Source organism: Bubalus bubalis, chromosome 24 (assembly GCF_019923935.1).
Source record: "Bubalus bubalis isolate 160015118507 breed Murrah chromosome 24, NDDB_SH_1, whole genome shotgun sequence".
NCBI lineage: Eukaryota > Metazoa > Chordata > Mammalia > Artiodactyla > Bovidae > Bubalus > Bubalus bubalis.
The window spans coordinates 39,129,286-39,386,553 of NC_059180.1; the positions used below are offsets into that span (position 1 = coordinate 39,129,286).

At 48.8% G+C, this 257,268-nt stretch overlaps 11 protein-coding genes, 2 long non-coding RNA genes and 1 pseudogene across 28 annotated transcripts; 8 read left to right on the forward strand and 6 right to left on the reverse strand.

Moving 5' to 3' along the window:
* The first annotated feature begins 5,320 nt into the window (after window positions 1–5,320).
* On the forward strand, window positions 5,321–54,931 carry TRAP1 (TNF receptor associated protein 1). The gene is made up of 18 exons (XM_006054930.4): window positions 5,321–5,448; window positions 35,135–35,302; window positions 36,073–36,155; window positions 37,270–37,410; window positions 40,447–40,518; window positions 40,837–40,997; window positions 41,839–41,948; window positions 42,330–42,403; window positions 43,082–43,237; window positions 43,942–44,062; window positions 44,481–44,550; window positions 47,426–47,573; window positions 49,006–49,191; window positions 49,522–49,660; window positions 50,245–50,330; window positions 51,548–51,693; window positions 54,434–54,506; window positions 54,677–54,931. The coding sequence occupies exons 1-18, from the start codon at window positions 5,373–5,375 to the stop codon at window positions 54,776–54,778; spliced, it is 2,112 nt and encodes a 703-aa protein (XP_006054992.4). The 5' UTR covers window positions 5,321–5,372; the 3' UTR covers window positions 54,779–54,931.
* Window positions 16,718–19,485, forward strand: LOC123331595. The gene is made up of 2 exons (XR_006548322.2): window positions 16,718–18,807; window positions 19,059–19,485. It is a non-coding gene; the product is annotated as an uncharacterized LOC123331595 (long non-coding RNA).
* Window positions 54,863–73,077, reverse strand: DNASE1 (deoxyribonuclease 1). Of its 4 annotated transcripts, none has more exons than XM_044936011.2 (13): window positions 72,920–73,077; window positions 64,041–64,466; window positions 62,779–63,080; window positions 58,354–58,511; window positions 57,750–57,814; window positions 57,273–57,420; window positions 56,837–56,925; window positions 56,575–56,658; window positions 56,239–56,354; window positions 55,975–56,087; window positions 55,730–55,884; window positions 55,360–55,456; window positions 54,863–55,216 (listed from the first exon to the last, which is right to left on the reverse strand). In XM_044936011.2, exons 6-13 carry the CDS (start codon window positions 57,417–57,419, stop codon window positions 55,169–55,171), a joined length of 849 nt encoding a protein of 282 aa, XP_044791946.2. In that variant the 5' UTR covers window position 57,420; window positions 57,750–57,814; window positions 58,354–58,511; window positions 62,779–63,080; window positions 64,041–64,466; window positions 72,920–73,077; the 3' UTR covers window positions 54,863–55,168. The 4 variants fall into 4 exon arrangements, with proteins under 4 accessions (XP_044791946.2, XP_006054926.4, XP_044791947.2 ...); XM_006054864.4 differs by having other exon boundaries at window positions 57,750–57,930; XM_044936012.2 differs by lacking the exons at window positions 62,779–63,080; window positions 64,041–64,466; window positions 72,920–73,077 and having other exon boundaries at window positions 57,750–57,930; window positions 58,354–58,732.
* Window positions 73,078–73,182: 105 nt separating this feature from the next.
* Window positions 73,183–75,597, forward strand: LOC112581828. The gene is made up of 3 exons (XR_003106478.2): window positions 73,183–73,555; window positions 75,104–75,241; window positions 75,562–75,597. It is a non-coding gene; the product is annotated as an uncharacterized LOC112581828 (long non-coding RNA).
* Window positions 75,598–75,677: 80 nt separating this feature from the next.
* On the forward strand, window positions 75,678–92,215 carry SLX4 (SLX4 structure-specific endonuclease subunit; the record flags this gene model as incomplete). Its single annotated transcript, XM_044936007.2, has 15 exons — window positions 75,678–76,257; window positions 77,556–77,777; window positions 78,939–78,983; window positions 79,535–79,724; window positions 80,560–80,772; window positions 81,185–81,393; window positions 81,505–81,821; window positions 82,334–82,568; window positions 82,943–83,031; window positions 83,873–84,019; window positions 84,875–85,044; window positions 85,865–88,074; window positions 89,627–89,729; window positions 90,293–90,709; window positions 91,161–92,215. Coding segments are annotated over 15 exons (5,547 nt in total), but the record flags the coding sequence as incomplete, so codon positions are not given.
* Window positions 92,216–95,024: 2,809 nt separating this feature from the next.
* NLRC3 (NLR family CARD domain containing 3) lies at window positions 95,025–124,134 on the forward strand. 3 transcript variants are annotated; one of them, XM_044936008.2, is made up of 20 exons: window positions 95,037–95,462; window positions 105,056–105,148; window positions 105,891–105,952; window positions 106,215–106,416; window positions 106,508–108,257; window positions 109,247–109,333; window positions 110,977–111,060; window positions 111,698–111,781; window positions 113,122–113,205; window positions 114,759–114,842; window positions 115,411–115,494; window positions 116,088–116,171; window positions 116,704–116,787; window positions 117,347–117,430; window positions 117,830–117,913; window positions 119,987–120,070; window positions 120,462–120,545; window positions 121,140–121,223; window positions 121,609–121,692; window positions 121,994–124,134. In XM_044936008.2, exons 4-20 carry the CDS (start codon window positions 106,239–106,241, stop codon window positions 122,082–122,084), a joined length of 3,198 nt encoding a protein of 1,065 aa, XP_044791943.2. In that variant the 5' UTR covers window positions 95,037–95,462; window positions 105,056–105,148; window positions 105,891–105,952; window positions 106,215–106,238; the 3' UTR covers window positions 122,085–124,134. The 3 variants fall into 3 exon arrangements, with proteins under 3 accessions (XP_044791945.2, XP_044791943.2, XP_044791944.2); XM_044936009.2 differs by lacking the exon at window positions 114,759–114,842; XM_044936010.2 differs by lacking the exons at window positions 116,088–116,171; window positions 116,704–116,787 and having other exon boundaries at window positions 95,025–95,462.
* Window positions 124,135–125,760: 1,626 nt separating this feature from the next.
* On the reverse strand, window positions 125,761–155,739 carry CLUAP1 (clusterin associated protein 1). 4 transcript variants are annotated; one of them, XM_025275678.3, is made up of 13 exons: window positions 155,179–155,739; window positions 152,256–152,367; window positions 151,134–151,218; window positions 148,809–148,988; window positions 145,754–145,849; window positions 143,528–143,611; window positions 139,812–139,945; window positions 137,615–137,756; window positions 135,691–135,763; window positions 130,717–130,824; window positions 129,523–129,578; window positions 129,181–129,237; window positions 125,761–126,824 (listed from the first exon to the last, which is right to left on the reverse strand). In XM_025275678.3, the coding sequence occupies exons 1-13, from the start codon at window positions 155,198–155,200 to the stop codon at window positions 126,678–126,680; spliced, it is 1,296 nt and encodes a 431-aa protein (XP_025131463.1). In that variant the 5' UTR covers window positions 155,201–155,739; the 3' UTR covers window positions 125,761–126,677. The 4 variants fall into 4 exon arrangements, with proteins under 4 accessions (XP_025131463.1, XP_006054916.1, XP_045020162.1 ...); XM_006054854.4 differs by lacking the exon at window positions 129,181–129,237 and adding an exon at window positions 134,743–134,820 and having other exon boundaries at window positions 155,179–155,734; XM_045164227.1 differs by lacking the exons at window positions 129,181–129,237; window positions 155,179–155,739 and adding exons at window positions 134,743–134,820; window positions 154,917–155,134.
* On the reverse strand, window positions 149,523–151,126 carry LOC123465331 (annotated as a pseudogene).
* A 6,497-nt stretch (window positions 155,740–162,236) lies between the features above and the next one.
* Window positions 162,237–163,670, forward strand: C24H16orf90 (chromosome 24 C16orf90 homolog). Of its 2 annotated transcripts, none has more exons than XM_025275614.3 (3): window positions 162,237–162,305; window positions 162,762–163,115; window positions 163,513–163,670. In XM_025275614.3, exons 1-3 carry the CDS (start codon window positions 162,290–162,292, stop codon window positions 163,668–163,670), a joined length of 528 nt encoding a protein of 175 aa, XP_025131399.1. In that variant the 5' UTR covers window positions 162,237–162,289. The 2 variants fall into 2 exon arrangements, with proteins under 2 accessions (XP_025131399.1, XP_006054914.1); XM_006054852.3 differs by having other exon boundaries at window positions 162,267–162,335.
* A 1,762-nt stretch (window positions 163,671–165,432) lies between these two features.
* On the reverse strand, window positions 165,433–193,819 carry NAA60 (N-alpha-acetyltransferase 60, NatF catalytic subunit). 5 transcript variants are annotated; one of them, XR_006640548.1, is made up of 7 exons: window positions 193,688–193,819; window positions 172,644–172,759; window positions 170,903–171,032; window positions 169,819–169,915; window positions 168,863–169,097; window positions 167,510–167,861; window positions 165,433–166,753 (listed from the first exon to the last, which is right to left on the reverse strand). XR_006640548.1 is itself a non-coding variant. In XM_006054853.4 (6 exons), exons 2-6 carry the CDS (start codon window positions 172,751–172,753, stop codon window positions 167,705–167,707), a joined length of 729 nt encoding a protein of 242 aa, XP_006054915.1. In that variant the 5' UTR covers window positions 172,754–172,759; window positions 182,436–182,573; the 3' UTR covers window positions 167,225–167,704. The 5 variants fall into 5 exon arrangements, 1 of the variants encoding a protein (XP_006054915.1); XR_006548323.2 differs by lacking the exon at window positions 193,688–193,819 and adding an exon at window positions 182,436–182,573; XR_006640549.1 differs by lacking the exons at window positions 172,644–172,759; window positions 193,688–193,819 and adding an exon at window positions 182,436–182,626.
* Window positions 193,820–194,497: 678 nt separating this feature from the next.
* On the forward strand, window positions 194,498–198,366 carry ZNF597 (zinc finger protein 597). Its single transcript, XM_044935841.2, is given in 4 exon segments — window positions 194,498–194,530; window positions 195,738–195,864; window positions 197,419–197,897; window positions 197,900–198,366. Coding segments are annotated over 4 exon segments (867 nt in total). The 3' UTR covers window positions 198,128–198,366.
* A 9,612-nt stretch (window positions 198,367–207,978) lies between these two features.
* Window positions 207,979–215,046, reverse strand: ZNF174 (zinc finger protein 174). Of its 2 annotated transcripts, XM_025275749.3 has the most exons (4): window positions 214,916–215,046; window positions 213,766–214,439; window positions 212,304–212,514; window positions 207,979–208,993 (listed from the first exon to the last, which is right to left on the reverse strand). In XM_025275749.3, exons 2-4 carry the CDS (start codon window positions 214,171–214,173, stop codon window positions 208,392–208,394), a joined length of 1,221 nt encoding a protein of 406 aa, XP_025131534.1. In that variant the 5' UTR covers window positions 214,174–214,439; window positions 214,916–215,046; the 3' UTR covers window positions 207,979–208,391. The 2 variants fall into 2 exon arrangements, with proteins under 2 accessions (XP_025131534.1, XP_025131533.1); XM_025275748.3 differs by lacking the exon at window positions 214,916–215,046 and having other exon boundaries at window positions 213,766–214,909.
* A 2,304-nt stretch (window positions 215,047–217,350) lies between these two features.
* On the forward strand, window positions 217,351–225,665 carry ZSCAN32 (zinc finger and SCAN domain containing 32). Its single transcript, XM_044935842.1, is given in 8 exon segments — window positions 217,351–217,514; window positions 218,906–219,002; window positions 222,136–222,396; window positions 222,398–222,602; window positions 222,605–222,858; window positions 222,860–222,929; window positions 222,932–223,017; window positions 225,591–225,665. Coding segments are annotated over 8 exon segments (1,212 nt in total).
* A 9,986-nt stretch (window positions 225,666–235,651) lies between these two features.
* On the reverse strand, window positions 235,652–236,921 carry LOC112581896 (olfactory receptor 2C1). Of its 2 annotated transcripts, XM_044935695.2 has the most exons (2): window positions 236,898–236,921; window positions 235,652–236,562 (listed from the first exon to the last, which is right to left on the reverse strand). In XM_044935695.2, exons 1-2 carry the CDS (start codon window positions 236,919–236,921, stop codon window positions 235,654–235,656), a joined length of 933 nt encoding a protein of 310 aa, XP_044791630.1. In that variant the 3' UTR covers window positions 235,652–235,653. The 2 variants fall into 2 exon arrangements, with proteins under 2 accessions (XP_044791630.1, XP_025131539.1); XM_025275754.3 differs by lacking the exon at window positions 236,898–236,921 and having other exon boundaries at window positions 235,652–236,592.
* Window positions 236,922–257,268: the final 20,347 nt, after the last annotated feature.

Here is a 257,268-nt window from a genome sequence, read left to right on the forward strand (position 1 = left end):
CCATCACGGCCCCCTGGGCTGGGCTGGGCTGGGCTGGGCAGACGGGGCACCGGCCTGCCCTTGCCCACATGAGGGGCTGCTCTGGGGGCCGCTGGGGGCACGGCGCAGAGCACTGAATGCCAGCCCCACCGTGAGGAGAAGAGACCTCCAGCTTTGAGCGACGCTTGCACTTGGCCACCACCCGGTCCTTCCCCTATCTCTGCTCCGGTTCCAGGGGTCCTTACTGAGGGGGTGACACGCAAGGTCCTGAGCGCTGGAGAAATGACATCTCAGAAGAGGACCACCAGCAGGAGAGCTGAAGCGCCTTCTCTGGTCTGCATAGTCCCGCCCAGGGCACAGGCGAGAAGAGTCCTGCATCCCATTCCCTCAGCCCCCAACCATGGGGGGTCTAGGTGTAAGGTCGTGATGTTCAACTTGGAAATCATGGCCCAAATAGCTCTCCTTTTGGCCCTGAGTTCATAGAAATATTTCCAAAATAATGTGAGTTGAGAGTGTAAATTTGAGGAAACTTGCTTAAGAACTGAGTTGTGACACAGAGCTTTGAATCTTGTTCTAATATTGTACATCTAGTCAGGTAAGTCTTCAGACTACCACCTTCTCCACCATCCAGCCCCACCCATCGCCAGAGAGAAACAAGGCCAGACCCAAGGCCATGTGCTATCCCTGCTCCAGCCCCTCTCCCTGGTTGCCTTCTAAAGTGATGAGAGTGCCCTGGGCTGTCTGTGTTCACACAAGAAGTGTGGGCCTTCTGGGCCCTGGAGAAGCAGCTTCAGGCCCACACTCCAGATGCACAGCCCTTTAATCTGGCCAGTGGGGAGTCTCTCTTAGGTCATCCTGGAGTCCAAAGCTCTGTACCGACCTCATCCTCTTGGAAGTCCCATGCAATCTTGTTGCCAAAGGATGCGGCCGAGGGTGTGGTCCGGATGCTAACCCGGCACTTGGCGCAAGGAAGTTTCTGTGTGAGCCGGAAAGCCCTGACACGGTATCTCACGTGCTGTCTACTTAAAAGAAGATAAAAGCCCTATATTTGTAATCAAAAAGAGGAAACTTGAAATGTGCTGGTGTTTATAATAAAAGCTGGTAAAACTGCTTGGATTCAAAGATGGTTCCAGTTGGCTAATGACCCTGAGAATTAGCTTAGCAGCCAAGTCATAAGATATAGGGGTTCAGTTGATTTTGTCTAGTCATATGTTTATGTTTTTGAGAATTTAGCATGTCAAAAAGAGGAGTTGGCTGCAATGTCTGGGTAACAAAAGGTGAAGAGCCTTCTAATATCTCAGTCTGAAGATTGAAGTCTTTTGATTGCTGTTAAGTGGAACCAAAAATTTTATTTGAGCCAAAATATGCTTTTAGAACTACGTGAGAAAACAAGCTAGTTTTGGCAATTACCTGGTCAGTGGTTAGGGTTCCCCATGTCCGCTGCAGGGGGCATACGTGTGATCCCTGGTTAGGGAGCTAAGAAACTGCAAGCTGTGCAGCATGGCCAAAGAAAGCTACCCTGAAGAAGCAAAACCGAGTATGGGGGGCAGCCAGGAAGCCCTTGACCCAAGGCCAGTGTTGGGAAGTAGACGCTGTGTGTATATGCAGGAGCGGGTGGGGCTGGGGTCAGCGTCCGCCTGGGATCACGAAGCCACACTGTGTTACTCAAAGTCAAGAGCATGGCAACCGTCGGTCGTTAGATACTAACCTGAGTGTAGCACCCAGGCTGACACAGACAAGGCTGAGAAACTGACAAGGAGCTGGTGGTGAAAGTGGTGCCTTCAAAGAGCTCATGCCTCTATATAGAGGATGGACTTGGATCCAGTGACTATATCATGACTGAAATTACTTCACTAAACTGAAGGATTCAAAGGGCACTGACAGAACACCCTGAGGAAGCGGTTCAGGTGTCGGGATCAGGAAGAGACCTCGGGGTGGGAGTTCCCTTGGCCGTGAGCAAGCCCCTCTGCCTTCCCAGCCTTGTGAAAAGTAACAACACTAGGTAACAAGTGCTGTTCAGATGTGTGTCCACCCCTCTGTAAGGTGGGAGAACAGAGGCAGCATCTGGCCTGAATTCATGAGCACCCAGGGCAGACGTGGGCCCCAGTCAGACTCGCGCCTTGTGCTGGAAAGGAGCTTTTCCTCCAGCCTTGAGAATAGTCCTGTGACCATCCCCTCCCCCCCTCCGCCCCGCATGGCTTCTATTCCACAGGTTCGCTGTGAGCTCTGGGGTACCCTGGCGAGACGGGCACTGTGGTACAGCATAGCCTCTTGAACATCACTGACAGTGGTAGGTGGTCACAGGTCCTCACAAAGGACCATGTGGCTACTTTGGCACCAGAGAAGAAATGATGACAGTGTCAGTCAATGATAGTAGCCACAGCTTCCAGCTCCCGGTGTAGATGACCCCTGACCCACCTCCCACCTGATGCCTAGAGAACGCTTAGGTGTGGAAAGGGGTTTAATGTCTGATCATGGGTCCCCATGGCTTGTAAACTTTTTATAGTGGTGATATATAAACAGATTGATGATATGGATCCAATAAAGGGTCCTTGAGGAAGGCGGTCATATTTAGGGAATGTTGCAAGTGAGGTGAGGGCCCTGTGTCCCACAGGTCATTCAGGAAACTGTCCGGAGAGAGGATACTCCCGGAAAGGATGGCAAGGGGCCTGTGGGGTCCTTTCTGAGCCCACGCAGGCTCCCCTCACACCTGGGCACAGGGTTGGGGCAACAGAAGACTAGAGGTAAGGCCACAGAAGAGGGCTGCCTCATGCCACTGCACGGAGAGAGCGAGTCCTGGGGACCAGATGACAGCACCGCAGCTGTGCTCCCAAAGCCAAGAGATGTAGAGAAAAGAGCAGGGGGCCACTCAGGAGGCACTCAGAGCTGACAGCAGCTCAGCCGCCAGAAACGGGATCACCCGTGAGAGTGAGGTCTCCACCCTCGAGAGCACAGGGGACTATCGGGTTCCTGGGGGGCTGCTTCTCACTGTTGCCCGCCCTTCAGATACTTGAGTTCTGAGCTGTGGTTTCCTGGGCGAGGAGGAAGGGTCCTCATGTGGGAAGCGGGCAGTGGGTGGCATCCAGCCGCAGCCCCTTTCCCCCGGGAATGAGCACGCCTGCTGCCTCCAGCTGATGTTCAGAGAAGCACCGGGTCTGTCCACTCAGGAAATGTTTATTGATTGGCTCCTGAGCAGTGACAAATGAGGCAAGGTTCAAAGACGGGTCCAGCTGGTCTCTCCGTCAGGTCGAGGATCGCAGGCCGTTCCACTGTTGAGGAAGCACGTGATCCTCTAGTGCCGTGTGTCCCGAGGGACAGTGCTTCCATCTCAAGCTTAATGTGCGTGCAGATAAATTATCCGGGATCTTGCTAGCATCTTGATTCTTACTGATGGATGGGAGCGTATGTCAGAATTTCCTTCTTGTCTGAATAATATTCCACTGTACGTATAGAGCATATTTTGTTTACCCATTCATCCATCAATGGACCCTTGGGTTGCTCTCACCTTCTGGCTATTGTATTGAATAAAAATGCAGTGGGCATTTTTCATGGCCCTCAGCTTACCCCTAGGAGAAGGCAGTGACTTCTGTGAAAGGAATGAGCAGCCTCACAGTGGCCACGATGATGGAGAGATCGAGGGGTCTCCCTCTGCCTACTACTCCCTCCATTTCTCTCTCTGCTCTCCCCAAGCGACTCCCCACCGGTCTCCATCAATTCAACTCAAGTACCTCTGCCTCTACTCATTCTTTTCCTTCTTCCACTTTTCTTATTTGCGTAGGGCCTGAAATCTGATCATGACCTCCTCAAGACTGGCTTGGATCCCTGAGCACTTTAAAAAGCCACAGTTCCCTGGGTTACCAGAGGACTCAGTATCACAAAGGCCACAGGCGAAGAGAAGACAGAGGGCCCTGGTAGGTGTGTCTGGAACCCAATAACTTTGCCCTGGGTCCCGCCTGTCTTGGCAGAGGTCGGCCCACCCCCCCCACCCCATCTCCGCCACCAACTGAAGCCGAGGTTTCCCTCCTCCCTTTGCTAAATACCACTTCCTCTTTCTGTAATAAGAGGGCTCCCCAGCTTAGATCTATTGCCCCATCGACCAATGTGTCAGCACTTACCAGAGATGGTTTCCTGAGTGGAGTGAACAACACATGAAATGTGAGGCTGAGACCCCTCCGTTCAGTGACTTCCTGGGAACCCTATGTCTAGGACTAGCTGTGTGTCTGGAGTGTAGCGAGGGAGGGATCAGGCAGGGGTCAGGTTATGCAGGACTGAGGCTGAGGGAGGATTTTGGAATTAATTATGTGCAGGGAAATCCTTGGAGTGCCCTGACTGAGGAGTCTACCATCAGTGGCTGTGCAGAGAATGGGGGCGGGGGGCGGGGGGGGGGAGGGGGGGAGGGGGGCGGGTGCGGCCGTGTCAGTGAGGAGGCTGCTGGAGTCTCCAGGTGAGCAACCTCCGGCCCTTCCATCCAGATGGGCCTACCTCTTCAAGGTTCCTCTTCTCAGCTGCTTAAGCCTGGAACTTGGCAATCATGCTTGACACCTTCCTCGTGTTAAGTATTCCCCGTCACATTCCCTCCCGCGCGGCCTCAGCTACGTCCAGGCCCCACTGGAGGACACTCTCCCAGCTCCTGTCCTTTGCAGATCCTGTCACAATCTCAACTCGTTTCTGTGCAGTTATTTACCACTCGTTTGTGGCAGCCAGTCTTCAGTGTACCTCAGTCATCAGGGGGCCGCCTGAGCCCCACTTCAGGCGTTGCCAGAGAATCTGCGTTTTACGTGGCTTGGAGCTCTGTGACGTTGACGGTCCGAATCCGCAACCAAATTCACCTCCAGGAGGGCAAGAGAATTGGAATGAATGCATAAGCCCAGTTTTGCTGGTGGGCCTTGGCTCCAGTGTTTTGGTGTAAGCAAACCAAGCGTGAAATTCTCCTTTTTCACACTTTTTAGCTATCTGGCCTGACTTGGTTGGAAGAGACTGACTTCCAGCGGTCTGGACCAGAGGCCGGGGACAAAGACCCCGAAGATGTTAGCCGCTTCTGCCCCGGAGCCGCTTTTTCACGCTGTTCGCGGTGGGTGCGAATATCTGCACCCAGTTTCTGGGACGCACATACTGAGGCCCAGTTGGCGGGCTAGTGCCCGGGCGGCTCCGCGCGCACGGCCGTCGCCCTTGACAACGCGACACAAGGTCGTGGGGGGTCCCGCCCCCAGGCCCGACTGTCCCCGCGCGGGCCGGCCGCGCCCGAGCCACAGACGGCCCCGCCCACCCGCCGGCGCAAACGGCGGACGGGCACCCGGGCGCGCGCCGTGACGTCACCGCGCCGCGCCCGGAGAAAGCCCCGCCCCGCCCCCGCCCCCGGCGCGCGTGGCTGCCCGGGAAGCCGGAGGAACGACATGGCTCGCGAGCTGCGGACGCTGCTGCTTTCTGGCCGCCGCCTCCGGGCGCCGGCGCTGGCGGCTGCCTGCAGAGGTGAGGGCGACCAGACAAGGGCGGGTGGGAGGTGAGCGGGAGCGGGGACGCGCGGAGCCTCCGGGTCCCCACAGCTCCTATTCTCTGTGGGACGCGCGGTGGCGGCTCTCCCTCATGCGGCGCGGGAGGTTCTGTGAGGATTATGCTCCCAGCGCGCGGCGAACGCTGAGCGCTCGGTGCGTCCTGGGGACACCTGACTCGGCCCGAGCTGCGGGTTTCTCCGGAGGTGACGGGGTTGAGCCCGTGCCCGCGTGACTGCCTACAGTAGAGGCTGGTCAGGCCGGGTTGAGGCGGAGGGGCCGCCAGCAGGTTCGGGGAGTTGAAACCAAAGGGCGCGTGTGCGCTGGCTGCGGGCTTCACCCGGGGGATTACCTCAGCCCCTTGGCTGCGCTCGGTTCCTCCCCTCCCCCAAGTGGAATGGCCCCGTGTCCCATCGACAACACCTGAGGCCCGCTCGGCCCGGCGCGCGGCGGCGAACCAGAAAACCGGCCCCGGGCCCTCGCGCGGCCCCGGACTCTGGGGTTGTTGACCTCCGTAACCCAGGGCTTGAAATTGGGAGGTGCTCAAATCAATGTTGGAAAAAAAAACCCATGACCGCAGTCCCTTCTCTCACTCCCCACTCGGAAGTCACGGCGGGTGAACATCTTGGCGTTCCTTCCTGGTTCTGCACACAAACAGTTACACACATATAAATACACACATCTAACGATTTTTACGTAAAAAGGCCTAAACCGTTTATGCTTTGTGCTACAGATTTTTTTTTTTAAGCTCCAGGATGGCTTACACATGTTTTCTGTTTGTATGTATCAGTTTACGACTTTACAAGGCCACGTAGTATTCTGTGTTACGGACTACGTATCATCGTTTGCTTAACGTTGTGCTGTTGGCGGACGTTATAAAGATGATTACCGAGGGTTTGGTTTGATTGGCGGGTTTGGGGTTGTTTTGGTGGGTTTTTTGTTTTTGTTTTTGTTTTTGTTTTTGTTTTGCTCTGGTCATTACAGTGCTGTTTAGAATGGGCGAGTATTTAATCTTTGTGACCATGCATGGCATTTATTTAGAATTACAGAATTAGAATTTTAGAATTGATGGTTCACAGCGTGTGCATATTTAAAATATTACCTGATATTGCCAAATTACTGTCCAAAAAGGCTTAAGCGATTTATATTCCCATTAGCTGGGAACAAAAGCACCTATAGCAAAGCCTCTTCTCCAACACTGGGTATAAGCTCTTTTCCAAACTTGTATTATATCTTGTTTAACTTACATTTACATGGGTGTGTTCATCTGTTTTACAGCTTTTTCTGTTACCTGAGTTTAAAATGTTGCAGTCTCTTTTTTTTAAACAATGATTTTTGAAAATATCATACATTAACAGATAAGACAGCTGTAGTTTTTATTACTGTTACTTGTATCCAACACCTTCCTTCTTTTGGTGTTTATTTCCTGTTTTACCAGAGTATACCCTTGTGTTAGTTTTGCAGAAAAAGACAATGGGTTGTATATTCTTAAAGCCCCACCGTGTCTAAAATTATTTTTATTTTTCCCTCATACTTGTAGTTTGGATGGGTATTGCATTCCAGCTCAAAATAATTTCCTTCAAAGACTGATAGTTCTCTATTGTCTTCTAGCATCTTCATTACAGGGGAGCAGCCTTGTCAGTTTGATTCTTATGTTTTTTGGTAGCTGACTTGTCTCTCCACCCCGCTGCCCTCAGGAGAGAAAGAAAGATTTTCTTTTCTTTTTACTCCTCATGTTCTAAGATGTTCTCATCATGTGTGTTTATAATTCATTCTTTGTACCATTCTTAGGTTGCGCTGGGTCTTTATTGCGGCGGGCAGGCTTTCTCGAGTTGCGGTGAGTGAGAACTTCTCACTGTGGTGGCTTCTCTTGTGGAGGTTTTAAGTGTGCAGGTTGAGTAATTGTGCTGCAGGGGTTTAGTTGCTCCGTGGCATGTGGATCTTCCTGGACAGGAATCGAACCCGTGTCCCCTGCATTGGCAGGTGGATTCTTAACCACTGGACCACCAGGAAGTCCTGTATCATTCTTACTCTTTTGGTTGGCATTGCCAAAACAAGACTGTGAGGCAGCCACAGTAAGAACGGTTGGTGCTTAAGTTAACTTTTCTATTCTCTACCATCTGGAGCCTTGGCTGGCATTGGCATTTTTCTTCACAAGAGTTCAGGTAGACTTCTGGAGTTCCAGGCTGTTTGCAGAATGTGGGGAGTCACTTGCCAAATTTCCTTCTCTCAGTAAAGCAGCTGTGTGTGTGGCTAATTTAACATGACGATAAAGGTTTTGATGGTTAACTGCTTAAACTCTGAATGGCAGCACCATCTGTATAGGGTGCTGGGGCTTAGAGCCAGCACCAGAGAAGCCTGTGGACAGAGGAGGGATCTGTGGCCTGCTGTCCAGAGGCACCAGGTGGTCTTTAGTCCATGGGGCACTTGGTTAGGATGAGGGGCCCGAGTGGTCTGCACTGTCTGCAGAAGAGCAGACCAACCCAAATGTAATAGACGAGCAAAGACCTAATTAGTTTCTGGCGGAGGAATTGATCAGAACTAAGGAGGAGGATCCCCAAGCTTCTTGCTCCTCCTGGGCATACGGCTTCAGGCTGCAGGAGGCGGGAAGTCAGGGTGGCGAGTAACCACTGAAGGAAAAATGAACAGTTCTCACACCCCAGTGTCAAAATACCAGGTTGTAACGGGACAGAGGAGGGACTGTTTCAGAGACCGTTGGTGCTCCTCTCAAAATGGGATACCAGCTCAGGATCAGTGAAAATGTGTCCACTTCAGTCTCAGGTGAGATGCTCAAGTTCAAAGCCAGAGGATTTTCCTCTCCTGCATTCTTGGTACCTTCAATGCAGCAGCTAGATATTTTTTCTTTCTTTTTGAAAAATTTAATTATTTATTGTGACTGCACTGGGTCTTCACTGTGGCACGTGGACTTAGTTGCAGCATGTGACATTCCCCAACCTGGGGAAGTCCCCAGCTCCCTGCGTTGGAGTGCGAAGTCTTAGCCACTGGACCACCAGGGAAGTCCCCTAGAATTTTTCTCAAACACGCTCTAATCACTCTTGATACAGAACACTAGCGTTTTGCTAGGAAGCTGCTGGTTGCTTAGTCCACACAGAGATTTACCTGTAGTTCTGTAACATTTAGTAAAGGTAGATTTCCAGATATTTCTGCTATCACTGGTTATATCTGCTAAAGCCACTAGAAATTAAAGGTGATGAAAGTTGTAGCTTGGAGAGCCAGTATCTACTTGGGCGCATTATTTCCACCTGATTTGTGTTGCTCAGAGATCAGGTAAATTGAATTTAGGAGTACCTGAGTCGTGGGTGTAACTAATTTTGAAAGAATGGCCGTTATTTAACAGCTGTATAATCAAGAAACGTGATTAGGATATTAAGAATTAATTTTGAGATAGCCAAAATGAATACCATATTTGAAAGGAACAAGCTGTGGTAAAGAAGGTGGCACAGTGGTAAAGAATTCACCTTCCAATGCAGGAGAAGCAGACCTGGGTTCGATCCCTGGGTCAGGAAGATCCCCTGGAGTAGAAAATGGCAACCCACTCCAGTATTCTTGTCATGGAGAATCCCATGGACAAGAGGAACCTAGCGAGCAGGCTACAGTCTATGGGGTCAAAAAGAGTTGTGCGTGACTACATGCACGCGCGCACGCACACATACAGCAACACTGTTGAGGACAGAATAGTTGGTGCGGGTCTTCCTAAAGAGACAGGGTAGGGAGGTGGCGGGCGTGTGCTGGGAAGGTGGAGTGAGCAAAGCATGTCCTGTGCTCCTTCTGAAGTTTGCACACGCCAACATCCCAGCATTTGCAGGGAGTGGCGTCCTGGGGGGATTTTCCATGAAATCTACTTGTAGAGTAGTAAAACATTTCATTTCAACCTTTGTGATGAGAAGTTTTTCTAAAAGACTTAATCACAGCATAGAATCTTTCTTTGATATTTTCAGGGTCATTGTGAATGTTAATTTAGTGTCTTCTGTTGTAACACACAGACCCCTGCAGGACCGCTGGGCTGGGACAGCTCCTCTGTCTGTAAAGCGTCCCGCACTGAAACTGCGTCCTGAGTGTTTCTGTCTTTAGCCTCTGTTACTCTTTTGAACTTGCCAGGCCTCTGGAGCTGTGTTCCCTGCTACTCTCCATTTTCAGGTGTGGGTTGGAAAGCTACATCAAAAATTTGTTAGCAAGTTTTTTTTTTAAAGGAGAGGAGAATTCTAGGTGGGAACAGGATATTCTTGCTTAACTGAAGCTCAGTATGTGGATTTTATGTGTTGTATTTTGGCCGTTCAGAAATGCCCTTCCCTTTTGGTTTTGTTATGTTTCTTGGGATTCAGGAGTTGATGTTTCTTGATAGTGTTAGTATTGCTTAGTAGTGAATGATTAGAACAGGTCATTGGAGAATGCAATGGCACCCCACTCCAGTACTCTTGCCTGGAAAATCCCATGGACGGAGGAGCCTGGTGGGCTGCAGTCCATGGGGTCGCTAGAGTTGGACACGACTGAGCAATTTCACTTTCACTTTTCACTTTCATGCATTGGAGAAGGAAATGGCAACCCACTCCAGTGTTCTTGCCTGGAGAATCCCAGGGACGGGGAAGCCTGGTGGGCTGCCGTCTGTGGGGTTGCACAGAGTCGGACACGACTGAGGTGACTTAGCAGCAGCAGCAGAACAGCTCATGAAACAGTAAGAAATAGTGAAAATATTCAGGAGTGCTAGAGATAACTAGAAAATTTTAAAGGAAAGAAATCTTTATTTGATATATACATAGAAAGTGAAGAGCTTTCTGTCTAGAATATTGATACACTTTAAACAGGACTTACCTCAAGTGGTTACAGAACTTAAGAAACAAAATTCAGTTGTGAATAGCTAACCTGAGATATCTGGTGAAATTTGAGAGATAATGGAACCATCCAAACCAACTTACTGAAAAGCAGAGAATTTCATGGTTAAGAACATAAAGCATAAAACTGTGGTAAAATAGTTGGCGGTGTTATGGAAAAAAAGCCTGAGGCTGCATTCCAAAGAACTTCGTTTTTTCCAGTATTGTATTTTCCCTTTTAGGGAGAGGGTTAATTCTCCTTTTCTTTGATGTGGAAGTACCTTTAGTTTGCAGAATTTTAAACTTTACAAGTAAATTTATTAATTTTTCTTTTTATAGAATCTGAAGCTTTAACTTAGAAATATTAGGTTGATATTAGATGAGTGAATTTCAAACGTTTTTGTCACGTTTTCCCAGTAAGAAATGCATTCATATCATGACCTACTATACAAGTATGCATATACTGTACAAACACATGTACATACCTAGCTGAAAGAGTTTTGTAAATACTTAACCGTATTATCTTTGTGTTCTTTTTAAAAATTTTTTATTATAGTTTTAGTTATTTATTTATTTATTGGTTGTGGTGGGTCTTCACTGCTCTGTGGGCTTTTTTCTAGTTGCAGCGAGCGGGGGCTCCTCTCTGGTTGGGGTGCACAGATTGCTCACGGCGGTGGCTTCCCTTGTTGCGGAGCACAGGCTCTAGGGCCAGCGGGCTTCAGTAGGTGTGGCTCACGGGTTTACGTGCACCAAGGCAGGGGGATCTTCCCGTATCAGGGATCGAACCTGTGTCTCATTCATTGGCAGGCAGATTCTTTACCACTGAGCCACCAGGGAAGCCCTATGCATTCTTTTACTTTCTGTTTCATTAAACAAACAAAAATTCTGACCTAGCTCACTGAATTGGCTTCATAACCAGCAGTCTTGACCTGCATTCTGAGAAACACTGTGTCCTGTGGCTGTACCATCTGAGGAAATGGCGCGTGTTTATCCAGGGCCTGTGGCCTCAGACTGTCAGGGCCGCTGCAGCCTGTGCCCCGCAGTGTGGCAGCATCAGTTCTGCACACACCCCCGCAGTGCCTGCAGTGGGCCTGGGGCTGCCCGGGTGCTGTGGGCACCCAGGAGACGAGATGGGCAGGAGTCTTGGCTTCTGCAGTGCTGCCCTGGAGTGCGGTCAGCGCGGACGGGAACGCGCTGTGGGCATGTCACGCGATAAGCCCCGTGAAGAGAGCGGACTGGGAAGGGGATCCCAGTAGGAGGGGCAGTTGCGGGGGGCCTCACGAGCAGGGTGGCATGTAAGCAAAGCCTGGGAGGAGGTGAAGGTGTCTGGGGAAGGACATTCCAAGCAGAGGGAGCAATCGAGGCCAGGGCCCTGAGACAGAACTGGGCTGGCGAAGCAGGGGGACAGCCGGGTGGCCAGGGCCAGACAGGACTGGGCTGGCAAAGCGGGGGGACAGCTGGGCGGCCAGGGCCGCGCTAGGGGCACTCTTGAGCGAGGGGGTTAGCATCTCGCTGTTTTCCTCAACTGCACAGGGGAGATGCGGGCAGTTGGTAAGAGGAGGTATGGAGTTAGAGTTCAAGCTAACGTCATAGCAGTGTCCTGAGAAAACTGCTTTCTGTTTTTATTAGTGAGAAGGTAGTGATGTTTTCCATCACAGCCTGTAACAATGAAAAATCTTCCGTCTGGACTCTCAGCTCACTGCGCAGTGGTTTGAAAAAAAGTCTCTGTGGCAAAGGTTTGTCCACACCCCGCTTCCCTCAGGAAAGAAGAGGGGCTGCCCTGGGCAGGACCCTGTGCACTCAGCCCCTCCCACTGTGCGCTTGCTGGGTCTTGATGCCCAGAGCCCTGGGGCCACCATGTGGCGTCCTTTCCTTCACTTCAGTCAGTTCAGTTCAGTCGCTCAGTCGTGTCCGACTCTTTGCGACCCCATGGACTGCAGCACGCCAGGCCTCCCTGTCCATCAGCAACTCCTGGAGTTTCCTCAAACTCATGTCCATTGAGTCGGTGATGCCATCCAACCGTCTCATCCTCTGTCGTCCCCTTCTCCTCCCACCTTCAATCTTTCCCAGCATCAGGGTCTTTTCCAATGAGCCAGTTCTTCACATCAGGTGACCAAAATACTGGAGTTTCAGCTTCAGCATCAGTCCTTCCAATGAATATTCAGGACTGATTTTCTTTATGATTGACTGGTTGGATCTCCTTGCAGTTCAAGGGACTCTCAAGAGTCTTCTCCAACACCACAGTTCAAAAGCATCAATTCTTTGGTGCTGAGCTTTCTTTATAGACCAACTCACATCCCTGCATGACCACTGGAAAAACCATAGCTTTGACTAGACAGGCCTTTGTTGGCTAAGTAATGTCTCTGCTTTTTAATATGCTATCTAGGTTGGTCATACCTTTTCTTCCAAGGAGCAGCCTCTTTTAATTTCGAGCCTGCAGTCACCACATGCAGTGATTTCGGAGCCCCCCAAAATAAAGTCTTTCACTGTTTCCATTGCTTCCCCATCTATTTGCCATGAAGTGATGAGACTGGATGCCATGATCTTAGTTTTCTGAATGTTGAGGTTTAAGCCAACTTTTTCACTCTCCTCTTTCACTTTCATCAAGAGGCTCTTGAGTTCTTCTTTGCTTTCTGCCATAAGGGTGGTGTCATCTGCATATCTGAGGTTATTGATATTTCTCCTGGCAATCTTGATTCCAGCTTGTGCTTCTTCCAGCCCAGTGTTTCTCATGATGTACTCTGCATATAAGTTAAATAAGCAGGGTGACAATATACAGCCTTGATGTACTCCTTTCCTGATTTGGAACCAGTCTGTTGTTCAATGTCCAGTTCTAACTGTTGCTTCTTGCCCTGCATACAAATGTCTCAGGAGACAGGTCAGCTGGTCTGGTATTCCTGTCTCTTTAAGAATTTTCCACAGTTTGTTGTGATGTAGTCAAAGGCTTTGGCATAGTCAATAAAGCAGAAATAGATGTTTTTCTGGAATTCTTTTGCGTTTTCGATGATCCAACAGGTGTTGGCAATTTGATCTCTGGTTTCTCTGCCTTTTCTGAATCCAGCTTGAACATCTGGAAGTTCAAGGTTCTCATACTGTTGAAGCCTGGCTTGGAGAATTTAGAGCATTACTTTGCTAGCGTGTGAGATGAGTGCAATTGTGCAGTAGTTTGAGCATCTTTGGCATTGCCTTTCTTTGGGATTGGAATGAAAACTGACATTTTCCAGTCCTGTGGCCACTGCTGAGTTTTCCAATTTGCTGGCATATTGAGTGCAGCACTTTCACAGCATCATCTTTTAGGATTTGAAGTAGCTCAACTGGAATTCCATCACCTCCACTAGCTTTGTTCATAGTGATGCTTCCTAAGGCCCACTTGACTTCGCATTCCAGGATGTCTGGCTCTAGGTGAGTGATCACACCATCGTGATTATCTGGGTCATGAAGATCTTTTTTGTACAGTTCTTCTGTGTATTCTTGTCACCTCTCCTTAATATCTTCTGCTTCTGTTAAGTCTGTACCCTTTCTGTCCCTTATTGAGTCCATCTTTGCATGAAATATTCCCTTGGTATCTCATTTTCTTGAAGAGAATCTCTAGTCTTTCCCATTCTATTGTTTTCTTCTATTTCTTTACATTGATCGCTGAGGAAGGCTTTCTTATCTCTCCTTGCTATTCTTTGGAACTCTGCATTCAGATGGGTATATCTTTCCTTTGCTCCTTTGCCTTTCACTTCTGTTCTTTTCACAGCTATCTGTAAGGCCTCCTCAGACAGCCATTTTGCCTTTTTGCATTTCTTTTTCTTCACTTACCCCTGTCCTGATGGACCTTTAGGTTGTTTGCCAGCTTCATCGCTTTCGTTTGTGTAAGTCACTGCCAACAGTTTTCACCTTCACCAGCGCCAGCACAGCAGTACTTTATAAGCGTTTGTCAGTCTGATAGTGAAAATGTTACTGGTTTTACTTATTTTTTAAAAAATTGTTTCGTTTTGGCCGTGCTGCATCTTCATTGCTGTGTTCAGGCTTTTCTTGAGCTGTGGAGCGCGGGTTCCTCTTGAGTTGTGTGCAGGCGTCTCACTGCGCTGGCTTCTCTTGTGGATCGCGGGCTTCTGTAGTTGCAGCATGCCACCTTAGTTGCCCCATGGCGTGTCCCTCCCGGGATCAAACCCGCGTCCCTTGCATTGGCAGGTGGATTCGTAACCACTGGACCACCAGGGAAGTCTTCTATCTTGTTTGAAGAGGCAGTTTTTTAGTTACGAGTGTGGTAATGCATCCTTCTCTATGATTCAGAGCTGTTGATGTTTCTCTCTTTTGTGAATTGCCTTTCCTCTCTTGCGCTTGGCCTTCTCCTTGTAGATCTGTCAGTGCTCTAGTTTTACTAAGGAAACTAGCCCTCTGCCATGTGTTTCAGACTTTTTTTGTCTCTAGTGTGTTTGCCCACTGACTTAAATTTTTTTAAACTGTGGTTATTGCTAATTGATTTTGTTTATTCATTAAAATTTTGTATTTTTTTCTGTTGATATGATTGACATATAATCATGTAATTGCTATATTAGTTTTAGTTGTACAACATAATGATTTGATATTTGTATGTACAAAATAATCGCCATAATTAATTAATATCCATCACCTCACACAGTCAAAATTTTTTTTACCACCTTTTAAGGTCTACTCTGTTGACCTTAATTTTCACGTTGTCCATAAATGTGTTGGCTATGTGTCTTGTTCTTCGGCTGTGTGTCTTATTTAGACAAATTTCCTTACTCTGAAGTCATTAAGGAAAATCTCAAATGATCAACATCATTAGTCGTTCGGTAGGGAGATGCAAGTCCCTGCACAGTGAGGTAGCACGTCACACTCACCGTGTGGCTGTGATAAAAAGCACGGCAGAAACAAGCACTGACACCGATGGCGGAAACTGGAAACTTCACCCACTGCTGCCAGGAATATAAAATGGTGCAGCGCTTTGGAAAACCAACCATCTTGCCGTCCCTCAAATGATTAAACATAGGATTATCATTTGACTGGCAGTGCCACTCCTGGGTGTACACCCAAGAGAATTTAAAAAGTGAAACTTGTACACCAGCATTTATAGCAACATTGTTTATAATAGCCAAAAAGCAGAAATGGCACAATTGCTCATCAGCTGATGAGGTAAACATCATGTAGCCTGTCCATATAATTGATACTATTCAGCCATAAAAATGAGCGACATGTGCTATGCCCTACGGCGTGGTTGGACCTTGAAGATAATCACATTCAGTGACAGAAGCCACAGACGAAAGACCATGTGTGGTGTGATTCCATTTATGCGAACTGTCCACCGTAGGCAAATCCACAGAGGTGGAAAGTGGTTGCTAGGAGCTGGGGGCATGGAGGACGGGGAGTGACTGCCGATAGGCGTGGAGTTTCTTTCTGGGGCGATAATTATAGTGATGATGGTTTTTTAAGTATACTAAAAGTCATTGAATTGTGCACTTTAGGTGGGTGAGTAATATCTCAATAAAGTTATTTTGCTTGCGTGCATGCTCAGTCGCGTCTGAGTCTTTGTGACCATATGGACTATAGTCTGCCAGGCTCCTCTGTCCATGGAAGTTTCCAGGCAAGAATACTGGAGGGGTTGCCATTTCCTACTCTAGGGGATCTTCTCGACCCAGGGATTGGCCCTGCGTCTCCTGCATGGCCAGGCAGATTCTTTACCGCTGAGCCTCCCGGGAAGCCCAAAGCTATTTCAAATATTTCTTCTAATTACTTCTAGTACTTTTAGCTTTTATTTTCAGTTTTATAGTTCATCTAGAATTTGTTCTGATATAATAAGTGAGGGGAGAAATTAATACTGTAGCTTTAATGTGTTTTAATATTTTATAATATTTCCTCATGTTTTTCAAAAATGTCTTGGCTGTATGAGCACTTTTATTTTTCCATATGAATTTTAGAATTTGCTTAAATAGTGAAAAGAATCCTGTTTGACTTTTCACTGGGATCATGTTTTTAAAAATAGACCAACCTAGATAGCATATTCAAAAGCAGACATTGCTTGCCAACAAAGGTTCGTCTAGTCAAGGCTATGGTTTTTCCTGTGGTCATGTATGGATGTGAGAGTTGGACTGTGAAGAAGGCTGAGCGCCGAAGAATTGATGCTTTTGAACTGTGATGTTGGAGAAGACTCTTGAGAGTCCCTTGGACTGCAAGGAGATCCAGCCAGTCCATTCTGAAGGAGATCAGCCCTGGGATTTCTTTGGAAGGAATGATGCTAAAGCTGAAACTCCAGTACTTTGGCCACCTCATGTGAAGAGCTGACTCATTGGAAAAGACTCTGATGCTGGGAGGGATTGGGGGCAGGAGGAGAAAGGGACGACAGAGGATGAGATGGCTGGATGGCATCACTCACTCGATGGACGTGAGTCTGAGTGAACTCCGGGAGTTGGTGATGGACAGGGAGGCCTGGCGTGCTGCAATTCATGGGGTCGCAGAGAGTCGGACTCAACTGAGCGACTGAACTGACTGAACTGAATTTAGAGGATCGGCAAAAAAAGTAAGTATTTAAATACTTTTACTATTCAAGGGCATTTCCCCAAACTTTTTATATCCCTTTATAAATGTGTTTTATGTCTCTAGTAACTTCTTTTTAATGTTTTTTGTGATTGGGTACTTTTTATAAAGAATGTTGTGAATAGGTTATTTTGTAAATAGGTTATTGATACACATAGCACAATTCAAAAGATACAGAGGAGTGTGCAGTGAAAAGCATATCTCTTCAGCTCCTACCCTCAGCCACCAGTTCCCCTCCTGAGAGCAGCCCCCTCAGCCCGTTTCGGGGGTGTCCTCACGGAGACAGGCTTGGCTTATGAGAAGAAATACACACACATAGTGTATTTAATCACCATGGTAACAAATGTAGCCCACGATCTGGACCAGGTGTTTTCTTAGTATATCAACCCAGGCTGCCTCATTGTTCTGTGTTTCAGAGTATCCATTATATGTATATTATAATGTATTTGCTAATCCTTTACTGCTGACACTCTGCCTGGTCATTGGTCCCTGACTCCTGGGGGGAGCTCTAGCCCGGAGTCCATCTGGTTTGTCTTTTAGGGACCTTCTCATGACCCCGACATTGACACCTGGTGGGAGGGGGCTAGCCCTTTTGTGACAGCCATATTTTTTTAGTTTACTGTTTTGAGTAATTAAATATTTGATTAGAAAGATACTGCTTGAGAAGTCTCGCTCTCAGTTTTGTCCCCCTCTCCTTCGTTTCCCTCTTCATAGGTCCTCACAATTATTCATTGTTTGTGTATCCTTTGTCTATCCTGCCAGTGTTAGATGCGTAGAGTAGGCTTCCCAGGCAGCACTAGTTGGTAAAGAAGCCCCTGCCAGTTCAGGAGACGTAAGAGATGCAGTTGGATCCCTGGGTCAGGAAGATTGCTTGGAAAGGCGTGGCAACCCACTCCTGTGTTCTTGCCTGGAGAATCCTGTGGACAGAGGAGCCTGGTGGGCTGCAGTCCATAGGGTCGCAAAGAGTCAGGCGCGACTAACGCGGCTTGGCACACACAGCACATGTGCAGGTATACATATTTCTTCTGCCAGGTTATACGCTTCTCCATGTTCTGCTATCACTTAATAGATGCTGGCGCGCATTCGGTATCAGTGCATAGTTTCCTAAGTCTTTTTTTTTTTTTTTTTTAATAGCCACATTATAGTAGTGGGCCCGTGTCAGGAGGCCCCATCGCGTATGAGCCCTCCGTTGGTGGACATTTAGGTGGTTCCCAGGAATTTGCTATAGTATATGGCCTTTCATCTCTCTTTATATTCAGGTTTGGCTGTATCCACAGAATAAAGTCCCAAAATGGACTTGCCAGATTAGAAGGTTTGTAATCTTGACCGATGTGGCCAGATCACCTTCCACTGGCCTCAAGCCGCTGAGTACAGGGTCACCAGAAGTACGGTCTGAAAAAGTAGTAGCTCTGCGGACTTCCTGTCATCTGAGCTGGTGAAGCTTAACCGTGGTTTGAAGTAGAGCAAAATGCCAAAGCGGGGGCCTTCACTCAGGAAGTAGTGATTGGGTTGTTCGGGGCCTGCCAGGTTCCCTTTCCTGCAGCTCCTCCACTTCCCACCTGCAGGCCGGGCTACACCGAAGGCTTATCCTGCCCTCCCAGGCTTCAGGGAGAGCTGGCCCCTGGCCACGTTACATCCCACAGGCTGAGCCGTGGGGAGCTGCTCTGCTTCGGCTGGTTTCCAGAGGCTCGTGTGCATCTCTGTTTGCAAGTCCAGAGTGACCCAGCGGGGTGGCAGCTGGTGGTTAGCTCCCCACCCCAAAGTCTGTCTGCTTCCCTCCCTCTCCTCTTTCCTTCCTCCCTCCCACCTCCCTCCCGTCCTTCCTTCTTTTGGTGAAATGCATGCCATCTAAAAAGGAATGCATGTAATACGTCTGTGCCATTTCTAAAAGCAGCATAAAGGAATCCCCGTTGCCCACCTCAGGAACAGACGCCACCTTCCCTCGAGGGCACTCTGCGCCCTCCCTGGTATGTCCCCTTCTCTCTCCCCCAGAGGTGACTGCTGACTTGAATATTCTGGATCTTATCCCCTTGCTTTTCTTTTTTTTTCTGCATATGTGTGTATGTGTAGATGCACATACGTACACACAGTTTGTTGAAATCACACTGGGTATATTCTGCTGTGACTGTCTTGGGTCCGCGTCATTTTCGTAGCTTTATCCGGGGTGATGTGCGTTGCCTGCTTACTCGATTGTGTTACTGTGCCTTCATTTCTTTAGGTGTGATTCCTGCCGGAAGCATGTGTACTGTTGGATCGTTTGGTGTGTTCCAGGTGTTGTCTGTAAGATCCGCCCATGGCACGTTCTAGAAGATTCCCTCATGCGAACGTGCTGCCTCTGGTTCCTCCATCCTTGGCACAGGCATGGGGCTACTGCTCGAGCAGGGCTTCTGGAGTGCGTTTCCATAGGGCGCGTGACTCATTGGAGCCGCTGCGTTAGGGTGTGTGTTTTTACTCCACACTTGCCTTCTTCAGAGTGGATCTGGATTTATGTTCCATCAGCTGTGCTGTATCCTCACCAGAGCGTGGCATTTCCAGATGTTTTAAATGTTTGTCAGTTTGATGGTTATGAAATGATATTTCAGTTGTGATTTTAACTGCCTTTTAATGGATTGCTAATAAAGTTTTTTTATGGTTTATTGGCCATATTTCCTTTTCTGTGAAATGCTGTTTTTATTTCATGTTTTTTTGTTCCTATCTTTTTCTTCTTGATTGTAAAGAATCTACCTGCAATGTGAAAGACCCAGGTTCAGTCCCTGGGTCAGGAAGATCCCCTGGAGAAGGGAAGGGCAACCCACTCTAGTATTCTTGCCTGGAGAATCCCCATGGACAGAGGAGCCTGGCAGGCTATACAGTCCATGGGGTCACAAAGAGTCAGACATGACTAAGCAACTAACACTTTCACGTATGTATTTCTTACAGGTGCTAATCTTTTATCAATAATACCCTTTGTCAGTTGTTGCAAGTATGTTCTCCTAGTTTATAGCTCACCACTTCACTCTCGGCCCGATGTTTGTTTTTCAGAGGGAGATGGAGTTTTTTGTTTGTTTTGATGAACAGAAGTTCTTAATTTTAACTTTGTTAAATACCAGTCTTTTCCTTTATGAATTATCTCAGTGTTCTGTGAATGAAGGTGTGTGGGTCAAACTAGACGTACTATTTTTGTAAATAAAGTTAGATCAGAGCATGGATATGCCCATTCTTTCATGTGTTATCTGTGACCAGTCTCCTGCTGCAGCAGCAGAGTTGAGCAACGGGACTCAAAACTCCTAAAATATTTACTGTCTGGCCCTTTAAAGATATCTGCTTTTTCTATGAGAGTTGTTCCCTAATTTCTACCAAATGGAAATGGATGAGCAAGTCTGTCAGCACCTTTTTCCCATCAGCATCTTCTTTTTTTAATATTTCTTTTCACTTCTTTTACTTGGCTGTGCCAGGTCTTCGTTGTAGCATGTGGGAGCTTTGCTCGTCCTTGTGGCCTGCGGGGTCTTTAGTTGCAGCATGTGGAATCTAGTTTCCTGACCAGGGATTGAACCCAGGCCCCCTGCGTTGGGCGTGCAGAGTCTTAGCTACTGGACCACCAGGGAAATCCCAGAGGCCTCTTATTTGCAGCTTTTATATTTCTCTCTCTTTGTAAACTTTCTCATGGATTTCATTTTCCAGATTAGCAAAGAGCTGCAAACTAGCCATCACAGGCTAATTCTGGTTATAAAACAGTTTTGTTTGGTTCGAACATTTTAAAAAGTAAATGCAAGCGTTTAAAGTCAGATTTGACGTGAATATTTGAGTTTCTGATTTCTTTTGAAAAATGAAAAGTTCAGAGTCTTGGCCTGCATGCACAGTGTGCCCCTCTCTGCGGGCGGAGGTCGCTGCCTCTGCAGACGCCACCCCTACAGCTGTGCTCTCCTTTATCCCAAGCCCGTCACTACCATTTCTTTTGCTGCATTATTGTTTTGTGTAGTAGAGTTAAGTATATTGATTGACTGTTTACAGGCCTGCTTCACTTTACAGCGCTCCACTTCGTTGCGTTTCACAGATGACTGCGTTTTCTACAGATTGCAGATCTGAGGCAGCCCTGTGCTGAACGAGTCTGTCAGCGCTGCTTGCCGACAGCATCTGCTCACTTCGTGTCTGTGTCTCCCGGTATTTCAGACCTTTTCAGTATTTTTATATTTGTTACAGTGATCTGTGATTTTTGATGTTTTGCTCTTGTAATCGTTTTGGGGTACCACAAACCACAACCTGTATAAAGTGTGGCAAAATGCTATCAAATAGCATCACGTACTACAGAGAACCCTTTGTGAAAGGGAGAGGTTGAGAAATCGCCATAGGCACTCCAGCTTTCAGCACCACCACCTTCATCAGTCAGCACCCACTGACGTCAGCGCAAGACCTCCACCAGCAAAGAGATTGGGACTTGCTGGAGTCTCAGATGATGGTTAGCATTTTTTAGCAATAAAACATTTTTCAATTAAGGCATGTACCTTGTGTTTTTAGACGTAATGCTGTTGCACACTTAATAGACCACAGTATAGTGTGAACATAGCTTTTATATGCACTAGGAGACCCCCAAATTTGAATGACTTTATCCCGGGAGTCGCTTTATTGTAGTCGTCTAGAACTGAACCTGCAGTATCAAACCAGCCTTGCATCTTTGAGATAAACCTGCTTGGTCATGATGTATCATTTTTATATATTAATGGGTTTTCCTTGCTTATATTTTATTAAGGACCTCCATGTCTGTGTCCATGGGGGATATTGGTGTATTATTGTGGTGTGTATGTCTATGTGATGTCTTTGTCAGGTTTTGATATCGTCAAAAATTGAAGAGAAGCAGTTCCTTGTTCTGTTTTCTGAAACTTTGTGTAAGACTGGTGTTATTTCTTCCTCGTAACTGAGAGAATTCAGTAGAAATTCAGGGCTTCTGTAGAATTTGTGACAGTACCCTTCACTCCTGTTGTTTATGATTGGTATTCTCTTCTTTCTTCATCAGTCTAGCCAGGAGCTTATCTTCTGTTGATCTTTGTCCAGAATCAACTTTGGTTTTGTTCATTTTCTCTATCACTTGTCTGTTTTCTACTTTATTGATTTCTGCTTTTTGTCGTTTCCTCCTTTCTCCTGTGTTTGGGTTTAATCTTGTACTTTTTCTTTGTTGTTGTTGTACTTTAAGGTGATATCTTAGGTGATATCAGTTTTAAGCCTCTTTTCTAACATAAGCACTCAAAGCTGTAAGTTTCCTGCTACATGCTTCTCTAGGTGTATCCCACAACTTTTAATATATTGTATTTTCATTATCATTAAGTATTAAATTTTACCTAATTTTCTTTGTAATTTCTTCTTTGACCCATGGATCATTTAGAATGTGTTAATTTCCAGATAATTGAGGTTTCCTGGGTATTTTATTTTGTACATGTATATGCTGCTGCTGCTAAGTCACTTCAGTCGTGTCTGACTCTGTGTGACCCCATAGACGGCAACCCACCAGGCTCCCCCGTCCCTGGGATTCTCCAGGCAAGAACACTGGAGTGGGTTGCCATTTCTTTCTCCAATGCATGAAGGTGAAAAGTGAAAGTGAAGTCGCTCAGTCGTATCTGACTCTTCGGGACCCCATGGACTGCAGCCCACCAGGCTCCTCCGTCCATGGGATTCTCCAGGCAAGAGTGCTGGAGTGGGGTGCCATCGCCTTCTCCGATATACATACACACACAGACTTTTATTTATTTTTGGCCGTGCTGGGTCTGTGTTGCCACTCAGGCTTTTCTCTGGTTACGGGAAGCAGGGGCTCTTCTATTTGTGGTGGGTGGGCTTCTCTTGTTTTGGGCTCTCGGGTGTGCAGGCTTCGGTAGCTGCAGCACATGGGCTCAGGCGTGGCTGTTCTCTGGCTCTGGAGCACAGGCCCAGCAGCTGTGGGGCACAGCCTTAATTGCTCCGTGGCATTGTGGGATCCTCCCAGATCAGGGATTGAACCCGTGTCTCCTGCATTGGCAGGTGGATTCTTTACCCCTGAGCCAGCAAGGAAGCCTGATATTTTATTATTATTGATTCTAAATTAATTCTGTTGTATTTAGAGAGCTTACTCTGTATGATTTCGTTCCTTCTAAAATTTATTGAGACTCTGGCCCACTTTATGGGGCCCACTTTATGGTCTTTCTCAGTGAATAGACCATGTGTACAGGAAAAGAATGTTTTCAAGAACTGTATTTTGCACTTGCTAGGTATACAGTACTGGATGAATATCCATCAAGCAAAGTGTTTCATGTTGTACCGCGGATGAACTGTGTCTTGATTGGTTTTTTTGCTCTAGTTCTGTCATTTATTGAGCCAGGTGTCAGAATCTCCAGCTACGATTGTGCATTTGTGTTTTTTCTTTTGATTCTTTTAGTTTTGATTTCATTTATTTGAAGGTGTTATTAGGCAAATATGTTCATGATTAAGTTTTCCTGATGAACTACATCTCTTTAAAATTTATTTAATTGGAAGATAATTACTTTACAATATTGTGATGGTTTTTGCCCCACATCAACAGGAGTCAGCCACGGGTATACATGCGTCCCCCCAGCCTGAACACCCCTCCCGGCTCCCTCCTCACCCCATCCCGCTGGGTTGTCCCAGAGCACCGGCTTTGGGTGCCCTGCTTCATGCATCGAGCTTGCGCTGGGCATCTATTTTACATGGTAACATACATGTTTCAGTGCTGATCTTTCAAATCATCCCATCCTCGCCTTCTCCCAGAGTCCAAAAGCCTGTTTTTTACATCTGTGTCTCTTTTGCTGCACTGCATGTAGGATCATCATTATCATCTTTCTAAATTCCATATATATTTGTTAATATACAGTATTTGTGTTTCTCTTTCTGACTTCACTCTGTATAATAGGCTCCAGTTTCATCCACCTCATTCTTTAGAGAAATATCTGTTCTTTTGCCCACTTTTTGATTGGGTTGTTTGTTTTTCTGGTATTGAGCTGCATGTATCAGTATCAGTTCAGTCGCTCAGTCGTGTCCGACTCTCATGCAACCCCCTTTGCAGCACACCAGACTTCCCTGTCCATCACCAACTCCCGGAGTTTACTCAAACTCATGTCCATCAAGCCGGTGATGCCATCCCACCATCTCATCCTCTGTCGTCCCCTTCTTCTCCTGCCTTCAATCTTTCCCAGCATCAGGGTCTTTTCCAATGAGTCAGGTCTTCACATCAGGTGGCCCAAGTATTGGAGTTTCAGCTCCAGCATCAGTCCTTCCAATGAATATTCAGGGTTGATTTCCTTTAGGATGGACTGGTTGGATCTCCTTGCAGTCCAGGGACTCTCAAGAGTCTTCTCCAACACCACAGCTCAGCTGCTTGTGTATTTTGGGGATTAATTCTTTGTCAGTTGTTTCATTTGCTATTGTTTTCTCCCATTCTGAAGGCTGTCTTTTCACCTTGCTTATAGTTTTCTTCGTTGTGCAAAAGCTTGTAAGTTTAATTAGATCCCATTTGTTTATTTTTGTTTTTATTTCCATTACTGGTGGGTGGGTCATAGAGGATCTTGCTGTGAACTGCAGCTTTTATCATTCTGATATAGTCTTCTTTTTCCCTAGTAATACTTTCTATTTTGCAGTCTACTTTGTCTGATCTAATGTGGCCACGCCCACCTTTTTTATCCGTATTTTTACCTAGCATTTCTTTTTTTTTTTTTTTTTTTATTTCCTTTCCAAAAGGAAAAGGAATGCACCATACAGCATGTGGGATCCCAACCAAGGACAACACCCGCACACTCTGCAGTGGGAGCATGTAGTCTCAACCCCTGGACCACCAGGGGAATCCCTGTGTTTTCTATTTTAAGTGATTGTTTTGTGGTGATGGTTTAATCAGTAAGTCTTACCCACCTCTGTGACCCAGTGGACTATAGCCCGCCAGGCTCCTCTGTCCATGAGATTTCCCAGGCAAGAATACTGGAGTGGGTTGCCATTTCCTTCTCCAGGGCATCTTCCCAACCCAGGAATCGAACCTGCGTCTCCTACGTTGTAGCCGGTTATTTTGTGAACAGTGTATAATTAGGTCTTGCTCTATCAATTCTGACAATCTTTGCCTTGTAATTGGAGTGTTTAGTCCATTGACTTAAAATGTATTTATTGCTAATAGTCAGGCTTATCTCTGTTGTTGTTATTTGTCCCTTCTCATTTTCCCCTCTCTTCTACCTTTCCTGTAGTCTTTTGGATCAAGTAAATATATTTTAGAATTCCATCTTGGTTTACTAATGCTTTTTTAGCTATACCTCTTTGCGTCATTTTTTTGGCTACTCTGGAGAGTGTAATGTTCACCCATAGCTTCTCATAGTCTGTTTGGAATTAGTATTGTAATACACCGTATAGACTGTGAAAACCTTGCAACTGTAATGGGTGCATTTCCTCCTTCCACCCCGTCCTTTACGTTACATTTGTTATACACACTGCATGTACGTATGTTATAAACCCCACAAGACAGTGTTTTAATTTTTGGTTTAAACTTTGGTAAAATAGTGTTTTAATTTTTGTATATATTATATACTTTTAATTTATTTTAATTTTGGCTTTAAACATTGTTAAAACAATGTTTTGATTTTTGTATGTATTTTAAAGAAACTAGAGGAAAATTCTTTAGTGTTTACCTAGGTTACTGTTTCTGACGTTCTGCATTCTTTTTTGAAGATCCAAGTTTCCATCTCGTAGCACTTACATCCAGCCTGAAGAACTGTAGCATTGCCTTTAGTTCAGCTCTGCTATTTATGACCAGATGCTGTACCATTGTCTTTCAGCCTCCATTATTTCTGTTGAAAAGTTAGCTGTCATTCAAATTATTGTTTCCCCAAATAATGTCTTGTTTTTTTCTAGTTGCTGCCAAGATTTTCTCTATTTATTTTGTTTTCAACCGTCTGATTACAATGTGCCTAGGTGTTTTTCTTTGATATTATCTTGCTAGTGGTTCATTGAATTTTTGATTCTGTAAATTTGTCTTTGACCAAGTTTGGAGAAATTTTCCAGTTATTTCATCAGATATTTTTTCCTGCCCTATTCTCTTTCTCCTCTCCTTCTGGGATTCCAAATGTTAAACTCCTTTCTGTTGTCCCACATATGTCTGAGACCCTGTTCATTTATTTGTAATCTATTTCACCTTGAATAATTTCTGTCAATTTATTGTCAAGTTCATAGACTTTCCTCTGTTGTTTCCATTTGGTTGTTAAGCCTCCTAGTTAATTTTTAAGTTTCAGGTATGATATTTTCTATATGTAGGATTTCCACTTGGTTTTTCTTTTATAGTTTATGTCTCTGAAATTTCTCATCTTTTATTTTGAGCATAGTTTGCTTTATGACATATAGTATCATTATAATGGCTGTTTTTTTATATATATGAAACTTTTAGTATTTTATTCATTTTCATAGTTTTACAGTATTAGTAAAAATAAAGGCCATTATAAATAAGTATAAAATGGAAGTTGATGAAAAAATAACCCCAAGTCTTCCTTGACTCCGACCCTCCCACCAAAAAACTAGCTAGTATATGGCAAATATCCTTTTCACACACTGTCTTTAGGCATATATTCACTTTGTAGTGGTGGATGGTTTAGTTGCTAAGTCGTGTCTGACTCTGGTGATCCTATGGACTGTAGCCTGCCAGGCTCCTCTGTCCATGGTGTTTTCCAGGCAAGATTACTAGAGTGGGTTTATAATGGCTGTTTTAAAATCCATGGAGAAGGAAATGGCAACCCACTCCAGTATTCTTGCCTGGGAAATCCCATGGACAGAGGAACCTGGTGGGCTACAGTCCATGGGGTTTCAAAGAGTCGGACACGACTGAGCAACTTCACTTTCACTTTCAAGAAATAAATAAATGTATTTATATTGCCAAAAATAAATAAATAAATAAAACCCATGTCCTAAAAAATAAAAATAAAACCTGTGTCCACCAGTCTTCATTGACTGACACTTCTCTTGAACAGGAATTGCATTTTTCTGTTTCTCTGTTTGCTGAGTAACTTTTTATTGCATCCTGGACATTGTGGATGTTGCCTTGTGGAATTTCTGGATTCTGTTATATTCCTCTGAAGGGTAGTTATTGTTTTAAAGGTGGATATTAACCTGGTTGGCCCCAGCTGCTAACATTTTCTCTTAGGCAGTGTTTGACTCGTTTTTCCTTAACTGGACTGCTTGCGGTTTGGACAGGAGATCAGCCAGAGACTTAGAAGTATCATTCCCCAAATTGGAGGCTCCCTCTTTCTGGGATTTCCTCCCTTCACTTTCCATATTCTGTGGTTTTCCAAATCTCTCCTCTGGTTCTTTAGGCCAGGAAAGTACATTGTGTGTGTTTTCTCTTAGAGTTTTAGCCACCCTTTGTTGAACCTGCACTTATTCTGTGCTCTTACCTTTGACTGTCCAGAATCCCCCTGCTTTGTTGACTCTCCAGGGCCCTCTGTAGTCTTCTTCTTGTTCCTAAGTTCGTGGTTGTTATCCACCGGTTTGGTTGATAGGATACACATCAGCCATACAGGAAGTGGCACTCCATGTAGTAAAGACAAAAGTGAAATTGCTCTTATCCACATCACACTTGAGAAAGTGGGAGATTTGGGGAGATGTAATTCCAGAAAAACGATCAGTGCATTTCTCACAGCTTAAAATAGTGTGCGTGTATCTAAAGTATGTAACTTAGATGCCATTATGAAGCAAAACCTTAGTGAGAACTATGGCTGACATATAAGAAAGATGGGTTTTTTTAAACAAAACAAAGCCAAAGAACATTCCCGGTGTGTATTGCCTCACGTGCCTTCCTTCGTGAGCCCCTCCTGGCAGGCGCGTTTTCAGTTGCTGCTTACTAGTCGGAATGGCCTTGCAGGATCACTGCCGCCATCTGTTGGCTGATTGAATGTGCTTCTGCTTGACTGTAGTCATGTTTTTATTGATAAAAGTTTCAAGACTTAAAAAAAAAAATTCTTCTGCATCTGATGCTTTGGCGTATAGAGAAATATGGATGTTCTTGCCTTCAGAGAGTTTGACACTAAGCAATATAAGCTTGTTCCTGCCCTAATTCAGTGAGATGTTATATATTAAGAAAAAGTTGATAGAAGAAATTACACAAACTGGCTTGTAACAAGTTTTAAATTAGTGGCATGGGAAATAAGTGCTCTGATTTATAGTAGGGAGAGATTATTGTGTACTGGGAGGGAGGCCTGATGAAAGAGAGGGCCTCACACTGGGTCCTGAAGCAGTTTAGGTGGAAAGAAATGGCAGGCAGAGGAATCAGTGTGAGCGCTGGCAGATGTGTGTGTCAGATTCAGACTGTCTGTGCTTCCCATCCGGTGATCCCAAACCACCAAACAGATTAATATGCTGTAGCCTGACACTGAGGTTTGTGCTTTTTCCCTTAGGGTGTAGGGGGAGCGTGAGGACAGAGAGAGTGTTTGTATCTGGTTCAGGCAGGCTCATTGCCCTGTTGGTTTGTTCTTAAAATCACTGTAGAAAGTTCAGTTCAGTCGCTCAGTCATGTCTGACTCTTTGTGACCCCATGGACTGCAGCTCCCTGTCCATCTCCAACTCCCGGAGTTTACTCAAACTCATGCCCATCGAGTCGGTGATGCCATCCAACCATCTCATCCTCTGTCGTCCCCTTCTCCTCCCACCTTCAATCTTTCCCAGCATCAGGGTCTTTTCCAGTGAGTCAGCTCTTCGCATCAGCTGGCCAAAGTATTGGAGCTTCAGCATCAGTCCTTCCGATGAACACCCAGGACTGATCTCCTTTAGGATGGACTGGTTGGATCTCCTTGCAGTCCCAGGGACTCTCAAGCATCTTCTCCAACACCACAGTTCAGAAGCATCAATTCTTCGGCGCTCAGCTTTCTTTATAGTCCAACTCTCACATCCATACATGACCACTGGAAAAACCTGAAGAAAGTTCAGTTCACCTGAAATCAGACCTGCTCTTGATAGTACTATAATCTTGGAATATAATGCAAAGTCTTAAAATCCTGGTTGAAAATATGGGTTGCTTTTTTTCTTTTTTCCCTTTTCTCAACTCTGAGGATTTATATTATTCCAGTCATAAACAACATGTTAAATACTCAAAAATATTCTGAATATTAAGTGGAAAACAGAAGGAATAGGAAAAATAAGACATGGGAAATGTAATCTTGGAACAAGGAAGTCCTTTTCAAACAAAAAGATTAATTCCCTTAATATATAAACAGTTCTTACAAATCAATAAGGAAAAATGTAGTAGAAAATGATCAGAGGGTATCAACAGTCCATTAATGAAAAAGGAAATAGAAAATATTTAAAATATAAATAGATGTTCAGTCTTACTCATAAGAGAAATGTAATAGGAGAGAAATAGAAAAACTACAGTAAAATTTTTACCTGACTAATAAGCAAAGATCCAAAAGTTTCATAACAACGTCATCTTGGCAGTAGCATTTTGAAATATTTTTTATTTTGAAATATTTTGTACTTTACAGAGATGTTATAGAAATAGTACTCAGTCTTCCCCTCGTTTCCCCTAATATTAGTGTCTTTGATGGACGTGGTGTAAGTATTGGAAACTGAAATAACATGGACACGGAGCTCTCAGCCATGTGCCCGTTTCACTGGGCTTTCGCTGGTTTCCATCCATGTCCTTTGCTGGCCCAGGACCCTCCATACTGTGCACTTGTGTCTCTTCAGCCTGTGCTGTTCCTTCAGGATCGCGGCACTTTTTTGAGGAGTACTGGCCTGTTACTTTAGAGGGTTTCCTTCTATCGGGGTTTGTCTGGTGTTTTCTTGATTAGCTTGACGTGGGTTTTGGTGAGAACACAACAGAAGTCAGGCTGTGCCCTCTCGCGCCACCAGGAGTTGCCGTGTGTGGACACATGTCCTCCTGATGCTGATGACGGCTGTGGTCGCTCAGTTAAAGCCGATCTGCCGCTTGCTGCACCGTAAGGTACCATTTCTGTCTTCGAAACCGGGGCGGGGCGGGAACTCTGAGATTCTGCAGATGTTCTGTTTGCGGTGACCGCCCCTCAGCCGTCTGCGCCTGTCACTCGCCTCGTGGCACTTGTCTGCTTCCATGGTTCCTCTTACTGCTGTCAGGAAGAGGGCTTCTCCTCCGCTTATCGACTGTTTCTGCAGGTGTGGACTTGCGTCTGCTTTGTTCGCCTGCTGACAGTCCACCCCTGTCACTGTTGTGCTGCCCGTTGTCCTGGGTTTCAGCACCGGGAGCCTGTGCCCTCCTGGCGTGTCCCATCACCACCTCTGGCACCCCAGGCATTCCAGGCTCATCCAGTGTGTTCTCCAGGGGCCTCAGTTCCTTCTGTGGGCAAAAGGCATTTGCACACTAGAGGTCTGAGTGCCGGGGAGGGCGGCCGCCCGCCTGTTTGCCCAGGCTGCAGCATCTCCTGGGAGCAGGTCCAGGCTGGCCGCTCCCCTTGGCGCGAGGTGCGCTCACTGCTGCGGGGCGCCGCTGCCTCTGGGCCTGTCCCCGGACAGACTCAGCAGGTGCACGTGTGTGTGTTGTCACACGCTTGTATGCACCTTGACGTTTATGTCTATGCTACACTGGTGCCTCCGTTTGCAGCATAACAGGTTCAGCCTGCCCTCCCCGCCCTTGACTTGTGCTCACGTGCTTGGTCTGCTGCTGCTGCAGTGATCCAAGCTGTCCTTTCTGAGCCCAGCTTTACAGTGTACGCTTAATCCTTGAAGAGCCCAGTTTGAACGGCGAGGGTCCCCTTATTTGTGGTTTTTTCCTGCTAAGTAGGTACTGCAGTACTGCACAGTCTGCAGCTGGGTGGAATCCACGAGTGTGGATGTGGTTGTGTTGGAGGGCCAACTGGAGGGCCATACTTGGGTTTTCAACTTCACGGGGTGGGGGTTTCTGTGCCCTTAACCCCACCCTCACGTGACTTAGGTGGGTTCTATCGGGGCGGCTGTGTTACTCATCTTACAGTTGTGCCTGCTTGTTACTGTTCGCATTTCATTTTATGTTCTCCATACACTCTGGCTGCTCTTAACTATTTACTTTTTGGGTTTGTGAAACATGACCACGGTTCTGAGTCAGGAGGGAAAAGGATGCTCAGAAATGTCATTTCCCCTCAGCTCTGCTCCCTCATCTCCACCCTTCCTTTCTCCATTCTGTTCCCACACATCTGTTATGGGTCAAATTGCAACTCCCCCAAAGATGCTGAAATTCTGACCCCAGGACTTGTGAACATGATCCTATTTGAAAATGGGGTCTTTGCAGAAATCAGTTAAAGATCATTAGGGTGGGCCGTGATCCAATATGAAGTGTCCTTATAAAAAGGGGAAGTCCAACCCAGGGGCAGACACGAGCAGAGGAGGACACTGCCGTCTCCAAGCTGAGGCTCCCTGAGGCCCCCCGAGGCTGGGGAGGGGGTAGAGCGGGCTCCCCCCTGCAGCTCCGCCAGCACTTGGGCTTTATTCCTCCAGCCTTCGGAGCTGGGAGGCGGTAGACTTCTGTTGTTTCCGTGGCCTTGTCGGGGTGCTCTGCCACAGCAGCCCCAGGAAGCACACACCCCAGGTACCCAGTTTCTTGTGGTATAAATCGTGTGCCCCCAGAGACCTGTGCACACCCTCATCTGTGAGTGTGACCTTATTTGGAAAGAGGGTCTTTGTCGATATATTAAGATGAGGTCATACTGGGTTAGAGTGAGCCCCAAACCCAGTATAACCGGTGACTCAGGAGAGAAATTTGGACACAGAGGAGACCCCCAGGGAAGAGAGGCTGTGAGAGGACAGAGGCAGAGATGGGGGTGAGGCAACCACGAGCCCGGGGGAGGTGCGCACAGATTGCCCTCGGGGCCCGGAGGACTCGGCCCTGCCGGCACCTTGGTTTTGCACTTCTGGCCTCTGGAACCAGGAGAGATGAAGTTTCTGTGGTTGTAAGCCACCCTGTCCCTTGTTATGACAGCCTTAGGAATTGAAAACACAATCTCATTAGTTTCTGGTTTATCCTTCCTGTTGTTTTTGCACAAACGAGTGAGAACATGGATATTTCCCTGTATCTCCTTTTCTTCCATGAAGGGTAAATGTGCAATAGATAACTCTTGATCACCTGGAGCATTATTTTCAACAGCACAAGACAGGAAACAGTTTAAACATCCATCAGTTGAACACTAGTTAAATACTTATTCAGTACAGTGGAGTATTATTTGTTCATTAAAAAGAATAAGCAGCTTTATATGTACTAAAACAGAGCAGTCACTAAGATGTGTTCTTTTTTAAAACGTTATTTACTTATTTATTTTTGGCTGTGCTGGGTCTTTGTTGCTGCAGGGGCTTTTTCTCTAGTTGTGGGGCACGGAGGCTACTCTAGTTGTGATGTGCGGGCTTCTCATTTCAGAGCACGGGCTCTAGGGTGCGTGGACTTCAGTACTCGTGGCACATGGCTCAGTAGTTGCAACTCCTGGGCTCTGGAGCACAGGCTGAGTAGCTGTACACATGCTTAGTTGCCCCTCGGTATGTGGGATCTTCCTGGGCCAGGGATCAAACCCATGTCTCCTGCATTAGCAGGTGGATTCTTTACCACTGAGCCACCAGGGGAGCCCTAAGATGTGTTCTTGATAAAAATATTTATGCACAGAAGACTGGAAATAAAATGTGCCAGTCATAATCCAACAGCCCCTTCCCCAGTCTGGGAGCAGGTTTAAAACGTAGTTCCTGGGGGTCTGAAAAGGAGAGGCGCCGTTATCCACTGAATTGTTCAGTTTCATGTGATTTCTGTTTCTTTGGGGGTAAAGATGGCTTACAACTGGGCGTGAGGGAATGTGACCTGTTCTTTCCTGACAGGACCAAGAGGCAGATGATGAGAAAAGGACCAAGGGTCCTTTGAGCAGGTCCTTTGAGGACAGAAAGCGGGGCAGGGCTGCGGTCAGGGCTCCTTCCCCAAGGTGGGCGGCTACAGGCCTGCGGGCCGGGAGGAAAGGGTGCGCCCTGGAGGTCTGGGCTGCTGCTTGGTGGAGGGCCTGGAAGGCCAGCCTGAGGCCCATGGAGTTGGTGGGGTTGTGTTCAGGAATGAGTCCCCTGAAATCAGAAATATCGAGATGGAATTGGTGTCAGAAGATGAAGGTGTTGAGTTTAAGAGACGGGACGGGTTGCATGGAACAGTGTGCAGGCAGGGGACCACCTGGAAGGCCAAGGGCCCTGGGCGCCGGGGAGGCCGGGCGAGGGCGGCGGGCGGCTGGGGAGGCCGGGCCAGGGCCAGCGCGCCCGCGAGCCCCTGCTGGAAGAGGGTGCCCTGGGGCATGCACACACACACACACGCACACACACAGTCATTTACACACACACAGACACACACACACTGTCCTTTTCACAGACACACACATACAGACACCCAGACACAGGGACACAGCCGTTTACACACACACACACACACACACACACACACACACACACTGTCCTTTACACAGACACACACACACAGAGACACACACACACAGCTGTTTACACACACACACACACACATACTGTCCTTTAAACAGACACACACATATAGACACACACAGACACGCGTGCACACAGACACACACTTACAGACACACGCTGTCCTTTACACACAGACACAGACACACACAGCCCTTTACACAGACACACACACACACACACACACACACACTGTCCTTTACACTGTCTTCTCTCTCTCTCTCTCTCTCTCTCTCCCCCCCTCCCTCCCTCCCTCCCTCCCCACTTTCCTGAGGCCCCCGAACAGGGAGTGGTTGTTCAATGTAAGAATCTCTAAAATACTTTCAGTGTCCTCGGACTTACGTGGAAGCATCAGGAACACAGCCAGTCTGTGCTTCCGGGGCTGCCTCCCATCTTCCTCCGGGGGTCTCCCGTCACTCCCAATTCCAGTGGTCCAAGCGCTCTGAGTCTAGACTGCATCCTGAGGCCCAGCCCGGTCTCGCATCCCTCACTGATTTCAGCCTGAAGTCCTCTCACTTTAAAGCAGAGGGTCCCCAGCTTTTGTGGGGAGCCAGGAGCGCTGTCCCTGGGAGGGGAGGCAGTGTGGGGTCACACAGTCTGCTGGCATCCTACGTCCTGCGTCAGCACCATCTGGAACCACGGGGACCCCAGCAGCCCTGCCTGGGCTGGTGCAGACTTGAATGCTGTAGCCAAATGCCACTTAATTCCGGAAGTAATACCCCAGTTTTTTAGGGGGAACAGGTATGGATGATGTGAACAATGCAGCTAGGCCAAAGAATTAAATATTCAGACTAACTGGAAACTGAATATTTTCTAAGTTAGGGTGGTTTTAAAGATATTCCTCATATAGGTAAAGGCTAAAGTGTGTTATCTGTAAATCCAAAAATAAGCTTAAAGAGAAGGCAGATATTTACACCTTGTAGGAATGTGGAAGCTGATAACGTTGATTTTTGAAAGCCATGAGTTACTTCTAAATCATTCCTTCCTGACTGCCACACGTGCGGAGTGTGTAACAGGCAGCTGCAGCTTGTCGTGGCCTAGACTTTGACACGGAGTGTCTGGTGTTCAGAGCCTTGAGAGTGCCGGGCAGCGAGTCCCTTCTGCACAGCGCCGGCCCCCGGCCAGTGTCTTCAGGGTGCTGGTGAGGACTGGCTGCATCCTGCCCATTGGGTGGAGGGGCTGTGTGTTTCTGTGGCGTCTGGCAGCCACGCCAGGCTGGGGCTGCAATGTCGTGTTGGCGGGTTTTCCTTCTCCCCGCGCAGTGGTTCCTTGGTCCACTGTGCTGAACAGGAAGTTACTGAAAAGTAACTGGAGAGACACTGAATCCCATTCCTAGTTATGAGGCAGAGAAGATCATGCCCTGGTTTGCAGACTGTAAATACACTAATTTAAAAGAGACTGGTGGACAGGAGAGGAAAGGACTCAATGAAGATTCTTTGGAAGACAACAGGACAGTTTTGGAACATGCACATCTAAAAATCTGACTCCCTCTTAGGGAGTATTTTTTCTCCTTTTTCCATGTTAGTTACACAGTAAGGAAGGCTGGCCTGTCATTATTTCTGGCTCTGGGAGGGGCTGTGAGCATGGAGGCACATGTGAGTTTGGTGGGTTTATGCACCAAATCGGGGGTGCATGTGGGAAGTGGGGTCAGAAGGTACCTCCCCGTTCCTGCTGTTCTGCCCCGAGTTTTCTGTGTTCTTGGTATTTGCCACGTGTGGGGCGGTGTTGGCAAAACTACCCGCTGACTACCGGCTAGGTGCGCAGTGCTTGTCACTTCCGATTCTCCAGGGTGACACTGGTCTCTGGAGCCTGCTTTGGTGTGAACAAATCAGGGTATTCTGTCCTGATGTCCTGTTAACTCTCATTCTTCTTTTTCAGGGAAACCAGTTCTGTGTCCCTGGAGGCCCCCAGCTCAGTCTTGGGGTCCCCGGCGAAGCCTGGCCTCGAGCTTCCACGTGGGACGGCCGTTCAGCTCCCAGGCTGCTGAGGACCAGGCGGAGGCGGGGCCCCTGCACTCGGTCATCAGCAGCTCGGAGGTCGTGCAGGGTGAGGCGTGGCGCAGGGTGGGGCGTGCGGCCAGGGGCCCCGGAGTCCGCTGCCTCCCGAGGGGGTACTGAGGCAGAAGCAGTGCTTGAGGGAACCACGCACTCACTTCAGACGAAGGAAGGGCTTGGTTGGAGGGAGGGGTCCCCAAAACAATGCCTCCTACGTTTCCGGCTTCCCTGGCACTTCTGACTTCCATCCTGGCGCGTCTGGCGCCCTCTGGTGGTCACCGGGAGTTGGCTCAGGCGCCTGCACATCTGCTAATGATCACCAAGCGGAGGGAACCTCAGCACAGCCCTGCGTTCCCGGGACGTGTAGAGGGCAGGCTCCGGAGCCGGTCCTGCCGCGGGTCCGTTTCTGGCTTTCAGATGAGACAGCAACAGAGTACTTAATGCTTGGGTTAAGAGGAGTGAGTTTTTCTCCTTTGCTTTCTAAATGATTAATCTGGAAACCACTGCATACAAGAATCGAATCCGGGGTCTGGTTGTGGAGGCAGGTCGACAGCTTCTCCAAGCAGCGTGACCTGAGGCCTGCAGGCTCCGGGGAGGAGGGTGGGTGCGGGCTTGTCCGCACTTCTAGGGGAAAGGGAACCCCTGATCTGCTCTTCTGTCTGAGCCCAGATGCTTGGGGTTTTTTTTTTTCCTTCTTCTTTAGTTCACTGTTTTGAAAAATGTTTAAAACTCCTTATTTTAAAGATTTTTTTGAATGTCGCAAAGTATGTTCTGTTAAAAAAGACGTTAACTTTCCTGGTTGTGTCTGTGGTTCGTTACTAGGTTCTGCTACCAAACACGAGTTCCAAGCTGAGACGAAGAAGCTGCTAGACATTGTTGCCCGTTCCCTATACTCAGAAAAAGAGGTGCGTGCCTGCTAATCACTCCCAGCGCTGGCTGGTTCTGTTGGCAAGACTGTTTCTGTGCTGTCCTGGGGAAATGCCAGCTAGTGGATTAGCAGTGAGAAGGCATTAAATTTGGACAGGTAGTGATCTTGGCTACCAAAGAGAGTATTCTTAGTAAAATCCATTGAGGTTTATGGACAGATATATCCAGGTGATTCTTTGAGCCACAATGAACCTGGGAAGTAATGCATTTTGCTGTTAATTTAAAAGTCTCAGGTGTTGGTGTGGGGCCCTGCTGAGGTCCATTTCTGGGGTATTGCCCACGGGCTCTGGACCCTGGATTCACCTCCCTCGTCACCTGGCCTCACCAGCCACAGTCTGTGGGGCTGAAGGAAGAAGACCCCCCTGTGTGGAGCAGAGCAGCAAGGAGCGCCCGGGGCCTTTGTGAGGAGACAAAGCTGCTCCAGGCTGACAGGCCATGGTGAACCATCGTTCCACGCTGGTTGTTGCTAAAATGCAGAGAATTTGAGAGGGGTAAAGCACAGCTTTCCAAAATGAAAGGACCTTCTAGGAAGTATTTCCAGGTCTCGTCCTGCTAAACTCCATCCCCAGGTGGCCCTGTGACACCCAGCTTCTTCTCTCTCGGGGCCAGGTCAGCCCTCCCATGTGCTGCGTCTGACTGTAAGTGGAGCTTTATCAGAGGAGAAGAGCTGTGCACACCCGGGTTGGTCGTGGGGCCTGTGGCCCCCTTTTCGCCTGAACGTGGGAGGTCTGGTTTGTGGCAACCCACTAGATTAAGTGAAGCTGGTGAGCCCTTCACGGAGAAGAGAAAATATGTTTTGAGGATATTTTGACATCCCTGGGCATGAGTTGAGAAAGAAGTCATCTCACGGGCCCTTGAAGTTGGCAGTAACAGACTCCTAGCTCCAGGCTGATGCTGAGGAAGCAACAGTAGAGTCAGAGGTGACAGAAAGCTGGGCCAGGGGAACATGATCCATCTCCAGTCATCCTGCGGGCGGCTCTGGGGAAACTGGCTTTGAGGACGGTGGGAAGTCTTTATTTGGCTAAATGCTTCCCCCCAGAGGCTGCTGACAGACAGGTCCTGCAGCACAGCGTCTCATCTCCATTTCCATAGGTGTTCATTCGTGAGCTCATCTCCAACTCGAGCGACGCCTTGGAAAAGCTGCGTCATAAGCTGGTGTCTGAAGGCCAAGCGCTGCCAGACATGGAGATTCATCTGCAGACCGACGCCGACAGAGGCACCATCACAATCCAGGTGCCTCCCCTGATGGGCCGGGAGATGGGCTGCCTGTCCGTCACGTCTCTAGGCTCCCAGTGGCCTGCTGACCACCTTGAACTGAATATAGTTCCCTGTGCTGTATACAGTAGGCCCTTGGTGTTTGCTCCTATATATTCCCGTTTGCATCTGCTCACCCCAAACTCCCAGCCCTTCCCTTCTCCACCTGCCCTGTCCTGTGGCAGCTGTGAGTCTGTTCCCTATGTCTGATTCTGTTACTGTTTCATAGATAGATTTGTGTCTTATTTTAGTCACATCTGAATGATATTATACGATAATTGTCTTTCTCTAATCTCTCAGTCCATCCATGTTGCTACAAATGGCATTGTTTCATTCTTCTTTATGACTGAGTAACACTCCATCGTGTATGTGTGTGACACACACGCCACATCTTTTCCATCCATCCATCGATGGACATTTAGCTTATTTCCAGGTCTTGACTGTTGTGAACAGTGTTGCTGTGAGCATGGGGTGTGTGTATCTTCGTGAGTTGGAGTTGTATCTGGATATATGCCCAGGAGTGGGATTGCTAGATCGTGTGGGAACCCTGTTTTTAGTTTGCTGAGGAGCCTTCATACTGTTTTTCATAGTGGCTGCGCCAATTTACATTCCCATCAACAGTGTAAGAGGGTTCCCTCTTTGAAGAGGAGCCCCGTCATTCAAAGATAAGTACTGTTAACATTTCAGTGTATGTCTAATAGGGTTTGTCTACATATCCAAACAGGTTAAAAAAGTTTTTTTGACCACTCTGCATGGCTTGTGGGATTTTACTTCCCCTGGGATTGAACCCAGGCTCTCAGCATTGGGACCGTGGAGTCCTAACCACTGGACCACCAAGGAATTCCCTTAACAGATTTTTAAACCACATAGTATTTTTTATGTAAGGTGACCCTTGAACAACACTTGGGTTGGGGGGGGCAGGCCCTCCTCACAGTCTAAGATCCACACAGAACTTATAGTCTGTCCTCTGAATACCTGGTTCCTCCACATTTGTGGGTCTCCCTCTGTGGTTCCTCTGTACCCACAGTTCTGCATCCACAGACTCAACCAGCTGCTGCTGTTCAAGGGTCAGCTGTGCTCTTCACGTTTTTGAGCATACTTTTACTGCATGTTCTTGTATGTTCTCTGGTACTGTATTTTAATCACAGCTGTTTGGATTAACAGTCTTACTGTAGACACAGCAATACTTTTGGCGGTTATTACAGTTTAAGGTCAGAAAGTTGGAAAGGCAGAAGTGGGGTTCATCAGGCGGTGGGCCTGAGGGCCATCACGTTCCCAAGGTAGCTGCTCCAGGCCCTGCTGCCTGCGTCTCTGGGGGGCGTCCGTCCCTGTGGGCCCCTTCCCAGCAGGCCTGGCTCCGCTGGTTTGTGATCTTCTGTCTGCTCCTGTCTGCTCTGTGCGTGTGTGCCTTTCTTGCCAGCCGCTGCCACTGTTTTAAGAAGCTTTACTCAAGTATGTTTATGTACGATCAGGTCCCCAGGTTCACGTGTTCAGGGAGTTTAGACTAACACATGCAGTTGTGGGCCCACCATAGCACTGGGGTCGTCACCCAGCATCCCCACCCTTCCTAGCCCTCATGAGCCACTGACCTGCTTTCTGTGGCTATGGTTTTCTATTTTCTACGATTTCACATAAACATAGTTACACAGGAGGTGGTCTCTTGAGTTTGACTTTTCACTTGTCACGGTGGTTTTGAGAGTTCTCCACGCGGTCAGACAGATCAGTAGTTTGTTCCTTTCTGTTACTGAGAAGTGTTCTGCTGTATGAAGGCATCACAGCTTCACCAGTCTCTTCACCAGCTTCTCCAGTGAGCACTGGAGATGATAGGGATCGAGCTGCCATGAATATTTCAGTCTTTGTGTGGACACATGTTTTCATTTCTTTTGGGTAAATACCTTGGAATAGGACTGCTGGGTTGTAAGGAAAGCGTCTGTTTAACTTTAGAAGAAACTGCCAAGCGTTGCCAAAAGCAGGTGTCCCATTCTGCATTCCTCCTGGCAGCACATCCTTGACACACTCGTCATTGTTGGTCTTTGATTTCAGCCATTTTAGTGAGCGAGCATTTTAGTGAACCATTCCCTAATGGTTGGGGACCCTGGTGGCTCAGAGGTTAAAGCGTCTGCCTGCAATGCAGGAGACCCTGGTTCGATCCCTGGGTCAGGAAGATCCCCTAGAGAAGGAAATGGCAACCCATTCCAGTGTTCTTGCCTGGAGAATCCCATGGACGAGGAGCCTGGCAGGTATAGTCCATGGAGTCGCACAGTTGGACACGACTAAGCTACATCACTTCACTTCACTTCCCTAATGGTTAAAGGTGCTTGCCATTCATGTATCTTCTTTGTGAAATGCCTTTCAGATTTTTGCTCATTTTTAATCAGGTTGTTTGTCATTTTATTGCATTGTAAGTTCTTTGTATATTCTAGATTCAAGTCCTATATCAGATACACTTTGCAAATATTTTCCCCTAGTCGGTGACTTGCCTTTTTATTTTCTTAGGTAATGGCTTTTGAAAAGCATAAGTTCTTAATGAAGTGCAGTTTATCACTTTTATGTTTCATGCTTTTGGCGACCTATTGAAGAAGTCTCTACCTGTTCCAGAGAGATAAACGATTTCCTCCTGTCTTTTCTTTTAGAAGTTTCGCAGCCTTGGCTCTTACACTCAGCTCTCTGATCACATGGTGTCTGCGTAAGGGAGACGGGCTGGGCGCTGCTCCGCCTGTGGCTGCTGCTTGTTTCGGCACCGTCTGTTCTTCCCGTCTGCAGTGATTTGTCTTGGAACCTTTGTCACAAATCGTGTGACACTGTGAAGCTCTTCCTGGACTCGGTTTTGTCCCTGTATCTAAGTTAGTCTGTCCTCTGGTGAGGTTTCCCCAGTAAGGCCTGGCTGGTGTGACTGGAATCCGCCTTTCCTGACAACCCTGTTGTGATGTCATGGGCCATGAGCAGGTCCGACTTGTGCGCTTGTGCCTGGCGCTCCGCACACGCGCCCTGGTGTTCAGCCTGTCTGTCTCCTAGGACACCGGCGTCGGGATGAGCCGGGAGGAGCTGGTGTCCAACCTGGGAACCATCGCCAGGTCCGGGTCAAAGGTGAGGCCCCCACCTTCCCTGGGGTGCTACCACCGCTCCCCTCAGGTCAAGCATCCTAAGGGCAGCTCTGACCAGGGCTGGTCCCAGACGCGCTGGATGCCAGCTTCAGAGGACTGTCCTCCAGCGCGTTTGTGCCACTGGGGGCCCTCTGTCCAGGATTTCCCTGCATCGTCATGGGGCCCTCAGAGGTAGTTTGTTATTTGCTGGATGGACCGGCTGGAGTGGGTACTTTGCCCACAGCTAGAGACCGGCTGACCCCAGGTTCAAAGCCAGTCCATTCCCACCTGACACGCCCCTCTGACCGGCCTCACCCTACAGGCCTTTCTGGATGCACTGCAGAACCAGGCAGAGGCTGGCAGCAAGATCATCGGCCAGTTCGGTGTGGGCTTCTACTCAGCCTTCATGGTGGCCGACAGAGTCGAGGTCTATTCTCGCTCCGTGGATGCAGGCAGCCTTGGGTACCGGTGGCTTTCAGATGGGTGAGTGAGTGAATGGGTCCCATGTCACCCATAGAGTGTCCCCCAGGCCCTGGAGCCACCAAGGCAACTGTCACCCGCCATGCAGAGTGGGACTCTGAGGCCTGGTCTGGAAGCCCCAGCAGCTTCTTGGGCTTTTATGGGAGGCCTGAGCCCCCACTCAGGGTCTTGACTCCTTTTGCTGCTGGGTCCCGCTCTGCTCCAGGGCGGGTGCCTCTTCTGAGGGCATGTCCTTGATTGCTCGGGGGTGTCAGGGTCTGGCCCCTGGCCACCCCACCTCCTGCTGGCCCACCACGTTCTGGGCTTACTTCACGGGTGGATGTCCAGGAGCATCTCAACTTTTCACAGAGGCTGGCACCTGCCATGGCTGAGGTCAAGTGTGTGTCTCCTGAACACCCAGACTTCATTTCTGAACCTGCATTCCTGCCCTGTCAGGGCACAGCCCGTGTCCCTCATCAGAACAGAGATTTCTGTTTTGTTCCACGAAAGTAGGGCCAAGTCACCTGGGGTGAGAGATGACAGGGTGCCCCCTCCGCTCCAGCCCCCACGTGGCCCCTGCTCTCCAGAGGCAGCGCCCGGCCGGGGCTCCGGAACGTGGAGGTCTCACAGGAGGGGGTCTCCCAGGGTCTGGCGCTCGCCGGCCACCACAGGGAACTTGAGGCCCAGAGGTTGTGCTCATGAGCAGGGGCCCCACACCCCAACCCCAGCACCACTGTCCCCGGGGGAGGGGGTTGCAGCTGGGTTCAGAAGCGGCGAGGCTCTGGCTCCCTTTCTGTTCGAGTCCTGGGGCCACACGGGCCTTGTCAGCACTGACAGATAGACTCACCTCCCCTCCCCCTCTTAGCTCTGGGGTGTTTGAAGTTGCCGAAGCCTCAGGAGTTAGAACTGGGACGAAAATCATCATCCACCTCAAGGCCGACAGCAGAGAGTTCGCCAGCGAGGCCCGGGTTCGAGGTGAGTGTGAGCCTAGGCCACCGGGATAAGCTTGGTGGGGGCTCAGGGTCGCATCTTCATCCCATTGCTGTGTGGTGTCGCTGGCCAACCACCCGGCCTGAGTCCAGGCTCCGGACAACCAGAGTGGGCGCAGTGCCAGGTACTCCCCGCTGTCCAGGTCTCACTGATGCTACTGAACATGCCCAGCGCCTTCCAGGGGTCACGTTACCCCGTGAAACCCGGATTAGGCTGCCAAGAGGTGTGCATGTCTCACAGTGGCCTGGGCCCCCTGACCCAGTTCTGGAGCAAGTTCTACTCCCCGTGGGGGCAGGGCAGGGACAAGGCCTCCCAGAGCTTTCATGTCTAGAAGTTTCTGGTATTCGTTGTTTCTGTGTCTTCCAGATGTGGTGACAAAGTACAGCAACTTCGTCAGCTTCCCTTTGTACCTGAATGGAAGGCGCATGAACACCCTGCAGGTGAGGCCTGCTGCCTGCGGGCTCGGCGGCCGTGGAGCTGAGCCGCTGCCTGTCGGGCCGGCCAGGCAGATGGGCCTGGGGTGGCTGGCCAAGCCCCAGCGTGTGATGTTCTGGGCAGGAAGGGCGGCGAGACCTGTGGGTGCAGGTCCATGTGCGCCAAGAGTCACCTTCACAGTGCACGCCCCGAGCTCCTGGCTGTGTTCAGTCACTCTGCCCTCAGCACCGTCAGTTCTAGAAAAGGTCACCCCTGCCCCCCCAGAAAGAGACCCCCAGCATCACCAGCCCCTTCCCTGAGCCCCCAGTAACCACCTTCCGGTTCCTGGTTGCCTATTCTGGACATTTCATAGAAATGGAATCAGACATCACATAGCCTTCTGCGTCTGGCGTCTTACCGTGTTTTCAGGGCTCGAGCTGGTGGGAGCGCCTTGGCGCTCTCTCCCTTTCCGGCTCAATTGCCTTCCCTGAGCCTCTCACCTCCTGGCGGTTGGTGCTGGCCATGTGCGGCCTCGTCCAGGTTTTGCCTCCTGCTCGCTCTTCCTGATACTGCTGGGGACGGGGCACTGGTTCCAGAGCCATGTGTGTGTCCATCTGTCTGTCCAGCACTGGGTACCGCGAGCTCCGCCCACACGTTGTTGGGAAGGTGTGTCTGAAACAACATCCCTGTTCCTCCGTTTCCAGGCGATCTGGATGATGGACCCCAAGGACGTGAGTGAGGGGCAGCACGAGGAGTTCTACCGCTACGTCGCGCAGGCCCACGACAGGCCACGCTACACCCTGCACTACAGGACAGACGCGCCGCTCAGCATCCGCAGCATCTTCTATGTGCCGGACGCGGTGCGCGCCCCCACCTGCCCTGGCCCGCGCTCGGGTCGAACCCAGCCTTCCTGGCTTTGAGCCTAGAGCCCATTCTCTCTGCTGAGCGTGCACATGCGTCCCCAGGACCTGTCAGGAAAGCAGAGCCCTGGGCCCCGCTTAAGCAGGTCCCTGCAGGGCTGTGTGCAGACTGCAGTCCTGGTCAGGAGCAGACTCGGCAGAGGTGACCCTCTGGCCATCGTAGGCCCCGCGCCAGCACGCGCTCCACTGCCGAGTTCATTGCGAGGGCCCATGGGCCACACTGAGACAGGCGTGTGGGGCTGGGTTCCAGAAGCTGCAGACATGGGAACTTGAATTTCTCTTACTTTTCACATGTCATAAGGTACTCTTTTTTGCTTTTTTCCTACCATTTAAAAATGGAAGAACTGTTCTAAGCTGCATGAACGGTTGATCTGGCCTGTGGGCTATAGTTTGCCAACCCCTGGCCCCAGCAGGTTGGGCTGTGTTCAGAGAGTCAGACCAGTCATCGTGTTTATGGGGAGGGCGGCAGCTGCCCAGAGAGGCCCCGCCTGGCCCAGAGCCTTGGTGTCGGGGCCAGCCTCTCCGGGCACCCCATGTACACCCCAAATCTCCGGGCCCAGACGGCCTCAGGAAGGGCCCCTGACTGTGGCACTCCGCCTCTGCAGGGCCTGCTTCTCCTGACACTGCCCTTGCTTTGCCTCCAGAAACCATCCATGTTTGACGTGAGCCGGGAGCTGGGCTCCAGCGTGTCGCTGTACAGCCGCAAGGTCCTCATCCAGACCAAGGCCACCAACATCCTGCCCATGTGGCTGCGCTTCGTCCGGGGTTCGTATCTGTGCCCAGCGTGTGGCTGAGGCCCTGCAGCCCTGGGAGCAGCTCCTCCTGGGAAGGCTCACCTGTGCTGAGCTCAGGGGAGGGGGGGTGTCAGTGGGGGAGCCGCATCCTCATAGCTCGGGGCCTCTTCTCGAGCTCCCCGCCTCCAGACACTGCGTTCGGTTGATTGATCCATGACAGTTTTATGATTTTGAGCAAAAAATCTAGGAGGTGGCTTTCAGAGAGTCCAGCAGATGCTGAAATTGTAGAAACTGTCCCGGCAGAGGCTTGCTGGCCTTGCCTGCTTTTCTTCCAACCCCGTGACCCAGGTCATGACCTGGACACAGCGTGGGTGAATTCTGGGACGAGGGGTTGGGCAGGGAAGCCCCCGAGTGTCCGCTGCTCTTACCCACACGTGGCCACGTCTCAGGTGTGGTGGACAGCGAGGACATCCCCCTGAACCTCAGCCGGGAGCTGCTGCAGGAGAGCGCGCTCATCAGGTGAGTCAGCAGATGCGGCGCCGCCTGGGCAGGCCTGCCTCTGCCACCATGAGGGTTTTGGGGACTGACGTGCAGAAGCGCTGCCGCTGCCATGTGTCCCTCCCTCAGCCAAGCCCCAGCCCCCGGCCCCAGGGCGGCCGCGGCAGGGAGGCTCCAGAGGCTGTCCTGGACGGACGAGGTGGAGGACAGGCCCAGAGCCAGGACGTCTGACCTCAGTCCAGAAGGTCACTAATGGTGGAAAGGAAGCAAGAGCTGGGCCTGGGACCTGCCTGGAGACGTTGCTCTTGGATTTCACATGGGCAGGGGTGGCCGTCCTTCTTGTCTCCCGTCCTAATGGTGGCCACAGTTTCGGTCTGCTGAGCGTTTATTCTCCCCCGGACCATCCCAAGCCCCTCCTGGGTGCAGCCCCTGTCTCCTCGGGGGTGGGACCCACTAGGTCTCCATGTCACAGTTGTGGAAACCGAGTCACAGGGAGGTCACTGCCACCAGGGAGTGAGCCTGGATTTGAGCCCACGTCTTCTGACTGCAGCCACGTGCTCTGCCCCCTACAGCCAGAGCTGGGCTGACCCAGACGCTGGCAGGACCGAGGCTGCAGGTGCGGGCGTGTCCAGCCATTCAGTCACTGCTTGTGGTTTTTCAGGGCTGGGTTGTCATCTTTACCAGCAGAGTCAGCCTTAAGTGAAATTCTTTACAAGAAGTGTGACACAGAATCCATTTTCCCTAAGCCCTGGGGAAAGCTGTCCACCGTGTGCCCACTGGCCCCGCGTCTCGGGTGCGCTTCTAGAGGACACACGTGGCGGGGCAGTCCTGCCACATCTCCGCAGACCGCCCGCGCTGCATGCCCATTGTGTCCTCTGCAGCGAGAGGATCCCGTCCAGGGTCACGCACGCCTTCAGCTGTGGCGTTTCTCTGGCCTGGAGGCTGGCTGAGGTCCAGTCATTCCGTAACTCTCGAGACCTGTGTGCGTCTGAGGTCCCCGTGATCTCCCGGGTGTCCCTGGGATGGGTCTTGATGCCCTGCGTGCTCGGGTGCAGTGGGGCCGTGTGCGTCCTGTCAGGTGGGCCGAGACGGGAACTGTCCCCTCACTGGCGCCGACGCTTGACTAAGGGGGTGTCTGCCAGCCTTCACAGGTGAAATTCCTCTTTTTTCCCTTCTGTAATTAGTAATGATATGTGGGAGTGGTATTTTGTGGCTGTGGGTTCATTTCTTATACATACACTTTTCGTAATATTTTTACAACTTATTTGCATGATTTGATTTCCGTTTTACTCAGGAGTCATGGTCTGCTACTGTCCCAGGCTTAGCGGGAGCTCGCCCAGGCTGACTCCTTCGCCCCGTCCCCATTGTGCTTTGTCTTCCACCTTCCCATCTGCTCCCGACGGTGCAGAATCTGCCTGATTATCCCCAGAGTGTTACCTCTCTGGCCCTCTCCCTGAAACAAGCCTGCCCTCCCCCAGCTCCCTAGCTCCCCAGCTCCCCCACCAGCTCAGGCCCTGATGCCACACTGTGGGCCACCTGCTGTCCCCAGCCTCTGCCCTCTTCTGGGGTCCTTGGGCTCTGACACGGCACGCCAGGCTTCCCCAACCCTTGCCCTGCACGGACACCTCTTCGTCCCATCCAAGCTGCTGTGGCTCCCCGCACCAGACCGCAGGCGCTGCCCTGTCCCGTTCTCCCTGTGGCTGATGGACCGAGTTATTCAGGATGAGAGTAAAAAGAGGAAAAGCTGAAATGAACGTTAAATGTTATTGTTTCCCTACCCTGAAAAACAGACGGTAATTTTACCTTTTTAAAGGAAACGCAGAATACTTCTTAAACATCTGTTCTTTTTCGGGTCGTGGCTGTGGCGCACAGGGCCCTCTGGTGCAGCACGTGGGCTCAGTAGTTGCGGCTCAGGCTCAGCCGCTCCGTGCCGTGCGAGGCCCAGCTCCCTGAGCAGGGACCGAGCCTGTGTCCCTCACTGCATGGTGGGTCCCCAGCCACTGCACCACCAAGGAAGTCCCAAGGAAGACTGTTAAGGAAGTAAAAACACCCCCTAATCCCACTAAAATAGTTGTTCAAAATTTTATGCTTTTATGTAACGTTCTGGTAAATATCCTGATGCAAAAATACCAATTTTGTAAAACTGTAGTGCACGTATAGTATGTCCAGGGTGAAAAGTGAAAGTGTTAGTGCTCAGTCGTGTCTGACTCTTTGCAGCCCCAAGGACTGCAGCCCGCCAGGCTCCTCAGTCCATGGGATTCTCCGGGCAAGAATACTGGAGTGGGTAGCTGTTCTCTTCTCCAGGGGATCTTCCTGACCCAGGGATCAAACTCAGGTCTTTGCACTGCAGGCAGATTCTTTACCATCTGAGCCACCAAGGAAGCCTCTATCCAGTATAAACCAAAATTAAAATATACAAGCATGGATCATAACTATGAAAAATATAATGTACAACAAGTAGTTTTTTACATACTTAGTATATATTTGTACTCTGTAATTTATCCATACTGGGATCTTTCTGGTTTTTCTTTCAACTCACGCACTTTTTCATGTCATTAAGAATCATGTTAGAGAGTGTAATTTTTAATGGTGTGTAGTTTCCCATCATTCATTTCAACCTGTTCTCTCCTGTTGAATACAAGCTTGTTCATAATTGTGTTTCATGTGCTGTGGTGAAAATCCTGGTCCATACATCTTTACCAGCTGAGCCACAAGGGAAGCCATAGGGGTTCCTGCCTCTAGGGGGCGCCTGTCTCCTTAACTGGAGTCAACCACAGGTCACCCTTCCTTTCTGGATGTCTTCACTCCTCTGATTATTAGGTGGCTCATGTCCTGCTGTTTGATGGTATTCTGTGAAAGTTGCTTTCTTGTAATAAATGCTTTTTCTGTTCTGTAGAAAACTCCAGGGCGTTCTGCAGCAGAGGCTGATAAAATTCTTCATTGACCAGAGTAAAAAAGATGCTGAGAAATATGCCAAGTTTTTTGAAGATTACGGCTTGTTTGTGAGAGAGGGAATCGTGACCACAGCTGAGCAGGAGGTCAAGGTAGGGTCTGGGTCTTGGGCCTTCCTCTGGGTGGCCTCAGACCATGGAGGACACCACTGAAGAGCAGACACCTGAGCTTCCTGGGACGTGAGGATGGCCAGCCACACTCCCAGGGGTTAGGCCTCTGGACCCCACAGGTGGTCCCGGCAGGCCCGGCTCCTCCAGGGCCCCTGCCTATGGCCAGAGGGGTGGAGGTGTGCGCCGTCTCCTTCCACAAGGGCCGGGGAGACTTGAGGTCACAGAAGCAGGGACAGGCCAGGTGCCTGGTTCACGGGTGGGGAAGGCAGCTCATGTGATGGGGCACAAGTCCTTCAACATGGGCCAGGGGTCAGTTAACTGCATAATTACTTTAAAACAGTAAGTTTGTTCCATAAACATTTTGGAGCCACTTTTAAGTTGTAATACAAAGGAAGGAGGGTGACTGACTGCCTGGGGTCTCAGGGGTGCTTCTGCAGGCCGGGGAGGGTGGGACAGGGGCCAAGCGCCCAGGCTGCCAACCTGTACACCCCCCCAGGCCCTTCTTGCCCCGGTTGTCCAACAGCTCAGGCACCACCTGCTTGGGCTCCACGTGTGCCCTCTGTGTCCGTGGGAGCGGCACCCAGGTGGGGCCAGAGGCTTGTCTAAGCCCTTTATTGGTGTCTCATGTTTGTTAGGATCTGTATCGAGCACCAGAGCATGAACTGAGCCTCTGCACCTAGAGCCCGGCTTGCCGGGTGGGCTCCCAGATCCCTGTCTGCTCCCCTTGCGTCCCCGCCACGTCACCCTCGTCTGGACTGTGCCCTTTGGGCACCATGGTTTGTCAGATGAGACGGTGGTGTAGACGCAGCAGGGTTTATCATCAGGACACGACCAGGCCCTGGCCTGTTGCTGCTCCTCCGTCCTCACTGATGACCACCCACCGTCACGTACAGGTCTCAGCCAAGCAGAGACAGACACACCCCTCCTTCCAGGGTCTGTTCTCCGAGTCACACACCCACTTTGGTTCACATACTGCTGTGAGGAGGGCTGGGGAGCGTGGACTTCACACTCACGTGCCCTGCTCCGCGAGAGAGGGTCTGTGATTCGGGACAGAGGGAGGCTGCTGGGTCTAAGAGCGGCTCTGTCACAGACAGGGCCTGACCACTCCTGCGACCGTGCACACGGCTCACCTGGAAAGGCCCACTCAATGAGGCCTTGGGCCAGCTGGAATGGCCAGTGGGGGGGCCCAGGGGCCTGCACTGGAGTCCCCAGGTCCCCCAGACCCCGAGTCAGCCCAGTGTGCCACCCCAGGCTGGGCTCCTGCAGCAGCTGCCTCGGCTGCAGACGCGGTGGGTCACCAGGCCAGCCAAAGCCGTCCTCCCTTACTGGAGGCCCTGAGGTCTGTGCCCCTCAGTCTGGAGGCTTCCAGAGCCAGGACCCAGAACTCCAGTGACCCGGCCTCTGCCATCTGCAGGAGGACATTGCAAAGCTGCTGCGGTACGAGTCGTCAGCACTGCCTGCCGGGCAGCTGACCAGCCTCCCAGACTATGCCAGCCGCATGCAGGCTGGCACCCGCAACATCTACTACCTGTGCGCCCCCAACCGGCACCTGGCAGAGCACTCGCCCTACTACGAGGCCATGAAGCGGAAAAACACGGAGGTCGGTGAGCCGGGCGCCCCGCACCTGTTCTCCCCTCTGGCCAGGTCAGAGGGCGGGGGCCCTGAGCCCTGAAGGAGGGGCGTGCTCACTGGGAACTGACAGGCTGTGCGGGGACCGGGAGAGCCGCGCAGTGAGCCGTCCACAGGCAGAGGCAGGCCCGGGCCGCCTTCTGATCCCCTCTCTAGCAAGTGATGCGAGGGTCTCTCTGTGAACATCCTCCGCGTTCCTGCTCGCTGAGGGCTGTCTCTAAACCACACACTTCATCCAGGAGCCCCGCTCTGTCCTGGGCAGAGGCTTGCCCGCCTGATGACGCCGTCTCGGCCCGCACAGGTTCTCTTCTGCTACGAGCAGTTTGATGAGCTGACCTTGCTCCACCTGCGTGAGTTTGACAAGAAGAAGCTGATCTCTGTGGAAACGGACATTGTCGTCGACCACTACAAGGAGGAGAAGTTTGAGGATGGCGCCCCAGGTCAGCCCGATTCCCTGCCCTCCGGGCTCAGGTGTGGCTGGTGGCCTGGGGGAGGGAGGGGCCGAGCGGGCCCGGGGAGCTGGCACTGTTGGCCTCACGGCTTCTTCTGTGCTGCAGTGGTGGGTGTGTGTGGGGTTTTCTTTTCAACGTGTCTTCATAAGACTGATCAAGCTAAGAGAATCAGAAGTTTTAAGGCCCTAATAAAATATATGTATATGGGCCTCAGGCACCCAAAAAGCATCCTTTCTGAGGTATGAATTTATCAGCTGTACTTTATTTTTTAATATTTATTTGGCTGCACCGGGGCTTAGTTGTGGCACTCAGGACCTTCAGTTTTCGTGGCAGCATGCAGGGAACTTGTAGTTGCAGCATGTGGGATCTGGTTCCCTGACCAGAGATTGAACTCCAGGAGCGTGGAGTCTTAGCCACTGGACCACCAGGGAGGCCCCTCGTCCGCTTGCTTTTGGATGCAGAGCGTTTTGGTAGCTTCTGTGGTTGGCCGGTCTGTGGCTGGCAGAGTGGAGGGAGCCCACGGGGAGAGCGTTATGCAGACAGCCTGAGCTCACCCTTGTGCTTGCCTGTAGCAGGAGACCGCCTGTCAGAGAAGGAGACCGAGGACCTGATGGCCTGGATGAGAAACGCGCTGGGGTCCCGCATCACCGACGTGAAGGTGAGGCTCTCCGATGGGCCACCAGCCAGCCGCCGTGACCCTCTGTGACCACACAGCTGGCCAGCCTGCCGTCCCTGGGCTGCTGGCCTGGCAGGTGCTCTCCCAGCAGTGGTTGGAGCCATGGCGTGAGGTGGAGACCAGGCATGTCACTGCCACCCCTGCACTCGTGTGCCCTCTGCCATGTGTAGTCACATGTGCCCAGGGGTGCTGCTGATGCGAGACGAGCAAGCTCGGCTTTGCCTCCACTTTGTAGAGCAGATGGAACCAAGAGTGGAAGGTGAGCAGTTGAGGGCCTGGTGGGCAGAGAAGAGGGCTCCCCAGTTGGTCTGCCTGGTCCAGGCCTAAAGGGGCTGCAGTAGCTGAGGATACAAGAGCATACCATACCATCCTGCTTGGGTTCTTAGTGGGGGTCTGGGTGGGCTTTAATGAGCTAGGAACCCACCAGTCCAGCTCAGAGCTGCAAGAGAAAGAAAGTCACCAGAGAACAGGCATCACTGGCTGAGGGACATGTTCCGGCGCAGCCGCAAGGGAGGGCAGGTGTCCGAATGGCCGAGAGCGGAGGGCAGACCCAGGGCCCTGTGGGAGGCGGCAGTGGGCCTCTGGGCCGCCAGGCAGGGAGCAAGGCTTCCTTATGCAGCGCACAGATCGTGTCCATGCTCTGCAGCAGCGGCTCACTTCAGGTGGCCTGCGAGGGAGGCAGAATTCTTGTCCGTCTCCTATGAAGGAACAGGCGCGGTACTGCACCAGGTCAGCAGGCTGTGGGCCCAGCAGGCCTGGAGTCTCTGGTGTTAAGTCAGGAGGCCTGTAGCCTGCAGGGCTGCGGGGGAGAAGGTGTATTTGATGAAATAAAGGCCAGAGGGAGCTGCAGGGCAGGGCCGGTGAGAGCCCTCTCTTGGAAGGACAGAATTAAGGGAAAGAGGCAGGGCCTAGAGACACAGGGTCGCTGTAGGACTTAGCAGCTGCCCCTGTGAAGCAGAGACATATAGGTAACACCAGGCAGGATGGACCCTGGAGGCTAATTGATAGGTTAGAATTTGGCGGCTTTGGAGTGTAGATGAGGAAAGTTCCCAAGCAGCATGCAGTCAGGCCTCCTCTGCTTAGGGGTTGATAGGGAGACAGGGAGGAAGGCGCACCACTGTCCTGGCTTGTCACCTGGGGAAGCCTCGTATCTGTCAAGACCCTGCCAGGGCTCCCCTCACCTCTGGCCGTGCCTGCAGGTGACTCTCCGGCTGGACACCCACCCTGCTATGATCACAGTGCTGGAGATGGGAGCCGCCCGGCACTTCCTGCGCATGCGCCAGCTGGCCAAGACCCAGGAGGAGCGCGCACAGCTGCTGCAGCCCACGCTGGAGATCAACCCCAGGTGAGGCCACTGGGGCCTGCGTCCCTCAATGCCCAAGGAGCATGCGTGCCCATTTCTGACCCACCGGGTATTCTTTGAGTTGTATGAATCCGTGTTCTTTCACTTATAACACATGGACAAGTACATGAGCTAATGGATAGTTTGGTTAATATTTGTAAACACTCATGTTTAAGAAAATTGGACCTTCCCGGCACCCAGAAGCTCCTGTTTTCCTCCCACTGGAATTGTCCCGCCCCCCAGGGGGAGCCACAGTCCTGACTTCAGGTACTTGTGCATCGTTAGACACAAGCTCAGTTCTCCGTTTCTGAGCGGCGTGTGACGGGACCCCTGTGCAGCCTCACTTTCTTCAGTCAGCCCGTGAGCCCACCCCATGGCGGGGTGACTGTGGTTTGTGTTCATAGCTGAATCGCATTCCGGGTATGAGTCTGCTCGGCACAGTAACTGTTCTGACAAACACTGGGGTAGTTTCTGTTCAGAGGCTGTTGGGAGCAGGTTGCTCTGAACGCCTGTCCTCCACCTGGGGCACGGGTGAGTCTCCGGGGCACGTGCCCAGGCGCGGAAGGGCTGTGTCCTCAGCTGGGCTGGACCAGGCCCAGGGCTTCCAGAGGGCAAAGCGTCAGAACCCGGTCCTGCGAGTGAGCCTTGGGCTTGGCTTTCTCAACAACGCCTTCTTTGTATATTTCATCAGCTGCAAATATCTTCACTTACTTTTCACCTGTCTGAAGGATTGTATCTTCTGAAGAGAAATTCTTTATGTAATTAATTTTAATATAATCAAATGTATGCCTGTCTGATGCTTTCTGGGGTCTTAGGAAATCTCTATTTCAAACACGTTTCTTCCCCTGTGTGCCTTTTGTGGAGCCTGTCTGGGATCCGTGTCGGGGGTGGGCAGGGACACGTCAGCTTCATGGAGACACCCGTTGCCTGGACTGTTAACTGCTTAATCTCCCCATTCCTGCTGATCTGTGCTGCATTCTCGGATGAGTATTTTTTTCTTTAGCATTCTTGTACATTTTTTATAGTTATTTGATGTCTTTTTTATTTGGAATTTTGAAATTTCATTTTCTAACTGTTGCTGTTGTAAATGGAGGCATTTTTTGTTTTGGAAACTAACTTTGTATGCAGCATTCATTTTTTAAATTAAATTTTTTAAATGAAGTACCTAAGTTACCAAAAATGTTAGAAAAAGTCCATAGTTTCCCACCATACTCACTACCCTATTGATATATTTCTTTTGGAATTTTAAGCTATGGGAGCTTTGTTTTTTAATATAATATGTGTCTGATTTTTTTTTAATATGTGTCTGATTTTTTAATTTACCACCTTAGCATATTTTTCCTCCTTTTTAAGCATTAATTTCCTTAAAACTATTCAGGAGTAGGGAAACGTGCCTTTTCCAGCTTCTGAGCCAAATTACTAGCCACACGATTACCAAGTGGAAGATCTGAATTGGCTCATGGCTGGCCACGCGAAATGTCAAGGGCCTCTACACAGCCACCCCGGTTGGCAGGTAGGCATAAGCGATACAGGCCTGCGTAATGGGTGCGTGGCTCCCAGCACTGATCCAGCAGAGATGGGCACTGACTGGACACCCACTGGCTTTAGTTCTGGCACAAATGTGGTTTTATAAGATAGCTGTGCAGAGGGCTCATTTTCTGTTGCTAGAAGACTTTAACTCATTTGCTCTAAAATTTGTTTATATGCTCCTTGAGTCTTTAGACTTCTCAACCATATGGAGCTCGTGGTGGGACACCTCCAGTGTGGGGTCCTCACCTTGCAGATGTTTGCTGCTGTGAACAGTGCTAGGAGGGAGGGAATCGCAGCGTCTCAGACGGGGCACTACGGACACTGCCGCTGTCCTCGGTACCTTCCCCCAATGCCTTCAGTTTTATCAAACACCTTTCTTTCTGCCATTCAAAAAATGAAAATTATACCTTATAATTTTGATGTTTCCTATTGTATTTTTCCCTCTGCAGAAAAAATTTCAGTTTTTATGTAGCCAAGAATCTTTTCTTTCTGACTTCTATGTTTGTATTTAGTCTGAAAGGCTTTCTTTCCCCTTGGAAGATTATAAAACACTTCTTCCCTGTTTTCTAGTATTATACTTTGCTTTTAGTTTTTACATTTAATTCTTGATTGGTCTGGAGATTATTTTGGTCCTTGGTTCAAGGAATCACACTTGCTTCCTGGGTGCTGCCCAGTTATCCTGTCTTATCAGGTACTAATAAAATTGCTGTATGAATTTGACCATTTATATACACTGTCCACTTTGCACTATTACCATTTCATTTTCCAGAACTAAACTACTTGATTATTGGTGCTTTATGTTTTAACTGGGACCTCCTCCTCCAATTTTTTCTAATCTTCCATTTTTACTTTTCTTTATGAATTTGGTAGATTTTTTTAAGGAATAAGAATATAATTTAAGGAAAGTTTCACTTCTGAGGTCCACTTATCCAAGAATATGTCTTTTTGTATGTTAAATTCAGCTTTCTTTACCTCAGGAGTATATAGTTTTTATATTAATATCAGAACTTTTGCCAGGTTTTCTGGGTATAATCTATAATCAGTTATAAAAGTTTTTGTTTTTTTTTTGACACTGAACTATTCTTTATTACCCTTTTTGTTGTTGCATGTTCTAACAACCCCAGCATTTCAGAAAAGTCACTCCAGGTCACAAGCCCTTGTGCTCGGTGTGCACCCCCCAGCTCTGAGCTAACGTGTGGTTTCCGTGTTGCAGGCACGTTCTGATCAAGAAGCTCAGTCAGCTGAGAGACAGCGAGCCTGACCTGGCCCAGCTGCTGGTGGATCAGGTGAGGCTGCTGGAGCGGGCGAAGAGCAGACTGAGGCTTTGAGGTTTCCTCTAAAACCCTGTTTTAAACAGAACAACTCTCTTCCCTTCTTCTCTTTGCATTTGAGGTCCCTGGGTTGGACCCAGGCCTTGCTCCCCCTCCCACTGACAAGGTGCTGCCCTGCCTTTCAGATCTACGAGAACGCCATGATCACAGCGGGACTCATCGACGACCCTCGACCCATGGTTGGACGCCTGAACCAGCTTCTTGTCAAGGCCCTGGAGCGACACTGATGGCCGCAGACGAGGGGACAGACGCAACCGTAGGGCAAGGCGGCCTGCAGCCAGTCACTAGGGTGTAGGGACGCACACGGCAACGACTGGGTGCGCGAATGACAACACCCCCTTTTGAGCTTTATTTAAATTAAAAGGCATTTCTTAGTTTTAGACTTTCTTTCCAGACTGAGAAAGTGGGGGGCTCTGATGACAAGACCGCCACACTTACAGTGGAAGTGGGCCTTCCATCCCTGTCCTCAAATTCCAGCTGCTGCGGGGTGGTTGGGGGCACACGGGGACGAACGGCACTGGGTTCCTTAAGCTCCACCCTCTGCTCTTAACTGTGACGGGTCAGTTGTCATCTTCAGCTCCGGGCGTGGGGCAGAGGTTGTGGACCCCAGAAAGGACTTATGTCAGCGTCACCTCCACCGGGTAATGGTCACTGATGGCCAGGGCCTGTGGGAAGACGGCAGTGAGCGCAGGGACCCCAGACACCTAGTCGTCTACGGTTGTGCGCCTGAGGTGAGTCAGGACTGGCTGAGGGCCATTGGTTTTCTCAAGTCAACAAAAAAAGCAGTGTGTCCAGGAAAAATACTTACCATCTCATTGCTCAGTCTGTATGCAGCTTGGAAGTCAAAGGGAGCGGCTGAGCCAGGAACCACAGAACTCTGGAGCCGAGACCCTGCGACCACAATCCTACAGTAGCAGACACAAGAGCCCAGGGTGTGACAATCTGCACTTGTCACACAACCCCAACCACGCTCAAATGCCACTGTGGAGTCGGTTGGGCCCCGGCTCAACATTGCCCCAAACTGCGCACCACTGACCAACCTCCATTATCTGCCAGTGTTGTATTCTCCCTAAACGTGCTCCAACCCAAAACTAAGAAATGCCTTTCCTAAGTCAGGAGGGTGAGCGTCCGGTCTTGGGAAGCACTTCTGAAGCTAGTCGCAGAGGCACCCCGCTCACCTGTCATAGGCGCAGTTCGTAGACGTAGCCGTGGTGTCGGCACTGTCAGGAATCAGCCACTGGAAGGTGGAGCTCGTGCGCAGGCGGATGGATGACCACTGCGAGGAGGTCACGTAGCTGCAGTCAGCGTTGAAATCGCCCATCAACATGACATCCTGCCAGGAGACAGCCACGGGTTGGCCCAGGGCACGATGCACGATGGAGGCCCCCAGAGCCCAGAGGGGGGGCGGGGGGGGGGGGCTCACGTTCAAGCCCCACTTCTGCTGGACATCCAGGTAGACGTCATAGAGAGAATTAATCTCAGCCACTGCGTCCGATGGGGCCGAGTGCAGGGCAACAATGGCAAATTCCTTGACCTCTGTGGAGACAGCAGAGTGGGTGTTGGCTGGGGTGGAGGACAACAGAGAGACCCCCCGAGGGTGGACGTCTTCCTAAGTAACTTCAGTGTAAGACCAAAGGGGCTGTGGGGTGCAGCACAAGACCAGCGTGTCCGGGGCAGGCACACTCACTGGTGGAGGGGGATGAGAACTTGACCACAGTGGGCTCCCGGCTGAAGCTGTCGTTCCCGCAGGACTCGCAACCGTCATCGTACTGGTAGGTGTCCAGCACAGACACCTTGTTGGGTCTGCAGAAGGCCAGGCCGGAGGGTGGTCAGCCTGGGCTCAGGCACCACGCAGACCCACTGGCACAGAGGCCTCCTGCCTCTGCATGGGCTGAGGCCTCGAGTGGCACAGCCCAGCTCAGACCCCTGCTCTGGGGGCCCCAGTTCTTGCCCCTAAACCCAAGGGGAGGAGGCGACATTGCAGCCTCCTGTGTGCCTGTGAGGCGGAGGCCTGCAGTGTTACCTGAACAGAAAGAGGTAGCGCTCCTTGTAGCTGTTGCGGCCCAGTGGCTCACTGACCACGTAGTGGTAGGTATTTGGGTCATCCCTGGATTGAGGAGACAAACGTCCCAGTCAGAAGTTGGTGGTGGGGCAAGTCCCAGGGACCTGTGTCCCTGCAGCCAGGCTGACCTGGCACCGTGCCCGGGAAGAGACAGTCGCCATCGTCCCCCTCCCCCCGGGGAAGGAGATCGTCCTAGGAGATCCTAGGACCCCACTTCACCCACTGGTTGAGATCGTCCAGGAGCTTCCCCACGGCCACCAGGTGGCTGTCTCTGACCTCCTGGATGAGGATGATATCATAACGACGCACGATCTGGGGACAAGGCCAGTGTTGCTGAGCAGGCAGGCGGAGACCGATGTGTCCGAGCCTGCCTGCTGTGGGTCCCAGGGCTGAGCTGCTGCCCCCGCCCCAGACACTGCATGTCACAGCCTAGCCTGGGACCCTAATACCAGCCATGAACGGCACGGCAATAACAAGGGCCTGTTTTCCTGACTGACAGGTGGGCTGAGACCTTGATGCCCCCCCCCCCCCCCCCCCCAATCACCACCGCTGCCAGTCATCCTCAGGACTGACCACTGGCCCAGGATTCCCAGGGCCTGTTAGACGGCCCACCTCCAGCTTCCCCACCCGGAGGGCCCTGGGGACAGATCTGGACTTACCCGCACAATGTAGCTGGCAAGCGTAGCGTTGGACATCTTGGTCTCCCCAAAGGTGCGGATGTTGAAGGCTGCTATCTTCAGGGACAAGCCCAGCTGCAGCAGACCAGCGAGGGCGAGCAGCAGCCCCATCAGCCTGGTGCCCCTCATCCTGGAGCAGGAGGGAGAGCCACAAGTAGGCTGAGGCAGCAGACTGGGCACCCTGTCCTCCCTGAGCCCAGCTGGACAGAAACAGACCAGGGTGAGAGCCAGATGCTTAGGACCACGTAATGGGCCCTAGATCTCCTCACCCCTCACCCGCCAGCAGATGAGCTCCACGAGGGTTGCCAGCCCAGGAAGCCCCTGGCAGTGCAGTGCCAGCTCACTGCCCTTCATGCTCCAGACACTCCCTCCACGGGACTGGCTAGGGTTCTCACGGTCGGGCGTCCACCACCTATGGGCCACAAGTCACCCAGCCCTTGGGGCACCGGGCATACTCACCTGAAACCTTTCACAAAGAATTCTGCCAAGAACTGGTATTCTTCAGTACCAATTTTCTCCTCTGGCTGCTTAAATAATACAAAGCAAAACACAAGCGGGATCTGCTGCAGCTCCACAGGAATGTTCGTCCCACCTGGGGTTTTAAAGGTTCAGGCAGCTGTGCTCTTTCCCAGGGCATCACCTGGAGGACGCAGAACAATAGCCCTGCCTGTGTGCCTTTCTCAGCAGGTGGGTGACTGGCATGTGTTTATTTTGAGAGGCACAGGTCCTTGCTTCTGTAAAAAGCACCTGATGATATTTGCACTTGATTTTAAAAAGTCATTCAATACAGCCAAAGGCTCTCTGGCTTTTGCACATGTTGCTCTCCCAGGGATGGGGAGCAGGTGCCCTGGAGGGCAGGGCCCCAGCAACACTCCAGCTGCAGGATCTGAGGTGACCTTGGTGCCAGCACAAAGCTCAACTGTGCCTGTTGCGAATGGAGCCCATGGCAGTGGCTCTGTTCCAGAAACCCCTCTCCCCCAACTCCAGCCCCGCTTCCCAACCTTTCCCTGTGGGTGCTTCAGGGCAGTGGGCACCAGGAAGGGGCAGGGGCTGCAGAGCCCACCTTAACTGTTAGCAACGGAGAGCCTATGTGTCCAGGCGCAGGTGACAGGAGCAGGTCACAAGAACACGGTCAGGCAGCAGATCAGGGTCAGGCCTTGGGTCCAGTCATTTCTTTTTGGAATCCTTTGCTTTCCCATTTGTATTCACTTCCTGTGGCTCCTGCAACAAGTCACCACAAACTTGATGGTTTAAAACTATAGAAACTTACTGTCTAATAATTTCAGAGGTCAGAGATCCAAATCACTGCACTGAGCTGAAATCAAGTGTCACAGGCTGCACACCCTCGGGAGGTTCTGGGAGGCCCTTTCGCCCTCTTCAGCTTCTGGAGGCTCCTGGTGTCCTTGGCTGTGGCTGCATCAGTTCACTGTCTTCTGTGTCAATTCTTCCCCCTCAGAGAAGTAGGTGAGTGAGTGTAGGGTCCTCCCAGATAATCTGGGACCATCTCCGTATCCTGAGATCCTTTTTGGCTGTGTGATGTTTCCAGGGATTAGGACATGGATGTATCAGAGGGAGAGTGGCATTATTCAGCCCATCACCCCATCAATGGGGGCTCCGCCCCATTAGGGAGAGGCTGTGGCAGGCGTGTGGGGGGTATGTGTGCAGGGCCACAGGGGACTGGGGTTCAGGGAGCAGGAGTAGCCTGAGAAGAGCAGTCTTCAAGGACCAAGCTCAAAAATCACAGAAGTGTCATGAAGGAGGAGGACATGGTGGATTAAAAACAACTCAGAAAGTAAACCAAGACCAGAACCCCCTGAAGTAATGAGAACATGCTGATGGACAGCTCTGGCGGTCAGCAGGAATGCTAGTCAGCTTGAAACGGCATCTACAATGCAGGGTCACGTGGCCTTGCCCTCAGGCTGCCAGGAGCCCCCCTGCAGCCTTTTGCTAAGGTTGGACTGCTGACTCTCCTGTTTAAAATCTCCAAGACTGCAAGAGGATCAAAATCAAGATTCTAACCACTAACCAAGACCATCAATGCATTCAGAATAGGTGCCTTCCTTCCATGGATTTCTTCCCTGGACACACAGGTGCAGATCTTTGAGGGGAGCACGGGAATAAACCAGTAGGTGGCACAGCCGTGGCTCACACAGAGGGTACCTGGACCCCCCCCCAAGTTTTCAGGGACACAGGCACCCCATCAATCAAACACTGCCCCGTACATGCCAAGGAGCTGCCCTCCCTCACCAACCTGCCAGAAAAAAGGTCCCGACTATGGCCTCAATTGCACCAAGTGCCCAACTCTGCTGCCACACCAGCGGCCCTAAGTTAGGCCCACAAGAGAGGCAGGCAGCTCAGCCCGGGAAGAGCCCAGCCACGAGTCAGGGGTGTGGGGCCCAGTCCAGTCTCACCCACTGCACCTTCGACCACTTTGAACCTCAGTATCTTCAACTCTAAATAAAACGGGGATAAATCCATCACTGCTTTCCTCTTAAGTTTGTCTTAAGGATCAACAGATAGAACAAAAAGACCATCTCACATCTTAAAACTTCATCCTATCCTAAACCACCACTTCCCTGGTGGTGTAGTGGCTAAGACTCCACGCTCCCCACGTAGAGGGTCTCGGTCGGATCCCTTGTCAGGGAACAAGATCCCACATGCCGAAATGAAAAGATCCTGCATGCTAACTAAGACATGCAGCCAAAAAAAAGACCCAGTGAGCGCCCCCAAGAACTTGGGGGTGGAGGGGCGTGACTTGCACACCAGCATGTGGCCCAGGAGACGAAGGTCCTCAGGCCCAGGGGCAAGAAGCACACGGGGCAGCAGGGCACGGAGGCGCCCACCGCGACCTGCAGGCACAGCAGGATGCGTTTTACTTTTGGGGAAATGGTTATACTAGACATCACTCAACACTCCAGTGCTTCAACATGACATCTTGCTACGTTGCTTTGTGTGGTTTCATGTCTGCAAAGCTAGGTTTCTGGCAGTTACGGAAAAGGCAATTACTGCGTAAGTCAATACAGAAAAGGCAACAAGGGTAACCATATCCAGTCTGATTCCAAAATTCAAGAAGAGCCTGACAGGCAAACGTTCCACTCCTAAGCAATTACGGTTACTTAAAAATGCAATGGAAAAAAATTACGTTTACGTTATTTTCCAAATGCCTATTATAAGTTGTTAGGATATAAATACTGTACTTAAACTGTTTGGACTTAACTATTTAAAAATGTCACTTCTTTGGCCTGTGGGTCCCTTAAAATATTTACTGACCTTAACTAGGGGTACTCTGAGAGTCTGGGACCCTCTAACAGAATGGGGGTGCCCCCTCCCACAATGGCCCTCGCCTGCCCAGATGCCTCAGGCTCACCTGAGTCCCTGCTTTCCCTCGGCTCCACCCGCTCTGGTTCTGCAGCACCCGTGCCTGCCCTTCCCCGAACATAAGCAAACGCGTCCATTGGTCTCCCTGCTCCCAGAAACTCTCCCTACAGTCCAGTCTCCACACAGCACCCACACATCTTGTAAATCAGATCACCCTATTCCCCTGCTTAGAATCTGTCATGGGTTCCTCCCGTCCTTTAGGGGAAAGCAGGCGCCTACCGGGGCTGGGCGGTGCAAGCTCAGAGCCCCACTCTGCCCCCAGGGCCGCCCAGGTTCCACTCACGGCACAGCCCCAGGGAGGCCGCCCTCCCCCGACCTGACCGTCCACCAGCATGGCCCCAGTGTCACCTTTTCCATGACCCTTATCTCTGCTTTTCTTTGTTTTAGTGTGTTTGCTCTTACCTGCTTACACTCACTGAAGGCCAGCCTCTGCACTATTAACAGAACATAAGCTGCACAGGAGCAGGGACCTCCTCGGTCTCATCCCTGAGAGATGCCTGAAGGGCAGAGGCCCTGAGCTCGCCCGCCCCACCTCCCACACGAGAGAACGTCCCCTCCTCACAGACCCCCCCGAGAGAACCCGGCAAGGCCTCCTGTCCTGAAGCACAGGGGACACTGCAGGGCATCCAGGCGGCTTCTGGACACTCGGCCTGAACCGATCAGAAGCTCCCAGGAGCCAGTGGCTGTTGCGCCAGCCCTCAGCCAGATCTGACGTGGATTCCTTCTCTCCCCTCAAGAGGGGTGTTCGCTGGCCCCAAGCCAGCATTCTGGAGGACGAAGGGGCTTCCGTCTTTTACCCGAGACGGTCAGTGTCTCTGCTGGGACACCACTCTAATCAGGGTCCGACAGACGGTGTAGGTCAGCAGTCATCACTCAGCTCAGCCACTGGCCTTGGCCCATGACCCCACCTTAGTTCACCATCCCTCATGAATTTATTCCCGTTCATTATAAGGAAACCATTAACCCAGGACGGAAAGTTTCTCAGAACGGCATGTGCATGAATTGCTATAATCCACAACAGTTTCAGAGTCACGCTCAGCACAGCCCCGACCCTGCCCCCTAACCCGCTACACCAGTGCCCACCGTGCCACTGCCACAGGCCACACCTGGGCTCCATGGCCCACCGGCCTGAGTGCCAACGTGTGCACCTTCTGCACGTCACAGACAAGCCTCCCCTGGCTCCTCGTCCCACCAGAGGCGTTTTCCAGGGTGTGTGCTGTGAAGACTGGCATGCCTTTAGCCTGAGCCCAGGAACAAACAGGCTCAGGTTCCTGATGCCTGAGGCCCTGACAGATTTAACTAGAGTCACGGAGCTCTACTGACTAGACTCCCAGTGAGCTGGTAACATTTCCAACAAGGCTGAGTGAAGAGCGTCCCCCAAACCCCCAAGCCCCCTCAGTCTCTCCCAAGCACAGAACGCCGTCTCAGCAGGCTCTCCCCCCATCCAGCGGGTCTCCAGAAGGGTTCAGAGTCCAGGACAGTGTGGGCAGTAGGAGCCAGTCATGGCAGGGTCTGCAGAGAGATTTTCTACTGATTTATCTTCCAGCTCACTGGTCCTTTCTTCAGCTGTCTCTCATCTACTTTTAAATCCACCTAACTGAATTTTAAATTTGTTATTGTACTTTTTCTCTTTTAGAATTTTCAATCTTTCATGAATTCTAATTCTCTGTGAAACTCTCCATCTTACCTGTTTCAATGTTAATCAGTTATTTTAAACTCTATGTCTGCCAACTCCAGCATCTCAGTCTTCTGTGGGTCTCTCACTCTTTCCTTTCTGTCCCATTTATCAGGGTACTTAGCGACTAGACGCAGAGTCAGGCGCTGTGTGTCACAGACGGGAGAGGCCGGGACGGGGTCTCCCTCCAGGGGGCAGCGGAGCGGACCGGCCACCCAAGGTCTGAGTGGAGAGACTGGCAATTTTAGGGCTGTTCCTCCTGGCAGGCTCTCAACTCTTCCTGGCACCATGAAACTGCCAAAGACCCAGCTCTGCTCCATATGCACCTTCTGCCTCTCTGGCCCGCTCCCTCTCAGGGATCTCTGCCCTCAGGTCCCACTGCCTCTGCAGCTCCCAAGCCCCCAGAGCTCAGTCTCCCCAACCCCACAAGATTACCTGGGGCTCCGCTGGGTTCTCTGCCTCTGGGCAGCTGCCCCTGCCCAGCCTCCAAGAGTGCCGGTATAGGAGGCAGACTCAGCTCTGCAAGCTCCCCTCTGCGTTGTGGGCCCCAGGACGGCGCTCCAGTCCTTTGAGCAGGTGCCTCGAGTCCGCAGCAGGACCGGTCTGCTGGGAGCAGTTCCATAGCCGGGAGCAGTCTGTCTGTTACCTGGAAGGCGTCACTGATAGAGAGCTGGAGGCTCTGGTGGGTAACTAGGCAAGCTGGTCTGACTAGCAGGCTGTGCGTGGACATCTCTGAGCTAAAAAGCAAGAGAAAAGCAAGCCAATGAGAGACAATCAGAAGGAAACAGACCATCCTCTCTGCCCAACCAAGTCTTTGGGACTGAAGATCTCTGTATCCTGTTTGAAACCTAGAGTATTTGTTCTCATCACCCCAGTCCTAAAGGTGAAGACGGCGCAGGGCAAGGATGCAGCAATGCTGTGCCCTATGGGCTGTCCTGCGGCCCCTCAGAGAGCGGCACACCTGTCCTGAGCTGAGGTTCCCCACCTCGCTCCTAGAGAAGGGGCCTTGGGGCCTGCAGGCGGCCAACTCTGAGCCTCTTTCCTCTCTGGGGACTCTGGGCCAGGTGGGCGATGCTATTTTCTGAAAACTCTAAGTACCTGAGTGCTTCCCCCCTGGGACCAGCCTGGGGCTTCTCTACAGACACTAGAGTGTTTCACACTGATGTTCTCCACCCAGTTGTCCTGGGGCTCCTGCGTCAGGGCCTCTGCTCTGCTCCTACCCCCAGACCGCAGGGCTCGTCCCGCACTTAACTGAAGCCTCTGCCCAGACGCCACCCACCACACACCGCACTCAGCAGCAGGCTTTGCCCCACCACCGTCTCCTCCACCCTGCTCACTTTCTCCTGCCCACAGTCACATCCAACACCCGCTGTACGGTCAGCCTCATCCCACTGGGGCCAACACAGCAGCAACTGAGCGCGGCCTGGCTGAGTGAAGAGATGAAGGCCGGTCAGCGGCCTGCTGGACAGAACCAGGGCTTTAGCTGCTCCAGCCTCTTCAGCCCATTTAAGTGCATCTTACACAAGAGGAACCCAACGTGGTCTTCCCAGATGACTGAGTAAAGGAACAGGCTTCTGCACGGGGCCAGGCTCCTCAGCCTGGCAGAGATGTCCGCCTCCTCGGGAACTGCAGGGCTCTGGGCAGTGGTACTGACTGCACCCCCTGTCTATACCAGCTTAGAAAACACAGCCACTTACCCATGAGGCTGGCTTTCCAGACGCCTTCCCCAGGGCCAGCATAAAAGCATAGTCGCGGGTCAAGGGACAGGGTCTCAGGCAGGAGCAGCGATGACCCCAGGAGACCAGGAATGAGTCCAGTCCGGCTCACTCCGGGCAAAGCCAGAGGGGCCTGAGGTGGGTGCCCTTGTCGGTCCAGGTCCCCACTGCCCAAAGACTGCTGAAGTCGTAGCAGGCCGTGGAGGAGGCCTGTGCAAATGCCTTGATAACCAGTTGGTTCCTCACTTGGGCTCCTATGAGGAGACACTGATCTTCGCAGGAGCCGCAGCCCACAAATGACACAGCACAGGAAGCTGCTGAAATGCAAATCTGCTGCAGGAACAAACCAAGCTGCCACCGTGTCACTCCCTCAGCCTTTGCCATCTTGCTGGTCCCATTCACACATGACTAGTTTAAAAAGAAGGGAAAAGGGAGCGTTAATAATGTCAGCTGAGCGATAGGACACCTAGCTGTCCTGAAATTTCATCAAGCTCCTGACAGGCTGCTTCATTTGTGTGCTTTACTCACTTTTTTCAAGACAGAGTAACAGGGGCCCCTAAACAATGAGAAAACCAGGCAAGAGGTGGTGTGATGTGTTTTCAGCCAATGGATAAGTGCAAGACAAGGATCCGAGAGAGAAGGGAAACCAAGACACGGGGCCCAGTGGTTTGGGGTGGGAGGGCACGTGCGGGGCACCAATGCAGCTCGAGGGATCTCAGTTCCCTGACCAGGGAATGAACCCAGGTCCATGGCAGTGACTATGTCAAGTCTTCCCCACTGGACCTCCAGGGAATTCGGGGCTCTGTGACCAGCCACAGCCGGTGTGGGCTCCAGGCTACAGGGAAAGGGAACACAGACCAGCTGTCCTGTGAGTGGAAGAGACACGGGAGGTCAGAGAGGCCCAGGTGGCTAGAATGTGTGGCACAGAATATTGGGGAGCAGCACTGTAAAGAAAGCAGAGTTCCAGGATCTACAGAGCACCCCCTCAAGTCTTCAGTTAAAGTTTGCACCTGTGTGAGAAAAACTGTGAGGAGGCTGGAACAAGAATCCCTGGAAAGGAGCGGACAGAACAACCTCTGGAGCTCACACAGAAACAGGAATAAACTGTGCCCCCATAAGCCACCAGGGAACGGCTCCCTCATTCACACAGTACTGCCTGGCATCCCCAGAAGGGCTTCACCCTTAGTAATGAGGCCAAATTATCTGTACACCAAAGGCAGCTCTGGATCACCCTAACACAGCTTAGGAGCAGTTCTCTAAATGGTCAACTGATGACAAGCAACTTAACTGCGTGCCAGACCAAGATAAATACTATATGAAGGAATACGACAAAACAACATAAATACATAATGTCCAGTATCCAATAAGGAAATGGGCAGGTCTATTGGTCAGGGGACAGAAACCACAAGGTATTTTAAACAAGGGGAGTTTAGCATAAAGAGCTATTAACTATTTATAGGAACTGACTAAAATGAACCAAAAGGTACAAAATACTCTAGGGTGCAGAGAGGATTCAGAGCTGGGAGACAGCAGTTTACGGGATGGTGAAGTTCACCAGGCTGAGAACCATCTGAGACGCTGACAACACAATCAGCCCAGAAGCTGTCTGCAGAGAGTTCTGCAAAGCCCCCAGGGTGGAGGGGCTGACGAACTCACCAGAAAGCTGCCAGGAGACCAACTCAGGTACCCGCGGAACATGCCTGGCAGTGCCTGTCCCCTTTCAAATATATGAAGAGCCTCATCACTGGCACTCAGGCAAGTGCTGCTGAGTTACTAGGACACTGCCTGAGAAGGTGCCAAAGCAGCTCTCTAGGGCTACGCCGATGTCACAGAACAGGAATGAGCAAAGCGCAAAGCACCAGACACAGGCCCTTTCTCCTTCAGCCCCTCCAATGACAAAGGCTGGCATCAGGCTAGCTGGCAAGGAGGGTAATGCTCCACTATCACAAGCAGGCAATGAAGGGCGGACAGACCAGGCATGTGAAAAAGAAGAAAATATGACTTATGACCATAAGAAAAAGCAATCAACAACAACTGACCTAGAAGTGACAGATATAAAGGAATTATCAGACAAGCACATGCTTCATATACTCAGGAAAGTAGAGGGAATATGACCATAATGAGAGAAACAGAAAATATAAAAAGGCCTAAATGGAACTTCTAGAGATGATAATAATATCTGAAATATAAAACACACAGTCTGGGATGAACAGCAGATCAACACTGAAAAAGATCATACAACTCAAAAACAGCAACTGAAAACTGTTCAAAGAAAGGGCATCGAGGAAAAAAAGGCATCAGACCAACAAGCAATCCAATGTACACGAGTCGGGATCCCAGAAAAAGGGCAAGGAGGCTCTTTAGTTCCTCTTCACCTTCTGCCATAAGGGTGGTGTCATCTGCATATCTGAGGTTTATTGATATTTCTCCCAGAAATGAAGCTTCTGCTTCATCCAGCCTGGTATTTCGCATGATGTACACTGCATATAAGTTAAATAAGCAGGATGACAATATACAGCCTTGATGTACTCCTTTCCCATATGATCACTACAAAAATGTACACAAAAATCTATCACTACAAAAAATTAACTAAAGGCCAATCAACACATGAAAAGATGCTCAACATAAATCAGTCATTATTAAAGAAATGCAAATCAGAACTACAATGAGGTATCATCTCACACCTGTCAAAATGGTCATCATCAAAAAAATCTACAAACAGTAAATGACAGAGAGGATGTGGTTGGTGGGAATGTAAATTGATACAGCCACTATGGAGAACAGTAGGAAGATTACTTAAAAAACTAAGACTAAAACTATCCTATGACCCAGCAGTCCTACCAGTGGGCATACATGCTGACAAAAACACAATTCAAAAAGACAGGTACCCCTATGTTCACTGCAGCACTAGTTACAATAGTCAGGCCACGGAAGCAACCTAGATGCCCACTGAAGGGTGAATGGATAAAGAAAACTGGAAAATCCACAATACGTGGCAGTTAAACGACATGCTCTCATACAACCAACAAGTCAAAAAGGAAATCACAAGAAAAATTAGAAAGCACACTGAGACCAATGGACACACACACACCAGAACTCTAGGATGCAGCAAAAGCAGTGCTAAGAGGGAAATTCACAGGTATGAATGTCTCCATTAAAAAAGAAGAAAAGTATCAAAGCGATAGTCTAATGTACACCTTAAGGAAATAAGAGAAGAGCAACTAAACCAAAGCTAGCAGGAGAAAGGAAATAATAGAAGAGTATAGCATCAATAAACAAAAAAGAAAAGAAAAAGAGAGTCCAGTTGTATTTCTACACTAACAATGAACAATCCTAAAAGGAAATTAAGAAAACAATTCCACTAAAATAACATCAAAAAGATTTAAAATACTTGAGAATAAACTTAACCAAGAAAGTGAAAGACTTAACACACTGAAAAGTAAGCATCGTTGCTGAAAGGAATTGAAAAAGAACACACGGAGACACAGAAAGACGGCGTACCCACGGGCTGGAAGCTTTAGTCAGATGCTCAGCTCAGTTCAGTTGCTCAGTCGTGCCCGACTCCTTGCGACCCCATGAATCGCAGCACGCCAGGCCTGCACCACCCAAAGTGATCTACCTATTTACGCAATCCCTATCAAAATCTCAGTGACTCTTGTCACAGAAACAGAAAATCCTATCTTAGGGTTTTCCATATGGAATATCAAAGGAACTCCCCCGCCCCGCCAAAGTATTCAAAACCACCTTGAAAAAGGACAGAGTTGGAGGTCTCACATTCCCTGACTTCAAACCTCTGTCCAAAGCTACAGTAATCAAACAGCGTGATACCAGCATAAAGACAGACGCACAAACTGCACGACTTCGGGACTGGCAGGGATTTCTTGGATATTACACCAAAATCACCAACAAAACAAAACACAGCTAAATTGGATTTCATTAAAATTTGAAACTTTTGTGCAAAGGACCTATCACAAAACTGAAAAGACAACCACAAAATGTGAGAAAATATCTGGAAATCATTTATCCCATTAGAGTCTGGTATTCAGAATATATAGAGAACTCCTACAACTCAACAACAAAAAACAACCAAATTTTTTAAATGGGAAAAGAAAAAAACTTTTTGTAATGGGCAAAGGACTTGAATAGACATTTCTCCAAAGATAAGCAAATGATCAATAAACACATGAAAAATGATGACTGTCATTAATCAGGAGAGAACTGCAAATAAAAACTGTGATAAACTATCACTATCTTCCCATTAGAATGGCTACTATATTTTAAAAGTATAAGTTTTATAAGGATGTGGAGAAACTGGAATCCTTATGCACCACTGATAGGGATGTAAAATGGTACAGCCACAGCAGAAGACAGTATTGAGATTCTTCAAAAAACTTACACAGAATTACTATGATCCAGCAACTTCACTCCAAGGTATCCAAAAGAACAGAATGATGAGAAAGTTCTGAAAATGGATAGTATGTGGGTAGTGGTGATGGTTGTACAACAACGTGAAAGCATTTAATGTCACTGAACTGTACACTTAAAAATGGTTAAAATTGTAAATTTTATATTACATATATTTTATCACAATGAAAAACCATACAGCTAACAGTATACTTAATGGGAGAAATTAGATGCTTTCTCACTAAGATCAGGAAGAAGGTAAGATTGTCTTTTCACCACTCCCATGCATCATCATACTGGAAGTCCTAGGTAATACGAAAAGAAAAGGAGATAAAAGTTACACAGATCAAAAGGGAAGAAATAAAATAATCTTTAGACAGAGATGACATGAATTATCTATGTAGAAAATACCAAAGAATTAACAACAACAAAAAACCTCCTCAAACTAATAAATAACTATGACAAGGTTGGAAATATAAGATTAATTGACAAGGGTCAACTACTTTCTTATCTACCAGCAACAGGACTTCTGGTTTTTAGTTCCACATGTAAGGAGATTGGAAGTCACCACTCTGTCCTGACAAGTAATAAAAAGCTGAACTGACTGAAAATCAACAACTTTTCTTGGATCCATAAAGAGCAGGACACCGGGCAAATCACTGTCTCCAAGTCTGAGAGACAGACACATGAATACAAGAACCTTAAATGCACATTACTAAGTGAAAGAAGGCAATCTGAAAAGCCTAGTTGCCTGTTTCCCTGGTAGCTCAGATGGTACAGCATTTGCTCGCAATGTAGGAGATCCAGGTTCAATCCCTGGGTCGGGAAGATCCCCTGGAGAAGGAAATGACAACCCACTCCAGTACCCTTGCCTGGAAAATTCCATGGACAGAGGAGTCTGGCAGGCTACAGTCCATGGGGTAGCAAAGAGTCAGACACGACTGATTGACTAACACACACACACGCACACACCATCTGAGTGTGATCAAGGGAGGGCGGGGCTCCCGTATTCTGCCCAGCCCCTAACTCATGGGAGGGAGGCCCTCTCTTGGGCTGGGTGTTCTGAGAGTACTGCGGCCCTGACCATGCTCATCCCAGCTCACGATGTGGCAGATCCACACCAGAGGCGAGCTGGGTGGCCCCAGGCTGCTGCCTTCCCTCTCCCACAGAGTGCTCAGCAGTAGCAGTGGAATGTCACTCAGAGAGCAGTTCACCCCTGTTCTACCCACAGCTCTACGGCCCTGGCTTACAGATTTTTGCCTGGGGTAGAAATAGGCCAGAAAGCACTGACTCCTAATTTCCTCCAAAGGAACTGATTTCATTTGCAACAGAGAGGGAATCAGTTCAAGCTCAAAGGTGCTCTCAACAAAGTAGAGGGTGTGGTGAAAGGCAAGCGGCAGGAGAGTAAAGACAGAGGCTGAACCACAGATGACGACACTGCACACTGGCGCCACCAGATGGTCAGTGCCTAAATCAGACTGATTATAATCTTTGCGGCCAAAGATGGAGAAGCTCTAAACAGCCAGCAAAAACAAGACCTGGAGCTGACAGTGGCTCACGCCATGAAGTCCTTACTGCAAAATTCAGACTTAAAGTACTAAAAACCACTAGGTCATTCAGGTATGACCTAAATCAAATTTATGATTATATGGCAAAGTGACAAATAGATTCAAGGGATTAGATCTGACAGAGTGCCTAAAGAACTACGGACAGAGGTTAGTGACACTGTACAGGAGGCCATGATCAAAACAGCCCCCAAGAGAAAGAAAGGCAAAATGGTTGTCTGAGGAGCCCTCCAAATAGCTGAGAAAAGAAGAAAAATGAAAAGCAAAGGAGAAAAGGAAACATATACCCATCTGAATGCAGAGTTCCAAAGAATAGCAAGGAGAGAGAAGAAAGCCTTAAGTAAACAATACAAAAATAATAATAATAATAATAATAATAGAGGAAAACAACAGAATGGGAAAGACTAGAGATCTCTTCAAGAAAATTAGAGACACCAAGGGAACATTTCATACAAAGATGGGCTTAATAAAGGACAGAAACGGTAAGGACCTAATAGAAGCAGAAGATACTAAGAAGAGGTGGCAAGAATACAAAAAACTGTACAAAAAAAGGTCTTGATGATCCGGATAACCAAGATGGCATTGGTCACTCACCTAGAGCCAGACATCCTAGAGTGTGAAGTCAAGTGAGCCTTAGGAAGCATTACTACAAACAAAGCTAGTGGAGGTGATGGGATTCCAGCTAAGCTATTTCAAATCCTAAAAGATGATGCTGTGAAAGTGCTGCACTCAACATGCCAGCAAATTTAGAAAACTTAGCAGTGGCAACAGAAATGGAAAAGGTCCGTTTTCATTTTGATCCCAAAGAAGAGCAATAACCAAAGAATGCTCAAACTACCGCATAATTGCACTCATCTCACATGCCAGCAAGGTAATGCTCAAAATACTTCACACTAGGCTTCAAACAGTACATGAACCGAGAAGTTCCAGATGTACAAGCTGGATTTAGAAAAGGCAGAGGAAGCAGAGATCAAACTGCCAACATCCGTGGATCATCGAAAAAGCAAGAGAGTTCCAGAAAAACGTCTACTTCTGCTTTATGGACTATGCCAAGGCCTTTAACTGGGTGGATCACAACAAACTGGAAAATTCTTAGAGAGATGGGAATACCAGACCACCTGACCTGCCTCCTGAGAAATCTGTATGCAGGTCAAGAAGCAACAGTTAGAACTGGACATGGAACAACAGACTGGTTCCAAATGGGGAAGGGAGTACGTCAAGGCTGTATATTGTCACTTTGCTTATTTAACTTATATGCAGAATACATCATGTGAAATATCAGGTGGAATGAAGCACAAGCTGGAATCAAGATTGCTGGGAGAAATATCAATAACCTCAGATATGCAGATGAGGCCACCCTTATGGCAGAAAGGGAAGAACAACTAAAGAGCCTCTTAATGAAAGTGAAAGAGGAGAGTGAAAAAGCTGGCTTAAAACTCAACATTCAGAAAACTAAGGTCATGGCACCCGGTCCCATCACTTCATGGCAAATAGATGGAGAAACAATGAAAACAGTGCGAGACTTTATTTTCTTGGGTTCCAAAATCACTGCAGATGGTGCCTGCAAGCCATGAAATTAAAAGACGGCTTACTCCTTTGAAGAAAAGCTATGACCAAACTAGACAGCATATTAAAAAGCGGAGACATTACTTTGCTGACAAAGGTCCGTCTGGTCAAAAATATGGTTTTTCCAGTAGTCATGCATGGATGTGAGAGTTGGACTATAAAGAAAGCTGAGCACGAAAGAATTGATGCTTTTGAACTGTGGGGTTGAAGAAGACTCTTGAGAGTCCCCTGGACTGCAAGGAGATCCAACCAGTCCATCCTAAAGGAGATCAGTCCTGAATATTCATTGGAAGGACTGATGCTGAAGCTGAAACTCCAATCCTTTGGCTATCTGATGTGAAGGACTGACTCACTGGAAAAGACCCTGATGCTGGGAAAGATTGAAGGTGGGAGGAGAAGGGGACGTCAGAGGATGAGATGATTGGATGGCATCACCGACTGGACAGACATGAGTTTGAGTACGCTCCGGTAGTTGGTGGTAGGCAGGGAAGCCTGGAGGGCTGCAGTCCATGGGGTCACAAAGAGTCGGACACGACTGAGCAACTGAACTGAAGTGCGGTTCCACAACCTTGTGAATATACTAATAACCAATACTGTGAGAGTGAATTTTATGATATGTAAATTATAACTTCAAAAAACAAACAAACCTAACTGTATCAGTTCCCCAACAAAACTCCTCCTCCTCCTGTATTCGTCACTTCAGTAACTGAAACCACGTTCCCAGAAACTTAGAAATTCTTTTCCAGAAACCCACAAGTATTAACAACTAATTTGGTCACGGCAATCCAAACGCCTCAATATTTCTCCTTTCCCCCAACTTCAACTCCTAAATGCAGGACGCCCTCATTTCCCGCCTGCATCACCGCAGCCTCCTGATGAGTCTTCAGGCTTGCCTCTCCAGAGCAACTTTCACACTGCAACTACAAACTCCTTTAAAAACAGTATCTATGTCGGCTCCCAGGGACCCCAGGTTGAAGTTCGAGCCCTTAATACGATTTATAAGGTCTCTCAGACTTCAGTCCGCGGCGAAACTCTCCGGCTTCACGAGCCCCTCAAATCCTGACAACGTGCACCTGGGAGCCTGGAGAGGGTGGGCATCGCCTCACCTCGGCCCCCGCCCGCACGGGGCCTCAACCTGCTCGCAGGCGTCTCCGGGAGGAAGCCCGCGCTCGGTCCCTCTGCTCCCGCTCCCGGTCTGGCGCCCCCGTTTACCTGTCGGCTCCTGACGCAGATGCGCTCTCAGGGGCCGCCAATGAACCCGCATACATTTCCTGTGTGAACCGTGGTGCACCCAAAATTCAAACTGCGGCGGAGCCCGAAACTCACCTCGACTCTTCCTCAACACTTAGTAGACTTCGCCGGGAGCCTCCTACAGAGCCTCGACCGCGCGGTACTCTGGCGCCGCGCTCCGCCTGGTCCTGCCCCGCGCGCTTGAAGAACGCTCTTAGTCGCGCGCCCCGGCCGCAAAGCAGGATGGGACGCGAGCTTCCAGGATCCCTCTGCGCCCGCGCAGCCGCAATTATCCGCCGCGCATGCGCAGGGGCTTGGGTCGCCGTTGAGAAGGTGCTGCGGCCGCGCCAGAGGTAGGAGGAGTCGGGCTTTGGGGCCGGGAGTCTGCACCGGGGAGAGGAGGTCCTGCCGCCTCAGGCCTTTCTCGCTCTCCTGAGAGAAAAGAGCCTTCCTCGCCCGCCCCCAGCCGCGGTTAAAGGCAGGAGCCGGGCTTAGGTAGAGGGGGCCAGGGCTGTCTGAACGGAAGATGGGTGGGGGGATCCGGATATCCATGGGTCACGGCCCGGGCGTCCGACTGGCGATCGGAATTAGCCATCTGCCTTTGTAGCCGCCAAAGTCCTTGGCAGCCCTTCCCCAGGTGGCAACCCGTGTGTCACCGGGTTAGGGGAGGCGGGGGGTCCGCCCCTCACCTGCCCATTCATTCTTTCGGCGTCTGCAGTGAGCCCGGCCGCGGTAGGTACCAAGCTGGGTAGGCAGAGTCCCCGGCCCTCTGGGAGTTGCCGTCTCGTTTGGATCCGTTACTCCTTAACAAATACCGATAGAGCGCCTATGGCAGATACACTGTTTTAGACTTATACCGGCAGAGATGTCGCGACTCAGGGCGGTGTGGAGGCTGGAGTTTGCTCCAGCTACCACGTCCAACAGTTTGCTTGGCTTGACGTTCCAGGCGCTCAGACACGCATCTCTGCTTCTCTGTGCAGCCTTCGCTCCCACCACTTTCTCTGGTGCTCCCGATCGTACCGAAGTCAACAGATTACTGTCGAGCACTTAAGTCAGGCACCTTGTCAGCCAAAGAGAATACAAAATGAGTGCGTGCCCTCGTGAAGTTTTGAGCTTAGTAGGGAACACAAAACAAGCTACTGAATAAAAATATAAGAGCTAATGCCCTGGAACCACACTGCCTGGATTTGATCCCAGCCTGCCTCTTGAAAGGCTGTGTGAACTTGAGCCAGTTTCTCATTCTTGTGCTTTGTTCCTTGCTGTACAGAAGGGATGTCAATAGGTCCTACCTAGTAGAGTTGTTGTAAATATTAAACTAGTTAGACTTTTAAAGCACGTGGGATGGCTGCCTGCACAGTAAGCATTCAATAAATCTATTACATGTGATTATAACATGATAAATGCCACTGTGAAAACAGTGTGTGATGATAGAAAATAAATGGGAGTGGAGAGGGTTCAGTTAGGTAAAGACTGAGAAAACAAGCTTCTCTAAGGAGATGGAAGATGAAAATGAGCCAGCCATGCAAAGTAGATTTTAGGTGTGTGTGTCTGCCCCACTCTGGAAAACTAGATGATTAATGGATTACCTGGACCGTGGAAACTGCCTTATGGTATCTGAAATGAACACTCTATCATTGGGTTATTCAGTTTTGATTTTCAAAACTCCACTAAACTGTGCCAATATAAATAATCATGCTGGTAAGGCCCAGCCTTTGCACATGGGCAGCATTCTGGTCACGTGAGTTAGGAGAGTTGCTGGGGTGAGAATAGAGAAAAGTGATGTTTTTCTGATTTGGAAAAATTGGTTCTGTCAATGAAGGATGAGACTGCTGTATTCCTGTCTTTGGTTTCTTCCTGAGAGTTCAAGTGCACATTCCCTCTTTCTCTTATTATATTGCTTGCTGATAGAGCCTCTGAGACCTGAAGGCCTTGGGACCAGAGATAGTTTTTCTGGATTCAGGGACTATCTTGATTCTGTGGTGACCGCTCTTCATGGGATTCATTCCCCAGACTCTGGTTATTCTTCCAAGATGCATACATTTTTCTGCCCATGGAAGAACATGCTTTGACAAGTCTTTAGGTCCCTCTCCCCTGTTGCTTTGTGGTAACCTGTAGGATGATTATTTTGTGTTAACCAGGCTATAGCTGAGTATTTGACAGGGGTATTGTTACCCTGAAGACTTTTCCCATACTCCACATGCTCTTGTACCTTCCTGAGAGAAATGGCATAAAATGACAATATCTATCTAATTACACTTCAATGCTTTTGGTTTTTCTCAGGTGAAAACTTAAATGGACCACATGTGCTTTATCACCATGGAGATCCTGGGGAATCACCTGAGCACCAGGGCCACATGTATTCTCTCTGGGAGGCGTCTACTGGACAACAGACCCTCTCAGATGTGAACTTTAATAAAGGTAAGCTTTCAGTGTGCTAAACACAGGTTCAGTTTGAAGAAAGACACTTTAAAAATTTTATTTACTTATCTTTCTTGGCTGTGCTGGGTCCTCACCATTCTTGGACTTTCTCTAGTTTCAGTGAGCCGGAGCTGCTCTTCATTGCGGTGCATGGGCATCTCATTGTGGTGGCTTCTGTTATTCCAGAACACAGGCTCTGGGCTCACGGGCTTCAGTAGTCGCCACATGTGGGCTCAGTAGTGGCCCATGGGCCAAGTTGCTCTGCAGCACGTGGGATCTTCCCAGACTGGGAATCAAACCCATGTCCCCCGCATTGGCAGGTGGATTCTTATCTACTGGACCACCGGGAAGTCCAAGAAAGACATTTGAAATCATTATGGAGGGAGGGAACAGTACATCCTGCTCAACTGTGCAAACTCTCCAGGTACTACAGTGAGAAGCAGCGAGGAACCATAATGAAGCTTCCAGTGTGAATGAGGCCTGGCCAGGCTCACACTTGGGTTCACTCTCTCACCTGTGCACACGCCCCCATATCGACCCTCACTTCTCCGAAGACCAGCCTGAAAGCCTTCAAACCCGTCAGATGATGGATGAGTCAGATGATGACTTTCAGGAACTCTGTGCCAGCTTTTTCCAAAGGGTGAAAAAGAATGGCCCCAAGGAAGTGTCAAAGGAAAAGAAGACACAAAAGACCTCCAACGGCACCCAGATAAGAAGCAAACCAAAAAGGACCAAACCAACAGCTTCTAAGAGCAAAACCCCGCAAGGCGCCGCTGAGAGGAAAACTTGCCCTGGCGGCCAGGTCCCACGGACTCAAAAGCACAGGGCACCCAAGAGGCCAGAGACTGCACCAGCTCCCCCTGAAAACACCGAGGGAGGTGTACCCACTTCTGCTGTACTCCAGGATAGCGCATGGAGCACCCAGACAGGTAACCAGTCAGAACCTCTGCCAGAGAGGACACCAGAGGTGATTTGCACCATTTTAAACCAAGGATCAGAAAACTTTCTGAAAGCTAGTAAGTTTCTTTGGCTTTGCCGGCCATACAGTCTCTGTCCCAAACTACTTCCTAGACAATGTATAATTGAATGGGCTGTGTTCCAGCAAAGCTTCATTTACAAAAATAGGCAGCCTGCCCAAGACCATAGTTTGCTGACTCTTGTTTTAAACAATAGTCATTAAGAAAATATTCATTACCCTTGTATGAATTGTCTACATGATATATTTGGGGCCATCTGCTCTTTCATTTTCCTATTAACGTTTACATCATGCAGTTAACATGAGTTTGTGTTGTTTTTTTTTTTTTCATGAACATAAAAATAATGCTACTTCTCTCATTTTCTTGGGTTCATTCCAAAGTGGGTAAGTTGCAATGGGTAAGCCAATTTGCTTAGGCTGCTGAGAAGGTAGAAGGCATATGCCATGTGGGTTTGAGTCCCAGGAGAATCTTCTTGTCCTTCCTATCTCTTCCAAACACCTTTTATTCTTCTCTGTTTATTTGTTTAAAGCAACTTGCTCACCCTGCTGCCCTGGTATATTAAACCACATGCTTAACATACATTCTTCATGCAGAACTGAAAACCAGCCTTGCGTATATAATACAGCACAAGATCTTTGGACTCCTGAATTCTGTTTCTAAATTTTTCTCACCGTCACTTCCTGATCTTAAATACTGTTTTTACCTGTGTGGTCAGCGTGACCTCCCCGGTGCAGTGGTGGTAAAGCCTTAGCTCACAGAGACTGTTGGAAGGCTTCATTAATGTCGCAAAACGTTACTGGTCTTTCACGCTCCCTTTGCGCGTCTAGTGAAAGCTATGCTTGATTCCCCCGAACACTGCACGCTCCCCAAACACACCTGCGGGGGACATGCAGCATCAGGGGCTGCATGGATCCCCCAGAGGTCATCTTCAGACACCAAGTTAAAGGAGAACTTCTGACCTAGAAAGATATGTGTTTGTCATTAATAACTCTTTAGTAACAGCTTTATAGAGATACAATTCACATTCTATAAAATTGACCCCTTTCAAGTGGACGGTTCAGTGACTTCATTCACAGAGTTGTGCAGCCATCCCCACCACTTAATTTTAGAACATGTTTATCACCTCAGAAATGTGCCCCCTCCCATCACAGATACACATGGCAGGGATATTTTTATCACCAGAAACAGTGAGGCTACCAAAAAACAATCAGTACTTTAGAGTTACACCTAATGTAGTCAGTAAAGGACCCCTTTGAAAGCTGAGGTCTTTGGAACTAGAAGAACCTTCGGTTTCTCCTGCTAGAACTGACGCATGTGAATGTTCTCCTCCTTGCCAGAGGCCACCGTGGACAGCCTCTTGCAGCCCCCTCCTTCCTGCCTGACTGCAACGGCGCCAAGTCCTTCCAAACCCAGGGCGGCAGAGCTGGTGCTCCAGCGAATGCAGCAGTTCAAGAGAGCAGACCCTGAGCGCTTAAAACATGCTTCCGAAGGCTGCTCGCTCGAGGCTGCACCTGAAGAAAATGTCCCAAAGGGCCCTCAAGATGTGATGGCGGTGAACGGTATGAAGGAAGCGCTGTCTTCCCAACAGGGATGATGTTGGGGGAAAGGGGTCAGGAAGGAGCCTGCCTTCTCAGCCAGGGGTGGGCCTTCTGCCCCATGCTCTGCCTTTGCCACTCTGGCCAGAGAAAAGAGGGTCCCCTGGGTCATTTCTCACTTAGCTTCTTTGAGAAGGTACCACTTCCTCTTTTTTCATTTTGACTTATTAGAAAAATTTTCCCATTCAAAAGAGTCAGAAAAATATATTACAATGAAATCCCTATGCCCTCAACCTAGATTTAACAAACAGTGGACATTCTGCCACACCTTTTTTGTCTCTATAAATGGACACCACTTCTGTACTGTCAGAAAGCAAGTCACAGACATCATGATGCTTCACGCCTAGACTCTCCTACATAACCACAATTCCATAAACACACGTGATTCCAGAACACTGCCTGCTGTCCAGCGCACATTCAGATTTCCCCGGCTGCCCCAAGGACTGCTTCTGTAGCGAACTCTTCCTGAACAGGGATTCGTCACACGCTGCTTATAGCCGTGGCTCAGTAGTCTCTCTGGTCTAGACTCTATAACAGTCTCTTATCTTGTCCTTGTTTTTTGTGATACTGACTTCTTAAAAAATCCAGGACAATTGTCTTTTAAAACTCCCCACTTTCTGGGTTTGCTGGTTTCTGCCTGATGTCATGTAACCCCTTCCTGCAGGGAAGTGCCATATGCTGCATGTTGTACCACCCCAGGAGGCTCGTACTGTCCATGGTGCTTTATCCCCTAAACAGCAGGAATCCTCATCCCTGGTGAAAATACACAAAAGGAAAAGAAATAGGAAGAAAGTATTGACAGAGCTACAGCCAGTAAATCCATAGTTTCCCAGGATTTACTTGCAGGTTTCACCTCAGGACTACTGAGCATTCTCAGGCTACCCTAAAGGCCCACGCAGGTGACACAGTGATGTGGCATCAGTCCTTGGTCCACAGGGCACCAAGGGGTGCAGAGGGGTCACTCAGCCAGTGCATGAGCCCAGCCACTGCCCTGCATGTGACTGAGTTGTTTCCATCAGTCTTCACATCATACCCAGTAATAATAAGGAGAGATAAACCATTTCTTTGTTTAAAAAAAGTACTGGACCAAAATGAAGTATGGTGCTTTTCTGGCTTTGTTCTCAGGGCACATCCCGTGTGAGTGCCAAGGGTCTGCTCCAGCAACATCAGGTATGACAGGGCCACAACAGCAGGCACGGCCGCCTTGGGCACCATCCCAAGATTAGAATCAGTCCATCCTCTGGTCTGATGCCAGGAAAAACCAAGAGCAGCATTCGACTCTGACCTGGAAGGGCAAGAAAAAGTCAGAGCCGTAGGAGAGGTTGAGCTTTAAAGAGGAAAGCTAGGATTCATTGGAGTAGGAGCCTTACAATCCTGGAATGCCCAGGGTTGCCACTTTAGCAGAAATGGGAAACAAAAGGCAAGTTCTTCAGGGCTCTGATGTTCAGAGAGTGGTCCTGGACCAGCCACAGCGGCCTCGCCTGGAAGTTGGCCGAAATGCAGAGTCTCAGGCTCCACCTAGCCCCCCAGAGTGCCAGCCTCCTGACCTGCACTTTAACGAGCTTCCTGGGGGTCCTTGTGCCTGTTAAAAGTTTGGGGAGTACCCTGCTTGGTGTCCGGTCTCCCCAGGCTGGGGCTGGGCTCCTCACGCCCCACCCAGTGTCCTTGCTCCGCGAGGTCCAAGGACGAGCTGGTCCTCATGGGTCCTTGTGTCTCCACAGGGTGTGGGCCCGGGCTCCCCACCACAGAAAGCGACACTGCAGTGGCCTTGGCCCTCCAGCAGGAGCTTGGGCAGGAACAGGCGTCCACGCCCGACGACAGCCTGGAGGGGACAGGGTTGTTCTTTTGCCAGATCTGTCAGAAGAACCTCTCAGCCATGAATGTGACACGGAGGCAGCAGCACGTGAACCGGTAGGAGCAGCTCCACCGTCGCCTGTCTGTGCTCACCTCGCCCATAGGTGTAACCAGCTCCAAGGCTCCTGTGGAATCTCCAGGGCTCCAGGGGGGAATCTTGAGAGTACTTCAGTATCAGGGTTGGTCCAGCCTTGCTTTTTTTTTTTTAAACAGCTTGAGAGAGAATTTGTGTAGCATACAATTCAGCCATTTAAAGTGAGCAGTGCAGTCGGGTTTACTTAGTGCATTCAGAGTTGTGCAGCCGTCACCACGGTCAGCCCCAGACCCATGAAGCAGGCGCCCCCATTGCCCTCTCTTCCTCAGCCCCTGGCAGCCACTCACCTGCCTTCTGTCTCTGGAGACTTGCCTGTTCCAGACATAAGTGGACTCACAACCTGCGGCCTTTCGTGTCTGGCTTCTTTCACTTGCCATCCATGCTGTGCTGTCTCCGTGCTTCCCTCCTTTTTATGGTTTGATGATATTCTACTGTATGGCTGGACCGCATCTTGTTCATCCATTCATCCACTGATGGACATCTGTCTCCACCTTTTGGGTTTTGTGAATAGAGCTACTGTGAACACACTTTTCATGTATTTGCTTGAGTATCTATTTTCGGTTGCTGGCTCATATGCTGACTCCAGTGACTCTGTGTTTAATACATCCTTGCTTTCCTCAGGCACCTTTGCTCACAGAAACCTAAATGCAGGGTCTGGAGGCTGACTGCAGGCTGTGGGGAGGCCCCAGCTTGTGGGGGGAGCAAGCCTTGGCCCACAGCACGACCACACTGACCTGAGCCCTGTCTGCAATCACGTGGCCAGGGAAGGGTGGTCCCACCTTTGCTGTCTTCTTCCAGGTGCTTGGATGAGGCTGAAAAGGCGCGGAGTTTCCCCACGCCTCTGATCCCTGAGTGCCCCATCTGCGGCAAGCCATTCCTTACCCTGAAGAGCAGAATCAGTCACCTGAAACAGTGTGCGGTGAAGATGGAGGTCGGCCCGCAGCTCCTGCTCCAGGCTGTGCGCCTGCAGGGGGCTCAGCCCGCGGGCGCCTCGGGCACTCCGGCACCCAGGTAAGTCAAAGGAAGAGGAAGAGAGATCAAAGTATGTTGATTTTTTTTAAAAAAAGAAAAAGGCCTTTTGTAGTGGTGGAGGACAACAGAGCGCTGATTCTGGAGATGAAACGGTTCAGAAGGAAACTGGGCACAGTCTCCACAGGGACCGGGAGGGGACAGCGCTCCACCCTCAGAGGCTCTTGAACCGACCAGCTGGCATGGACTGGTTTCCACGAGTCCTTCGTGATATCCTCCCATCCCTAACAGTTTGAGCACACAAAGTGCTGATCCTTCTGTATGTTGAATCCACGTTTACCCCTTTCCTCTCATTCCCCCCACCGAGGAGAAGGGGTCCAGAGCGGGGACCCTCAGAGCAGGAACTGCTCACCCCTCTAGCCTCACTCACCTTTTGGTCTGGCTGCCATTTAAGCCTCAGCGATGGAGCTGGCTGTCTGAAGCGGAAGGGAGCCACCACCAAGAAGGAGCCACGGAAGAGGCGGAAGGTCACTGAGCCCGAGGAGCCCTCCGAGGACCTGCTGGTGGCCACAGCTCTGTCCCTCTCGGAGACGGAGCAGAAGGCGGTGCCGGCAGCGCTCAGGCTGGGGAATGCTTTTGCAGAGAGGACAAGGCTAGGAGCAGGTGCGGCGGCTGACTGGGGTGCTGAGAAGCCTGGCCTCAGGCAGCTGCCGAAGCTTCCCCTGGGGTCTCCGGTGGGAGGATGACTCTATGCTGCTTCTGTTTTTTCTCCAGAGAAGAAGACCCGCAAGAAGAAAGCCCCCACGACCCCACCACAGCTGTTAGTCCAGGACGCAGAGACCACGGGCCGGCAAATAGAGGACCGCGTGGCCCAGCTCCTGTCGGAGGAGGTGGAGCCGTCCAGCACGCCGCCGCTCCCCGCCAGCAGGATTCTAGAGGAAGAGCTGGCCAGGGGCAGCTGGGCCCTGCGACCGCCCGGGGGGCCGAAGAACCTGCTGTGGGAGGCCAGTGCCCTGACCGGGGCTGGGGCCCTGGAGTCCTTCTACACGGCCAGCCTGGTGCCTCCCCTGGTGCCGCAGTGGCCCGCCAAGGTGTGCTCCCTTCCGGTGGGGCAGGTGGGCTCAGGGGGAGAGGGTGGAGGCTCCGGCTGCAGCACCAAGTGCAGAGGGGAGGAAGCCGAGGACCGTGGTGTGGAGTCTCTTGTGTTGTCTTTGCAACAACTAGACGGTTCGCACAGTAGGAACAGGGAGGCCCACAGGTTTCCAAATGTGTTAAGATTCTGGAGAGTTCAGAATGCAGGGTCCCAGGTCCAACCCTGGACTGGTATAATCTGCCTGTGATGGGACCCAGGAACAAGACAGGCCTGTGTACAGGTGTGGAATTGGCACTCACCTGCTTGAAGCAATTTAGATGCCACTAGGAGAGCGGGGGCCCCTTTTGTGGATGCGAAGGCCCCAGGCGTGGCCCCTGCCAAGACAGAGGTGCCTGCTGACAGGGATAACGGCGACAAGCTTCCCAAGTGGCTCTGGCTGGGGCTCGCTCCCCAAGGACCCTCAAGGTGGTGGAGGACACATGCTCACTCTGGCTCACCTACTTCTTTCAGGGTCTCACACAGGAGCCCACACGGCTGCCACAGCCACTCAAGCTGCCAGAACTGAGTGTGGGAACACCCGCTTCTGCCCCCAGCACCCACCCCGTGGGCCACAGCCTCCGGAGCCCAGCGCCCTCTGCCAGCCAGAGGGAGCGCCAAGCGCTGCAGGATCTGCTGGAGCTGGCGGGAGAGGGGTTGCCCGCCAGCCCATGCAGCAGGGACCTGGCCGGCTCAGGAGGGGCTGCAGGTGAGACCCCGACCCTCAGGGCCTCCCCGCTCCGGTACCAGGGCCGCGATGGCCGCTTGGGTCCACAGGCCTGGTTCACCCTGTCTGACGGGAGGAGGTGGTCTCTCTGGGTGCTTTCCTTTCTCCTCAAAGGTGAATGTGACTCAGGCGAGTCCGTCAGTTTTCCTCCAGCTTTGACTGAGAAAAGAGCCTTCGCCAGAGCGAGTGGTCGTGAGGGTTGACTTTGGCTTTCTCTTGCGAGTACAACTCTGTTGGGCAGGGGTGGCGGTGCAGGTGGCCTCTGGGCAGTTCGCCTCACGTGACGACGTCCTCGGGTCAGCTGGATGATGCTCTTTCCCAGGTGTTTGATGATTTTAACCTGCAAATCCTTTCAGGGATGGACTTGTCACTCGGTGGCCTTCCACTGACTGGGTTTGTCCTGCCAGCCAAGGAGAAGTACCCGGAGGAGGGCGGCCAGGCTTCGGTGAGCATGTCTGGTCCTGCTCGCAGCTCCGTGGTCACAGCTGCAATGCTTGTTGTATGTTCAGTGCGGCCGGCTCCCAGCCAGCCTCCAGGCCCCTGCAGAGCCCACGGGCGCCCCTTGATGGCCCCTGAGCTGAGCCAGGTTCTGTCCCTTCTGTTGTTGAACCCCAGGGGCACCTCAGTAGCCAGGCCCCGGGAGCCTACTCTGTCCTGGGGCCCGGGGAGCACCCTTGCTCTGTGAGGGTGCTTCATCCAGCCAACGGGACTGACCAACTGACTCGTGAAAGTCCTGGAGGCCTCCAGCTAACAGTTCATGTTCTGTACTGGTGACTTTCTGGGTTAGAAACTGGGTTTTCCTTAGAGAAGGTGTCATCCCATGAACACATTGGTATCAGCCAAGCGCTTGTCACCAAGTTCTCCCTGGGACGTCAGAGAAGGGACATGGACTCCTCCCAGCCGGCCCCACAACTGCTTGGGCTCAGGTCCCACCTGTCACATCCGGCTGAGCTGGTGGCTTCCTCACGGAGACCTAGCAGCTGCTGACGCTGCCACTGCGTCCTGGTGAGGCCGTCACCCACGCCTCTCCACGCGCCGGGCCTCCGTCTCCACAGGCCGGGCCTCCTTTCTAGGCCAGGGAATTGGGTGTGACAGAGAACTTGAGAAAGGACTGGGTCTTGCTCTTCCCTGTCTCTGAGGGCCTGAAGGTAACTTCAGGGTGGAGCCCAATGTTGGACCTTGTGAGGCAGGAGGCCCTGACTGGCTGCCTGCGCCCCGTTTGTTGGGCACCTGCACGGTTCGGGGGCCCACAGGTGGGAGTGGCCACTCTCCCCCTCTCTTTTCAGCTCGCCCTCGGTTTGCTGGTGGCCGACTTCAGTGCCATGGTCAACAACCCTCACCTGAGCGACATCCAGTTTCAGATAGACAGTGGGGAGGTGCTCTATGCCCACAAGTTTGTGCTCTACGCCCGATGCCCACTTCTCATGCAGCATGTAAGTGCGTGGCCAGGCGGCCTGCTCCCCCTTTGCTCTTTTCCCTCCTCCCTCCCCTCCCTCTCACACCTCTTCCCCCCGACTCTCCCCTCTGTCCCCAGCCTCTCCCTCCGTCTTCCTGCCCCTTTCCTCCCCACACCCCTACTCTCCGCCCACTGCCTCTGACCTGTTCTTCTTCTGATGCCATCAAAGTTGTGCTTCCCTGGAGAAGACAGGTCTGAGTCAAGAAGTGCTATGAGGAGATAAGCTCAGGGTTCGGAAACATCAGATTTCTTGTTCCGTTGAATAAAAATCCTGTTTTCCCCAGAACTGTTTCCTTTTCCTCTGTTTACATATCAGTAAAGTCTTATAACCACCTTCTGTTTTTTTCTGCCATGCCGTGTGGCTTGAAGAATCTTAAATTCCCCAACCAGGGATTGAACCCTCACCATTGGCAGTGAGAGTGTGAAGTCCTAACCGCTGGATCCCCAGGGAAGCCCCTGACTGACCTCTTTAAGGCTGAGCTGCTATGACATCTCTGTGTTGCCATGTCTTGACTTGAACGTGCCATGGACTTGAACGTGGCGTCACAGAATCCCGGAAACTGCTGTCAGTCTCGTCAGAAAGTTCTAGTGCCTTTGATAGGCTTGTCAACGAGGACTGACTGGCTCCTTAAGCCTCTATCACTGACTTGACTTTGGAAACAGACAAGTTTTGTGCCCTAACCTGCAGAATTCCTGGTCAGCTAAATGGAGCGACTCTGGCTAATGCCCATCCTAGGCCGAGATCCAAGGCGCCCAGAACCTCCTGAGGCCTGTTTTGCCCTGGGTCACGGCTGTCCCATCAGTAACTCTTCCATGTGCATCTGTCCCTCAGATAAACAGTGAAGCCTTCCTGGCCGAAGAGGATGGTGACCTGAGGCGCCAGCGCGTGCTGCTGCGTGACGTCAGCGCCGAGGCCGCCCAGGCGTTCCTGCATTACCTCTATGCCGCCGACACCGTCCTGACTCCCCAGCTGGCCCCTGACCTGTGCTCTCTGGCCCAGAGGTCCGGGCTGTTCTTTCCACTTACTTCTCGGTTTTTGACAGTAACCGACAGGGATTATCTGGTTGATGGCCCATGAGAGATCAGGGCTGAGTCCTTCCTGTACCTTTTAATCCCAAGTTTATGGCCAGTGGTGACCTTGAACAGGGTGTACTGACCAAGATTCTGGCCACAGGGAACACTTGGAGGGGAGCCCAGTGGCTTTCACTCTCTGGGAGTAACGAGGGGGTGGTCTCAGCCCCCACCCCCAGCCCTGCCACCCTCGGTGGTTCCGCCACCAGAACTGCCCAACGGCCACCCCTCCAAGTCCCAGAAGGCTGACGTCAGCAGGATGCTTGCTCTGACGCCCCTGACACTGCAGCTGCCTGGTCTCTCCACCCCCGTGTCCTGCTTCCACCTCTGGGCTGGAACCTGGGGAGGGGCAGGCTTGGCCTCCGGCGTCTCCGGGGTGCCGATGAGATGGCAGAGCACCAGGCAGGCCGGCGCACGTGTCCGGGCTAACCCGAACCGGCCTGGGCGTCCCCGTGTGTGTCAGTCCCGGTGCTTTGGGTCCGGTCATAGAACCACCCAGCCCCGCGGTCCCCTCTCAGGCCACGCTCAGGCTGCACAGTGGGGCTAGTGGGCCCTCCCCAAATGCTGTTTCTAGAGCTGAGTGGCCTGGGGCATTGCTGGGCATGGACATGGGCACTGTCTCTGCAGGGGAGTGGGGAAGGGCCAGGGAGAGTCATGGCCGTCCCGCCCATGAGGACTCCTGCCCCAAGCCTCCTGAGCCAGGGCGCTGCCTCTGCGCAGGGGGTGGTGACGCATGGCTTTCCTGTTGCAGGTTTGGGGTGAGTGAGCTTGTTGACCTGTGCGAACAAGTGCCCTTTGTGATGGATGCAGAAGGTGGACAGGGAAAGGAGCAGGAAGACGACGCTGACGGCAGAGTAGAGACTTTCCGAGAGCTCCTGCACTTCGTGTGGCTGGGTGAGGGGGAGGGAGCAGAGGACCTGCTGAAGCCTGAGGGCCGCGAAGAAGACAGAGAAAAGGTCAACGAGGAGGAGATGGAAGAAATTTATGAATTCGCAGCTACTCAGCGAAAGCTGCTCCAGGGGGAGAAAGCTCCAGAGCCAGAGGGAGAAGCCGACCTGCTTGGGGAGGATGGTCCAGTTTTGGGGGAAATCCTCACAAGTGAACAGGATAAAGAACAGCCAGAAAATGCAGAGCAGGTGGAATCATCCGGGCAAGGAAGAGATGAGACCCCAGCCAAATGGGGAAACACGAGACAGTCCACACTCCTGCCCCCCAGCAACCAGGCTTTGAACGAGGGAGAGAAAGCAGAGGCCCCAGAGGGAGCACTGGCTCCTCCCTGCTCCTCCAGCCCCACCCAGGGCCGGGCAGAGAGGCAGGAAAGCGCCCCTCTGTGCTCAGCTGATGATGATAACATTCAACAGCCTTTTTCATCACCTCAAGCGGGATACCCTGAACTCTCCCGGGTGACGAGCGATTGGGAAGAAGGAAACAGGACCATCCAAGAAAGGGAGGTAGAGGGCTTCCATCCCCCTGTCCACCAGCAGGCACCCCCCTCACGCTCACGCTTCTTCCCACCACAGCCCCATCAAGGCCGGAGTCCTCGCCAGACACGTCCTCACCCTCGTTGCCCCAGTGACCTGTCCCCACCGATACCCCAGTTACAGGGCACAGCTTCCAGCATGGCCTCCCAGAACTCATCACCGAAGCCAAAGAGAGCCAGGCGCCTTCCCTTATCGTGTGAGGACCCAGGCCAGAAAGACAAGGAATGTAGTTCCACACTGGAACGCAGAGGTAAAGGGGTCCTGATCTTCCCAGAAAAATCTCCACCCATGGATCTAACCCGATCAGGACCTGGCCGCCGGAGCTCCAGGCCTGAGACCTCTTCCTGCAGTGTGAACAGAGAAGACGAGGTGATCCTGTTACTGGATTCAGATGAAGAGCTGGAACTGGAGCAAACCAAAGCAAAGTCATTTCTGAACAGTCCCTTAGAAGACAAGAAAGTTCTGGAAGTCAGCGCCAAGTCCTCTGAACTGTTTTCCATCATCGACCTCGACGCGGAGCAGGAGCCTCCCCAAAGCCCACGAGGAAGCCAGGCCCCGCTGCCGCAGGAGGTGGAGGGGCGGCGGGGGGCCAGCACTGACGACAGCACCTCAGACACCTCGTGGCTCGTGCCCGCCACCCCGCTGGCCGGCGGAAGCTGCGACTGCTCCTCGCAGACCCAGATCACAGGCCTCGGGGCCAGGCCACCAGCAGACCCGCTGGCCCCGCCCAAGCCCAGGGCCCTGTTAGAGAACAGGGACGAACCCGAAGCCACGAGTAAGTTTTCGGTCATTGTACCCCAGATGTCATCCCCACACCTGGGCCCCGCCGCTCCTGGAGGCTCTGACGGGAGAAGGCAGGCTTGCAGCAGCCCATCCAGCCCCCGCCGCAGACGCCTCCCATGTGCTTCTCCTCTGGCTCCCCGGCCCATCTTAGGAGGCCTCACCAACCTCCCCGGGCAGCTCCCGAGGTGCCTGCCTCCTGCCCGGAGCCCCGCGGCTCAGGCCCCCGTGAGTGAAGTGGTGGAGGTGGAGGACAGTGAGGACGAGCAGGAGGCAGCCTCCCAACAGGCGAGCAGCAGCTCCCTGCTGGACGGTGACCCCCCCATTCCAGCCGAGGACTGGTGCTGGCACATGGAGCCCCTCTCACCGATCCCCATTGACCACCTGAACCTTGAGCGGACGGGCCCCTTGAGCACCAGCAGCCCCAGCAGCAGGGCAGAGGGCGCCCCAGACAGCAGGGACTGCCGCTCCCCGGCACTGCTGGGCACCACCCCCATCCGAGGGAGCTACACTGGCCGGAGGAAGTCTCAAGAGAAGTCTTCTGGGGCCGGCTCCCCTGGGAGCCACGGGCAGAGCTTTCTGAACTCAGCTCTGTGGGATGACTGGAACGAAGAAGATCAGAGGTCCTCAGAGGCTCCTCCTCTGCCCCAGACGCCGCGCACAGATGGACCTCAGAGGTCACACAAGTTACAGACGCCACGTGAGTATTGGGAGGGTGTTTGTCTCTGTTTCAACACTAAGGGTCATAATGACAGCGAGGGGCGGCCAGCCCTCCCCTTGCCTGCCTGACCTCCATGGTTAGGGAGGAAAGGCCTGCTGTCAAACATACACTTGTTAAGCTAGTAAGTGGGGGAGTCCTAAAGCTGCCTGGATCCTGCGCTCACCTGGGCTCCTGTTAAGGACCCCTGTCTGCGGCCCCACTCCAGAATACCTCACCAGCACTTCAGGGAGACTGATGAGCCCCTCAGGTTCATCTTAAGAGCAGACACATGTGGCTCCTCAAATAGTCAGACAATTGCCATTAGCACCAGGCCATTGCACTCCAACATTCAAAGACTTGAGATCCGGACTCAAACACATCCTGCACACTCGTTCACAGCAGCGCTATTCACAACAGCCAAAGAGTAGGAACAGTGCAAGTGTCCATCAGCTGATAAGGGAATAAAGGGCGGTCCATCCCGACAGTGGAGTCTTCCTCAGCCATACAAAGCTCTGACACAGGCTACAACACGGACGAACCTTGAAAACATGGTGCTCAGGGAGCGAAGCCCGACACAAAGGCCACGCCGTGTGACTCCGCTTATATGAACTGCCCCGATGGACAGGTCCACAGAGACCGAAAGTAGATGAGCGATCGCCAGGGGCGGTGGGGGCGGAGAACGGGGACAGACCGGCATGGAGCTTCCTCTGGGGAATGAAATGTTTTAGAACAAGAAAGAGGTGGGGGCTGCACAATGCTGTGAATGGTCTGAGTGCTGCTGAATGGTTCACGTGAAAAGTTACCTGACTTTCATCTCAAAAGAAGACTAGGCCAGGTTCCACCCCAGAGCGGCTGCTTCAGGAGATCTGAGGTGTGACCAAGAATTTGTATTTCTAACAGGTGCCCAGGTGGCGTGTGAGAACCACTTCGGGAGACTTGAGACCAGGGTGTCTTAGAATCTGAGGGGAGATTCACGGGGGTGATAGACTCTCTGAAATTGTATAAAGAACCTTGTGCATTTTTCAGGAGACAGAGCCTGTTGTTTTCATTGGTGTCTCAAAGGGCTCCATGCTCATAAAAAGGATAAGAACCCAAGTCCAGATGTGCCTAAATTGTCCCTAAGTTGTCTTTTAAATATTGATTTAAAAAAAAAAAAACACAGCATTACTAAGATGTTATTCACATACCATAAAATTCACCCTTTCAAATGTACAATTCAGTACTTTTAATACAATATTCTACAACTGTCCGATTTCCAGGATCACCTGAAAATAAATCCTGTCCCCATAAGCAGTCACCCCACTGCCCCTTCAGCCCAACCCCTGGCCCCCACTTACCCGCCTTTGAGCCCCTAGCAGCGTCAAAACCGCGGAGCCCTGGCCTCCCCCAGGTGCCATGTGATGCTTCTTGGTGGGAAGACAGGATGCCAGAGTCAAGTGGGGAAGGGTCATCACCGCTCTCCCAGAGCGAGGGCAGCACGAGCAAAGTGGGCGACACTTCTCGAGCCAGAAGAGGCCCTCCTACTGAAACGTGTTTCTTTTGTTCTGTCCAGAAGGTGCTGATCGGAAGAAGAACTTGCCCCCAAAAGTGCCCATAACCCCAATGCCAAGGTACTCCATCATGGAGACTCCAGTGCTGAAGAAAGAGCTGGACAGGTCGGTGTCCTTCTGGAAAGCTTGTTCCGAGCAGACCCTCCCTCCCATGTGTGTCCAGGCTCAGCTAAGTGGGGAACAGGAGGGTCTGCTGTGGTGGTCCGCTCTGGGCTCTGGTGGCAGGAGCCTCTGGTTGGTGGGGGCTGCGCGTGACTCCTGGCTCTTCACCTACTGTTCCCCATGTGACTCAGGGCTGAGAAACATGCTCCTCCAGGTCACCCGCTGGGGACGGGCCTCCACGTGCCACGTGGATGGGAATGGGACTCTTGCCCTAGTGGTCTGAGAATGGGGGCCTAGTTTTTTAAAAGAACATCACAATTATCACATTCCAGTGAATTCCACTGTTCACCCTGGGCCCCAGGAAGGTCCTTGCTACCCCGCCACTCACAACTCAGAGTGTGGTCCTTCTGGAATATTCCTGAGTCTGCTCTGTGGGTATTCAGGATGGATACTGAGCTCTGAATGCTTATGAGTCAGGCATTTAAGATTCAAGTACACAAAGCCACCAGTTTAATTTGTTGATAACTGTTTGCTCTTTGCTGAAGCGCACTTGTTTCCCCATTCAGGTTTGGGGTCCGCCCTCTGCCCAAACGCCAGATGGTCCTGAAACTGAAGGAGATATTCCAGTACACTCACCAGACTCTGGAGTCAGACTCCGAGGACGAGGGCCAGTCCTCACAGCTGCCCTTGGAGGCTCCCTGCAGCCAGACCTACACCACCCGGACCTCTGAGGCTTCAAGGGCAGCTGGCCACACCCAGCTGGAGGCTCCTCCTGGCCGCGTTCCCCAGAGGTCAAAGGGACCTGCCAAGACCAAGGGCCCCCAACATCACAAGCAGCAGCCTGGTGGCAGCATCTCTACCCTGAGCGTGTCACCAGCCAAGGAGGAGCCTTTGGACCCTGGTGGGGACGCCCAGCTCCCGGCCTCGCAGGAGTCCACGGCCACCCCTGTGGACAGCGGGGACAGCTGCTGCAGCTCACAGAGGTAACCGCGTGAGAACACAGTGTTCATAAGCCCTCTGACCCTGAGCCTCGAGAGCTGGCATAAGCGAGGCTTGACGGCCGGCACTCAGAAATCCCAGTGGCCTTCTGGCTTTGGACGACAGGAGACTGCGGTGGGGTTAAAGGTCATCCCCCTGGGCCTCCCAGGCAGACCTCTGGGGCTCCCACACGCTCGCCCACAGGTGGGGCCAGCCTAGTGTGGCTGCCCTCGGCATGAGATCCTGGCTGAGGGCGTGGTCCCGCTCAGGCCGGCAGTTACAGTGCCAAGGACATAGCAGCCTGGGGCTTCCTGCCGCCCCAGGGTCGTCCCTGCCACATGCCGGGCTTGCAGGGGATGCAGACACACACACTCCTGCCCTCAGAGAGGCTCCTGGTCTTGGGGTGGAGGTGGATAGAAGGGGTGTTGCAAGGTGTTACCATCTGGTGCTTTTCAGCTCATTCTGTGAGTTTGGAGCGGCCTTGGAGTCTGTGGGAGAAGAGGAGGCGGGCGAGGAGGTGGTCAGCGCCTCACAGGTGGCCGTCCGGGCAGTGGCCACAGAGGAGGCTGTGCGGCGCTATATCCGCTCCCAGCCGGCCCTCTACCGCAAGGTCCTGCTATACCAGCCCCTCGAGCTGGCGCAGCTGCAGGCTGAGCTGAAGCAGCAGGGCATCCACGTGGCCTCGGGGAAGCTGCTGGACTTCCTGGACACCCAGTGCATCACCTTCACCACAGCCGCCACCCGCAAGGAGAAGCTTGCAGCCCGCGGCAAGAGACGGCAGCCCGCGGGCAAGAAGAGGGGCAGAGCCCGCAGGCCCGCCCCTCACTCCCCAGCCCCGGCCGTCAGCAGCCTGTGAGGGCCTACGGCCCCTGTCCATCCACAGGCCAGGCCCCCATGGTGCTTCCGGGTCTTCTGACCACACTCTCCCTCTATGAGTAACTGCCCTGGAACAGCCTGCTTTCAATATCCTGGAATATCCTCATAGTGGTCTGCTGGATTTAGGGCCCAGCCGCCCCCCTCCATTGGTGCCCACTGTTTGTCTCCACGTGTGTCAGGAGGGGTGATGGGCCACTGCCAGCTGCCAGGGTGAGGCCTGAGTCGGGCGTCTTCCCCTCTGTCCACCAGTTACAGGTGCCCATGTCCTGAGACAGGCGGCAGGTCGAGCCTGCCCCTGCTGTCTTCCTTCTCAGTCCTCGGGCCTCCACCAGCAGATCGAGTGTCCACAGGCTCCAGGTGCTCCAGGTGCTCCAGGTGCCATCCTGCCCAGACACCTGTCATTGTCACCAGCAGTCTCCAAACTGAACAGTCCCGAAGGCCAGCACAGCGTGTGAGCCCCCAAATAAACAGTTCTTTGTTACCTGGTTTTGCCAGTACGTGTGGTAGCTGTGGAACACAGGTGAGGGCCAAAAAAGAAGAAAAGTTTGGTCTCTATGTCCTTGTGAATGTCTTGTCTGTTTCAAGTGCAGTGCAGTTCATTTTATATGATGTGCAATAAAAACATAAAGGCTTTACTGAAAGCTTCTAGATGCCACACTCCAGGAACGGGCTGTGGGAGGGGGGCCCCAGCACCCCCACACGTTGTCTGCATCTCTGGGGCACCCAGGCCTGCTGGTTATTACTAATAGAGGTTTGTTCCCTCACGCACACGCTGCCCACCCACACGCCCACAGTCAAGAGTCCTCAGCAGGCGCTGAGCTCTGCCCTCTATGCTCCCCCGCTGGTTTGTTACCTGCAGGCTCGGGCCGCCCACCTGCAGGGTCCGTCCCCCTGGGTCAGAATCTGCATTTTAACAGGGTGAGTTTGTGAAGCTTGCTCTGGCCCAAGTGCTGGGCCCTGTGGAGAAGTGGGAACAGGCCAGCACCTCTGGTCACCTAGTGGAGGCTGTGAGGGTCAGTGCTCGGGGGGCCCAAAGGGACAGCTTCCCGGAAGAGGGGTTTGTGAGCTGGGCCTCAGCAGCCTGCAGCGTTTGGGGAGGTGAAATGGGGCTTCCTGAACATGTATTGTCTGTCCTAATCCGTGACCAGGCAGAGGAGGACCCGGCCTTCCCCGTGTCTGCTGCCTGGGGGCGGGCGACAGGAGAGAAGCCGGGGCTCAGATCCCCGCTTGATCAGACCGAAGAAGCTACCATGTGTTTCCTGGATGAAGGGCTTGAGGCCTCCTCCCCTGTGGGCTGTGTTAGGGGAACGAGATGAAGTCAGGCAGGAGGGAGCTGACCAGGTCCTCACCTGGGTCACTGGCTGGCTGGGAGACCCTGCGGCTTCAGGTGCACAGTCCAGGGTCGGGGATGGGGGTCCTGGCAGACGGCATCCCAACTCCCATAACACTACCAACTCCGGGTGGATAAGGAGGCATTGGGGGAGAGATTAAAGTTGATAAAAAGCCGCCAGCTGGTGAAGCCAGGGAAGGTGGGCCTGGGGGCCAAAGACCCTGAAGACCCTGGCCTGTGCAGTCTGGCCGGGGCATCCCTGGAGGCCAGCAGGAGTCAGCAGTGGGCCTGGCCAGGCTCAAGGCACAGCCTGAACTGAGTGCAGAGCATGGAAAGGCGGTTAAACCAGCCACTACATTCTGTAGGAAAGACCACTACATCCAGATAGTCGATGGCGCCTGGGACAGCATGACTGAAAGAATTAAACCCGAATCAGGCACGAGGGACTAGGTCCAGCTAACTGGCTGAAAAGGAGCCAGTGATGAGCTGTCGTCTCCCACCGCCCACAGGGAGCCGAGGCCCGGCTGGCCAGGGCACAGGAAGGACGCACACTGAGCTCCAGGCAGCGGAACGTTTGCCCGTCGGAGGAAACGACGGGACGCCCACGCTGCCCTGTGATGTGATCTCCCGGGTGGGTTCCACTTCCTGTGGCCTGGCCTCGGCCTGGACAGGGCCACTCACAGCAGTCGAAGGAGGCCCACAGCCCAGCTCAAGCCGGGCCCAGGCAAGGGGGCCCCGGGGGCCTGCACAGCCCCAGAGAGGCCCCTGCAGGCAGGAAGCCTCAGGCTGTGGGCAAGCTGGGAGGGGCCCGTCCAGTGGACCTCAACTCCGGGTGGATGGAAAGTCCCAGAGAGAACCACCATGGGAGATGCCCACCCCAAACACACGAACACCCCCAGGAGAGCCGGGAGAGGGCCTCGAACTTGTCAGAGCGGCCGGTGGAGGCAGCCTGGGGTCCGGCCCTGCCGGCCACGGGCCATCCCTTCGGGGGTGGGTGGGGGATGGGGGAGGGAAGTCGTGGGGCAGTGCCTACTCGGGGTGATCCCGAGATCCCCACAGAGGATGCTGTTTCCGCCTGCACCCAGGATCCTGAGTGGTGGAGGGAGGAGCAGAGCAGCCTTCCAGCCTCTGCCGCGTGACTGCGGTTCCCAGGCCCCTGCGGTTCCCACATCCTGTGGGCGCCTGCTCTCAGACGCCTGGGCTGCACCGCCGGACGAGGCTGCAGCCGCCAGAGTGCACTCTGCCTGCCTGCACCCCAGGGGCTCCTCGAGGGCAGCCTCTGTGTGTCCCCCCAGCACCCGGCCGGCACGTGAGAGGGAGGGAGAGATGGGAAGGTTGGCCAGGAGGGTGACCCTGTACGAAGCACTTCTGATCTGCCGCCCTGGTTCCTCTCTCCCCTCCATCATCCACGCAGCTCTTGACACCAATGCCCCCTCCCACCTCCCCTCACACACAGCCTGCTGCAGGCATCTGAGCCTACCACCCTCCTGCTCTGCAACCATCGCTGGCTCCCACCTGCTTGCAGAGGGAAGCTGAGGCCCCCCTCCTGTCACTCCGCCCCCACGTCATCACCTGCTGCTCTCGGTGGCTTCCCATGAAGTGGTTTGCTCCCTGTCACCAGAGGATGTCCTATATTTCTCCTCCTTTGTAACTTTTCTCACGTTCACGCTGGGCCGTGTCCTTCCCCATCAAGGCAGCTCGTGTGCTGTGATCCACCTCCAGGGGCCTGAGTGAACCACCACAGCCTGGTGTTTCAGGCGCAGCTGACCTGCCTCGGGGACAGGAAGACACTGCGGGGCACGGCTGAGGCAAAGGTTCCTGCTGGGTGCTAGAGAGAAGGAAAGCGGGTGAGGCTGGGGAGGAGGGGTGACCGTGCGGCCCGGGGCAGGACACAGCCCCAGCCCTGGCCAGTCGGCTGCCTGCTGTGCGGCCTCGGGCAAATCACTGAACGCCCCACATGCGCCTGGTTCCCTACCCCCACCACCACCCCCCAAAGGCAAAGGTCTGCTGATGTGAGCCTGTCTCCTCTGTAGCCTTGGCTGGACCACTTTCCCCTGAGCATCAGGTCCGCGGGGGCACTTGGTCCTCGGAAGAAGCCCTGGCAGCAACCCCTGCCTCTGGCTTTCGGGGTGATGACGAAGCCAGAGAGCTGGCCAGAGGCAGCCACAGCTCACTCATTTGTCTGTGAGGCTTGTTGGCTTTTGAAATGAGACAGGAAGGAGGGTTGAGGTGGAGCCCGGCACAGGAAGAGGTGAGGAGCCCCGGCTGCCGTGACAGCCGGTGGGCTCAGGGGAGTGCAGGAGCTGGCGGGCCGCGTCCCCGCTGCCCTGCACAGTCAGCAGCCCCCGATCCATCTGGACAGGGATCACTCCCGCCCTGGACAGATTCTCTCGGCTGAGGGGCCCAGCTGACCGGCCGCAGAGATTTCCAGGACATCCTGCCCTCCGCCCAGCTGCCTCTGTCCACTGGAGCAGGACGGAGCCCAGAAGTGCCAGGATGGAGCAACCCCAGTCCCCCAGTCTTGGCCTCCCTCGGGAAATGAGGCCTGGGAGGTAAGTCGAGTGCAGGATGGGGGAGGAAGAGGAGACAGCTGACAGGAAGGACCATGACTCTTAAGGCCTGTGCTGCCCTGCGGAGGGCTGGCTGGGGCGGCCCCGGGAAGGTGTCCCTGCAGGTGCCGGGAGCTGCTGGGCAGGACGAGATCACAGTGTGGATAAACAAACACATGCCCAAGGGCAGCCCACCATGGGCGAAGAGGACAAAGCCCAGCTCCCCAGGTACCAACGACAGGACAGGAGGAGCAGGAAGTAGCTGGAAAGCACTGCAGATAGGCAGAGGTGATGCTGAGCAGGGCAGCCTGTGGTTAAGCTTGAAATCAGCGGACCTTGGCCCCATCCGGGCAGCCCTCTTCCTCCCTTAAGATGGAGGGGACAACACCAGACCTGCCCAGTGTCCTGAGGACCCAGGGAGGTGGTGCAGGGGGTGGGATCGGTCACCCAGAGCCTGCTTCCTAAATGTCACCTTCATGTTGGGTGAGCAGCCTGCAGGGGCCTCACCCAGCCGCGCCCACGGACAGAGACGAGGCTCATCATTCTGAGAGGGACAGTAACCACAGACTCCTTCTCAGAAGAGGCGCCACGGAGCAGGTCCAGAGTGGCTGTTGGCCTGGGGTCCTCTCCCATGGCCAGTCTCCTGGGCCCGAGGCTTCCTCCCTGTCCTCTCAGTGCAGACCCCTACTTCCCCAAGCCCTGGGGCTCAACTTGAGTCATTGCAGGCCATCCTGCAGCGAACACCCCTCAGCAGCCACTGCTGCTGGCCCCGGGAGGTCCTGGGAGTGGGATGGTTCCTGGGCCACCTGCTCGGCTCCCCTCCTCTGTTCTTACTGGTCCAAAGGTGGAGGCCAGGTTGCAGGGGGCTCTTATCCGAGAAGGGGTGCTAAATGATAGAACAGTCTATTAACTTTGAATCTCAGATTAAACAATGAGGTGGTTTTTTCTTTTAAAGTTTAAGTATGTCCCAAGTATTACATAAGATAAACTAAAAGAATTATTTGGAGACTTCCCTGGAGGTCCAGTGGTTAAGATTCTGTGTTCCCAATGCAGGGTCACAGGTTTGATCCCTGGTCAGGGAACTAAGATCCTGCATGCTGCACGGCGCAGCCAAACCACCCCCCCAAAAAAGCTGAAAAGAATTACTTGTTTACCTGAAATTAAAATCTCACTAGGTGTCCTGTATCTTAATTTGATAAATCTGGCAACCCTAGGCAAGGCTTAGTGGGGCAAGAAGGATGGGTGTCTGATGAGGGAGTATCTGCCCTGGTGCCGGTGGCTAAGGGGACCCAGAGTTGGGGAGCTCACCCCCCCCACTTTCCCAGGCACACGCGGCCAGCCTCTTCCTCCCCGCTCACTCCTGCCTGCTGCCTTCTTCGTCACTTGCCTAACTGCTCTCTGGCCCAGGGGTTCTCCATTCTGGCTGCTCATTAGAATCATCTGAGCAGCTTTACCATGAGTGCATGTAGGGGCCCTACCCTAAACCAGTGAAGCCTCTGTGTGGCCGGACTAAGCAGCGGCTTTTCTAAAACAGTGCTGCAGAGAATGGCCATGTAATCCAGCCACCCCACTTCTGGGTGGACACATGGAAGAGCTGAAAGCAGGGCCTTGAACTGCTAATCTGTCCTCCCTTGTTCACAGCAGCATTGCTCACAAGAGCCAAAAACTGGAAACAACCAGTGTCTGCCTATGGGTGGAGGCCTAAACCAAATGTGGTCCATCCATAAAATAGAATATGATATAGCCTTAAAAAGGAAAGACATTCTAATACACATTACAACATGGATGAGCCTGGAAAACATTATGCTCAGTGAAAGGGGCCAAATATACTGCGTGATCCCACTTACATGAGGAACTCAGAGTCATCAGATACACAGGAACAGAAAGTGGCCTGGTGGTGACCAGGGGCTGGGGAAAGAGGGATGGGAGCCAGAGTCTCCATTTGGGAAGACGAAAAAGTTCTAGAGGTGGATGATAGTGATGTTTCACAACACTGTAAATGTACCCAATGCCACTGAATAGAATGCTTAAAAATGGTTAAAATAGTAAATTTTATGTTACATACATTTTGGTGGTGGTGGTTTAGTCACTAAGTCATGTCTGACTCTTTGGGACCCCAGGCTTCTCTGTACATGGGATTTCCCAGGAAAGGATATCGGAGTGGGTTGCCATTTCCTTCTCCAGGGGATCTTCCAGACGTAGGAATCGAACCAGGGTCTCCTGCACTGTAGACGGTCTCCTGCATTGCAAACAGATTCCTTACCACTGAGCCACCAGGGTACACTTTACCACAATAAAAATTTTAAATTAAAAAAATATATACAGTGCTCCAGACAATGTTCTAGAGGCAGTAAGCCGGGCCCTTCTTCCACATGGTCCTGCGTACTCCTGGCCACCACCCCGTCCCCACCAAAGCAGTCAGTTACCCAGTGAGTGCACCTGGACATCCAATGCAGGGGGCTGTGTCCAACCTGGGCCACACCCTGACATCACACTGAGAGCAGGACACGGGCCTGGGTGTCCCAGCTTGTGTAAGAAGAGGCGGCAGGAGCAATTGCTTTGTTTTGGTTTACGTATATTTGAACTTTTAGACAGCTGCTAGCATAACCGTCTCTAAATTGAGGTATAACTTAGCCAGTAAAGTGCGCTTGGGGCTTCCCACGTGGCCCTAGTGGTAAAGAACCCACCTGCCAATGCAGGAGATATAAAGGACACTGGCTCGATCCCTGCGTCGGGGAAGAATCCCTGCAGGAGGGCATGGCAACCCACTCCAGTATTCTTGCCTGGAGAATCCCATGGACAGAGGGGCCTTGCAGGCTACAGCCCATAAGGTCACACAGAGTTCACGACTGACGCAACTTAAGCATGCACGCACAAAGTGAGCTCAGTGGAGTTTTACATATGTGCATACCTGTGTGTACTCTGCCCAAATTAATAGGTAGAGGTGTCCAGCACCTTTGACGGCTCCCTCACACCCCTGTCCAGTCAGAACCACCTCCAAGGGTGACCACATGTTCACTTCTATCTTTTCAGATCAGTCTGGCCTGATTTTAAACCCCCTGCAAATGGAATCACAGAGGGTGTCTCTTTTGCATCAGATTTCTTTCTCTCACAATGTCTGTGAGAGTCAGCCATGTTGTTGAGGATATCAGTAGCTTATTCTTTTTCTTTATTATGTAGGATTTCATTATATGAACGTTCATAAAAAATCTCATTCTTTTGTTGATGGACATTGGTTGTTTCCATTTTTTTTGGACTTTATGAACAAAGCTGCTATAAATGTTCTGATCTGTGGTTTGGTGGACATAATCACTCATTTCTGTTGGGTTTATACCTCAGGGGGAAATTACTGGGTCACAGAAATATGCTTATTTAACCTTATTACTAACAAATATTTTTCCAGAGTGATCTTAACTTGCATTTCTCTAACGACTTCTGATATTCTCTTTTGTGACATTCTTCAAGTTTTCGGCTCATTTTATCATTGGGTTTTTGTTTCTTCCTGATTAATTAATGTGTTTGGGATGTCATCTCCAAGTCAGTGGTTTGCTTTCTCACCCTTTTAATTATGTCTTCTAACAAACAGATATTCCTGATTTTATTTTATTCAGAGATTCCTGAATCCCCAAATACTGTTCTTTTCTTTCATGGTTAGTGCATCTTATGATCTGTTTAATCTTTACCTAGGCCAAGTTCATAAAGATGTTCTCCCATGTTTTTTCTAAGGCTTGACTATGTCAGCATTCACATTAGATCTATGATCCAGCTTAAACTAATGTTTTGTGTATGGTGTGAGGTAGGGGTCATGGTTCCTTTTTCCCACATGAACATCCCATTAGCTAACACAGTTTAATGCAAAGACCACCCTTTCCCCACTGAACGGCAGTGGAGCCCCGTTATAAACCCAGTGATCGTATATGACCAAGCGATCGTATATATGTGGGTCAGTTTCTAGACCCTCCATTCTACTGTACGGTCTATTTGTCCGCCCTTGTACCAATATCTATAGCTCTACACTAGGTTTTGTGCTTTTTTTTAAGAGAAGTTTCTTAAAAAATTATTTATTTTGACTGTACTGGGTCTTTGTTGCTGTGCTTAGGCTTTCTCTAGTTGCAACGAATGGGGGCTACTCTCCAGTTGCGGTGGGTGGGCTTCTCACTGCTGGCTTCTCCTGGCTTGAGGGCTCAGTACTTGTGGTACACGGGTTTATCTCCCAGTGGCATGTGGGATCTTACCAGACCAGAGACAGAACCCATTTCCCCTGCATTGGCAGGTGGATTCTTAACTACTGGACCACCAGGGACGTCCCTATACCAAGTCTTGATACTGGAAGTCCTCAGGCTTTGTTCTTCTTCGAAATGATTTTGTCCATTTCAAGGTTTTCTGTTTAAGTTTTACAATCAGTTTTCTTCTCTTCCCCCTCTCCAAAAAGCCTGCTGGGATTCTGATTGAGATGTCAATCTATTAATCTATTTGGGAAAGACAAACAGCTTAATAATATTAAGTCTTTCAATCTATGAACATAGCAAATCCCTAATTTTAGGTCTTCTTACTTGTTTTATAGTTTTCAGTGTAGAGGTCATGAAAACTTTTTGCTAGATTTATTCGTACATATTGGATATTTTTATGGCATTTCGAAATTTTACTTTTGATTTGAGTGTTACTTAGTAAGTAGAAATATAACTGATCCCTTTTGTGTATTGATCTTGTGTCCAGAAACCTGAAGTTCATATATTTGTTCTAACAATTCTATTGTAGATTCCTTTGGATTTTCAATATATATAATCATGTCAACTATGAATAGTGATCACATGCATTTATCTTTCCCTTTTCTAATCTTGATGTCTTTTCTTTCTTTCATTTGCCCTATCGCACTACCACCTACTTTATTAAAAAAAAAAAGCATTAAAAAAAAAATAAAAAAAAAAAAAGCAACCATCAACTAGGATAGGGTGCCCCTGAGGAGTGGAAGTCAGGTTTATATTTCACTTACTTTTATGTTACCTATGTGATTTTAGTGTTTGACTTTTATAATTCTATAAGTGATCTTTTTAAATGAGGGGAGAGCAATATATATCAGTTAGCAAAATCTTTCACTTTCATGCATTGGAGAAGGAAATGGCAACCCACTCCAGTGTTCTTGCCTGGAGAATCCCATGGACAGGGGAGCCTGGTGGGCTGCCGTCTCTGGGGTCGCACAGAGTCGGGACACGACTGAAGCGACTTAGCAGCAGCAGCAGCAGCAAGCAGTTGAAATTCACAAAATAAGAAGCACTTCCTTAATCCCTCTGTCATATATTTCCAGCTATCCTCTAGCCAGACAAAAATGGTATCCTATTTTTTTTAAGTATCTTATCATCATTCTCCTTTGCACACTGATTTTTTTCCCACATAGAAATACACTGTAAAACATACAGGAAGTTCAACAAACTCCAAGTCAGATTAATTCAGAGACCCATATCAAGACACGTTATAATCAAACTTTCAAAAAACAAAAAGAATCTTGAAATCAGCAAGAGAGAAGCCAATCATCACATACAAGGGATCCTCAAAAGGATTATCAGCAGACTTCTCACCAGAAACTTTGGAGACCAGAAAAGAGTAGGCTGACATGTTCAAAGTGCTTAAAGAGAGGATCTATCAACCAAGAGTCCTAAAACCAGCAAAACTGTCCTTCAAACCTTAAGGAGAAATTTTGTGTTTCATGTAACGTACAATTCAAAAAAATGTTTTTTCATGGGCTGGCCAAATCCACTGACTTGAAATGTTATTTCTGTCACATTACCAAATCCCTTCCTATATAAATAATATAAATATATACTTGCTCCTGGATCCTATATTATGTTTTATTGACTTATGGTTCTATTTTTGTGCTATCCCACCCTGCTACATACATAGCTTAATAATAATGGAAGATTATATTCAAGAATGCAAGTTCTGTTGGAGAGAAGGTGGGAAGGGATAGTTAAGGAGTTTGAGATGCACATGTACGCACCACTATACTCACAATGGATAACCAACAAGGATCTACTATATAGCACAGGGAACTCTGCTCAATGTTATGTGCCAGCCTGGATGGGAGCGGGGTTTGGGGGAGAATGGATACATGTATACGGACGGCTGAGTCCCTTTGCTTTTCAGGTGAAACTTCCACAACATTGTTAATCGGCTCTACCCCAATACAAAATGAAAAGTTTACAGTCTGGAAAAAAAAATCATGGAAATCTAAATAAAAAAAAAGAATGCAAGTTCTTGCCACAACAAAGACCCAAAGCAACCAAAAAAAAAAAAAAAAAAGACTGCAAGTTTGGTTTGAAGTTAGGAAATCCACAAGTGCAGCTCACAGTTTAAAGGCAAGATAAGTCACGGCACTCCCTCCCGTGACTTCACACACACTGAGATACGTCCACACTCCTGAAGACCAGGGCTCAAGCCCCTCTGACCTTGCCTCCTAACCCCATGGTGAGCCCACTCGCTCGCCGACTGTGCTCTGGCAACCGGCAGGGAAGTCCACTCGGGTCTTGTCCTGCCTGCTAGTCTCCTGGTTCTCTGCATGACTCTCTCCCACCTTTCAGATCTCTGCTCACGTGTAGCTCTTTCACAGAGGCATTCCCTGGCCACTGGGACCCCCCCTGCCCTCCCCAGGGACCCTGACCCTCTCCATCATGCACACGGTTTATTTTATTCAGGCACTAACTGCCATCAGAACCGCCCTGCTTAGTCACTTGTTTTCTTCTTGTGCCATTATCCTCCACCCCCACCACACTCAAAAGGTAAGGACTTGGTCCAATTGTTCACCATTACATCGCCAGTGCCTTCAGCCCACATCAGGCCCCCAGTGAACATCTGGTGACTGGATGAATGACTGGAAGGATAATGCTGCTGCTGCTGCTAAGTCACTTCAGTCATGTCCGACTCTGTGCGACCCCATAGACGGCAGCCCACCAGGCTACTCTGTCCATGGGATTCTCCAGGCAAGAATACTGGAGTGGGTTGCCATTTCCTTCTCCAATGCATGCAAGTGGAAAGTGAAAAGTGAAAGTGAAGTCGCTCAGTCATGTCCAACTCTTAGCGACCCCATGGACTGCAGCCGACCAGGCTCCTCCATCCATGGGATTTTCCAGGCAAGAGTACTGGAGTAGGGTGCCATTGCCTTCTCCAGGAAGGATAATAAATCGTGCAATTAGATCAATGCCACTAAAAAGTCATTTGCTCATTTAGCAGACAAGCCTAAAAGTTTTATAAAATGTGGAAACATACCTTACGAGGCAGGTAGATTATACAGCATAAATCTTATTGTCAGTGAAACCATGGTTTTTAGTCCAATTCAACTGCTTCCTGGTCATGCATCCCTGGGCAAAATCGTTGAAGCTCTCTGAACCTCTATGTTCTTCTCTCTAAAATAGGAGAAACAATGGTAATGAGAATTGTTACAGAACATAAGGAAATGATGTGAGTCCAGTGCTTAACAGAAGGTCAGGAACACAGTAAACCTTCAACAAGTATTATACAGTGTTAACCTGAATGGCAAGAAGAAATGAGGAATTGAAGGAATCTTTTCCCAAGAGGAAAACTAATTAGAAACTGGTCATAGGGACTTCCTTGGCAGTCCAGCAGTTAAGATTCCACTGCATGGGTTCCATCCCTGGTCGGGGCACTAAGATCGCGCATATGACTCGGTGTGGCCAAGAAGTTTAAAAATAAATAGAAACTTTTAGTTAAAAAAGAAATAAAAGAAACCAGTCAAAAACATCAGGTCTAACAGTTTGGGCTAGAACTCCTCCTGGGAGAGTCAGGAGTCGGACAAGGATGCTGTCCTTCACCACTGCTGGCAGCAGCGGTGAGGTCTGGCCATGCAAAGAAAGTGTTCAAAATCAGAGTTATGTTTTTAGAGAAGAGCTGAAATTATTGTATTGCAGTCATTCAAAAGCCTGAAGAGACGGTTTTTTGTGTTTTTTTTTTCTGGTTTATAATTCATTATTTTTGGCTGTGCTGGGTCTTTGTTGCTGCCTGGGCTCTTCTCCAGTTGCAGCGAGAAAGGCGGCTCTCCAGTTGTGGCTTCTCACTGCGGTGGCTTCTCTTGTTGCAGAGCAAGGGCTCTTAGGGCTCACAGGCTTTAGTAGCTGCAGAACAAGCGGCCAGTAGTTGTGACTCGCAAACGGGTCAGGAGGCAAGGTCTGAGAGGCTCTGGAGCACAGCTCAACAGCTATGGGCACACGGGTTTAGTTGCTCCTCGGCATGTGGGATCCTCCCAGGTCACAGATGGAACCCGTGTTTCCTGCATTGGCAGGCGGATTCTTTACCCCAGAGCCACCAGGGAAGCCCCTCAAAAGCCTAAGAGAGTTAACTGAGAAATGATGAAAACTCCTGGGAATACTTAACACCTGGTTGGGATAATGAGATTAAAATACACAACAAGTAATTGTCTTCTTTGACACCAACAAAATTCATAACAACAAGAATTATTTAAAAATACTTAGACACAAAGAAGAAACTGGCAAGATCTAGATAAGGAAAACTATAGTTTAGCAAAGGATCTAAAGGAAAACCTCAATAATAGCTCCATTAATCCATGCACGTTAATACAACTTAAACCAGTATCCTAGCCAGTTTCCTTTCCCCTTGGTCTTAACATTTAGAAAAATGAAATAAAAGAGCCAGAAGGGACCTGGAGAAGTAGAGGGAGTGTGGCCTTGCTGCTAAGTCGCTTTAGTCGTGTCCAACTCTGTGTGACCCCATAGACAGCAGCCCACCAGGCTCCTCCGTCCCTGGGATTCTCCAGGCAAGAACACTGGAGTGGGTTGCCATTTCCTTCTCCAATGCATGAAAGTGAAAAGTGAAAGTGAAGTCGCTCAGTCGTGTCCAACTCTTAGCGACCCCATGGACTGCAGCCTCCCAGGCTCCTCCGTCCATGGGATTTTCCAGGCAAGAGTACTGGAGTGGGGTGCCATTGCCTTGTCCTGGCCTATTTCTGAAGTCCCAAAGTAGTTCAGCCCAGTTGGACACTATCTACCTCAAGCTTGCTGCACTAACTCTTCAGTGTCACCATGAACTGAATGTTTGGAAAATACTGTTTTACTTATTGCCAAGCTTCTTTTGCGCTTCCCAAGTGGCTCAGTGGTAGAGAATCCGCCTGCCAATGCAGGAGACTCAAGAGACTCGGATTTGATCCATGGGCTGGGAAGATCCCCTGGAGGAGGAAATGGCAACCAACTCCAGTATTCTTGCCTGGAGAATCCCATGGACCAAGGAGCGTGGCAGGCTCCAGTCTTCTGGGTCACAAAGAGTTGGATGCGACTGAAAACACACACACACACACACACACACACACACACACACACACACACACACTTCTTTTAGTATTTTCCAGGTAGAAAGATCCATCCCAAGTTAAAATGCCTGGGAAGCCCAATTCAAATCCAAAGTAGAGGAGTGTATTGGATCCTGGGGGCTATAGCCAGTGGATCTCTCTTAAATGAACCCTATCAGGACCCAGACAGCTCCAGGGCTGGAGGGTGTGGGTCAACCACTGCCTCTGCCACCCAAGGCAGCAGGTGTAGCCTCTGCCCAGCCTCACGTCCTTTTTTCTCTCCTAGACCCATGGACAAAGGATGGCTGACCCCTGCCCGCTGAGTGCCTGGGGCCCTGCTGGAGGGGCTGCCAAGGGCTGGACACCCTGCCCACTGCAGGTGAGGAGGGGGTCCTCCAGTGCCCACCTTGGTTGAGAGAGGGACACGCGGGGGCGGCCAGCTTTAGCGGTGGGACCCACTCCAGTCCCCAGGGAGGAAAGGGAATGTAGGTGGGCAGGGCTTTGCCTCTCAGCGCCTGCATCGCTGTCCCCGGCAGAAAACACGCTGCCTGCGGTTCAGGCGGAGCCTGTGCTTCCCAGAGACAGAGGACACGAAAGGAGCTGAGTGGCTGCTCTGAGAACCAGTTCTCCCCTCCCTTTCGTCTCCTCCTTTCTTCTTTTCTTTTTAAATTAGCAGACTTTAGTTTTTAGAGCAGTTTTTGGTTCATAAAAGAATGGAGTGGGAAAGACCGGGATTTCCCCCTCCCCGCCTACACGCACCCTCCCCCGCCAGAGGGGCACGTTGGTTACAATCGGTCACCCACACCAACACGTCATGGTCACCCAGAGTCCAGAACCGGCATCAGCGTCACCCCTGGTGCTGTTCCTTCTACGGCTTTGGACGAACATACACACCACTGCAGTATCACAGAGTCGCTTCCGTGCCTCAGCAATCCTCTGCGCTCCACCAGTTCGTCCTCCCCAGAGCTCTGCCAGCCACTGTCCGCTCACTATCTCCGTGGCTCTGCCGTTTCCAGAAGGCCATGGGGCTGGAACTGTACCACACGCAGCCTCTCCCCGTGGGCCTCTTCCACCCTTCCCTTCTCGCCGGTGGACCTGTTCCTAATTAGCCCCGTTTCCAGGTTACAAATGAGGACACCACGGCACAGAGAGCTCAGGCGGCCTGTCCAGTGTCGCACAGACGGTAAGTGGCAGAGCTCAGATTCCAGCCCGGGGCCCCCTGCCCCTGGTGATGCTCCTGGCAGCAGGGCCCACTGTGGCCACCCAGGAACAAACCACGCCCCCCCCCAGACCCGTTCTGGAGGCCAGACCGAGGGCCGGCCACCCGCCATCCGGGGAGGGAGAGAGAGTGGGCCTTCATCCCACCTGGGCCCTGAGGCTCGGTCACCTGTCCCAGGCCACTGGGCGGGAGGACAGAGGCAGCAGGCCCAGGCTTCTCTCCACAGCCCCTGGCCGCAGTCCCCGACTCCATGAGAAAGCAGGAATTGCGCCCGGGTGGGGAGACTGGCCAGGGCCACACTGCCAGCTCCCCAGCCGAGCAGGTGAAAGCCCTGGTGGACCTGCTGGCCGGGAAAGGCGGTCAGGGTTCCCAGGCCCCGCAGCCCCCCAACAGGACGCCAGAATGCCCGCTGAAGCCCCGTGGCAATGGTAGGCCCATGGATGGGAATCCCCAGGCCTTTTCCCCCCTTCCCCTCCCCCCTCCCCTCTCCCACCCTCCCCCATGGCCTCTGTCCCGCAGACTTGAGGATACAGAAGCACCGGGAGGCCCTGCTGAACAGGACTGGGGGCGGCCCCGAGCTGGGCAGCCCCTCCCCAAGGCTGACCAGCCTCCTGATGGTGGAGGGCCTGACGGACCTGCAGCTGAGGGAGCACGACTTCACGCAGGTGGAGGCCACGCGCGGGCGCTGGTGCTCAGCCAAGACCATAGCCCTGGACAGGCTCTTCCTGCCCCTGTCGCGTGTGTCCATCCCCCCCCGCATCTCCATCACCATCGGGGTGGCCGGAGTGGGCAAGACCACCCTGGTGAGGAACTTTGTTCACCTCTGGGCCCGAGGGCAGGTGGGCAAGGACTTCTCGCTGGTACTGCCCCTGACCTTCCGGGATCTCAACACCCATGAGAAGCTGTCTGCAGACAGACTCCTCCGCTCCGTCTTCCCGCACGCTGGGGAGGCAGGCCTGGCGTCAGTGGCGCTGAGCAAAGCCCTCCTGGTCCTGGATGGCCTGGACGAGTGTAAGACGCCCCTGGACTTCTCCAATACTGTGGCCTGCATGGACCCCAAGAAGGAGATCCAGGTGGACCACCTGATCACCAACATTATCCGGGGCAACCTCTTCCCGGAAGTGTCTGTCTGGATCACCTCCCGTCCCGGCGCTGCTGGCCAGATTCCGGGGGGCCTGGTGGACCGGATGACCGAGATCCGGGGCTTCAGCGAGGAGGAGATCAAGACCTGTCTGGAGCAGATGTTTCCCGAGGACCCTGTCCTCACAGGCTGGGTCCTGAGCCAGGTGCAGGCTGACCGGACCCTGTATCTCATGTGCACCGTCCCGGCCTTCTGCCGGCTGGCGGGGGCAGCGCTGGGCCACCTGCACCGCAAGAGGCCAGGGCCCCCGGACGCCGAGCTGTGGCCCCCGAGGACCCTGTGTGAGCTCTACTCGTGGTACTTCAGGATAGCCCTTGGTGGAGAGGGGCAGGAGAAGGCCAAGGCGAGCCCCCGCATCGAGCAGCTGGCCCACGGCTGCCGCAAGCTGGTGGGCACGCTGGGCCGGCTGGCCTTCCACGGGCTGGTCAGGAAGAAGTACGTGTTCTACGAGCCCGACCTGAAGGTGCTGGGCGTGGACCTCGCGCTGCTACAGACGGCCCTGTGCGGCCGCTTCCTGCAGCGGGAGGAGACGCTGGCCTCCGCGGCCGCCTACTGCTTCACCCACCTGTCCCTGCAGGAGTTCGTGGCGGCCGCGTACTACTGCAGCGCCTCCAAGAGGGCCATCTTCGACCTTTTCACCGAGGGCGGCATGTCCTGGCCCCGGCTGGGCTTCCTCACACACTTCCGGAGTGCGGCCCAGCGGGCCATGCAGGCTGAGGACGGGCGGCTCGACGTCTTCCTGCGATTCCTCTCAGGCCTCTTGTCCCCAAGGGTCAACGCGCTGCTGGCCGGCTCCCTGCTGACCCAGGGCGAGCACCAGGGCTACCGGGCCCAGGTGGCCGAGCTCCTGCAGGGCTGTCTGCGCCCCGACGTGGCGGTCTGCGCCCGGGCCATCAACGTTCTGCACTGCCTACGCGAGCTGCAGCACACCGAACTGGCCCGCAGCGTGGAGGAGGCCGTGGCCAGCGGGGGCCTGGCCAGGCTGACCAGCCCCCCGCACCGTGCCGCCCTGGCCTACCTCCTGCAGGTGTCCGACGTCTGCGCCTGGGAGGCACCCCTGCCCCTGTGCCTCAGCCCGGGCGTCCTCCAGAGCCTGCTGCCCCAGCTGCTCTACTGCCGGAGCTTGAGGTGGGTGCTAGGGGCAGGGGCAGGGTGTGCAGGAGGAGGGTACAGTGAGGACCGGGCGGGCTCCTCCCGCCCCCATGCCCCTCCGTGTCCCGTCCTGGGGCTGCTGTCACCAAGGACCACAACCCAGGCGGCTTCAAACGACAGAAACCTCTTCTCTCCCGGTTGTGGAGACTGGAGTCAAGAGGACGTCGTCAGCAGGGCCGTGCTCCGTGGGAAACCTGTAGGGACAGTCCTTGGGTCATTCCTGGCCTTCCCAGCCTGCGGTGTCTGCCGGCAGTCCTTGGCTTGCAGACCCAGGCTCTGCCTCTGAGGTCACACGGCTGTCTCCTCCGTGTCTGTCTTCTCATCGATCTCTCTCTCTCCTGGGGACACTGGTCCCCACGCTGGGTTACAGACCACCTCACTCCACTATGACCTCATCCTCACTCGTTATCTGCAACAACTCTATTTCCAAAGAAGGTTGCATTCCTGAGGCACGGGGGTGGGGGGTTGTAAACACCAGTATATCTTACAGGGGTACACCACTCGACCCACAACACCCCATATAGCACCCCAGTGCTGACAGAGGCCACGCCCATTCACTCCACCCTCAGCCTGTCATCCTCTGTCCACTCTCTGGACTTCGGTGGCAGGGAGGGGAAGGCTGGAGGACCAGGGCCATTCTACAATCCTTAAAGGAGGGTGGCTGGTGTCCGACTGACACACACAGTGTGGGGGCTGCAGGGAAGACAGCCCTGAGGGTCAGAAGCCCACGGTTTATGCCACTGAACCTCCCAAGTCGCCTGGTGGGAGAATTCTGAGCACGCGGGTGTCCTGGCACAGATCTCTGAGTCGCTCAGCAGGGGCTTCGCTGGGATGGAGAGGAGGGGGCGGCAGAGGGTCTCAGCCTAGGTGTCTGAGCTTAGCGGCCACTCCGGTGCCAGGGACCTCATCCCACCTGCCCACGGGCAGCAGTACGACCACTCACTACCGCTGTCCCTCCTGACCAGGCTGGACACCAACCAGTTCCAGGACCCCGTGATGGAGCTGCTGGGCAGCGTGCTGAGTGGGAAAGACTGTCGCATTCAGAGGATCAGGTAACACAGACCCAGGAGACCCCACGCAGGGTGCTCGCCTGTCTCTCAGGGTCCGGGGCTCTTTTCACATCCTCCTCTCTGCTCAAGTGGCCTGCGATGCTTTCCAAGAGAGGTATCTTCAGGGCGTGTGGCTCAAGGTGCAGACTGCTTATTTCCACCCATTCCAGAAAGTTCCAGAGGCCCAGGTACCTCACTTGTAAGAAGAGAGAAAGGATATGGCAAGAGTCAGATGCTACCGTAGATACGTTTTCCCAATACTGTATGTGTGGATGTACTGCCAGGCCCGATTCACTCTACATTCCTCTCAGAGTTTGCCCTCAGATGGTATTCTGAGCACAGGATTACATCTTTAAAAAAAAATCCAAACGTTTAAATTAAAAAATTCATATTAATTAAAACAATTTTAAACATCGCATCTTTACTATTCTAATTAATGACGGTTTATATACTAACTGCAGAGCAGATCTATATGCTCATGAAATCTCTCCTATAAATAACATATCCAAGCCCAAATAACACCTGATTTGAATCGATGTGATGACCAGCAGCTGGCTTTGGGAGAACTAGGGAAGTGAATTTAGAGAAAATAAGACTCAGAGTGTAACTTTTCATAAGCCTCACATAAGCTTCCAGCTTTTGAAACCATCTTAATTTGAAAAGACAAAAATATAGACTGAGTCCAGACCAAAAGTAAGTCATTGAGGATAGTGGTCAGAGTGGTGAGCTCTGTGTGACCTTGGACCTCTGTGTGACCTTTGTGCCTGAGGAGGGTAAACAGTAGGGGTTCAGGGGTCCCCTGGACCACTCTTCAGTGTGTTCAGGGTACACCCTTTCAAGGTAGATAGAGATGTACATTTTATTAAAGTCAGCTTCATGGCTCAACCATTTTGCTTTCCTGCTTTAGAGAAAGGACAGGGGCCACGGGTGTGCTGCAGCCACGAGTTCAGCAGCCAGGTCCTGAGCAGGAATTTTTACATGTTGCCAGTGCTAGAAACTGGCCACAGTGGGAGCATTTCCACCATGGAAATTAGCCAACGCAACAAATCAGGGCTTTCGTTATTTCGCTTTTTCCTGAGAGCTGGTTCTCCAGCACAGCCCTGGCTGGAATCCACGTGGTCGTCTGCAGTAACTGCCCATCCTCTCTGCTGCACTGTTTGTGTAGAAGCTGTTGCACTCGATTCTGGTCAGACTTCTCCCTGGGGCCCTCTGCTGGGCTTCCCAGGTGGTACTAGTGGGAAAGAACCTGCCTGCCGGTGCAGGACACAAAATGAGACAAAGGTTTGATCCCTGGGTCTGGAAGATCCCTAGGAGGAGGGCATGGCTGCCCACTCCAGGATTCTTGCCTGGAGGATCCCATGGACAGAGGAGCCTGGCGGGCTGCAGTCCATAGGTTTGCGAAGAGGCGGACACGACTGAAGTGACTGAGCATGCACACATGGGGGTCTCTGCTAATGTGAGGGCCTGTCCACCCACTCTGGTCCTACCATGCCCATCTGCTGGGCCTGGCTCATCTGGTCTCCCCCTGCGTCCAGGCCCTGATGATGCTATGGTGGCTGACGGGTTTGGATCACAGGCCTGGAGTTGCAGAAGAGGTGATGAGTTTACAGACCCTCATTAAGCACCCTCTCCTTCTCTTCGGGCAGCTTGGCTGAGAATCAGATCAGTAACAAAGGGGCCAAAGCTCTGGCCAGATCCCTCCTTGTCAACAGAAGCCTGACCACTCTGGAGTAAGTAGGACCCTCACCACTGGGATGGGGGGAGCCTGTGAGCCGTCGTTTGAAGCCCCCTAGGCAACACTCTCCCCAGGGTGGGCTGGAATGACAGCTGAGCCAACCAAGTCTTGGCTCCTCCTCAGCTGCTGCGGCTCGCTCACAGAAGCACCATAATATTGGCCTTGAACCTGGTGTTATCATCTCCTCTCCACACTCAGCCCAAGCCCACTAGTCCATCAGACCCTGCTTTCTTCCCTGCTTCATGTGGGGCCATCATAGGGAATGCATTCCTCATTTGCCTAAACAAAGATCTCTGCCCCAGTCCCACCAAACAGGGCTTTCCTGGTGGCTCAGACAGTAAAGAATCCACCTGCAGCACAGGAGACCCAGGTTCAATCCTTGGGTCAGGAAGATCCCCTGGAGAAGGGAATGGCAACCCACTCCAGTATTCTTGCCTGAAGAATCACATGGACGGAGGAGCCTGGTGGGCTGCAGTCCATGGAGTCACAAAGAGTCAGAAACGACTGAGCAACTAACACCACAAACCCTGGCAATTCTCTTCAAGGAGCACAGATTTAAAGATCTGAGTAACTTCTGTCCTGCCTTCCCTCCCTGGGAACTGGATAACTGGTCCTTTCTCTTCCTCTGCCAGTCTCCGCAGTAACTCCATCGGACCTCAGGGGGCCAAGGCGCTGGCAGATGCTCTGAAGATTAACCGCACCCTGGCCTCTCTGAGGTACGTGTCACCTGCTTGCTGCCTCTGCCCCCAGGAGGTGGCTCAGAAAACCGTCTCCTCAGGTGCCACCCGTGCAGCGGGAGGTAATTCCCAACAGCAGCCACAAGATACTGGCTCCCATCCAGTGGATGCCAGGGCATCCTGTATGCTGAACGAGTTCCTAAGTCCAGCTCTTCACTGCGCCTGTGTTCAGGGTCTGAACTGGGGAAGGAGGAGAAGAGGGAGAGAGGTACGAGGAGGTCTGACAGGCAAAACAATCTACGAGGAAAAGTTCTTGTCTCCATGAGTGGGAGGTCCCCAAGGCCATGACACCAGGATGACCCCTGAGCTGTCTTCCAAGACACTGAAATCCCATCTTCCAGATGCTCCCCATGGTTTGCTGAGGTTTGCTGGGCTCCTTTAAGGGGCCAGTGGCTGTATCCATCCTTAGTTGATGGATACAATGCATTGATGCATACTGTCGGTTTGTTTTGCTCATTTCCTTCTTTTTACTGAGGCAAAATTCACATAAAATTTACCATTTTGGAGTGTACAGTTCAATGGCATTTAGTACGGTCACAGTTATGCAACCAACACCTCGATCTAGTTCCTAAGTATTTACATCCCCCTAGAAGGAGTCCCTCTACCCATCAGCAGTCACTTCCCATGCCCTCCTCTCCCCTCAGCCCCTGGCAACCACCAATCTGCTTTCTGTCTGAAGATTTCGTGTAAACGGAATCAAACAGTAATTTTGTGCCTATCTTCTTACACCCGGTGGAATGTTTTCACGGTTCATCTATGTCGAAGCATGTGTATTTCATTCCATTTTAAGGCTGAATAATATTCTATTACGTGGACCACGATTTGTTAATCCACTTGCCAGGTGCTGGACACGGGTTGTTTCCACCTATTGGCTATTGTGCTGTACATATTTGTGTACAAGCTTTTGAGGACCCTTTTTTCAGGTCTTCCGGGTGGATACATAGCAGTGAGATCTGCTGGGTCACAGGTGACCCTGTGTTTAATCTTTTGAGGAAACGGCCCGGCCTGCTTTCCTTGGAGGCCGCACCGTCTAATGTTCCTACCAGCAACTGGGATGAGAGCTCCAAGTTTTCCACGTCCTCACCAACACCTGGCTGCTATGTTTCAGCTGTAATTCAGACTATTGATGACCTTGTGGTCCAGTGATCAGGGGCTCCTTGTCCACAGCCAGCAGGCAGGTGCCTGGAGAACCCAGGGAAAGCCTGAGGCCAGATCAGCGGTGGGAAGGGCCAGCTCCCCCACTGCCTTGGTGTGTGGGGTGAGGGCCTGCCAGGCACCCTCCTGGGCTCCACCAGTGATGCCTCTCCTTGCCTCCACAGCCTCCAGAGCAACAGGATCAGGGACGACGGTGCCAGGTCCATGGCTGAGGCCTTGGCCGCCAACCGGACCCTCTCCGTGCTGCAGTGAGTGGGCATGCTGGCTGGCAGAGAACGGTTTTCTCTCCTCTCTTCTCCTCCCCCAAGGGCCTCTCTGTTTCCTGCACAGAGGGGTGGATGGGACAAGGCCCGGAGGCTTTCTGAGCCATCTGCACGGCCCCTGGAAAACCTGACGTCCACTGCTTTTCCGGAGAATAGGTGTTGGGGGAATAATTACAAACAGAGCCTCCCACCAAGATGGGAAATCCTCTCCACAAATGCAGAAAAGTACGAAACAGCTTAGTTACTGGAGTAAGCACTCAGCTAGCCTGCAGTGAGCATCCAAGGTGACCCGCCAGTGGGATGGCAAAGACAGAAAGGAATCTCACCCTTTCCTGCAACCGAGCAGACACAACCCTTTACATGTGGGTTTTCCAGAAAGACCACAGCTTGTCCTCAAACAAGAGAACTGGAATAGCACCGTTTGTCATCCTTAGTTTATCCTAAATTTGCCTGTCGTCCAGGACGGGGAGCTGTCTATGCCTGCATCCTGCCTTCATGCCGAGGAAAATGAAAATTCCTGTCTTTATGACAAGCAGGCACTTACAGCCGGAGCAGGTGTTCCCTTCCTTGATGCCCAGGGTTCAAAGAGATGGCGCAGAGGCCCTTACCAAAGACATTCCTAGGCTGTAAGTCTGGCAAGAGGCTAACTTCTATTAATAGCTCTTAAAAAGATTTACATACTCTCAAAGGGACAGGGAAAGGATTTATAATCCCTAGTTTCCTCAAGGAAATACTCTACGGGAGGGGAGTGTTTTTTTCTCCCCCTGCTCTTTTGGAACCAAGGAAAGTTCCATTTTGCTTAGATTGTAGTTAGCCTCATACAGATGAGGTCCTGGCCTGCCTGTCCTAGGATGAACACAGGGGTCCTCCTGTAGTGTCTTCCTCCTCCAGATTTAGTGTAAGAGGACGTAACTTCTGCAGAAGAGGAGCCTAAGCCAGGGTCCGCCCTCAGGAGGACTGTAGGGTTGGGGGGAAGGCTTCTGGTTGATCTGAATGGAGGCAGACTGCTGAGTGTTGAGAAGGCTGGTCAGGTGAGGGACCAGTGGGACTTGTATGTAGAAGTCTTCAGAAAGTCTCCAGTTTGGAAGTTGATGGATATTAACAGTGTCCGCTGGTCACTGCTTTCTGACCCCTCAAGGGAAGGCCCAGCTGCCCTTGCCTCTTTTTGTTGTTTAGTTGCTAAGTCGTGTGTTACTCTTTTGCGAACCTATAGACTGTAGCCTGCCAGGCTCCTCTGTCTATGGGATTCTCCAGGCAAGAATACTGCAGTGGGTTGCCATGCCCTTCTCCAGGGGATCTTCCCAACCCAGGGATCGCACCCGCGTCCCTGCATTGGCAGCAGGGTTCTTTACAACTCAGCCACCAGGGAAGCCCCCACTGGTAGCCTCTTACTCTTCACATAACTCCATCAGTCTAATTAGCAACATTTTGGCAACAATCCAAGGACCCCTCCCCCATGCTGCGGTAAACTTGAACCAGACTGTCCTTGGTCTGGGACTGCTTGTGGCCAGCTTTACCGAAGGACCCTTCTCCTTCAGCCTGCAGAAGAACTCCATCGGGCCAGTGGGAACCCAGCAGATGGCAGATGCCCTGAAGCAAAACAGGAGTCTGAAGGAGCTCATGTGAGAAATGCAGAAGGGCCAAACTGGTACCCTTCATGCCTGGCACAATGCCCAGCTTATCACACATATTTGTGAGCATGGGGTGGGTAGATGGATGGATGGATGGATGGATGACTGAATGGGTGGGTGGATGAGTCAGTAAATGGATGGATGGATGAATGAGTGGGTAAGCAGATGGATGAGTGAATGAATGATTGAATGCATGGGTACTAGAGAGCTGGTTTTGGACTCCAAAACCCTGAGCCAGGAGAATGGAGATACAGATTCCCAGGAAGGAGTGAGGTCCAGCTGTCTCAAGCTCACCTTTACTGACATCCCAGCCACATTCACATAAAGATCACAAATGCCTCTCGCTGAAGGGTTGGCCCTGCCCCCGTCAAGGAGTCGAGAAGGACACTGCTACCTTGATCTCTTACAAAAGCCGCCTGCCAATCGGCTTCAGGCAGAAGAAACTGTGTACTGGGCCCCCTTGAGACCAGAGACAGCCCTTCCCTGGAGGGCTCCCGGACTCTGACCCCTCCTGGCCGCACCCCGCCCAGCTGCTCCACCCACATCCCTTCTCTTGCAGGTTCTCCAGTAACAGCATTGGCGATGGAGGCGCCAAGGCCCTAGCGGAGGCCCTGATGGTGAACCAGGGCCTGAAGAGCCTGGAGTGAGTCCCCAGGGGGTGGATGTGGGCAGAGGGTGACTCCCCGCCCGGCTTCCCTGGCCAGCAGGGGGGCAGGTCCTGGTGAAGGGCTGTCAGTCAGAACCCACCAGCCCGCGACCCCGGGCACTCTGTGCTCCGAATGTCTCTCCCTCCAGCCCACCAGGCCAGCTCCCTCTCCCTGGACAGTAGGTTGGTGTTGGTTCTGGAGTTCCCAGAGTGACAAGCACCGAGTGCCCTTTAGGAGCCGGCCTAGGTGGCTGTGGAGGGGGCTGGTTCCGGGGGCCATGGTGGGGAGTGGGGACACCTGGCTGTGCCGCTTTCTCCGGGGGCTGCAGACACATGTCCCCTCAGAAGTCATGCGGAGCTGCCCAAATCAAGGTGACGTCTAAACTCGGGCATTGGTGGTGCTGGACCCACCTGCCCTCAGCTGGCAGGGGCTGGACTGAGCGGCACGGGAGAGGAATGAGGAATGGGGAGGGCACAGGGGTGGCACAGGGCCCCCAGCCCCCTGCTGCACGCAGTGCCCATGACCCCGGAAGGACTCCCCCCGGGTCCTGAGGCGGCCACACCCAGGGCACCCTGTCCTCTGTCTGCAGCCTGCAAAGCAACTCCATCAGTGACCCGGGAGTGGCAGCGCTGATGGGGGCCCTCTGCGCCAATCAGACGCTCCTCAGCCTCAAGTAAGCCCCGCCCTTCCCTCCGTTCCTTGGCTGGGGGTCTGAAGGGACTCTGGGACGTGGAGGGAAAGGCTGGTGCTGAGAAACCCCCACTCCCACCTCCACCCCGAGGGCCTGGGAGGGGGAAGAGCCGTGCTTGGGCAGCTTGACCCTGGAGCCCGGCCGCCTGCGCCCCAGCTCACGGGGACGGGGGAGGGGGACAGCCTCTGCAGGCGGGTCTGCCACCCCCTTCCTGAGGGCAAGCCTGCAGCCACCAAGCACGCCGGCCTGCCCCTCCCCTCACACCTCTGAGGTCCTGGCGTCTTATCCTCTTCCTCCTGGACTGTCTGTCCTCCTGCGGACAGTCCTGGGCAGGGGAACACGTGGCTGGCAAGCCTTGCGAGGGGGGCTTCCTGGAGTGGGCTCTTCCCGCCTCCACCCAGGGCCCACCTAGGGTTCCAGGGTTCTAAACAGCCTGAGCACCTGGATGCCGCGCCACCCACCCGCCAAAGGCCTGCCCTGTCTATCAGCAGCTTAGGGTCTTCTCTTTCCTCAGCCTTCGAGAAAATTCCATCAGCCCGGAGGGAGCCCAGGATCTGGCACGTGCTCTCCGCACCAACAGCACCCTGAAGAGCCTGGAGTACGTGAGGGGGCAGGCGGGGCTTCCTAAGGCTCTCTTATGCCACCAGGGGCCCTGCCAACCCCAGGCTGGGAGCTGACGGGCGGGCCCTTGGGAGAAGGATGTGGTTGGGGGGGGGGGGCTGGCCGGGAGGCCTGGTGGTGACCCTGACACATGTCCCCCTCTGATGCTGCAAAGTACACAAGGATGGAGCGAGTGGTGACAGTCGCCCTGCCTGAGCCCGCACCCCCGCAACAATTTAGGAGAAAGGGCGTGGGGGGGACAGCGCAGGGGCCAGGAGTGAGTGAGTCACCAGGCAGCTCTGCCACCTCCCGGCAGGTGACCAGGCAGGGAGGCCCACCAAGCAGAGCCTGCCCCCTGCCCACCCCCAGGACGCGTGGCAGGCGCGGCGCCCGGGAGCACATTCAAGTGCCCTGAGAGCCTGAGCCCAGCAATCCCAGCAGACAAGATGCAGCCCTGGGGTGGGGCTGGGGATCGGGGAGCGGTCTGGATCCCCAGGGAGCAAGGACGGGGGCTGCAGCGCTGGCTGCGGCTCACTTGCCTGCTCCCCTCTGCCCAGCCTGACAGCCAACCTCCTCCACGACCAGGGCGCCCAGGCCGTCGCAGAGGCAGTGAGGGAAAACCGCACCCTCACGTCCCTTCAGTGAGTCCACGGCGCCCCCAGCCGGCCCTGTCCTCCCAGAGCTGCAGGGCCCCACTCAACCAGGGGAGGCAGGAGGCTCAGGGTCCCCGCCCCCCGCACGGCCTCAGCAGGTTGTGCCTAGCCCCCTGCTCTGTTTCCTGGGGCTGATGCATGGAGAGGCCAGTGGTGGGCGGTGGGCGCCCCCGCTGCACTGTGTCACACGCTCCATGCAAGGGCCCCTCCCTGGGACCAGCCTGGGGGAGGGCTGCAGGAGCTCTGCCCACCCTGGCCAGGATCCCATCCCCAAGGATTCCACCCGCTCTGGTCACTCTCCTGGGAGAAGCCCCTTCTTTCTGGAGCTCCCAGGACCTCCTGGCTCTGCCCTGGGCCATGTGGTCATGTGTGTGTGTGTCTGCCCAGCCTGCAGTGGAACTTCATCCAGGCCGGCGCTGCCAAGGCCCTGGGACAAGCACTACAGCTCAACACGAGCCTGACCAGCCTCGAGTAAGTGGGGCCTCCGAGGGGGTGGGAGGTGCAGACTCAGCCACCCTGCTGCCCACCGGCTCTCCTGCCCTCAGCACACAGCCTCCACTGCTCTAGGGCCAGAGAGCATGTTTCCATCTGACTTGGTGTTGTATATATATATATATATTTTTTTTTTTTTGAACAAAATAACAGCTTTGCTGAGATATAATCCACTCTTTGGGTGTACAAGTCACTGGTTTCTAGTATATTTACAGAGCTGGGCAACCATCACTAAAATCAATTTTTGAACCCTTCAGTCGCCCCATGAAAAACTTCATGCTTATCAGCACTCACTCCCCACTTCCTCCCCAGCCCTCTAGTCCTGACAAACACTAATCTACAGTCTCTATGGATTTGCTTATTCTGGACATTTCACAAAATTTAAGTCACAGAATATGTGATCTTTCTGACTCACGTCTTTCATTTAGTGTAATGGTGCCAAGGTCCATCCACACACTGCAGCATGTGTCAGGGCTTCGTTCCTTTTTACGAGTAAATAACACCCCACTGCATGGGCAGACATGGTGCTTATCCACTCACCCGCTGATGGACATTTGGGCTGTTTCCACTTTGGGGCTATTATGAGTAACACTGCTGTGAACGTTTGTGCACAAGTTTCTGCGTGTGGATACATGCTTTTAATTCTCTCTTGTGCACGCCTGGGAGCAGACCTGCTGAGTGAGGTGCTCACTCTGTGTTTAACCTTTGAGCTTCACCTGCTTTTCATGCTCCCACAGCTTCTGATATTTGCCCCGTCTGGCAGGTCCTTCTGTTTGACTCTGAACATGCTATTCCTCAGGGTCCTGTCCTGGGTCATCTTCCCCTGAATGATGTCTCTTTCTAGAAGCTCCTCCTCACCCAAGGCTCCAATTCCCTTCGAAGTCCTGGAGGCACCCACATCTACAGCTCAGACCTCTCTCTTGAGCTTCAGACCCCCGTGTCCACTGCCCACTCCACTTCCCCCTGGGTGGACCCAGTTTACCTCCCCCACAAGCCTGCTTCTTGGTTCCTCACCATGTGAGGGGTTCTGGCCACCACTGTGCAAGCTAGAAACATCGCCGTCCTCCTCACTTCCCACTGCAGCTCATCTCCAAGTCCTGTCGCTTCTCTTCCCAACATTCCACCCAGCCTCCTCCACCCGCACGGCCACTGTCCAGGGGGCTAGCGTCACTCACTAGCCTCACTGCCGCAGCCTCCACATCCAGTCCCTCCTCTCACAGTGCTGGCCAAAGATCTCTCCCAAATGTCAATCTATCCCCATCCTGGACAAGTTTAGCTGGCTGCCCAGTGCCTGCAGAGTGAAGTCCAGCCCTCAGTGTGGCTCCCACAGCCCTGAAGTTCTGCTTCCTCTGCACCCCTGGGGCCTCACTCCGCACCCCAGCAACTTGACCCAATTCTTCTGGGTTCCTTGGATGTGTCAGGCCTGCCCCCATCTCTCACGCGTGGGCTTGGTCTAGACCTATTTCTGCCGAGCAGCCTCTGTGACCACGCTGGGGAGGGCACTTCACACTTGGTCTCTCATCTCACACGTTCCCCCACCTGAGTTCCAAGAGGCCAGGATTGGGTTTGCTGATCCCCAAGGCACTTAAATATTTGCTAAAATTGTCAGTGCAAACTGCTCCCTCAAACGTGCCAGTGTCCACTGGAACCAAACTCTTAGTCATTTATTGCTCCAGGGCCTTCCACTTTCCTCCAATGTGGAAGAAAAAGGGGGGGAAAAAAAAGCTGTAAAACACTGACCAGCAAGAATGGCTTGAGGACTGAGAGCTTTGATTTTGGGGATGGCTTTGAAAATCACACCAGTTTCTTGTGGACAGTATTTCCATGTGTCCGTTTCTGTTTTGCCTAATGGTCTAGACTCATGCAGACTCCAGACCACTGTGCAGGCTTAGGTGGCCATGGGGCAGTGGCCACACAGGAGGTGCAATGATCCCCAGAGATCATCTACTATGGGGTGTGTGCTCTGATTTAAATCTAGAAGGTCCAAGCTCAGCACGTCCTGCCAGAGCATTGGCTCGGGTCCTGTGCACCCGGGTCAGGCTCTGCATTCAGTTTACAGGAGAACGCCATCGGGGACGAAGGTGCCTCTGCGGTGGCCAGCGCGCTGAAGGTGAACACAGTCCTCACTGCTCTCTAGTAAGTCCTGACGTGCACAGCTGGCCCTTAGCCATCTTTCCACACTAAATATCCCTGTTTTTCCCAGGAAAGGCAGGTGGGTTTGACTTTCTTAATATTAGTGATTAGGACATCAGGCATCTAAAAAGTAAGAACTAGGGGTTCCGGGGTGTCCCCCAAACTCTCCAGAACACCTGCACTTCCTGTGTCCAGATCTCTGCCTCGCATCAGTGTGGGCAGGAGATGCAGCATTCTCTGGACACACCACAGGCCAACAACTTTCAGCACTATTTCACCGGTTTCAGCCCTAGGTCAAGGGGGTGGAGATGAAGGGTGAACGCGGATGGAGCTGGGCCGGTGGGTGTGCGGGCTGGAGGCTGCCCACCTGCAATGACCGCGTCTCCTCTTACAGTCTCCAGGTGGCCTCCATTGGTGCTCCGGGGGCCCAGGCACTCGGGGAGGCCCTGGCTGTGAACAGAACCTTGGAGATTCTAGAGTAAGTATTCCAGTCTCTGGCTACAGCCTCTTGCTCATGAAGTCAAGCTGTTGACTCAAGAGTGATCATATATGGAAGGAGGACATGTACATGGAAACTCCCAGATCACTTCAATGCCTTCAGAGAGATCAAGGAGCCCTGGCCTCTCCAGCCCCGTCACCCTCTTTTCCTGGGGGTCACTCATGGGTCCTCTTCTGCTTGGCCTTGCCCAGACTGAACATGTCTGCAGGCCGTTTCGGGGCCCTGGGGAGGGGGCAGTGGCCACTGACCCAGCCTGTGAGAAGATTCGAGCTCCAGCCCAAGCTCTGTGGGGCTCTCTGCTCTCCGCCCCTCTTTCTTTGGAATGAAAATGGAGGATGAGGGCTCCCACAGACCCCCAGCTTGGGCTGGCCTCACCCCTCCCCACATCCTGCTCCCCAGAGCCAGTCCCTGTTCTGTGCCCGGGAGCGAGGGAGGAGCAACCGCACCCCCACAGTTGCTGAGTCCACACTGCCTCCACCCAGGCGCCTATGCTCACCACAAGGGTGCCGGGCTCCCCTCTCAGCTGCCACTGTGCCTGAGATTGCGCCTCAGGGTTCCCGCCTTTCTCAACAGCTTAAGAGGAAACACCATCAAGGTGGCCGGAGCCAAAGCCCTGGCGAATGCTCTCAAGGTCAATTCCAGTCTCCGGAGACTCAAGTGAGTGGCTGCACAGATGTACCCGTGTCTCAGGACAGCCGGCTTCTCTTCTGGACTCCCCCTGTAGCATAATACTTGCTTTCCGCTGTAGCTGCTCCCTTCAAAATACAAATAGCTGACACTACAGTCATTATTAGTCAGTATTGTGGATGGGTTTGTTCCCTTTCATGTTTTCGGTCATACGTCCTCTGTGGCACCTGCATGAGACAACCTGGCTGCGTGCAGACTTGGGTCTCCGGGTTAAATGCCACTTGGCTGTTGCTATGGCACCTGAGGACCAATGAGGCCCAGACGGGTCCCTCCAAGAGAGTGCTGTGCTGCTTCCTGGGCGTGTCCTTCTGTCCTGAAGGGCTCACTGTGGCATCTCCATCTCTTCTCTGCCTAGTCTTCAAGAGAATTCCTTGGGAATGGAGGGGGCGATATGCGTTGCCACTGCACTGTCTGGAAACCACGGGCTCCAGCACATCAAGTAAGTGGGGCTCAGCGGCACCTGCCCTTTCCCACCAGCTTGGTTCACCCTTAGAAGTGCTTCCAGGTCAGGCCCTGCCTCGCCTCTGAACCTTGGAGCCAGCTGACCCCAGTCCGCCAGTAGCTCTACAGGGAACTCCGTATACAAGGGGGCCATTTGGAGCCTCGTCCATGGGAGGGATAGTGGAAGCATGAAAGTTTCACCTGGGTTTAGCGTTTCAGGTAGTGACCACCTGCTCCTTACTGATGAGGACCTTCAGGCCTCCGGTTTCTCAAGCCCTGTCCTGATCCTTCTCTTCCAGTCTCCAGGGAAACCACATTGGAGAGTCTGGTGCCAGGATGATCTCAGAGGCTATCAAGACAAATGCTCCCTTGTGCACTGTGGAAATGTGAGCAAAACAAGTTCCTGGTGGATCCGGTAGACACACAGCTGAAAGCTTTCCAACAAAAGGACCATTTCTCAAGGGTGCCTTCCTGCGGTCTGGGAATGATGCTGACCCCCAAGAGTGCTGGTCTCCTGCAAGGAGGCAGGAAAGGTGCTGCCAGAGGAGGATACGAGCCCTTCTCCTGGTCCAGGGTCAGTCCAGGCAGGGGAGAGATGGACGCCCCACTACAGCACGGAGCACAGATGGTCTTCTGCCAAGGGACTCAGGGATGGGTCTCAGAGCTCAGCAAGAAGCCAGTCAGCGCCTATTTATATCCTGGGGTCTTTAACGTGCCCCAACCTTTTCTTATCATGACTGCCCTGGATAAAATCACTCCTTCACTCTGAAATGAACTGCCGTCTTCAAGCCCATGAAGAGTGTCAATTTGGCATCAGTGACAGAGGGAACATCTTTTTTCAAGGAGAAAAGCCTACAGGAGTATGATCTTTAGAGTCATATGGAAAAATAAGGAAAAAATTTTTGAAGAGAAAGGAAGGCTTTAATTATAGGATTCTGGAGCACAGACAAAAAAAGTTCTCCAAGGTTTCTGTCATCTTTCACCCATTACAAACTCTCTCAAAGGCAGAGATTATGTCCACTGTATGTCACTTGGAATCTGGCATTGTGGTTATCAATACGATGTTAAAAATCGGTGTCTTCATACTATCTTTCTGTATTAGGTTCCCCAAAGCACTTCTGCATCTACAGCTTCCCCATGAGAGCAAGACAGCCGAGCTTCCACATGGCATAAACTCCCTCAGATGCCTTTCAATGTTGGAAGGAAAACTATTCCAAATGAATATCAGGGGTTCTTCAACTACATAACCAAGGAAAATGGTTATGGAAGCTATAATTATCATTTTTAAATTTGAACACGAACTATTGTTCCAAATGTTTCTTTAAAAATGAGTATTTGGGCAAGAAACATCATTGGATGATATAACCATGAATGAAATCCTATTAAGGGAGAAAATCATAGTCTCTGAGTATCACCCCACAGAGAGGTATTTACAAAGGCCCCATAAAAATGGAGACATTTTGGGGATTTCCTTGGCATTCCAGAGGTTAAGACTCTGTGCTCGCAATGCAGGGGGCGTGGGTTAGATCTCTGGTTGAGGAAACTAAGATCTCACAAGCTAAAAAAAAAAAATATGCTGGTATAATAAATATTTTTTTTAAATGGAGACATTTTGCAAACGTCACCTTGTCAAAGCAATGCAACTCCACATGACTGATGACGAGAAAAATGGGACACTCTGTACCCCCAGTGTGATGGCTGAGAAGGACACATCACTGATGCACTATTCCTGCCAAAAGCGTTTATCTGAATCTAATCATGAAGGAACAGTCGGACAAAATCCAAATTGAGGGGTACTCTGGGAAAAACTAGCATGGCCTCTTAAAAATCGTCAACATCATGAAGAAAACAAAAAGGCTGGGACTGTTTTATTATTAAGGAGTCTTAACAACTTAAGAGCTTTGATTGGATCCAAGACTAGAGGGGAAAGAATCAGCTATAAATAACATTATTTGGAAGGCAGGGACATTTGCTCATAAGTCTTATATAATCCTCACTAGATTACTGGTTCTGAAAGGTATTTTTTCTGGGTATAGAATTCCAGGATGATAGTCTTTTCTTTCAGCACTTTCAGGAGGTTGCTACACTGTCTTCTGGTTGGCACTTTCTGGCTGAGTTGAGAAGGTGATGGACAAGAGTCACAGCAGGTCAGATGCTGGGGACAGCTGTGCCTTGCAGGAAACTAGCACTGGAGAAACCTCAGGGGCTAAAATGTGCTCTGCAGGGACCTCAACGCAAGCCACACTAGATTTGGAAGGAGAGCCTCCTCCCTCCTTCAAAGTCTCTCAAGCATCCTACTGACCATGCTTAACATGGTTCAGTCACCAAGTTGTGTCCCATTCTTTGCAACCCCATAGACTGCAGCATGGCAGACCTCCCTGTCCCTCACCATCTCCCAGAGTTTGCCCAAGTTCATGTCCATTGAATTGGTGATGCCATCCAACCATCTCGTCTTCTGTTGTCCCCTTCTTCTGCCCTCAATCTTTCCCAGCATCAGGGTCTTTTCCAGTGAGTTGGTTATTCACATCAGATGGCCAAAGTATTGGAGCTTCAGTTATCAGTCCTTCCAATGAGTATTCAGAGTGGATTTCTTTTAGGATTGACTAGTTTGATCTCCTTTGGAGAAGGCAATGGCACCCCAATCCAGTACCCTTGCCTGGAAAATCCCATGGATGGAGGAGCCTGGTAGGCTGCAGTCCATGGGGTCGCTAAGAGTCAGACATGACTGAGCGACTTCCCTTTCACTTTTCACTTTCATGCATTGGAGAAGGAAATGGCAACCCACTCCAGTGTTCTTGCCTGGAGAATCCCAGGGACGGGGAGCCTGGTGGGCTTCCGTCTATGGGGTTGCACAGAGTTGGACACGACTGAATCGACTTAGCAGCAGCAGCAGCAGTTTGATCTCCTTGCTGTCCAAAGGACTCTCAAGAGTCTTCTCCAGCACCAGTTTGAAAGTGTCAATTCTTCAGTGCCCTTCCTTCTTTATGGCCCATCTCTCACATATATACAAGACTACTGAAAAGACCACAGCCTTGACTACTTGGACCTTTGTCAGCAAAGTTATGTCTTTGCTTTTTAATACAGTCTAGATTTGTCATAGCTTTCCTTCCAAGGAGACTGACAAGCAACAGCTTCACTAGCATAGAGCAGACCAGAAGGTGAATTTGAAGCTGAGGCAATAAATGGATAACCACCACAATGGGACTTGGGGGGTCATTTTGGTATTCCATATTGGACAAACATGCCCTGTGTCTTCAGGGTCAGCAATGTTTTCTTCTGCAGTGTACAATCTGCTCTTAATCTCAGTGTGCACAGTTTCCCTCTTGGTTTTTAAACCTCCAGTAGCTCTCAAAGTCTAGAGACTTTCCATCTTCCACATCTCACAGCCTGCTCACGCTTTCCTCTGTTGTCTGAATATATGGAATACAGTCGTAATTGTCTGTCCTTTTCCACTAATTGACTGGCATCTTACACCTGGTAATTTTTGATACCAGACATTGAAAACTTTCTCTTGTTGGGGACCGATGATTTTTATATTCCTTAAAATAGTCTTGAGCTTCATTCTGGGACACAATTACCTAGAAACAGCTGGACACATCATCTGTGACATGGGCAGAGTTCCCATGTTAAAGCCCATCAGAAGAAAGAATCACATGAGGGAAACAAATACATTTTTTGTTTTTTAAAACAGAAGTCAGGTCAGATTCAGCTAAACCATAGCTGTAACATCCAAGAAGATGCAACTTATGCTTAAAAGCCATGGCTTCCAAGTAGGTTCAACATGACTCCCAACACACTTACTCCCCAGTCAGCTTATCAAAGATGGGATAGCTTAAATTACTGGTGAATTAATTGAACACTGAAGGTTTACAAAAAAAAAAAGAGTAATCTCATGTAAAATTTAGGGAAAGACAGAAAAAAAAGCAAAGACAGAAAGAACTGTCACACTGTCTCCTAAAATTCATACGTCCAGTAATAATCCATGAATTTTTCTTGAAGAAGTATTTATATGTTATAAGTACAAATGAATAATTCTATTTTCAAATAAAACTTAATAGTATAAAAATATGGTGTAAAATACATTTATTGAGATAAAGAACTTCACAAGTCTTCCGACTTTATAATTGAAAAGTAAACGAAAACTCCTCTGTGCTTGTTCTCTGTATTAACAAAACCAAAGCAAAGCAAAATCCACATACCTGTCACTCCTCCTTCACAAAAGGGAAATTCTTCTAGTGCTATTTTATTAAATTCAATATGGTTTATTTTTTTAAGTCAGAAACCTGAATACGTACCGACACTTTCCCCTTAATCTCCTCCTTCCTAAGGAAGAACATCAGCTTTCTGAGAGAGAATGAAGTATGCGTGACCTGGGGCATCTCTCTGTTGCCTGATTTTCAAGCAAAGCTGGTTTCCATCTGAATTAGCTACTTTCTTTCAGATAATTTTAGTTAGTAAAATACATTTAAAGCTTGGTATTGTGAACGCAGAGGAGGAGGAAAATAAGACTACAGGTGAATTAAAGCCGAGACTCAAAAGCTGATACAACATAAATGTCCTGACTGCCCTACAGTTCTGGAAATGAGGCCTGTGCCCAGTTTCAGCCCCAGGTCTGGGAAGGTCCCGCTGACTTTTAGAGGAAAACGTGCGACAAACCTAACAGCCAAGACGTATATGGTGTTGGCTGTTATTTCTCAAAAGTTTTTGCCCTGTGGATGTGAATCACTAGGAACACATGCATTTCCCAAGTTTTAGGAGATAGAAAAGGCAAAAAAAAAAATCCTCTGTGGGGCTGGCTCCGGTTCTTAAGCTTTGGAATGTGTGAGCAACACCCAGGAAACTAAACCAGAAGCAGGCTTTGCTTCATTAACAACAAGGCCAGCTGGCTTATCCAACAAACGCCTCTTTTCTTCTGCCTCCTTAATTCCCCCTTTCCCTACAAATCCACGGGTTTTCATCTGCCCAGGTCCCTTGGCACGAAGGTCAGAAGTCACTGTCACTCTCCTCTAGTGGCTCGGGTTTCCGGCCTCTTCGACTGGGCTTGGCCGCTGAGAGTGCCACGCTCTCGTCCTCCAGGTCGTCGTCGTCTTCGTCGTCCTCCATGTCAATCTCACTGTCCTCCAGGTCTTCCTGCGGGAGAGACGGTGAGCACAGCTGAGGGGCCCCTCCGGTTGCTGATGTCACGTCAGCAGAGACCCTACCTTGCTGTTTCACTAGCAGCTCAATAACCAGCAAAACCTAGGCGAAGGGAGAGCTTGGAAGAGAAATAGTCAGATTGTGGGGCATAAGCACAGGGCCAGGGTCTACAGGCCGCTGGCTGGGACAGTAACACATACGTAAGCGTGTCCTGAAACACCAGCGTGCGAGCTGAGGCTGGTGCTGCAAGTGGCTTTCCTGCTTCTGTCTCAGGAGCAGCATGGATCTGCTCGTCAAGCCCCAGAGCTCCTCCCCAGCGCCCCCTGTCGCAGCAGCCAGCCAGGAGGATGGGGGCCTGGAGACAGGTGGGGGGGCTTACTTTGGCTTTTGGACGGAAAGCCACTCAGGAAATAGGTGTAAGGCGCAAACTAAAAGAAACATGCTCTCTCTCTCTCATCATCTGGATAAGGGTCACTAACTCAGCCAGCTTTTTCAAAGTGCAGGTCCTGTACCCCTGGGGAAACCAGAATGGTCAGTCACTCTATACAGACCATTCCCACCAATGCACAATTTCCCTCTGTTTTAAAACATAAAACACCCTAACACATAACCCATCCTCCTCTGCAGCTACTCAGCCCTGCTCTCCCGTGGCCTCACAGCAAATCCCTGGGCGAGTCCTGAGCTCACACAGGCCCTGCTCTCTGCCCTCTCAGCACCCTCCAGCCATGCTCTCCCATTGAGGCCCCCAAGACTGAAACAGTCAATGGACTCAGATCCTACAGGTAATTAGTTCTCCATTCCTGACCCCCGAGACCCTCTTCTGTGCTCGCCCCCCTCACTCTCGAATCTTCTTAGTCAAGCGTGCAGACCCGCTCTCCCTCCCTGACTGCTGTGATACAGAGTTGGCTCGGGCCTCTGCTCTTCCTCTCTACTTCCCTCCCCAAGCAATCATGTCCCCCTCATGGTGATCTTAGGGAGGCTCCCCCAAATTCAGTCTCCAGCTCAGACCTTAAGTCCAGACCTGAATACAACTAGCTTCTCAGCACTAGCATGTGGACGCCTAGCAGGTGGCTGACTCAGAATGACCCAGCCAGACCTCCTGTCTGCTCTCCAGGCCCCGTCCTGAGGTCTGCCCGCCTTGGGAATGTAAGAACTACACTTTCAGCCAATGAAGCCACAACCAGGGCATTTCTAACACTTCATGTCCGATTAACAAAACCTGATGGCTCTAACCTTAGAAACAGCACTTCTCAACAATCTGCAGCTACCGCCACTCCCACTTCTGAATCAGACCCCTGCAAATGCCCTCCACCCAATTGTTCACAGCCCCTCCCAAGCACAACCCTCCCCTACCCACTCAGTCAGAACCCTCATCCCTGTCTCTCTTTTCCCTGAACCTACTTTATTTTTCTTACCATGATGACCCCTGACGTATCTGCTTGATGACCATTAGAATATAAGCCTCATGGAGGCAGGGGATTGGTTCTGTTCACTCCTGAATTCCCCAACCCCTAACGGTGCCTGGGACATAACCAGCACTCAACAAGGACCTGGCGAGTGAATGAGTGCACAGGTGAAGGACAGACCCAAGGTGTTGCATGGAAACAGCCTCCTTGAAGTTAACAAGCAGCAATAGGCACAGAGGAGACTTTAAACTACAAATAAGGTGATCACTCAGAAAAGTAGAAAGCTATACCAACGATCAAGCAAATCCTAAGAAGGGGGGCCAGACAGTGCTCCCCAGGCCACACTGCTGGGACCCAATCAGTGGATTTTTTGTAGAAGAATATCGGTCTAGGCTCTGTGCTGGTGCCAGGCTCCAGACACACGTGGCATTCACCTGGACAGAAGGTCCCTGACTCCATCAGTCCAATCACCCTTCACCTCTTGGGCCTCACAGCCCTGCCAGGGACTCAACAAAGAAGCAGGTCCAGAGCAGTGCAGCCCCAACAACCGGACCCCATTCTGTCAGCCCACAGTTCTTCATTCAACAACGCTGAGGGCACCAGCAGCCTGATGTCACAGCCTCTCTGGGCCCTGGTCTCGGGAGAGCCTGCCTTCTATGTCCCCTCGCAAGAATGGAGCTGGCCTTGACCCCAGCCCTCAACAGCAGCCCTTCTTTTCTAGGATACGGTTCAGAGGCCTGATGACCTTTCCTGTCTCTTGGCTCAGCATCCACCCCCTCCTCCTCATTAACACAGGGACCATTAGGTAACTCTACCACCCACTGTGGAAACCACGTAAGTGGCTTCCTGCCCTGGACACCGGGCGTCACTCTTGGGGGAGGTTCTCTGCTGGCCCTGAGCAGCTCACACACACACAAATGGATGAGGTGAAAAAGAAAACCAACCTGCTTCTTGGAGCTGGAAGTCTTGCATTTACCTAAGAAAGCTGGTGCTGCTTCCATCTTTGGAAAGCAAGAATGGAAAGAACAATGAGAAGGAAAAAACCAAAGTAGGGCAAGCATGTTCATTTGAAAAGAAAAGAAATGAGCCATCAACAAGCAAAGATGAGATGTCAGCTCCCTGGGAGGCCAAGCTCTGCCACAGACCCAGCAACGTGCCAGGTTGAGAAGCAGCTCTTTATACTAAACTGGTGAGATGCACTCAGCTCCTTGGTCAACCTAGTCCAGGACCTAGCTGGCCCAGGACCACCAAGACCAGGGCTGCTCAAGGGGCTGGTCAGGACTCACGTCATCATCCGTGTCTCCACCCTGCATCGTGCCCACGACGTGCTTGCTGGGTTGTCCTGAGAAAAAGAGAAGTGTGAAGAGAGCATGAGAACCTGTGAGACAAGGCAGGAAGTGGGCACCAAGATCTGCTTTCCTTTAGGAAAGTGGGAAGAAGAATTCACACTAAAAAGTTGACTTAGGGAGCAGCCAGCTACTCAGAAGTGTACCAGCACAGATCTTCTGCATTTCCACTTCGGAAAAGAGGAATAAGGCCATGAATTCTGAGCACAAGTCATGGATCGGAAAAATAAACATGCATCCTATAAATGTCCCAGGGGAAAAAATAAAATCACTGAACCCTGTCACTAGAATACACGGAGGTGTGTGCTCTCTGCTGAAGAGATAAGTTCTCGCTTTGTGGGCCAGGGTCACTTGTACTGGGATCCACATCTGGGCTTCAAAAAGTAAAAACAAAAGTTAGTATCACTCTAACTTATCCTTCAAAACAGCATCATTACCAAAGTGGTTCTCCACTCCTCCTCTGGAAGTCAATGTCATCTAAGTGTGACTTCTGCAAAAACTCAAGAGCCACCCTTCCCACATAGAGGCAGAGAGCTGCACTCCCCTGAAGGCTGAGAAGGGCCCCCAGTGATGTGTGTATGTGTGTGATGTGTATATTTATGTGTGTTTGCATGTGCAGAAAGGCAATTTAGAAGGACCCAGCCCCAAGCCACAACCCCTGTACGGTAGGGAGTGGGACATGAGGAAAGCCCCAGGGAAGCACCCACATTCACTCCATGTTATTTTACTGCTTGAGTCTTTTGCAGTGAGAAGGCAGAAACTAAAAACAGGTTTTAACAGCAGAGATGCTCACGTAGGTCCCTTATCTGTTCATTAATTCTCTGAGCATAAAGGACGTTAATTGCACCGAGACCAGTTTGGACCCAAAAAGGAAAGAATTCAGCTCCTTGGTGGAGGCAGTATGTTCTGTGACCTCTATGAGAAGCACCAAACTACAAGCCTGGCTCTTCTTGGGGCCAAAGGTAAGAGTATCAGCAGCAAAGATGACCACTAGGCATGTTAAGAGCAAAATCCCAATTAACAACAGGGCAGGGTGCTTACAGGCCTGGAAACCCAGCAGCCCTGACCGCAGTCCGGCTGCGGTTTCCTGGGCCCGGGGGCAGGGCAGGGGGTGAGCAAGCGAGGCTGGGGTACCTTGCATGAGCACCTCCATGGCCGTCCGCAGCTTGGACAGCCGTCTCTCTTCCAGTTCACTGTCGGATTCATCGTCCTCCTGGATGTCCATGTCAGAGTCATCGTGACCTGGCAGGGACACAAGGAGGCAAAACAAAGGGCAGCTCCATCATTCCCTCAAGAACAGCCCCTGTCCCGTGAGGCTCTTGGGAAGGGCCATCTGTGCTGCTCAGCTTTTCCTGGGATGCATCTGATTCTACAAGTCTCTTGGGAATCGCCTATAGCTCCTTACGGAAGGGTTCATGCAGACAAGGATAGGCTAGATTTTTTAAAAAACAGTTTTTCAAAACAAGAAAAAAAAGTGCGTCAGTTATATCAGAAACACTATTCCGGCATGTCAAACTAAAACACTGACAGCCAGCTGTCAAGGGAGTTGGAAGTTCTTCGTTAGTTTGAGGGTGGGGGGGAACCATTCTCTGTTCAGCAAAACAAGCCTGGAGGCAAGCCAGGAAGGGCCTGAGTGGCTGCCCGGGACAAACGACTGCCTGGTAACTGGCAATGAAAACTGGGGCCCATGATACTCTTAACTGGAGAAAATTCATTACAAAGATAAAGAGAGGTGGTTCTCAATGCAACAGCCTTTTATATTAATTTCCTAAACACCCCTCTGGAGTCTTGTGCAGGTCAAACATTTCCTGTAAACCTACAGGAGTTTCCACAGTGGGGAGGAAAAGACATCACTGTCCAGCCACTTTTTTGTGCTCAGAGTGGCAGAGGTTTCAGAAGGATGGAACTGGAAGAATGCAGTTATTGTTCTGATCACTGATTCTTAAGACATTTTGGAAGTAGAGTCACTGTTCATCTGTGATCACGCTTTGCTTAGGCCCTGCTGTAGAGAGTGGCGGCACCGCAGCTGCATCTGGGAGGGCTCTGAGGAAACACTCTGCTTCCATCCACCCCGGAGGAAAGCGCTGTGCTCTACAGCACGGAGGCCAGAGCCAGCAGCTGTAGACAGTGTCAGTAAGAGCATCCTGAGAGGACCTCAGCACAATCGATCCAAAAACTACCCCCTTATAAAAGCCATTACAGAGAATGGGATTAGATATTAATACAAATTAATGACCATAAAGTGAAATCACTCTTCAGATTAGTTCACTTTTTACTTCCTCCAGAAAAAATTTGACATTAAGTCTTCACCCCATGCAATACAAAGCAAACGAACCCATGGATTTTAACCCAACATTAAAACAAGTACCTCAGACTCAGTATGATTTCTTCTGACAACTCGCAGCAACGGACTGAGGGTCAAACATGTAAAGTTAATAGTGCTAACACAAAAGTCACTGAAGTCCAGCTGTTAGCGACACAGTAATATGAGTACAGCCAACAAGTGTGCTGGGAAGATTCACCAGGGAAAGAACAGACTTTGCTGCTGGGACAAGTAGACAGCCACGTGCCAAAGAATGAAGCTGGACCCCTACCTCACACCACACACAAAGGATTAGCCTGCAATGGGTCAGAGATCTAAATGTAAGAATTAAAATGATAGAACACCTAGGAGAAAAACATGGGTAAATCCTGGTGACCTGGAATTCGGCAGTTTCTCAAACATGTCACTAAAAGCACAGCAATAAAAGAAAAAAAATCAATACACTGAACTTGATCAAAACTCTGTAACAACAAAGGACAGCATCTAGAAAGTGAATGACAGAAAATATTCGCAAATCACATACAGGTCTACTATCTAGACATATAACTCAATAGTAAAAAGACAACCCAGGGACTTCCCTGGTGGTCCAGGGATTAAGACTCAGTGCTCCTAATGTAAGGGACCTGGGTTCAATCCCTGGTCAGGGAACTAGATCCCACATGCCACAATCAAGACCCAGTGCAGCCAAATAAATAAATAAAAATAAACATTAAAAAAAAAAGATAGCCCAATTAAAAAATGTGTGAAGGTCGAGAATAGATCTCCCCAAAGAAGATACACAGAAGATACACAGCCAAAAGCAGACAAAAAGATGCTCCATTTCATTAGCTATTTCAGAGAAACTCAAATCAAAACCCCAGTGAGTAAACTACAGGCAGTTTTTTTTATAGGTTTCTTTTAGATAAGCACTGTCCAACAGAAATATGCCAGCCCCAGATGCAATTTAAAATTTACCAGTAAGTACATTAAAGGAACAGGTGAATTAATTTCAATAATGTTCTATTTAACCCAATATACCTAAAACGTCATTTCAATAAGTAACCAACATAAAAAAATGTTAATGAGTAATTTTACTTTCCTTTTATATCAAGTCTTCAAAATCTGGTGTGTATTTGCTACAAACAGTGCATCTCAATTTGGCCTAGCCACGTTTCAAGCGCTCAACAACACCAGCTCGTGGCCAGGAACACCCGGGGCTTCGGGACAGGGAGCTCCCTCGGCGTCTCCTCCATCGCTGGGCTCTGGGGCAACAGCTGACGCGGCAGGCACCCGGGAAGTGTGCGCGCCATGCATGAATATCTGCTCTCCACTCCATGACAGGGCTACTCAGTTGCGTTCAAGACATTCCTGGGTCATTTTATAAAGTCAGAGGAGGCCTTCAGTCCTAATGCTACAGTGCCTGAATTCTACAGAGGATGCAGGTAGACACTTAACCACCAGCAACAAGGTTTAAGACGCTGGTGGGGAGATGAAGAGTCGCCCCTGACTTTTATTACCGGGCATCTGAACAAAGTACTTAGTCTTTTTAATTTCTGGGGCCTGTGGCACTTTTACATCTCTAATTACTCAGCCTTTCTCTTCCTCAAACCCCTCACTCCAAATCCCAAAGCCAAACCTGAGGTGACTTCACTCCTTGCTTAACAGAGAAAACGGTCTCCATTGGATGTGAGCCCTCAAGCACACGACCCACCTTCCAGCTCATCGAACTGCCTCAGCTTGAGCCCTGTGTGTTCATACGCTTCCTTGCTCAGTGAAACTCACCCTTGACCCTAGGCCCTGGTTGCCAGCCTTTCTGGATTTTCCCTCTCTGGTAGCTCCCATCTTCCCAGCTCCTCTGATTTAATCTTTGCTTAAACAGAGTCTCCTCATGGTCTCCCCTGATTCCTCTTTACAACTGCAATTCCATGACCCCCTCCCTGCGTCCTGACCTGCTCCACTTCCCACACTGGCATTTTTCACCTTCCACAAACAGCTTGCTTGTTTGTCCCCAAGCATGTCACCAGCCCGTCAATTCATTTAAGGCAAGCATCCCCACTTACTGTCCACTGAAATGTCCTCAGCACCCAGAACCTCTACTCAGTAATGCTTTGCTTGGTTAAATCAGCCACCCACAGGGTAGCCTGAACAAAATGATCTCTTCCAGATCTTGGATTTTGCTCATCCTCACCTCCGATTCAAGTCTATGTACTATTAGATTGTTCTGTTCAGAGGACTTTTTCACAGATAAAAGTTCAGGAAGTCTTCCTTTCTACCTCTCCTCATTTATATCCCTGGTGGGCTTCCCTGGTGGCTCAGATGGTAAAGAATCCACCTCCAATGCAGGAAACCTGGGTTCAATCCCTGGGTCAGGAAGATCCCCTGGAGAAGGGAAGGACTACTCACTCCAGTATTCTTGCCTGGAGAATTCCATGGATGGAGGAGCCTGCCAGGCTACAGTCCATGGGGTTGCAAAGAGTTGGATACGACTGAGTGACTAACACCTTCACTTTCCACTATGGGCAATGTTCCCACGTGTGCAGAAAAGCAAAGACAGACGGGGAAGCTTAAGTAGCTCAGGATAAGCAGAACTGAGAATGGTGCTTCATAAGTTATTTTCCTAACTTCTTTGCTCACCACAAGCTAATTAAGCATTACCCTTCATTGGGCTGGTTTAAACTGAAAATTACTTTTCCAGAAACACTAAATCACACATACACATGAGAATCTCTTTCAGAAGATCCCAAACCTATGGATCATAAACTTAAGGTCTGAGTTCAGAAGAATAAAGCAGGCTCAGTGAGAAAGGTCTCAATGTGCAGTCCAGGGCAGAGCAGGATGCAGGGGAACCAGGCTCTTACCTGTGCCGGGCCTCTCGGAGGGGGACACACTCCAGGCAGGCTTATCACCGAGGGCCGCGTCAGGCACTCCTGGCTGACCTGGAACCATAAAGGTGAGCGGCTGCTTTGGCTAGAGAGGCCCAGGGAATTTTCTAAGCTCACCCCTATAGGATTCCCCAGCAGTCCCTACACTCCTTCCAGACAAAGTTTCCTAAGATTCAGGAGAGAGAGGCAGAGAACAAGTATAACAGCAAAGAGACACGGAAGGAAAAGACAGAGAGAGAGCACGCAGACCTGCGGTCCCGGGGACACCTCCCGCGAGCTCGCGAGAGAAACCATCACAAGAAGAGAGAAACAAGCGAGCAGAGAGTCTCGGAGACGCAGCCACCAACCCCACATGACGACCGGGTGCTGCTACTGTGCCCAGGGCTGACCTGACACCCTGGTGAAGTCTGTGGATGAAGTGGGCTGACCAGCCTCGGGGAAGACTCCTTCCCAGAATCTAGGTCTTACATGTAGGTCGCCCCCATTTCTCCTTTGGTGAGAGCCTAGACAAAGGACTCTGAACTTTGGGGGGACACGTGCTGGGGGTGTGGTGGGGGACTACCTTCAAGAAGATGCACTTGTACTCCATCACAATACTTGCTGCCCCTCAGTTTGCCCTAAAATAAGGAACCCTACAGACTGCTAAAAACAAGATTTCTTCTATAGTTATATATAACTCCAACTAATAACTATCATTTAAATAGGGGAAAATAAGATTTCAGTTGGCATGAAAACCAAATGTGCTTTTAAATGGTATGTAATTTTTAACACAACACTCTCTCTCAAGCTCCTGAATCAAAATAGTACTGATATAAAAGCTGTGAGAAAATCACCTTTTAAAAAAATAAAATGTGCGTGTTAAGTTTTCCAAGGCTGAAAACACTAGTCCAGAAAAAGCACATCTGTTTAAATGTGTGGACTTACTTCCACTCTTGAGCAGACGTTTTCCTTCCTCCTTGAGCTTGTTCTGCATCAGACGGAGAGTGTTCTCAGTTTCCTGTGGAGCAGGAGAAACAAGAGCCAGGAGAAAGGACCCTTTTGGACTGTTTTATTCTTCTTTACCACGTAAGTGCTGCTAGACTTGTGATGCAAAAGCAGAAAAGACTGAGCTCCAGGAAGGGGAGGAGGAAACCTGATACCCCTTCTCCGTCATCACCCCGGGAGCCGGATGAAAGTGGGGGGCTCCCAGCAAGGACACATTTGGCCAAGACGGGCCTGACCGGCCTCCAAACCCACGCTCCTTCCATCACACCTAACTGCCTCTGAAGAAAAGCGACAACACAATGAAATGTCTGCCACCCATGCTGGCGCGGGATGTGGACACAGAAACAGACGCATCAACTCTGGGCCTTTTGCTAATAAAATAAAGCAGGAATTTTACCATTTTCCTTCCCTGCACAATTCTAGCCCTGAGAGGTGCTAAATGGTGGAAGTGATCAAACAGGAAAAGAAAGAAAGAAAGACTCATCTTAATTCCTAGGATATTTTTTTAAAAAGCCAATACTTGAGTTGGGTTATAAAATGTGACCCTGATTATTCTCAAGAGAAAATGGGAGAGGAAATCGGCTTTAAAAAAGGTGCTGTTGTTCTAAACATTACAAAGGAAGCAGTGTTCCACGATGAGATATTCTGAGGGACCAGGAACCAGAAGCCCAGGAGCAGGTGTGAGCCGGCAGGTGCTGCCGAAAGGACAGTGGGCAGGGAAGGGCCCCTCAGAAGTCACCCCAGCTGCCCTCTCACATCCCGAGGCATGTTCTTCCTTACGTTTTCTGAGCCCAGGGTGGCCCAGAAACAGTACAAAATGGTCAGCTTATTCTCACTGTCTCTTTACTGCTCTTTCCCAGACACTCAGTGTTTTAAGATTTCCAGAACCCCAGGGGCTTTTCATTGCCCTCAAAATGTGCCTGTCCTGGGTCCCCCACTCCTGCCTCTGCCGTAAGCAAGTGGCAACAGGTTCCCTGTCCAGATAAACGTGTCCAGATGAAGGTGATAAGCCACTCACAGCCAGCTCTCCTGGACAACTAAGCAGCGTCACCTAATTCAAATGTCCAGGTTTGTAAGAAGGCAAGGATGACCTTTATACCAAAAGTTGTCAAGGACAGCAGGGGAAAGGGAGGTTGCAGACCAGTTTCACAGTGAACATAAATTTCAAATGACGATTCTTGGGTTAAGGAGAAATATTCTTAGGGGATAAGGACAATTCAAAATTGACAGCAATCCAACTTCCTTAGTTCTGATTCCATATTTATCAACTGATGCTGGGACCTGAAATACTCTTTCGTAAATGACTTTACACACTGGGATGAAAGGAACCTGTAAAACAACTGGTCAGGTTCAAGGTCATACCTCTTTCCCACAATAAACTACAATGCTTTATAAAGCAGTTTCTGAAAAGCCAGTCTGGATGATTCAATTAACCAGGGCTTGAAAATCTTCCAGTGAGTTAACCAAGCAAGTTTTTAGATCTGTCCTCAGGACACATTACATAATTTGTGGGACTCAGTGCAAAATAAAACACAGTTGAGAATTATTAAGAATTTCAAGACAACGCAGCATTAAAGCCAGCCCAGGAATTTCTAAGCCTGCAGTTATAACCAACTGCCCAGGTCACGTGGTGGCCCTATCTGTAGCCCTGACTGACCAAACCTGCCATCAAAAACCTGACAACTTTTGAGTCCAGGGTATACAACCAGGAAAACAGAAGAACCACATGAGCCTGATCAGGGAGAAAAAACACTCATCCGATATTCTTTCGCACGATGCTCTTTATAAACCGGCAAGTCAACAAGTACAAAGCAACACACGGGAACCGAACCAACAGTCTGTGCAGAAGGGACTCAGCACTCACCTCAAACCTCTCCTGCTCCATCCTGTGATGATCCTCCAGCTGCTGCTCCAGATAAGCCAGATTCCGAAACTTCTCGAGATAAATTTCATACTGCTTCTGCAATTCCTCCTCAATCTTCTCATATTCATCCATAAATGCTGGCCTAAAACAACAAAATAAAAAAAAAAAAGGAAAGATTAACCAATACACAAACATATAGTAGCTTGAAATTGGTATTCAGAGCCCCAGATTCCATCCTGGCTTTCTCTGGAAAGCCTTTAACTGGGGGAGGTTCTTCATTCTTGTAACAAAAGCTAATTTCTCCTTTTCTCTCTCCTCCCCACAAAAGGAAGATACATTTAATCAAAAATTAAGATGGGTTCTTTGTAAAAGCTAGAAAAATATCCTGAAAGTACTAAGAATAAAATTAAAATGATGCCTAATTTCATCACTAGGTGTTACCACTTAATATTTGACATTCATCCTTCCAGACTTTTTGGTGCATAGGTATATACAGAAATGCATTTCTTTTTAACAAACATTAAGAATATTATCTTAAATGAAGCTCTGGGGTCTTTTTTCCTCACTTGGTATGGCACAGATTTCAATACAGTTAAAAAATAATCACAAACTGTATACATCTCTAAAAATCAATAAATTAAATGTATGCATTATCTTGTGCACTAAATTACTTCAGGCGTGTCTCACTCGTTGCACCCCCATGGACTGTCGCTCGCCAGGCTCCTCTGTCCATGGGCTCTCCAGGCAAGAGTACTGGAGTGGGTTGCCACGCCCTCCTCCAGGGGACCTTGCTGACCCAGGGACCAAAGCCCATCTCTTAGTCTCCTGCTCTGACAGGAGGGTTCTTTACCACTAGCGCCACCTGAGAAGCCCCATGCACGAACTTAGCTGGGCGTAATACTCTGCTGTCTGCACGCTCCAAAATTTAATCAGTCCCCTAAAAAAAGAAACAAAGGTTGCTGCAAATTAAAGCTAAGTTTTAATTAAACCAAAATATAAAAACTTAAAAACAGTGACTTCCCGGTTACTAAGACTCCCTGCTCCCAATGCAGGAGGCCTGCGTTCTGTCCCTGGTCAGGGAACGAGATCCCACAAGCCACAACTCAAGCTCCCACATGCTGCAACTAACACCCGCTGCACCCAAATAAATAATAAAAATAATTTTTTAAAACCTTAAAAAAAAAATGTTTAAACTGGCTTGCTGAATTTTCTATTTTCTATTGTTGATCTTAAAGAGAAACCTCTCTTCTTTTAAAACAATGAACAGATAAACTAGAAAAATAATTAAAAATCTCTTGGAGTAGAGGAAAACAGAAATTTTTCTATTAAAAAGATCTGAGGCTTAACAAAATTGAATTTAAACTTGAAAGGCAGAATTTTTTAATGAGACAAATCTATCCAGTGACCGATTCCAGAGGCGGAAGGGGCCAGGGCGTGCCCTTGAGGAGGAGGAAGCCTGATGCTCTCTGGGCTACTGTCTGCTGTTCCTAGGCGCTGCCTTCCCGCAGGTCTCAGGACAGCAGCCAGAGTGCAGGCCAGGTACCAGTGTCCCAAACAAGCAAGGCATGTTCAGAGTGGACACAGCAGCTGGACAGGAGGAAGGAGAGAGAAAAATAATGGAAGAATGAAAAGGGGTGAAGAGCAACAGGGCAGAGCAAGGAAAAGCAGATACAGAGCTGCGGGGGGTGGGGGGGGAGGGAGAAGGGGAGATGGAAGCGGGGAGGGAGGCAGAGAAAAAGAAAGAGGTGGGGGGAAGAGAGTGAACCCCAAGAAAATGTGAGGCGCACACTGGAAAGGGAAGAAGATGAATTACCAGTGAGGAATTACAAAGCTCTAAAACCAACTCCAACCAAGAAGAGTGTTTCTATTCCCATCTAATTTATGGCAGGACACGGGTCTGGGGAGCCAGGCCTTGTATAACAACTTCCACCATCTGGATTTACTTACTTTGCCTTGCATTCCAAGAAGCTAAAAGGCTAGAAGTGGGGGTTCAAGAATAAAGCAGTTTTCCAGACATACCGAAAACAGCCAACAGACGGAGCCCACCAGTGTGCTTGTTGGAACAAGAGACACACGTACATTCTGCAGCAGAGGCGTCCCACGGCCTGAAAGGCTAATGCCACTGGCCGCACACTCCCTCGGTCTGCTCTGACTTCCGGGCGCAGCTCTCCACTCACAGCCCAGTGTTCACACCTACCTGACGCTCTGCAGAGTCTGCAGTCGCTTCTGATTTCTTTCCAGCTCTAATTTCCTCTTTTCGATTTTGGCTTCTAAGTTAGCTTCGTCAGAGGCCACGTTATTGAGCAGGTCTTTTGTCTTCTGAACCTGTGCCTACATTTAACAGGAAATGAAGGAGACAAGGTCCAGTAAGGACCTCGACCCGACTCTGAAAGAGAGGGGCTTCTCAACTCCTCAGGGCCAGCAAGACCTCGGGAAACACAAACAAAGGGAAGCAAACAGATCAAACCCTTCCCCGAGCCATCGCTCACTTAACCCACTATTTCCAGGAGGAACATCACGGAGGCCTAGAAAAAAAGTATCGATTTTTCTTCTATGAGAAGGTGTTTCTGCCCAGGGAAACGAACGCAGGTGGAAAGAATCCTGCGTAGGAAAGTATCCCACACAGAGCCTGAGACCTGTTAGCTCACCTGCTGAGATGGTTACACCTCACCTGCAGGTGATGGTCCGCCTTCATCTACCTGGTTCAGGCTTCTCCCAAGCGACAAAGAACTGACTTACAGAACAGATGCACAAACAAGCTTTATCTTAGCTTCACTTCCCTGGAGTTTGCTCAAATTCACGTCCATTGAGTCAATGATGCCATCCAACCATATCATCCTCTGCCACCCCCTTCTTCTTTTGCTTTCCATCTTTCCCAGCATCAGGGTCTTTTCCAATCAGTTGGCTCTTCCCATCAGGTGGCCAATGTACTGGAGCTTCAGCTTCAGCATCACTACTTCCAATTCAGGGTTGATTTCCTCTAGAATTGGCTGGTTTGATCTCCTTAGAATTTACGGAGGAGCCTGGTGGGCTGCCGTCTATGGGGTCACACAGCCGGACATGACTGAAGCGACTTAGCATAGCATAGCATAGTCTGTTTACCTGCAGGCCTCTGAAATGCTATGTGGTCCACAGAGAAACTGCCTAAGGAGACTAGACACATTCTACGACTCTCAAGAGTCGGCACACACTTGGAAGCAGTCACTTTCATTGATAATTTATGGCTTAATTTTTTTTGTCTAACTTCACTAACCATTTCCAAGGTGCCTTCATGAAGACTAATCTCATACCACTAACTTGTTGAAGGTACTCACAAAGCCCAAGCAGGGATCCGAGTTTACTGTCAGAGGAAGACAAGGTGGGTCTCCGTTTTGAACAAACTACTCAAGCTAATGGCAACACTTCTCTGAATCAGTCAGATTAAAACCTAGTGAATCATCTATCTGACCTCCAAAGTGAAGTTTTTTAAAAGGTTCTGGGACATCCCTGGTGGTCCAGTGGCTAAGACTCTTTGCTCCCAATGCAAGAGGCCCAGGTTCGATTCCTGGTCAGGGGACTAGATCCCACAAGCAGAAACTAAGATCTCACATGCTGCAACTAAGACCCAGCTCGGCCAAATAAATATATATTTTTAAAAAAGGCTCTTTTTAAAATAAATGGCCTATATTTTATAATCCCTTTTAAGTGTCCAGGTTGTTTCATTTTTTTGAATTATCAAATATTATAGATATTTTCCAACAATGAAAAGACACCTTAAGAGATTTTCACCAAGAAATGAACTGTGCCCTCGTTCGGCAGCCTCAATAGGCCGCCCTCACTGTTAATACACTTAGTAGAAAAGGCACATTTATGCCATGCTAACTTGATTCAGCCAGAACACTCACAAGCACAAGAGTATTATCATTAAAATTTTGTTTTAAATTAACAATTACAAACTTACAAAGAGCTCAAGTATAATACAAAGCACTTTTCCCTGACCTAGATGAGAGTGAGCCGCTGACTTGATGCTCCATCACTTCTAAATACTTTAATGTGTATTTCCTGCAAATAAGGACTTCCTCCTATACATCCAGACAGAAGACGAACCCTGACGCACAACCTCATCCAACCCACAACCCACTGAAGGCCTCAACAGCAGACAGGAGTGACCCTGGGCATTCATTCAGTCACAAGGTCTACCTGGTCTCCTTTGGTCTGGACAGCTCCTCAGCCTCTCCTGGAAGTTCAGGGCCTTTCCACTGCTGCAGAGTAGGGGCCAGGGCACTTCAGAATGCCCCTCAACCTGCCTTCATCTAATTAGCTTCAGATGATGCACCCTTAGCAGAACAGCACAGATTATCACCGCCCCCTGCCTTTCAACAGGCATGCATTATTCTGACCTGCTCCATCATGGAAGATGTTCTCCCTGATGGCTGGATTAAGGGAATGTCTATCAAGCTTCTCATATATCACTCTCTTCTTCTTTGTAATTAATGAGTATCTTGTAGGGAGCTACTTTGAAACCATGTGAAAAATCTGCTTTTCATTAGTTTGCAATGTATTCATTTACCTTTTCTATCTGTGAGCATTCATTCAACGGTCTATAATCCATCACTGTATTTATTTTGACACTTAACCTGTCTCTGATGTGGCTGGGGGAAGCTCATTCAGGCTGGCTTCTGTGTCCCTTTCACATTCTTTGAGTACTTTCGTGCTTTCTGGCACAAGAAGACCTTGTATTTTCTTCTCCCAGCTCTGGTATCAGTCATTTCTCCCAAGAGCCCTGCTTCCCCTTAGTGGAAAATGGCATTTAGAAACAAAGATCTGGGGGCTAGGTGTGCTTGGAGCTAAGAATGAGTGTGTGGGTATGCATGCCTATGTAGATAGACATGTCATACATAAGGTATGTACACATAAGATTTATTCCCATTACTATCTATCTATACTGAAATGCATTTAACTGTCAATCAACACCTATTTCAGGGTTCGCTCTAATTTTTTCCCTTTCCATATCTGTAACCCCGTCTCCAATGGTGAGAACCTTGGCTTCCACATCTTTAATATATTCCTTCATTTGGTCAAGTTGCCGATATGGAACCGTCTCTCGTCTCGGCTGCCCTGCACCTCTCCCCCTGCGGAGGCTCTGCCTCTCTGTGCTGGGCTGACCAAGGAGTATCACTGTTACATGACAAGAGGACTATAAAAACCTATCCATCTTGGAGTTCCATACAACTCTCAGCAAATTTTGTTTTATAACTACTCCTAATTTACGTAAGGCCCCTCATCTCTGCATACTGAGTAAGATGAACCTCTAATAATGACTGAATACCTACTATGTACCAGAGTCTCTGTATGACAGACTGTCATAATGAATGCCCATGAGGACCCCACGTGGCAGGGACTGTTTTATGGATGAGGAAAATAAGGCTCAGAAAGGTTAAGAAACCTGCCTGACGTCACACAGGGTGGGGGTTCAAGCCCAAGTAGTCTGAGTTTCTGTCACTATCTGCCTTCCAAATGAATGATTCAGATGCAATGAGCTTATAATAACTAACCATGGATGATCAGTAAAGGATGATGATCATTCTATTTATTCAGTGTTTAGAATTAAGATAACCTAGAAATAATCTAGATGCCCAACAGTGAGGAACTGGTTAAATAAGTTGTGAAGAGTCCATAAAACAGTATTTACTGAAAATTTTAAGAGAATTATTAAATTAATAAAACTGACAAAATTTTAGTAACACGAAAACAATAACAAGGGGAAGATAATAGTAAGTCACCTAGCTATTCCAGAACGTGCTCTAAATTTTTCACTTCCCCACTAACACGTTCAATCTTTGTTATGAGGCCCAGCTTGCTCTGTCCTGTAAAACCAGGAACTCACCATTTTCCAGTTCTAGGCACAGAAACTTTAAATACAAGTAATCTTACCAAAATATCTTTTATCGCAATTCTCATCACTTTTTCAGTCTCATTTATTTCCAGAGGTCTGGCAACTGCTTCTGTTCTCAGTTCCTATAAGAAACAATGAAACGAAAAAAATTTTTTTTTAGAAGAGGAATTCTCAAAACCAATTCCCAGCTCTAGATATGGCTTATGGACTAGTTCTCAAAGTTTCATTATGACGTGGGTCTCCTATGCAGCAACACTCCCGCCGTCACCTCCTCCAAGTACCGTCTATGACTCTCTGCCAATCTGGCCTCTCTCCAGAGCTCAAGGCCCCACTCTTCAGCTATGGGCCCCCAGGACCCCAACACCATGGGAAGCGGAACTCACCACTCAGAATCTTTTCTCTCCAAATCTGCTTCTTTACCTGCATTCCATTCAGAGACCCCAAACCAAGTGCAACTGAACTTCCTGTCTGAGTCCTCCGCCAGCCTGTACCATCTTGCGTATGCTCACGGCCCTCTAAGTTGCTTATCACTGACAACTGTGCCCAGTGAGAAGAGTCCACGCGGCCCTGCCCCGGCACTGGCCACTAACCGTCAAGGGGAGCATCTGTGCCTATCATGTCAGTACGGGACAGTTCTGAAAGCTGGAGCTTTAACTGCATGTGGTTATGGGGTTCCGGGAGCACCTCCTCAAACCCTGTCCTGTGCTTCTTTTAGACCACGGTGCACTTTGTCCCCCCGCCGGGGAGTGCCACTGAGCACAGGGACGTGACCTCCTCAAGGACACAGAACACAGCCTCCCGCTCTGAGGCTGGAGTCGGCCCTCGGGGAACGTCTGCTGAGTGTACTGGATGGGAGCTTCTGCGGATCACAACTACACAGAATTCGACAAGTCGGACACCCAGGGCCTCACGGCTCCACGGCAACAGCTCAGCCTCGGACTGCTTCGTCAATTCACTACAGGCTGGCGTGGAAAGAGCCCCTCAGAATCCTGGTGAAGCCTCATAACGAAGCCAGGAAACTCTGCTGGTGAACAGCGAGTGACCAGCTCTCGTTTCTGGGTCTGCAAGGAACACGATCAGACACACTTTCACTGCACTATCGACAGAAAACACGGGACGCCTGGCCCTGCCTCGCTGCTTATGTAAACCAACTGTTAGGCGCCACTGGCAGGTTTGTTCTGCCAACCACATGGCACCAGGTGGCAACACATCCAGAGCCGGGATGGTGAGCTGGCACCAAGTCCCCGCATGCAGTCTGCTTCTACGGCAGAAAGGAACAATTCCATCACATGAGACAGCAATGCCAGGACACGGGCGAGGCAGTGAGAGCAGCCATGGATGACACACCTGACGGGAATGCAGCGAACTAAACGCATCTAATTCAGAAATATTAGATGTGCGCCTATAGGCTGCAATGCCATAAATCCTCACAGGTAAGAACCAACACTCCCATTTCTTCTTCAACCAGTAGCTAGGTCCCAAACTCTGCTGCACACTGGTATCACCTGCAGAGCTTTAAAAATCTGGCCCTCACTTGCAGACATTTCAATCCACTGGTCCAGGGGACGACCTGGATGTCGGGTGATTTAAAAGCTTTACAGGAGCTTCAAGGGCGTTTTAGGAACCCACTCTTCAACAGCTCCTTAAACACAGAGGACAGAGCATCCACCTTGACTGACAGGAGCTAAAATAAGGACAGCAAATAAATTTCAACTGTAACATCAACTTCAACTGACTGCCTAGATTAGTGACTGGTTCCCAAACTGATTAAGTGTTAGAACCACCCAGGAGACTTAAAATTCCTGATGCCCAAGTCACATTCCATACCAGTGACATCAGCATGGAAGCCAGATATCAGCAGTTTGTAAAGATCCCCGGGTGATTCCACTGGGCAACAAGATTTGGGAGCTACAGGCTGGGAGGAGCGTTTTGTTGGGAAGCATGCCGAGGCTGAGGGCATCGGGGCGAAAGCATCATGATCAATAAAGTCTGCCACAGGAACAAGAGGGAGAGCTGAGGCAACACGGCACACGTGTGCCATTCCTGAACCAGATGCCAAAGGCAACAGAAACAGACACGAGCCCACCAGGAAGAGGGATTGCAGCTCATGGATTGTACTTTCCTGCACAGTATCTCATTTTATCAGGTACTGTTTAATAAAACCAAGAGAACAGGAAAAAACCTAATTGGAAAAGAAACCCTGGAAGTCTGCTCAGCTGAGGAGGTAATTAGGGAGGTAACAGAGGTATGTGAACACCACTCACCCTCAGCTCCACCTCCTTGCCCAGCAAGTCATACAGAGATGCTCCTTTGGAAGTGATTTCAGAAGCAAGCTGCCTTGCTGCTTTTAAATCTGCAATCTAGAAGGAAGATATCGAAAACAGAAACTTCAGTAACAGGTTTTCAGCATGCAGAAAGAACCAATCTGTTCCTATCATTCCCTCCTCCAGTCAGAATACTTATCTAACTATAGAATGTGTTTTCCCCGAGACATATTTACACCCCATAGACGAGAGCTCCCAAGACACCAGTTTAGGAGACACTGATCTAAGTACAAATTAGATCAAATCCAGGCCCCCTGGGTCTCTTTGGAAACCCCAATGTCAAGTCAAATGCACTCTGCAAGAGGAGGTGTGTGGGGGCGTGAGGCTGGCACGCCTCCCACAATGAGGGGCTCTGGCAGCGGCGGGGTGAGCCGAGGAGGGGCAGCCTGAGGACACAGCCCCGTGCAGCCCCGAGGGCGTGTGTTCACCCTCCCGCCCCGCGTTCAGGGGGCACCACAGGCCGCCGAGGCTTCAGAGGAGCTCATTGGCACAGAGGGCTCACAGGAGAGCTGCTCCCACAAGGCTCTGCCGTGAGGATGGCGAGGACAACTGAGCACTCAGCCCGGGGAAAGCTTCTCTCAGGGTATGCATGCCGCAGCCTCCTCCGTGAATGTGCTGCATTTCCAAAGAGCCAAGTATTTCCCAGTTCTGCTCTCTCCCCGTCTCCCCCAGTCAACGAACTCCCACCACCTTTTCAAGCCACCTGCAACAACGCTCCTTTTTCACTCACAGCGGGTGACCTGTCTGTTTCCTGAGTCCTCAGGACTCTGCTTCCACCAGCAGCGAGCTTCCGGCTTCCCCGTGGGAATCTTCTCACCGCCCCTCTCCACTTCTCAGCACTGGAATCAGCAGAGTTCAGCCGCCCAACCTCTTCCCCTCACACTCCCACAAGCTCCTGGCTCAGATGCTGAGATCACAGCTACGAGCTGAGGCTCCATGTCTCCACTAGGACACTTCAGAGGTGCTGCAAAGGCAACGTCCCAAACCAAACTCCTCATCTTTCCTGCCAGACCTGCTCCTTCCGAACTCTCCTCTATTTCAGCGGATGGCAACCCCATCCTGGCGGGAACTCATACCCACACTCCAGAGCTGTGACATCTAACACATGCCCACCAGTCATGTGCCAGTTTTAATGTTAAACCATTTAAAATTAAGTAAAACTTAAACTCAGTTCCTGGGTTGTACTAGTGATACGTGGCTAGTGGCCACCGTGCCACGTGGCACAGACCACATCCACCAGCACAGGAAGGGCGACTCGGCAGAGCCATTTCAGACCTTCCTTATAGCGTCCACTTTTGCTCAACCTTTTGCCTCCTGGGGTAAGCGGCCCCCAGCACCAGTGCCCCACAGCCTCTGAACAGAGTTGCAGTCAAGGACCCAGGCCCTCTGGCCAGTCATGTTCTTATTAAGAAGATCTGCACTCTAGGTCTCTTTATCCAAGGCCTCGGGCCCGGGTCCTCTTCAGCGTCTCTGCCGAGGCCTCCTGACTTGGGAAGGCGGGACAAACACCTGATGACCCTCTCCCCCATTCAGTCCCCACCATGTCCCCACATGAGCCTCCCACACCTTGGTGTGGTGGGGGGGCCGTTAAAACTGCCAGAGCAGTTCTATGAAACAGGGAGTCGACACTCACTCTGGCTCCAGCCCCTTGCTTACACCACAGCAGCTAGCGATTAAAGACGCAGCTTTCACGTTTGGCTTGTTGCTTTAACCAAGTCCTCCAATACCTCGAAGCTCCCACTCTCCCCAAGCTCAGCTGAACGCTCACTGGCCGCTCAGAGTCACAGGCACCATCACCTCGGGCTTTCTCATAGGTCCCTCTGCTCCTGCCTTTGCCTCCACACTCAGTCTGACTCAATCCAGCAACCACAGTGATCCTTTTAATATGAGGCTTCAAAAATGATGGACTTCTCTGCTCAAAACTCAACCACTTTCCACCTCAAAGTCTTGGCAGTGGCTTTCCAGGGACCTCAGGGCCTGTGGCCACCTCCCCTCCCAGCTCTCATCACACGGCCCCCCTCGCATTTCCTCACACACACACAGCACACCCTCCACTGAACAGCTTGCTCCTTCCCTCCTTCAGATCTTCGCTGAGACATCACGCAGTCCCTGAGGCTGTCCTATCTCCCAATTTAAGGCCCTCCCCCAGCACCAGGGCTTCCCTGGTGGCTCAGAGGTTAAAGCGTCTGCCTGCAATGCGGGAGACCTGGGTTCTATCCCTGGGTCGGGAAGATCCCCTGGAGAAGGAAATGGCAACCCACTCCAGTATTCTTGCCTGGAGAATCCCATGGGCAGAGGAGGCTGGTGGGCTACAGTCACAGGGTCGCAGAGTCGGACACGACTGAGCGACTTCACTTTTACTTTTTCCAGCACCTCAGCCCCTCCCTCTTCACCATCCGTCACCCGTTCAGCCCATCTGACGTGCCGCTCCTTCCGCTGTGCAGTTCAGTCTGGCTCCCCCAGCGGAGCCGCAGGAATAGAGGAGCCTGTGCTTGCTCACGCCTGTACCCCCAGCACTTGAACATAAATAGCTGAATTTATTGTCCCTTCTGCTTTGATCCAAATGCTGACAAGCACAAAACTGGGTCTTCCCTGGTGGTTCAGTGGTTAAGAGAATCTGCCTTGCAATGCAAGCAACGCGGGTTTGATCCCTAGTGGGCGAACTAAGATCCCACAGGCTGTGGCGCAACTAACCCCGCGCTGCAACTGAGCCCACGAGCTCTGGAGCCCAAGTGCCACAACTAGAGAGTCCATGCCCCACAACCACAGACCCTGCTTGCCACAGCGATGATCCCCTGTGCCACACCTGAGACCCAACAGGGCCAAACAAATTAAGTTTTTGAAAAATTAAAAAGCAATGCCGACTAATGAGCTCAAAACTGACAAACGGCCCTCAGGGAGTAAGGAAAGGAGCGCTCCTGTATTGCTATACTCCAGTTCTGAGTCTGAGAAATAAACATTCCATCTCTCACTACAAGCCCTGCACTGTCCTCACCTTGGAGCCAAGATCAAACTTGAACTTGCTGACGTCTTCCTCTGCTTGTTTAGAGCCCTCCATGCCTTTGGTCTTCATAGCGTTGTAAAGGACAGACGTGATCTTCAGCAGTTCTTTCACTGCGTACCCATCTGCCTGATAAAGCTTCTTCGTGTTGAGTTTTATATGTGCCTTGGTGGCCTATTTCAGGCAAAAAAAAAAAGTTTAAGATCCTTTCCATGTAAAATTAAACCAAAGCCCATGTAGGTCATTTGAAAATGTTTCTGCCAACAACTGGTACATAACCAAAGCATATTAAGATTCAAACTTTCCAGTCATTCTTATATTGTGAGTGGGTACACAGACTGGTACAATCCTGATGGAAAGCAATTTGGTAAATGACAACAAGATGATAAATGCACATCTCTTCTGACTAAGAAACTCCAATCCTAAGAACTTATGATAGGAATATACGTTGTCACAAACAAAACTATGTGTACAGGTTATCTGTTACAGCACTGTTTCTAAGTACAAAAATTACCAACAACCTAAATGCCAACCTGTATAAATTATACAACTTAAACATGCAAGCAACACTACTCAGGTGTAAGAGAGAATGAAGAAGTTCTGTCTTTATTTGAAAAGTTCTCCAAAATGTACTATTACATGAAGACAAGATTCTAAACAGAGGTGTGGAGCATGCCACCGCTGGTGTGAAAGGAAGGAGAAAGAATATATAGCCTATTTGCTTAAATACGCCTAAAGAAACTGAGAGATATTAAAAACAGTGATTACTGGGAATAAACTGGGCTGATGGCAGACAGAATAGAAAGTCATTTTACTCTATATTGCTTCATGATTTAAAAAAATTTTTTTGAGCCATAAAATATATTGACTATTCAAAATAAGTAAATAAAATACTTTAAAAAATCTACATGCTATTTTAATGACATTAGAAAAATATTATCTAGCAGCAGTTCTTCACCTGTCTGCTCTCCTTCTGAGAGTGTATCCTTACTTAAATAAACTATCACTTTACTTTCTTAACCTCTCAAAAAGAAAAATATCTGTATAAAATTTTGGTCCAGTTTCTTCTCCTTTAGATCTACCATTCGAACGTATATAATTTTATTAAGTAAAAGCAGAAGCATATAGTATCTGACATGAGAAATAAATACTCCACATCACTAAATTAATAGAGCTTAACTGAATTAGGTGTGTTCTTTATTATTTCTCAGAAACAGTAACTCATCTTTCCTACTTTATTTTCCTTTACTTTTATTTATCTAAGTAACTATGTAACATGTGTCTCTTTTCCTCTATCCAGTAATACAAATGTTACATAAGTGTAATTTATAACATCAATAACTAGATTTATCATTAGCCTTCATGTTCAATTCCTCTTATCATATGGTATTTCCGTAATAACTTCATATATTTCAGTCAACCTTATGCTTTCCAATAAAGATTATAAAAAATTAAGACATTAATTTAAAAACATTATTAAAATTTCAGACTAAATAACACTGGGCCCATTACTGGGAGTGATGTCACGAGAGGCTCTTGGACAGCTACTGCTTCAATCTCAAAACAGCTTCCTTTGGGCAAAGCAACAACCTGCGAACCTTCTCTTACAGAAAAGCTGCCCTGGAAAAATTATTTGTAGGTGTCATTGACAGTATGGAAGTCATTTATGTCAGTCGGCTGAACAGCTGTTTTTACATTTGTGAAGTCACAGCCTGCTGCTCTCGGGATTTCACCCACGTTTGTCAGAGCATGCTCAGCCTCTTCTGCCACCCCTCTCTGGCCGACGCTGTCCCCCTGCAGGGCGCACACCTAGATCTAGCGGTCCTGAAACGTGTCCCGTCGATATCGCAGCCTGACCGCAGGACGAATGGCCTTGGGGCTTTCGCAGTGCTGACCGCCTTTCTGGTCAAAGGCGACATGGCTAACCCTTTTCTCTCACTGCCCCCCCGAGACAACTACCCTGTATACTGCCACCACCGGCGTCTCACGGGACTCTCACATTCTTAACAAATCATGAGTTAAAAACAAAGGACTCAGAAAACGCTGCTGGTAAAATGACTCCACAGACAGTGCCTGGCATCACCAGATGAGACGTTAGGAAGCAGCCTTTCTGTGGAGAGTAAAGATAAGTGTATACAGAGTAGAGAACTGTCCAATTATGTGATAACCTTTGTGTAGTAAAAATTGTTTAAAATTTTAAAATGGCTCCACAGAAATCTGGTAATGGAGAGTGTTAAGAAAGCTGAAAGTAGCTCTAATTAGGCTCCATCTCCTTCTGATGTATTTAATTTTACAACTCCATCAAAAAACTGAACTCACCATGAACTGGGCAATTGCCTTAATGAAGAAAACTCGGTCTTGTTCAGTCTCGACATCAGAAGGGATGTCATTCTGAGGTTCATACCTAACATAGAGACAGAGAGACAGAGAAAGACACAAGTTAATTAAGCTGAAAGTTCAAAAAACAGAAAGTAAACTGGGAGTTCAGTGGATCTGTAACAGGAAGCTCTCTGACTCCCCAGCTAAGGTAGTAAGAGTAAGAAAGACCTCAAAAGCAACACAAAATACCAAGCAACCAAGAGAACAAATCCTCACCAAAAAATAGGTTTCAGTTCAGTCGCTCAGTCATGTCCAACTCTTTGAGACACCATGGACTGCAGCATGTCAGGCCTCCCTGTCCATCACCAACTCTCAGAACTTACTCAAACTCGATGGATGCCCATCGAGTCAGTGATGCCATCCAACCGTGTCATCCTCTGTCATCCCCTTTTCCTTTGCCTTTAATCTTTCCCAGCATCAGGGTCTTTCCAAATTTCAAAAACCAAATCTGGGGCTTACAAAATTGAATCTATATCAGACAGCAGAGTTTAATTAAAATATCCAGAACTATTCCTCTGGCTGACAGCCCTTGACTCAGCAGCGGGGCCAGAGTTCCTTTCTCCGAGTTACTGACGACATGCCAGGGTCAGCAGCCTGCAGCCCTCGGCCTTCTCCTGTACAGCTCAAAAGCTAAGAAAGCTTTTTACATTTTTAAAGAGCAATAAACAATAAAACACAAGGAAGCCTGACAGAGATCTTATGTAGCCTGCAATGCCTAAAATCTCGATCATCTCCTTAGTAAAAAGTTTGCCAATCCTAAGCCAGATACTCAGCACAATGTGTGAGGAGGTCCTGTCAATCCCTGATGAAGTGAGGGGATGACGAGTGTGGACCAGCACCCGTCAGCTTCCTGCTGAGAAACAGTCTTTTACCACCTCCCGGTACACTCCCTTTTCCCACAGCACTCCTTAACACTCATCTGACTTTTAACAGGTTACAGCCTGGTCTGTCAAATTTTATTGAACTTTTCCTTTTGCTTCACAGAAGTATCCTGTTTCTAGGTGGCTAATGAATAGCATCTCGAATCTATTCTTAAACCACAGTAAAGTCCCCGGTTCTAACCTTTTCACAAGCCAGAGAAGCACTTCAGATACAAGCCCAAAATTTGGGGTGCGGAAGTTTTCCATGGAAATGTGTCGAGGGTATCCCAAGGCTCTCATCATCTCTGTAAAATCTGTCCAAGGTAAAAAAAACACAGTGTGGTCAGCTCCTCCTCAAACATCAGCTACTTATCAGCAGATACTTCCTTCGTTTTTCTCTTCTTACTCCCAACCTACTGACACATTTATGGACTATTTATCAACTCTCTAAGAGAAAAACAAAAAGGAGATAAAATTGCTAACCTGCTTCCTGAAAAACATTTATTTGAGTTCAATGGGAGAACTGGAAACTACGTTGAAATAGGCTTTAGGGATTGGCTGTGAATTTAATTTCTCTCTTGGGTATCTCAACTATCTCCTGGATATCTTTCTCTTCACTAGTCAAAATGAGAAATATCTGGTCTTACCAAATGCCATAAAGAAAAACATTTTAAAATGTTAACTTTTTTTTGTGGAGGTGATGGTGGTAGGGTAAAATCGATGTCTCTGTGTTACTTAGAGGGATGTTCAAGAGAATGATTGAACTACAGAGCAATACTTAGCTGTACTATGAAACAGACTAAGGAACAGTAATACTAACACTTGTTTTTAATACTGCAATCACTAAGTTTTAAGCAAGACTTGCAAATAACATCCTTTTAGTTCCCATGATGTGCCAAGAACGCTTCTGACTAAATAATGTGTCTTCACTCTTCTTGAAGGTGGATATTCAAAATGTCCCAATGACATTCACAATAAGCTACCTGGCCATTGGAGATTAGGCTGAATTTCACCAGACAACAGAAGAGAAAGTATAAGCAGCGGAAAGAGCAGCAGAGGGCCTCTGCCATTGTTTGGGGGTATATTTAAATAGAGGTATGGAAAATAAAGCAGCAGCCCTCCCACCACATGGTGAGGCCTAAACACTTCCTCTTACTAAGTAGTAGCCAAATTCTGTTAATTCTGCAGTATCATCATCAAAAGGAGACAAGTAAGATTCTTAATGAACTGCCTAAAGCAGGCATTCATTTAAGGTAAAAAACGTTCAGAAATCCTTTTGTATGCTTTTCCCAAAACAACTCCATTCAGTGTCCCTTAGCAGAAGGCTGGCAGGGAGGAGAAACATGTCTCTACAACATAAGGTCTCCAAGAATGTCCAAGTCCCAGAGGGGAGGGATTCACACAACAGTGCTGCTGCTGCTGCTAAGTCGCTTCAGTCATGTCCGACTCTGTGCGACCCCAGAGACAGCAGCCCACCAGGCTCCCCCGTCCCTGGGATTCTCCAGGCAAGCACACTGGAGTGGGTTGCCATTTCCTTCTCCAATGCATCAAAGTGAAAAGTGAAAGTGAAGTCGCTCAGTCGTGTCCGACCCTCAGCGACCCCATGGACTGCAGCCTACCAGGCTTCTCTGTCCATGGGCTTTTCCAGGCAAGAGTACTGGAGCGGGGTGCCATTGCCTTCTCCGCGCAACAGTGCTAGTAGGCATCAATAAACTGTGATGCCTCTTCCTATATATTTACATTATAGAAAGAGCCCTTCACAACTGAAAGGAGTAATCTTTAATGGGAAAATTTCAGGCACTGGCAACTATTAGAAAATTGGCCTTAAAGAGGCCCCTCAAATCACACCAGAGAAGGCAATGGCACCCCACTCCAGTACTCTTGCCTGGAGAATCCCATGGACGGGGGAGCCTGGTAGGCTGCAGTCCATGGGGTCGCTAGGAGTCGGACACGACTGAGCGACTTCACTTTCACTTTTCACTTTCATGCACTGGAGAAGGAAATGGCAACCCACTCCAGTGTTCTTGCCTGGAGAATCCCAGGGACGGGGGAGCCTGGTGAGCTGCCGTCTATGGGGTTGCACAGAGTCGGACACGACTGAAGTGACTTAGCAGCAGCAGCAAACCACACCAACTGGCAACACCTGCTACACCTGTGCAGGTGGGGCCAGTTCCCTGAACTGCTTCAGATTCAGAAAATGATAGCATATAAAAGGCAAGAGATTGATTCACACAGTCCCACATTTTGATCCTGATTTCCACCCAGTTCTAGCTGTATGATCTAAAGCAGCTATTTCATCTCCCTGCCTCAAAGTATTCCATCCAGGAATGACTCACCTCACTGTAACAGTGAGGACTAAAATAAAATATTAAATGTAAAATATTTGCTTTGTAACAGATGTTCCCCAGAGCGGTGATAACTAGTTCTGTAATCCACATTTTCCCACTTCCCCACGCTCTTTGCAAAGGTACTTGGGTTCCCTTCTCCTCACCAGCCCCTTTTAGAAAGGGTGCAGGCTTTGGAGGTTAGAAAACACGATTTCACACTCCAGCGCCAGCTCTTACCACCTATGTCCCCTGACCGAGGGACCTGACGTCTCTGTGCCCATTTCCTCGCCTAAACACAAGAGAACTGCTGTTCACAGGAGTAAATGAAATGATGGACACACACAAGACAGTAATCAACTACCTGACAGATCACAAAAACTCGAAAAATTTTAGGCTCAATCATTATTCACCAGCCCCCTCTTCGATTCTCTTGTTCGCTTCTCGGAACTCTAAGCTAACCCAGCTCAAAACTGGTCGCTTTGGAAAACGGTGTTTTGCAATACAGTAGCGAACAGACCCAAATCAATTAAAATTACATAAAATTAAAACTTCGGTTCCTCAGCCGCACTGGCCGCATACACATCCACAGCCTCCCATCATAGCAGAAAGCGCTAATGAAACAGACTGGGGCGCTCAGCCTGGCGGGGGGCGGCTCGGGTCAGGGGCGCCCCTGAGTTGCAGAGGCCCCGGAGGGGGACTTCGGCGCGAGAGCCTCGGCGGGGCTCGGACAGGGAGCCGGCGGACCGAAGCCCCGAGTCTCGGGAGGACCGCAGGTCACATAGGGCAGGGATGCCTTACTGCGGAGATCACGGAAAGACATGGCGCTCAAGTGCCCAGGATCCCGACGTCTCCACGGCTAGCTCCTTAGCCCTCCTGGGTTTCTATGGCAACGCACGGAGTCCCCGACGGCGCGCAGCCGGGGCCAAAAAGACTGGAAGCAAAGCAGACCGGGCCGTGTGCGCATGCTCTGTATGTGCCGGAGCTAAGGCGGCCGGCAATCAGCGTAAAACGAGATGCTGAGGAAGCGGGTGTGGCGTCAAAGTTCCCTTCACACACTTTGCAGATATTTGCACTGGCCGACACGCTCTGAGCACCTAAGTGCCTGTGCAAGGCGGTCTACATACTACTTTTCATTCCCGCCTAAACTCCTCCAGAAAGGATGTACACGATGTCACGAAGCCAGGTCTCCCTTTTGAGTCCTACGCCCGGCAGTCTTTTCTCTGGCATGTGTAAAATGGCTGGCCGCGCCCCCATCCGAAGCGCCTGCAGCGGAAAGCAGTTGAGGCCACGGACTGCAAGGTGAAAGCCAGAGCGCACCGAGGGGCAGCGAGTAGGCCGAGGCGCAACCCGCGCGTGCGCAGCGGGCTCGGACTTTACCACAGGCCGGAAACCGGCGCGCCGGGGGGTTGTCCTGGCAACTCTGAGCTCTGAAGTTTGGAGCCGGTTTTTGCGCGCAGTGGGGGGCCGATCGGGGTCTCGGTTGGGAGCACTTTCTACCCGGCTGCCACGGCTGGGGACAGGCAACCGGAAGGGCTGGGGAGGTGAAGTGAGCTGAGCCCAGAGCGTGGACGAAGAGGGACTACCAACACTAAGATGCCCTCCGCCCCTGTATTGGTTTTAGTGAAGTAACAGACACATGAATGCGCTGACCTTAAAGATTCTCAAAATAGACCCGCATATACATGGTAATTAGGATAAATAAAGCCCTTTAGTAGAGAAAGAATAATCGTTTTAGCAAATTATCTTGAAACAATTGGAAATGCAAACAAATGAACTTGCATCCTTACATGTAAAGGGTAAAAACGATGACTTTTCTAGAAGAAAACTTGGATAGCTTTGTGACTGGGTTAAACAAGAGTCCTTAGATACAATACACTAAAAGTATCGTCCTTTAAAAAATGTTTTTTGATGAATCGGACTTCATCAAAATTTAGAACTGCTCTTCAAGACACTTTTTAAGAAAATGAAAAGGTAAACCCAGAGTCTAAAAGAAAATATTCACAAAACACAGCTGATTAAAAAGACTTCTGAAACACATAACAAACTTTCAGAACTCACTGAAGAAAACAATTAGAAAGCAGATCCAAAAACTTAGTTCACAAAAGATATGGCAAATGTCAACAAAAAATTAGTCCAGCTAAGAAACGCATAAATTTATTCGAGCCAACCTGAGGATTATAATCAGGCAAGGAGTCTTTCAGAAAGCTCTAAGGATGGTCCAAAGAGGAAAGGGGTGAAGCTAGTATCTATGTGATTTTAAGTAAGGGGTAGGTGCAATCAAGGGTACAACATTGTAGAGGTTTATTGCTATTAACAAGGAACAGATATTTTAGTTAATGGTTTTAGTTCTTTTCTAAGTAGGCAAGATATAAGAAACTGAATTCATACGATTTTCTCCTGAAAATACCTAACTTTCTGAGGGCAGTTCTGCCAGTCTTCCGAGAGCACAAAATGCCTCCTCCTGATCTTGGCCCTGAAGTTCCTTGGCTGTGTGTTGTATGTAGGTCAGTGATTGTAGTGGCAAATAACTCAATTGTTGTAGACCTGGATGGTGGGTAACATTCTTGGTTTTACAATCTCCTCTCTTTGAGTTTTAATTTCGACCAAGTCTTGGAGACATTTCATGACCAGTTTGTCACACAGCAATAGGAATGTTCACACCCAGGTCAAGCGAGGATTTCACTGACAGGCCACTCAATGTGCTATTATTGGACAGTTTAACAGTAGCCAAAAGCATCTGGACCATCTTGCCTATCTCTCTAGTCTGTTATGGTTCAGGAAATGGTTTTCTTTTATTGCTTCTTCCCATATCTAGAGCTACGCTATTACAGCCATCAACTTTGGGAATTTCCTGGTGTTCCAGTGGCTGGGAACAGAGGAGGGAATTCCCTGGTGGCTCAGTGGTAAAGAATCCACCTGCCAATGCAGGAGACATTAAGACTTGGGTTTTATGCCTGGGCCATGACGATCCCCAGAGGAGGAAATGGCAACCCAGTCCAGTATTCTTGCCTGGAGAACCCTATGGACAAAGGAGCTTGGCGGGCTACAGTCCATAGGGTTGCAAAGAGTTAGACACGACTGAAGCAACTTAGCATGCACAGGTAAGTATTGAAACTAAGAACTTCCATTAGGTGTGGCCCAGTATCTCCCTAGGTTGTCTGACCCAGTCTGTCTGCACAAATCACTGTCTTTAAAGGACTGTTTATATTGGCCTTGCACATAAAGTTCACCAAACATACCTGCATGGTGACCCCTGACAGGATTGAGAAAGGAACATTATCTTCTAAGGAGTTACGTGGCTGGTATTAGAAGGAGAAAAATGAATCTTTATAGTTGAGCAGTTTTTCTGCTGCTGCAGAGGTCTGGTTAATGCATAATGCAGATACATAATGCACACTTGAGGGGAGAAGAGGAAGCACAAACGGGGAAAAAACTGATGTTTAAATTTTCTTGCCTTAAAATAATAAGTCTTGTTTTCTTACAAGTAATAAGCAAAGGAAAGGATGCTTAAGATTATTAGTCATTAGAGAAATGCATATTAAAGCACAAGGTATCACTAGGCAGTTATTAGAATAACTAAAACAACAAACCACCACAAAAAATCCTGACAGTGCTAAGGGCTTGAAAGGATGGAGAGCACTTTGGACTTTCATACCTGATTGGTGAGAATATGAAAGTGTACATCCACTTTGGAAACAGCTGGTACTTCTTACTAAAGTTAAACATACACTTAACATACAGTTCAGCAATCCCTCTCCCAGGTATTCACCAAAGAAAAACGAAAACTACTTACGTTCACACAGAAACCTATACACAAATATTAAGAGCAGCTTTATTTATAATTGCCCCAAACTGGAGACCACTTGGGTGCCCCTCAACTTAGAAATGGATAAACACATGTGGTACAGTGGATTGCCATTCAGCAATTTAAAAAAGGAGCAAACTGCTGAAATACACAAGAACAACGATGGCTCTCCAGTGCCTTATTCTAAGTGGAAGAAGACGGAGACTCAAAACGCTTCATACTGTTTGATTCCATTTATATGACATCCTGAATAAGATGAAAATATAGAGATAGAAAACAAATTGGTTGTTCCGAGGAGGAGCTGGATACATAATAATGTAATAATGTGTGTGGGGAGGGAGTAATGAAACTGTTCTATATCTCGTGGTGGTAATTACATGACAGTAGCTGTTCGTCAAAACTCATAGATCTGGGGCTTCCCTGGTGGCTCAGTGGTAAAGAATCTGCCTGCCAATACAAGAGACATGGGAGATGAGGGTTTGATCCCTCATCTGGGAAGATCCCATGTAGTTTTTAACTATAGGCATCCTCAAGTGTGTGAAGTAGTGACTTAAGTTTGCGTTTCCCCAATGATTTAGGACACTGAACATCTTCTCACGTGCTTATTGACCATTTGTGTATGTTGTTTGGGGAAATGTCTATGCAAGTTCACTCATTTTTAAAGTCGATTGTTTTGTCTTTTTGTTGTTGAGTTATAAGAGCTCTTTTTGTGTTCTAGATACTACGCTCTCATCAGATACATGATTTGCAAGTATATTTTCTCATTCTATAAGCTGTCTTTTCACTTCTTGAGAGTGAAGCACAAAAATTTTCAAATTTTATAAAGAGCAATTTATTCTTTTTCTTTTTTTGCTTGTGCTTTTGACATATCTAGGAATCCATTACCAAATCCATGGTGATGAAGATTTCTTCAAAGAGTTTAGTTTTTGTATGTGGTGTGAGGTAGGGGTCCAATTTCATTCTTCATTCATATATTTTTTAATATTTTTGTTATTAATTTTTTAATTAAAGGATAATTGCTTTACAGAATTTTGTTGTTTTCTGTCAAACCTCAACATGAATCAGCCATTCAGTTCAGTTCAGTCGCTCAGTCGTGTCCGACTCTTTGTGACCCCATGGACTGCAGCACGCCAGGCCTCCCTATCCATCACCAACTCCTGGAGCTTGCTCAAACTCATGTCCATTGAGTTGGTGATGCCATCCAACCATCTCATCCTCTGTCATCCCCTTCTCCTCCTGCTTTCAATCTTTCCAGCATCAGGGTCTTTTCAAATGAGTCAGTTCTTTGCATCATGTGGCCAAAGTATTGGAATTTCAGCTCCAACATCAGTCCTTCCAAAGAATATTCAGGACTGATTTCCTTTAGGATGGACTGGTTGGATCTCCTTGCAGTCCAAGGGACTCTCAAGAGTCTTCTCCAACACCACAGTTCAAAAGCATCAATTCTCCAGTGCTCAGCTTTCTTTTTAGTCCAACTCACATCCATACACGACTACTGGAAAAACCACAGCTTTGACTAGACAGACCTTAGTTGGCAAAGTAATGTCTGCTTTTTAATAAGCTGTTTTATAACTTTTTTTTTTCCAAGGAGCAAGCATCTTTTAATTTCATGGCTGCAGTCACCATCTGCAGTGATTTTGGAGTCCCCCAAAATAAAGTCTGCCACTGTTTCCAGTTTCCCCATCTATTTGCCATGAAGTGATGGGACCAGATGCCATGATCTTAGTTTTCTGAATGTTGAGTTTTAAGCCAACTTTTTCACTCTCCTCTTTCACTTTCATCAAGAGGCTCTTTAGTTCCTCTTCACTTTCTGCCATAAGGGTGGTGTCATCTGCATATCTGAGGTTATTGATGTTTCTCCCGGCAATCCTGATTCCAGCTTGTGCTTCATCCAGTCTAGCATTTCTCATGATGTACTCTGCATATAAGTTAAATAAGCAGGGTGACAATATACAGCCTTGACGTACTCCTTTCCCAGTTTGGAAGCAGTCTGTTGTTCCATGTCCAGTTCTAACTGTTGCTTCTTGACCTGCATACAGATTTCTCAGAGGCAGATCACACAGTTTGTTGTGATCCACACAATCAAAGGCTTTGGTGTAGTCAATAAAGCAGAAGTAGACGTTTTTCTGGAACTCTCTTGCTTTTTCAATGACCCAATGAATGTTGGCAATTTGATCTCTGGTTCTTCTGCAGCCATAGGTATACACATATCCCCTCCCATTTGATACTCCCTCCCATCTCTGTCCCCATCCCACCCCTCTAGGTTCATACAGAGCCCCTGTTTGAGTTTCCTGAGCCATACAGCAAATTCCCTTTGGCTATCTATTTTACATACGGTAATGTAAGTTTCCATGTTACTCACAACATATATCTCACTCTCTCCTCCCCTCTCCGCATGTCCATAAGTCTGTTTTCTATGTCTCTTTCTCCATTGCTGCCCTGTAAATAAATTCAGTACCATTTTTCTAGATTCCATATATAGGCATTAGAATACGACATTTATCTTTCTTGTTCTGACTTACTTCACTCTGTATAATGGGCTCTAAGTTCATCCACTTCATTTGAACTGACTCAAATGCATTCCTTTTTATGGCTGAGTAATATTCCATTGTGTATATGTACCACAACTTCCTTATCCATTCATCTGTTGGTGGACATCTAGGTTGCTCTTCATTCATATCTTTTTATATCAAGTTATCCCAGCACTCTTTGTTGAAGTGACTATTAGTTCCTCCATGGAATAATCTTGATAACATTCTTGAAAATAAATTGTCCAGCGATGTATGAATTTCTTCTGGGCTCTCTATTCTATTGGAGAAAGCAATGGCACCCCACTCCAGTACTCTTGCCTGGAAAACCCCATGGATGGAGGAGCCTTGTGGGTTGCTGTCTATGGGGTCACACAGAGTCAGACACAACTGAAGCGACTTAGTGGCAGCAGCTCTATTCTATTCCATTGGTCTAGATCTCTAGTCTTGTGCCAGTTCCACAGTTTTCGTTACTATAGTGTTGAATTGTATGTAAGAAGTTTTTAAACAGAAAATCTTAGTCTTCAAACTTTTTAAGGTTGTTTTTGGCTTTTGGATTCCTTTGTAATTCCATATTAATTTTAGGATCAGTTTTCCTGTTTCTGCCTTTGAGGCCATTGGGATTTTTACAGGAATTGCATTGAATCTGTAGATCACCTTGGAGAGGATTGCTGTCTTAATATTAAGCCTTCAATCCACAAACATGGTCTTTTTCCATTTAAGTCTTCTTTACTTTTTTTTGTTCTCTAGTTTTTAGTGCTGTCTTGCACTTCCATGATTGATTTTATTCTTTTTGTTCTTTCCTAGTGTATAGAAATATAGTTCATTGTGTGTGTTGATCACGTGTCCTGAGACTGCTCAACTAACTTATTAGCTCTGATAGTTTTACTAGCTCAAATAGGTTCTTTTATTTCCTTTGAGTGTGAATTAATTTCTTCTCTATATAGGACCATGTCATTTATGAACAGAGAGAATTGAAAAGTTTAACTTTTAAAGAAATTGTTTCCCACTTTGGTGATATCATTTTCATCCCCCCATCCCCAACAGTATATGAGAGTTTTGGTTTCTCCAAACCCTTCCTCACACTTGGTACAATCCACAGAATACTCCATGGCCTACTTATGGGAAAATGGATGGAAAAGTTAAGGGACCTGCCCAGTCACCCAGAACCACCTTCTTGGCATGCTCAAAGCACTGATACAGGTCTCACCATGTCTGCGTCCCTAAACGTTCATTTTCCACCCACTGATGAGGAAAAGGATACCCCAAGAGGTCACCCCAGGGAGTGACTCCCCAGACTGCAAGAGCCAAATCTGTTTTGCATGCCTGTCCCAAGCCGGAGGGACCAGGGACCTCCCCAAGGTTCTGCCCAATCCCCTTGCCCACCTACCACCCTGCCCCTGCTCTGTACATCATCCCCTGCCAAACCTGGAGGTCCAAGAGATGAGGGAGTCTTCCCTGTGACATCACAGAGCTGGTTGCCAAGGGAGCCCTGCAGACCCGCCTGCTAGGTGGCAGAGAGCAGAGCCCTGCTGCACAGGAGGCCCGGCCGCTCCACCCCACCAGCTGGCCCTCCATGGAAGCCTTGGTCTGTGCGTTCTCTGAGCTGCGCATAAGAGAAGGTGCCGGGCTGCGGGGAGGAGAGGCAGGAGGAGAGATGCTCTCCTGTCCTGACCTGGGCCCAAAGCCACCAGGGTGGCCCTGGGGACATGCATGCTTGGGAGAAGGGAATGGCCATGGGTCCAGGCCACTTGACCCTGGACACTGGAATGCTCTTTTTAGGGCAGGGGACAATAGTGGGTGGCAGAAAGAGCCTGAAGTTCTGAAAATGTCTTGGTGCTGAGACCAGGTTTCTCAGCCCTCCCTGTGGGCTGGGAGGGAGAGGAGTGCTAAGTTGGATGAGGCGAGTGGGAGGCAGGGGGCGGAGTCCACATGACAGACAGGTAAGCTAAGGCTCTGCAGGCCAGGGTGGGGCTCATCGTGGGACTGTTCTCCCCTCATGGGCAATGGGGCCCCCCGGCCACACCCTTCTGCTCTCCCCTCCACAGATGCAGTGAGCTGGGCCCCAGGACGCACCAGTCACCCCGACACACCACCCAATATCTACGAGGGGGGGCTGGGGGCCCAGCAGCAGCAGTGCCCCAGTGCCCAGGGAAGCAAGCCCAAGAACTTCCGGCTGCGCCACCTCCGGGGCCTGGCTCTCTACCTGCCGGGCCACCTGCGGCCTGCTGGCCAGTGTGAGAGCCACTGGCTGGGTCGGCTGCTGGCCGGGGGCTGCCTGCCACAGCCCGAGGGCCTGGTCTGGCCCCTAGATTTAGCACAGGGGACTGTGGGCCGAGGTAACAGCCACCACTCAGCCCTTCTGGAAGCTCAACTGCCCAGGGACAGCCGGGGAAATACAGGTGAGCCTGTCCAGGTGACACAGAGCTAGGGACAGGAGGGAGAGACCCAGGGCAGGGGTGGGCTAGGCACTCAGAAGGACCCAGGTGGTCCCTCTCCACTCCTGAGCTGCCTGGGTACCTGTCCCAGCTCTCCACTCGATGAGGGACCTCGGGCTGCTTTCCCCCCCACTGGCCGTGCCTCAGTTTCCCCATTTGTAAAGTGAGGGGTGTAAGTTAGAGAAGGGTCTTTCCTGCTTGAAGCATGTCTCCCTCTTTCTCCTCCCCCATGGGGTTTTCGTTAAGAACTGCCCCCCCTCCCCTCTGGCTTGGAAGGATGCCAGGTTCAGGGGTCACAGGGTGGGCTGGCAGCCTCCCCTGGGTCCCTGTGAACGACTCCTCTCTCTCCCTCTTTCCTCAGCTTCCAGTTCCAGCATGGACCCAGCCAAGGGTGCCCCCTCCCAGTCTGGTCCCCCTGAAGGCTTAGGGCTCAGGCCTAAGAGATCCTGGGGGGCCCCAGAGGAGACCACATGTCCCTTGTGCAAGAGAACCCGCTCTGGGGGCCTGGAGAGGCCGTAGAGATCTGAGTGTCAGGGCTGGTTCTCCCAGCTCAGGACAGGAGGGGAGAGGGTGGCCCCAGGAGCAGGAGGAGACAGGTTCGGGGTCGGGGGGAAGGGCTCAGCCCCCACCAGCAGCACCCCCACACTGAGACACCTGGGCAGCTGCCCAGCACCAGAGCCTGGGCCAGCCTGGGGAAAGCTTGAGGGTGGAGGGAGGAGGAAGAGGTCCCAAGAGAGGGACAGAGAAAAAGAAAGAAGCCAGGGCATGCCCCTGCAGCCTGCTTCAACTCATGTCAGCCACGGGTACTGGGGAGGCCAGGTGGAGTGGAGAGCTGGGTTCCTGAGGGGCCGGGGAGCCTACAGATCTAATGTCAATAAAAGCCAAGGCCTGCGCTTCAGTCCCTGGGTCTGTCTGTTGTCAGGCCAATTTGGTCAGGGAAACGGCCCCTTGGCATGTGTGCTCTGAGAGTTAAGTGTGGTGTCACTCCCAGGAGAATCCGAGGTGCCCACCCTGAAGAGGGTGCTGTCCTCCTCTGGGTGGGCAGGGTCTTGGCAGGCCTACCAACAGTGTGTGGTGTTCTGGGTGAAGAGGGCAGAGGACAGAGAAAGTTAGGCCGGGTTCAGGGAGGGTGTTGGGAAGGAAAGCAAGTTCCCAACCCGGACAGAAATGTTGGCCCTGGCCCCACGCCGCCCACCACTGAGGCCACAGTGGAGTTCACGCTCCCTGGGGACCCCTGGCCGCCCTGACTCCCCAGGCAGAATGGGCACAGCCCTTCTCCCAGCGGGGCGAGGCTCCAGGCACCCTGGCATGGGCTTCCTGTACCGGGAGGTCCTCACCCTGCCCTGCTACCATCTGCGGCTGGGCCGCTCTCTGTCTTGGGGCCAACCTGTTTGCTGTAGGATGTCTGTGGCCTCCATTCACTGCATTCCAGGGGCGCCCTCCTCATGGAATGTGGCACAACCACAGCCTCTGGGTGGTCTCATGTCCCCTGGGGTGCAGAATCACTCTGGCTGAGACCCCCTGCTCCACATCACTGGGCTTTGGCCTGTGGAGACTGGATGGGAGGATCCAGGTTTGCCTCCATGTTCCTTGCCATCTCTGGCTTCCTGTCCCGGCAGCCCAAGCTGGGCCAGGGCCCACCTGCCCCTCTCATGGGCATCTGTCAGACCACACGTGATGGTGTCAAGCACATTCTGGACGTCGGGACAGCGCGTGTCCTTCCAGACACAAGGGAAGGCTCCCTCAGGCCCTGGCCCATCCCTGTATCCTCAGACGGCAGATTCTGGAGACGCTGGTCCCTGGTTGGGGGTGGGGGAAGGTCCAAGTCGGGGCCACCAGCCCCAGGCCCTGTCCTGCAGGAGGGCCATCTGGGGGAGGAGCAGCCCTTGGGAGCAACGCACCCAGGCTATGGAGGAGCCCGACTTCCACAGGCTGGGCTCTCAGGCCCACTGCTCACAGCTGTGTGGCTCCTGGGCAACTCCCAGCCCCTCAACCAGTTTTCCTCATTTGTCTGATGGAGGGACAGGCATGACCCCTGTCCCCAGGGAGGCCAGAGGCAGAGCCCCCGCCTGACCACTGCTTTGTCATCAGTTCTAGAGCCTCTTCCAGGGCTACATTCCTTAGCAGGGGAAGTTACAACTAGAATTGTAAAAAAAACAATCGCCCATTGAGCTGGAAGCCAGCCTTGGGACTTGCCAGGGGACAGGCAGCTCCTGGGCCGCCCTCGGCCTCGGGGTGGGCCCAAGGAGCAGGGCCAAGAGTGCAAAGAGCCTTCAAAGACTGAATGTGACCAACTGAAGTCTATTTATTTGTCTGTAATGAGAAGAAACACTACAATCTGTTCAACACTGGGCTGGACACTGCAATGATTAGGGGGCGGGATGGAGGAGCAGGCCAAGGCCTCTATGCTCATTACCAATGTCCAAGGCAGAACATTCTGGAAGACTCTTGCCTTACCCCAAGGGCCAGGGGGAAAAAAAAAAATCACATGGTCATCGTTGATTCAGATTAGGGAGGACACCTAGCTGGGCCTCAGCGTGAAGCTGATGTCAGCTCGGAGGAGGGGAGGCTGAAGCCCTCCTGCCCAGATGCCCTTCATCCTGGGAGCCCCCAGGCTTGGAAGTTCCAAGGGAGGGAAGGACACGGTCACGCAGCCCCACCTGCCGTGTTCCCTCTCCAGCTCTTGGGCCAAGCACAACTCTGCACCACCCCATCTGCTCCAGAAAGCAGGGCGGGCAGAGAGCAGCTCTGGGGGATCCGTGCACACTCCCCTCAGAGTCTCTGCCCCAGAGGCGGATAGATCACAAGGCACGTGACTGCCCCCAGCCTCAAAGGCCGGGTCTCACTTGGTCAACGCAGTGTGCAGCGTCGTCCCCTGTCCCCTTTGTATCTGGCCAGGCCTCAGAGCTGCAGCTCAAGGGGCTGGGAACCTGGGGGGAGGCATGGACCCCGGGGATCCTTATCGGCACACGTCCTCAACCTGGCTCTCCACAGCAGCTCAGGTGAATGGCACGTCCACCGTTGGCTGGGCAGCTCCGGTCACCTGGGACAGAATGAAGCCAGCCCGTGGGAGGACTCATCCTCCCGGTGGGGGTGTAAGCATCCAGCCCGTTATCCTGAGGCCCATGTGGGGAGCAGAGCCTGAGAGTCGGAGCTCAGGGTGTGGGTGAAGGGCCTCCCTGGCTGTCCCCCAGGAGCCCCAGCCCCAAGTGGAGGGATCAGATTGCTCCCTGCCCCCGGGCCTCTGGGGGCTGGCTCTGGAAGAGGGGCTGGCGTTCCCAGTATTCGACCCCTTGTTTTTCTCAGGCTCCTGTGTCTTTAGGGTCAAATGTGTCTGTAACACTTGGGTTTCTCCCTCTGAGAAGTTAATTCTGGCTTTGGAGGAAGGAACTGGAAGGAATGGGCTGAGGACAGGGGGAGGCCAGTGAGGGGCGCAGAGAAGAAGCCCCTTCCCACGGCCTTGCGCCTGGAGCAGCGGAAAAAACAGACCACAGTGAACGCTGCCACCAGGGCTGCCCGTGAGGCCGGTGTGCACACGCAGGGCTGGGCCAGGGCTCAGCAGAACTGAAGGTTTTCAGAGCGGGTAGGAGGCCTGGGAGAGCCTGTGGGGTAGACAAGAGGGGAGCAGGGTGAAGGCCGGGGTGGAAACGCTCTGCCCCCACCCCGAGGAACTGGCCTAGGAGCTCCAAGCCAGGCGCTGGCACTCCTCTGGGCCCAGAGTCCCTTCCAGGGACCACCAGCTCCCCTCGGTCCCAGCACAAACCATGGCACCAACAGGGGTGCCAGCCCAGGAGGCCACGGAGCCCTGCCATGTGGGCTCGGCCCCTGTCACAACCTGCTCTGGGTCATGTCCACGCATGAGTGCACCCTGGTGTCCCCATGGCTCTCAGAAGTGGCCATGTCTGGGCAGAGCACTCAGCCAGGAGCTCAGAGAGTGAGCGGGCGCCGCCGGAGCTGTCAAGGCCATGTGTACACCCAGGGAAGTACGGCCGGGAACACGGCAGCACCACGGCCCGGGAAGGAGAAGCTGAGCATCCGGGGCCCGGGGGAAAGAGACTTGATCTTTTGGTAACTTTTCAACTTTTGAACCACGTAAGTATGTTATTTTTTTAAAAAAGGAGTTTAGGATGTGAAAAGACAACGTTCTGGCCAGAGCTCAAGGACTCTGCTTTTCCTCCAAAAGTTTCCGAGAGGTGGTCAGGGATCCCCCTGGCCCTGGGCTCTGTCGCCCATGACCTGTGTGGCAGATGCCCACCTGGGGCTGCCTGTTCTCACTGCTGACGATGCGGGGCCCCTCACTTCCCTGACCATCACCCCCTAGGCTCTCCTCCACTTCCCGCAACCCCTGCTCTGGGTACCTGGGGAGACAGGGCATGCCCCACGTTGCTCTGCTCCCGAACCCGCGTAGCACCGGCCTGCAGCTGGGGCGGGCCAACCAGCCCGGCAGGTGGCCGCCAGTTCCTCTGCAGAGGACAGCCGCAGTCAGATGGCCAGGAAGGTGGCGTCCGCCAGATGCCGGGGGGTGGGGCCCGGCGGAGGCTGCCTGGCTGGCGTCACATGGTCCGGCTGTACTCGATGCCGCCCTTGGTGGAGATGCTAGACCATGGCAAGAAGCTGCAGAGCAGGCTCTGGGCCTGGCGGTAGATCCTGTGTGGGATGGAGCAGGGGCTCAGGTTTGCTAGCGCGGAGCCCAGGTGCTGGATGTAGTCCGTACGGCTCCGTTAAGGAAGATTCCGCCTCACCTGCCCACCTGCCCGCACGCCCTGGGCCGCTCAGTCAGCATGGTGACCCGCATGGGCTGCCTGCACACAACACATCACTCCTGTGGGCGGCCATGAGCCTGCGTGGCCTCTGCAGGGCAGGGAGCCCCATCAGATGGAGGGGGCTCTGCTGTGCAAACACAGGACCTTCTGGGTGCAGCCCCACACACCCGGACGCGACTGGGTGCCGGGGGCGGGGTCTGGCGGAGCAAGAGCGCCTGTTGCCCCTATGCCGGGCCCTGTCCCTGAGACGAGGAGGGGTCTGCAGTCCCCACCCCGTGGACACCCACAGAGAGCACCCCCCTTCACGTGAGCCAGGCCTGCAGGCTTTTGGGTCACCCCTGTCTTTCCTGTTTATTTCCCTATGAAATGGATAAAGCCTGGACTCATTCGTTTAACTTCTGTCTCTCACATACACACATTATTTTGGGGGCCACTCCCTGTGACTGTTAGGAAGTCTCATGGCCTCCATCGAATCTGTCAAGGGCCAGAGAGAATTGGCCCTTGAAGAGGAAGGTTGAAGAGGAGGGTGGAGGGCAGGGAAACCCAGCTGGGTCATGCACCTGATAAGGAAGGTTTGAATCCAAAGTTCAGAATCAACAAACCACTCTTTTCGCCTCCCGTGCTTGTTTTCTTCCGTCAGCACTAAAGCAGGGGTTTTTGTCTGCCTTAGTCACTGCTGTATCCCCCTCGACCTCAAATAGGAGGCTCTCAGTAGATACTTGACAGATGGATCTTGGGCCAGGCTGACGTCCAGGGAGCACCTACTTTCCCAGCATCTACACCCAGACCATTATATCCTGTCAAGATGTGCTGGTCAGAGTTGCCCACAACACTTGGGTCCCACGAACTTGGCCTCAGGGATGCCATGTGAAGGCAACCGTGGCTTCAGTTGGCACACAGACCCCACTAGGAAGCCACCAGCCCTCACCCCTGAGAGAGAAAGGATATAAGATGGTCCAGGGGGGGTGGCCGCCGTTGATGTAGAGGACGTAGGTAAAGCCATCTTTGAGGACCCCGCGGATGGAGTAGTAGTAAGGGAGATAGTGGTGCTGCTTGAAGTCTCTGTTCTCGTAGAAGCTTATGGCTGTGTTGTTGGTGGTAAGGACGTGCAGGTAGATGGCTTTGCAGTGGTCCTGGGCAGTGGTTGATATGTGATCCTTTAGACTCTCAAGTAACAGGGACCCTGAGGGGTGACAGGAAAGGGGCGGCGGGGGGAAGGGAGCGTGAGGCAAAGGCTGACCTTCCAAAACCACCCATTGCCGGAGTCCCTAACGTCCGAACCCTTGGTGGGGCTTGTCAGCTGAGGCTCGAATGTCAAGGATGAGGATGTAAGCTGGCCACGGTCCCTGCCAAGGGCTGGACCTACAGCGAAACTCACTGCCCTTTTAGCCCAGGAAAACATGGAGTGAAAGGGCCTGGGTTACGAGGGAAGACCCCGACGCTCGCTGGCCGCGTGGGACAGGAGTTTGGAGCTGTGTGGGCGGCAGAGCCCCCAAGGGTGGCAGGCATCCGATAAACCATGGTTGGGACTGTTCCTTCAATTACGCTTTCTACTGTTAGTCAAGAAAACCCTGGGGCTGGATGTGAGCTGGGGGTGTGGCGAGAGGCACAGTAAGAGGGGCCCGTTCTCTAATGAGGATGCCCGGGAGGGGTTATTCATCTGATCTCACCAGATCTGGGAAGGAGGCCACAGCAGAAAGACCCAGCGAAACGTGGAAAGAAGACGGGCTGAAGGCCGAGAGCAGGTGGGGCCGGCAGACTTGTCAGGGGCAGGGAATGAAGGAAGGGTGCGAGTTTGGCCCCAACAGAGGGCCGGATAGAGCAAGACAGAGACAGAGCAGGTCTTATGAGAGAGTCGGCAGGGAGCAGGGGCAAGCTGGGGGGACTTACAGGCCCCCCCTTACCTATCCCGTGCTTCCTGAACTCCTTCACCACTCCCAGGCTGAGGATGTACGCAACCTGTGTGTCCACGGAGAAGCTGGAGGCCAGAATATCTCCGTCCTAGAGAGAAAGTCAGAGACTGCTGGGTCAGCAGTGGAAGCCCCGGTCCCGCTGCAGGACACGCACAGCTCCTGGGCCAACTTCCGGGACACATACCTTGGGGGACACCGGGGCAGGAGAACCCAGAACGGGGCAATGGAGAGCCACCCCACCCCCATGGAAGCGAGAGGCTGTGGGCCCTTCTGTGAGAAACTGCTGCTAACAAGGCACACGCAAAGTTGCTTCTCTTGGGGCGGGAGGGTTAGCAAAGCCGGACCAGAGCAGTCACGGTGGGAAGAAGCGCTGCTCAGGAGGCCCTTGGTCCGTGTCAGTCCACGTGCCAGGAGACAAGGCAGCCCCACGGGGTGTGGGCGCTGTAACTGAAGGATCCCACACGGTCCCATGGGGTCCTGGAGTACAGGGGGAGGCAGGTGGGGGCGGCCGAGCGACATGACACCCCATGCGGCCTCTTGGCTCCAGAGATGGACCACCGGACTGGGAGAGTCACGCCTCTGACCAGGACCAGGGTCTCATGTTCTTCTGCCTCACAAAGAACCGGAAGGCTCTGCCATGTGTGTGGTTTTCGCTCCCTCACTGGAAAGGACACTTGTGACTCGGCTTGCGTCCCATCCCGTGCTCGCTAAGTGGCTCCCAGATGCTGGATCGGGGCGGTCCGGCCCATTCTCACCCCAGCCTCCGCCCAGCAGTTAACCTGGACGCAGGCAGACCCACCACCGGCCTCAGGGAGGAAGCCTCCTTCCGGCTCTTGTGACTCGAAGCCACAGGAAGCCCGTGTACCTATCACCCTCCTCCCTACTTCACGACAATGGTCACTGTGAAGCCCACAGTCAGGTCGTGCAACTTAATGCATGTATGACGGTGTCACAAACACAGAATGAAACCAACCACCTAGGACTCTCACACCTGTCCAGGCTCCTGAGAGGATGGGGCCCAGCGCAGGCAGCGTCCAGAGGTGTCAGCCCCTGAGCCATCGCTGCAGACACTCACCTCCTTGTGTATCTTGGTCCGATTCTTAATTTCAGCTACAATCATCCCCACGATGTCACCCCTGTAGGTCGCGGCAAGGGAAAAGAACTTCTTGTTGGAGGTGATATCACGATACCATGAGTCTGGGTACCTGAGGAAGAGACAAACGCACGTGGACCGGCCGAAGGTCAGGTCCAATCACCGCTGTGCTTCAGAGTGGAACCACAGGGGACCCTTGGCTGCTCCGTCCAGCACTCAGGGTCTGCCCACCACCCAATCTCCACCAAAGGGCATCACCCTCAGAGTTGCAACTTCTGATAGCCGTTATCTATCCAGACGGGACCATTCACTGCTGAGTGGCCTTTGAGTTTTGGGCACATGAGGGCAAGGTGTGTCCAGAGCTGCTGGGGCCGCTCAGCAAGAGCCCCGAGGACAGCGGGGAACAGAGCAGCGAGGCAGTGCTGAAAAGGCAGAGTCAGCTGCAGCCCAGGAGACTCGGACAGGTGGGAGTGAGGGGTGGTTTCCTGACCTGCTAGGTTAGCCCGGGATTCCTTTCTTGGGACCAAGAGCAGAGGAGGGTCTCACACCCCCCCTGGAGACCCAGGGAGGTGCTCTCCTCAGGTCTGCTCTGTAGAGGCCACTGCCCCACTGTCCCTGCCAGAAAGTTCCACAGAAGCTGAGCATCACCCAGCCTCCTCTCCTGGTCCCTGTCAGTCCCACCTTCTGACCAGCAGTGTCAAGCTGGCACAGCGGCCAGGAGTGAGCCACCACACGGCCCGAGGGGGCTACAGTTCTGTCCACCGTCTTTAGAACCTAAGGCCTCCAGCCCAGCTATCTCCAAGGAGGCAGGAAGGCCGGGCTCCTCAGAGGCCCAGAGACTCCGGCCGGTAAGGCTCCACCCGCCCCAGGTCACCCCTCAGCAGGGTCTACTGCACAGACTTGCTGGATTCCTGTCCAGCGGCGGGACTGCTGGGCTGATGCTCACTTTCTATGAAGCCACCGCTAGCCCACAGCACACTCCAATCAGGGAAGTAAGGGGTGGGTGACCGGCTTGAGCAGGTCTGAGGCTGAGACTCATGGAGATGTGATGTTGGCAGGATCGTATTTTCAATTTTTAAGAGTTTGTACTATTTTTCCTCACTATAAATGCTCTACGAACACATTATAGGAAAATGCAGGAAACAGAGACAAGCAAAACCAGACAAAACTTGTAGTTGCTAATCATCCACCCAAAGAACTACCAAAAACATTTGCTACATGGCACACTTCCTCCTAAGCTTTTATCTTGTATATGCTTTCAAATAAAAGAGGGATTGTGGTATATCCTGGCTTCTCGTCTGCTTTTTTCACCTACTATCTCACACACACACAGACAAACATATAAACCTCGAGGACAGATTTCTTTGCCCCTGGCTGGATAATATTGTACTTCTGCATGTACATCCCCTGATGTAGGGAACCAATTCCTTTCTGTTAGGACACTTAGGTTGCTTCTCGATTTTCTGAATGTCTTAAGCAGCACTGCATGAAGCGTCTTTGTAACTGAAGATTCTCTGCAAGGCCCTTCCCAATCTCTGTACAAGAACACGGTGAGGTGCAGAGAGACCAGGAGCGCCAGGGAGCAGGGCCTGGGACCCTGACGGGTGAGGGGGCTCTAGGTCACCAAGGCACCAACACAGCGAGCCCCCCAGCTTCAGCACTCTGTGCACAGGCCCCCGGACACCCCCACCCCAATGCCCACCTGCAGACCTGCTGGACTTACTCGATGGGGAACCAGTCGCCGCACAGGTGCTTCACGGTGTCTATGTCATCGTGGCAGAGGAGGCGCAGGCTGACCTCGCTGAGCGCGCTGGACGGCACTGCCTCTGTCATTCACACCTGTGGGGGAGGGGCGTCAGGAGGGCAGCGCACCCCCCGAACCTCCTCCTCAGGCAATCTGCAAGGCTAGCAGGACGGGAACGCTCACAGTGGCCCCACGGGTGGAGGGCCTCTCCCCTCATGAGTGTTCCCGCACCAGGCATCACAGACACCCCACCCTGCAGAGAAGGCCTGGGAGGATGGGGATACCCAGAGGCCCCCTCCCTGCTCACCCGGGACGCTCCTGAGCCCTGTGGAGGGCAGCTGGCCTCTGTTCTCTCCCGCCTCAGCCCCACTGAGCTGCACACTGAGTGCCCACACCCACCCCGCTTCCCCTCACCAGCTGTTCCTCCACTGGGAGGGCACATGGCCCCGCCTTTCTGCCTGGGTCAGTGGCATCCTATGACCCAGAGCTCAACGGCCCCAGGGCTGGGCTGGGGGGCCCCAGGGACTTGGTGGATTTCGAGTGGCACTTACGGGGTGGGCTGTTTCTCCTCCCCCATCCAGGAGATTAAGATTCATATACAGAGAAAGATTTCAAGAGATGCCAGAAGTTCAAGTCAGGGGCCACGAGTTGCAACGACTAAATCAGGAAGCTATGCTCAATCCAGACAGGAGGGTCAAGCGTGGGCTCCGACGAAGCACCTACACCCCCAGGACCAAGCAATCGCCAAGGAAAAGCCGAACCCTGCACCCCCTGAGATCCTGCAGCCACAGGACCCCCAGGGATAGAGGCCAGCCTGCCAGTGCCTCCAGTAAAATACACAAAGCCCTTTGGTCCCTGCCTAAAGTGCTGGGTCTGAAGCAGATCAAGCCTCGAGGCTACCGGGTTACACGGGCACCATGACATCTGACACACACAGAAGGGGTGGCATTCTACATGACAGCTGCCTGCTCTCTCCAAACAATCAATGTCATTAAAAAAACAGAAGCAGACTGAAAGAGACAGACCTACAACCAAATATGATGTGCAAACTCTGGGAAACACAAAAAGTCAAACAACATTTGGGAGAAACTTAAATGTGGGCTGGATGCCAGATGATGAATTTATTATGAAATGATTATGAACCTGTTACTGTCTCAGACGTGGAAGGTGGAGTGCTCCTATAGACGGTCCTAGAGATGCTCTGCTGAAATACTTCAGAGCGAGGCATCATCAGGTTTAAAAATAAATAACTCAAAATCTTTTCAGCTGCTTAGGAAGCAGATGTGACAAGATGCTGTCAGCAGTTGCATCTAAGTGGCAGGTTTATACAAAACAGGAACTGACTGTTTACACATTCCATTTTTCTATGTATTTGAAATTTTCCTTAACAAAAGTTGCGGCCAGGGCTGGGGAAACGACGGTTCTGTGCGGGGGCACTGCGAGGACCCAGGCAATGCCAGAGGCCAAAGGGTGCCCTAGGCCAGAGCCCTCCTGCTGCTGGAAGCGCCACGCCCTCCTCTTGGGCAACAAGACTGCCTGCCCTCATCACCCTTGGCAGAGCTCCAGGTGTCTCACTGGTTGTGCCCACCAGGTTCTCAACCAAGAGCTGGGGTGCTCTGAGCTCCGCAGGAGGAGGTGCAGGACAGGAGGCGTCGGCTCACCCTCCGCAGTCTCTCCCCGGAGTTGGCAGGACAAGTGCCGGCGACCGACAACCCCAGCTGCAGAGCTGTGGGCGCAGGTACCCCGCGCGGCTGCAGGCAGATGCTGGGTACCTGGGGAGCTGGCACCACAGGGAGCACCAGGAAACAAGGTACCTGTGGTACCTGCACCAGGCGGCTGACTACAAAAGGCTGGGGTGGGCACTTCCCGAGGGGATGTAAATGTTTTGTATCTTGACAGTGGTGGTTACGTACACAAACGTATATACATGTATGTTAAACTCACTGGGTATATTCTGTTGTATGTATGTTAAACTTCCATAAAGTTGGTTTTAAAACATTTTAAAGGTTGAGGAGTGACAGCAAAGGGAGAGGCTGATAATAAATGAGCAACTTGCCCGTCCTGGGATTTATACATTTTCACCCTAGTGTCCTTGTGATGATGCTCTTGACCAAAGGGGCAGGATTTCCCTGTTCAGCATTCATGAAGAACACTGGCCTCTAAGACACACAGCTATTTGTGGATTCTCACATCCCTATTAAAAGTACTTGGATGTTTTCAAAGGCCGTTCTTTAGATGCCTTGATTTAAAAATAGAGACTTGTCACATCTAACTAAGGGGAAATGTAGTATATTATCGTGCCTGATCTGCCCGAGCCCAACCGACAGGAGTGGAGGAGGGAGAATCCAGCACCCACATGCCAGAGAGAAAGGGATGTTTGGGGGGGTGGGGGGGTGGTCAAGACGGAGCGGGTATGGTGGGCAGTGCTGGTCCACCACTGAGGGAGAGGCCGGGAGACTGACATCTGACACCTGTGGGGACCCCGCTTGTCCACCTGGAACCTTCAGCCAAGTACTGACCTCCTGTTCTTATGTGCTGCCCTATGGGCTTAAGGGACAAGGACTCAGAAGACTCACTGGAGGACAGAGGTGGCAGGTGAAACAGAGCAGAGCCCCCGGGTCAGCCCTTTGTCCTGAGCCCCAGGGGGCTGGAGCCGTAGGCTCACAGGCCACCTTTCCGTGAGTTTCCCTACAAAGACAGACACACAGATCCTACGATAGCAGGGACGCACTGTGCAGGAGAAGACACAGTTCTGGCCTGCAGCAAGAGTTCTCCCGGGCTTGCCAGGTCTGCCTCCTGCCCTTGGCCTGCAGGGGTGGGTGAGTGGAACATTTCTACAAGGGACAGAAATTGGATTCTCCAAGACGATGAAGGGCCAGCCCGCTCACTTCTCCATCTGCCCTTTCTCCTTCCCTAAACCTCGTCCCCGTGGGCTGTCTGCAAGAGTCATCTTCCTTCTGAGCTGAAATGACCTTTCGGGTCCCTGTGTTGATGCCATGCGGTGGCTGGGGGTGATGCCTGATCACCTGGGCGTGCGCTCCCAGACCCATTTCCCGAGGGACTGCGCGTGCCCAGCCAGAGGACAGAGTGAACTCCAACATCTCAGGCATATCCTCCACCCCACCCCCCAGCTGCCAAGTGCTGGGGATTCAGGACCTGGGGCCTCGGGATGGGACTGCTCTAGTTTCGGGAGGGGTTTCCTGGCACCATCACAATGCCCATGGGGCAGAGCACCGCGCTGGCCTGTCCCTGCACTCCGGGCCCCTTCTCAAACAAAGCACGGGAAAGATCAGTGCATACTAGTCCACGGCACAGAGTTAAAGACCACCAGGGCTCTCCAATGTGAAATGCTGCAGGCATGAGGCTTATTGGCTCAACAAACCCAACAACAGACTCCAAGCTTTTGCCTTCAGGGTGGATGGCACAAAAAAGGAAAAGTAAGCCAGTGATGGACACACGGCACCGCCCTGCTCATCAGTAAAATGGGCTGAAGGGCTCAGAGCAGGGAGTGAGGGAAACCGTGAACACTCAGCTAGTTTGTTCAAGTGAGCAGCCATCTGGGGGTGGGGGCGGGGGCGGTGGGAGCTGTCTCTACAGCAGCCTGGAAACCTTTCAAAGCCTGAGAGTGGGAGGAGAAACATGAATAATTTACAGGAGACAAGACACAAACACCCAGCACTGTGGGTTCAAAGCACCTCCCTCTTACAGCCCGCCACACGATGCCCCAAGGGGAGCCCACAGGCTCCTCACACACAATTTAAGACACAGCACTTCACCTGCGAACTGTTAACAGTGGGGGATTCCATTTGTGTGATATTCTAAAACTAGCTAAAGACACTGACGGTAAGAGCAATGAGAATGCGGCTGGGGGGTACAGAGGACCTCGATGGGAGGGCATAGGATGACTCATGGGGCCGGCGACAATGTTCCCATGTCCATCAGGGTCGTCAACCGCATTCACCTGCACACTTCAGATCTGCCGGCTGGGCGGCATGTGAACCATCTCTCGACTTAAAAACAAAACAACAACCAGTGGTCCGGAGCAGTCCCGGGGTCAGCCCGTGCTTCCCTCTGGGCCAGAGGTTCTATGACCACCCCCCCATCGCAAAGAGAATCCATTCATTTATTTATCAAAGTTGAACTGAAAACCCAGGCCCCGCACAGACACTGCGGTTGCAGTAAAGAGCAGAGATGGGCATCTGTGATCACTGGCGGGGCTGGAGAAGGTGTGTGTTTTCTTGCTCTTTTACCTAAATACTCTTAGAAACGCTTCCTTTGCTTGAGGAATTCCGAGGCAAACAGCACATCAGTGAACACAAAGAATGCCATCCAGCAGGCTGGGCAGGGAGAGGTTAACACACCTGTCGGAGGGGATGCTCCCTTCCCAAGGCCTCAGGAGAAGGCAGGAGATCCCCTTGCATCACTCAAGGTGTTTTCCTTGACTATTTGATCCGCCTCCTTGAATCAAGAGTTCCAGGAGGAGAAACAGAGTCCTGAACCGTCCCACGAGCGTCAGCTCATGCCCTCCCCGCCAAAACCAAGAGGGATCACTGGCTCACAGTATTTCTTACAGCAGTGGAGTCCAAGGGAAAGGCAAGGCTTCGAGGCCACACACACGCACTGTCCGGCTCCCCCTGCCACGTGCGGGCCCTGGGTCCCGGCAGGGCTGTGACGCGGGGACCAAAGTCCTCACAGGACACGTGCAGAGCGCCTGCCAGGCGAGTAGAAGTAAGCCCTCTGCAAACGGTGGCCATGACTGCCATGACTGCCGGGTGCCAAGTTCTCTTCCAGGGACTAGTGAACATGCGGGATGCGCACTTGAAACTCAGGCCGTCACCAGACTCTCGAGGATGAGGAGGAGAATGGGTTCTTCCCGAGACGGGCGCACTCAGCACTGCCCGGGTCTGGGGCTGAAATGGACGCCGCTGGCAGCTCAGTTTTTAGGGGAAAAGCACAGCCATGGCGGTCTCAGGTTCAGAAACCCTGCCTGCCTCTCACCGCTGCCCCTTCAGCAAACCAGCCCCCCCAAGCCCTTTCCAGTGCTTCTGTGCTTTTTCCACCTGACTCTGATGGCCTTTGTTGTTTTACATTTGACTTTTTAATCTCTGCATCCCTGGGTTTGTATTTAAGATCCTTCAAAATCCAACAGATATGAAATGTGAACGTGGGTCAAATTCGGTATAAATTAATACTTGACCATGTGGTTAACTTTCATAACAAAAATTATTTTTAAAAAGAAATTCAATCTCCTCTCAGCATTTGCCTGTGGAATTAAGGCAGATGTCTGTTTTACATCACTCACTTCTGCCTCATTTGAGTTTTTTTTTTGAGTTTTTTTTTTAAACAATGAGCTTGTTTTTATTATCAGAAAAAAATAAAGACTTCCAGGTGGTATGTGAAAATTCAGAACACATTTTTTATATTACAGTAATGTTTTTAATTGTAACAACTTGAGAATTTTATAATGTCTCTTCAAATTATAAGTAGAATGGTTATCCATTTTACCCCAAAATAGACTCTCAGTGCCAATGTTTAAGCCCCATACCCTTGGAATAGCACGGCATTTATGCACTGATGCCAGAAATAAACATTATAAACACAGACCCATACTTGTAATGAAGCAAAGAGGAGGCAGTTGTTGGTAAGAAAAATATTTTAAAGAGTTCCTGTGTAATCATTACAAAGAAAATTCAGTGGCCATATAAAAATCAATATTAAAAATATTTAAAGGCTTCAGGACAACCATCTAAAAAAAGCAAAAAAGGTTTAAAAAAGAACATCCCCCATTTGTTAAATGCTGTTTAAAACTTTGTTCATGGTAAAATAAGAATCAACACACAACATGAAGCAAAACCTCAAAAGCCTCCTCCTCACTTTGTCCTCAGTAAAATGAAGGTTAATAGATTCTTGAGTTTCCTACTAGAAAGCAAACTTTTTACATAGGAGAGGGCTTACTGGGTACGGGGCCCGAGGGGGCTTCTGAGGTGGGAGGTTTCACTGGTACATAACAGCGAGACCAAATGTCAAGCAGAGTACTTTTCTGTACGTTTCTGCATATTTCCACAAAAAAGTTAAACACAGGAGGCCAGAAGAGAAGCAATCCTGTAATCTGAAGCTAAGAGTAGAAAGAGCAGCAAATATCTGGCCAGAAGAGCTTCTGAATAGTTTACAACCAGAGTCACAAGGAAGCATCTAAAAAGAAACAAGTTGTTAGAAAGGAGCAAGCAACTCAGAGCTATGGGAACTATGGAAATACTGTTGAGGTAACACTGTCCAGATAAAAACCCTTTCAGCAGCTAAGCGACACTTACCCAGAGACTATTTTATAAAAAGAAATTGCTTTCTTCTCAGTTATTTTTAAGATGGGCTCAAATTTCCCTACTTTTCTACCCAAATACTTTGCTGCCCTATTTCAGGAATGCAGGAGACAAAACAGAGGAACACAATTTACTGTTTAATAACAAGAAATAGAACTGGAAGAAGTTCTTTTTTCAATGTGGTCTGTTTTCTCCGGTCTTCCTGTGGAAGCAAGCGGACAAACATTTGTTCTGAGCCCTTTTTCCCAATCAGTTCCTCGTTGCTTCCTTACAAATGCAAATCTTTTTTAATTTGGCTATGTGGCATATGGGATCTTAGTTCCCTGACCAGGGATCGAACCCACGCCCCCTGCATTGGAAACTTGGAGTCTTAACCCCTGGATCATTAGGAAAGTCCCTACAACTGTGAATACTATTAGAATGTTTAGAATGTTTATGTCTGGCATCAGTGCACAGAGCTGGGTTATTTCATGGATATGGACCTTAAACGCTGACACTGAGAGTCTATTCACTGGAAGAGGCATTTTAAGGTCTCTACGTGGTCACACTCATAGGTGGCTCGCATCATCAGTATTCCAAGTGTTGGCCCTGCCTGAGCAGGAAGTCAGCCTCAGGTGAGGAGATGGGGAGTATGAGAGGCCCTCAGGACGGGACTAGGGACTGACTGGCCCTCATGTGAGGTGACACCCTGACCATCCAGGCTCCACTTAGGGGCACCTCGAGGTGACCGTCACATGTCGGCCAGCCTCTGTAGAGCGGCACTCAATGGACCACTCACTGATTCAACCGCTGACACAGACCCCAAACCACTACGTGCAGAAAGCCCTGGCTCCCTGTTCAGATGTCCTCCCATCACTCCAGAGGCACCGAGCAAACATTTCAGGTTCAGAGCAGAGTGTCAACCCTACTCTGCATGTGCTTACTGGGTTTTCAGACACACAGGTCTCTCTTTAACCTCTCTTTAATCAGCACTGGGCTTCAGGGAACCCTGACCTGGCCTGCCAGCCAGCCTCGATCAGAAGTCACGCTAAAATCATCATATTTCGGAAAGGAGGTCTGATCCCAGAATTATCAGAGACACTTAGAAACATTTGTTGAATGAAATTCAGCCTTCGATCTTGGCCAGAAAGAGACCCAGGAGTTCCAGCATCACTTTGCAGATCAGTGTTTTACTCGAAAGCACTGCGCGTGGACGGAAGCAGGATGCAGGATCTAGATCCCAATCTTCATTTCTGTAAACAAGGAACTGAGGTGGGAGAGCTAGGAGGACTCTGTGGGTTTCTTCCAGAAAGACAAGTCAGGGGAGGAGGTGGTGGTGGAGGCGAAGATGTGGAGAGGGAGGAACCTCCATTTAAGAGAAGGCCTGGCAGCTGACAAGCAGCCAGCTTTCTGTTCAGGTAGGAGAGCCGTCAGCAGCAAGCAGAGACCTCAGGGCATTTTGGCAGAGATCTGCACTGCCCCAAACTCAGAGCTCTGAATACCTGTGGCTGCTGCCAGGTAAGGATTCTGGGTCCACCTGGTCTAAACACATCTCAGTTGCTAGAAGACAAACTGCTGCGAGCCAGTCCACTGAGGCTGGGACAGTCTGCGGGGCAGAGCACCAGGTAAGCAATGATGGCCCCACCTTCTTACTTCTGGTGTCTTCATTTCTCAAATCTCCTAACACCCAGGAATTTTCTTCCAACACAGGCAGAGGCCAAGTTACCAAACAACATCAACAGGTCACATCTGAAGTCTGAGAGTGGGTGCGGTTAAAATAAACATTTTACAGTGATAAAGTCACTGTAACAGTGGGGAGAGGCTAAAGGTAAGACACACACACAGACCTTTTAAAATAATGTGTGTATTTTTTATTTTGGCCTGTGAACACCATACCATGCACTGACTCTGTTACTTATAGGTTTTAACCATCTTCATAGAAATCCAGCACTTCTGGAAACACAGTGAGATGGAACTTCAGCAAACTGTGGCCCAAAAGAGGAGCCCAGGCATACTGCTTCTCAAAGGGCCAAAGTGCACTTTAATTCTAACACACAAACTTCCAACAACAGGCGAGATGAAGACCTATGTCATGCTCAGCCATGACCACTTGTTAAATGACAGGGACTTCTATTTCAGCCACCCTTGAGTTTCTTCTGGCCTTGAATCCTTTCTTCTCAAACTGAGCTTAAAGCAATTCAGGGATTTTTGCAAGAAGAGAGGATTTGTTTTGCTCCAGCCCCTTTTTAATTCAGTGCTGTCCAAGACTACCCTTCTCCCTGCCTCACAAGCCAGTACTGTTGGCCAAAGGACTTCTAACACTTAGCTGTACATACAAAGTGCTTCACAGAATGTGGTATTTCTACCGCTGACTTGCAGTCATACTGACTTTCCCGGTTCAGGCAGTTAAGCGTTAACATTAAATTTTCTGCCTTCTGTGCTCCAGTAAAATATCTGCACCCAGCAAAGTTCTCTTCAGTTCTGACTCTCTGATTACAACCATTCCAGGTACCAAAGGGCTGTAGGGCTGTTATCCTTTTCCTTCAAGAGAAACTAACAAAATGGTATGGCTTAAGGACTGGGCAGAGTTAAAACAGACCAAGGAAGCAGCCAATGGCCACGTTTATGACAAAGTAACTCCTCCTCTCATCCCCAGACCCTGGGGTCCATCACTTCCTGAGCACACAGATATTTGTTGTTAGTGGTCCAGGGAAGGCGCTCAGCCTCCCTGAAAATCTTCCCAGGGGAACAAACGACAGAGGCTACAGATGCCCTCTGTTACATGGGAAGCGCCCAATCAATGGGCCAGAGGTCAGAGGTGGTGCAAGGGTCTGCACGGCCAACCTTGAAACTACCCCCAAACGTAAGTAATTGAGCTGACTTAACCAAAATATACAGCTTAAGGAGTAAGAAATGAGACGACCGAGAAAGAGTCCAAGGGTTTCCAGAGTTCACGGGAGGGCAAAAAAGTCGCCAAGTAACTACAACCCATGCAACAAGTACCAAAGCAGCGATGGGGCCCGGCAAGGCAGCAAATCGCTGAACTGTGAAAAGGACGGCCCCGGCACCTCCCGTGAGGCCCGGCGGGCAGCAAGGGGCAGGCTGCCCTCTGCTTCCAAATCTCCCCCGCCAGCTCGTCCCGAGGCCTGGCACGGAGGCAGCCCAAGCAAAAGGATCGGGATCGCGCCCCTGGGGCCTCGGCCCCCTCCTCGGCCGGGGAAACGCGAGCTCTGTGATCGCCCTGAAACCCCGCGGAGATGTCTGGGCGCCGGCTGGCGGGGGCAGCTCCCCGACCTCCCTCGAACCGACGGGACGTCCCACGCCCCGCCAGGGCCGCCTCGGGCCCCCTGCACCCCGGCAGGACCCCGCGACTGCCCTGCCGCCCCGGCCCGGAACTGTTCCCCTGCCTCCCTTGACGCCCGCCCTTGGCCGGGGCAGGCGCTCCGCCGCAGGCCCGAGCCCCGGGATGCCTCACCTCGGGGGGGAGCCGGCGGCAGCGGACAGCGTTCTAGGGCTCAGTGCATCCTTGGTTCGCCGGGAGCCAGGAAGTGGGGCCGCGCGGAGCCCGCAACCAGTTATGTAACCGGCAGGGGCCGCAGCCGGGACGGAGGCGGCGGCCCGAGGCACTTCCGCCTCCCGCGCCGGGCCGGCGGCACAGGCGGAAGCCCATTGGCCAGCGTCGTCCACGTGGGGCGGCACCTCGCGTCGCCGACGCCGCCATCTTAAGAGCGGGCGGGCCTCGCGCGAAGCCGGACACCAGAGTGAGTGGAACACAAGAGAAGCTGGGACGTCGGCGGTGGAGCAGCGGAGGCACCTCTAGGGGGTGCGTCTGCTAGAGGCTCGCGAGGCTCTGAGAGCCGGCGGAGGGGCTGGACAGGTCGGGCCGACCCTCGGGGCCCGAGCCCGGCGGGCGTGGACGCCGGGGGCGCGGTCCGGTTGGTAGCCGGCGGGCTCGGGTTCTTGGGCTGAGCGCTGAGGCTTGCAGCTCTCCACTTCCTGGCCAGCGGTCCTCTCGTTTGGTTTGGGGCTGGAGCTTTTCCATCCGCAGCGCCTGACGGGGCTTCCAGCTAGGGAAGCGTGATCCGGTGGCCAACGACGGCTGGAGGGCAGCACCACCCGGCTCAGCGCCGGACGTCCGTGGCAGCCAGAGTCCAGTTTCTGCCGTGTAAAGTGGCGGGGGCGGGGTGGGGGTGGGGGGCGGCGGCGGCAGGGGGAGGGGTGTCAGTTGCCCTCAAGTTGGAGGAGGGTCTACTTAGCGGTCCCCACCCCATTTGGCTCCAGGAACCGGTTTTTATGTTAGACAGTTGTTCCACGGACCAGGGATGGGAGGATGCTTTTGGGGTGATTCAAGCATATTTATTATACACTTTATTGCTATTATTATTACATCAGCTCTACCTCACATCATCAAGCATTAGGTCCTGCGGACTGGGGACCCCTGGTCTACATCACAAAACCTAACTCAAACTTTGTTACTAAGGGACTTGGGTTGAGCAAAATCTGATGTTAACTTTAAAGGATATATTTATCCTTTGCCTTCAAATACCTTTCACTGGTAATATGGCCAAAGGATGGAACAAGAAGGCTAAAACGATCAACCCTCAAAGGACCTAATTCACACCCAAATAGACATTATGACAGATTAAAACAGTCTAAAATCACACTATTTTATAAACGTTAAATGCATATTCTTTAACATTTTGACAATGAAAAGGTACCTAAAGAGATTAGAAGTCTGAAAGGTAAGTGGTGTAAATAGATCAAGAGTAGTGTAACAAGGGGATATGTAACAACCCAGAAGGTCTATTGTCTACACAATAAGATGTTAGTGGCTGGTGGAATCTTGATTTGCGTAAAGCAGCTTATATAATATTTATATTTTCTTTTAGTAACAGTTCTCTAAGTTCCTATTTTAAAAGCTGAAAAATTATGGACAAAATGAAAATATACAATTTACAACTCTGTAGAGTTACAGTTTTAAGTACAGCAAACATGCTGTTGTAAGCAAAAATGCTGTGGTTAATGTGTTCTGGTCCATTCGAGGCATTTCAAGCATTCTATGTATTTAGTGTGTCACTATTAACTTATAATCAAACTTATAAAAAAAACTTTAGTGTGTCTATTAACTTACAGTCAAACTTGTTAAAAAACTTTAATATAAAATTCAAAATAACTATACACTTTAATATAATCAAACTTGTAAAAAAAAAAAACTTTAGGATAGAACAATCAAGAGTGAGGAGGCAATAAAATGCATACTTGAAGTCCTACACATTTTCTAGAGATGGGCTGCAAATTTAGCTGCGGTCTTTCCAAAAATTCACTTTGAAGTGGGAACTGGTTGCAAGATCCAGCAAGTCAGTGTGTGGGAGTAATTGTCCCCTAGTATCCACTGTCTTCCTCCTCCTCCTCTTTTTTTTTTTTTTTTTCCTCCCTAATGTAGACCATTTTTTAAAAGTCTTTATTGAACTTGTTACAATATTGTTTGTCTTTTTTTATGATTTGGATTTTTGGCTGGGAGGCCAATGGGATCTTAGCTCCTCAACCAGGGACTAAACCCTTACCTTCTGCATTGGAAGGCAAAGTTTAACTACTGCACTGCCAGGAAAGTCCGTCCTCTCCTTTCTTTTTTAAAAACAACTGCTTAATCACATTCTCATGTAGTAGTAGGACAGTACCCCCTTTAGCAGGCAAAGAGCTAACAAGTTAAGCTTGTATTTTTTAGCCTCCTTTGCAGCAAGATGAAACCATATGCCAAAGTTTTTAACCAGTGAACAACAGTGGAAGAGATGTGAGCAACTTAGGTTCTCAAGCATGTCCTTAAGAGGAAATTGTTTAAATATTAATAACTGGTGATGCTAGGTGAAAAGTACATAGGTGTTTACTGCATTATTCTTTCAAATATTCAGAGGTTTGAAATTTTTTAATTAAAAAGATGAGATTTTAAATAAAGGAAAATTGCTAGTTTAGGGCTTTCTTGGTGGTCCAGTGGTTAAGAATCCACCTGCCAATGCAGGGGACATGAGTTTGATCCCTGCTCAGGGAAGATCCCACATGCCGCAGGGTAACTAAGCCCACGTGCTGCAACCACTGAAGCCCGAGCACCCTAGAGCCCATCCTCCACAACAAGAGAAGCCACCACAATGAGAGGCCCTCGCACCACAACTGGAGAGAAGCCCCACTCACCACAACTAGAGAAAGCCTGTGTGCAGCCATGAAGACCCAGCACAGCTAAAAATAAATAATTTTTTTTTAAAGGAAAGTTGCTTATTTTCCTCATCCTTTCTCTTGCCTTCCATCAGGTTCCTATAAACAGAATGTGGAGACAGTGGTAAGCCCTTTCAGTTACACAGGAGAGGCAAACCCTGCCGAGGTTCTTGCTACTCAAAGTGCTGTCTTGTGGTCCAGCAGTATTAGCATCACCTGGGCATACTTAAAATGCAGGCTCAGACCTTACGAGACCACAGGCAGGAAGGGGCATCTCCTGACCACAGGAACTGGCTCAGGGAAATCTGGCACTGAGCTCAACACGGATTGGTCCTCTTAAGTCTCTGCCTTCCTGGTTTCTTTTTCTGTCTTTTTGGTGTGTTTTGAGATATTTCTTCCAAGTGATCTAAGAGACACTGGCTTTAAGATGATCATTCTCTCCTTCAATTTAGTTACTGAATGTAAATTTAAAAACAAAACATGCTTTTCAGTTCCAGATTCATTTAAAGCCATGATGCACTGGGACTTCCCAGTGGTCCAGTGGTTAAGACTCTGCCTTCGAAAATAAAGACAAAAAAAAAAGAAGAAGGATCTGCCTTCCAGTGCAGGGGATGAGGCTTCAATCCCTGATCGGGGACCCAAGATCCCACATGCTGTGGGGTAACTAAGCCCGAGAGCTGCAACTAGTGAGTCCACACACACTCGAGCCCAAGCTCCACAGCAAGAGACGCTCCCTTGCACCCCAACTAGAGAAGTCCCTGCTCAATGCCCGTGCACAAGCCAAAATAAATAAGTGATTAAACAAATAAAACTATGATGCATTCTCTTGGATCACAACCTTCCTGACACCCAGGAAAATAGCTGGGTTTCCAAAACCAGACTTTCCAGGTAGACCTCAGAAACATTTTTCCAGGATCCTAGAAACAGAGCATGAACAAGCCACTTCATGGCAAGTTCTACAGACAGACAGCTTGTTGACCAGCATCTGCTTTGCCTTAGAGGACACGGGACTATCCTTGGAGCACTCCCAGGAGAGGAGAAAGGCTCCAGGAGACTGGCTTGAGGTGAAGTGGATTGTTCTGACTCATGGTTCTGATGGGTTTATTAACATTTGCATGGATCACACAGAAATCCACTGCACTTCTTCACACTAACAATGAAAGAGAGAGCAAAATTTAAAAATCCCTTTGAAACTGCCCCCCCCCCAAATTTAGGAATAAACCTGACTAAGGAGGTAAAAGGCTTAGATGTTGAGAACTATAAAATGATAAAAGGAAATTGAAGATTATTTAAATAAATGGAAAGAGATCCCATGCTCTTGGATTAGAAGAATTAATGTTAAAATGCTCGTGCTACTCAAAGCAATCTATGGATTTAATGTGATCCCTATTATTTAATTAACTGTGATATTTTTCACAAAATTAGAAAAAGTAATCCTAAAATTTATATGGAACCATAAAAGACCCCAAATTACCAAAGCAACCCTGGGGGAAAAGAACAAAGCTGGAGGCATAATCCTTCCAGCAACAGTAATCAAAACAGTGTAGTATTTGCACAAAAACAGACATATGGATCAATGGAACAGAACAGAAAGTTCAGAAATAAACTACATAACTATGGTCTATTAATCTTCAACACAGGGGCAAGAATATACAACAGAGAAAAAACAGTCTCTTCAGGAAGTGGTGTTGGGAAAGTTAGCGGCATGTGTATCAATGAAGTTAGAACACACCTTTACACTATACACAAAGATAAACTCAAAATGGCTTAAAGACTTAAATATAAGACACAAAACTCCTAGACGAGATCATAGGCAAAACATTCCCTGACATACATCGTAGCAATATTTTCTTAGGCCAGTCTCCCAAGGCAATAGAAATAGAAGCAAAAATAAAAAACAAATGGGACCTAATCAAGCTTACATGTTTTTGCACAGCAAAGGAAACCATAAACAAAATGAAAAGACAACTAGGAGAAAATATTTTTAAATTATGTGACTGACAAGGTCTTAATTTCGAAAAATTTACAAACAGGGACTTCCCTGGTGGTCCAGTGACTAAGACTCCATGTTCCCAATGCAGGGGGCGCAGGTTCCATCCCTGGTCAGGGAACTAGATCCTGCATGCCACAACTGAAGACCCCTCATGCCACAACTAAGTCCAAGCACAGCCTTAAAAAAAAAAAATTAAATATACAAACAGCTCATACAACTCAAGCCACAACTAAGTCCCAGCACAGCCTAAATAATTTTTTTAAAATAAACAAACAGCTCATACAACTCAACAACAACAAAAAAACCCAATCAAATGGGGAGAAGATCTAAATAGACATTTCTCCAAATACGACATACAGACAGCCAATAGGCCCATGAAAAGATGCTCAACTCTGCTAATTATTAGAGAAATGCAAATCAAACCTACGAGGTACAATCTCACACAGGTCAAAATGACCCTCATTAAAAAATCTACAAATGAAAAGCCAGCAATTGCACTTCTAGGCATATACCTAGAGAAAACCGTACTTCGACAAGATATATGCACCCGAATGTTCATTGCAGCACTATTTACAATTGCCAGGACATGAAAGCAACCTAAATGTTCATCAACAAAGGAATGGATAGAACTTCCCTAGCTGTCCACTGGTTAAGAATTGGCCTGCCAATGCAGGGGACATGGGTTTGATCCCTGATCCGGGAAGATTCCCATTCCATGGAGCAACTAAGCCCATGTGCCACAACCATGGAGCCTGCGAGCTGCAACTCGTGTGCCTGTGAGCTGCAACTACTGAAGCCCACGCAGCTGGAGCCTGTGCTCTGCAACGAGAGAAGCCACTGCAATGAGAATCCCGTGCTCTGTGACGAAGAGTAGACCCTGATCACTGCACCTAGAGAAAGCCTGTGCAGAGGCAATGAAGACCCAGCACCAAAAGTAAATAAAAATAAATAAAATTTAAAAACCAGAGGAATGGATAAAGAAGATGTGTACCAAATATACATCGGATTATTATTCAGCCATAAAAAGGAATGAAATTGGGTCATCTGTAGAGATGTGAATGGACCTAGAGATTGTCATACAGAGTGAAGTAAGTCAGAAAGAGACAAATAGAATATATTAATGTATATATATAATCTAGAAAAATGATACAGATGATCTTATTTGCAAAACAGAAATAGAGGCATAGATGTAGAAAATAAATGTATGGACACCAAGGGGGATGGGAGGATAGGATGAATTGGGAGATTGGGATTGCCATATATACACTACTGATACTGTGTATAAAATAGATAACTAATAAGGACACTGTATAGCTCAGGGAATTCTACTCAGTGCTCTGTGGGTGACCTAAATGGAAAAGAAAGCCAAAAAAGAGGGGATATATGTATATATGTATAGTTGATTCACTTTGCTGTGCAGTAGAAACTAACAACACTGTAACGCAGTCATACTCGAATTAATTAAAAAAGAAAAGACACATGCAGCTCAATGTTCACTGCAGCACTGTGTACAATAGCCAAGACATGGAAGCGACCTAAATGTCCATCAACAGACCAACAAGGACCTACTGTATAGCACAGGAAACTCTACTCAGTATTTTGTAATAACCTATGTGGGTAAAGAACCTGAAAAAGATTCAATATATGTATAACTCAATCACTGTGATGTAAACCTGAAATTAATTAACACAACATTGTAAATCACAAAACTACACAATTTGAAGTCTTTTTAATTGTTGTTGTTCAGTCGCTAAGTCGTGTCCAACTCTTTGGACTGCAGCACACCAGGCTTCCCTGTCCTTCACCCCGGAATTTGCTCTGATTCATGTCCACTGAGTCACTGATGCTATCTAACCACATCATCCTCTGCTTCCCCCTTCTCCTTTTGCCTTCAATCTTTCCAAGCATCAGGGTCTTCTCAAGTGAGCCGGCTGTTCACCTCAAGCAGCCAAATAAAAAACGTTGGAGAGGGTGCGTAGAAAAGCAGAACCTCCTACAATGTTGGTAGGAATGTAAATTATGCAGCCACTATGGAGAACAATATGGAGGCGCCTTAGAAAACTAAAAATAAGAGTTGTCATATGATTCAGCAATCCTAGTCTTGGGCATGTATTACCAAAGGAGAAAGGGAGTGGTGGAGGAATAAATTAAGAGTCTGGGATTAGCAAATACAAACTACTGTATATAAAATAAATAAACAACAAGGTCCTACTGTATACCACTCGGAAATATATTCAATATTCTGTAATAAACCACAATGAAAAGAGAAAAATCCATAAAATAGATCCACATGGGCAAACAATCTCTCTAGAGAATTTCTGGTGATCTAGTGACTGGGACTTGGTGATTGGGATGAATCCTTGGTCTGGGAACTAGGATTCCACAAGCTGGGTGGCATGCCCAAAAAACAACTACCACCACCACAACAAAAAACCAACAAAGAAGCCCCCACAACTCTCTGGATACATGTAAGTGTAAAGAAACAAAGACTTTATCACATTTGTAGTGTAAAATAAGTGAAGGGGAAAATTTTGCATGGATCAAAGACAATACAACCAGGAATCAAGTAAGTTGCTTCCAAAAAAAAATTCCTTTGGCTGAAAAATGATGCAAGTGTACACTTGGATGACAAAAGATGATACTGATTTCTGCAATTAAAACTGAGACAGAGTCACTTAGAGAAGACTCTACACATGGACATCACCAGATGGTCAACACCGAAATCAGATTGATTATATTCTTTGCAGCAAAGATGGAGAAGCTCTACACAGTCAACAAAAAGAAGACCAGGAACTGACTGTGGCTCAGACCATGAACTTCTTATTGCCAAATTCAGACTTAAATTGAAGAAAGTAGGGAAAACCACTAGACCATTCAGGTGTCATGACTTAAATCAAATCCCTTATGATTATACAGTGGAAGTGAGAAATAGATTTAAGGGACCAGATCTGATAGATAGATGCCTGATGAACTATGGACGGAAGTTCGTGACATTGTACAGGGACAGGGATCAAGACCATCCCCATGGAAAAGAAATGCAAAAAAACAAATGGCTGTCTGGGGAAGCCTTACAAATAGCTGTGAAAAGAAGAGAAGTGAAAAGCAAAGGGGCAAAGGAAAGATAAAAGCATCTGAATGCAGAGTTCCAAAGAATAGCAAGAGATAAGAAAGCCTTTCTCAGCGATCAATGCAAATAGAGGAAAACAACAGAATGGGCAAGACTAGAGATCTCATCAAGAAAATTAGAGATACCAAGGGGACATTTCATGCAAAGATGGGCTTGATAAAGGACAGAAATGGTATGGACCTAACAGAAGCAGAAGATATTAAGAAGAGGTGGCAAGAATACACAGAAGGACTATACAAAAAAGATCTTCATGACCCAGATAATCACGATGGTGTGCTCACTCATCTAGAGCCAGACATCCTGGAATGTGAAGTCAAGTGGGCCTTAGAAAGCATCACTACGAACAAAGCTAGTGGAGGTGATGGAATTCCAGTTGAGCTATTCCAAATCCTGAAAGATGATGCTGTGAAAGTGCTGCACTCAATCTGCCAGCAAATTTGGAAAACTCAGCAGTGGCCACAGGACTCGAAAAGGTCAGTTTTCATTCCAATCCCAAAGAAAGGCAATGCCAAAGAATGCTCAAACTACCGCACAATTGTACTCATCACACACACTAGTAAAGTAATGCTCAAAATTCTCCAAGTCAGGCTTCAGCAATATGTGAACTGTGAACTTCCTGATGTTCAAGCTGGTTTTAGAAAAGGCAGAGGAACCAGAGATCAAATTGTCAACATCCGCTGGATCATGGAAAAAGCAAGAGAAGTTCCAGAAAAACATCTATTTCTGCTTTATTGACTATGCCAAAGCCTTTGACTGTGTGGATCACAATAAACTGTGGAAAATTCTTTAAGAGATGGGAATACCAGACCACCTGACCTGCCTCTTGAGAAATCTGTATGCAGGTCAGGAAGCAACAGTTAGAACTGGACATGGAACAACAGACTGGTTCCAAATAGGAAAAGGAGTACGTCAAGGCTGTACATTATCACCCTGCTTATTTAACTTATATGCAGAGTACATCATGAGAAACGCTGGACTGGAAGAAACACAAGCTGGAATCAAGATTGCCAGGAGAAATATCAATAACCTCAGATATGCAGATGACACCACCCTTATGGCAGAAAGTGAAGAGGAACTCAAAAGCCTCTTGATGAAAGTGAAAGTGGAGAGTGAAAAAGTTGGCTTAAAGCTCAATATTCAGAAAATTAAGATCATGGCATCTGGTCCCATCACTTCATGGGAAATAGATGGGGAAACAGTGGAAACAGTGTCAGACTTTATTTTTTTGGGCTCCAAAATCACTACAGATGGTGACTGCAGCCATGAAATTAAAAGACGCTTACTCCTTGGAAGGAAAGTTATGTCCAACCTAGATAGCATATTCAAAAGCAGAGACATTACTTTGCCAACAAAGGTCTGTCTAGTCAAGGCTATGGTTTTTCCTGTGGTCATGTATGGATGTGAGAGTTGGACTGTGAAGAAGGCTGAGCGCCGAAGAACTGATGCTTTTGAACTGTGGTGTTGGAGAAGACTCTTGAGTCCAATCCCTTGGACTGCAAGGAGATCCAACCAGTCCATTCTGAAGGAGATCAGCCCTGGGATTTCTTTGGAGGGAATGATGCTAAAGCTGAAACTCCAGCACTTTGGCCATCTTATGGGAAGAGTTGACTCACTGGAAAAGACCCTGATGCTGGGAGGGATTGGGGGCAGGAGGAGAAGGGGACGACAGAGGATGAGATGGCTGGATGGCATCACTGACTCAATGGACGTGAGTGTGGGTGAACTCCGGGAGTTGGTGATGGACAGGGAGGCCTGGCATGCTGCGATTCATGGGGTCACAAAGAGTCGGACACGACTGAGCGACTGAACTGAACTGAACTGAGAGTCACTTAGCCTGGACTAACACAGGACAGTATATTGGAAGGATCTGATTCTCCATTTTTCTGTCAATGTACCCTGAGACTGGGCTTACCCATCAGACTCACAGAAGTGTGAGGTTTAAACCAAATTCTGGCTTACTTTCTGATAGTTAAGAGTTACTGAAATGCTCCTACTCCTGCTCCAGACACCTCTTCTCTTAGTGTTCCTGGGACACTAGATTGATAACCAGAAACTTGGTAAGCAGTTTATAAGAGGAAAGGAAACAGTCTTTAAAAAAAAAAAAATAATAATAATATTTATTTAACCTGAGGCCCCTGCTTTGGGAGTGTGGAGTCTTAACCAGGGGACCACCAGGGAAGTCCCTCAATACATTTTTAATTATGATGGCATTTCATGCACAACTTGTATACAATGTATACAAGTTGTATGTATACAAGTTGTATGCATTGTATACATTGTATAAATGTATACAAGTTGTATACATTGTATAAATGTATACAAGTTGTATACATTGTATAAATGTATACAAGTTGTATACATTGTATAAATGTATAAATGTATCACATTTTAAAACTTACATTGGATACATTTCCCCATGTTATCAAAAACTTCTATATAGCATCTTAATTGGCTGCAATGTTTCCTCCTGCAAAAGAGGAAAAATACTTAGAAATTAAGTCATTTCCAATTTTTCTTGACTGTAATTCTTCAATGAACATCTTCATGTCTTCCCATCCACGTCCATTCATCTTTTTCCATTTTCAACATATCTCCATGGCCCTTACTGCCAGCTGTCTCCAGAATCTGCTTCCTCCCTCTGTCACTTGTGCTTTTTAGCTGGGTGTGGGCTGCCAGAGTACTACTAGCTTCCCTGCCTCCTTTGAGCTGGGTGCGGTTATGTGACCTCCTGACTAAGATCTAGAGACTGGAATGTGAACAGAAGAGAGAGGTGCATCCTCCCAAGAAAATATATTGAGACATACTCAGAATTTTCTAAGAAGATAATATCATCCGTGTTTTTGCAAACACCTTTGTAAACTGAAAACTTCTTTGAAACTGCCCTCTGAAGAGAGATATTCTGAGCTTTTATCACCCGGGGAAGGCAAACCTGTATTGATACACAGGCCAAAAGGTCACAAGCAATTAGTGCAGAGCTGCGGAAGGAGCTCAAATTTCTAATACCAAACCCCTACAGCTACGGCACCCAGTGCCAGTAAAGAGGATATATGTGGTAATGGGGCAAATCGACTGTGAAGTATTAGGTGGCCTACCATGTCCCTCGAAGCAATCGGGTGGCTGTACTGCCGCCTGAGGCCCGTTGTGGCTCTGAGCTCAATCTGGGTCGGTTGGGGTGCATTCCCCGGGCACAATGCCCCTAGAATACTTCGGACATATTAGCAATCCCGCCTATGCCGACCTGAACTCTGCCCACGCAGATGATACCTCATTTACATTCCACCGCCTCGCCGTCCACCCAAGACACAGGTCAAGATTAGAACCCGTACTCCTGGCCACTCAGAGACCTCACCCCTGCTCGACCGAAGTTTAGGACCCATGGAACAATGCCGGCCAAACCTACATTTCAGTACCGATACTCTTCGGGTACCGGATTCTCCTCATCTGCTTGCTCTCCTTCTTCCTTGAAAATTTACGCCCCTCCCTCCGTGGTCAAGCTAACGTTCCACTTCCTCAGGTCGGCAGGTAGGGAGCTCACAGAGGAGACCCAGGTAGCGGAACCGGAAATGCTTGGGAAAACCGAGGGAAAACTATATCTCCCAGAATGCCCGGTGAGCCTCAGATCTTCTGTTAAGGCGCCCGATTGGTCGATATTCAAAAGGGACTATCCCCTCTGAGATCATGCTGGCCAATCACAGGGCAGAGCTGCGGAAAAGCACGAGGGTGGACCGCTTCTCCCGGCTTTCTCTGCATGTCTAGTGTAAGGGAGTGTAGGAGCTTAGTAGTGCCCCGGCTCCTGGTCTCTAGTCTCAGCTGAGCGTCGCTTTTTGTTGCTTTTGCAGGCTTCCTGAGATTTTTAGTCTCGAAGCCCTAGGCGGGCCCGACCAGCCCGGGAGTCTGCCTTTCCGAGGCTGCGCCCGGGAGAGAAGTTATCGCCTCAGGTCTTAAAGGGTTCGGGGAAGCGAGGGGGTGCGTGGAGGAGCTCGACAGCCGAATTGGCCCCTCCAAGGACTATTCTCTCCCCTCCCTTATCTGCCCCGAGGTCCCTGTGGCGACTGGAAGAAAGCACTACCACCACCCCACCCTCCCCCCAAGATGGCATCCACACACCCTACAACCGAGGCCCACGTGAGACCAGGTCCCCTTCTCTTGGTCCAAGGTCCGGTCGCTCCTTTCTGGCCTCCGCCTGGCCGCTTGTAGAAGAGGGTTAGGCATGCCGGTCGTGATGCGAGGGCTCCTGATCCCCGTGAGCCCTTTCACCAAGCTGTCTGTTCCTACCTAAGGCAGAAGAAATGGCTAATTAGAACCGGCCTTTTAGGACCTCCAACTGGGAACAGGGCCCATAGGAGACTACATAAGAGTACTTCCGAGTATTTCTGAAATGCTGCTCAAACTTAAACAGTTTTCTAAGATTCATTCCACACCTGTTGAATGAACAGAAACAAACAGAAACCCCAGGTGATCTTAATCACACCAGAATTCTATAGATTTATAGAACTGGTGAACTTAGCGAAGGAGAAATAGGCCTGGATGTAACTGCGCTTAACAATGAGTGTCAGGAGGAAGAAGGAGAGGGACCAGCAAAGGGAAAGATATTGAGAGAATCCTAGACCTCGTGTTCACTTTGTGATTCTTCCCCAGGCTGCTCACTCATCTCCTTTCTCTTATAGCAAGGGTCCCCAACTTCCAGAATCTAATGTCTAATGCCTGATGATCTGAGGTGGAGCTGATATAATAACAGATGTAGCTGCTGCTGCTAAGCTGCTTCAGTCGTGTCTGACTCTGTGCGACCCCACAGACAGCAGCCCACCAGGCTCCCCCGTCCCTGGGATTCTCCAGGCAAGAACACTGGAGTGGGTTGCCATTGCCTTCTCCAATGCATGAAAGTAAAAAGTGAAAGTGAAGTCGCTCAGTCATGTCCGACTCTTTAGCGACCCCATGGACTGCAGCCCACCAGGCTCCTCCATCCATGGGATTTTCCAGGCAAGAGTACTGGAGTGGGGTGCCATCACCTTTAAATGTAATATGCTTGAATTATCCCGAAATCCACCACCTCCCCATCTTCCCACCTCTGGCTGTGGAAAAGCTGTCTCCCACGTAACCAGTCCCTGGTGCCGAAAAGAATGGGTAGTGCTGTCTTAGAGCAACCCTACTTAACTCCCTTGTTGAGAGTTGTTCCCTGTATTCTCTTCTAACACACTCTTCCAGAACTTCTCAGGGTTTACCATTTTGGTCCTTATAGTACTGCCTCCAAAATTACATCTATTTTTACTCCCTGCTTCCTAAATCCTACCTTCAACACTCAGAACCCACTCATAACCCCACCCCAGCACTCAGATACCTTTTCCAACAAGCTCTTGCCTCTGATATTTCTAGCTTTTCTCAGCATTCCCAGACTGAGTAAGGTAGTAGCTTTCTGGCTTGGCCTGAGATGGGCTGTCCTGTTGTTTCAGGGACCAGTGTTGTTTGAGGACCTGGCTGTCTATTTTTCTCAAGAGGAGTGTGTGAGTCTGCACCCTGCCCAGAGGTCCCTCAGCAGAGAAGCGACACAGGAGTGTTTCAAGGACAAGGCCTTGATTCGTAACACAATTGTTTTTCCTGTGTTTTGGAACTTTCTAGGATTAGGATTGCATAGCACATCCACGTGTTGGTATGGGAAAGTGGGACCTATCCTTGAATGATTTATGTGGAAATGACAATAACTTGAATGAGAGTGTGATTTTCAAAGGGTGAGATGAGTCTTAGGCAAAAATCCGTAATTCCCTGGTGGTTCAGTGGTTAGGACTGCCCAAGTGGAGAACTAAAATCCGGCAAGCCAAAGGGTGTGGCCAAAAAAAGGGGGAAATCCTGTCTATTACAGTGACTATGGTTTTGCATAAGACATGGCAGTACCTGGTAATCATTCCAAATATTTGTTATGATCAATTCATAATTTTACTTGTGAAATTCCATTAGTATGGGTTACTATTATTTGGAAATTTTAAAAAAGTTGGAAACTGCTTCAATCTTAAGGGAATGTTGTGCCTTTCTCACTTAAAAGGAGCTATATGTAGAAATGTCCCCATGCCCAAGTAGATTTTATCCTTGACTAGGGTTGACTATTTGAACTTTCCCAATACTCACATTTTATATTTTCTACTTCTTTTTCATCATGTTGTTTTCCTCTAACTTCTTGAACATGTGAAGCACATTTATAATAGCCCTTTAAATGTTCTTTCTACTAGTTTTGTCATCTGTCATTTCTGGGTCTGATATTCTTGATTGATTTTGCTTCCAGTTACGGGTCATATTTTTCTGCTTCTTTCCATGCCCGGTAATTTTTGATTGAATGTTGGACATTGTGAGTTTTATGTTGTTGGATGCTGGTTTTTGTTGTTTTTTCAAAACAGTTTTCAGATTTTGGTGTGGGGTGCTAATTTAAGTTACTTGGAATCAATATGATCCTTTCAAGGCTTGCTTTTTGTTTTGTTAGGGTGTATTCAGAGCAATCTTTAATCTGGGGCTGATTTGGCCTCCTGCTAAGGCAGTGTCTAAGGATACTGCCTGATGCTTTGTGCAGCAGGGACTGTCTCCACTTTGGAACATGAACTACTGAAGTGTTTTGTGAACTCTGGAGATTGCTCTTTCTATTCCTTTTTAGTGGTTCTTTCCTGGGCCTGGGGTTGTTCCCTTACATGCATGTACAGATTAATATGCAGCCAGAGTCTTAAGGGGACCCCATCTAGATGCTCAGAGCTCAGTGCCTGGACATCTGCCCTCTTCTCTGGTTTTTGCCATCACATTAGCTGTGTTGACTTTCCTGAATTTGGTCTTTTTGAATCAGCAAAACCACTGAGGACTGGGTTTCCACACACTGCCCTGCAGCCCAGAAACCCTTTCTAGGCAGCGAACTGGGGCAATCATAGGGCTGTTGCTTTGGAAGGAAAAGAAAATCCCTTTTGGGTTGACATATTGGCTTTATAAATTATGAATATTTGGGAGAACACTAAAAAGGAATGATTTTTTTTTTCTTTCTGGCAGGCCTGAGTTTTGTCAGCTATCCTACAACTTTCTGGTCCTCTGTGTAACTATCAATAGTTTGTTCTTACCCCAGTACTACTTGAGGGTGTTTATGTTTTGTTTTGTTTTTATCAGCAGAAAATGATAAGATTGAGATTAATCAGCTGCTACATCTAGAATCTATGGGACTTGAAGAGCTTGCCCTAGAAAAATGTTCCCTTGCTGTGCCCCTCATCTATTACCGAGAAAAATGCTCTGAGCATGGAGCTGGAAACTTGGAAAGGAAAATATCAGGTGGAACTTCTGCTTGCAAGAAAAGGTTCAGAAGCCTTTTAGTTACCATTGAAAACCACACCCCAAAGATAGAACTAGCTCAAAGTTTAAGAACCAGAGCACTTCCCAAAATTCTTCCATTTCCCAAAGAAACCAAAAAGTCATACAAGTGTCCTGAATGTGACCAAAGCTTCAGTGATAGTTCATACCTCGTTTGGCATCAGAAAACACATGTAGGAAAGAAAAAGTGTGAATGTGATGACTGCGGGAAGATTTTCAATCACAGATCCAACCTGAGAGCTCACAGGAGAATCCACACTGGTGAGAAGCCATATAAGTGCTTCTCGCCAGTGTGGAGTGCGGCACAGTGTGGCAGCAGCCCTCGCACCTGTTTCAGCACAGGAAGACCCACCTGAAGGAGAAAATCCATAGGTGTGGCATATGTGGAAGGGGGTTCACGCAGCTCCGGGGACTGTCACAGCATCAGAAAACCCACGCTGCCACAAAAGCCGGCGATAAATATGTTGGTCAGAAAACAAATCTGGCTTTGCCTGAGGAAAAGCACCGGTAAGCCTCCCAGCAACTGTGCAGCCCCAGCAGGAAATGTTTTGGGCAGCCCTCGTATCCCTGCCCAGGAGAGGCCACAAGGCCAATCTGAACACTACAGCAACTGAGGGGAAATTTTGCTTTCACTCTCAAAATTCAAACCCTTAAAGTGTTCCACGTGTTCGAAGACCTTTCTTTCTGCCTCTGAGCTTATCTCTCATCAGAGCATTCACAGAAGGGAAAAGCCCCATAGACCCAAAACATGCACGGAAAGTTTTATTTTGGACTCAGAGCTTGCATGCCACCAGAAGAGTCACACGAGAGAGGAACCTCTTAAATGTACCAGGTGTGGGAGAAATTTCAGGTTGAAAACACATCTTACTCTCGATCAGCAAACCCATTCACAAAACACTGTGTAGATATAGCAAATTTTCATTAATGTTTGTGTTTCTCAAAACTGGGGCACAATTACCCTTTATGTGCCAGGCACTGTACTAAGCATTGTACACAGATTCCATGTAATATACCATTTAATTTTCACCACAGCCTTGATTTAGACACCACGGTTTCTGTTTTATAACCAAGGAAGCCTAGTCAATTTCACAGCCACTGAAGGAAGGCAGAATTCTAACTCAATTACTATCCAGATTCCATTTGTATGAACCAAAGAATGATACACAATTTCTAACTCTTGTTTAGTCTGCACATTTGATACTTTATGTTTATCATTTACTCTTCAGAATAAATCTGACAGAAAAGGACTATCCTCACTTCATAAAAGGGAAGTAGAGGGTAAAAGCAGTACCTTGCCTCACTTCATAAAAGGGAAGTAGAGGGTAAAAGCGGTACTTTGCCCATACACAAAAATAGCAACGTACTGAAGCTAGCATTTAACCTTGGGTCTCTCAGCCACATTGTGTTGCAAGTTGGCATTTGCACCACGTGTTAAAACTGCAGGCAGCTGGGGACTGAGACAGGTGGGTAAGGATGCTCATCATGACGGCTGCCCTGTGCACATGCTTCACTCCCTTAGCACTTCATCCCAAGCCTGACTTACATGTATGGTTACAAAGCAACAGAGAGACTCCCCAGGACTTCAGGTTCAAACCCCATCCCTATAATCAGAGATTGCAGACTCTACAGAGTACAGCCTTTAAGGTTTTAGTTGAGTTTTGGTTTTTTAAAAAAGGTTTTCTTCCTCATATCTAAAGGAAGATACATATAAAAAATTGTTTAATCAAAATACTTGAAAATATATAGGTCTCTAGATACTGTTGTTACCTATAAATACTGGAGCAAAATACTGTTATATGGAATGGTTGTTAAAGAACCAGAGGCTCTGAGCCCAAGGGGTTGAGGGAAGAGGTCAGTGTCCATCAGTGAGACCCATGCTGTTTTTATGATGATGGCTTTTTTACCCTTCTGTTTACAGCGTTTTAAACTGGTGGCTCAGAGGTTAAAGCATCCGCCTGCAAAGCGGGAGACCCAGGTTTTATCCCTGGGTTGGGAAGATCCCCTGGAGAAGGAAATGGCAACCCACTCCAGTATTCTTGCCTGGAGAATCCCATGGAGGGAGGAGCCTGGTAGGCTACATTCCACAGGATAGCAAAGAGTCAGACACGACTGAGCTACTTCACTTTCTTTACAGTGTTAACTGACAGAGTCCACAGATGGTCATTAACTCAGAGATATCATTAGCCTACCATGTTAGTTTTAATGAATATTTGGATGAAAGTTAAGAATGAAAAACTAAGTGCAGAAGTTTATTGCTAGGAACAATTGGTTCACAACATTTTGCAGCATGGATGTTGACACATGCAGAGTGAAAACTTTGTACTGAGGAAATCAACCATTGAACAAATGTCATGGGTTTTGTTATTGATGTAGTGATGAAAATGTGTGTCAAACAAGTCCTTAATGTGATTGCTAGAATATCAGGTCTGTAACAGCCATCACTGATGAAAACAGCATTATTCCAATAACATTCAGATGTCAACGTTTGACATTTTGTAATTTTAAAAACTGTGGAATTGTTATTCTTGAGCTAAAAATAATTTTGTTTACAGCTTTACTGCAGTAGGTAATAGTCTATTCACATCTCCCCATTTAACACAAAAAAATGATTAATGCAGTAATTCAGGGAGTTAAAACTAAAAACAAGTGACATTTCACCACAAATGACATTCTGAGTCTGACTCTTGCAGTTCTGTATAATTAAGTAGCATTGTTCTGATAACTACAACATGTTGTATAATGATACTGCAGATTTTGCTCAAAGTAATCTGCCAATTTACTGCATATGTGTGCTAAGCAGGTTACAGTTTATCTGAATAAAGAGTCTATTTGAAATTGTTCATTAAATTTGTTATACCTATAGGATTTCAGTTGGAAAGGGTTTTTGCTTGGACCATCTGTTTAAAAAGTGAATAAATGATTTTCATTAGAAATGTGTATATCCATTGTTTAGTTTTGCAGGTTGAGAAAGCTGTTGATCTAATATCAAGATGACTTGATATTTGATATCCATCCTTTCAGGGCCCAATCTGACTGCAGGAGTTCTGTCTTATTTTTTGACATCTTTCCTTGTGTTAGTCTGAGGAGGGTGGGGAAATGACATATATTTATATAAACCTGAGAATATGCTGCAATCTCTAGTTCCTTTGGACCCCTTAGACGTATGTTTGTTGGAGGCACTTGGGCTGTTTAATATTTTGACTTTTACAGTTTTTGGTGTATTCGCATCAGTGCAGGCTCTCACTGAGCAGTGACTGTCTTATCTGATGTGCCAATTTGACATCTAATAAATGGTTTTTTTTAATGAACGTTGGCAATGAGGTGAACTTTAATGAAAAATTTTTTCTTTACACTTCCGTAGTTTTAGATGGCAATGAGATTAATTTTGAAGGCTGGCAGGATTGTGGTTTACAGGGGGTTAACGAATGACTTCGGGCCATTTAATAATGGAGGTAAAACGGAAGTCAGAAGAAAATTCCAGAGCTACTCCAGGAAACTGCATTAGAAGTCAACTTCCTTTGCAGTCTCTGCTCCACGGCGGCGGCACCTCCGGCCCCGCAGGCCAGCGAAGACCCGTGTGGGCCTCCACCTGGAGCAAGGACTAGAGGCAAGACTCGCGAAGTGGGCTCGCACGTGGGTTTGCGCGGGCTCGGAACAATCTTGCGGCCTTTGACTGGAGCCGTGCAGGGCGGTGGAAATACCAACGAGGCGAGACGCGCTAGAGCGGCCCACAGGCTGGGAACCGGAAGTCGTGCGCTTACTTCCGGCGCCCTATTTGGGCGGTGCATTTTCGCGCTCCTAAAGCAGCCAAGAAGGCAATGGCCCGCCACTCCAGTACTTTTGTCTGGAAAGTTCCATGGATGGAGGAGCCTGGAAGGCTGCAGTCCATGGGGTCGCTGAGGGTCGGACACGACTGAGCGACTTCACTTTCACTTTTCACTTTGATGCATTGGAGAAGGAAATGGCAACCCACTCCAGTGTTCTTGCCTGGAGAATCCCAGGGACTGGGGAGCCTGGTGGGCTGCTGTCTATGGGGTCGCAGAGTCGGACACGACTGAAGCGACTTAGCAGTAGCAGAGCAGCCAAAGTGTGGGGAGCTGCAGGCTCAGCGGGCGCTTTGCCTGGCTCCCGGCCAACCCCTACTACCCAGGGAGAGGAGGCCTCTGCAGGAGCTGGGCGGCCGGGTGAGAGTGTTTGCCGAGGTTCATAGTGCCCAGGCCCCAGCGAGAGGGTTAGGCGGGTGTGACTGTCCGTCACCCCCGACCCCGGATCTCGCACGACTAGGCGCCGACTGCCCACGGGACGGGAGAAGGAGCCTGATGCCACCTCCCTGGCCCTAACACCGTTTTGGCAACACGAAGTTACGGGTTCGCCCTGCCTGAGTTGTCAAAAGGCATACTTTGACCTCACTTGCCCTGGGTATGGTATCTTCTGCCAGCTAAGGAGTGTTGCTGCCTGTCCAGTGCTACAAATCTTGAGTGTTTAGACAGGGTAGTCAATGACTTTGAACAAGCCCTGAAAGGAATTCAGGGTGGAGATCAGGAATTGGGCACTCTGCTATGGGGAAACTGGCAGAACAAACCTTCAGATAATTAAGATACTTTTAGGAGAAAATTCTATGAATCCAAATTCTTATATCTTACCGTACTTAGAAAAACACTAAAAACATTTAAGATATCTGTTCCTTTTGAATTAACAGTACCTTCTAAGAAGGGGTGTGCTGCATACCCCTGTGTTAAAGTCACATATATCGTGACCTTACCCCTAATTTCTCCAGAACAGTTTCTCAGCTGAGAGGCTGTTTCTCCAGCTTTAGTCCTCAGTAAGACACTGAATAAACTTGATTCACAACTTTTAAGTTGTGTGTTGTTTTAAAAGTTGACACTTCTTTCTAGAATTAATGCCAGGCTTGCATGACTTCTGTGTGCTCCCAGCCGACTTCTAACATGCTTCTGGTTTGAGTGTATCCTGGGATCACTTGCGTGCATGGTTCCCCGCTTCCATGACTACAATACCTCCCTTTATGTCTAGCCCCAATTTTTCCTTTGTCCTGCACCCTAAATCCCTGTATTCAACTGCCAATAAGAGATCTTCCTTTGGGGTCTCTGAGGCAGCAACATGGATCAACCTAGAGATTGGCATACTAAGTGAAGTAAGTCAGAGAAAGACAAATATCATATATTACTCATATGTGGAATCTAATTTTTTTAAAAAATGATACAAATGAACTTATTTAGAAAATAAATAAAAAGAAATTTTACATACTCACAGATGTAAAAAATAAACTTATGGTTACCAAAGTTTGTGGGGGGGGGGTGGTAAAATCAGGAGCTTGGGATGAGCATACACACATTACTATATATAAAATAGGTAACCAACAAGGACCAACTGTATAGCACAGAGAACTCTACTCAATATTCTGTGAAAATCTATTTGAGAAGAGAATCTGAAAAAGAATGAATATATGCAGATGTATAACTGAATCACTTTGCTATACACTCGAAACTAACACATTGTTAATTAACTATACGCCAATAAAATTTAAAAAACAAAAAGCAAAAAAACCCCAGATATCCAAAACCAAACTCACACTTTTAGTCTTTGATCTGTTTGCCTCCAGTACCTGGCGCCATGTGCATACAATTGCTCATGCTACCAACCAATACTCCTTCCTTTGTGCCTTAAACTTTCAATCATCAAGTCCTGTGAATTCTACCTCAACCCTATCTCTCTCAAATCTAACTTCTTCTGTATCCACCCTTATCCAACAGCACTGGCCTGGACTGACAGGAAGGCAAGGACAGGGTGTCAACGTTGTGGGGTTGACTGTAGTCAGATGCTGCAGATTAGCACAAGCCCGGAGATGACAGACACTCAGGAGATTACTGCAACAGAGTGAGTGAAAGATGAGGGTCTGAAGGGGGGTCATGGGAACAAGGAAGATGGCGTGGCTTCGAGACAGATTGAGGAGGAAAAAGTGATGATTTGGTGGCATGAGAGAGCAGGGAGTCAGAGATGACTCGGAAGTTTCTGGTTTAGGTGACTTGGTGGTTGGTGGCTTTGTAGAGAGAAAGCTTGCCTCTCATGAGTTTACAGTTTCTCTAAGCTTTCTAGGGAAATTGTTAATCAAAAATGAGGAGGACAGCATAGCTGTGTTCAGTGCGATAGAGAAGAGGTATGTTATGCTATGAGAGAGGTTGCACCTGTCCAGCAAGACAAGCTGACAGCTAAACACTGACTTGACTACATGATTGGAGGCTTCTGGAAAGGGCACAGGGTCCTAATGGAGAACTCAGCAAAGGTCTTAGCTAATGTGTCAGCTGACCCCATGTATAGTAAGCTTTTCCTGCTCACTTGTACTGTTTTTGGTGAAAAACAGCCAGAAATGGGAGAACCCAGATGCCAAAGCACACCTTACAGAGAGGCCAGGTTCAGTCCCAATGGTATGAGGCTATCCCCTGAGCCATAAGATGGTTGCAAACTCTGATGCCCTGGAATTCCATTCCCCAGGACTGGAGAGCCTTCTGATAAAAGAAACCACCTGGGGGCAGGAATCCAACCTACAAGCCCATCATCCTGGTCCTGAAAGGCTCCTGTCAGTGCATTAGGCCCCTCTGCCAGGATAAGGCAACTGGGCCAGAGAGGCTCTTAGTCACCTCCAGAGACTGTGCCATCAGTGGCTAAGGCCAGAGATGCCCACGCAGGAGCAGATGCTGGAGCTCCTGGAGCTGGAGCACTCTGGCCATCCTAAGAGATCCACACGGGTTCAGTGTCACACCCAGAGGGTGACAAGAGGCAGCAACCTGGATGGAGGATTTGCAGTGACAGCCCAGGAACCAGGATGCTGGGTGAGAAGGGCCAGAGACCCAGAGAGTGAATACAAGGTGGGTGATAAACTCCTCTCCTTGGGATGTTACACCTCTGCTTTCTCTTCCCTGGGGATCCTGTGTCCAAAGCCTCCAACAAGAATCTACACCATTGAGCTGAGGGTCACCTTTATTTTGGTCCAAGAAAGAACCAAATTTTTGAGGTTTGATGGGCAGCTCAGAGTAGACCTGAAAAGAAAACTAGGGAGCATTCTGAGGGTGTACCTCATTTTACTGATAAGGCAACTGAGGTGCGAGCATCGCAGAGCTCAGTAAGTGGCTGCCTGCAGCACTGGAAATGGACCCGGGCTCTTCAGCCTCCCCCAGTGCTGATCTTATTGTCCCAGGCTGTCTCCTGGTCAAGTTCAACTGCAGCAACATGTGTGTGATTAGCTAACTCCCTGTGAAGAAGCAACTTTTGTGTCTCTCAAAGACATGGATCTGGTTGTACAACTTTGTGACTATAATTTTTTTAAAAACCCACTGAACTTTGTACTTAAAGGGATCAATTTGGGGCTTCCCTGTGGTCCAATGGTTATGACTCCATGCTCCCAAAGGAGGGGGTCCAGGTTCAAACCCTGGTCAGGGAACTAGATCCCATATGTTGCAACTAAGAGTTTGCATGCTGCAATGAAGATTCAAGATGCCGCATGCTACAACTAAGACCCAGCGATGCCAAATAAATAAATAAAATATTTTCAAAAAAGAATGAAGTTATGGTATATAAATTATATCTCAATTGAAAAAATTGTCTTTGAATTAAAAAAATTGAAATAAGTATTTTAAAGCTGCAGTAAAATATTTAAATGTAATATACAAAATAATGTATCAGAGACATATAAATAATTTATGCTATCAGCATGACATATTTTTGTATTTTTGTGCAGACCTGATAGTAAAGCTGCTTTTGCCTTTTCTGTGCAGAGTATCTTGTAAATGAGCTATTAGAACCATTAACATTTGCAACTACTGATCTATGTGCATTGCAATTTTCTCAATAGTATGCAACCAAACTAAAAATTAAATAAACCGGATGTTAATATAGAATGCAGTTCCCAAAAGGATTTTAAAAAATACTGAAAAGACATGTGTCCTGGTTTAGGCACTATTTCCTTGAGTAAAACCCACCTGTTGCAAGGGGAAAGTGTCTTATAGTTTCAAAGGACTGAGCATAGGAGTTTTCCCTGGGGTTTGGGGCAAGGCTCCAGACTGAGCAGGAAATCAAGATGAAAGAGGAGCAGGTGCATAAATAGGCTGTGGGGGAGCACTTCCCACTCAGCTCCTCAGCAGACTCAGGGTGAACAGTCCTTTGGGATCTAACTAGTTGCCCCCACCGACTCCGCCCACCCCTTACTCTTTATTCTTATTTTTTTTTAACGTTTATTTTTATTTATTTATTTTGGCTGTACCCGGTCTTAGTGGCATGCAGGATCCGGTTCCTTGACCAGGGATCCAACCCAGGCCCCCTGCATTGGGAGCGTGAAGTCTTAACCACTGGACCACCAGGGGAGCCCCCATGAGTCCTTAACACTTTAGAAGCAAACTTCCCCATCAGAATTTTCTCCTTAGCTCCAATTTCTCCCTCTGAGGGCATGTGTCTGACTTCTGGTGTGATCCTTGACCTCCAATTCTCACAATCCTGGATCAGAGAGGACTCTTGTCATCTCTTCCAGAAGACAGCCTGTTTTCCAGGAAATCGTCCTGCTCAGTGTGGTAAATGCCTCAGAAGTGGACACACAGAGGCATGTATTCTGGAGGTGTCTGGGTCACTGAGGTACCCTGAAGACACACTGCGCTGGTGGACTTCTTCCCTGCATTCAGGAGTTCAGATGGACCGATGTTTATGGAGCCTTCCTGTGGATCTGTAACATGAGCCCTCTCCTTCCTGGACCTCTGCGCCGGCCCATCCCCTCTCCAAGGTATTCACAGAAGCAACCAGGGCTCCAGGTGCACAAGCCTGAGTGGCTGGAAGTCCAGCTTCTTAGAATTTAAAGCAACTAGGATGGCCCTCCAAATAAAATGTTGCAATGAGTTCCCCTGTCCACGAAAATTTCTAACAAGAGCTCAGATGACAGCTCATCAGGGTGTGGAAGAAGAAACTATGCAACAGGCAGTTTGGAGAATCTTGGTTTTTCCTCCAGTAAGATGCTGTGATTTTTGAAAAGGTTTGTAAAGAGGAGTATGGGACAGTTGATCACCTCCCACTTTTTCTGTTGGTCAGTTCTACCAGGGGCACCCGTGCCCACTGGTCCACACTGCCATAGTGGCTGGAGCAGACCTCAGAGCCACCCTGAGGGGTCCGGGTCTCTTAATGGGTGAGGCATTTATGCCCCATGGAGACTTTTGCCTTCGAGTGTGGGGGTATCCACCATGATGGAGGCAAATACCTCGGATCCTTGCATTTAAAGTTGAAGAAACAGGTTTGAAAGGGGAACTAAAGCTGGGGTTGAGTCTAGGTCTGCCCAAAGCCAAATTTCATGCACACTAGGTGCTGTGATCTGAATGTCTGTGTTTCCCCTAATTCCTGTGCTGAAAACCTAACCCCCAACATGATGGTCTTAGGAGGCAGGTCATGAGGATGGAGCCCTCATGAATGGGATTAGTGCCCTCAAGAGATCCCACAGAACTCCCTCTGCCTTTCCACCACGAGGAGACACAGCAAGAGGACAGCCCACCTGCGAACCAAAAGGTAAAATAAACACCTGAAAACTCTTCTTCTGAACACTGTCTTTAGCCTGGACAGCCCCATTTCATATGAACTATGCAGCTCTCTGCAGCGTCACCTCCTGGGCTCTGCCATTTCCTGAGACTGTGCCTCTCGCAGGTTTTTGTGGCTCTGGCCTCCCTTCCACTGCTGAAAACACACTGCTCCTGTCCTCCCAACAAGGCTGATGTAATTGTTGGGAAGGGGACCTCAGACTAGTCTGAAGGGCCACCAAAAATGATGGGGCAGACCACTGGGCTCCCATTAATTATCTCTTAGCCCAACGGACAAAATGTTTTGTCCTCTTGCATTCAACATACTGCCACCTTTTGTCATTCTTGGAAACTTAACTGAGACATAACTTACATGGCGTAAAATTAATGAACGTGTCAGTGATTTTTAGTACATGTTCTGAAATAATTTGGTTTTAGAATATTTTCATCATTCCAATCATTTTGTTGTGCTTAAAGCTACTGGCCTGAGTGAGAAAAGACTCTAGGAAGGACTCCCTTTGTGTCTCCTTAGCAGTCTTACTTCTGGTAGCTTCTCTCGCTACGGGTGGGGGCTATGGCAGCCATGATTTTACTTCACCAAATCAAAAGTGCTTTGATATAAAAAGATCCCTCAGTGTGTGTATGTGTGTGTTTATTTTGTTAACACCACCAATACCTGAAGACCCCTCCTCACACAAGCAGATCCACACTTCCATTTCACGCGTCTTTGTTATGAACAGCCAGGAATGACAGGAAGAATATTAGGGAATTTACATTCCAATGAACTTCTGCTTTGAAATTCTTGTGGATCACTCATTTTTATTAAAAGAGTATGCGCATGATAAAGATTGTCAGGTATGGAAGCAAACGCATAACTATATGTAAGATTTATCCTTGAACATAGTTACAGGATAAATAAAGCAGCAGGGGGAGAGTTAACATCAAGGTGTGGGGCACACCTGCAGGATTGTCCTGATTCTCCCTCAGTGGGACTCCCCGCTCTCCACCAGACACCTCAGTGCTCTCTGACCCAAGGCCCAGACCTGCCACTTCTTCCCCATCACCAGACATATCAGGTCCCCTTCAGCCTCCTCCTGGACAGGCACCCCTTGCTTTCTTCCTCGTAAGTGTGATTTACACGCAAGCAAGGGGAAGGAGGAATGCAAGTACCTTCCTTGTAAACAGCGAGGACCCAGGCCTGCCTGCCTGCCCTCAGTCCCCATGGTGAAGCCTGTGATGCTGGTGAAGGTTGGAGCTCTGGCGAAAGCTTTTCCCACACTGACCACACTGGTATGGCTTCTCCCCCGTGTGGATCCGCTGGTGCAGCTTCAGGGTGGATTGCCGGCCAAAGCAGTTCCCACACTCTCCGCACGTGTAGGGCCTCTCCCCCGTGTGGACTCGCTGGTGCCTTTTCAGCTCTGAATTCCACGTGAAGCTTTTCCCACATTCATCACATTTGTAAGGTTTCTTTGCCGAGCGGGCCGGCTGGTGACTGAGACGCTGCAGGTGGTTGCTCAGGCTCCTTCTGCTCCCCTTGCTCTTCTTCAGCTCTCTCAGTGGGTGGCTTTTCAGAGGGGCACCGATGTACTCCAGTTCCCTGCAATGTCTCTGGTAGTGAGCAAAGGGCTTCTGGGCACTGGGGTTGCTGAACTGCCTCTGGGATAGCCGGGGCTCACTGAGACTTGCCCCTCTGGGTTCGGGACTCTGCAGGCCACTCCCTTTCGGTCTGCCCACTGACAACACACATGGCTTTGCCCCTTTAGCCCCTTCCTGCTGTGGATTCTCCTTGTTGTCACTTTTCGTCCTGGGGGTCTCTACAATTAGAAAGAATATGCTTCATTTCTGGGCTTCGAAGAAAGAACCTCAGCAAAAGAGCTCTGAATACACACAAAGTTTCTCAAAGTGTGGTTCTCCACTGGGCTGCTCACATTAGATGCATCTGGGGCGCCTGTCAACCAAACAGGCTGCCCCTACTTCCCCACAGCTGCTGGGTCAGAAGCTCTGGAGGTAGGGCCTGGAAGTCTGCCGGTAACAGGGGGAGCCTGGGGGTATTCTGACTTATACTAAAGTTAGGGACCATGTTCTCCAACCCCTGCCTCCTTCCTACCTTTGGGAAAAGGTTTAGGAAAGGAGAAATAGGGGGAAGCAAGCCCATCAGAAACTTCAACACTACAAATACACCCTCACTTATATGGACACTGACCACCACTCTCTCTTCAAATAATGATAAATCTAGTGAGTGTGGTGTTTTTGCTCATTACAAGGTTGACAGATAGCATATGTCAACTGGGATATGGGCCAGTCATGTACCCTCATTACAGAAACTCTGTAACTTCTGACTACCAGGATTAAGAATCAGGAGAGAAATGAGTTTGAGTGGCCTGTGGGCAAGTTGGAGGATTCCTGCCATGTGGAAGACGTATTCAATATGGCAGCCACTAGCCACATGTGGCTACTGAGTACTTGGAATATGGCTTGTGTGACTGAGAAAATGAACTTTTATTTAACTTTAAATTAAGATTTAAAAAGCAGCCCACACAATTATGGTCAATTGCTTTTCAACAAGGTTGTCATGGTAATTCAATGGGGGTAAAGATGTCTTTTCAACAAGTGGTGCTGGAACAACTGGATTTCTATACATAAAAGAATGAAGTTGGACCCTGACTCACAACACAAAAATTAACTCAAAATGGATCAAAGACATAAATGTAACAGCTAAATCTCTCTCTTTGAATAGAACAAAGGTGTAAGTCTTTGTGACATTGGATTAGGCAACAGTATTTTAGATACGTCACCAAAAGTACAAGCAAACAAAAAGATAAACTGGATCTCCTCAACATTCAAAACATTTGTGCTTCAAAGGATACTATCAAGAAAGTAAAAAGATAATCCACAGAATGGGAGAAAACATTTGAAAATTATATATGAGAGTCTGGTGTCCAGATTATGTAAAGAACTCTTGTAACGACAATAAAAAGATCAACCTAGTTTAAAAATGAGCAAAGGATCTGAACTGACATTTCTCCAAAGAAGATATATTAGTACAATTGGCCAATAGGCACACAAAAAGATGCTCAACAGCAGTAGTCACGAGGGAAATAATTCAAAAGCTCCAAGAGACTCCATTTCACACCTAATAGAATGGATATAATCAAAAGCACCAGCAATAACAAGTGTCAACAAGGATGTAGAGAAACTGGAATGCTCACAGACTGCTGGAAATAAAATAGTGCAGCCACCTCGGAAAAGTCCAACGTCGAAAAGTTAAACAGAGAGTTACCATAGGACCTGGGCTTCCCTTGAGGCTCAGCTGGTAAAGAATCTGCCTGCAATGTGGGAGACTTGGGTTCAATCCCTGGGTTGAGAAGATCCCCTGGAGAAGGGAAAGGCTACCCACTCCAGCATTCTGGCCTAGACAATTCCATGGACTGTATAGTCCCTGGGGTCACAAAGAGTCGGACACAACTGAGCGACTTTCACCGTCACTTTCACCATGCTGCTGCTGCTGTTAAGTCGCTTCAGTCGTGTCCGACCCTGTGCGACCCCATAGACGGCAGCCCACCAGGCTCCCCCATCCCTGGGATTCTCCAGGCAAGAACACTGGAGTGGGTTGCCATTTCCTTCTCCAATGCATGAAAGTGAAAGGTGAAAGTGAAGTCGCTCAGTCGTGTCCAACTCTTAGCGACCCCATGGACTGCAGCCTACCAGGCTCCTCCGTCCATGGGATTCTCCAGGCAAGAGTACTGGAGTGGGGTGCCATTGCCTTCTCTGCACTTTCACCATAGGACCCAGCAATTCCACTCCTGGAATTGGTACTGGAATTTCTCTTGGTATAGACCCAAGAGAAATGAAAACAGACGCCCGCACGAAAACTTGTACACAGATGTTCACAGCAATATTATTCATAACAGCTAAAAAGTGGAAACAACACAAGTGTCTATCAACTGAAAACAAACAAAATGCCCACAGAGTGGAATATCATTCAGCGCTAAAAAGGAATGAAGTACTGACACATGCTGAATATGTTAATTGCTCAGTTGTGTCCAACTATTTACAACCCCAGGGACTGTAGCCCGCCAGGCACCTTTGTCCATGGGATTCCCGAGGTAAGAATACTGGAGTGGGTAGCTATCCCCTTCTCCAGGGGATCTTCCTGACCCAGGGATCGAACCCGGATCTCCTGCATTGCAGGCAGATTCTCTGCATTGCAGGCAGGTACCATTTGAACCACCAGGGAAGCACACTGCTATAACATGGGTGAACCTTGAGCATGAGACTTCATCCACTGTGGAATCAAATAAAAGGAGATATAGACAGCACACAACCCAGCTGCCTCTGCTAAGGCAGAAGGGAGTACGTAGGGTCAACTTTCTTCAGGATCATGAAGGCCAGGTTATGGGGCAGAACCTCAGCCTGGACCACAGAGCCTTCTTGCTGGATGCCCTAGGTCTCCATTCCTGAGTTTTGACAATAATCAAATCAAAGTGTTTCATTAATGTCACAGGAGGAGGAAGGGGCAGAAAATAATACCAAGAGAGTCTTTTTGCTCTAATGAGCAGAACCCTGTTTAGGGCCTTTCTAAACACGGGACCGTTTTAAGTGATGAAACTCAGCCACAGCTTGAATGGAAGTTCATCAGTGGTCATATGTGAATTTGTCTTCACTATGGCATCATCAACTCAATAGACATGAGTTTGAGCAAGCTCTGAGAGTTGGAAGTTGGTGATGGACAAGGAAGCCTGGTGTCCTGCAGTCCATGGGGTCGCAAAGAGTAGGACATGACTGAGCAACTGAACTGATCAGCAGCTCTGAAAGGGACAGAAAAGCAGGCACTAAAACAATCCTCTGTGTACTGGATTGTCAAAGAGTCATGAGAAGAAAATGGTAATAGCACACTTACATATAGTATTACTACAATTCTAATTAATGACGTTTGTTAGGGAATCAAGATCTACTATTACATACCATGGAGCAAGTGTCTTTTCTCCAGATGCTTGCTCCATATTGCTCCATACAATATTGAAGAAAAGCTCAATAGCTAATCTGTGGCTTTTCAGAACCCTGAGATGCTTTGATAGAGATGAAGCGCTGATGAGAGGGAGAGAAGACACACAGAGTGTTTACCTGTCTCAGCCAATCTGGAGGTTGGTTCCTGGAGGAGCAGGGATTTTTCCCAATGAGGGGGACTCCGCTGATCCTGAGATCCTGCCTGGGATGTCTCCTCCCTGGGATATCTCCTAGGAGTTTGTGGTTCAAAGTCTGGCAGTTCCTGTTCTCCCAGTTGGGATCCAGTTTTCTCCAAAAGCACCTTCTGGCCCTCCATACAAACAGCCACCTAGGAACAAGTCCCCCACATTAGAGAACAACTGGAGGACTGACTGAGGGCAGCTTGACCTTTCACTGCTCTGTAATGACTGTTGTTCCCTGGAAATTTCTGATAATGTCCAGGGCGGGCAGGGTCTGGGGGGGTGGGTGTCAATTTTGATAGAGACTGCTGAAACTCTCAAAGGAAGCAAAGGGAAGGATGTGTAGAATGACCAAAAGGAACCTGCTCCAAATCAGCTGATACTTCCTGAGTAAATGTCCCCACAGCTTGGCCCCTTCTCAAGGTCTGGGTCAAAATCATCAGAGAGCAGGCACAAATATCAGGGTCAACCATGACACCCATCCAGCAGGTTCCTACCCTATACTGCCCTGCTTCTGCTGGAAACAGGCTCTGTAGGATTAGGAAGCAGTATGGGAAGAGGCATTTAAAACCACCCTTGCTGCTACGTCGCTTCAGTCATGTCTGACTCTGTGCGACCCCAGAGACGGCAGCCCACCAGGCTCCCCCGTCCCTGGGATTCTCCAGGCAAAAACACTGGAGTGGGTTGCCATTTCCTTCTCCAATGCATGAAAGTGAAAAGTGAATGTGAAGTCGCTCAGTCGTGTCTGACTCTTAGCGACCCCATGGACTGCAGCCTCCCAGGCTCCTCCGTCCATGGGATTTTCCAGGCAAGAGTACTGGAGTGGGGTGCCATTGCCTTCTCCGAAAAACCACCCTTATCTATAAATTATTCTGCCCAAGACACTCTTGATTAACAAAATCTAAGTAGTGATAGGGCTCTAAGAGAACTGCCCTAACCCTGTTCCCTAACTGCTTCCTCCCTAGGCCCCTACTGGGGTATAACTTGGGGGTGGGGGTTGGAAGGAATACTGGCCAATTGAGCTGGAGTTCCCTGAGTCAAAGGCAATATGCTGGGACAAGAGCTAGTAAAATGCCCCCCAGATGAAATTCCTACCAACAGTATGACTCTTGTCTACTAAGAATCTTGATTGTAGGAAAGCTTCAAGAGGGATGGGTTGGGGGAGATCTGTCAGCAAAGATTCAAGAGCTCTACTTTCTCACTGGAGTGCCTGTGGCTGTGTTTTCTGAAAACTTGTAACACCTCCCGTCCCAGCAAGGGTGAGGGGAGTAGGGTTCCAAACAGAGGCCAGAAGCAACATTTGAAATTCTGGACTCCTCTCTCTAGGGAAGGGTCCAGAGACCAAACACGAACCAGATGAAAAAGAAATCCTGGGGACGACAAGAAAGTACACTCCTTACCCACTGCTTTGGTCCCTTGGCTGCTCGATGAAAATCTTCCACAAGGGTCACGATCTCCTTGCTGCTCACTGGACATCGATGCCTGGCCCGAGCCTGGATCTCCGCGGGCAGGATGTTCAGGAACTGCTCCAGCACCAAGAGCTCCAAAATCTGCTCCTTGGTGTGCACCTCGGGCTGCAGCCACTGACGGCACAGCTGCCGGAGGTGGGAGAGTGCTTCCTGGGGTCCAGACGCCTCTTGGTAACAAAACCGTCTAAAACTCTGGCGGGAGAGCTCAGGATCGGGCCAGTCTTTTTGCAGAGTGGGTTCCCGTTTTTCTTCTAGCTTTGCTATTATATGTCTCTCCTGCTTGGAGGAAGCCTGAATATGGGACTGCGAGCTCAAAGTTATCTCCATTTTAGCCGCCATTTTTGGGCTCAGGAGCCAGCTTCTCTCTCCTTGTAAACAGGTCAAGCCTTCGGGACCATGGCCCTGAATACTAGAAAGATGCTAGAAACGAAGGTCCTCTGAGGATGTTGGAAAGGAAAGGATGCAGACAGAGGCTCCTCGTTCGCTGGCCTTGAGCCCAAACTTCTGACGACAACACAGTCCCTGGGAGTGGGAAGTTTTTGTTTTCCTGCCAGCGTCTTGAACTGTCTTGCAAAGGCGAAAAGTCATAATGTCCTAAAAGGAAACTGGGGGAAATATTGCTTTCATTTTAGCGACAAGCACAACAGGTCTCAGGGGGAAATGCGCAACGGAACCAAATGGGCTGGCAGGAATTCCTGGGAAAACTTTAGATTGTCATCCAGGTAGCCTACACCAGCTCTCTCGCATCCTCCTCAGGCCGACCTCCAGCATCTCGCCGGGCGCTACAGGGCGAGCCCAGGCAAGGCCCGGCGCACGCCGAGGGTTGGTAGTTAGCGGAAACCTCCTGCAGGCGAGCAAAGTTCACGGAGGCGCGCCGGCTGCTCGCCCCGGAAGCACCGAGGCCCAGCTGCTCCGGCCTCTGAGGACGCCGGGCTTCGCGCCCTAGCTGGCCCGAGCTCGGCCAAGCTGCAGCACTCTGGCGCGCGGCTCGATTACGTGGCCTGTACAAGCTGGGGGTGGCGCCTGCGACGGCAGCGCGATCGACAGCCCTGCAACCCGCGCCCACCTGCACTCGACTCACCTCTCTGGGGACCCGGGAACGACGGCTGGGGGCGGGGCAGAAGCCTCTTGTCGCGGACACTCCCACGAGCTGCTGTGGAATTCTGTCACGGGAGGGCCCGCCTCCTGCGCAGAGGGATTGGCTCCTCGGAAGCGTCCTAGCTCACCTATTGGCTTCTGAGTCTACCTATGCTGGCCGCTGTCGCAGTGCAAGTCGGGAGTTGCAGTCCGTTTCCATGACTCGCGAGCAAGCGCAGTGGACCTATCCGAGCCCGAGCTCTGGGCGCCGACTTCCGGCCCCGAGGCTGAGCGAGTCTGGGGAGCCGAGGGCGCATCTACCCGTGATCGCTCAGCTTCCTGGCGTCCCGGGGCTCTTCGCTGGCAGTCGTCGCAAAGGCGGTTGGGCCAGGACTGTCACAATCCCTGTGCTCGACCGCAGACTCCCTCCGGAGTCCCCCGGCTAGTGCAGTGGCAGTCTGCGGTCTTGTTTCCTAGTCTTTAGCCGCAGGTCCTAACCCAGCACCGAGTGCACCAGGAGTACTCAGGGGGGCATCCTGAATGACGAGTGAAAAGTTAATCGGCCCGACTCCACATCCTCATTGTACTTTCCGCTGAGCGTTTTGGGTGTCGCCAGAGAAACACACATTTTTGAGAGAGGAGTATTTTTAAATGAACTATGAATGGGATATTAGGAATCAGAGTGCAGGCTCCGCCTTCTGCATGGAACTAGAGTAGCATTCATTGAATTATTCTTCGTCGAGAGAAGGTGTGGGGTGTATGGAAAGGTGTAAGGCAAGGAGTGTAGTTTCTAGTCCTGGCCTTGCTGCTGAGGGACTATGCTCGGTGATGCTCCTTCGTTAAAAAGCACTGCTCACAGTACAGTGCTTTGGAAGAAAGGCAACCTGAATCCGTTTTTTACTAGTTGGTGATGGACAGGGAGGCCTGGCGTGCTGCGATTCATGGGGTCGCAAAGAGTCGGACACGACTGAGCGACTGAACTGAACTGAACTGAACTGAAACAGACTTGGGCCTTTGGAGGAGGAGTGGAATGGAAAGTGGCACATAATTGTAGACAGCTTCTATCTTACATCCTCCCAATTTAGCAATTTCCAGGAAATTTGGAATTTTTCTCACCCCAGCTGTATGTAAAATCCCAGAGAATTCTGACAGGCCCAGCCTATGTGAGTTGCCCACTCCTGGGGTTGGAGGAAGGGTACTGTAATGAATAGCCCCACCAGAGACAGTGGAATAGAGAGGGACTTTTTCACAAAGGGAGAAGATGCTTCAGAAGTGGGGAAGGAATGCTGGAAAATAAATGCATTTCTTATCCACACTGTGCATGTAGTGGTGGTGGTGGGAGGAGGGTGTGATATTAATGAAGAGGTTAATACTTTTTCCTAAGAAAATGAGGAATTGGGAAGCTGGATCCAAGCTTCTGGGAGTAGGCAGGACAGGGACAAGCCATAGGCATGTGGGGAGCATGAGTAGGGACAGATGGATGACACTGTGAGGAACCGTTTGGGGAATTCATCCACAGAAATCAGGCTAGCGAGAAAAGGATGCTTTCTGATATTTTTGGTGCTTTGGCTCCTTGGCTTGGATTGGAGAAGGAGTAAAGGAAAGGACAGAAATAAACAGTAAGAACTAGAGTAAAGGAATAGGGGGTGATTTTATGTTGTTTTTTCTTCTATTCTTCTCAGCCTCGCTTCAAAGTTGAGCCTTTTTCAACTACGAGTCTGGGTCTGCCCATCTATGACAGGCTCAGGTCTCTGATTCTAGAAAAACACATTTCACTGGTATCCAGGAGACCTGCTTCCCAGTGATAAGAGATGGAATCTGAACTGCAGGATGGCAGTGACAGCCAGTGAACCAAGCAGGTTGAAGCAAAGCATGACTGCAGTAAAGAGCCCCCAGGCACAGCCATCCCCAAGCAAGGACTCCACACAGGACAGCAATCAGCCCTGCATGGCAAGCCAGAGCCCTGACTATGAAGCTTGCCATCAGCACTTTGGGTAGTGCTGCTTCCAGGAAGTGGAGGTGAGGAACACCTGGTCCCCATGAGAAGGTAGCTGGTCCCCATAAAGGTTTTAGCAAACTCTGAGAACTCTGCTGTCAGTGGCTGAGGCCTACTGCTACTGCTGCTGCTAAGTTGCTTCAGTCGTGTCCGACTCTGTGCGACCCTGTAGACGGCAGCCCACCAGGCTCCCCCGTCCCTGGGATTCTCCAGGCAAGAATACTGGAGTGGGTTGCTATTTCCTTCTCCAATGCATGAAAGTGAAAAGTGAAAGTGAAGTCGCTCAGTCGTGTCCGACTCCCAGAGACCCCATGGACTGCAGCTTACCAGGCTCCTCCATCCATGGGATTTTCCAGGCAAGAGTACTGGAGTGGGTTGCCATTGCCTTCTCCAGGCTGAGGCCTAAGACACACTCAAAAGAGCCAATCCTAGAGCTGCTGGTTATGGAGCAGTTTCTGCCAGAAAAGGTTCAGAGCTGGATGAGGGAGCAGTGTCCAGAGAATGGTGACAAAGTTGTGGCTCTGGTTGAGGATGTACAGAGAGCAGCCAGGCAACAGGTAAGAAAAGGCAGTCAGAACCCTGTGGTTTTCGTCATGAAGAAGTTGGTGTGAGCAGCACAGGAATCCAGTTACTGGAGAGGTGCTTAGTTGAGAAATTCCAGAATTCATCTGCTGCCCAGAGAGTAGGTGATGGCACCCCACTCCAGTACTCTTGCCTGGACAATCCCATGGATGGAGGAGCCTGGTGGGCTGCAGTCCATGGGGTCGCTAAGAGTTGGACACGACCGAGCGACTTCACTTTCACTTTTCACTTTCATGCATTGGAGAAGGAAATGGCAGCCCACTCCAGTGTTCTTGCCTGGACGGGGGAGCCTGGTGGGCTGCCGTCTATGGGGTCGCACAGAGTCGGACACGACTGAAGTGACTTAGCAGCATATTGCATTGATCTTATGCCCTTCATCAATGGGAAGAATTTCTTGAATTTCTCATTTGCTGAAATAACTTAGACATTCATATATTCAGTGAATGCTTAGAGTCACTAATTAAAGTGGTAAAACACTCATCAGAGTTCTCCAAAACAAGGCCAGGGAAAGAACTATTCTTCACTCAGCAGGTCAGAAAAATTAGAGATGTTGGTGAATTTAAATCTAATCTCTCTTGCTAGAAGGTTCCTTGAAGGAATGTGCCATGTGTTTTACACTAAACAAAGTCACACTAGAGCCAGTCCCTGCTGTCTGGATTAAGTGGTCAGTTTGAAACAGTAATGAGTTTCACATGATGCCCGCATGTGGAGGGAAAGATTCAGTCTGAGATCTGATCAGTGTAACATTCTTGTATATTTCAGAAGAAGGGGGTGGTGTGAAAGGCATAGGAAAAGGAAAAGTAACATGAAGGCTTCAGTTGTGGGTCAGGGGAGGGCTAGCCTGAGTGTGATTGTGTCTGGAGCAGGAGGCAGCCCACTAGCGCTCCGAGTCTGCATGGCTGGATTGGGATGTGCTTGTGTTTTCCAGGGAGGAGGCGGACATGCATCCCAGCTGTAGGAGGAAGAGTTGGGGGAGTGGGGTTGTAGATAAAATTTCATAAGATTGAGGATTGAGAGGTTCTGACATAATTTGGAGGGAGGAGCAGTGTGGTGACGATGCCTCAGAAATGGGGGAGATTAATATAAAATCTGTGGTTCGGGGACTGTTGATAGTAACTAGGCTGGATGTAGAAGGGCAGGAGAGCATCTGTATGAAGTCAGAGGTTGGAGAGGAGACTAAGCACGGCAGAATCCCTCTGTTATCACAGTCATCCTAGACCCCTTGCCACTTATGTATGGACCGTCTCTCCCTACTGTCCACCACCTCCTCAGAACCAGACGCTTCATGTGAATGACAACAGCACAGGAATGTAAGCGTTAAAACAGCTCTTTGAAACCCCTTAGGGAGGGGAAGGGGAGCAGGAAGTAGAAGTGAGACTCCAGCTGCCTCTCATCATCTCTCCTCTATCACTTTAGGCAGGAATTTGTAGTGACAGATGATGGGGTCTGTCCCCAGGTCCTGGAATCAGGAAAGGATCTGAAAATGCCCATCGAGGAGACAGCTCTCTTGGGGGTAACAGAGAATCACTGAGATCCCACCCCAAAAGAGTTGGACTCGACTTAGTGACTAAACAACAGACACCTGAATGGGGCTTCATCCAGGGGAATGGACTGTGAAGGGGCCTCGGAGCTCAGCCCAGAGACCGTGGGGGCAGTCAGAAGCTTAAGCAGGAGCCTCCACCCTCCCCTGGGGCGGGAGGGCCAATCATCTACTGAAAGTGCAGGTCTGAGCTTGAGTTGGACCCTGGCCTCCAGGTTAAATGCCTTAGAGATACATCCAAAAATCAATATTTCAAATTTTAGTTGATGGTACTAGCACTTAAAATGGGGGCAGAGATCCTTTGTGTGTTAACTTTTTTATTACAGTTTAATGTTACTGCCTCTGAATCAGGTATTATTAAAGCATGTTGACCTCACCTGCAAAGCAGTTCTTCATGAACTTGAAAACATAACCCCCTTCTCCATCTAGCTTAATTTCTTCCTAAATACATTTCTTCTACTTTTTTTCTTCCATGGCTCTTTTTTTTTTTTTGAAATTTGTCTTAGTGTTTTAGAAAAATTTTAATCAAAAATTTAACTAAAATTAATTGAGGTGAAATTAATGACCTAATGTAAAATGAGTCATCTCAAGTGAACCATTCAGCTGCATCTAGTACAGTACCACAAGGCTGTACTATGCTCACCCCTCGCGTGTTCCAAAACAGTTTCCACTCCCTCCCGCTCCGCCTCTCCCAAATAAACCCCATGCTCATTAAGCAGTTGCTCCTCATTCTCTCTCTATGGATTTGCCTGATTTGGACATTTTAGAAGAAGAATCCTACAATGCATGACCTTTTGTTTCTAGCCTCTCTCATTTATGTTTCCAGTCTACAAAGTATCGCTTCTTGGTCTGTTTTTAGGGCTGTGTAATATGTCACTGGAGAAGGAAATGACAACCCACTCCAGTATTCTTGCCTGGAGAATCCCATGAACAGAGGAGCCTGGTGGGCTACTGTTCATAGGGTCACAAAGAGTTGGACACGACTGAGTGACTAAGCACAATATGCCATTGCATAGCCAGACCAAGGCTCTGTCTTTGTAAGTCTCCTTCTGTGAAGCACTTTGACTGCATACATTTCTAGATTAGCTGAAGGCTGCTACTAAGTCGCTTCAGTCGTGTCTGACTCTGTGTGACCCCATAGACGGCAGCCCACCAGGCTCCCCCGTCCCTGGGGTTCTCTAGGCAAGAACATTGGAGTGGGTTGCCATTTCCTTCTCCAATGCATGAAAGTGAAAAGTGAAAGTGAAGTCGCTCAGTCGTGTCCAACTCTTAGCGACCCCATGGACTGCGGCCCACCAGACTCCTCTGTCCATGGGATTTTCCAGGCAAGAGTGCTGGAGTGGGGTGCCATAGGCTACTGCTGCCTTTTATGCTTAATTCAAAACTGTCATTACAGGTTACTAAGTAATTTTTTAAAACCACCTCATCTTTATGTAACTCAGATCCTAGAGAAAAACACTGTGTCTTCATGCGGTTTAAAAAGTCAAGCTTCTGTTGATGAAATGGAAAGCCTTCTAAGAATTTACCTGCTTTTGTAAAGGGGTAAAGGGCTGAGCTCCAAGACCCCTTCACAGTCCATTCCCCTGGATGAACCTGGATGTTCCCTTCACAGTCCATTATCAGTAGTCCACTATCAGTATCTCTGAAAACTTTGCCGTTTAGAATTTATTTTACTTTGAATCCTTGGGAACATCTGTGCTCTTTGGTGTCTGATTTCTGAGGCTCAGGAGTCTGAGTAAAGGGGACAGGACTCACCATGTTCCACGTTCAGCTCTGACAGCTCGCTGTGTCCGCAGGCGGCTCAGATCCCAGGTGGTGAAGCCTCCCCAGGGGTCACAGAACTCTGAGTGTCCTCTGGAGTTCCGCTAGTAAGATAGCAAAATGTACCATTTCCTTTGTACTATTCTTGAAGGTGGGGGTCTGAGAAAGAATTCATTCTCTTGGTCTGAAAAAATAAAAGGATTGAGTTCCTGTGGTATTTTTAAGAGCATTATGATTATCTCTGGATGGTTGGGCAAGGAAACATTCTCTTCCCCCGCTATATATATATATATATATATATAGGCTCTTGTGCTTCACCCTTGATTTTTCTTCCCCGGCTGCTGGTGTCTTGTGGGCTTTCACTCTAGTCTCCCTTGTGGAAGAAGTCTTAGGCTTTTCCCTTGCTCTGCTGCCCTTACTATCTGGGGTCTCTGCGTGTTCTCTGATCCAGGCCAGTTTGTCACTGGGGCAGAGACAGGACCATGGTTATCAAATCAGGGACAGAGCAAGGCAGTGTATATATATATATATATATATGTACATATACATACCATGCACATATTTCTTTAAAATGAAAAAAAAAAACACTTTTATTTTAAAAAAGCTATTGTGTCAGGAGGTATCTAGTAAAAGAAACTTTTTAACACAGAGACAGGCCATTGGCTATGGCAGTGGGTCCTGAAATCTGACTGCACCAGACTCACCTGAGGGCATGTTAAACAGAACCCCAGGCCTCACCCCAGAGTTGCTGATTCTTTAGATCTGAGGTGGAGCCCAGGCATATGCATCTCTGGCGCGCTCCCAGGTGCTGCCGGGGCTGCAGGCTTTGGCACCCCACTTACAACCTCTGCTCCGTGACTGTTATGTGGAGACTGCCCTCTGGCAGTGGCTATTTTCTCCCCTAGCCTGGCTTACTCCAAAGGTCTCTGGGAACCTTCCACAGAAGAGGGGTCTCGGAGACCAGGAGACAGGTGTTAGGGCCCAGGTGAGCTGTGTTTGACACCTTTTGTCTCTTTAAGTTCCCATTTCACCTTGCACTCCCACTATCCCTAAAAATCTTTTTTTCTGGAGATGTTGGAAAGATTATCATGTGGTCCACTCAGTTTCTCTTGCGTTGTCCCCCTGTTCTGTCCACTGACATCATGACATGGCTCTTTACCCACCCTGATCCTTCTCTGGGAGGCCTGACCTCCCACTGCCTTGCTCTGTCCCTGATTTGATAACCATGGTCCTGTCTCTGCCCCAGTGACAAACTGGCCTGGATCAGAGAACACGCAGAGACCCCAGATAGTAAGGGCAGCAGAGCAAGGGAAAAGCCTAAGACTTCTTCCACAAGGGAGACTAGAGTGAAAGCCCACAAGACACCAGCAGCCGGGGAAGAAAAATCAAGGGTGAAGCACAAGAGCCTGACTCAGCAGATGGGACAGAGGCAGGCAGGACAGAGACATCAAGAACAAAAAAGAATTGGAAATGGGATGATACAAAGGAAGAAGAAGTGAATGAGCCTCTTCCGAGGTCCAGGTAAGTGTTTGGGTGCTCCGAGCCAAAAAGAGGCTGGGCAGGCATGCCAGTGTCAGGAAGGCGACGAGGAGGTTCTCCAGGGAGAGTAAGGAGAAACCTGCATCCCAGCAGAGGACAAACCCCTGGAGGCTTCACACTGGGAGGAGACCTGCACACATCTCCTGTGTGGGAAAAACTGCTCTCACCGCTCTCAGAGTTGTCTCTCTCACCACCACCCAGTCCCTAAACTGGAAAAGGCTTCTAAATGTCACGAATGTGGGAAAAGCTTTAGTCAAAGTTCTTGTTTGACACCAAAGAATCCAGAGAGAAACCTCCCAAGTGCAGTGAGTGTGGGAAAGGCTTCAGCAAGTGCTCCAGCCTCACTGCCCACTTGAGAACTCACAAAGGGGAGAGACCCTACCAGTGTGGGGAATGTGGGAAAAGCTTCAACCAGAGCTGCAGCCTCACTGTTCTCCAGAGGACCCACACTGGGGAGAAGCCATATTAGTGTGCGGTCTGTGGGAAAAGATTCAACAACAGCTTCCAGTTCATCACTTGCAGTGAGTCCACGCTGAGGAGAGCCCTACAGTTGTGGGCAGTGTGAGAAAAGCTTCAGCAACAGCTCCCCCTTGAGAGCCCACCACAACTGCACACGAGTGAAAAGCCTCACCAGTGCTCTCAGAGTGAGAAAAGCTTCACCAAGAGTCCTGCCCTGAATGGTCTACTGGTTTTCCCCACTTTCTTCAATTTAAGTCTGAATTTGGCAATAAGGAGTTCATGGTCTGAGCCACAGTCAGCTCCTGGTCTTGTTTTGATGACTGTATAGAGCTTCTCCATCTTTGGCTGCAAAGAATATAATCAATCTGATTTCGGTGTTGAGCATCTGGTGATGTCCATGTGTAGAGTTGTCTCTTGTGTTGTTGGAAGAGGGTGTTTGCTATGACCAGTGCATTTTCTTGGCAGAACTCTATATTTGCCTTTGCCCTGCTTCATTCTGTACTCCAAGGTGAAATTTGCCTGTTACTCCAGGTGTTTCTTGACTTCCTACTTTTGCATTCCAGTCCCCTATAATGAAAAGGACATCTTTTTGGGGTGTTAGTTCTAGAAGGTCTTGTAGGTCTTCATAGAACTGTTCAACTTCAGCTTCTTCAGTGTTACTGGTCAGGGCATAGACTTGGATTACTGTGATATTGAATGGTTTGCCTTGGAAATGAACAGAGATCTTTCTGTTGTTTTTGAGATTGCATCCAAGTACTGCACTTTGGACTCTTTTGTCGACTATGATGGCTACTCCATTTCTTTTAAGGGATTCCTGCCCACAGTAGTAGATATAATGATCATCTGAGTTAAATTACCCATTCCAGTCCATCTTAGTTCACTGATTCCTAGAATGTTGACATTCACTCTTGCCATCTCCTGTTTGACCACTTCCAATTTGCCTTGATTCATGGACCTAATATTCCAGGTTCCCGTGCAATGTTGCTCTTTACAGCATCGGACCTTGCCTCTATCACCAGTCCCATCCACAACTGGGTGTGGGTTTTGCTTTGGCTCCATCCCTTCATTCTTTCTGGAGTTATTTCTCCACTGATCTCCAGTAGCATATTGGGCATCTACCGACTTGGAGAGTTCATCTTTCAGTGTCCTATCTTTTTGCCTTTTCATACTGTTCATGGGGTTCTCAAGGCAAGAATACTGAAGTGGTTTGCCATTCCCTTCTCCAGTGGACCACATTCTGTCAGACCTCTCCACCACGACCTAGCCGTCTTGGGTGGCCCTACACAGCATGGCTTAGTTTCACTGAGTTAGACAAGGCTGTGGTCCATGTGATCAGATTGGCTAGTTAGTTGTCTGTGATTGTGGTTTCAGTCTGTCTGCCCTCTGATGCCCTCTCTCAGCGCCTACAGGCTTACTTGGGTTTCTCTTACCTTGGACGTGGGGTATCTCCTCTCGGCCGCAGCCCCTGACCTTGGATGTGGGATAGCTCCTCTCGGCCACCGCCCCTGACTTTGGACGTGAGGTAGCTCCTCTTGGCTGCTCCTGTGCCATTGCAGCCTTATGACTATACAGTGGAAGTGAGAAATAGATTTAAGGGACTAGATCTGATAGACAGAGTGCCTGATGAACTATGGACGGAGGTTCGTGACATTGTACAGGAGACAGGAATCAAGACCGTCCCTGCCGGGGTCCAGCCCCGGCGGATCCAGGGAATTCGAAGCGGGGACGGCGTCGGCGAGGATCAGGAAACAACTGCTTAATAAAACTTTAATTAAGGATATAAAGAGTGGTGAAATAAGGATAGCTCAATGAAGAAATTCAGTGAAGAAAAGAGGCTGAATAATTCAGCCAGAAGGTGAGAGAAAGAACGACATGGGGAGACCAAGCTTCGGTAAACAAGGCCTGCACTTTATTTTCCAAAGTAGTTTTTATACCTTAAGTTATGCATAGAGGATAATGGGGGAAGGGGTAGAGTCATGCAGTAAGCCAGGCTTTCTTCCAGCAAACTTATCATATGCAAAAGTTTAGGTGATTTGCATCATCTTCTGGCCCGGAGGCCTGTTAACATTTTAAGACCCTTTCTTCAGAAAACTTATTTGTCTCTAAAGGTGATTAGTCAGGCGCCACCCTCCAAAATCATTAAAGTTGCATTCCTATAGGGCAAAGGTGTGGTGGGCTGTAACAAGAAAAAGAATTAACTCAAGGGTCCAAGGTTACAAACACTGCCAGGGACACAGCAGGTAAGGGATATGGAGACTTAGTAGCAAACATTGGCCCAACAAGTGAAAAACCCTTCACCAATACAATTTCTAATCAATCTTTTAACTACTCAAAGGAATCTGTGTTTAGACAGTTTAGAACATCTCCTGCCTCCCACAGTTGGGAGGCTCTGAACAATCACATGTGGCCGGAAAAACCTATTCAGGCAGGCTAGAGGATTTCCAAAGGAGTTTGTAGGTTGAAACACTGTCACACCCAGGAATTATTAACTGGAGCTGTAAGCTAACTCTTTTTTCAGAGAAAGGTAGTGGGGGACAGCCCCCCGTAAAGTCAGAGGTGTAGGTGAAAGCACAAAGCAGAAAGTAGGCAGACTCTGGTTTTGGGGGTAGATGCTCTAGAATTTCCAGGGGTACTCCTGAGGCTCGATCCCGCCTTTGAGTATGCCAAGCCTCCTTCCTCATGACCTTTGCCACGGGCGGAGCTCCTGCTCCCGACTCGTCCCCAAGAAAGAGAAATGCAAAAAAAGCAAAATGGCTGTCTGAGGAGGCCTTACACTCCCACTCCTGGGTGTGTGGTGACCAGGGAAACTGGGATGCAGCTGCTGGACTCCTGGAATTCTTTGAGTGCCTCCACCCTCCAAACCGCCTTACCCTCTAGTCTGCTGGGCAGAAGGAACCCAGAGTACTAGAGCACCCAGACCTTGCCTGTCAGTGTTTTAGGAGAGTCTGGAGCAGACAGTAAGAACTGGAGAATATCTTCAGTTATTCATTCATTCAGAAAATATCTGATTGCCTATAAAGTACCAGGTGTTACACAGAAGCCAAATAGAAGGCAGTGAGTGAAACACACTGTATTTTCCTTCCAGAACCAGCCTCACTGGGCCCCTCAGAATAGAGTACATCAGGCAGCACCACTCAGCCCGCAAGCCCTAGGATCTGAGTACCAGCTCTGCAGGGCCACTCTTCCAAGCTTCCAAGTTCTGATGAACCCAACCTTTCTCCTGTAATCCCACTACTCCCTGTGTGGTCACAGCTTCCTATGGTTACCCTCTCTGTTACCTTAGTGTCTACATTCCGCTGACAAATCAGCCTGATCACTGCACCAGCCACTTGAGAATAAATTTGAAGTAGGTTGTACAAAGGGCAACATCCCAGGTCTATCCATTTCCTCAGGTGTGTAACTTATACTCCTGGTTTGCTTCAGCCCTTCAGATACCAATTAAAAAGCCCAGTTTTCCCCTGTACATTTAATACTAGGGCTCTCCATATAGTGTCTATACCTCCCTTCCTCACTGAAACATTTTAACTAATTGATACAATTTTTCAGTTGACAGTATTCCTTTTATCCCAAAGACTGCTAACCACTTCCTACAGACAAGACTGAAAAATATTCTCACAACCCAGAGTATACTGAAGTCTACACACCTTACCTTTTCACACATCTGCTCTGGTTCCTCAGCCTAAAATGGCAGATGGGGTCACAGCCAAAGCCAAAGCCAACCTTTCAGGCCTCTTACCAGACTTCTCTTGTCACCTCCCTTCTGCCTCTCCTGTGAGGGACTGCCTTACCAGTCAGTTTGGGGACAGCCAGGACTTCTGGGGTCCTGGGCCAGACTGTGCCCATGTCATTGCTGACATAACAGGCAAATTCTTGCTTTCATCATCATCAGCTCCAGCTTCCATGCAGTCCTGTTGCTCGTCCTCAGCTCGGCTTCTGGGTAGCGACCAAGAAAAGGACAGAGGGGTTTCACATGTGCAGGTCACAGGACACTAGTATTTAACCTGGCCCTGTAGGACTTTGAACTTACGCCACCCTGTTCTGGCATCTGGAGGAAGCTGTGCTCCTGAAACTGCTTGGGCATTCCCTGTACAGTTGGCCATTCCAGTGGCATTTCTGGAGTTTTCCATAAATTGGGGATTTACTGAGATTTGCAAATCAAGTCTGGGTTTCCTAGTAGTCCCAATGCACACCTGCTATCATGGGTCAAGTGACTTGCATAGTGACTAAGTGACAGAGCTAGATTTTGAACCTGAGTCAAATCAATTTCAAAACCTTTAATTTTTCACTCAACATTCTGGCTACCAATTTCTGTGAAACCTTGAAACACAGACCTTATACTACATGCTCAAACCACCAGGGCAGCCTTGTAGCGGCAGGGGCCATAGGCCCAGCCTCCTCGGGAGGAGGAAGGCACAGCTGAGGTTTCATGTCACACCCATTATGACCAACTACCTTCCAAGGATGCTGTCATCCCTGGCACTAAATTAAGAGCTAGTTAATCACACAGTATAGATTAGACATGATCCAAAGAACTTTTATACCCCAAAGTGAGAAAAAGCAGAAAGAGACCAATTAAAAAGAAACAAAAGGAGACATCAGAGATATAACTTTTTGCAGGGATGGTCAAGAGGTACCCCTTCCATGGAGGCATGGTATGTGTGACTGGGTAGAACAGAAGAGTAAGAATCCCAGTGCCCTGCCTGACAGTGGCAGGGTCTTATCAGTCTGGCCAGCTAGGCCTCTCCAATAAAAACTTCATTTCTACTTCACTTTGCTAAGTTTGGGTGAGAAGGCACAGATTTTTTTCTCCCATTCAAGTCAGTGTTACCTAATGGAAATGCTTTGACTATAAGGTGGATCTAGTGTCCAGTCCCAGCTCAACTCCATAGTAACTGACCTTAGGGAAAATATTCAACTTCTCTAAGCTACTGTTTGTCATGTGAGCATAACTACGCTGGCCTTGCAGCATAGTGAAAAAGATTAGAAATACTATTTGTAAAGCATCTGGCCCAGTGCTTTGGCACATATAAGATGCAGAGTAAATGGTTTGTGGTGGTAGTAACAGAAGGTCCACCTTAAAGGAACTCCTTTGTAGCATATCTCACTACTTGATATATATTTATTGGTTTAATGTCTATCATCTGTATAAGAATGTAAGGTTCTTGGAGAATGGGTGATTTGTTCATTGCTGAATCACAGCACCAGATAAATATTTTGTAAAGGAATGAAAGGGCAAAACAAGACAAGGAGTCTGGGTCTTTATGCCTGATTAACTGGGTGTCCAGTACTTAAGCATTATAAAGACTATGAAAGGAGACAAAGACTGATCTCTGGCTGAAATGTCCCTGAGCTCTCTCTTTCTCCCCTTGGTGTCCATTCCATGGCTCCAGGGCGGGATTTCCGAGCTTCACCACCATTGACATTTGGGACTAGACAGATCTTTGTTGTCTGTGTCGGTGGGTGTCCTATGCATCATAGGATGTCTAGCCGCACCCTTGGCCTCCACCTACTAGCTATGAGGGGCACCTCCCAGTCCTGACAATGATTGCAGATTCTGCCAAATATCTTTGAGGGGCAACATGGCCCACGGTTAAGAACCCCTGGTCTTGGGGCATTATCATTAGGCCAGGCTGGTACAAGGGTCTCCCACTTGCCATGTGGTCTTCCTACAGAGCAGATTCTTGACTTTCTACAAATCTAATCCAATTGAATAAACTGCTCTACTCAAAAACCTTCAAGACTACTTAAAGCTGCTGAAATAAGCCCAGACCACCTAACTTGCAGGGCTCTCCCTTGCATTCAAGACCTAATCTACACCTCCAGCCTCACTGCCCACTGTTCTATACACAGCCTACAATCCAGCACAAGTGAGCTGCTTCCATACCTTGGAACAGGCTCTGTGCTTTCCAGCCTTAGTGCCTTTGCCCCTCCCCACCCAAACTTCACAAGACGTGATTTCATTCTTTCCAAAAAAACTGAACACTGTGGGCTGCTAGTCTCTATTCCACCCATAAGGTACCTGTTGTCTTCAGTTCTGTTCAGTCGCATCTAACTCTTTGCAACCCCATGGACTGCAGCACACCAGCCTTCCCTGTCCATCACCAACTCCCAGAGCTTGCTCAAACTCATGTCCATCGAGTCGGTGATACCATCCAACCATCTCATCCTCTGTTGTCCCCTTCTCCTGCCTTCAATCTTTCCCAGCATCAGGGTCTTTTCAAATGAGTCAGTTCTTCACATCCGGTGGCCAAAGTATTGGAGTTTCAGATTCAACATCAGTCCTTCCAATGAATATTCAGGACTGATTTCCTTAAGGATGGACTGGTTGGATCTCCTTGCAGTTCAAGAGACTCTCAAGAGTCTTATTCAATACCACAGTTCAAAACATCAATTCTTCAGTGCTCAGCTTTCTTTTATAGTCCAACTCTCACATCTGTACATGACTGCTGGAAAAACAATAGCTTTGACTTGAAGGACCTTTGTTTCCAAAGTAATGTCTCTGCTTTTAATATGCTGTCTAGGTTGGTCATAGCTTTTATTCCAAGGAGCAAGTGTCTTTTAATTTCATGGCTGCAGTCGCCATCTGCAGTGATTTTGGAGCCCAAGAAAATAAAGTCTGTCACTGTTTCTATTGTTTGACCCATCTATTTGCCATGAAGTGATGGGACCGGATACCATGATCTTTCTGAATGTTGAGTTTTAAGCCAACTTTTGTACTCTCCTCTTTACTTTCATCAAGAGGCTCTTTAGTTCCTCACTTTCTTCCATAAGGGTGGTGTTACCTGGATATCTGAGGTTATTGATGTTTCTCCCAGCAATCTTGATTCCAGCTTGTGCTTCATCCAGCCCAGCATTTCTCATGATGTCCTCTGTGTACTGTGTACTCTTTATACACGTACACAGTAGCATTTGAACTGTGGTGCTGGAGAAGACTCTTGAAGAGTCCCTTGGATGGCAAGGAGAGCAAACCAGTCAATCCTAAAAGAAGTCAACCCTGAATATTTATTTGAAGGGCTGACGATAAGCTGAAGCTCCAATATTTGGCCATGGGACTTGAAGAACCAACTCATTGGAAAAGACTCTGATGCTAGGAAAGACTGAGGGCAGGAGGAGAAAGGGGTGGCAGAGGATGAGATGGTTGTATTGCATCACCAAATCAATGGACAAGTTTGAGCAAACTCCACGAGGTAGTGAAGGACAGGGAAGCCTGGCGTTCTGCAGTCTATGGGGCCACAAAGAGTGGGAACTGACTTAGCGACTGAACAGTAACAACACAGTAACTTATCCTGACATCAATCCTATAAAGCCAATTCTGTTATCATCCTCTAGATGAGAAAATTGCAACAGTGTTTAAGTGACTGTGTAATCACAGAAGTAGGACTAGAACTCGCCTCTAACCCAATGCTTTTTCCCCTACATTTTAATTTTTCATATACCAAAAGTACTGCAAAACATTCTCCCTTAAAAAAATGAATTCTCTCATCTCTTATCTCCAAAATTACACTCCCTTTCAAGAGGAAATAACTGTTTAGTGTGTGTATCTTGCTGAACCATAATCTGCAATTTTGCCTGCTTAGTATATCTTCAAGCTTTTCTGTTTCAATATATCAACCTCATTTTTTTTAAACTCCTGTTTTTGGCATTCCCCATTACGAGTTTACTCTTAAATCATTTTCCTTTTGATGAACACTCACATACTTTCCTAATTTTCACATGTGTGTGTGTGATTCTGGATTGGGATATCTGGATGTATTGTGAAGAGGGAGCTGATGGGTTGGGATGACAGTGTGAGGAAAAGAATAGTGGCGGCTTCTCCCTGCCTTTATTCTGACCCCATGTCATCCATCTATCAGTTATAAACAACCTGGTTGCACAGTGAGAGTAGCTCTCCATCAGCATATAAATGGAGAGAACTGGGATGTGAGACAGACTAATAAACCTCCTCAGGGGAAATATTCCATCTTTTGATTAAGTATAACTCATCTTTGATAGATCAGTAAGGACATGGCAACCCACTCCAGTGTTCTTGCCTGGAGAATCCCAGGGACGGGGGAGCCTGGTGGGCTGCCGTCTATGGGGTCATACAGAGTCGGACACAACTGAAGTGACTTAGCAACAAGCACTCGAACATGCACTACCTGTTTTGATCCTTACATTGTTCCTGCCATCTACTATATTCATTTTTCAGGTGATGAAAAAGAGTGTCATAGAGGGTTAATAAAACATAAATCTGGGACATCTTGATGTGGAAGCAAGCAAGGAAATGCTCAAGGCATATGGGGACAAGTCAAAAAAACAAAAGTCAGCTTGAATGGACTCCCAGTGGTTAAACAGGGGAGGACAATATAATGATATTAACAAGTTATAAACCATAGAATAAAACAGGAAACATTGATTCTGTAAGATATACATAAATAAAAGAGTAAACTGAGTTTAATTAGTATCAGGATATGTAAGTAGTTTGAAAGTGCATGTGCGCATGCTAAGTCGCTTCAGTCATTTCCAACTCTTTGCGCCCCCATGGACAGTAGTTCCCCAGGCTCCTCTGTCCATGGGATTCTCCAGGCAAGAATACTGGAGTGGGTTTTCACGCCTTCCTCCAGGGTATCTTCCCAACCCAGGGATTGAACCCACATCTCTTAGCTCTCCTGCATTGATAAGCGGGTTCTTTACCACTAGTGACACCTGGGAAGCCTCGGTTTCAAAGTACCTCCCCATAAAATACTTAATTACAAAGTAGGAAATAATGGAACAGTCTAACAGACACCACCCTCACTTAGTGATCCAAGTAACATCATTAATAATGAGAGACACTGAAATTTATACCACTTAGCTTGCTTGGGCTGCCACAACTGACTACCATAGACTGAGTGACTTGAACAACAGGAATTAATTTTCTCACAATTATGGACCCTGGAAACCCAAGGTTAAGGTTCTGGAAGAATTGTTCCTGATGAGGGCTTGTTCCTGGCTTACAGAAGCTTGCTTTGTCCACACTTGGCCTTTCCTTTCAGTGTGTGGAGAAAGACCTTCCTCTCCTTGTAAGGTCACCAATCCCATCAGACCGGGGGGCGGGCACACCCTTATGATACCACTTAACCCTAATTACCTCCTTAAGGTCTTATGACCAAACGCGATTAATTGTATTGGGGCTTAGGGCTTCAATGTATGAGTTTGGGGTATGGTAGATAATTCAGTCCATAGCATCACCTGATAGCATGCAATGAGAAGAGGGCAACATCACGTCTGAGGAGTTCCTGACAAAGATAACCTGAATCTAACTATAAGAAGCCATAAACTCAAACAGGGATATGTCCCACTAAATAACTGGATGATCTTTTAAAGTGTCAGGGTCCCAAAAGTGAAGAAAAGATGGAGGAACCATTTCAGACTGACAGAGACTAAGGAGACATGACAGTTACATGCAATATGTGATTTGGAACAGAATACTTTTGCTATGAAAGACACAACAGGGACAACTGATAAAAGCGAAATGGGGTCTCAGGGTTAAACAGTATAATGTACTGATACTCATTTAGTAATTTTGATGTCTACATGGTGGTCCTATAGAAGAATGTCCTTGTTTGTTATAGATACACCATAAAATATTTGAGGGAAGACAGAGTGTCATATTGTCAACTTACTCTCAAATGATCTGGGGAGGGGAAAGCCCTTTATATCATGCTTCCAACTTTTCTGTAGGTTTATGGTTATTTCAAAAAGAAAAAAAAATTGGAAGAGGCACAAGTTTTAGAGTCAGATGCATTTGGGTCTGATTCCCAGCCCTAATACTGAGTGCTGTGAGCATGTTTCCCCTTGGGCTACAATGTGCTCATCTTAAAATGGGGATGGTATAGGTTATCATGAGGATTAGAGGAGCTGATTCATGTAAAGAGTTTAGATTGTTACCTAGCCCAGGGTAAGTACCCAGTAAAGTCAATGTGTTCAAATCATCTTTATAGTCAAATAAACGACCTTTTCACCCAATCATTAGCCTGTAATTTCACACTCACATAATAGAGCATAAGTTTACCAAGCCAAAGTCACTTTTCAGTTCCTATTTCTCATCATCTCCTTTATTCCAACATCTAACCGCAGCTATGGGATTGAGCTTGAAGGCTGTGAAGACAGGGGAAGGACTGACTATTTTCATTGGAAGTTTCAAAACTTAGTCACCGAACTCATTTTGCCAGTTTACAGTGCAGGTTAGGATCTGAACAGATTCTGAAGGGCTCTCCGAGATGGGATATTAAACTTACTTAAATCCACTGACCAGACCAGCATCTTCAAATGCTGTACATTTCTGTTTTACTAACGTTGGTGAACCTTTTATACTTCTTAGTATTTCATTTTTTTTCTTTTTTTGAATTTCCAAATAAATAAGACACCAAACGTATTTTTTTCATCTGAAACCTAGAAATGGAATGTAAAAGTCCTCAAAACAAGGAGCTGCCCTCACATTTAATTGTTTTTCCCAATTGTTTAAAAATTAATTTTTAATTGGAGGATAATTGCTTTGCAACGTTGTGTTGGCTTCTGCTTTTCCTATTTTTGACTTTGTTTCATGCCCACCATTGAGAATGGAGGACGAACACGTGTGCACCTTGATGGTGGTGTATGTTGTCCCCATGATGCATTCACGTCTCAAGCTTTTTCTCCTCCCTCTAACTCTGTCTTACCATGCCCCTAACTGCAAGTTAGATTTAAACTGTCCTGTATTTTCCATAGGGAGACTCTGCAGAATCTAAAGTGTTTGAAGAATGCCTATTTATTTTCTTTATATTTCCCCCCAAGTAAGTTTGCAGTGGCTAAGCAGGTAAAGAATCTTCCCTGCAATGCAGGAGGCACAGGAAACACTTGTTTGATCACTGGGTCAGGAAGATGCCCTGGAGGAGGAAATGGCAATCCACTCCACTCCAGTATTCTTGTCTGAAAAATCTCATGGACAGAGGAGCCTGGTGGGCTACAGTCCAAAGGGTTGCAAAGAGTCAGACAAAACTGAACAACTGAACATACACATATCTCCTTGGAAAGTACTGTTCTCATAAATTAACCAGCTGGCATTCTGGTTTATATATCACCTTTAGGAGCTTGGTCATTGTGATTCTGCCTCCTGAGAAGTGCATCTTATCTGAGTGTGCTGATGAATAGAAATTTTGAGTTTGCAAGACTCCAGACTTTAATGAGTTGACCAAGATAATGTTGGTAAGTGGTAAGTCCTGGAGACATAGCTCAGTATTACTGTGTAAGGAACTGAAAAAATAGGTCATGGCCCTGATTTGAAACTGGAAAAACAGATTCAGGCCGGGACAATATAATTAGATGTCTTTGGGAGGCATTATGGAAATGTGGAAAGAGGGGAAATCTGTCATTGTTCGTTCAGCATTGTCCAATTGACCGGATGACCCCAAAGTGGCAAATGTGAAAATGGTTCACTTGATGTATTTAGCTCCTAGTGTGAAAAAGGAAGAATCATGAGCCTTGTTAATTAACTCACAAAAGTATTTAGAGCATCTACTATGTATAAAGCATGTGTTTAGGCGCTGTGGGAGAAACAAGACTCTAGAAAATAGCCCTAAAACCAACTGATTTCCTTTTCTCTGGTAATGTTTTGTCAAGCAACTTTCTCATATCAACCCAGCTTTCCTCCCTGGGGAAAGAACACATGGACTGTAGTGGCAGGAGTGGATTTCCTTGGCAATTCTAGTGATGTGAAGGATCACAAACTGGCATTCTGATTCCAGTACCTGAGTTCTTTGCTGAGTTATGGTGTGCAGGACTGATTACTGAATTCCAGAAACTTAAGGGGTGAAGGACTAGATCATGAGACAGAGGAGATGCTTTACAGATGGACAGTCTTTCCTGGGCTCTTAAACTTGCTTAAGGAATCTCAGAGCATTCCATAACCACTGACCACACTAGCATATCCAAATGCTGGTAGCAAACCTGATGGCTGGGACTTTGGTGAAGAAATGATTTATTTTTATTTATTCATTTTTGGCCACAGAGGATGCAGGATCTTAGTTCTCTGACCAGGGATTGAACCCTTGCCCCCTACAGTGGAAGCACATAGTCTTAACCACTGGACCCAGGGAAGGTCCAGCGAGAAAATGATTTAAATGAAACTATTTAATTGAAAGAAAAATGGTCTTGGGAATTCCCTGGTGGTCCAGTGGTTAGGATTCCATGCTTCCACTCCAGAGAGCATGGGTTCCATCCCTGGTAGGGGAATTAAGTTTCCACAAGTTTCAGGGCCTAGCCAAAAAAAGAAAAATGGTCTTCCCTCAGGATTGGATGAGGCAAAAGGGAAAGTGGGATATAGACATAAAGGACAGGGTAAACAATGGCAGAGGCATGTGGGTAGGGAGTGAGGGCAGACAGACTGAAATATTAAGAAGAGACAGAGATGGAAAAAGATGATGGATGGATCAGGTGCAAAGATGAAGTTCTTGGGTTCTGGCCTGATTTTATGGAACTATATAAGATACTGCAAGTGGAGAATTAGGAAAAGTAGAATTTAGAAATGTACAAAATTCTCTAAAATACAATACTACACATGCAATATTTATTACACATAATGAATATGTAAAAATAACATGTGGACAGAAGTAACTGTGAGCTAAGTCAACAACCTCTGAGCCTCGATGGCAGCCTCTGCTCTGTTATCTGTGGTCCACAGGAGGATATTTGGTAAATAAGTGTAGAACCTAAGAAATAACACTAGCCATGGGCCAACAGCTTAGTGCTGTGGAGAATAAGCTTGTACTGGGGTTAGTACTCCTCATGTTCCCCTGGCCAGAGAGAGAATGAGAAAAAGCATGTAGAGATGAAAAGGTGGTAAATGATGAAGGCATTTTCCCTTCGTTCAGCTGACTTCTCTTCCCTTCCCCAACAGCCTCCTCAGTGCCCCCTTCACCTCCTTGTTCCTCAGAGTGTAAATGAGAGGGTTCACCATGGGTGTAACCACAGAGTAGAAGAGGGAGATGAATTTGCCCTGGTCCTGCTTGCTAGTCTTGGCTGGAAGCAGATACCCATAGATAGCGGAGCCATAGAAGAGGAGCACCACCACCAAATGGGAGAGGCACGTGTTAAAGGCCTTCCTCCGTCCCTCAGCTGAGCGGATCTTCAGCACTGCCTGAGCTACGTAGCAATAGGAGATCAGGATGACGCTCAGCGGGACAGCAGTGAAGAACGTGCAGATGCTGTTGAGCACAGCCTCATTGAGACTCGTGTCAACACATGCCAGTTTGATCATAGCGGGCACCTCACACAGGAAGCTATCCACCCTCCGGTGCCCACACAAAGGAAGCTGCAGAGTGAATGTGGACTGGACCACAGAGTTGCCCAAGCCACCCAACCAAGCAATGGCAGCCAGCAGCCAGCAGAGCCGAGGATTCATAATGGTGGTGTAGTGCAGGGGTCGGCACACCGCAACGAAGCGGTCAAATGCCATCACCACCAACAGGATGCACTCGGTGGCTCCTAGCCAGAGGAAAACATAGAGCTGGGTCACACAGCCACCATAGCTGATGGTCTTGTCTGCTCCCCACAAGTTGGTCAGCATTTGGGGGACTGAGCTAGTAGTAAAGGCAAGGTCCAGGGCGGAGAGGTTGCTGAGGAAGAAGTACATGGGTGTGTGGAGCCGGGTATCCAGGCTGGAAAGCAGGATGATGGCTGAGTTCCCAAACAAGGTCAGCAAGTAGGAGAAGAGGATGACTACAAAAAAGATCGTCTCCAGCTGGGGATGGTCAGACACACCCATCAGAATGAAGCCCTCCAAGGAGCTGCTATTGGCCCTTTCCATCTTTGGTTGCCTTCAGTCACTTGGGGAATCTGTCCAGGGAAAACCAGGAGTAAAGCGAGTGAAGAGGAAGCTGCTGGATTAGGTGGATCTGTATCGGTGTGGTTCTGATGTCATTGAGCTTTGTAGTTAAGTACCAGTTTAAACTTTATGATTGCAAGCGTTCATGCAATCCTCAAATACTGCCAGTCCTACAATGAATGGAAACTTTATTCCATGTGAATATCAAACGTGAGTTATTACAGGAATGAAGAAAGTGCCTTATAAAGAACAAAAAGATTGGATCTTCAGTTCAACACAGTGATGACAACAGGATAGAAGGAGTTGACCATTGGAGCTAAATGTGGAAATTCTCAAAATACAGATTTACCCAGCCAAAGTTTTGGTGTACTCAGGGAAAGGTCGCGCAGACTTGCTGTATTTGGAAAAGATCCCCAGAAGGTTCTAATAATTTTTTTTCCTGTCTTTTCTATATCCCTAACCAGCCCCCAAGTGAAAACTCCTAGTCTAGAAAGATGAAGTTTGAGGGAGAAGGTGATAAGTTTATAAAATCATGCAAAGAATGGGCAACATGGGCAGACTTACTCACCAAATACAGAAGATACAAATATGTGAGTTTAAAAGAGGTAAATGTAGGACAAAACTTCACTTGAGCCCAAGCATGTGCAGGTGGAACAGGCTAAAGATAGAAACAAGGTTTACTCCAAAGGCAGTTAAACCAGTTATCGGGTGTCCATAATTAGTAAAGGATAATAGAAGATTTCAGAGGCGATCTCTGAAACTTTGAGGTATATAATCACTGTACCCACCTTAAACGATGGAGTAATTCTTAATATCTCATAAACAAAAATTACCTATTGTTAATAATGGACCAGTTGCCATCTCCTTTCATTGGGCAAGACCTAGGCTTTTCTGAAAATCATGAACCAAAGCCCTTCCCCCTTCTTTGACTAATAAATAAAAGGATCTGAGAAGAAAACAAAAATAGTATCGGGTGAGCTGTCCTCATCCGGACACTGAGGACTGGCAGTAAACGCTCTGCCTCTTCCTCTGGACCATAACTTGTCCACAGGAACCTTGGCTGCCACACCCGAAGAGTAGCTTTATGGGAGATGTTCCTCAAGGGATATGTGCAAGTGTGCCATCTGGTCCTGGTGCTCCAGACAGGGATCACTTGGCCACATCTCTTGGCCAAAACCTGACGAACTGTCCTTTCCATCAGTAAGCAGCAGAAACACTGGAGATTCTGATGCTAGATTCCACCCAGAAGTGAGGCAGGAAACCTCTTCTAATTGTCTGTTTCTTTAGATCAGCAATGTAGTCCTTCTACTGAGTCAGGGATGATATTGATTTCAGAACACTTTTCAACCCTCCTTCCTTTCTCTACCTAATACCTTAAGAAGAAGTGACTGCCTATTCTATTCATTTGGGTCTTAAGGGAGCTGAGTTACTAATCTGATAGCTCATATTTCTGTTCTTCCTAACATCCATCTCCCTACTTCCTCCTAGAAGTTCCTGTCCCCTTGTGTCCCTTGAGGAGAAAGACACACAGACAGACATGGCCTGTCTTCTTCCATAAATTATCTGGTCTCCAGGTGGCTGATGCTTTGTGGCTGCTCAGTGATCCCCAAATTTCTTTTGGTCCCCACTCTGTGCATAACAAGGAATAAACCAGTCAGCACGGGGAAAGGACAGGGCATACCTGGAGTGGGAGGTTGCTGACCCCTGCCACTCAGCAAATTCAGGAGGGAACACCATATCAGCTGGATTCTTGGCCTGATCTGCACAAACTCCCCAAGCAAACATGACTGTAATAACTTCAAGTTTGAATTCAGCAACTTGACGCTCTTCAGGATGTTTTCCTCCCTTAAAGGGTCTCTCAACTTGTAATTGAAAGTTCTTGTTCTCAATTACAATAGTTCCCTTGTAAGCTGGAATGTTAAACTGATCTGGCACTATTCGCATTTTAAGATGAGCTCAGAGAGGACAACACTGAACTCAGAGCATGTGCCATTTATGGTGTAATTTAGGAGCACCTACATGGAGTTTGTTTGGGTACAGAAGGATTTTTAGGAATCGCTCGTGTGTACATAGATGGTTCCCATCTTGGCCTGTCTGTAAATTTGTTTTGAACTTTCAAGATACTGAGAAAAGCAACCAAGACTTGCTTCTTAGTTAATCCGGGATGCTGTAGTTGCCCACCTTTACCCAGGCTTCTGCCCGTTCTTCCCCTAAATCTCACCACAATTCTCAGTTGGCCACTTGCAGATTAGCCTCAACAAATATGGAATTTGGAGTTGGCTTTCTCCTATTACGGAAATTGCTCCTGAGCTGTTGGCACTCCCCATATGTGGGTACAAGTTCTCAGAATTCAAGCCTTCCTTTAACATCAGCTTCAGCAATAAACAGAAAGGGAATCATAAAAAATAAAAACAAATAAGGAAACCTAATCCTGAATTCCTTATCCTTGCAGAGAAGTTTTTATATATGATTTATTTTTAAATATTTAATTTATCTGGAGACACTTGACAGTGATACTCCTGAGGGCTCAGTTTGTGCCTATCTTGCATCTAAGTTCTAAGTTCATCTTTTCCTGGTGACCTGGTCAAGACTGGAGATAAGGTTTTCAATGTAGGATAACATTGTGGCAGTATGGTACGCAACGGCCACACAGCAGAATAAACTTTGCCTAGAAGGATGAAGATTGCATGCATGGATGTGAGAGTTGGACTGTGAAGAAAGCTGAGCACTGAAGAATTGATGCTTTTGAACTGTGGTGTTGGAGAAGACTCTTGAGAGTCCCTTGGACTGCAAGGAGATCCAACCAGTCCATCCTAAAGGAGATCAGTCCTGGGTGTTCATTGGAAGGACTGATGCTGAAGCTGAAACTCCAATACTTTGGCCACCTGATGTGAAGAATTGACTCATTGGAAAAGACCCTGATGCTGGGAGGGGTTGGGGGCAGGAGGAGAAGGGGACGCCAGAGGATGAGATGGCTGGATTGCATCACCGACTTGATGGACATGAATTTGGGTGAACTCGGGGAGTTGGTGATGGACAGGGAGGCCTGGATTGCTGCGATTCATGGGGTCACAAAGAATCGGACACGACTGAGCAACTGAACTGAACTGAACTGAGAAGGATGAAGTCAAGGGTGGATTTGAAGTGTTTGATGGAGTGAACAGGAATTCCACCCCCAAATCTCAGAATTCAAGAATTAGAAAAGAGGAGTTTGAATCTTAAAGGAGGTAAGTATAGGATCAATAAGAGAAAAAATGGCATAGTTCATAGTAAAACTATGGAAACTATTACTCTTTAGAGGCATCACAGTATATATTAAAATTTAAGGAACATAAAGGGAGATGAAGGGAATCAATGATGTCTAGAGGGGACTCTACATCTGATGTTTGCATCAGGGAATACAACCAAGCTCCCTTAAATCGATTTCTGATGCTACTATTGGAAAAAGAATGCTGGATGCAGGATGGCTCAGAGGGCAATTCTAATGAGCGTAGGATCTTACAAAATTAAAAGAGGGTTAAATGGCAGTACATCAAATATGTATGAAAACTCCCCACCACAAACTCAGACTGGAAAAAGCTGGAGAAGCATGGTGTTCCAGGAATAGCTCTCCATGGTACAATCCTCTGCAAACTGAGGGCAGTTTGCAGCAGGTTTTCAAAAGGAAAACTGGACAGAGGAGTGCTTGATGTGAGGGCCAGGAAGTAAGCTTTCTGCCTTGTCTTGCATAGGCAGTTCCTTATTGGAGGGTCTTACCTGACTTGCCTGACATTTTAGAAAGGACACGGAGCATGTGCAGATTTTTAGGGAAGAAAAAGCAAGAGAAAATAGGTATTATGGAAAATGTCCAAGACATTAACTTGTTTAGGAAGAAGTGATTAAGGAGAGTTTTTTCTTTTTTTTCTTCCAGTTAATGTCCTTGCTATATGGTGGGATTTCAAAGACAGCTGCTCGTACAGCAGGTGCTCTCCCTATCTATGAAAAGCAAAAACAGGCTTAAATTAAAAGCAAGAGAAATTGTGCTTTGACATTCTGAGATTTTGGCATGAAAAAAATATAGGCAAATTCTTTGGCAAGAGAAAAAGGAATTAAAGATTTTGCTTAGAAATTTGTCTAAGTTTAGAGATTTGTCTGACCAGGGGCACTGGGCTATCCCAAAGTCTGCCTTTTCAGCTGCGGGATTCTGTTCCTAGGACACATATGTGCACACAAAAGCGTCTTTATTTGGGGGTGGTGTGATCAGGACAAGAATTTTCCAGTTTCTCTCCTAGACATCCTAGAAATGAATTTTATCCCGTAGAAGTTCTTAATTTATAGTTTTATAATTCCCCTGTGAAGTTTAAATATCTCCCTTTCCTATCTCTTTTCTTAGCTGGTATGTGTCTCTGTGTCAGTCGTGTCTAACTCTTTTGTGACCCCATGGACTGTAGCCCGCCAGGCTCCTCTGTCCATGGAATTTTCCAGGCAAGAACACTGAAGAGAGTTGCCATTTCCTACTCAAGGGGATCTTCCTGACCCAGGGATGGAACCCGCGTCTCAGGTATTGAACCCATAACATCTCCAGCATTGGCAGGCAGGTTCTTTACCCCTATACCACCAAGGAAGCGCTCTCAGCTGATAGAGGAGGTCACAAATGCACTTGGGGACCCACACCATGTCCTCCAAACTTTCTCCAGGAAGTAAGAACACAAAGTCAGCGCTTGTAAAAGGTCATTTCATCTGCTCCCTCTCCTCTCTTCAATTCCCCTGACTGCTCTTTCCTTATCCATCTTCTCCTCTTATACCCTGGATTCTCATTAGTAGAAATCTATGAATCTTCTACGGAAACATACCTTTGGCTTCAAGAGCCCATGTGACTGTCTCACTGTCACTGGTGCTTGCTGGATCGAGCAGGGGGGAAAGTGCAAAATTAGGAAGGAAGCTGTGCTGCGTGGCTACTCTCCTACCCTCGAGGAGGGGGCTTTTAACCATGGGGTTGGCCCTGGCCCTCTGAGGAGTTCTGGCTCTGACACCTGGAAGCCCAGCTCACTCCTGCTCATTCTGCAGAGCCCAAGGGGGTCCTCTGTCCCCCACAGGCAATTAGCACAAAGCACTTGCATGGCCAGGACGCAGGAACAAGGCAGTCCCTGAAGAACCGACTGGTTCTTTCACCTGAACTCCATCCCCAAACACAGATTACTAATTGAAATAGCAGTGAGAATAACTGCATTCCTTAAATTATTACTAGTTACATAATTTTATCCTTTTCCAGGTACTTTCACAAGATCCAGCTTGGTTCTTACAATGCTTTCTTTGGCAAGTGGTCTTATCCTCACTTGGTTGACAAGTAAACCAAGCATAAAATGAGAATAAAATGACTCGTTTAGTGTTAAACAGTGTTTTTTCATTAGGCATAAACATACCATTCTATGTAGAAGCTAGTATTTTTTAAGTATGATTGATTCACAATATTATGTTAGTTTCAGAGGTATAACATGTTGTTGTTCCATCGCTATGTCATGTCCAACTCTTTGTGACCCCATGGACCATAGCAAGCCAGGCTTCTCTGTCCTCCACTATTTCCCAGGGTTTGTTCACATTCATGTCCATTGAGTCAGTAATGCTATCTAACCATCCCATCTCATCCTCTGCCGCCCACTTCTGCTCCTGCTCTCAATCATTCCCAGCATCAGAGTCCTTTCCAATGAGTCGGCCCTTGGCATCAGGTGGACAAAATACTGGAGCTGCAGCTTCAGCAACAGTCCTCCCAGTGAACACTCGGAGTTAATTTCCTTTAGGATTGACTGGTTTGATCTCCTTGCAGTCCAAGGGACTCTCATAGCATAGTGACTAGATATTTTTTATAGATTATGCTCCATTTAAAGTTATTACAAAATAATGGCTGTATTTCCCTGTGCTGTACAATATATGCTTATTGTTTATTTTACATATAGCCATTTGTTATCTCTTAATTCCTTACCTCTATCTTGCAGTTCTCCTTTCCTTCTCCCACTGGTAATGGCTAGTTTCTTCTCTATGTCTATGAGTCTATTTCTGTTTTGATATATTCATTCATTTTATTTTTTAGATCCAACATCTAAGTGATAACAGAGTATTTGTCTTTCTCTGTCTGACATTTCACTAGACATAATGCTCTTTAGATCATCCACGTTGTTGCAAATGGAACAATTTCATTATATTTTATGACTAAGTTACATAGGCATTATAAAACTATACCATACCTTCGTCCATTCATCTGTTGATGGACAGTTAGGTTGTTTCTATATCTTAGCTATTATAAAGAATGCTACTGTGAACATTGAAGTGCATACATCTTTTCAAATTAATGTTTTCATTTTGTTTTGATATATACCTGGGAGCAGAATTGCTGATCATATGATAGTTCTGTTTTTAGTTTTTTGAGGAACCTCCATACTGTTTTCCATAATTGCTGCACCAATTTACATTTCTAACAACAGTGTACTAGGGGTCCCCTTTCTCCACACCCTCATCAACATTTGTTATTTGTAGACTTTTTTATATTAATAATAGCCATTCTGACAGGTATGAGGTGATTACCTCATACCTGACAGGTATGAGGTGGGGAAACAGTGGAAACCGTGTCAGACTTTATTTTTTGGGGCTCCAAAATCACTGCAGATGGTGACTGCAGCCATGAAATTAAAAGACGCTTACTCCTTGGAAGAAAAGTTATGACCAACCTGGATAGCATATTCAAAAGCAGAGACATTACTTTGCCAACAAAGGCTCGTTTAGTCAAGGCTATGGTTTTTCCTGTGGTCATTATGCATGTGAGAGTTGGACTGTGAAGAAGGCTGAGCGCCGAAGAATTGATGCTTTTGAACTGTGGTGTTGGAGAAGACTCTTGAGAGTCCCTTGGACTGCAAGGAGATCCAACCAGCCCATTCTGAAGGAGACCAGCCCTGGGATTTCTTTGGAAGGAATGATGCTGAGGCTGAAACTCCAGTACTTTGGCCACCTCATGTGAAGAGCTGACTCATTGGAAAAGACTCTGATGCTGGGAGGGATTGGGGGCAGGAGGAGAAGGGGATGCCAGAGGATGAGATGGCTGGATGGCATCACTGAATCGATGGACGTGAGTCTGAGTGAACTCCGGGAGTTGGTGATGGACAGGGAGGCCTGGCGTGCTGCGATTCATGGGGTTGCAAAGAGTCAGACACGACTGAGCGACTGATCTGATCTGATCTGATAGAGTTATGCAAACCATCTGCATAATAAATTTTAGAACCTTTTCATCATCCTCAAATGAAACTTCATATCTATTACCTTTCTTGCTCAATATTCCTCCCTCTCCCTCAGCTCAAGATAACAACCAGTCTATTTTCTGCCCACAGAAATTTATCCATTCTGGACATTTCATGTAAAAATATTCATATTGTATATGATCCTGTGTGATTGGCTTCTTTGCATTATCATAATGTTTTCAAGGCTTGTTCATTTTAAGGCATAACTTAGTACTCTACTCCTTTATTTCTGAATGATATTTGGGTTGTTTCCACTTCTGAGTATTATAAAAAATGTTGCTAATGAACATTTGCCAGTGGCTTTTTGTGTAGATATGTTTTCATTCCTTTTACATACATAGTTATGGAACTGCTAGGTCATATAGATGTTTAGTCTTTTGAGGAACTACCAGACTCTTTTCAAAGCAGGCTTCTCATTATTCTAAGTGTCTTTCATATGAAATTTTAAAAATTTTAACAAAGTTTTTTCTTTTATGTATTATGCTTTGGTGTCATGTCAAGGAACTCGTGGCTTAATGGCAGAGTCACAAAGATTTTTACCTGTGTGCATCTAGAAGTTGTATTATTTTAGATTTTAGATTTGGGACTATGAGCCATTATGAGTTACTTTTGTATAAGGTGTGGGGTTTATTTATTTTTATATGTATATTTATTTATTTGGCCACGCCAGGTCTTTAGCTGCAGTGTGTGGGATCTGTAGTTGCAGCACGTGAACTCTTCCTGTGGCATATGGGATCTAGCTCCCTGACCAGGGATCCAACCCAGGGCCCCTGCGTTGGGAGCTCAGAGTCTTAGCCATTGAATCACCAGGGAAGTCTCTGTTTTATTTTTTAACATTCATTCATTTGTGGCAAGAGGGACCTTTGTTGCAGCATGCAGATCTTTCATTGTAATGTGTGGGCTTCTCTAGTTACCACCTGCGGCTTCTCTCTAGCTGTGGCACACTAACTCAGTAGTTGTGGCTCGTTGGCATAGCTGCCCCATGCATGTCACTGGAAGGTGGATAGATGCTTAAGCACTGGGCCACCAGGAAAGTTCCTAATGTGTGAGGTTTAGACAGAGATTCATTTTTTGCATATGGATGTCCAAACATAATTTATTGAAGTCTAACCTTTCTCTACTGACTTGCTTTTGCATCTTTGTCAAAAATAAACTGGCTACAAAGATACCACCAGGAAAGAAAACTACCAGCTGATATCTCTTCTGCATCCAGATACAAGAATTCTCAACAAAATACTAACAAACCAGATCCAACAGCTCATTAAGAAGATGATTAGGAGACCTGGCAGTCAAGTGGTTAAAAGTCTGAGCCCACAATTCAGGGGGCACAGAATCAATACCTGGTCAGAGAACTAAAGTTTCTACTATCATAATGACATGATACTGACCTAAGGGGAGACATAGACATCTAGAATAGAATTCAGTTCAGTGGCTCAGTCATGTCTGATTCTTTGCAACCCATGGAAGACAGCATGCCAGGCTTCCCTGTCCATCACCAGCTCCTGGAGCTTGTTCAAACTCTTGTCCATCAAGTCGGTATTGCCATCCAGCCATCTCATCTTCTGTTGTCTGCTTCGCCTCCTGCTTTCATCCTTTTCCAGCATCAGGGTCTTTTCAAATGAGTCAGTTTTTGAATCAGGTGGCCAAAGTATTGGAGTTTCAGCTTCAACATCAGTCCTTCCAATGAATATTCAGGACTGATTTCCTTTAGGATTGACTGGTTTGATTTCCTTGCAGTCCAAGGGACTCTCAAGAGTCTTCTCCAACACCATAATTCAAAAGCATCAATTCTTTGGCACTCAGCTTTCTTTATACTCCAACTCTCACATCCATACATGACTACTGGAAAAACCATAGCTCAGACTATATGGACTTATGTTGGCAAAGTAATCTCTCTGGTTTTTAATATGCTGTCTAGGTTGGCCATAACTCTTCTTTAAAGGAGCAAGCGTCTTTTAATTTCATGACTGTAGTCACCATCTGCAGTGATTTTGGAGCCCCCAAAATAAAGTCTCTCACTGTTTCCATTGTTTTCTCATCTATTTGCCATTAAGTGATGGAACCAGATGCCATGATCTTAGCTTTTTGAATGTTGAGTTTTAAGCCAGCTTTTTCACGTTCCTCTTTCACTTTCATCAAGAGGCTCTTTAGCTCCTCTTCGCTTTCTGCCAAAAGGGTCATGTCATCTGCATATCTGAGGTTATTGATATTTCTCCCAGCAATCTTGATTCCAGCTGTGCTTCATCCCTCCCAGCATTTCACATGATGTACTCTGCATATAAGTTAAATAAATAGGGTGACAATATATAGCCTTGATGTACTCCTTTCCCAATTTGGAACCAGTCTGTTGTTCCATATCTGGTTCTAAGGGTTGCTTCTGGACCTGCATACAGATTTCTCAGGAGGCAGGTAAGGTAGTCTGGGATTCCCATCTCTTGAAGAATTTTCCAGTTTGTTGTGATCCACACAGTCAAAGGCTTTGGCACAGTCAATAAAGCAGAAGTAGATGTTTTTCTGGAACTCTCTTGCTTTTTTGATGATCCAGGGGACGTTGGCAATTTGATCTCTGGTTCCTCTGCCTTTTCTAAAAACCAGCTTGAGCATCTGGAAGTTCACGGTTCACGTACTATTGAAACCTGGCTTGGAGAACGTTGAGCATTACTTTGCTAGCATGTGAGATGAGTGCAATTGTGCGGTTTGAACATTCTTTGGCATTGCCTTTCTTTGGGATTGGAATGAAAACTGATCTTTTCCAGTCCTGTGGACACTGCTGAGTTTTCCAGATTTGCTGGCATATTGTCCCATGTCCAGTTCTAACTTGTTTCTTGACCTGCATACAGATTTCTCAGGAGGCAGGTAAGGAGATATGGTATTCCCATCTCTTTGAGAATTTTCCACAGTTTGTTGTGATCCACACAGTCAAAGGATTTGGCATAGTCAATCAAGCAGAAGTAGATGTCTTTCTGGAACTCTCCTGCTTTTACTATGATCCAACAGATGTTGGCATGACCCCAGAAATAAACTCATATACCATGGCCAACTGATTTTCAATAAGGGTTACAAGATTATTCAATGAGGGAAAGAAGAGGTTCTTCAACTAATGATGTTGGGTCAACTGCATAGCCATATGCAAAAGAAGCAAGTTGGACCAGTACCTCATACTATACACAAAAATTAATGAAGATGGATCCATGACCTAAATATAAGAGTTAAAACTGTAAAACTTTTAGAAAAAAACATACAGGTATATCATCAACTTGGATTTGACAATGGATTTTTAGATATAACACCAAAGCTACAGCAACAAAATTAAAAAAAGATAAACTGGACCTCATCAACATTTTGAAATTTTGTGCACAACAGGGCATTGTCAAGAAAATGAAAAGAAAATCTACAGAAAAGGAAAAAATATTTAAAAATCATACATTGTATAAGGGTTAATATTCAGAAAATATAATGAATTTCTTCTGCTTCTATTAGGTCCAGACCATTTCTTGTCCTTTATCAAGCTCATCTTTGCATGAAATGTTCCTTTGGTATCTCTGATTTTCTTGACGAGATCCCTAGTCTTTCCCATTCTGTTGTTTTCCTCTATTTCTTTGCATTGATCACTGAAGAAAGCTTTCTTATCTCTTCTTGCTATTCTTTGGAACTCTGCATTCAGATGCTTATATCTTTCCTTTTCTCCTTTGCTTTTCGCTTCTCTTCTTTTCACAGCTATTTGTAAGGCCTCCCCAGACAGCCATTTTGCTTTTTTGCATTTCTTTCCTATGGGAATGGTCTTGATCCCTGTCTCCTGTACAATGTCACGAACCTCATTCCACAGTTCATCAGGCACTCTATCTATCAGATCTAGGCCCTTAAATCTATTTCTCACTTCCACTGTATAATCATAAGGGATTTGATCTAGGTCATACCTGAATGGTCTAGTGGTTTTCCCTACTTTCTTCAGTTTAAGTCTGAATTTGGCAATAAGGAGTTCATGGTCTGAGCCACAGTCAGCTCCTGGTCTTGTTTTTGCTGACTGTATAGAGCTTCTCCATCTTTGGCTGCAAAGAATATAACCAATCTGATTTCGGTGTTGACCATCTGGTGATGTCCATGTATAGAGTCTTCTCTTGTGTTGTTGGAAGAGGGTGTTTGTTATGACCAGTGCATTTTCTTGGCAAAACTCTATTAGTCTTTGCCCTGCTTCATTCCATATTCCAAGGCCAAATTTGCCTGTTACTCCAGGTTTTTCCTGACTTCCTACTTTTGCATTCCAGTCCCCTATAATGAAAAGGACATCTTTTTGGGGTGTGAGTTCTAAAAGGTCTTGTAGGTCTTCACAGAACCGTTCCACTTCAGCTTCTTCAGCGTTACTGGTTGGGGCATAGACTTGGATTACTGTGATATTGAATGGTTTGCCTTGGAAACGAACAGAGATCATTCTGTCATTTTTGAGATTGCATCCAAGTACTGCATTTTGGACTCTTTTCTTGACCATGATGGCCACTCCATTTCTTCTGAGGGATTCATGCCTGCAGTAGTAGATATAATGGTCATCTGAGTTAAATTCACCCATTCCAGTCCATTTCAGTTTGCTGATTCCTAGAATGTCAACATTCACACTTGCCATCTCTTGTTTGACCACTTCCAATTTGCCTTGATTCATGGACCTGACATTCCAGGTTCCTATGCAATATTGCTGTTTACAGCACTGGACATTGCTTCTATCACCAGTCACATCCACAGCTGGGTATTGTTTTTGCTTTGGCTCCATCCCTTCATTCTTTCTGGAGTTATTTCTCCACTGATCTCCAGTAGCATATTGGGCACCTACTGACCTGGGGAGTTTCTCTTTCAGTATCCTATCATTTTGCCTTTTCATACTGTTCATGGGGTTCTCAAGCGAAGAATACTGAAATGGTTTGCCATTCCCTTCTCCAGTGGACCACATTCTGTCAAATTGATAAAGGACAGAAATGGTATGGACCTAACAGAAGCACAAGATATTAAGAAGAGATGGCAAGAATACACAGAAGAACTGTACAAAAAAGACCTTCACGACCCAGATAATCACAATGGTGTGATCACTGACCTAGAGCCAGACATCCTGGAATGTAAAGTCAAGTGGGCCTTAGAAAGCATCACTAAGAACAAAGCTAGTGGAGGTGATGGAATTCCAGTTGAGCTATTCCAAATCCTAAAAGATGATGCTGTGAAAGTGCTGCACTCAATCTGCCAGCAAATTTGGAAAACTCAGCAGTGGCCACAGGACTCGAAAAGGTCAGTTTTCATTCCAATCCCAAAGAAAGGCAATGCCAACGAATGCTCAAACTACTGCACAATTGCACTCATCTCACATGCTAGTAAAGTAATGCTCAAAATTCTCCAAGCCAGGCTTCAGCAATATGTGAACCGTGAACTTCCTGATTTCAAGCTGGTTTTAGAAAAGGCAGAGGAACCAGAGATCAAATTGCCAACATCCGCTGGATCATGGAAAAAGCAAGAGAGTTCCAGAAAAACATCTATTTCTGCTTTATTGACTAGGCCAAAGCCTTTGACTGTGTGGATCACAATAAACTGTGGAAAATTCTTTAAGAGATGGGAATACCAGACCACCTGATCTGCCTCTTGAGAAATTTGTATGCAGGTCAGGAAGCAACAGTTAGAACTGGACATGGAACAACAGACTGGTTCCAAATAGGAAAAGGAGTACGTCAAGGCTGTATATTGTCACCCTGTTTATTTAACTTATATGCAGAGTACATCATGAGAAACGCTGGACTGGAAGAAACACAAGCTGGAATCAAGATTGCCGGGAGAAATATCAATAACCTCAGATATGCAGATGACACCACCCTTATGGCAGAAAGTGAAGAGGAACTCAAAAGCCTCTTGATGAAAGTGAAAGTGGAGAGTGAAAAAGTTGGCTTAAAGTTCAACATTCAGAAAACGAAGATCATGGCATCCGGTCCCATCACTTCATGGGAAATAGATGGGGAAACAGTGGAAACAGTGTCAGACTTTATTTTTCTGGGCTCCAAAATCACTGCAGATGGTGACTGTAGCCATGAAATTAAAAGACGCTTACTCCTTGGAAGAAGTTATGACCAACCAAGATAGCATATTCAAAAGCAGAGACATTACTTTGCCAACAAAGGTCCGTCTAGTCAAGGCTATGGTTTTTCCTGTGGTCATGTATGGATGTGAGAGTTGGACTGTGAAGAAGGCTGAGCGCCGAAGAATTGATGCTTTTGAACTGTGGTGTTGGAGAATACTCTTGAGAGTCCCTTGGACTGCAAGGAGATCCAACCAGCCCATTCTGGAGATCAGCCCTGGGATTTCTTTGGAAGGAATGATGCTAAAGCTGAAACTCCAGTACTTTGGCCACCTCATGTGAAGAGCTGACTCATTGGAAAAGACTCTGATGCTGGGAGGGATTGGGGGCAGGAGGAGAAGGGGACGACAGAGGATGAGATGGCTGGATGGCATCACTGACTCGATGGACGTGAGTCTCAGTGAACTCTGGGAATTGGTGATGGACAGGGAGGCCTGGCGTGCTGCGATTCATGGGGTCACAAAGAGTCGGACACGACTAAGCGACTGATCTGATCTAATGAATTTCTACAACTCAAAAAGACAAACAACCCAATTTTAAAATGACCAAAGAGGACTTCTCTGATGGTCCAGTGGTTGAGAGTCTGCCTCCAAGGTAGAGGACACAAGCTGGATCCCTTGTCCGGGAAGATGCCACAGGCCGTGAAGCAACTAAGTCTGTGCACCGCAACTGCTGAGCCCGTGCTCTAGAGTCTGTGCTCAGAAACAAGAAACGACATCGCAATGAGAAGCCCAAGCACCACACCTAGAGAGTAGCCCTGCTCACTGCAACTAGAGAAAGCCCACAAGTAGCAACATAGACCCAGTGCAGCCAATCAATCAATCAATCAATAAATATAAAACTATATAAAATAAAATGGCCAAAGGACTCAAAGAGACATTTCTTCAAAGAAGAGAACAAACATATAAAAAGCTGCTTACATCATTAGTCACTGGGGGAATGAAGATCAAAAACTTAATGAAAAAGCACTTTATACTCATTTAAATAGCTACAATAATGCAAAATAGAAAAATAGCTAGTGTTGGCAAGAAGAAAGAAAAAAAAGGAACCCCTGATGAGAACATTTAGGCATACCCTGGAGATACTGAGGGTTCAGTTCCAGACCCTGCAACAAAGCAAACATCACAGCAGAGAAAGTGACAGAATTTTCTTGTTTTCCCAGTGCATATAAAAGTTATAGTTACACAATACTGCAATCTTTTTTTTTTTAGATCTTAGTTCCCTGACCAGGAATTGAACCCGTGCTCCCTGCGGTGGAATTGTGAAGTCTTAGCTAGTGGGCCACCAGGGAAGACCCATTAGGTATGCAATAGCATTATATCTAAAAAATGCTGTAACAATTACAACAGTACCAGCTGTAATAGATCACTGATCATAGATCACCATAACAAATATAATAATGTAACAGCTTAAAATGCTGTGAGAATTGTCAAAATGTGACACGGAAACAAAAAGTGAGAAAATGTTGTTGGGATAATGGTGCTGTTAGATTTGCTGACACAGGGTTGTAACAAACTTTCAATTTGTAAAAATGCATTATCTGTGATGGGCAATAAAACAAAGTGTAATAAAAACAAGGTATGTTTATAAAATAGTTCAGACCCAATAGAAAAGTTTGTTGCTCAAAAATTAAACATAAAACTGGGAATTTCCTAACCTTTTCTCCAGTGGTTCAGCAGTAAAAGAATCTGCCTGCAATGCAGGAGATACAGGAGACATGGGTTTGATCTCTGTATCAGGAAAATCCCCTGGAGGAGGGGATGGCAACCCATTCCAATATTCTTACCTAGAGAATCCCATGGACAGAGACTGGCAGGCTACAGTCCATAGAGTTGCAAAGAGTGGGACGTGACTAAAGTGACTGAGCATGCATGGGAATTCTCTGGAGGGCTAGTGATTAGGACTGGATGCTTTCACTGCCGTGGCCCAGGTTCAAGACCTGGTTGGAGAACTGGAATCCTGCAAGCCACTTGGTGGTACAGCAAAAAAAATAAGTTAAACATAAAACTAAAATATGTCCCCACAGTACCCCTTCTGGGTATATACCCAGGAGAACTGAAACAAATACTTGTATATGTACATTTACAGCAGGACTATCACAATAGCCAAAAAGCAGAAACAAATGTCTATCAACAGATGAGTGGATAAACACATTGTGTTATTCAGCCAAAAAGGAATGAAGTGCTGATCGATACATGCTACAATGTGGATCAACTTCAATAGCATTATTCTAGTGAAAGAAAATCAGGCCCAATGTGTTACATATAAGATTATGTTTAAATTAAATACTCAGATTAGAGAAATCCAGAGGGACAACAAGCAGGTTTATGATTTGCCAGGCACTATGCGGAAACAAGAATGAAGTTTTCTTTGGGTGTAATGAAAATATTCTTGAACTAGACAGAAGTGGCAGCTGCACAAAATTATGTATGTACTAAATGCCACTTGACTGTTCACTTTAAAATGCTTAATTTTGCTTTATGTGACTGTCACCTCATTAAATATTTGCCTATAAAAATCAACTTGCATCAAAACCACAATGAGGTACCATCTCACACTGGTCAGAATGGCTGCTATCAAAAAGTCTACAAACAATAAATGCTGGAGAGGGTGTGGAGAAAAGGGAACCGTCTTACACTGTTAGTGGGAATGCAAACTAGTACAGCCACTATGGAGAACAGTGTGGAGATTCCTTAAAAAACTGGAAATAGAACTGCCATACAACCCAGCAATCCCACTGCTGGGCATACACACTGAGGAAACCAGAATTGAAAGAGACACGTGTACCCCAATGTTCATTGCAGCACTGTTTACAATAGCCAGGACATGGAAGCAACCCCGATGTCCATAGGCAGACAAATGGATAAGAAAGTTGTGGTACATATACACAATGGAATATTACTCAGCTATTAAAAAGAACACATTTGAGGCAGTTCTAATAAGGTGGATGAAACTGAAGCCTATTTTACAGAATGAAGTAAGTCAGAAAGAAAAACACCAATACAGTATATTAACACATATATATGGAATTTAGAAAGATGGTAATGATGACCCTATATGCTAGACAGCAAAACAGACACAGATATAAAGAACAGACTTTTGGACTCCATGGGAGAAGGCAAGGGTAGGATGACTTGAGAGAATAGCATTGAAATATGTATATTACCATATGCGAAATAGATGACCAGTCCAAGTTCGATGCATGAAATAGGGCACTCAAAGCCAAACTGGGACAATGCTGAGGGATGGTATGGGGATGGAGTGGAAGGGGGTTCAGGACAGGGGGACACATGAACACCCGTGGCTGATTCATGTCAATGTATGGCAAGAACCACCACAATATTGTAAAGTAATTAGCCTTTAAGTATAATAAAGAAATTAATTTAAAAAATCAACTTGCCATATTTATGTGGGTCTATTTCTGGACTCTTCATTCTATGCCATTGATCTGTGTGTCTTCCCCTTTACCAAGACCACACTTTTCATTAGCATAACTTTAGAGGAAAGTCTTATAATCAAGTGATGTCATTTCTTCAGTTTCTTTCTTATTTTTCAAACTATTTAGGCTATTCTAGTTCTTTTATCTTTCCACATTGTATTAAATCTATTGACTGGTTTGGGGAGAACTGACATCTTTGTTATGTTGAGTTTTTTCAGTTTATGAATGTGATTTGTTTTCCTATTTATTTAGGACTCCTTTGATTTATGTATTTCACCAGTGGTTTATGGTTCTCAGTATATCTAACCTGCACATGTTTCCTTAGATTTATGTCTAAACATTTATTTTTTGAAGCTATTGTAAATTACATTGTTTCCAGTGTACAGAAATAGAATGTTTTGTTTACTGATCTTGCATTCTGTGATCTTACTAAATTTACTTATTCTACTCCAGAAATTTTCGCAGGGTTAGGATTTTCCACATTTAGTCATGTCATCTGTGAATAAACACAGCTTTGTTTTTCCTTTTCAACCTGGATGTTTTTTAATTTCCTTTTCTTTCATTATTGTACTGGCCATGTCTTCCAGTACAATGCTAAACAGGGGTGGCAGGAGTGGATATTCTTCTCTTGTTCCTTATCTCAAAAGGGAAAGCATTTGATCTTTGATAATTATGTGTGATATGAGCTATAGGCGGAGAAGGCAATGGCACCCCACTCCAATACTCTTGCCTGGAAAACCCCATGGATGGAGGAGCCTGGAAGGCTGCAGTCCATGCGGTCGCTGAGAGTCGGACATGACTGAGCGACTTCACTTTCACTTTTCACTTTCATGCATTGGAGAAGGAAATGGCAACCCACTCCAGTGTTCTTGCCTGGAGAATCCCAGGGACGGGGGAGCCTGGTGGGCTGCCGTCTATAGGGTTGCACAGAGTCGGACATGACTGAAGTGACTTAGCAGCAGCAGCAGCATGAGCTATAGGGATTTTGGTCTTTTTGTGTGTGTGTGGGAGGGGGGTATGTGGCATGCAGAGTATTAGTTCTGTGACCAAAAATTGAACCTGTGCCTCCTGCACAAAACCACAGAGTTCTAACCACTGGACTGCCAGGGAAGTCCTACGTTTTTTCTAGCAGATGATCTTTTACAGGTTTAAAAAGTTCCATTTTATTCCTAGTTTCCTGGGAATTTTGGTCATAAATGTATTTTGTCTCCATTTTCACTAAAGTGCTCCCTTTCAGTTTCTAGTTGTGCTGCACTGAAGTAAAAGGGTATCAGAGAACATGAACAGTAAACTCACTATCAATTCAGTAGTAGTTTGAATTCTGGTATTCTTCTACAAATCACCTACTGCTATTAACGGTTTGAAGTTCTCAAACAGTTGCTCCATGCATTATACCCAGGTTTTAGAGTTTGTGTCTAGGCGAGAGAAAAAGTGAAGCATGCTTACTTCTTACCTAGAAATGGAACCCAAATAATATTCATAATGGTTTGTCTCATGCCTTTCCAATCTCTATTCATTTTATTTCTTTTACTATATTATAGGTTCTCTACTCTGATACCTAATCCCTGACTCCACAGAAGCCTTCCCAAATGTTTACTTCTTTTCAAAGCCTTCCCTTAGTCTGTCTTTCTTCTTGTCCACAATCTTCTTCCCTGTCCTACCTGTTACTATTTGTTACCTGGAAGCTGACTTGTCACCCTCTGCTTTAGTCCCTTCTTAGTTTTTAAATTGAGATATGTCACATATCATAAAATTCACCATTTTGAAGTATTTAACTCGGTGGTTTTATTAGCATATTTACATTTCATCATCACTATTTAATACCTGAACAAGAACAATATAATTAGCAGAGGAATTTCTGGGTAAAACAGTAAGTCTATGTTTAACTTTTGAAGTTACTGCCAAAATGTTTTCTACAGTGGCTGTACAATTTAAATTTCCACCCGCAGTGTATGAGGGTTCTAATTTCTTCACATCCTTGAAAACACATCTTATTATCTTTTACAATTACAACCATGTTAGTGGATATAAGTGGTATCTCATTGTGGATTTGATATGCATTTTCATGGTGGCTAATGACGTTGAGTCCCTTTTTATGTGCTGATTGGCCATTTGTGTATCTTATTGTGAGAAATGTCTATTTAAATCTTTGCCCTTTTCAAGATTTCCCTGGTGGTCCAGGGAATGTAGATTTGATCCCTAAGCCCATGTGCCTCAACTAGAGACCATGTGCTCTGGATGCTGTGCCATTGCTAGAGAGAAGCCTGTACAACAAAGAGCCCACATGCCCCCAACTAAAACTTGATGCAGCCATAAATAAATAAATATAATAAAACCCACTTATTTGCCCTTTTCAATATTAAATTCTCTACCACTGCATTGCCTTCATATAGTATTAAATAATGCTGCTTAAGATGAAGTTTCTGACCACTTGGTGTTGATGGCTGTGAAAATTTGAGACACAGACCCAAACAAAAGCCAAACAAACAAAAAAACCTTATAGCAAGTAGAATTGCTTGTATATTAAAGTGCCTAAATTTTTGTACCCTTCTCTGCATTTACTGAAAATGCATCTAGAACTTCTTGTCTCTGCCTTTAATGCTCTAGTCACATTATCCGTAAGAAGTTAAAAACTTAAAAATATCAAAGATACTCTCCAAATGTGAATGCTAAAGTCCACTCTCAAAAAAGTAGAGTGCCTAAGCCAATTTAAAATCTTTTAAAATTAAAATTAAGTTTTGTAAGACAGTAGAGTTGAGTGTTTCTTATTCTAGTTTGGGGAAGCTGTGATTGGTCTTGAAAATAAGGCAGAGTGATAAACTGACCACGGAAAGCCAATCTGTCAAACAAATGAATGATTTAAATATCATACATATTGTTTTAACCATATAAAGAAACCTAGAAAATGCCCATTTTATCCCCAACCTAGCATTCTTTAGAAACAAAAATGCAAAACCCGAAATGTTTGTGAACATAAAATCCTACCACCAAAAACAATGCCCGGCACACAGAAAGTGCCCAATAAACATCTGCCTGATGTTGAATGAATAAATGAACATTCACAGTGCACATCTCTCTAAAAGTTTTCAGGAGCAAACATTTATAGGCAGAGATTAAAGAAGAACCCGTTTTTGGCAGCAGGTTTATGTAAGTGTTAATTTGGGAGCTGCAGGTGACAAACACTAGTTCAGGGAAAATTCTGAGAGATAGTGAAGGACAAGGAACCCTGGCGTGCTGCAGTTCATGGGGTCGCAAAGAATCAGACACAACTTAACAACTGAACAACAACACAGGCACCAGGAATGCTGGTTACAAATAACACTTGGTTTGTTGATTTTTATAAATGTTAGATTACAGCAAGTATTATTTGGCCATGGAATGATCTTTCAAAGCATTTTCCACACACAATTCTTAACTATCAGAGCACTGGGTATTGAAGCACATTGTAACTACTTTAACTCCAGAAAGAGAATCAAGGGAAGGAATGGACACTAACCAAGAAAAAAGAGAAAATTCCTCCTTTTGAGGAAGTGTGGTGCCAAATGGGGACAAAAATAGAATAGGAATATTTAATTTCCATTTCACTTTTCATCTTAGCTGTTACCAACATGTTATAGTTAAATACTAATAAAAATACAATCAAGCAGGAATGGTTAGAGGGAATTATAATAAATTCTAATGTTTTTAGTATTCATTTACACATTATTTCAATTAAAAAAGAAAACCAATTAAAGTAGGTAAATGAGGGTACTTTGAGCTCCAGGGGAAATGTCTCATGTGAATATGTTAGAGAGTTCTTGCTATTATTATTTTCTGCCACTTAATGAATCACTCTGGGGCTTGTTAAAAGT

Excerpts from the sequence above, each read along its gene's own strand:
- TRAP1 (XM_006054930.4), top strand. The coding sequence starts at position 5,373 with ATGGCTCGCGAGCTGCGGACGCTGCTGCTTTCTGGCCGCCGCCTCCGG. Across the intron at positions 36,156-37,269 it reads CCCTATACTCAGAAAAAGAG|GTGTTCATTCGTGAGCTCAT; the intron begins GTGCGTGCCTGC and ends CCATTTCCATAG. Across the intron at positions 49,661-50,244 it reads GTTTGAGGATGGCGCCCCAG|CAGGAGACCGCCTGTCAGAG; the intron begins GTCAGCCCGATT and ends GCTTGCCTGTAG.
- DNASE1 (XM_044936011.2), bottom strand. The coding sequence starts at position 57,419 with ATGAGGGGCACCAGGCTGATGGGGCTGCTGCTCGCCCTCGCTGGTCTG. Across the intron at positions 56,355-56,574 it reads CGCTACCTCTTTCTGTTCAG|ACCCAACAAGGTGTCTGTGC; the intron begins GTAACACTGCAG and ends GGCCTTCTGCAG. Across the intron at positions 55,885-55,974 it reads AGCAGAAGTGGGGCTTGAAC|GATGTCATGTTGATGGGCGA; the intron begins GTGAGCCCCCCC and ends GTCTCCTGGCAG.
- NLRC3 (XM_044936008.2), top strand. The coding sequence starts at position 106,239 with ATGAGAAAGCAGGAATTGCGCCCGGGTGGGGAGACTGGCCAGGGCCAC. Across the intron at positions 111,782-113,121 it reads CGCACCCTGGCCTCTCTGAG|CCTCCAGAGCAACAGGATCA; the intron begins GTACGTGTCACC and ends TTGCCTCCACAG. Across the intron at positions 115,495-116,087 it reads CAGGGCCTGAAGAGCCTGGA|CCTGCAAAGCAACTCCATCA; the intron begins GTGAGTCCCCAG and ends CTCTGTCTGCAG.
- CLUAP1 (XM_006054854.4), bottom strand. The coding sequence starts at position 155,200 with ATGTCTTTCCGTGATCTCCGCA. Across the intron at positions 134,821-135,690 it reads ACGTCTGCTCAAGAGTGGAA|GTCAGCCAGGAGTGCCTGAC; the intron begins GTAAGTCCACAC and ends TTATGGTTCCAG. Across the intron at positions 126,825-129,522 it reads GTGGAGACACGGATGATGAC|GAAGACCTGGAGGACAGTGA; the intron begins GTGAGTCCTGAC and ends TCTCTCCCGCAG.
- C24H16orf90 (XM_006054852.3), top strand. The coding sequence starts at position 162,290 with ATGGAAGCCTTGGTCTGTGCGTTCTCTGAGCTGCGCATAAGAGAAG. Across the intron at positions 162,336-162,761 it reads TGAGCTGCGCATAAGAGAAG|ATGCAGTGAGCTGGGCCCCA; the intron begins GTGCCGGGCTGC and ends TCCCCTCCACAG. Across the intron at positions 163,116-163,512 it reads GGACAGCCGGGGAAATACAG|CTTCCAGTTCCAGCATGGAC; the intron begins GTGAGCCTGTCC and ends CTCTTTCCTCAG.
- NAA60 (XM_006054853.4), bottom strand. The coding sequence starts at position 172,753 with ATGACAGAGGCAGTGCCGTCCAGCGCGCTCAGCGAGGTCAGCCTGCGC. Across the intron at positions 171,033-172,643 it reads GGCGACTGGTTCCCCATCGA|GTACCCAGACTCATGGTATC; the intron begins GTAAGTCCAGCA and ends TCTCTTCCTCAG. Across the intron at positions 169,916-170,902 it reads GGACCAAGATACACAAGGAG|GACGGAGATATTCTGGCCTC; the intron begins GTGAGTGTCTGC and ends CTTTCTCTCTAG.
- ZNF174 (XM_025275749.3), bottom strand. The coding sequence starts at position 214,173 with ATGGCGGCTAAAATGGAGATAACTTTGAGCTCGCAGTCCCATATTCAG. Across the intron at positions 212,515-213,765 it reads CCAAGGGACCAAAGCAGTGG|GTGGCTGTTTGTATGGAGGG; the intron begins GTAAGGAGTGTA and ends ACTTGTTCCTAG. Across the intron at positions 208,994-212,303 it reads CTCCAGATTGGCTGAGACAG|AGACCCCCAGGACGAAAAGT; the intron begins GTAAACACTCTG and ends TTCTAATTGTAG.
- LOC112581896 (XM_025275754.3), bottom strand. The coding sequence starts at position 236,592 with ATGGAAAGGGCCAATAGCAGCTCCTTGGAGGGCTTCATTCTGATGGGT.